This window comes from Mytilus trossulus, chromosome 3, assembly GCF_036588685.1.
Source record: "Mytilus trossulus isolate FHL-02 chromosome 3, PNRI_Mtr1.1.1.hap1, whole genome shotgun sequence".
Classification (NCBI taxonomy): Eukaryota; Metazoa; Mollusca; class Bivalvia; order Mytilida; family Mytilidae; genus Mytilus; species Mytilus trossulus.
In genome coordinates this window covers 74,937,908-75,226,265 of record NC_086375.1, presented here as the reverse complement: position 1 = coordinate 75,226,265, position 288,358 = coordinate 74,937,908, and the positions used below count along the sequence as shown (strand labels likewise).

The following is a 288,358-nucleotide window of genomic DNA, read 5'->3' as shown; positions in this document are numbered from 1 at the left end:
ACATTGAAGTCGGAATTAATTCAATTGATTTTATTTCAAACATCACTCTAAAATCATTTTAATTATATTGTTCAAACGCGCTGCCTTTAATAACAGATACCTGCAAGATATGTTTGACAACTCAGTCAGTCAGTTCATTGTGGAACCAGAAGCTGACAAGCTTTACATAAAAAGTAGTCAAGTTTATCCTCAATAAAACAAAAAGCTGTTGGAAGTGAATAATAAATAAGATGCGGCGGAAACTTATCAATTGTCACTAGTTTACGTAAACAACCCATTCACAATAGTGCCAAATATAGTTATTCAAAGAATTGTTTTCTTCATATTTGTACAATGTATATTGTAAGCTGTAGACAGTGTCAACTTCTAAAAGTGATATTGCGATCTGATGAGTCAATCCCTTTTCAACTACACGTTGTGCTGTGTTACATATTCACACAGGTTTAAAAGAAGGGGGATGTGCTCTTACAAACATGTTTAAACCTGCCACATTATTAATATGAAATAAGAAGATGTGGTATGATTGCCAATTAAACAACTCTTTACAAGAGACCCAATGACACAAATATTAAAAACTATAGGTCACCTACAAAATGTGACAGGGTTAATTTTGTTGGCGGCAACCCCTTACCTGGGACAATAGTGCAACGGTATAATAAAAAGAAAAGAAACTATATAAAACAATCAAAGAAAATAAGTCTGAGAAACAGCAATAAACGACAACCACTCAATTACAGGCCCCGGACTTGGGACATACAATGGATGCAGTGGGGTAAAACTAGTTTTAAGGCGCCATTCCTCCCCTAACCTGGGTCAGTGGTGTAAAAGAACAACATAAGAATAAACTATACTGATCAGTTAAAAAAGACTTAACTCATCAGATGAATACAAATAGCAATACATCTTACAAAAAGAAAACATAGTGAGTGTGGCAGAGTACTTATAAATCCCAATAACTAAGAGACTTAAAGTACAGATCTGAGGGTACTAGCAGTTACAGACAGCTAGTCCAAAGCTAATAAAAACTAATGAAAAAATCCTCACAACAAAAAGACTCTTGATACTAATTTGCCCTTTCCAAATCACAAGCTTTTGGTTATAGATAAGTGGATGTCGTTGGTTGTTTATCATAATTATTTTGTCTAAAGTTGTACCGGTAAGCATCAATACGGTAGTTCGTTTTCTATATACGAGTGTGGGAAGGATTGGCGTAGTACGTGTTTGTGTGTGTGAGTGTATGTTTTGTCAACAGTATTTAAAAACTGAGGTTGTAGTTTTTAATTGACGCTCTAAGATGTGATATTTTAATGTTTTAATGCTACTAACAAAGCTTTAAGACATTGAAACGTGCTTTGGTAATTTAAGGTATTATAGAACCCCAATCAGGTTTAATATCCGATTGTGTGCAGATCGAAGGTAGTTCGAAGGATGCTTTCAGATGTGTTTATTGCTCTTCAATGTAACCTAAGCGCTGTAAAGGAAATTTGTTCTGCTCATTTTTGTCTTATTTTGTGAACATGGTGAATATGATGTTTCAATTGACTGTTTTAAAATTAATTGAATGACTTTGTGAAATGCAAGTTTAGATGCACAATAAGAATATATCCCTCTCAATTACACTGATTAAAGTACAGTGCAAAAGCAAATATGTTTTTTATAATTGAGACACTTGTTACATCAATAGATGAAATAACTTTTATTTTTTTTACCGTGACAGATACTTTGATAAATGAGTTCATGTACTCAATCTGGATACAACTAAGTGCAAACACCTATTGGATTTTAATGAATCAGCGATTTATAAAACTGGGTAATAATACTATAATACCTTAAGAGAAAAGTCACAAAAAGACTTATCAAGGAGAATGGGAGTAAGCACTTCACCGTAGTAAATGTATCATTTTCCCGAAGAAATTACCGTGACTGTTCACAAATATAAGGAGATAATTATTATTTTTTGGTAAAAATTTTAAACTAGGCATGCTTTCAAATTGGACATATTTCTGATCCTAAATAAGCATATTTGTCTGACAGAATCAGTCACAAAATGCAAAGATATAATTATAACCAAAAAAAATATATTTTCTAAATTTTTGTCCGAAGGTTAATACATGAAAATATGTGATAATCGTCAATGGAAGAACTATTGCCCTTTGATTACATTTTTTTATAATACTTTTGGCGTTTTTGCCTAAAGTCTTAAAACCCTACAATAGATAAAGCCATTCAAAATCAGAAGTGACCAGCAAGACAAGATCTACAAATAAATCCATTTGTCAAATTCTTCAGTCGACTGACGGGTTTTGTTCTTTTTGGTTGTTTTTTTTGGCAAAATAAGAAACAGTAAACAGTAGTGTTCAATATTAAAGATGCAAATAGACTTATAGGTGAGCGACGCATGCTCTTTACAGCATCTAGTTTTAGTATCGTAAATATGTTATATAACCATGCTCAATTAAATTTTGAGAAGACCTTAAATCAGAATGAATTCTACACACAGAACCAAAAAATAAGGCGAACATTCTAAATACCAAGATTACTTTTAACGCAGAGCAGATGTAAACAAACAAAACTTTAAGAAAGGTGCTAAATGAGAGGAAATTTACCAACCATTTAGTTCTAAACGACATATATTACAGCACTGAACTTTCTGGTCATGGCATAGAACAGCGTTTGTTACCTGAGACTTTCTCAGCAAGTAATTTTTAAGATTATACAAAAAATAGTAAAAAATACATAGTAAAAAACTAATCACAGTCTTTAGTGCATGTTTTAATTCTGCTATTTCTTCATATCTATAATTATTTTCTAATCAAAACTTTTTTTTCAATATAGTGATACAAATGCAGTGTGAAAATTTACTAATATTTCCGTAATTATTAATTGAAATAACTCTAGTTAAATATATTCCCTTTCTTCTCTTTATGAAGAAGACAATTATCCAGGTCGATATTAAGCACTATTTGTGGATTTGACTTCAGGTATAAAACAAAAACGATTATACAGAGATCATATCATTTTCTCTAGGTGTGTTTTTTAATATATAAGTTTTCTATCATTATGTACAATCTTTTGAGTCCCGAAATGATCGATATGCACTTTTCCATTTGATTTATCGAGAAAAATGATCGTTAAAGAATACCTAACGATTGTCAATCCGTACGATCGGATCGTGAAAGGTCTGATATCGTGCCGTGAATGTAATTAACAATAATTTAAATTCTACTCCAAAATCTTTGAAAAAAATCTGCTGTATTTTCAAAATGCGGAACAAATCCGCCCCAAAAATATTTCTATCAAAATGATTCAACTTTCGCAATAGTAGGATATAGAAAAAACACCGTAAGATGGTGCCAAAGGATCATCACCATCCAAATAAGACCAAACGGACGGACGGACACACAAAGGAATACCCTGATTGCCTTGAATCCCGCAACGCGTTACGCTGGGGACAAAAAGGAGAAATAACAATAGTGAGTGAAAGTGGTCTCTTTTGTCGAAAATTTATGTGTGGAGTTTCCCGTGTAAACATGTTTGTAAGCGCTCCACCCTCCCAAAACCTGGGACAACGGTGTTACAGCACAACTATAAAAAATCATTTGGAAAAGCTTAACATATTGACACAAAGCAGAAAAAAATATCAAACCAATGGTGCCATGGGAACAATACCAGAGGGGAATAAACAATATGGACAGAAAAATCATCCCTTTTGTCGTATTTTTTTGTGTTAAATTTCTTATGTCAAACTTAAATGTCTGTATACCTATAGGAAAAATCAATTATTGCTGTTAATATTTTATTTATTCAAGGTAAATTTCAGTGGGTATATATCTCGTCAGTATATTTAGAGAATTCTTGATTATTTAACGAAAACAACAGAATTTAAAGAGTTGCTCATTTTGCTAATTGAATGGAATTTAGTCGGGGTCTCTTCTGAGTTAAGCCGTAAAATGTGATTAATTATAAAGTAAAGGTACAAGTGACTTAGATCTATCAAGTGCAATGAAGTAATAATTTATAGATTTTAATTAGTTTAAATTTATACAATGCCCTCTTAAGACTTAAATTCAGCTACCCGAAACTACCCATACTGAAACAGAATCTCCGCGTAAAAGTCACAATTATAGTGGCCATCATTTTTAAAAAGTCATACAGAGAAGAGGAGGGACAAGGGGGGTTCCAATAACAGCAAAACAGTAAATTGATTTGGCTTAAAACAGATAACAAGGAATTGAAAAGTGATAATAACAGATAACAGTAAATGAAATCTTAAAATCAGTCCGGTCCAGGACCAATACATTAGATCTTACTAGATAACTGGTTGTATGGACATAGCCAGGCCTTAACAGAGACTTACATATATATACATATATAAATATTCCTTAAACAAAAACAGGAACTAGTACTTTTGTTCAGTTTTAAGTTTTTCAATTTTGAATGTACATGGGTTTTTTGTACAAAGTACATCTTTTACATTTGTTTGTACAAATCATAGGGGTCTCATGGGGGGGGGGGGGGGCTTATTGTTAAGTTAGAATCCCGTATCAAGCTTTTCGTTGCCATAATAGTAATTTCCCGTGTCCCGCTGGAATTTGTTTCCAGTTTTTGCGCTTTATTATTTTCGACTTTCACATGTCACGCTTAAAAAAAATCGACCAATCCAGGCATCCCTAGCCATATGTTTTCCTTTTTTGTGATATTAATAAATGTCTGAATTTGCATATTTCGTATGTATGAGGATACTGTTCTTTGTACCCCCTGTGTACATGTACATTAAATTTTAATAACAAAAATGAAAATATCTGATGAGGATCATAATTAAAACAAAAATCCTGGGAATTCGATTGATCAATTTTTGGGCTTTTTTTCAAGAAAATGAAGCCAGTGACACATTATATTTATTTGATATTTAGAGCACTTTTTCCTGAAAAGCAATTTTGATATAAAAAAAAAAAAAAAGCACAAATGTGTACAAAGTCCAAACATAAATTATAATTTGTTAGAAAAATGTGTACAAAGTCAAAATACAAACTATAATTTGCATGAATTTTTGTACAAATTTAATTTGTACAATATAATTATATATTTAAAGACATTTTCACAGACAATGGAATTTATTATAAAGAATAATAATCATGTATACTGGAATGGTCCTTGACCCGACTGATTTTTATATGTTTATTAGATGTATGTTACTGGAATCCTTCTGCAAATACGTGACCTTCATATCACCAGTGGAAAGACCTCAATAGATATAAGAAGATGTGATATGAGTGCCAATGAGACAACTCTCCATCCAAGTCACAATGTTCAATTATCTTCAATTTCTACTTAAGATTCACATGCACTTGTATCAGAATTGTTTTTCTTATATACCTTAATATTAAGGTATATAGGAAATTTTTTTCTGAGACAAGTGCCTCTGTTAAGATTGGCTGTCAAAATGCTAACATTCCAATTTTCAATAACAGTTAACAGCAAATACAATCTCACAATAACAGATAACAATAAAAATAATAGTCCTATAACAGCTAACAATGAACAAGACAATAACAGCTAACAGCAAATATATTTTCATAATAACAGATAACAAAGAACTAAATTACCACATAACAGCATAACAGCTAAACCCCTTGCCCCCCCTCAGAGAAGAGTGTGTCAAAAATATTGCACCATTTTAACTGAAACTTGATTTTACCATAATGCCTGAGTTATACAGATTATTTTGTTTGTAATGTTACGTACATACATGTATATGATTTATCCTGATTCGGAGTAATTTCTCGCAATTTGATTGGCTGATATTGTCCTAATTAATTTCAGTACAACTTTTTATCACGTCAATTGGAATTATCTCCCTTATACCATTGACATAATAAAACAAAATGAGTTGCTTTTATATAGGGCTAATTTTTACAAATTTCACAGTTTCAGATTAAATATTAAATATCTATAATATATATGATTGATATTGTCCTCAAATTAAATTTGAATATAATAATATGTAAAATACCAAAATCAGGATAAATTCGTTACACAGTGTTAAATTGATCGAGTCAATAAAATTCTCGTATTAGGACATTTGCACACTGTGTAACTAATATTATTGTATGATGTATCCTAATAAACTATGAGGCATAAATAACTACACTTTTTCAATAGCATTTACGCGTATAATTGCTCTTCTTCTAACTAGCACCATGCCCTTTTAAAATCCTGGCTAGAACACTGATTAGTCTGCTATTAAATGGACAGAATTAGTGCCCAACGGAATACATACAATGAATCTATCGCAATAAACTTTATTGCCGAAGCGTACTGAAATATTGTCAAGGAGCCCCCGAAAATTAAATGTTTTTACATTAATATCATTATCATCTCGTACTGTATACCTTGCAGTTCCTGACACATATAATCGAACGGCCGTACGTTGTGTACATCCTTGGTGGTTAAAAGTCTTAAAGGCAACCCATACCACATGTTAATAAACTTTTCGCGACCTACATCCAGCATCTAAAATAGCCCATGTTTAAATAGTATTTTCGGATCGATTTCTGTAAACCTTCTTAAACGAATCATTCCATTGATTTGCTCATTTTATTACCCAAAAAATCTCATTTATAACCAAGTAAATATTAAATGAACACGTCTTTTCCTTCTTATTTTATGAGAATTCTGATACATTGCAATATCAAGGGCTTATTGGAAATGTATTTTCTAGCTATTTCTGTCCTTCTAATTCGTTCTACTAGTATTTGGCTTTCAATTACTGTCCCAGTTTTTGGAAAACTATAATTTACATGCACGTGACGTCATCACAGCAGTCTACTAGAACACGTCATTAAATCAAAGAAAGATGAAATCATTGTAGATCTCAATGTAGGATTCTGCACATAATTGTCTGTTGTCACTGAATATTTACCAAAAGTACACATTCAGCATTTATTTTCTGCCATGTGTTTGTAGCAGTATGAAATTTAGAACAAGAAATTGGTTCCAAGATCTTCTAAATTTTAAAGTAACTATAGACAATAGACAATAAATTTATTAGCACACACGCACTTATAACAATCTGTAAAGGACTTTGTATTACATAAAATATATGACTCACTGACTCATACGAACTCTTTATCATTATGAAAAGATATGTACATGTATTAACATACTCATGACTACTTTCACTGCGTCAAAAAAGCATAGTTAAAAATAATTGTAAAAAAGTATTCGTAAGAAATAAAGTGATGTCTTATTACCCTTCACAGTACTTGATAATAAATTGGTAAATATTGCCGCTTTAAAAAGGAGTAAAATTCCTCTGAGCCATTTCTTTTTAACTTAAAAAATGTATGCATGAAATTTTATCATTCTTAGGGGAATAAACAGCTATATCTCGGCTAAATCAACTCTCTTCAACTTCGTTCTTTTTTGGGGCCTTTTTAATTATTTTTTTATTCGGGCGTCACTGGTGAGTCTTTTGAAGACGAAACGTGCGTCTTGCGCAAATACACAATTTCATTCCTAGTTCCTATGATAAGTTTATTTACTTCCACTGTGTCAATGCCACTGTTGTTGGAGTTTTATTCCCATACAGAGAGTATCACCAGCGCAGTAGTCAGCACTTCTGTGTTGACATGAATTATCATTGATATGGTCATAATTATGTATTAAGCTTTTTTTTCCCTTGTCACTTTCAGTAGTTTGCCATCTCTCATACTTTACGGTCCCCTCCTTCGCCTTGCCACTGTTGTCCACGTTAAATTGTGAAAGGGACAGGTCGAGGCATATCAAAATAAGTGGGTTTTTAGGGCCTGTATTTTTAAGATGGTACATTATTGGGAGTCATAATTAGAATATAATTTGTAGTTAAAGATAAAAACCAGAAATGTAAAAATGTGTTTTCTGGCGGAAGTTTACACATTATTGTATATAACTTTGTTGCTAGACTCCCTGTGATAATTATCAAGTTCAATCATATACATTAACAAATGATCAAGTGGATATCATAGTTTAATTCCCCTTTTCAAAACTTCATTCTCTGTCCAATTTATGTTTGGAATCCACCGTTACAAACCATCATTCAAACGAATACAAACTTACAGCTATCATTTCGGATTTTGCAAGTCACAGAATTTTGAAACCAGTTTGCATTGAAAAAAATGGGAAATAAAGATATTTTCTAACTTTCCTATGCCAACAAAGGTCTCGATGGCGTCAACTTTGGCAACATCATCACAGGCACTTGTCTCAGAATTTGCTTTCCTATATACTTTAATATATGTATATTAAGGTATACAGGAAATTTTTTTCTGAGACATGTGCCTGTGAACATCATTCACCATAAATAAGTTCACTAGAAAAATACCTTCTTATTTTAAAGATCAGTATGTACTATGCAACTAAAATTTTCATTACAAACAATTTGTTTTCTTCTCTGAAACCGACATTATCAAGATGCTTGATTTCTTGATGGACATTGAACATATTTGTGGAGGACGCGTTTTTTAACAGACTGTCAGCATTTCCGTGGGAACCATATGTGCCCCTCTTCTTGCCGACTTGTTCCTTTATTATTATGAGACTGATTTCATACAAGAACTTCTTAGGAAAAAAGATAAGAAGTTAGCAATATCTTTTAATTTTACTTTTCCGCTATCTTTCACTGAATAATTCAAAATTTCGTGAACGCATCTATCCAATCAATCTGGAGATAAAGGATACAAGAGATACAGTTAAGGCTGTCTCATATCTTGACTTACATCAAGACATTGAAAATAAGGGTCGGTTGAAAACAAGACTTTAAGACAAAGGAAATGATTTCAGCTTCCCAATTGTGAACTTTTCATTTTTATGTGGCAACATTCCAGCACCGCCTGCAAAAAGAGTATGCATCTCTCAATTGATACAATATTCCCGAGCTTGTATTTACTATCACGATTTCCTTGAAAGAGGGTTGCTGCTCACAAGGAAGCTTTTAAACCAAGAGTTCCAAATGGTGAATGTGAAAGCATCCCTTCGTACGGACCCCATCACGAGTTGTTTGACAGTTAATGAATATTTGTTTCACAGATGATATCAGATGTGTTCCTTATGTCGTTACAACAGTCCCGTTCCCTTTTCATGAGTATGACCTACCGGGTTTGTAATAACATTAACAACTCGGGGGTGCCACATGTTGAGCAGGATCTACGTACCCTCTCGGAGTACCTGAGATCACCAGCAGTTTTGGTGGGATTCGTGTTGCTGAGTCTTTAGTTTTATATGTTGTGTCTTTTGTATTATTAATTGTCTATTTTTAAACCATTGTGTTGTCATTTTTTTTTTCGATCTACGAGTTTGGCTCTGGTCCCTCTGTTATCTTTCGCCCCTCTTTTCTTAGTCAAATCCTACAATTCTCAACTTAATCAATTAGCCCAAAGGCAGAAGTATGATTTCCATCAGAACCATAGTAGTAACATATGGTTAATATTGTGAAAAGAATATTTCATCATGTGTTTTATGTTGCTTCCTCTGTAGACATAACATAGTGTTCAAATGTAAAAACACTGACTTGAACTTTATGGCATTTTCGATTTTTTGAAAGTTTCATAAACTATTTTACAGTTTACAATAAACAAGGACAGACTCCAAGTAGTAACAATATAATCATCATCTTACAGCAAAATACCTCCTGTGTGTAGGTAAAGGTAATATCTTTGGTAAGCTTGCTTGCTAGCTAAACCGTGAAATCATTGTTATATTCTACCCTCCTTCAGAGAAGTCTTTTCCTACAGACAAATAGATTAGTTATCTAACAGACTAGTTCACTCTTTAAGGAGGATAATATACCAAACTTTATAATGACTTCACAGTTCATCTAGCAAGCAATCTAAGCAAACATGTTACCTTTACCTACACACTCAATGCATTTGGATGTAATATGTATGTATCATATCAACACTTAATGGTTAACTATTGTAGAAGAAATGCTGGTGACCTGTTTTCAAATAGATTTTGGAATAACTGTGATCCGCCATAGCAGTCATTGTAAACAAGAGTGATCATGCTGAAATGTCTTAGCTTTTAAATATGTCTGTAATATGAAGGTTTACTCATAATCTTACAATTTATGATAATGAGGTCACATGCAGGATTAACAATGCCAGACAGACATGTACACTCTCCATACACCAACATAATGGTCCTTTAGTCGAAAGTAAATGTATCAGATAAATTAAAAAAACCAGATTTAAACAACAAAATCTCAGCACTCACCAATAAACCATGAAATGAGATTAGGGCAATATTAACCCTGCCAGACACACATGTATAACTTACAATAACTCCATACACCAATTATAATTGGCCTAATGTTAATAGTATCAGATGAAATAAGAAAATTACAAAAACTTATCATTGACCAATGAACCTTGAAAATGAGGTCACTGTCATATGAACCCAGCCAGATAGACATACATCATACAATTGATCCATACACCAAATACAAACTACATGAGCTAAATATTGTCCAAGGAACCATGTAATTGATGTCAGGGTTAGATGAAACATGCCAGTGGGAGATGTACACCTTACATTCATTCCATACACCAAATATAGTTGACCTAAAGCTTACATCATCTGAGATACAGACTTTACCACATAACTTTAACCTTGATCACTGATCCATGAAATGAAGTTGAGATAAGGTAATTTTTTCCTGAGGAACAGGCAAACTTTGCAAGGAACCACTTAACCAAATATACTTATTCTATTACTCATAATGAGTGAGTATTCCACTTGACAAACAAAACTGTATTTTTTTTTCAAACAGTCAATGAACAATGAGGTCAAGGACAATGAACATATGATGGATGAAAACTTTGTAAAATAAGGTATTTTTTATACAAGGTATGAAGCAAACAGACCTTGTTCCTTCTAAAGTAAAAGCTTTATAAAAACAGTTTAAGCTGTCTCCAACAGATTGTATTATCTATGTCTTGCATTCTGCAACTTTCATTGCAGGCAAAACAAAACCAAAATTATGAATGTGAGTCCCTAAGTGAAAAATCCTGCCAATTTGGGTTTGTTTGGTCCAGTAAATTAAGTACAGATGATCAAATGCAAAATGCTGAATGTGGAAAATCTGTGTCAGTTCTTAACTGAACTCACCTGACGAATAGAATACATATAGCTCATTTACAGAAAACTTGTACTTTTATTCATAAAATATAATTCAGACAGATTTATGTTCAAATAAGTATACATTATCTGATTTTTTACTTGTGATAATTTCCAAATATCAACCTTTAGCTAAAATATGAGTTTCAATAGCAAGTTAGCACAGCATACAAAACTATAAATCTCAATATGTCTCCAAAGTGGGAAATAGTTGATCAAATCCATTATTAGAAATTCAGATAACAAGTCTATTGTATTGTTATCTAGCACTCTTCTTGCTCATGTGGTGTTTATATGTTTGACATGCTAAAAATTAGTAAATGTGGTGATTTAAAGTCAATGGTAGGGGTTGATTTTATTGTAATGAATCCCCATTTGTCAGTTATTTTCTTTGTGATGTAAAAGCCAATGAAAATCAGGTTCCCCCTTTTCCTTTGAAATTTTCGTCTGAAATATCATTTAGTTAGTTCATGTCATGTCAAACCTTTTCAACATTTTGCTACATTGAAGTTGCAACTCTCACAAAGCTGAGCATGGTGAAAAATGAATGTAATACAATAAATTTTCTATACTTTTATATTGTTTGAAATATTTCACTCATAACATCGATATCACTTTCATTCCTTCAAATAACATTGAGATTAACAGAATTCTTCCTGTGTTTCACAAATTGTATGATTATGTATGACAAGAGAAAATAAAATGTATATATATACAGATGATAAGATGTTAAACATAAAATATTTATCTTGAAACATGGTGTGATTTCTCTTTCAAAATGAGAAATTTTGCAAAAGGTAGAAATTTTTATAAAACAATTTTACAAAAATCATATGAATTTATGTACACAATCTAGACATAAATGAATAATGTATATATTCCAACACAGTAATAGATACAAATACAGGCATCTTGATTCTTATTCATGACTTCAAAAAATAAACAATAGAAAAAAAGGTAAAAAACCTTCACTTAAACAATTTTCAAAAAAAGATAATTGAGATTCCATTTAAAGTTGGTTAAATATGGAATGAAAATTTAACCATTGCTGAATATTTTCAGTTAACATAATAGTTTTTGAGAACTATTTACTTTAAGTTCCGTTAGTATGTCATATTTTCAGGAGAATGCCTCATTGAATTGCGTAATGAGCTTTCTGTTGCGAGAAACTTGAGTTCATGGAGAAGAGGGCTTTATGTCCATGAGACGGCAAACTAACATAACAAACAACATTTTGTAGGGATGAACAAAGGGATTCCAACCATAATCAAGGGTCTACCCGACTCAACCAGTACACAAAGTGTTTGTCTCTCAATATTCAAAAGTAATAAAAAACTAACAAAGAAATCTGATCAACACCTAATCCTCTAAATAACAAAAAAATAATATACAATTATACCAGTTACACAAAGCACTTTTATGACATGTTTCAATGATAAATTTACCACACGTTCATTTATTCTGTTGAGTGAAAATGACAGCTGTGCATTTAACATTAACAGCTAAAGACAACAGTCATTTAAATGTTGTTTCGCATGTTTTTCAACCAAACATTTGCACCAAGGCTTTAAAGTTAAGCTAGATTTTCTAGCTGTACATGTGAATGGCAATATTTAGAGTTTTTGTATCTGCCATCTAAACTGTATCCTTGGTTTTTATTTTTGTTGTTATTATCTGTCCATAACCACCCCGACCTTCATCAAAATCTGTCCTGTATTCATCTCGAACCTGAAATGTAAAGTTACATATATATACAACAGTCTGCAGTTAATTTTCCTAACCACTTTTGAATGGTACAGCCCCATACCTTCCTTTATCAACATATAATACAAACATACTCTTTCTTATGAATAGAATGTGCCTGTAACATGAAGGCACTTCTTACAACATTTATAGAATGTGGCTGTAACATGTAGGCACTTCTTATAACATTAATTGTGTCCAGAGTCAAATTCCCATATATTGAATGTAATTATTTCTCATCTATGAGGACACATTTATATAAGGGTTTGTTTTTCAAACAGTTTAAGTGTAATATATAACTATCGGGTTCAAATGACGAACAGTAAATAAAACAAAAGAGCTTCAAAGATATATATATTACAAGCTTTATATTACAAGCTTTAGATGTATATAGTACCAAAGTATAAGGGAAAGGATCACTTCCACATAAAGATTCATCTAGTATATATATTTATTTGCAGTTTTCATTATGAAAAAAAAGTAATGGGAATGTGTCCATGGGACACAGATGATGCCTTTTTTTGCATACAATATTATAAGAGGAACATAACTCAAGAACAGTACAAGTGACGCTACAACAATTCTTACATGAACTGAGTTTTGTGGTAATAAGCATTATGTATAAGTTTCAAAACATTTGGTTGATGCAAACTTGTAAAGGGGCATATCTGTAGAATGGTAAAAGTGACCCCACCAAAATTCAAACTTGATCTGTATGTTGAAGTAATAAGCATTGTGATTAAGTTTCATAACATTAGGTTCAGGCTAACAAAAGTAAGGGAATGGACAGACAAAAAACTGAAATCCAACCATTTTAATTTTTTCCCAATTGTACAGAATTCCCAAACAACAATTGACAATCACACCATAAAAAGATCCTCACATACATGTGTAGTTATCTTTAATTGAAAGAAAATAAGTATATTCTGTTATAAAGAATAGCACCTTTGAGACAATCCGGTATGACTTTTCAATACAGTAACGGATTAAGTATAATTTACAGTGAAATTATCTTTTCAAACTCTTTCTAGTTTGCAACTAATTTTATCAAGTCAATAATTGAAAAAAAAAATTATTCCATCACACTCAAACAGTCTTTCAGTGCTAGACATGTAGTTATTTAAATCTACTGATGACACTCTACATCTTGTACAATGCCAATAAACATATATATAAATTTATAACATTAATAAATATTTATAACAAACCTGTCCACCACTTTTACCACGTCCATACTGTCTGCCTTCTTTAAACCCTGCATCCCAATCTGTTCTTACAATTCTGTCATCTAATCGTGTTCCATTTATATATTTGATGGCATTCTCTGAATCTTCCCTGGTATAATATCTTGTATAGTTAAGGAAACAGATCATCAATACAAACCATACAAAAAACTTTGCTAAAAATGTTAAATTTAACAACAGATCTAGGCTGACAAAATTCCCAATGGGCAGCTACAACAGATACAATTCACTATGGGTAGTTACAAGGGATACATTTCACTATGCATGCTATGGGCAGCTACAAGAGACAAATTTAGCTATGGGGCAGCTACAAGAGATACAATTCACTATGGGTAGTTACAAGGGATACATTTCACTATGCATGCTATGGGCAGCTACAAGAGACAAACTTAGCTATGGGGCAGCTACAAGTGATAAACTTAATTATGGGGTAGCTACAATAGACAAACTTCACTATGGGCAGTTACAAGAAATTCCACAAACTCTGTTCATTAATTATCATGAGTTTTAAATTTTTAGCATAGAGAAAATTGTATTATTTTTTTTTAAAATCTTAAACACATGGTTCACATATACAGGATATATATATAACCATGATTGTGACTGGCCTTTAAAAGTGACCTAAAACTACTCAATAACAGTCATACAAATGTATCTACTAACATGACTATGTTAAAAAATGAAACGGAAAACTGACGTTTTTATGTAATTGTCTACATGGTCTATGACAAATGTTAACAGACACAAAGGTAATTGTTTATCAAATAAATGGTATTACTCATAATCATTATACATTTAAAACCAAAATGTCAGCACTATATCCCTAACTGGACGAAAACCCTAACACAAAAAAAACCAGTAATTTTCATAAAGCACACATACATGGCATACAATATTATACAGTTGTACTAGATACAAAAATGTGAGTCCTTGGCATAAAAATATATCATGGATGCAATTTCCAATTTTTAAAGTGACATAATTTGAAAAGGATACTCTACAAAACAAAATCCACATGGTGTCTTTCTGACTTTATCAAGCCCCATGATAATTCTTTTGATGTCTCCACATTTTGAGAAGAGTTCATGGATCTGTTCTTCCGTTGTATAAAAAGACAGGTTACCAACATATAAAGTTGTGCTCAGTAATAAGAGGCGTTCTTGGTCTGTTCTGTTTCCCTAAAATTCATGTGAAAAAAATAATTTATTAAAATGATTATGTACATGTCATGCATGTTGTAGGTTTTCAACCTTACTATGCATGTAAGTTGTAACTATAAACAAATATATGTCAAAATATAATCTTGTGAAAATGTTTTACCAGTATGGGGTGAATACTTTTCTAGATTGGGGAAGATTCACATTAAAGGGTACATTATTCCCAAAACAGAAATCCATTTTCAGAGAAGAAAATATTAACTCTGGATTTTATGATATCTGCTGTCCTGGCCTGGTGAAAACATTTAGGTAAAATTATCAACATTTTGCCAAATGACTGAATCATTATCTACATCATCTAGTTAAAGTAATTGCTGTGAAACGTAGGATTTATGGAGCTCATTATGAAGTTGTCATTTGAACCCTGGTCTCAAAAGGAAAAATGTTGCCATTTATATGAATATATACATGATATACATGTATGCACCATGAGTAATGCTTTAGCTCAGTCAGTTAAAGACTAAAAATCTGCCTTGTAAGACAGAGGTTCCCATTACTGGAGGAAACTAAATGATATTGTAAAAAGATTCATGTTCTCCCTGTTAAATTGGGCACCTAACAATAAAAACCCACAGTCAGAAGATTTACCTAGCTAGAGACGTGCTGATGATATCATCATTATAGTATAATGACTCTTTACATGCTTGAAGTGGGGGAAATGTGATGGGATTGCAGCCCTTAGTATACTTATTTTCGTAAGCGATTTATTTTTGCGACTTCAAAAATAACGTGAATAATTATTGTGGTGAATTTGTAAAACGTGGGATCTTTCCTTATTAGATTATGTCAAGTGAATTAGAAAATCACAAAATTAAAAAGTCACAAAGTGGACTAAAAAGGGTAATACACCAGAAAAATATCTGTGAAAAAAAGTTTGATTATAGCATGTACATGTGGTCTGGTAGTAGAAACATGTACATTTGTACTTAGCCAGCAATAAGCAGTTACCTACAGTCATTGTACATCATGTACATGGAGGGAAGTGCTGTTTTAGATCAGTCTGTTAAAGAGCTGTTTTGTAACACAGAGGTATTGGGTCCAAGTTCTGAAGGAGAGAGTATTGGGTCTGTTGCAATTGGCTCTCCCCCCCAAAAAAAAAACAGTCTTTGCACTTAGGGCAACAAAAAAATTCTGTCTCAGACTAAAAATCTGCCCCCCCCTTCTTTGAAGTTAAATGGTTGCTCCCAACCTTAATATTTTAAACAAGATTCAAAACTTATTCACTACAAAACCTTTAAAAAGGGTGCATACATATGTACATTATGTGAAACATATTTTTGCTGAAACGGACCCAAATTCTCCAGATAAAGCAAGAATAGAAATTTTGTTGCAGTGTATCTATATTTGCTGGGGAAGCCACAGGCACTTGTTTCTATCAATGTGGGGTTTACTATCCACACCTGTACAGAATCCGGGTCCTTTTGCCACCCATTCATGTTCGCCCCCAGTCACATTCGCCCACTTTTATGTTCGCACCCTACAGGTTCGTGCCCAACTTTATATTGGTTTTGTGTTCAATAACTTTCTATTCAAGTTTTGGAAAGTGTATTTCTATATATACTTTAGTTGTTGTCAATGTCTCAAAATGAAGTGAGACAACGTTTTTTTTTTGTATTGAATAAATCTGAAACAGGTTTTGGATAGTATATTGTTCATGTTGTTAAAAAAACCTCATTGTTTCTAAATAAAGTGAGGTTCTGTCATCTTTTTTTTTAGTGTTGAATAAATCTTAATCATGTTTAGGTTAGTGTATTTACTATAAGATTATATCATTGTTTCAAAATAAAGAGAGATTCTGACGGATTTTCTTAGTATTGAATACATTTTTATCATGTTTTGGTTAGTGTTTTGCTATAATTTTTTTGCTTCATTGTTTAAGATCCAAGGGGCAAACCTATTAAGACAATCATCTTTGTGTTTTTCATTTAAATATATCACTAAAATGCAAGCAACTGTGAAACAACAATCATGATTTTCATTTCGACTAGAAAAAATATAAAATTGGGTGCGAACATGTAGGGTGCGAATGTGTATTGGGCGCGGAAACCTGATACCACCTGTCATGCTTGTACGAAACCCCACATTAAGTACAGGTTATTTGACAGAAACAAGTGTCTGTGAGCGAAGCAGTAGAAGCAGTAGTCCGAGATTACTCTGACGTCCGTCTGCTATTTTGCCAGACAAGCTGGGGCCGTGGGACGTCAGAGCTTGTCCCATATCAAAAAGTGGATATTTGCCCACCCAAAAATAAATAGATGCGCTGCCTCCTCCTTTCTGGAGCCGACGGAGGGCCTTGGAATTATATATAAATCGGGCTTCAATCTCTTCATTTTTCATTTATCTCTCCATTTATATAAGTTTCACCTACCTGACAACCCTTTATTTTCTTATAATTAGACAGTTTTCACAGTGACCTACGATTTCTGCATCTTGTCTTTCAATTTCAAAGATTATCATGTGACCACAAGAAAACGACCATAATGTAACACCTCGTTCATTTACGATGAAAGTTACCTAAATGTCTGAGAGCTTCTGATGGTTATCGTGGTCGGAACTAAATGCTAATTACCGATCTCCTGTAAAGGAGGTAAAAACATGTGGCTGCTTCTAAATGTTAAACATCGATCTCCTATAAAGGAGGCAAAAAAATATAAATATTTGCATATTTGAGTCTCAAGGCCACGAACTCTCTCGTAACTTGGCGTCCATTTGAAAGTGAAAGTCAAAATGCATAAATCGATTGGTCTCTGTGAAAACTGTTAAAATATAGAGAAAAAAAAAGGTAGGCAGGTACATGTAGGTGAAACTTACATAAATGAAGAGATTGAAGCCTGATTTATATAATTCCAAGGCCCTCAGTCGGCTCCAGAAGCTAGGAGGCAGGGCATCTTTTTTGGGTGGGCAAATATCCACTTTTTGATATGGGACAAGCTCTGACGTCCCCCGGCCCCAGCTTGTATGGCAAAACAGCCATCGGACGTCATAGTAATCTCGGACTAGTGAAACCAGGTGAATCTGTGTTTCAATCACATATTTCTATCACTCATTCAGTTGGAAGTTAACCATGAAACTTTTATGTATGGATAGTTGACCTTCTCATTGATAGAAACTTAGAAACTAGTCTAGTGTCTGAGCACATTGTCAATGTTTATAGGGATATTTTACAACGATGAGAACATGGACATGTTTACCTAACCTGTGGCAATTTTCATATCTTATCAATTTCTACCTTAAAATGTTGGTCTCTGTAAGAACTTAGTCCAACTGCATGTGAGTATTTTCTTTTTAAGGACGTTAAAACTGTCCCTGACATGTTTAACACCGGCGAATAGCGTTTTTATTTTAACCGGAAGTAATGATTTCTTTGTAAATTAAAAGAAAATCCGGATCGAGACAGGACTCACAGGACTTGTTTGAAGCTACCAAAAACGACACTGGTCAATATTTTGGGATCACACCATCATAATGGACAGGCATTAATATTGCCGGTGTATATTTTTCATACATAAATTAGAAAAAGGTGTGTACAAATGCGTATGAGCTCATCTGAATTAGTAATACTGATTACGGAGAATGCTGGCCAACTCGGCCCTTGTAACAAGTCGGACCTAGTCAAATCGGACCGAATAAGTCAACTCGGACTGAGTCCAATCGGCACGAATAAGTAAACTGGGACCCCTACAGCTTTCAAACAACAGAATTGAAATAAAGGGGACATATTAATAATAATTAATAATAATCATTGTAATAAATTGTTTGTAATTATACTACTCTTTTAGGGCGTCCTTGATTGACATTAAAAATATTGTATTGTATTGTATTATTCAATTGTATTTTTAGATGGCTAGACAATATCCTTTATAGATGGTCTGAGTTGTCTTTTTCCTCATTTATATCAAAATCATCATCATGCCAACACATAGTCCAAATAATTATGAAGTCTGGCAAGGCTTTTGCCTGCCGGATGTCATAATTATTTGGACTAGCCAACACATAGCTTCTTTCGTAATAATCAAAATACATCAAAAATCTGTTATCTAATTTTATACATTTAATCTGGGTTGTTATTATAGATGGTCCGAGTTGTCTTTATTATAGTGAGAGGGGATATAACCTATATCAGGACTCTGGGATCAAATGTTTTTAAGCTTAGGATTTTCTGTACGGGTATGGAAAGAAAACCCCATATTGAAAGACACAAGTGCCTGTGCTCCTACCCCTCTCTATAGTTCATCCAGGTTGATTAATTGACTGTTTGAGTTGGGTCCATAGATGGTCCATTACGGAAATTTATGTAAAATGGGCCCTGTCTTTGGCTTTGATTTAGAGGTTCAAACCCATATAGAGGTATACTTAGCTATACATAACCCAGAATTTAGCTGAAGCTCTTGCCCTAACCATAATATAATATAAAAAAGAACATGTTCATTTTTTTACATAAATAAGGCCGTTAGTTTTCTCCTTTGAATTGTTTTACATTGTCTTATCAGGGCCTTTAATAGCTGACTATGCGGTATGGGCTTTGCTCATTGTTGAAGGCCATACGGTGATCTATAGTTGTTCATGTTTGTGTCATTTGGGTCTTTTGTGGATAGTTGTTTCATTGGCAATCATACCACTTCTCCTTTTGTATATGTGGTATGATTGCCAATGATACAATTATCCACAAAAGACCAAATGGCACATAAATTAACAACTAAAGGTCACTGTAACCTTATTAATTAAATGAAGCCAAACCATTAAGAACCCTTTTAACAGCCAAAAAAAGTTGATCCCTTCATGTGTATTATTGGTGTAAATTCCTATACAGGAATGATACCTGAAGCTGACATTTACAAAATACATATACAAATACAAAAATAAGCACCCCAAAAAAACAAAAAAAAACATATTTTCTCAATGATAAGAGATACATATTTTATATCTACATTGCGTGGAGATGTTATTCATACTATATAATTAATTCAAGCCATTACAATAAGCTTTCATACTATAAAAGCTCTTAGCAACATTATGTTTGTTTTAAATGATTGTTCAAATCATACATATCTCTTATTCCAGCTACATATACAGTACTAATGTCAGTATCATTACTTTTCAAAATGAAACTAAACTTATCTTTTTCAGACATATTAACAAAAGATGGAAGTATATCACTTAAATTTCAAAAGAGTACATTTCTGTTTAGTTCTAACGCTTTACATTGAATGAGGAAATGGAACTCATCTTCAATTCCATCCTTGCAAATTTGACAAATTCTCTGTTCTGAAGGTGTTCTAGTATATCTACCAACTTCTATTAGTAATTTGCTATTACAAACTCTGTTATTTACCATTTAAGAAAAAATACTTTTGTTAAGGTGGTACCTAACACTTGAACTAAAATTAATTTGGCTCGTTTAATTTTCTTTAAATTTTGACAAAGTATTTACTTTGAACTTTTGGTAAAAAATATAAAAATTTCAAAAAAATTGAACCAACTGTTTAATCAGAAAAATTACACTGGTTATATAGCAGTTTGACAAAAACTTATTTTGATCATTGAGAAGCTTTATATTCCCTTAACAACACGATGTCATTAAAACGTTCTGCTGATTTTACAGAGTTCTCTCCCTGTAGTGTTAGGTACCACCTTAAGATCAAGTAGAAGATATTTTCTAATTTAAAATTAATTTTAACTTTGTGATATGATCATATGTTCTTAGTTTATAATTATTACCATGACTAGCTTTATTAGAGTCACAAAAAAGAGCTTGTTTCCAGTATTTTGGATCATATATGATTAAAGCAGAGACATGCAACAACAACAAGGACAGTTGAACATAAAAAATTAATGACAATAAAAATATTTTTTTGTACAAACACATTTATATTAAATTGATATGTTAGACTAAGATGATGATAATGAAAGGTATCAAATAGTATGCATGTTAATTACTGTAAGAAAAACATACATTTTATTATTAAACATGTCAAAAATTCAAATTTATATTTTCCAGTTATGGATTCTATTTACATTGGATTACTTTTTCTGAGATTTTTACTAGTTTTTATACCACAGTACGGATATATACACCCAGATGAGTTTTTCCAAACAACTGAAGTCATTTCAGGTTAGTTGATTGTCTCCCCTTACTTTACAAACATTGTTATCTGTATTTACATTCAGTTTCAGAGAAGGACTTAGATTTTAAACCTTATATTTTATAAGAAAGAAACCCTTTTAACCACAAATATATTTACTTCTAATCTAGATAAGGTAGCAATACTTTTTACATTATCTTTTCCTGGCTTCCTGACTGTGAAATGTTAATCTCACACATTTGCATATGTATGTGAACAGTTTTTACCATAGAATTGATCTTCAATAGTTACAGTTGTGAAAGATAATTTCTTTTTTGTGTATCTATGGCAAGTTCAGCTTTATTTAACAGGTATATAATTCTATTCATGGAAAGTCCTAAATGAAAATTTTCATTTCATTTAAATGTATAAAATAATAAGTTGCCATATGTTTAGGGACAACATCAAAAGTTCAATGTAGGATAAAAAACTTAATTCACATAGTTTTTTCACTGACCCCCCCCTCTCCCCTCTTAACTTAATTTGAGAAAAATTGATTTACCTATATGGATAAATGTAAAATTGATTATAAAGTAACAAAACTTGCAGCAATGTTAACCCCCCACCCCCAAACTATTTGGTTTTAGTTTTTTTCCTACATCGATCCTTTGATGTCGTCCCTTATGATAAGCAATCTTTGATTTTGATTAACTTTATTTTCTCTTCACTTTTGAAACACTACATATGCTACAAGGCAACACATTATGAAAGACTGATCTTTACAAAGCGTCCTTATGGAATGTTGACACAAAAATTGTAGCATTGATCATGAAATCTTTAGACCCCTTATCAGCTCTTGAAAACCAGTTTATACTGAATTATGCTTTTGTCATATACCTTAAATATAAAAAAGAAGATATGTGGTATGATTGCCAATGAGACAACAATCCACAAAAGACCAAAATGACACAGACATTAACAACTATATGTCACCCTAAAGCCTTCAACAATGAGCAAAGCCCCAACTGCATAGTCAGCTATAAAAGGCCCCGTTATGACAATGTAAAACATTTCAAACGATAAAACTAACGACCTTATTTAGTAAAAAAAATAACGGAAAACAAATATGTAACACATAAACAAAGGACAACCACTGAATTTACAGGCTCCTGACTTGGGAAAGGCACATACATATTTAAACTTTTCCCCCGGTAAAATTTAGTAATTAGCGTATCATATTAATACGAACAAATTAATATGCAATCGATCTTCAAAAAAGACAGGGCGCCCTGGAAACTGTAAAAAGGGCACAGGGCGCCACTCGGAAAAGGGCGGGCGCCGCGCCCTCTGAAAACGGCCTAGCTGGAACACTGATAAATAATGTGGCAGGGTTAAACATGTTAGCTGGATCCCAACCCTCCCCCTAACCTGGGACAGTGGTATTAAACCCCATTTATCTGCAGGAATATATAGCAACAATCAACATCAATCTATCTTGATATGGATCAGTTTGAAATGGCTAAGAATGTAACTTTAACAAATTGCTAGTGTGAGTTATAAAAATAGTTGATATATTTACAGATTCACACAATATTTTGCTAGACAGAATAGCTTCATCATGTGGGTGCAGCCATCCAGCTGTATACAATGTAAACTTATGTAAACTTATATATATTTAGATCTTTTAAGCTTAATAGAACTGAAATGTTAAAATAATGTTTGTGTATTACTACCTACAACACCTTTTGCTATTCTGTCACATGGTTTGTGTTTATGTATGTATGTATTGTATGTATTATTGATGTTGATGTAATTCAAATGTATATTTATAGTTTATATGATTGTAAATAGACTTAATTTGGACTTACTTTGGAAGATATATATATAACCTGAAAAAAGTAAGAAAAAAGAAAATAATCAACATACATGGAAATTATATCATCTATTTATGATACATTTTTAAATTCATTGTCCTTTTCCTTTTAAGGTGATATATTCAACATTGAAGTAAACAAGCCATGGGAATATACAGTACTTCCAATAAGGAGTGTCTCATTAATATATATCTTTTTTGGGTTGCCGCTGAAATTTTTGAAACTTCTTGGAGAATTTCAACCAGCAGTCATTTCTCCATACTGGATTATTGTCATACCTCGTTTAGTAATAGCAACTCTAAGTCTTGTGTTAGATTATACTTTATGCAAACTTTGCAAGTGTTTTAATTTAAATGAGCAACTAGGATTAAGATTAATGGCAGCATCATATGTTATGTTGACATACATGACAAGAACCTTTACTAACAGTATTGAGGCAGTACTGTTTGCTGTTTTATTACTCCTGGTGTTCACAGATAGAACTATTCAATTTTACGTCAAATCCAGATTTGATGAGGAGGAAGAAGAGATTCAAGAAAATCTACAGCGAGTTTCAATGAAAGATTATCGCTCTAAAAAAATAAAATCTGCTGAAGCAAAATTACACTACACAAAGTCTTTAACAACAACATTTTATGTGAAGGCCACTTTAATTGGTATTGTAGGTATGGCTGGAGTGTTTAACAGACCTACATTTGCTATAATGGCTTTGTTTCCCGCTTTGATGTATTGCGAGGCTAAACAAGAAAAGATAACTACTCATGCAGTGTTTGTTGGAGCAGGAGCCTCAGTTTCATTTATAATACTTACTGCAGTTGATACCCAGTATTTTGGGGAAAATTTCCCATTGTTATTAAGCCAGTGTGATAAACAGAAGACTTCTGAGTTCATGTGTTTGTTTACAACGTTTCTTCGATGGGTGGTTATAACACCATATAATTTCCTGTTGTACAATATGAATCCACATAATTTAGCAGAACATGGTATTCATCCAAGATATCTTCATTTCATTGTAAATCTTCCTCTTTTATTTGGACCTCTAACTTTGCTCATTTATAAAAAACTTTTACATCTTTCAGTACTGTTATGGAGACAGGAGAAGTTTCACAGGAGTTATCTCCCATTTGTAATGCTTTTTATACCAGTAATACTATTATCAACATTTCCGCATCAGGAACCTAGATTTTTGTTACCCATTTTACCTCTTGCAGTTATGATTGGAATTGAACAAATTCAGGAAAAATCAAAGCTGAAGACATTATTTGTATGTTCTTGGTTATTTTTTAATATTATTATGACCCCAATATATGGATTTTTACATCAGGGTGGAGTAATACAAAGTTTATTGCACATTCAAAAGGATCTCAAGTCTGGTGCATCTTTTTATAATATAAACGATAAATTTGTTTATCATCGAACATACATGCCACCACATTGCCTTCTGCTAAGCAGAACTTCAAAATCACAAATTCTCGATATACAAGGTGGTAATATTCAACATTTCTTAAAAATAGTCCCTAAAAGATTAAATAAAATAAAAGATTTTCAGGAGAACAAAAATTCAAGTAACATTTATGTAGTTACTCCATCAGCTTTTGTAGATGATTTGAGAAAAAATGGTGTAAATTTTACAACTGTAAATGTTATGTATGGACATTTGACTACTGAAGATCCACCTAATGTAGAAACTTTTTCCAATAGTTCCATGAAACATCAAAACATTATAGAAACAATAAAAGATTTTTTTAATCAGATGACATTACATATAATTAAAGTGCCATATACAGAGTTTGTTTTCGATTAATAAATGTTATACTCAACAATATAACTGCTTTAATTTCAGAGGAGATTCACTTGTATCCATTTTTTTTAAGAGATATTTATTTTTTGGCATGTAATTCTCAGCAGTCATATGCATTTAATTGAAATGTTTAATTACACTTACAATGCACAGTTACCTTGATTATATTGTATTACCTTGAAATATCAATAAATATTTTATTATACTGAAGACATTTTCCATCAAAGTGAATAAATCTTATTCAAAAGACAATTAATGTCCTTTTCTATAGTTTTGTATATTTTAGTTCACAAGGTAACTCTCTTCAAGAAAAACTTATTCTTCCTTTCCATGTTAATTTTTTGGATGGTGATGTTCCATAGATAACTTCCCAAGGGTGTGTATTTTTCCTTTATTTCAAACTTGTTCACTATTCCATTTACATATAGTGAGGTTTTAGATTTCAATGAAGGTAATCTTTGAACAACTGATGAGGTAATATTTCAGGAATGTTACCAAAGACCATCAAATGTCTTAAAACCTTTTCTAATTGACATGCATTTCATAAAGATTTGGTTTGGAAGTTTGACTGTACCTGTGGAAACCTTATTACAAATATATCACATCCTAGATATTTCAGGGTTTTATAGAGCCTGAAAATCTAGATTGGATCCTTCTCAAGTTTTAAAGTTATTGATTTTTGAATAAACTGATGTTACACTAGTAAGAATTTTGAATATTGTCTTATCAGAAAACTAGAGGCTCCAAAGAGCCTGTGTCGCTCACCTTGGTCTATGTGAATATTAAACAAAGGAAGCAGATGGATTCATGACAAAATTGTGTTTTGGTGATGGTGATGTGTTTGTAAATCTTACTTTACTAAACAGTCTTGCTGCTTACATTTATCTCTATCTATAATGAACTTGGCCCAGTAGTTTCAGTGGAAAATGTTAATAAAAATTTACAAATTTTATGAAAATTGTTAAAAATTGACTATAAAGGACAATAACTCCTTAGGTGGTCAATTGACCATTTTGGTCATGTTGACTTATTTGTAAATCTTACTTTGCTGAACATAATTGCTGTTTACAGTTTATCTCTATCTATAATAATATTCAAGATAATAACCAAAAACAGCAAAATTTCCTTAAAATTACCAATTCAGGGGCAGCAACCCAACAATGGGTTGTCAGATTCATCTGAAAATTATAGGGCAGATAGATTTTGATCTGATAAACAATTATACCCGTGTCGGATTTGCTCAAAATGCTTTGGTTTTTGAGTTATAAGCCAAAAACTGCATTTTACCCCTATGTTCTATTTTTAGCTGTGGCGGCCATCTTGATTTGATATTCGGGTCACTGGACACATTTTTAAAACTAGATACCCCAAAGATGATTGTTGCCAAGTCTGGATTAATTTGGCCCAGTAGTTTCAGAGGAGAAGATTTTTGTAAAAGATAACTAAGATTTACGAAAAATGGTTAAAAATTGACTATAAAGGGCAATAACTCCTAAACGGGTCAACTGACCATTTCGGTCATGATGACTTATTTGTAAATCTAACTTTGCTGAACATTATTGCTGTTTACAGTTTATCTCTATCTATAATAATATTCAAGATAATAACCAAAAACTGCAAAATTTCCACAAAATTACCAATTCAGGGGCAGCAACCCAACAATGGGTTGACCGATTCATCTGAAAATTTCAGGGCAGATAGATCTTGACCTGATTAACATTTTTACCTCATTTCAGATTTCCTCTAAATGCTTTGGTTTTTGAGTTATAAGCCAAAAACTGCATTTTACCCCATATGTTCTATTTTTAGCCGTGGCGGCCATCTTGGTTGGTTGACCGGGTCACGCCACACATTTTTTAAACTAGATACCCCAATGATGATTGTGGCCAAGTTTGGTTCGATTTGGCCCAGTAGTTTCAGAGGAGAAGATTTTTGTAAAAGTTAACAACGACGACGGACGACGACGGACACAAAGTGATGGGAAAAGCTCACTTGGCCCTTCGGGCCAGGTGAGCTAAAAAGGTCAAGGTAGAGCTCTTAAAAACAAGTTTAACCTGCCTGGTGTTGTTGGTTGCCGTCTTGTCACCATTAATTTTTTATAATTCAGGCTTTTGGTCTTACTGTCTGAAATGTTTCACATTTTGTCAGGCCTCAGCCTTTTTATTACCTAAAGAGGAATCAGTTTTGCTCATTGTTGAAGGCTGCTTACATCCAAAACAATTAGCCTCTGATGGATAGTTGTCTAATGCACATTACATATATTCAGACAATCATTCCTGTACCAAGTCAGGAATATGACAGTTGTTATCCATTCGTTTGATGAGTTTGGACTTTTGATTTTGGATTTTCCTTTTTGAATTTTCCTCGGAGTTCAGTATTTTTGTGTTTTTACTTTTTTCCATACACCAAATAATGAAATTAAAAAAGTTGACAAATTGCTTTTAACATCTGATAAACAGACCAAAACACAAAAGCTTTACATTGTCTAATGGACCATGAAAATGAGGTAGACAATGAGAGATCAGATCATACCAGCCAAATGCACACCTTACAATCATTATTTTACATGCATCAAATAATGTTGACCTACTGCTTTTAATAGAAGTTAAAAAACAAACCAAAAAACAAAAGCTAAAAAACGACCAATCAACCACGAAAATGAGGTCAAGGTTGGATGATACCTGCACACCTTGCATTAATTCCATAAACTATATATATTTGGACCAATGCTAATATTACTTGGATTAACAGACCAAAACACAAAAGCATTGTCCAATGAACCATAAAAATGAGGTCAAGGTCAGATGAAACCTGCCAGACTGACATGTACCCCTTACAATCTTTCCATACACCAAATATAGTTGATCTGATGCATCAATCTTGGAGGAGGAAAGGACGATAACTCTGTCTGTATGGGAGATTGCTGCTACATATAGCATACATGCCAACTGTCACTATAAAAATGAGGTCAAAGTTTGGTGAATATTGCGATTCCAAGACAACAATTATTTCGTAGTGAATTTCTTTTAGACAATAAATGCAAATTAAAAAAATCCCACCTGCACTTTCTCAAAAATCTTTTTACAGTGTGTTGTACTACTTTTGGGACAACTTATATCAAAATTATAGAAAACGTTATCTGCACCAACTCAAAATATATACAATTTTTTGTTAAAGGGGTCTTGAAATCTTTTGACAGCTTCCGAAGTGCTAATTTTTAACCTTTTTCAACTGAACCAAATCACTACTTTACTTTAAAATTCATTACCCAATTTTTTTGATGGTGTCATTTTGACTTACTATTTGAGGCATATAACAATGAGAAATACATTTGGAAGGGGTATACAAAAAATTTGGCAAGTAACAGACTTCATTCATGGACAACGAAAATCAAGGGACGACCATTGTCTGGTGAACATGAAGAAATTTTTAGGAACTTGTATACTAAATAGTAATCCTACTATGCATAATAAGCAAGAAATTCACATAACCAAACTTTTTCTCAAGCAGTCAATATCCATGAAAATGAAGTCAAGGATATGACAGACCGAAACTTTGTAACATAAGGTATCTATCTACACACAAAGTATGAAGCTTTCAGGTATACTTAAGACAAATAACATTAGCCATTGCTGTCGGATTGCAATACCTTGTCTCGTATACTTCAACTTTTGCTGCAGACAAGACATAAAATAAGCATCCTGTTCTGTTAAAGCAATACAGCTTATCCTGCTGTTGTGTCAAAAATTTAAACTTATTGATTAGAACTTCATGCATGCTGCAGTAGAATTTGTGATTTATAAATGACTTTATGTTCATTTTAAATTATTGCTTTCAAATTCATATGAATAACGATGTTCAAGAACTTTCTTTGAATTTGAATGCTGATACTTCCAAGAAAAAATGCCTTTACTTTAAATGGGTTATCAGCTGTATTTTGTGCTTGAAGCAAGTGATACTGATTAGGACTTCTACAACTGTATTCAGGAGTTATAGGGTACCATCCATCATCTTCCTTTTCTAATTATTTAAACCTGAAATATCTGGTATCTATCATTGTCATGCCTTATAAACAGTAATTTAAACAAAATACATTGCTCATGAACAAGCAGAGTATGGAAACTTTTTTTCAAAGGCCACAAACATATGATGTATAAAGAGTAAACAAAAATATGTTCAAAAAATTTATTTTCCAAAAGTAACAAAAATGACTATTTATCTACTTTTTAACAACAAAGACTAGAAAATTAACAATACTGATACATTTGATTCTGTTATACAATGCAGCGACTTCATTCTTGATATTTATGAAAGTAATTTTATTCTTATTGATCAAAATATCCATTAAAGGAATGGGATAAATATAGGAAAACATAATTTTTTGAGGTAGCGAAATTGTTTAAAATCCCAATTTTAAAAAGTCCCAATTTTAAAAAGAAATGTAGTTCTGTGGTCCGTACATTTAAATGCAATGCATTAATACCCTTTCTATTTTTTTGCCAGCATTTCATCAAGTACTAAACCCTTGAAACATTAAAAAAACGATTGTGTAAAAAATTATAATAAAATCAACCTTTCTTCATAAAAAATTATATTAAAAAGTAAACTAGAGGCTCTAAAGAGCCCGTGTCGCTCACCTTGGTCTATGTTAATATTAAACATTGTACACAGATGGATTCATGACAAAATTGTGTTTTAGTGATGGTGATGTGTTTGTAGATCTTACTTTACTAAACAATTTTGCTGCTTACAATTATTTCTATCTATAACAGTAGTTTCTTTGGAAAATGTTGGTGAAAATCTACAAATTTTGTGAAAATTGTTAAAAATTGACTATGAAGGTCAATAACTCCTTAGAGGGTCAATTGACTATTTTGGTCATGTTGACTTATTTTTAGTTCTTACTGTGTTGTACATTATTGCTGTTTACAGTTTATCTCTATCTATAATAATATTCAAGATAATAACAGAAAAACAGCAAAATTTCCTCAAAATTACCAATTCAGGGGCAGCAACCTAACAACCGATGATCCAATTCATCTGAAAATTGCAGGGTAGATAGATCTTGACCTAATTTACAATTTTACTTCCGATCAGATTTGCTCTTAATGCTTTGGTTTTTGAGTTATAAGCCAAAAACTGCATTTTACCCCATGTTCTATTTTTAGCCATGGTGGCCATCTTGGTTTGATTGCCAGGTCATTGGACACAATTTATAAACTAGATACCCCAATGGTTATTGTGGCCAAGTTTCAATTAATTTGGCTCAGTAGTTTCAGAGGAGAAGATTTTTGTAAAAAATTACTAAGATTTACGAAAAATGGTTAAAAATTGACTTTAAAGGGCAATAACTCCTAAAGTGGTCAACTGACCATTTTGGTCATGTTGACTTATTTGTAGATCTTACTTTGCTGAACATCATTGCTGTTTACAGTTTATCTCTATCTTAAATAATATTCAAGATAATAACCAAAAACAGCAAAAATTCCTTAAAATTACCAATTCAGGGGCAGCAACCTAACAAGGGAATGTCAGATTCATCTGAAAATTTCAGGGCAGATAGAACTTGACCTGATAAACAATTTTACCCAATGTCAGATTTGCTCTAAATGCTTTGGTTTTTGAGTTATTAGCCAAAAACTGTATTTTACCCCTATGTTCTATTTTTAGCCATGGCGGCCATCTTGGTTGGTTGGCCGAGTCACCAGCCACAATTTTTAAACTAGATACCCCAATGATGATTGTGGCCAAGTTTGGTTAAATTTGGCCAGTAGTTTCAGAGGAGAAGATTTTTGTAAAAGTTAACGCCGGACGCAGGACGACGACGGACGCCAAGTGATGAGAAAAGCTCACTTGGCCCTTTGGGCCAGGTGAGCTAAAAATGAATGACTTTTCTTTTGCTTATCAATTTGATGTTTAATCTTAAAATAAAATGTTTCTTAATTTAGAATTGAGATACAATGCAATAAATTCTAGACAAACTGTATCATGTGTAGGCTCAACAATTAAAAAGAATTTGTAAAAAATTAACAGCACATATATACTTTTTGCATTAGGCTTAAAAAGATATCCTTGGTTTTCATGTAAACATAATTTTTAATACCTCAAAATGCCTACAATAATGTATTTTATTGGCACTTTTTGATTGTTAATCCTAATAAAAGAAGATCTCCTTATATGTTCCTGGAAAAGGTATTTCAGTTATAATTTGGCAGAAGCAAGATAACATGCTGTTGTGGCCTCACACAAAATCAAAGATAGGGATATTACATTAATATAATATAAGTTCCACCTGGATATAAAACTACCTTTTTTGTGAGTGCATGCATCTTAAAATGTTTCTCTCATAACTATTATCAAATGGGCATATTTTCAATGTAATCATTTTTTATTTCTTCTAATATCTACCGCAGTTGAGGTTTCAAGTAATTAAATGTTGACTGAATATGGAAGATTTATTTTGCATATCAGCCGCATATTGATTTAATTGAAAAAAACAGGGCCATTTTAATTAAAAAAACGAACATTCTTGAGTTACCTTTCCTATATTGTGCCATACAAAGGAGAATACAATGAATGTAAAATCAACCTAAAGTATTCATATAAAATAACTTGCACTATGTATAAAAAGCACTAAGTAATCACATCGACCAATGAACAGTGAATATGACATAAGAAATATCACCTTTTTAATAGCACCTTAAAACAATTGCATTCAAACCCCATAAAATATATCACTTTCCACAATTGTTACCTACCTAATGTAACTAATATGTAAACAAACTAATTAATATTACGAAATGTCCAATCTAATGAATGGCATCTGATGGTGATCACTGTTTAACAGTATGCATAAGACGTGTTAAACGATATGTATAAGACACATTGTACAATATGCATAATACACCCTATACAATATGCATAAGACATGAAGAGTCATTCCCTGCTCAGGTTTACATATCCATCAAAGCTTTTATATCTTGTATTCGATTTGTCCTTTTTTCCTCTGCACTTTGTTTCTTGCCAAAAGCCCCCTGCATCAATTTCCTCTTTTTGTCCTGTAAATCCATCATTCTGCCTTCTACAGAGTCATCAACAACAAACTACAATGTGATTGAAAAGCAAATATTTAATACAGATTCAAATATTCATGGTAATGGAAACATTAAACTTTTTCTCTCATAATTACAGTTTTAGCATATACAAGTCTTCTGAAAATACACACTTTGTTGGTTTGGTTTAAATGAGCAATGAGTTTTAAATTCTGCTATACCAGTCATTTTATGACTTTGAACAATATTAACATAAGTCTCCAAATAATAACTTTTTATAGAACTTAATAATGACTTTTGTGAACTACAAGTACTGCAAAGCTCACGAAATGATACCCATTCCCCCTTTTATTCATTTTTATATACAATCCCCTTTTCCTTGTATTCATTTTTATTCACAACCCCTTGACCTTTTTATTTACTTCTATATACAACTCACTGTCCCTTGTGTTCATATATATATATATACACGAGTCTAAATTGAAAACTACGTTCAAACCTATGATTGCGTTGGATAAAAACCGCAATTTTTATACGTGTGCATGTTAAACAAATTTCGTTGTAGAAGGGTCTAAAAACAGCACAAACAACATTTTCCAAAAGACCAAAAAAGTGAAAAAGTTTATTTCAACAAAACGCATTTGACTAACAGGTCGAACAACTGATGTTCTTGAACCCTGCTGACTGCCATTGGCGATTGCCAAATAAAATTGATCACAAGATGTAACAAAATGGATCTTAAAATAAATTTAATACTTAACAGAAAAATATATATGTATACAAAGAAAGAATAAATATTGAACTTATAAGATACAAATTCAACCTTGTTTGTAACATCCTCTTTGGTGTCTAGTAACAATTTACATCTAACTATATTATTAATATCTTTCAAGACATTACAAAGTTATAACAGATAAAACATTGTAAATTTGAATATGAGGACAAAAATAAAAATGAACTAATTTTGTGACCTTGACCTCCCAGATAGATTTTCCATGGTATTTCTAACACAACCTTTGATATAGGATAACAACAATAACAAGAATAATGATATCCTTTTTAGCCAAAAAAAAATCTTTAACACTGACAGATAGATTCCTATATACCTCACATGCATAGTTTATTCCCCAAGTCATTGCAATATAACCCTTCCAAGTGATTTCAGGTGGTGTTTATGAATGATCTCTGATACATTTAGAGCCTAATTTATATGTAAATAATCTAAGAAAAACTTCTGATTAATGGACTTCCTTCTTTTTAAAATGAATTATGCATACATTAATATAAAGTTGCTCTGAATGGTCATCTATTGAAAACTTGAGTAGAACCAAACAATTGAGGGAAATGTTTAAACTTTTATACATGGATTACTTTCACTGCAAAGTACATCTGGAAGTTAACTCTATTTATAAAACATCCCAGTAACTTTGAACAAGTAAATATCAGCCTACTTTTGTTATTGTAACATTCCTGGTTTGGCCAAGTCTGTGACATCTATCAAAACACTGCTCCTCTGTAGCTGGATTCCAGGCCTAGAAAAAGAGAATTAAAAATACAGAATTTTAATGAAATATATATAGCCAATTATAGACTTAACTTGTGCAATATCTTTCTCAAACTTTTAATTTGTACCTATTGAACATATGAATGACTTATAAGACATCCTTATTAGCTTTACTTCCTGTGCCTTAAAAAATACTCTAAATAGCTCTTCATAAAATTGCATGTCACTGCATTTTGATATCAGATATGCTCAAAATCAATCGGCTACTTCCCAATTCTAGTAGGGGCTCAATTGGTGACTAAGAATTTGGTTGTAATTTCTACCCCTGCAATCAAGTATAAAAGCTTTCTGTCTGACAGTCTCAAAGTTGTATTTTACAAAGCCTATAATAGCCAAGTAGCAAAGTAACATGTGTTTAAATTTTGATTAACAAAGTAACAAATATTAATTCTCACAAACATGTTTAACCCCGTCACATTCTTTAAGTGTCTATCTTGAATCAGGAGCCTGTAGTTTAGTGGTTGTCATTTGTTCATGTCCATCACATTTGTTTTTCCTCATTGTTTTGTTATAAATAAGGCAACAAGATTTTTAATTGAATTTTCAAATTTTTTATGTAGATCTTTTTATAACCAACTATTGGGTTTTGCTTTTCTTCATTGTTGTAGGTCAAACAATTGTTTTTAATTACTTTCATCCATTTCATTTGAAGTTGGGTGGAAAATTATCTAATTGGCAATCATACCACATCTCCTTATTCTTATATAACTAATAACTTGTTATTATCAATATAGAAGTCTTACAGGGTCCATTAGAAATACTCTGGAAGCTGCTATCAAGTTGATCCCAACTCCACCAGCTTTTAGAGATAGCAACATAATGGTAGGTGAACCATAACTGCTGTTACTAAATTGCATTATAGCTGTCTGTCTCTGCTTCAAACTCATAGTTCCATCCAACCTCACAAAGTTAAATCCATGCATACTACAATAAGAAATATCACTGTTAATGTTCATCTGTTCAGAAGTGGACTGTTTTCATTGCTTTCAAATGTTTCTACTATTGAGATTTCCATTGCCCAGCTTGCCCTACTTGGCATTTTATGAAATTGTAAATGCATTCATGATAAATGATCTTATTTTCCATTTAAAACTTCTTTCAATTGGATTATTCAATGATTAAAGTTCTGCCACAAATGTTTTATACACACTGACAGCATGACCAAGGTCAGTAGTAGATAATTTGACTGTACATACATGTGATGGACTGTGAAACTCAGATCAGGAGATTTGGAAATTTTGGTCAGGAGATTAGGACTCAGATCAGGAGGTTTTTAATCGACATAAATTTTGTCGTAAAAGTAACCATATGAAGTAGAAATTGTGTTTTTTCTACAAAATGTAATATGTTTAAAGTACCCTTATGATCCCTTATTGCCTTTCTATTTGAATAAAATAAAATATTAAGAAGAATCTGTTTCCTGTTTAGTTTTGTTTTGTTTTTGATAAATGATTGTTCACTGCTTGCAAATAAATCATTATATTTATCTATCTTATCTGTATAGATTTTTATTCATGTCTCCATCTCCTTAGCATTGGTAAATGTATAGACAAATAAGAAAGAAATAAGCTCTACATGTTTGTTTGCAACATCATAAATTACAAACACTGACAGTAGTACTGCATGGCTTTTAAGCATTATGAAAGTCATATTTGTAGAAAACTTAAAAAGACGTTAAACATTGTATAATGTTTTGCTATTTCTAGCTTACACAATAAAATCTTATATATTCTAACATCTACAATTATAAAACCCCAATTAATTTAAAACTTTTAACTAGAACTTTTATTAGTCTAAATGTACATATTGAATATCTCAGTCACATAAATGATTTACTAGAACACACCCGCGAAATCGCGGGTATTCAGAGCGTATTTGAAAGGATGTAAAGTGTTGTAGGAAGAATTTTGTTAGAGATTTAATGACTTAAGAATTTCAGGAAAAGTATCAAAAGTCATAGTACTTGGGGACAGGAAAATGTTTTTTTTAACCCTTCTCCTTTATTTCCCAAATTCCCATTTTTTTTGTTTTCTATTAATTTCAGTATGAACATACATTTAGTGTACATGTATTATGAGCATTCCACTCAGGAGCCTGTTATTCAGTGGTTCAGTGATTTTTGTTTTTCGTTCTTTTTTTGTACATAAATAAGGCTGTTAGTTTTCTCATTTGAATTGTTTTACATTGTCATTTTGGGCCCTTTTATATCAGACTATGCAGTATCGGCTTTTGCTTATTGTTGAAGGCCGTAAGGTAACACATTTAGTGACTTGAGAATTTCAGAAAAGGTATCGGGACAGGATAATTGTTTTTCTAGCCCGGCTCCTCCCTTTTCCACAAAAAAAATCTCTTTTTTTTTGTTTATTCTCTTTTAATTTTAATGACACATGAATAATTTTAGCTCTTATCTGTATATTATGAACATTCATTAAAGGTGGGGGGGGGTCGGGGCAGAGGCGGATTTAGGGGTCCCGCCCCCCCTTTTCTGGAAAATAATAGGATGCTTATATAAGGAATCACTGAAGCATGACCGGAGCGGGCCCTCTTAGGCAGTCAACGGGCCCCTGCGTATGAAATTTTCTGGATCCGCATGGTCAATCCTGAAATTTCGATCTTAAAAACACCCGTTCCAGTCAATTCTCAGTTTAATTATTGATCCACAGCAGTCATTTATATATTATTCAGACCCTCTCTATTAAATAAACCCTTTGACCGCCGTGAATAATAAACTTGAAAATGATATCAGACAGAAAATACACTTTATTCGTAGATATATGTATTTGTTTCAAAGTAAAAAAAAACGCAAACCGGAGGTCTAATCTGAATTAAATTTCCCCCAATGATGGATATAAGACAGAAAATACACTGTATTTGTAGTATAATGTATGTTCAAAGTAAACAGAAAAACGCAAGCTAGAACACACCCGCGAATTCGCGGGCATTCAGAGCGTAGTTTTAACTTACATAATTTCAGCAAAAGTATCATAAGTCATAGGTTATTGGGGACAGGAAAATGTTTTTTGTTTATCCCTCCTCCTTTATTTCCAATACTCCTATTTTTTGGTTTTCCATCAATTTAATATGAACATACATTTAGTATGTTATGAACATTGAAGAAGGTGATTGTAATTCAGTGGTTGTTTTTTGTTTATGTGTTTTTTTGTTCATTTTTTTGTAAAAAATAAGGCCGCTAGTTTTCTGGTTTGAATTGATTACATTGTCAGTTCGGGGCCTTTTAAAGCTGAGTATACGGTATGGGCTTTGCTCGTTGTTGAAGGTCGTACGGTAACCTATGATTGTTAATATCTGTGTCATATTGGTCTCTTGTGGAGCCGAGTTGTCTCAACATGGCAATCATACCACATCTTCTTTTTTTGTGAATAAATCAATGAATTTTGTAAAAGATTTAATGACTGGAGAATTTCAGAAAAGGTATCAAAAGTTCACATGAATATTTTTTGCGCTTATCTGTATATTATGAACATTCATTACTATATAAATGTGGTGTATTTACTTTCAATTCTAAGTTTACTAATCGATCCATAGTGGTCATTGATATAGTATACAGACCCTCTCTATTTAATAACCTCTGTGCTGCCGTGGATAGTAAACTTGAAATTGATAGCAGATAGAATTCTTAAAATACACTAACTTTATTCATGTATATGTTTGTTCAAAGTATACAGGAAAAAAACGCAAAACGGAAGTCTAATCTGACTTCAAATTTCGTCCAATGACGGGACAATATCCGGATGACTTTTTTCTCGTTTTTCTCCAAAAATAACTCAATCTGAATAATCATATGAATGGATGACAAATGGCACTATGCACTGTACCTATAGGACACAGAGGCGTGTTGATCAATTAATTGTGGAAAGAAGAGAAGCGACACCAAAAATGAGGTCTTCTCGTTTAATAGTATAGATAATATAAACTTCAATTTAATCCATGAAAGGAGGTCTAGATTGCTAAAATAATTTATAAATTTATATTTTTTTATTTGTCCCAAAACATTTAAATTCATTTAATCAACATCCTTTTATGATTATTTGATTAAAATATTAATCATTTATAGTCTTTTTACAATTTACATTTTTAAAAGCAAAATAACTGAAAACAGGATAAAACAAAGGGAAGTAACAAAAATGTATTTCAATATTTCCAATACACATCGTTTTTATAACACAACGGCAGTTAGCCAGAGGTAAACATTGGTAAACGTTGATTACCAGTATGTTTGACACCCCAGCTGTCAAGTGAAGCCAATTTATTATACATCTTCTTTGATGTACAGGTAAAATTTAACACAGGTGTCAATAACACCCGTACAGTAGTAAGAAATGATCAAATATGGCGTCTGAAAATTTTCATTCATGAAATATTTCATACACAGGAGTTTTTTTCTCCTAAACGGGAGGACGGGAGGAGACCCCTGAAAACAGGAGTTTTGTACTCCCGTCGGGAGGTTCACATGTATGACTGTATGAAAATTAGTGATCACTTTTGACATCAATTGGAATAAGGTGTATTGTATCCAATAAAATAATACATGTCATTCCTTGCAGCATTTATTTTTACTAATATAAATTTAAATATAATCAACATTTCAAGAGGCATAACTTTTTTGACAATACTTGATTGACACTGATAAGTCTTTTTGTCCTGGGCACTGCTGATATAAACCTTTGTGACAAGTTTGATAAAACTCTAGAGAATTGTATAGTGAGAGCAGCTGTGATGCACTTTTCAATATAATTACTATTTCAAAGTGGCATAACTCTTTTAAAATAGAAATTCAATAATGATTTTTAAACTTGTCCTAGCCATTGCTGATATAAATCTCTGATATTAGTTTAATAAAAATTTGGGATAAAAATTTAAAAAACAGCTTCCCAATCCATACAATAAGCTATTAAGTATAAACTTTACTTACCCTAAAGGTATTTCTATAAGTGACAACAAGGAAGTGAATTGTGAAACAACCAAACTTTTAACTGTGGGATCCTCTTGTCTCAACTTCAACAGGCCATTGATCAAGGCATCAACCTGATGTAAAAGAATTTTTGTTAGTTTCATTGAGAAAAAAATTATGATAATTCAAAATATATTGTAAAGAGTCAAAACTCCCTCAACACTATGTGACAAATGTTTCAAACTAATGTCGTATTTCCACTAAATTTCCAAGCATTTGTACAAATATCCCATTCCAACCATACATTAACTTTAATATCTTATCCAGCTAGATTTCTAAGGGTTTGTAATAATATCTTATCAAAAAATTACTTTAGCATGATATATTAGTAGTAGTAATAATATGTTATATCGTCCAATTCTGAATACATTAGCACTGGTTTTCAAAGTATTAGCACTAATATCCTACCCCCATAATACCTTAGAGCTTAGATTTTGATTTATTTGTGTGCCTACTGTCTGTATCACTGTGCTTAATTATTCATAAAACTGCATATCACAGCTTCATGAGAGCCGTGGTGTAGTGGTTAGTGCATCGGACTACTAACACAAAGGTTCCTGGTTCGATTCCCGTTTGGGATGAAAATTTCAGGAACTCAATTTTCGGCTCTCCCTTGACACCATTAGCGAGTAGGTCTTAAGGAAACAATGATAGGCCATCGGAAGGGGACGATAAATGGCTGACCCGTGTTAAGAGAGAGCCAAATCTCTTGCACGTTAAAGACCCTTGTAGATTTCGAAAAAGAGTAGGCTAATGCCGCTACAAGGCAGCACTCGCACCCGCAAAGTGGAAAGGGATTAATACAAGTTGCAAAACTTGTTTCCCAATCCACTCTAAATAAATATGTTTGAACTAGCTTCATGATGACAAATACATTAGCCTGGTCTAAATAACTCAGACTGACACATCACTGACATTAGAATGAATGAATTATCAATCAATCATTCTGGTTGCTAAACACAATATGAAGTTGTTTTGAAGGCATATGCTGCGCTCACTCAACAAAAAGCTTCCTATTGTAACACACAGCTGGTATTTACCAACATCAATATGCAGACAATAGCTATAGGAAGATGTGGTGTGAGTGCCAATGAGACAACTCTCCATCCAAATAACAATTTAAAAAGTAAACCATTATAGGTTAAAGTACGGCCTTCATCACGGAGCCTTGGCTCACACCGAACAACAAGCTATAAAGGGCCCCAAAATTACTAGTGTAAAACCATTCAAATGGGAAAACCAACGGTCTAATCTATATGGAAGTCAGGACAGATTAGCACTTATATCCTATACCCATCATACCATACCACTAGATTACCTAGTATCAGCACTACTATTCCATGTATTCTATCCCCACCATACCTTAGTACTAAATTTCTAAGTATCAGCCCCAATACCATATCCCCATCATACAATAGCACTAGATTTCTTAGTATCAGCACTAATACTATATCCCAATCATACCTAAACACTTCTTTTCTAGCACAAGTATTGATATTCTATTCCATCATACCTTAGCACTAGATTTCCAAGTATTAGCACTAATATCCAATTGTTCTGTGTCTTTCTGCTGATTTAACTCTTCCACTGAAGGTGAAAGCAATTTGTCTGTATCTACATTTCCTCTACATAATGGGCAATGTGGATGTGGCTGAAAAGATAAACATGGGTATTCAAGCATAGTAACCTCAGAGGCAAGATATATAACAATTCAATACAGATAAGACATGTTTGGAGATCTAGAAGAATAGGATTGCAAATCTTTGTCTATTATGATAAAAAACAAATCTTCAAATAGTACTCTTACTTATTTCTCTTTACAAATATGTGCAAGAACTAAATTATCTTATGAAGGGGTAATAGTAGAGGCAGTCTTTACTGTAAACATATATATTCCCATTATGTAATTGTGATACACTAATCTGGTTCAGGGTCTTTTCATTTACTCTGGATTATTTTTTTTTGTGAATTAAGGAAAACTTGCATGTTTGTAGATATTTGATTTCGTGGTTGAGCAAAAGTCTGCATACAAGCCGTTATAAAATTTGTCATTCGTTTAACATTTAATTTTTTGGTTCACCTTTACCCCCAAAAATTGGTATCCAAGGAATAATAATGAATCCACAGTAAGTATGAAATATTTCTCAGAAGTATACCTTTTCTGCCTGAATCACAGAATCAATGCATCTCTTACAGAAGACATGTGCACAATGAGTAATAACAGGTTCCTTCAGACCATCTAGACAGATGGCACATTCTTCATCCGAACCAGATCCTAAAACCAACAACAATTTGCCGATTAATTTTTCTCTCAAATGATCAGGAATGGCCTGCCCTGGTTCAAGGTGCCCAACAGTCTCCTGAATTGCTGCTGCTGCTTTGGCAACAAGAAGTGGATGGCAACACATCTGTCTCAACCGCATCAATATAGCCAAAACATCACCATAGTTATGAAGCAATGTACCTTGAGTGAAGTACCTGAAATGTTAAAATATAATGCTGTTAACTGTCTAAAATATCCATTATAACACTATATCTTATCATATTTTTTTCTGTAAAAGCGTGTGCTTTGATAAAATTGATTTCTTTATCTTGGCAGAGAATGATAATTCATTTTGATGAAAATGTTTAATTGGATTTTGAAAAAAATTGCATGGTTTCAACATGGAAAGGGATATATGTGGTTCAAGGGACTTATTGCAACTCACCAGATCCAAACTTATAACAAGAATATTGTATTTTGAAGAATTTTTACAATTATGCACAAAAATTTCATTACACCTAATAATTATGGTTACATCTGATCTAGGTTTTAAGCTAGACTCAGAGAATTTTTAATTCATTTCTTCTACTACCTCTATTCTACCCCTTTGGATTCTCCAATGTATAAGAAACATATTTCTGTACAAGTGAAAAAATTAACCAAAATTATCATATATGAATGTTATTTTACAATATATATTCTGTTTAAGGCACTCAATTAAATTAAAGTAATTTTCATTCAGCAAGGACAAGTATGATTATTCCTGTCAATAGTTACAAATTATTTATATATAGTTTCACCTGCTGACAATTATTTTTCCTTCCTTCTGCATGGCCTCGTAAACTGATCTTTCCTCTTCACTCAACTGGACATGTTCAATGAAAACATTCCTTTCAGGTAGATCTACAATTGGTTTATCATTTATCTTCATGGTCTTTGTTCTCCTCATAGCTATTGCTCCCATAAGATGCTGGACTCGTCTATAAAAATGTGTATCATAAGACAACAAGAAAATCTTTCAGCACCACCAATAAGTTCTTAGACTCGAATATCATCTGTATTTGTACTCTGCTCCAAATAGGAGTTATAGTTGGCTGATGCTCCCATTAAACCTGTTCCTTAGCCTCGTACAAATACAGATGATATTTCAAGACACTAAACAGTTATTGTCTATTCTGTGGAAACATTGAAATCAAGTCAGTGATTTAGAAGGTAAAAAAAATGTACTATGCATACACAATGCATTTCCTTTTTAGTAGATTTTGCTTTTGCACTGTTGATGAAACAAATGTATTTCATTGCTTCCAACACAATAATTTCTGTTGACAGAGGTTTGCCTTAATTATATGCCATTTTGATAGTGGTACATGAACTGACCTAAATAACAAAATGTTGATGCTGATAATGGTGACAGCACACCTAATTCTTGCTCTGAGACTCCTTGTGGCCTGACAAACTATTTACTTGTGTTCTAGTCTTTTCTAATACATGAATATATTTTACTGCATAAGAATATGTTCTCTAGAACTTAAGCTATTCATCTTAGTTTAAGTTTAATATAAAGTATAGTTTATGTTACAAGGTTTATCATTCAATAGCTCTGTGAATTTTTTTTTATATCTGTTTTTCCCCATCTTAATATAATAAAAGGGTTGCATAGTAAGAAATTCAATAATAACAACAACAAAAAATTTGATATACTTAAGAGCATTGTCATTTCCCTCATTTAGGGGTCTTTCTATTGCTCTGTTCCACCATTGTTTATCTGTAAATGGACTGATCTGTAGAAAGTTAACCAGTGACCAAAGATCCTTCATGGAATTTTGAATAGGAGTACCTATAAATAGACAGATATTTATCAAATACATAGTTCTAAATACAAATACAATTTATAGCAATTTTCAGCCTTTAACAAACCCCTTTCAAAACAAGCTTTATCAAAACATCTAAGTATATTTTCTGGTGTATATGATACCAGGTATGTCTTTTTTTCTTCAATTAAACATGCTATTTAAACCTTAAACAAATAGAAGCCCTTGAGCAGAGCTCTATGGTTTATATTCATGATATTGATAGCTCAGATTGATTTCGAAATAGCAGATAACAATGGATTAGATCTTTCATGAAATGTGGAAATTCAGATAGTAGCATGTAATTCTTGTTGAGAACTTTTCTTGAGAAATATAAAAAATTATGTGTTTTATCATATCTGTGGCAGTCTTTTACAAAAAACAGAAAATTAATGTTTGATTCAATTTTTTTCAACTTTGCCACATAAGGAAAGATATCTCAGATATAAGGGGAGATAACTAAATAAAATAACTTTTACAAGAAGGAACAAGCAACCATACAACTAGTCTAAGTACAGCTATGGAAAAGCAGACAGGTGCCCTTCATCAAAAGATTGTCAGATTGATCAACATCAGATTATATTGTGCCTTCCATCATCTTTGCAAAATTCAAAACAAAATAATATAGGTGTGGGTCATTTCCACATCATTTTGGTCATCTGTTGAATGTTTTTAAACTACCAAATTTACCAGATTTATGGCAAAAAAGAGCCTTTCTTTACAGATTTACAGCATAAACAACATGAATTGTCCTGATTTTAAATAATAATTTATAAGAACAAGTTAAGGAATGCAACAGTTAAAATTCATAAAGGGTTAAAAAGTTCACATCGTAATAAATATGTGAAATAAGGTATATAAAGTTAATATGACCACATCTTCATGGTAAAGTATCTTTCCAATCTTTTGTTGTTCAAACCTGATACAGGACCAACTACCAGACTGACACAGACCAGAAAACAAAATGCCACACTACTATCATAGGCAGGTGGGACGTAAAAGATAAAATTAAAACTGGTCTCCCAAAGGAGTATGTTCGTTAAGGTCCTAAAATGGCCCCCTGTTTAGCGTTAATTTCAAATTCGGATTTATCGACCAATATCACGATAAATTATAGCTAATACATTGACAAGCTATGATAGAAACCATTTTGTTGAAAATTTTACGTTTTTGCGTTTTATTATGACGTCACAAGTTGTACTCATATTGATTTTTCACGAAAAAAATAATGAAAATGGGTGAATTTCCATAGATTATTGGACAGGAAACATAGAGCTGAGCGCATACGTCGACAACAAAGATCTTTTAAAATAATGTTTGTGAAGACATTTCACATGTCTTATTTGAATCTTAAGCTTGTGGACGCCTGCGCTCTATGTTTCCTGGTCCTTTATTTGGTGGAAATCTAGCTGATTTTGTCAAATTTCACCAAAATCCCTTATTTTGAACTTTTTTGGATGTAAAAACAATGTGTTAGAACTAAACTATGAAGAAAAACAGTTCTGTTTAACTTTCTAACACATCTTTAAGGCAGCTTAAAAAATTTATTGTCTTGTAACTATGAACTTTATAATTGGGGCCAAATATAGCCCTTACCGAACTTACTCCTTTGGTTCCAAGAGTACTTCAGTATTGATTCCTTTAAAATTACCATCCACCATTTAAAAAAACCAAACAAAAAAAACAGTGTTAAGGATAACCAATGCATATAAATCAAAATAAGCGAACAGAAAACTTTGAATCTTTACCTGTCAAAATCCATTTTCTTTCTGCTTTTAGAGCACAAATAGCTTTTGTCTGCTGTGCATTTGGATTTCTTATAGCATGTCCTTCATCCAATACTATCCTCAACCATTCCACCTTCTGCAGTGGGTTGTTTTTTCCCTGAAAGACAATAATTTTGATAAAAAAAATAAAATATGAAAGAACAAGTGAAACTGTGAGCTACTGCTTGCTGATGATAGCTGGTACATTTGACATTACAGTAAACAGGACGTTGTTGAGTAATGAATCTAAAAACACATCACACAGTACAGATGATTTATTTAAACCCTGAAACCAAATTTCAGAAATCCTTGTAATGTGGTTCCTGAGAAAAATGACAAAAATTTTCAACTTGGATGTCATGTATAAAATGATGTAAGTGTTCGGTAAACAGGAAGTTGTTGAGTGATGAATCTGGAAATCACATAGTATAGCTGACTTATATAAAGCCTGAAACCAAATTTCAGATATCAGTTCCTGAGAAAATACATCAAAATACAAAAAAAAATATAGCTTCCATGAGCATGTCTTCAGCATTTAAATCCTATGCATAACAATTCAAAACAGATTTTTTTTTCACAAAAATAATACTGGGTTACAATATTCTGAAGGAGATCATCATTTATCTAAGCTTCTTCCCATAATTTTCAAATTGTTTGCCAAATTTTACAGATTATTTATTACTACGATTTACATTTTCACGGTGCACTAGTCCATCCTCCCACAAAATGATAACTAAAAAACACATCCCTAGAGATGTAGTTATAAAGTTTATAAAAACTGATGTTTTTTTAACCTTGTCATACAACAAGACAAAATGACAAAAGACTTACCTTTGCATCAGCAGTAACTGTAGAGTAAGTAGTCAATACTACATCTTGTTGGCCAATAATTTTGGGATCTTTAGTTCTGCTCGCCCCATAGTATGTGTATATATCAAGATGCACATTTTCATGGATATGATCTTCAAACTGGTCCTATTAATGATTGAAAAAAAAGATGCATGTAAGTATAACCTAACGTTAAAATACTGCAAAAGACACTTTGACATGTATCATAACAGAATTGCAACGATTTTTAATTACAATTGTAAGATTTGTTCATTCAAGAGACATAGTTCTGGGCAACCTCCTATTAAACAAGAAAGAGTAATTATTTCTAAGAAAGGTTACTTAATGTCTTTTATTTTCTCCAAAAAAACATGTTAATTTCTGTGTCATTTTGGTCTCTTGTGGAGATTTGTCTCATTGGCAATCATACCACATCTTTTTTTTCATATTGATAATAAAGATGGTCTGTATATCAATTGTGTTGGGTAATCCAAAATGAACAACTTCTTCATGCAAGAAGCATTTAAAATCTATGTTAATAAAATATTTTCATAACCTGGTGTCATGTTAAAATGATTACAAATTGAGCTCTTCTCAATATAAGTTTATAATCAATATATGTATAAATAGATGATCTCTGTATTATCCCTTTTCATTAGAACTTTGTTTCACATCTTACCAGCCAGTTATTAAGAACAGACAATGGTGAAATGATAAGAGTACTTCTTGGTCCAGTTGTCTCAGTTCTTCCTGTTCCAGAACCACACTCACTAGAGGAAGCATTACCACCTAACACTTCTAAATCATCCAAAGGATCTGAAAAAATAAATAAATTGGTAAATGATGCATTTCCAATATCAAAATAAGTTAATATAATCATTTAACAAAAGAAACACTGCCAAATATTATTAAGTGAGATATGATCTTGGGGGTATGGTACATACTGGAGTAAAATAATATTAAATTTGATAACTAACTTCTTCCTTAAAAACCTGTATTGTCTTATTCAAATAACTATATAAAGCTTGAAAATTCGTTCGAAATGCTTTTATGAAAATTCTTCAGACATCAGAACTATTTATTATTTAGATTGAAACATAACAGATTTTATTTTTTTTCATTTACCGAGATTGTATATACAATATATATCTGCTATGGGTACAAAAATTCATAAACTTTTGCTCCTTAAAAATAAGGTCAGAAACCAGAATTGATTAAATATTTTTTGCATTAGAGTCAAAACAAAAAATATTTCATGCATATATTCAGGACGAAAATAAAATGAACAATAACAAGAGTGCACACACTGGAATGTCTTGCCTTCTTTACTTATCATTGATGTTATGTTGATAGTCCTAAATATAAAGCTGTATTACAACTGTCTCATAAACTTATCATTAAACAAGATAATTAAACATTGACCAATAAACAATGAAAATGAGGTCAAGGTCAGATGAATCATGCCAGGCAGACATGTACATCTTACAATCATTCCATACAACAAATATAGTAGACCTATTGCATAAAGTATGAGGAAAAATAGAACAAAACACAAACACTTAACTATAAACACTGAACCATGAAAAGGAGGTCGAGGTCAGATGACACCTGCCAGTTGGACATGTACACCTTACAGTCCTTGCATACATCGAATTTACAAGACCTATTGCTTATAGTATCTGAGATATGAACTTAACCTTGTTCACTGATCCATGAAATGAGGTCGGGTCAAGTGAACATTGTCTGATGGGTATGAGGACCTTAAAAGGTACGCACATAACCAAATATAGTTATCCTATTACTTATAATAAGAGAGAACTTAAAATTACAAAAAATATTAACTTTTTTTTCAAGTGGTCACTAAACCATGAAAATGAGGTCAACCACATTGGACATGTGACTGACAGAAACTTCTTAACATGAGGCATCTATATACAAAGTATGAAGCATCCAGGTCTTCCACCTTCTAAAAAGTTAGGTAATGCCGCTGTATCATTATCCCTATGTCGAGCTTTCTGCAACAAAAGTTGCAGGCTTGACAATAAATAATGATACAGAGATATGTCTCAACTGTAGACTGAAATTTTTAAAAAAAGACAATCTAATAGACAGCAACACTGCCAATTAATTCCAAGTTGCTGTATCATAGGACATATCTATATATTCTGCAGAGCCAAATGGTCAGCCCACTTTAGAAAAGGGATTAAGGCCAGGACAGGAGATGACCATACCCCAATCAACACTTGAGAGATTATACATCAATGAGACAGCAACCCAACAAAAAGTTGCCAGGTCACTCAGGGATCTCCATGACCTGTTTAACGTTGGCGCCCCGCCATCATTCAAATGTTTTCCGCCATCGTCAAATGACTTGCGCCATCGTTCAATTGTCTCCGCCATCGTTCAAAACTGTGGTTGTTTTATAGCCTAACGCCATTTTTGTAGCAATTATAATCAAATGCATGTAATTGCATAACCCTCAGGCTTTTTTAAAGTATAATCCAATACAGTTCTAACGACTGAGGGGTATCCGGATTAAGATCGCTAATCACTTGTACCTGAGCTTGTACAGGTAAATCAACAAACCAGACAGGAGAATATTATCCGAAGATAGACGATTCATTTGTCGAATTATTTAACTAAGCTACAGCTACAAAGTTTTGACAAGTCGAACACGTGCGTTTATAAAAAAAAACTTTATTTTGACTTACGTAATCAGCATCCCCCTTTTTAAGAAGTACAAAATAACAAATAAAACAGTAATTATTATTTCATCGCAAATAACTCGAGTACTGCTGTATTGTAACGATAATATAGAATTACTTTAAAAGTATAAACTTTTAATATTTCCTGTAAAGAAATATCGCATCGTAATTCCAGTTTTACAATGAAATTGATATATCTGCATTTTCGGTTTCTATTCAGACTCGAAAGATGCATGTTGCATAGCATCGATTTGCTAAATGAAGTCATTAAAAACCTTTTCATTTGACAGCGTTTGCTTTATAAATCTTTTTAACCTTTTACATAACCCGTACGAATCGTTTTGTCGTTACTGCAAATCAGCCATACCGGTAATGGTTTCATGACTTCTGAATTTGACAGTGTCCCTGAAAAATAAGCTTCACGTGATTTTTAACCCCCATAACAATTACCAAAAAAAGCAAGAGAACTACATGGTGACCTTCGTGATAGCTATTGGTCATTCTCGACTAAGGGAAAGGGAGGGAGCATGATGGCTTGTCCTTTGAAGATTTACAAACGGTAATTATTGAAAATATATATACTTCTATATAGTATTTATAATTAAAATTTAAATAAGCAATAAATTTCCATGTTCACCTATCCTTATGTTGAGGAATAAAATACTTTCGATCGCGCTATACTGTACAGCGTAGATATGGTTTATGATGGTGAAAGTTCCTCCATGGTTCAATTTTCATCCATGGAGATCCCTGGTCACTGTTTCTGCAATGTTCTCTTTTAACTAACCTCTTTTGATATGTTAAAGATTTAAATTCTAGGTCAATGTTGTTTTAATGACACCAAACAGTGTTATCAACAATAATTTACAACTTACAATCTTCTCAAGAATAAACCGTTAACCCAGAGATATGTCTCAATTATGTTCAATGGTATATGAGCCAGTCCATGCGAAAAGGTACAAAAACGAAAATTGTACGAAATTCTAAAAAGTGTGCATAAATATTGGTAGTAGACTTGTGATTTATAAAACACATTTACTTTTCCTCATATCATCAAGCTGTGGTCTACACGCACCTGCAAGTGCTGAGACCCCCCCCCCCCCCCTCCTTAGTTTTATCAAGATTTTTAATGAATTATTTCATAAATTTCAATCATTTTCAAAGTAAGGTTTAAATGGCTTGATTTGCCAATTGATAATGTTAGCCCCGGTAGCAGTGGGGATAAGGCTCTCGCTTAGGATGCTGAAATCAAGGCAATCAAACCTGGCAATGGTTCGAATCCCGTTCAACTGATGTTGATTTATATAATAATATTAAATAACTTAACTTAACTTAAATTTCAATTTCTAAAACACAAGATGACATAGTTTTTGTATTTTTCCTCATGATTTAATGTTGTCTTACTTTCTTTGAACCTGTAGAACTGAGTGAAATTATTGACTTTTGTCTCTGTATAGTATCGGTTTTTTTTTATAGTTTCTGGTCGGTAAAGCATTATTCGGGGGAACAAATGATTTTACTCTTGTTCACATACAAAAAAATCAGATATTTCTACGTTTTTTTCTGTTTCAGTTGACAAATTCGGGATAGAATTGACAATTTTATGAATGTTTACATTAATGTAACTTTTTTCGGATAAAATCGTTTTTCAAAAATACTATAACAAACTTTGATAACGTGTCCTGTAAAGTTTACCAAAAGGACTTTTTGTACCTTTTCGCATGGACTGGCTCATATCATTTTCAAAATCACAAAAAAACAAAAAAATCGAAATTGCCAAAAAGCAATAAAATATCGAAATACTTATAATACTTTATATTGGACGTTATAATTTAATGCACATTTTGACAAATAATTATCCCTAGCAACTAAAATTCTCCCCTTAGCAACCATACACCAATCAGCAAAAAGTCCATATTCCCAATATTTTAGCATCGATTTGAAGTTTCAAATGGATTTGGCATCTATCAAAACATCTAGTTTGCAAAAAACACATCTAAAATATGTTGATTTTTGAAAAAGTTATAGCGAAATCACTAATTTACTACACATAGGCTTTGCCTGGTACTTTTGCCGATATCACCTATATGAGCCAGTCCATGCGAAAAGGTACAAAAACGAAAATTGTACGAAATTCTAAAAAGTGTGCATAAATATTGGTAGTAGACTTGTGATTTATAAAACACATTTACTTTTCCTCATATCATCAAGCTGTGGTCTACACGCACCTGCAAGTGCTGAGACCCCCCCCCCCCCCCCCCCCTCCTTAGTTTTATCAAGATTTTTAATGAATTATTTCATAAATTTCAATCATTTTCAAAGTAAGGTTTAAATGGCTTGATTTGCCAATTGATAATGTTAGCCCCGGTAGCAGTGGGGATAAGGCTCTCGCTTAGGATGCTGAAATCAAGGCAATCAAACCGGGCAATGGTTCGAATCCCGTTCAACTGATGTTGATTTATATAATAATATTAAATAACTTAACTTAACTTAAATTTCAATTTCTAAAACACAAGATGACATAGTTTTTGTATTTTTCCTCATGATTTAATGTTGTCTTACTTTCTTTGAACCTGTAGAACTGAGTGAAATTATTGACTTTTGTCTCTGTATAGTATCGTTTTTTTTTTTTATAGTTTCTGGTCGGTAAAGCATTATTCGGGGGAACAAATGATTTTACTCTTGTTCACATACAAAAAAATCAGATATTTCTACGTTTTTTTCTGTTTCAGTTGACAAATTCGGGATAGAATTGACAATTTTATGAATGTTTACATTAATGTAACTTTTTTCGGATAAAATCGTTTTTCAAAAATACTATAACAAACTTTGATAACGTGTCCTGTAAAGTTTACCAAAAGGACTTTTTGTACCTTTTCGCATGGACTGGCTCATATATAATATTTGCCTAATTTTTCTTTATTCATATACTGACTTTTTCAATTAATTCTATGCACCTACTATAGAAAACATTTTTTTAGATACAGATGTCTAACCTCTGCTACTTTGTAGCTGAATGAATTTCTTCTTTACTATACAATCAATTTAACGGTTAGATTTTCACTGTAATTTAATATTTGTAATTTTTTTCAGTCAAGATGTCTTTTTTGTTACTGTGTTCCAGTTTCATAACAGTTTGTCTAAAATTTTTTGTTCATATACTGACTATTTCAATTTATTTGAGAAACCTCAGATAGAAAACATGTTTTTTTTCAATTTTGTCTGTTAGCCCTCATTCTTAACTATCTATTATATTTACTATGCTAATACTAATAATTTGGGTAAATATATGTCCACTTGAACCTCAAAATATAATTAGACCATTATTTATACCTGATTCCAAAATCATGACAGGTTGTTCTGAAGGGTCAGGTAAGTCATCACAACATGTAATTGAGGCTGGTACTTCTACAGACAGGATAGGTTCACTCTTCATATTACATCCTGTATTTTGGTCATTTTTTTTCAACTCTAAAAATATATCAATGTATATGCAGTTTAAAAAATAGGTTCTTAATTGATTAACAGATTTAGACAAACTTTTGTTGCATTTTAATTTTGATAACAAGCAATTGTATTAAAAGTAAATTTAAGAAGTATTTAAACATGTCATACTTATCTTTATCTATCAAAATATACCAACCTCTTATTTGTGAGGCAACAAACACGTTATAGATGAAAGAATGGATTGTGATTCACTTTTAAAGTAACCAAGGTAATTCTATAACAAAATAGCTTATACCAGATCATGCCCCAAACACTTTTATAAGAGGTGAAAAATTGTGCCCACTTCATTAAAGAATTCCATGTGGTTTAAAAGGTTTAACCCTTTCAACGCTACACAACAAAAAAATAGAAAAATGGCTGCTGCTACTGCTGCATTTTTTTGGTGTTCATTCATTAGAACAGTATATCCTTTTCAGACTGCTGTAACTTTTTTATATGAGATACAGAGAAAGTTATTGCATGAAAAATGCTCAGGAGAGCATGAACTGTAATGTTTGGTAATTATTTTAGTAAAATTTTTATCAGGTACCCTGCATTTTCAGGTAATTAACAGGTAAAAGGTGAAATTTATTACATTTGTGTCGAAATTTTGAATAAAAACTACTTTTAGTCTTTATCTATTTTGTTGTTTTATCTGCCATATAATAAAGAAGAAACCAATTGCTCGATTCCTTAGCGTATTACACCATACACAAGGTATAATGGAATCGTGGCACAAATCAGTGGCTCCATCCTCGAAATTTCCAGTCAACCTCTGTTTTCCCACCTTTTTCTACGTCTCGTAATGATCAATCAAATCATATTTCCAACACAAATTACAGTTTTTACATTAATGCTGGCAAGACAAATCTTTGTTTGACTTGCTTGCTTTGCTTGTATCAATGTTTGCTCAAGCATGGCAATTAAGATAGGCGAGGCTTCAGCTTGTATAAATCATACTTAAATTTTATTGGACGTTATGTTTGAAGTTAAGGACAGTCACACTAAATTTTAAATCATCACAGGATGACAAATATAAAGCGCAATCTTAGAAATGAAAGCCAAAAAATTGTATTTGTTTTTTTCTCGAAGATATGCATTTTTTTATCATCCAACTGAAAAGACTGACGTCAAGTACTTTTAGTAAAACAAAAAAGCTATTCAAACACACCTACTCCGATTTAGTGATTCGAGTGATTCATTACATAGGTATTTCATTTGACCCATATATTTCATCTTTTAGTACTGTGATTTTGTTATGTTATAATGTCAATCTGTAGCTTTGCTATATAAAAATGATAGAATCTGAAGTCTCACTATACAAATCCTTGGTTTTCAACACAAAATATTCATCTCAAACACACCCTAATAAAGAAGGTGCACTTGATTTTCTAATAAAAGGGATAAATTAATTAGGGGGGATGACTTAATTATTTTATTTATAAAGTCTATTGTTATTGAATATTGCGCACTTTGGATTAATTTTTGCTTGTAAACCTTTAAACTGATTATTCTTTGTTTATAGAGAAGGCGATAAGTGCTTTCTGTAATGTTTACTTTAGTAAGAAATTTTTTAAAAGTGAATAGAAACAAATAAAATAACTATTTTCTTCTCAAATACGAGTGTTTTATTGTAAAAAAAACAACCATTTGGATAAGTTTTTAATTTATCTATTACATAGTTAAGCAGAACAGTTAAAAAAAATTAATAAAAACATTGGTAACAATTGTATAAAAAAAGAAAATCGAGCGAACCTTCTTATGTTAGGGTGTGTTTGAGATGAATAATTTGTCTAAAAAACGCACAAAGGAAGAATATTTGATACATCATCTCGCTTCAGTTTCTATCATTTTTATATAGCAAAGCTACTGGTTGACTTTATAACATAATCAAAGCCTGAAAGGCTGTAAAAGCAATTGCTGCCATGTTTATGTTTTGGGGACTTTTTTTTTCATCCACATATATTTAAGAATTAAACATGACAGGAGTGTTGTCTAGTGAGAATTAAGAAGGTTTTAACTTTATATCAATTAAAGACTTTAGCAGAAAGTCATTTTTAATATGTTTTATATTTCACAAGGAGACAACACGTTTACCAGGCTAAAGTTGGGGTCAAATATGCATGTGCTGAAACATATAAACTCCAAGAGAAATTATTATGGATTATCCCCTAGTAGTGTTTGTAACTGGGCAATAATTTCCTTTATTGATTTAATTTTCATAATTAATTTAAATTTAACACTTCAGTTAAAACATTTCAACTTTCCAGACGCAAATGTTGAAAAACGGGAAAGAAACAAAATATTTTGCAAGACATAAACATGTAAAAAATAAATATATATTTCAGCTGACTAAAAATATTTTCATAATGTTACTTTGTCATCATTTCTTAAAAACTAAGTTCCAAACATTATTGCTCAGTTGATATGTGTCATCCTCATGCGGTACGAGATAACTATAATTCTCATGCAATCCCGAAGAGGGGCCATCACAGACAAACATGACATTAAATCGTCATTATACGAACAAGAACAAACAGCTCTAAGTTGCTTTGATATTTATCCAATTTTCAGGAAACATTGTGAAAATGATCTTCAATATTTCGAAAACATGTGAAATAAAATTGCAAACACAGTGGACCGTCGAGGGTCAACAAACGTAGTAGACTCGTCCATGGGAAAGACGAGGATAATGGTTTCATCATTTGTCATGCATACCCAGTTTTGAATATGATATCCAAAAAGGATGTACTTTTTTTAATCTATGAAACTTGAAAATTCCAAATTGTAAATATCTCTTCATCTGGACTTGGCATCTATCACGTTTGGACGGGTCCATTTCATTAGTAAGGTGATCGATAAATCTTACGGAGTTATGACAAAAAAGGAAAACAAACTTATTGTTATGTGTTTCAACAAGGGTTTCGTTCCTCCAAATTATTTGCGCAAACAAATCAACAAAATAGGTCAGTTAACTTTGTCTATTTTTAGATTACAGGTAATCATTAGACACTACGTATAACCTGATAACCTGTGTAGTGATTTTGATTTTACGATAAATTTATGAATGAACGACAATTTTATGAATGAACAAGAGCACCTGACCTCTCTCTTAAAAAAACACCAATTAAACATATAAAACCGTATATTATAAAAGATAATTCAGTCAAATTTTCAATACTAAATCAACAACTGAAATGATTCCATATTTTGTTGAAACATCCTACGAACGGAAAACGGAATCGCAGGTATAAAAATGCATTTTTTTCACTCGGACGTCTATGTTTTTTTGATAGTCAAACGGTTGTCCCCCTAAATACAAAAAAACATCTACAAGAACGTATGCTGAACTTTCTTAAATCCACTAACGTTTTTCAAAAGTTTCAAGCTATGTATTGCATTAGAAAACATACATAGGTGTTTAAGAATGACAGACCAGGAGCCTGTTTAACAAAATACTATGGCTTGATCTGGGCGGAGTCTCTGATCTGGGTCACAAAGATGGCCATAGGCGACGGCATGAAAGCAATTGCTTTAAAAAAATCACAGTACTAAAAGATGAAATATATGGGTCAAATGAAATACCTATGTAATGAATCACTAAATCAGAGTAGGTGTGTTACAATAGTTATTTTGCTTTTCTAAAAGTACTTGACGACAGTCTTTTCAGTTGGATGATGAAAATGCATATCTTCGAGAAAATAAACAAATACAATTTTTTGGCTTCCATTTCTACGATTGCACTTTATATTTGTCATCCTGTGATGTTTTAAAATTTAGTGTCCTTAAGTTCAAACATAAAATAAAATTTAAGTATGATGTATACAAGCTTAAGCCCCGCCTATCTTAATTGCCATGCTTGAGCAAACATTGATACAAGCAAAGCAAGCAAGTCAAACAAAGAATTGTCTTGCTAGCATTAATGTATTAGCTGTAAATGTAATAAACACATTGAGATAACTAGAAACCTTTTAACTAATCTTGTTGTCAGTTTCCCCATAGAAATGATGAAATATTTCCATATTTACAGCTTTGTTTCCGATTTCCGCCATTTGCATTTGTCAAAATATTTGTTTTTATTTTCCTTCAATTTTCCTTCTACTGCATGATTTTACAATAAAAATTGCTGGACCTTGTATATCCTCGATTCATACAAGGAAAAATTAAAGAGGATCCAAATGAAAATCTGTAGTCATTGCGGCATATGCTTTGTATAGGTCAGTAAAGATGATAACATAGGCCTTCAACATAATAAATCATTGTTTTTTTTGTGATGAAGGCTTTGATGTTTATAAATATTAAACATCTTCTACAAATACAACTATGACAAAATGTAATATTACTGTTTTGCTTTTGTTTTATCTTTAAAGTGTTTGTTGTTTATTTAAGTTTCCTATCGGTTATTCATTTTCTCAACTCCAAACATTTTCTTTTTATGTATTGCAATTACAAATATTTACCTGAACTAGTATTAACAAAGTTTTTAGCAGCCTTGATAACTTTATGTCTTTGTCCAAATGCATCAATACCTATGCTTCTCAAATCTTCATGCCCCATTTCAACCAAGATATCAATGGTAATCTGTTCTCTATCAAATATTTCTTTTAAGTGGAGTAATTCTACACTTTTCAATAAAGTCAGTATGCAGTCTTCTTTGACAGCATCAGGTTGTTTTGTGGATACATCAACAGTTGGAGTAGGCTTTTGCTTTTCACAAGGAATACTTGCAGTCGGCGCTGTTAAAGGTAAATGTATGACTATAGGTATCCGGATAATCTAAAGAATATCTTGTCCTTGATAATAATCTATCAAAATGATCTCAATCAGATGGACATGTTTCCTTAAAATAATTCTATAAAGCAAATATTGTAAAATTATAATTTAAAAAATTAACTGAAAATTTGAGGACATAAAAATAAAATTAAAGCTGATCAATGAACTATTAAAATCAGGTTTAAAGTCAGATGAACCCAGTCAGAAAGACATGTACATGTACTTCTTACAATCATTAATACAACACATGCATGCAGGTGACCTATACATTACAATATTAAAGTGAGAATCAGATAAAAACATAAAAACTTAAAATTGAAGAATGAAACATGAAAATGTAGTCATTACAGAAAATGAAATGTTTCAAGCAAAAAAAATAAAATCACACAGTAGTTAGTATCTCTCATTTTCCCTTTTATTGTTATATTGTTTACAAAACGCAAACATTGAAATATATATATTCAAACATAGGAAAGTTCTTTCAACAGCCAGAGCTATAGGCATAAAATTATAAGTTATCAATGTTCATATCAATAGATATGGATAGTTTAACACCCTGAAGTACCCCAGTACACCATGGGGGGTAGCCGAAAGGTGTTAAAATAACGAATTTATCCTTGGTCTTAGTCCGAATTGGTAAAGTTTTATGAAAATTTGGGAACAAAGTGTAACGTGAAAACGACGTTTTTTTCATTATCTAAAAAAGTTTTATTGAAATTTGGAAATTTTACATATTTTTTACGAGGTGTAGGGTACTACCCTTGGTAGAACCCTACAGGTAGTCAAATATAAGACGTTTTTAATACAGAGACAGAAAAACTAGATTGAGATTGTGCTGATCATTTTTTTTTTGTAAATCCTATTTTTTTTTACATATATTATTACTAAAAACAAAAGTGACTATCATCTTAAACTTCTGCAAGATAAAGATTTTCTTTTTAATATCTTAAGTGTCTGAAGCATCAAAAGCATGTTTGACCAAAATCAACCCTAACTTGTATTCACAATAAGGCCATGCATTTATATAATATACCTTTAACCTGCATCATACCTGGTGATTGTGTTGGTGAAATCAAATCAATAACTTCTTTCTTTGTTTCTACAACAACTTGGGATATAACTTGATCAGTCATGTCAGTAGGAGATATTTTTGTACATTTGGAATTTCCCTTTCCTTTTTTTCCAATTCCTTTTCCTTTTGCAATTGTTGAGTGGTAGGGTTTGTCATCACCTGATTGTTTGGCCTTTACTGTAAGAGAAAATAATGTTTATTGCAGGAACAAATCTTATCTATCTAAGGCATTTATACAAGACCCTTACATTTAAAATTTTGTTGATTTGGCTTTTTATAGTTCACTATACAATATCTATTATGTACCTCAATGAAGGCCTATGTTTGTCTCATTGACATATACACACATAAGTCTATAAATGTCTTGCATTAGGTGCAATATTTAATTTTTAAAGGTCAGCACAATCTGGAACTTAGATCACTGTTGAATTGACCCTTACAGATGTATATATGTAATTCTTATAAACAAACACATATGAAAACGTGACTTACCAATCATAAAATTCATATAAAATTTCAGAGATATGATAGACCTAATCTAAACACATAAATCTGACACAGTGTGAAAATGGGGTTAAAGCCAGTTTAGTTTACCAAAACAATTTTATACATATGTTTTTTTTGGCATTTCAAGCTTAAGGCAAAAAGGCTTTCCTGGATAAAATTTATTCAAGAAACAAGAATGTGTCCCCAGTACAAGGATGCCCCACTGGCACTATTATTTTCTTTGTTTCACTGTGAAATTGAGGAAAAAAACTAAAATTACAAAGATCATATTATAGGGAATAATTCTACTGAATTTCAAGTTGGTGGGACTTTAGCTTTATCAAAAAATACCTTGACCAAAAACTTTAACCTCAAGCCAGACAAACGGACAAACAGACACACAGACCAGAAAACACAATGCCCCTTTACTATCGTAGGTGGGGCAGAAAAATCATATTTATCAAAGTTGTACATATATCAATTCCAGTTTGTTTTGTTTGGTAAGGAACATGTGTTTATGCTATTTATAGAATGGTCTGTTTGATTGGATATATAAAGTTTGCGGGAAGAATTTCATGCACATGTGGTTTGACAGTAGTTAAAGTCATTCGAGTTATTGCAGTCAAGTGCTCTATCTATACTTTTTTCCAAATGAATAATTATGAAAATTATTTATTTACAGGTTGATAGTCCAAGAAGAGTCGCAAATATTGATGTTGAAGTGCTAGTTAGAGACGAGACAATTTTCATTGATATAAAATGAATTACATGTACTTATTACCTGAATCAAAATGCACTTGACTTTTGCAAGTGGCTACTCCCATGTGAGAGTTTTGTATTATATTGTAACAAAATGGGGGTTCTTTGAAATGGAACTTGTTTTCCCTAAAATTGTGTGATGATGTTGTTAAAACCTTACAGTTTATTGACTGTTTTTATTTTATATTTCTTGTACAACTTTGTGTAAACATTGTTAACTTTTTATTATTCTTAACGTCCATGTTTTGAATTTATATTCGGAACTCCCCTCGATTGTTCATATCAAATGAAGTACATAAACGTTTACCAATCGTTCCGAACATTATTTTGGTAATTACCAATTCCGGTTTTGGTAGTTTAGGTATTTTTCACCACTGGGAAATGGTAAACCATTTAGGTACTATTTTACCATAGTATAAATACAGTGGAGTAAGCCAAAAAGGCTTCAGTACGACTTTACCCTGGGCAAGTGACACACGCTAATTCCAAGCGATTAAATAACCAGAAATAACCAGACTATTTCCGTATAATGTTGGCTTGTTAGTTCCATAACACGTTGTATTAGAGAATTACTTCTCGAGAGAAACGTTATCTTTTGACATTGAATTTGCGTTACCATTTGCCGATTACCTTACGTAAACTTTCTAGGTATTTATGTAATATAGTTCCGCTATCCATTTTCTTTACGATATTCTAATAAAGTAAAGTATTTATTTGTTAAACTAGAATACTGTTACTTAATTTATTTATTATGTGTACGAATTGCTGATATTTATTGCACGTAAATACAAGTTGATTTTTATTCGACGAGTTTGTTATTCTTACAAAAACCTAAACGGAACCAAACTAAGATCTATCAGAATACCACAACGTACCACAAAACCTATACAGAACCAACTGTAGATCTACCCGAATACCACGATACCAGAGAACCACGTTACCAAAGAAGAGTCGCCAGTTATAACTTTAGTTCATATATTCCATTCTTATAGCAACACACTAAGAGTTCCAATATTTACAGTTAACACCAAAGCCTGACCGCTCGGTTATCGTTACAATATTGATAAATGTTTTATGTTTGGTTGAGGTTACAAATTAGAACATAAGTGATGAGAACTTGACACTAGATATAGGCATATATTCATTACCTACCTTTCTTACTTGGAGTTTTAATTTCACCAAACTCTTCATCTGATCCACTGTCTTCTTCATATCTTATTGGCCTTTTCACCTGTCTAAATCAGTATTAAATTCAACTCTGATTAATATTTCATATACATCTTTGAAAAAAGTATTTTCTAGTCAGCGGAAATGGGAATTCAAAATTTGCTTCTGTAGGTGATTACCTATTTTGAAAGTGCCTTCACTTGTTTCAATGTATGTTTAAAGTGAACAGCTCTTAATGCATGTAATAAATTATTAACTTCGAGTGTATACAATTTACACTCGTATAAAACCAGAGCTTTTATGAGTGTCAACTAGCCAATGGCTGGTTTTACTGACCTTTTGATAGCAAATTAGTATAAACCCTTAGACTGCTGCATTCATTTTTAATGTACTTTTGTGTATTGCTGAATAAAATTTTAATCACTGATGAAATAAACATGTTCACTTACAATTGCTGTATCTTTGTAAATATTGAATATTCTCAATAAATGTTATCTAAAAAAGTATTGTTAGATTCTGTATTTTTAATTCATTTTATTTTTGTGTGACTCTCTGGTCATTTTTTTACCTGTACAGGTGCAAATAGAGGTAAAGAAAGGAAAACTTTTTTTTCTTCATGTTTTATTAACGAATCAATAAATGTAAAAACTTTACAAAAGTATCCATGAGTACAAGCTTGAACACATATAGTTTAAAATCTCCTAAAAGAAATAGTTTCATTGTGATTATCAAAAGAAAATTTCTCCGACCAACTACCCTTTTTATGGAACAATTTTCCAATATTTTCCTCTGACTTTCACTTCCATGTACACATATATTTATACGACAAGTTCATTGTAATAGCTTTCATCAATAAATAATCTTGACAAACTTTGAATCTATTGGTGTAAGTGATCAATATTGATTCACATTTGAAAGGCGAAATGATAAACATCCCAAATCTTGTTTCATGTCATCCATTTCTAACAAGGTCCTGGCGTAGCAGTAGCACACTGCTTTATCGGAACGACAATAATTGCACGTAGCAGTGTAAGGATTAAATCCTTTCAACTTCTAGTTCTGCTGATAACACAATTCCTTTTTTTTAAAAAGCTTTTCGGATCTTTTTTGGCTATTCGAGCTTTAATTTGTTCTAAGCAGAACCCTAATAAAACTTTTTCTAAATAAAAAATTAACCTTTCCATTTTCTTATCTTATGTATTTAGTTCATTTTAATAGAAAATAGTTCATTAGCTAGTTTTTAACATACAAACCTCCTTGGTCGTCTTGCATTTTGACATGGTGATGAATTTTCTTTAGAGTCCTGTACATCTGGTTTAAAGTCTGGATCCTCTTTCTTTAACATACAAGCAGCATCTCCCTCACAAGTTACTGAGAATATATAAAGGACTTGTAAGATTTACATTTAATGATAGTGATCTGACCTACAGTAATGAAGGTAGTGTACTGACTTAAGTTCAAAAAATTTCCATATCAACTAACAGAGGGTTCAAATCATTACATATCCTAAAGTCAACTTTTCCTTTTACTGCCAGAATTCAAAGGAAAACTTCTTTTTATCAAATAGAAAATATGTAAAACTGACATGTTATAAGGCCAATTAAAATTAACTGATAGGTTTTCATCCACGCCCACCCTGATTTTTTTTCATTTTGAAAAAAATGCTATTTCCAGATTTTGTTCATGTCCGTTACGTGTGACAATGGATTATTTCGTTTCATTCAAAACTTCTGGTTTCAAATTTCAGTTTTGTATTTATTTGATTAATCTAAAGAAAATGATTAAGTCGACATATTCTGCTGCTCTATGATAACAACATCATGCACCAAAAATAGAGATTGATTATGAGAAGGGCATGAAAATTTTCGGGTTACATCATACAAGTAAAAAGCTGTGTCCAGGAATGCAAATCGCGGTACGTCACAAATGATTTTAATTTTCACAATAACTTTGTGTAAGGAAATTTGGACTGTGAATTCAATGATATTCAAAGCACAAGAATCGTGGAAGATATTGGTACAAAAAAACATGACTGGATTAAAGAAATTGGCACAAGCATAAACTTGTTAGATTTATAACAGTATATTGAGCTAAAAAAAGTCAACAAACATTGATATTATAGCAAACCCTTTAGATTTTAATACCCATGGCTTGTCGTTTTTTGTTGACAAACAGGAAACACCCTCTGTCCCAATACCCTCAATATAGTCATTAAACAACAACTTCTTTTTGGTTAAGTTCATGTTTTACATCATAATTATATTTGCATCTTGCTTTAACACCAACCCTATTACTTTCAACACTGTTTGAGTTTTTATTTTATTCTGTACTCATAATACAATAATGTTGCATACATTCATTGACATTTGTACCAATTAATACATTTGGTTAATTTTATGGGGACTACATAACCATCACTTAGAAAGCAAAATAAATTTGGTGTAGGTATAGTCCAACTGAAGAGAGCATTTCTTCACCTTTTTTTTTACGTTTATAAATAGGTTTCTAAAGTGGCAAATTCATGTATAACAGTCAACTGTGGTTGCCAATCAGAGATGTTTATTAAAGAGTCAGAAAAATTATGTACGATTCCTTATACATATATATACATGATATAAGCTTATTTTACGCCTTCTTATACCTGAAGAACTCATGTCACAAAAGGGTTTCTTATGAAATAAAAGTTAAAAAATAAAATTCTCCCACCCGCCTCTTTTTTTGTCAAAAATTTGGATGAAAATCTACTACTTAATTTTAGTTGGCCTAACTCAGCTGACAATTTATACACCAAAATATATATATTACATTAATGTTTTTCGCTATTTTTTAATACTGCTGAAAAAGCTATGGGATATTATTCACAAACTTCTAAATTCAAAAGCATTATTTCTTGAAATCACAATCATAACTATCCAGCATTTATGTAAATTATTAAACAATCACAAAACTAAATGCATAAACTAATTTTGTATTTAGTTTATTTGATTTCAACTAATCTGATCTGACAAACAACATAGAGATGTTCATGAAATTTGGTATTGATGATGTTTATTGTATAAATAGGTCTTTTAAGAGTGCTTTATAAGATATAACATGACAAAAGTTTAACAAGAGCATTATCTGATTGAAAATATTGAATGCCCCTATAATAATTGAGCCAGTCTCCACATGTTGTTTTGTTAAGAATATTTACCTTCCTCTAGATCAGATTCTTCTTCAGAATTAGTATCTGTGCTTTCTTCTTCCTCTGGAAGGTTGGAATCAAAACTTAATCCTAGCACTTTCTTTCTAGATATAGTTTTATTAATAGGCCCATTTTTATACGGCGAGTTTGAAGATTCACTAGTAAAATTCAATTTCAATTTCTTAAAAGGTTGAATACTTTTTTTAACATCTTGCACCATCTAAAAAAAAAAACATGCATAGTTAAAAGAATTATTTCATCTCCTTAAATAAAATCTAAGATGTTTTTCACTTAACCATTCAGTACAACTACTGTTTGTTCTTCATATACTAACCTACTAGCATTTTTTTGAGATACTCAACTAAGAAGTAATTTTCACACAAACAACTAGATATTTCAGTTCTACAGGAATGCCTTCATTTGTTGTCAGTGAACAGCAACAAAAGACTAACTCCATCCGTAATTTTTCATTTTACACTGAAATGTTCCAAAAATCAAATACAAATGTATAAATTGTATATTTTGAAAAAAATATGTCATTTTGATACACAATTAATCCTGCACTGTAACCAGTTAAATTTGTGTATTTGCAGATCTTAATCTAGATGATCATTTTTGCTGTTTTCTCTTCATCTGTAAAATTTTGCGAGCAGTAAGGCAAGGGAAATTCACTCTCAAGGCTGGTACCTCAATAACATGCTATATCTGTTTAATTACACCGAATGTTAATGTTCAAAAGCGCATTGATGATCGTGACGTCCAGTCGAAAAAGAGTATTTTTTGGCAAATACCACGGCAGAGAGGGTAAAAAAGGCATATTTTTTTTGCAAATACCCCAATATAAAGATATTCATTTGATAACAGTAAATTGGTGAAAAATACACTGGTTATCAACCAATCAAAACGCAGGATTTTTACATAAGATGTAATTATATATAATATATTGTTTATTAGATAATTGAAAAGGGTAAATTGTTAAGACGGATAGACACACATTTCAAAAATACTTATTATTTTGACCTGTCAATCACCATTGATAAATGAACATGAAATGAAGGTTAATAACTGTCATAAGTTCTCAATATAATCAACCTCAATACCATTTTGGTTAATCTTTGTGAAAATATAACATGTCTAAGATACAATAACTTAAAACAGATAGCTTCACTAGAAAGAGATGACAAGATACAATAACTTAAAACAGATTCACGAGAAACAGATGACTACGTCTAGCTTTTGTATGATGCAAATTAAATTGTGACAAGTTTTCTTTGAATAAAATACCTGTTGTTTTTTAAGAATACTTAGATGTTTGGATTTTCTGATTTGACCAGACACTGGCACTGCTATGGGTTTGTTATCTTTGAAGTTTGTCACTATAAGAGCAATCATTTCTAGAGTTTTCCCAAGACCCATATCATCTGCTAGGATACCTGAAATTATAATCATACATTAGTTTTCTTTATCTATTATAATGATTCAAATTTGATGACTGTACTTAGTAAATATGCTAACATCAGGTACTGGATTCTACTTGAAATTGTTTCAGAATTTGTTGTCCTGTCTTTTTTTTAAGCTTTCTATATGGTATGGGTCTTGATCATAAGTGACCTGCGGGTAATTTCACTTTTATTCTTTGATGGATAGTCGCAGTACTGAAAATCAGACCACATCTCCTTATTTTCATCAGGCAAAAATAAATAAATAGTGTGTTTCCTGTTTCAACTCCAAAAAAAATAGGTAGGGTAGGTAGGTAAAACATTTTACTTTATAAAAACATTTTTTTTTTCAATTGATTTCAGAAGAAAAAAAGTTCCAAATCAAATCGTTTGATTAAATTAAAGACTCTGGTAACGAGTCATGAAGTATATTACTTCAACAGAAATTGAGTCATTTAAATGACTCGAAAAAGCTTTTTAAATTAGCTTACCTTGAAATGTTTCACATTGTTTTTACAATGGAAAAGGTCAGAAAGACTCCTAAAGTTGCTTTATTAGATTAGTTTATAAGTTGGCTTTTGGCAAGATGTTGCCTTATGCCCAGTTGAAAAACAACTAAAACAATGCAATATACAGGCTCTTTTATACCTAAATTTCGACTAGAAAATGACATTTTGACTTTTAAAGACTCAGAACGTTATGTCAATGACACGTTTAACGACATTCGATACTTGCTTTACGGCAATTGTACTAGAATAACAAAGTTGACCTTTCAATGTAAACCATCGTACTAAATCAATTGACCAGGTATCCCTATGAAGCAATGATAAATGTGCATGATATGGAAATAATGTAACATGTAAAATCATCTTAATAATGAAGTTTCAAATCACGGAAATAATCAGGAAAATACAAAACAGGTAAGTGCATGCTTTAACTTTTACGTTGCATTTGATGTCCTAAATTACTTGAAGGTTATCTGTTTTTAACGGTTTTTATGCATTTTATATATATATGAATATTATTAAAAAGAAAACTTGGTGACTAAAACTGAACATGACCTGTTTAAGAACGGTAGAGTTAAGAAAAGGGGGCAACAGCGCAAACGCTTAAACCTTACAATATTAGGTCATTTCTTCCTAAGAAATTGTGCTCAACTAAGAACTTTTCTAATAAACAAGTAACACATGTTTGTCAAACTTTTTAATATAATAACCTCCTCTGACACTATTTGGTCTTTGATTCGTTGTGAATATCGTCACTGAATTGTAAAATCTCCCATTTTTTTCTTCCCAAAAGGGTGGAAGATGTGATCCCTTTTCCCTCTCTATCATCCATGATAGTGCTTGTTTTTGGTGGGTATACATAGTAGTTCCTATTGCCTAAAAGAAATAAAGTACTTGCTTTAATTAAATACATATATATTCATTCAAAAATAGTTATTTGTAGAAACCTAAATATGCAAGTCAGTCATAATTCAAGCTACAATAGTAATTTCAATGGTTGTAAATTAAGTCATTATGTAAACAACTTTAGCCATGAGCAGAGCATTCTGCTACCTGTTAAGGCTGTATAATGTTATACCACTGTCCCATGTTAGGGATGGTTAGGATCCCACTAACATGTTTAACCGCCACATTCTGTATGTATGTGCCTGTCCCAAGTCAGGAGCCTGTAATTCAGTGGTTGTCAATTTTCTATGTGTTACATATTTGTTTTTCGTTCATATTTTGTACAGAAATAACGCTGTTAATTTTCTTGTTTGAATTGTTTTACATTGTCATTTTGGGACCTATTATAGCTGACTATGCTGTATGGGCTTTGCATATTGTTAAAGGCACACAGTGACCTATAGTTTTAATTTCTGTGTCATTTTGGTCTCTTGTTGAGAGTTGTCTGATTGGCAATCATATCACATCTTCTTTTTTTTATATTAACCTGCAACCAAAATTAATAAGAAATAAAAATTATAACAGTTTACCATAGTCTTCTAAGGTCTAAAATTTACAATATGAGGGTAGGCCACTTAGAACTGAACTTAAAATTACCCTTAATTAAAGAACCTTAGTTAGCACGCTCACATACCCCACGTCCCCACATTGTCATTGGAGAAATTAAATAAGTGCAAGAAAAAAAAATTGTATAAGAAAAATTAATTTCTTGCCAATATGCACATCTAAATAGTATGTCCTTATTATCTACAAAATTTCATGAAATCTGTTGTGTGGTTTCAGAGGAGTTGAGATGACAAACTGTTGCAGAAGTACATTGAAGCAAATAAGTTCAAAGGGGCGTAACTCCTAGAAAAAATCAAAGAGCTGAATAGCTCTGAGGGGGAAGACGGCCCTTGTTTCTATTTCATTTTTTTTTAGGGGGGGGGTATCTTTTGATAGTCTTCATATAAAGAATGAAAAAAAAAAAGAACAGCTAGAACATGAGGAAGGTTGACACTATTGGAATCAATTGTTGTTTAATGAAATTTTGTTTCTTTAGTTTAGGATTGAATTTCAATTTAGACCAATGGAAGAGATCTGCATCTTCTAAATCTAAACATTCAATTAAAGTTAATAGTTAATTATCTAAAATTCAACTAGTTGAATTCTGTCATTCAAAACAACAACTACAATTATTTTTGAAATCTTAATAGTGTAAGACTGAACTGCAGGCTAGGGCCATTTTCCACTTTTTGTGACAGTAACTTAAGATTTTTAATTTTTTTCTTAAGAAAGTTAGGACTGAAAAATCTATTCAGTTTTAAATTTCCATTGATAAAGTTCCCAGTTACATCTCTCATCACAGGGATACAGGTACCAATAAAAATAACAATATGATTGATGTAAACTGTGTGAAGCTCGTTTCCAAATCCTACATTTTGAAATATTTGTAAAATTTCATGAATAAATAGGTTTAAACTACAAAATCCAACATTTGTAGTTTTTTTTTGTTACTATTACAATGATTATGTTGGTACACAAAATTTAGTTTTAATGGAAGACTACTTATCATATACTAAATCATTTAGTAAATGTCACATTTTAAGTGTTTATTTTAGTGGATAATTAGCTCTTAAATTGAGGTGCTCCTGAATTGGAGGAAGATTCTCAAAAAATGGAAAAGATCGTTTCTCTCTCCAATCTCATGTAGGCCCTCGGACTTTTGGTTACTTTGAAAGTTGTTGACCTAAAAATTAAAGTATTGCATGTTGATGTTTGAAACATCTACAGCAACCATCATTATGTTTAAATTTAACAAATACTATTTTTTGATAAGTGCACAATCTTTGAGAATGATTTAAATAACCGGTGAAGGATATCCCTGCTTATGCGTAGTGTGGCATTCCAACAATGACGTCACTATAAAATATATGGATATATTTAGAATATCTCGTCATACTGATTTTTCCGGATTGTAAAAGAAACGTAAATAGTATAAAGGAGAGCTTAATGTACGATAATTTCGAGAGAAACAGAAGGGAAATATGTAAAAAAAAGTATTTAAAGGCAATCTATTCATTTGTGTCTCCCCATCTGATCAATCTCAGTAAGATTTGTCAGGGGGGTTTTCAACACTATAAAAACAAAATGAATGATGTGAGGGAATGTCACTCTGGTCAACCCCATTGGAGATTGACGGCTTGAAGCCGTCTTCCCCAAAAATTGAATTGCAATTTCCCGTCGATATGCACAACTACAAAGTATGTCCTTATTATCTGAAAAGGTTTCGTGAAATTCTGTTGTGTGGTTTGAGAGGAGTTGCGATGACAAACTGTTGCAGTAGTACATTGAAGCAAATAAGTTCAAAGGGGCGTATCTCCTAGAAAAAAAATTGAATCGCAATTTCCCGTCGATATGCACAACTACATAGTATGTCATTATTATCTGAAAAGGTTTCGTGAAATTCTGTTGTGTGGTTTGAGAGGAGTTGCGATGACAAGAAACAGGACTGACGGGTCAAAAGCATTATACCCTCCGCAACTTGTTGCTTGGGGTATAATGAAAGTTGACTTAAATGTGAAACTTAACCAGACAAAAAAAATCATGATATACAAATTATAGTTATTCACATCATTGTCTTTTGGTCTATGTGGATAGATGTCTCATCTGCAATCATATCTTGTCATTAATTTTATATAAATTATTTGTGATATAAGTCATGCATGCACTTTAAGAATGAAGTTAAAAAAGAACACCACTTGGGATTCCTAAAAAAAAGTTGATTTATCAAAGACAAAAAATACCTTTGCTGGATCAGAAGTACTAGTTTTGTCACCTTCACATAGATTTTCAAACAATCTGTCCAATTCATTCTTTACCTGAATACAAATGTTGTCTAAATAAAACATAATATATAAACAAGGATATTTTAAAGTATTTTGGGAAATGACATTTTACTTCAAAGTGGAAATCAACCGAAGTCACTCTTTGGAATTTCTCAGTATCATTACCTTCATAAAATATTGTCATTCCATTTCAAACAAAGGATTTATTACTATATTACAAGTTTTTAAATTGTTTACAACAAGTTTGACATATTATCACAGTAAAAATAGAGTCCCTATACACCTACTACCATTCTACAGCATTCTTTCATTTACAACCAATAACAATCACACAAATCCTAAATTAATTCATTATATTCATAACACTGTATTAACCTTTTGTTTTTGAGTCACATAAGGCCACAGTTTTTTAATTTGTTGGTTTACAGATTTTCTCCATGAAAAAGTTGGGTCGGTCGGTCGGAAAAAAAAAGAAAAAAAAGATCTTTCAAGACAGAAAACTGATATGCAAAATAAAAATATATTTCACCTTTCTAATAATATGTTTGTCATACTATATATTCATCGTTCTTAAATTTTAGTTTGATGAAATATTATTGCTCAGCTGTAAACATCGCATGACATTGTCTGATAATTTCCCGTAAAAAAGGGGGTGGGGGGTACATTGACAAAGACAAAATTAAATCGTCATTTCACAAACAGATTCACGTCAGTTATTTGACTTAGCTTTTAATCAAAACTTGGTGAAAAATAATAAGCACGAAAACTGATAAAGAAAAAAAAAGTAAAAACGTCATACGAAAATAAGTTTCAACACACGTGTCAAAAACGTAATAGACTCGTCCACTGGAAAAACGAGAATATCAGGTTAAATAATCTGTTGTCATGCATTCCTGTTTTTTATCCAAATGGACGATATTTTTGTATTATCTATAAAACAAGAAAATATCAAATGATTTGTTAAAATTCAGTATTTTAACTTGATGTCTTGAACTTCCACCTGTACACATTTGGACAAGTCTATTTATATGAGAACATGCATTTTACGGACTGATGACAAATAAGGGAAACGAACTTATTGTGTGGGCACGGTATCGGGACCGTTCGCCCTAGTAACATGTTCGCCCTGGGTCTGTTTGCCCTGAGTTCGTTTGCCCTTAGAGTCCGTTCGCCCTACTAAAAAACATTAATATTCAGGGCATTGAAGTTGAATAAACTTAATCAGATATATTTCTATGGTATATATTTTTGAAATTTATGGAAACATGGAAATATCTAAAAGTTTATGGCTTGTTAAGGATCATTAATTTATTGTTTTATGACAAAATAGTTCGGATCACTGCTTATTGTGATACCTGTCTTTTGATGGATTAATAATATTATAAAAACAAATTTGTTTTGATAATATATTCAGCTTGAAATTAATTTAAAAAAAATGTACGATATGTAAAACGGATTTACAAGTTCATTCATTATAATACTCTGAGACTAGTCTAAGTTATACTGCATACATTAGTGAATGACTGAATACAATTATTTTGTTAACAAATATCAATAAAGATAAATACATTGTAAGCTAGTATTCTACTGCAATCAAAGGGAAAATGATGAAATTGATTGCGGCAAAATAAATATTCGGTGAATTTTTCAACAAACTTCAAAATATTTTGTTCACATACTTAAAATTATGCCACTAGACAACAATTAGAAAAAAAATAAAAATCAGGGCGAATGGACCCTGGGCGAACAGGTATCAGGGCGAACAGGTACTAGGACGAAAGTGAATCAGGGCGTACACACCCGGATTCATTGGTTTTAAACACAGGTTTCGTTCCGCAAAATTATTTGCGCAAACGACATTTCAAGGTCATTAATAATTGATTTGTCTATTTTTAGAAACGTAGACTGAAAGTTTCATTTTTCACAACAGAAAGTGTCATCACTTCTGTTAGTGATTAATGCATTTCATTTCATAAAAAAGGATATTTTAATTATTTTTCAGGGATAATGCATTTGTTAGGGTCGGCGAGAATAAAAAAAAACCTGAAAATTCGATTTTATTTTTATTTTGGAAATCGGCAAAATCGGGTGGGCGGATCCGTAAACCAACACATTAAAAAATCCTGGCCTAATGGTGTAATAAAATGCATCCAAAATCCAGATCAAATCAGAATCTGAATTAGTGGTAAATAATGTTAAACAAACCAAGAGAAAAAGGGATATATATGTAGGACTCAAATCTATGGCGGGTTCCAAATCTATGGCAGATTCCTAATCTATGGCAAATGTGACGTTACAAACGCCAAACAACTCAAATCTATGGCAGATTTTTGTTACTCCAAATCTATGGCAGATCTTGGGGAGAGGGAACCGTATAACGTCACAATTGAAAATAACGCCATATTACATCTTCGCTGCCGCTAACGATGGCGGGACCCATAGATTTGAACACCATTCAAGATGAAGATATTTCTATAAAAAAAATGTGCAGGTGGTTAAAAGGAAGATGTGAATTATTATCCCGAAGATGGACCAAATGTGCTGTACTGTATTATGGCGCCGCTTTTTTCAGTACATGTTTTAGAATTTTAGGATTTTTTGGGGTCTTTTTAGCTTGCTGTGATCCAAGGCTCCGTGTTGCAGGCCGTACCTTAACCTATACTGGTTTACATTTATAAATTGTAATTTGGATGGTGAGTTCTCTCATTGGCACTCATACCACATCTTCCTATGTCTAATTAGCAGTAGTTTACTGTCTTCGGCTGTCAAAGTAACTTAGTTTATAATGTGATATATAAAATTACCAGATACAAAGATTTGAATCGTCATCAAACAAAAAAGATGTATTAACGATATCGCTAAAATAAATATTATTTGAAAATTCAAACAGTTCATTTTCATTTGTTTGTTAGAGGTCTTATTAGTTGGTTTAATGAATTGGTTAAACAGGTACCATGCACACTGACAAATCGTTATTTTTCACAGAACACATCATTTAATCCTGAAGTATGTATTAAGGCAAATTAATTTATCATTTATGATTTTTTGTTGTTGACCATTATGGAATGTTTACTTCACAAATGTTTATAGACATGCATCCCTTTGTCGTATTTTCCCCCTTGCTTAAGACAAGTCATTGTTCGAAAATGTACTGCATTGTTTTCCATTTGCACAAAACTTGCCATAGATTTGGAAACAAAATAAATCCGCCATAGATTTTGAATAACATAAATCCGCCATAGATTAGGAAATTATAAAACCTGCCATAGATTTGGGATGACATGACGTCACATTTACCACAGATTAGGAATCTGCCATAGATTTGGAACCCACCATGGATTTGTGTCCTACATATATAAAAACTATGAAATATAATTTCTCCCTAAAATAGTAATTCCCTTTGCAAAAAGTTTGGGCTCATGCATACTGGTACCTTTTTTTTTACAAATTTTATTTCACCCATTGTAATGCACTGCTTACCTCAGCAGGTGACAAGAAAGTCCTTTTAGGAGCAAGATATCCCATACTGGAAGATGGTATTGATTCCTGGTATGTAGGAGTATAACCAGTAAACCCATGTAATCTTAACTTGTTCATCACTGTTTCCTGGTTCTCTTGTCTCCCCCATAACGATATATCTATGGGCATTGAATAAGCGTTTGTAGCTCCAAAGGGCACAACCCTGAAAAAGTTGACAGACATCTTAGTATAAGTACATTCTTTTCACATTTCAACGATTTTGCAATATTTTGAAACTCAGATATTTCTTAAAGTCCATTTAGAAAAAGGAAAATGCAAATCCAGTTAATTTATTTATTGACCTAGGGCATGTTTGCCTTAAAACGTTTCCAGATATTTACAGTATTGTCTGTTCTCTTGAGTAACCTTTGACCTGTATACACAGCCCTATAAGCCATAAGATCCACATGAACCTATCTAGATAGTTTATAATTTCAAATATAATAAGCAACAATGCCAATCGTCATTAAGACAATCAATAGGTCAATAATATGTAAATTCTTGCAATTGTCATTTCCCTTTTCAAAAAAACATTTAGCTCTGAGTTTTATTTTGAGCCACTGGCACATTTTTTTTAATTAGATGCCCTGAGGATGAGTGTGGCCAAGTTTGGTCAAGTAGTTTCTGATAACAAAAAACAAGTTAAAATGGACAACAAAGGACACCAAGTGATGAGAAAATTCCACTTGGCCTTTTGGTCACTCTGAGCTAAAAGTAGTTATGCAATACACCAGTTTCACATTTAACTGCGCATGTCTAATCTTATTAGCAAAACTATGAAATCACATGAAAGTTCTCGAGAGTTTATCAACTGGGGGCTAACGGTTGTAAGCAGTGACTATTAAGCCTTGGAAAAACAAGCATCTGATTGAGTGTTTGCGTTTACATTTCTAACAACATGAGCTCAGCATCATTTGAATAAAAATATAAAATTTATATTGACCAGACAACTTTAATTATTAACAATTGACATATTAAAAGATTTTAAAACGGACTGCTACTGCTGTGTTGTTGATTGCAGTAATATACGATCTGATATGCCGCCTGGCTTTATATTAATTGTACCTTTAAATGTCACAAATTCACGCTGAGATTGTTCCCCTAACGGGAAGAATAAATTAAATAAATAAGCTTGTTTCACTTCATATACATAGTATTAGGTCATTAATTAAGAAGGCAATTAAAACCTTGGCCATGTGGAATCCTCATTTCACCTTGTATAATCTGACCAGGTGAAAATTGATAAAAAACGTACCCTTTTCTGTATATACCCCCCTCCCCCTCCTCCTGAAAATCAAATGGTCATCCCCTAATACAAATGTTTAAAATGTTAACCCTGGTACCTTATCAACACTGAGATATCATGGCCAGTGTGGTTAATGCCACTGGGAATATTTTAATAATTTAAGAGGGGTCATTCAACATTTGATCTTAATTTAAGGCATAGATCGCTCCTTGTAAATACAGGATATTCAATTACTTTTAATGGCACGAAAAATGATTAAGTTGACAATATGTAGAAAATTACTCGCCCCGCTGGCACTGAACCTCTGCTTAGACGAAATTGATCATGAACATAGATTATAAATTAAAATGATATGCATTGTTTTATAGTCTGATCTTTGAAAATTGAAGATGAACCTGTATTTCTGATACGTATTTTAAAACTGCCTTATATCTCACTTCATTTATAGCATGGCCGTCTAAAACATCATCGACACAGAAATATTTGAAACAAATGTACACACTACAAATATGCAGATGTGGTATGAGTGCCAATGATTCAACTGTCGATCAGTCCATGTCACAATGTATCAAAAGTTAACAACTTAGGCAGAGCTCCAGATAAGAATTCACAAATTGGGGTTTTTACCCACCATTTTCTTATGTAATTGGGTGATAAAGATTTTCAATTGCATTATCAATTCCAATTCACCCCTCAAGTAAATATCAAATTGGGTTTTTCACCACCAAGCTCCTAAGTGTATTGGGTTTTTTCATCAACACACTATTGAATATTTAGGCAATATCAACCCCGGATGTTTTTCCATCTTAAGTATGTTTCTTTCTTTGAATAATATGTGCTATAGCTGTTTTATTTTCTTAAGTCACTGACGAGCAATTGTAGGTTTCATTTGTGTCCCGTTTTTAACCTTCTGCCAGTTTTGTAATTTCTCACAACTTATAATGTAAACTGTATACAACGGATATGTGCATTCCCAAGCACTCGTCTCAAATCTTTTTTTCTCTTATATACCTTTATTTAAAAATTCTGAGAGGAGTACCTGTGTGTGTATTCACTCATTAACCGTGAAAACGAAAAAAAAATAGTATATAAACTCTTATACCTGAATGTTTTTGTTTTATTCAATTTACATAAATCTGGGTTAATTCATCCCTTATTAGAACTTTTGGTTTCCAATTACATATCATTTCATAATTGATTTGGCCTTTCACATTTTCAAACGGCAACTGATTCAGTTTTTGACGAAGTCCCGTGTTTCTTAGCAAATTATGTTCTCGTTGAGGTACGCAAACACGCCCATGTGTTCGACGGACGCTTCCTAAAAACACTGGCTGAGTGTTGTTATCATCATATCTTTCCCTCAGCTATGCAAAAGAAGCTGAAAACATGCTTCTATTCAATATTTTTAATCGGACATTCACTTTCGTTTTAATTCAATGCATGTTTTGATAAATCTCGATCAATTCGAAAAAAAATTTGACAATATGACGCACGCTAATCGGATAAACGCCGAGAAGATCGAAATGATTTCAAAACCATGTGTACCATTTGAGCAAGGGAAAATGCCAACAGGGACCCATTTCAGCTACTTGATATGCAGGAATTTATTTTTAGAACGAAAGGACATTTCCAATTATAAATATAATATAAATAGATTACGCAACAAGTGAAAAAAGATAAGGGTAAATAACGCAAACGGTTGCCAACAAAAGGGTTGAGAACTCATGGTTTTGGTATATAATTGGGTTTTCCTTTGAATTAATTGGGTTATTGAACCCTGCAATGGGCAATTGCATTGGGTTTTCTATTATTTGAATTGCGTGATCACGCAAATACGCAGCTTATCTGGAGCTCTGACTTAGGTCAATTTACGGTCTTCAACACAGTGCCAGGACCCTGTCTACTACATCCAATAGGAAAGTGTTCTATTGGTGTTATATGCCATGTACGCTAAACAGGGTAAAACGCATGGTGACTCCATTTTTCTGTTGTTTTCTGAACGCATTTTGTTAGAGCTATTTTCTCACATTTTATTTTGGAATTCTATCATTTGTTTTACCTTCAAATATTCATATAATGACACTTTTCCCTTAAAAATGCCTCTGTTTAATCCATACAAAATGCTTCATATTTTCACAGCGTATAGCTTGAAAACAAACTCTGTGACCTATCATTGTGTTTTTCATATTGTTATCATATCACAATAATTATGTACTACAAGGAAAAAGGAAAAATTCTATCAAATTTCGTTGAACATTATATATTATACTCCCATACTACCGTTATTGGAAATTTCGATTATTTAGTAGTGCCGGTATCTTGTCCTTGTACCCATAAAATTTCATGCAAAAGTCACCATAACAGTAACCTGTATTTTTTTAAAAGGAAAATTAAAAGTTCGAGTCTATGATACTAAACCTATATGTAGGCCTAACCATTTACATGCATGCCAAGAAGATGTAAAAAATATTTAAGAAAAACTGGAACAGAACTGAAATTAAATGAATTTCTGATGTTAAGGCTGTTTTCTCTTTATCAAAATATTTTTCTCTTTTTACGAAAAATCAAACTGACATACAGCAATGTACATAGTGCAGTAATTATAAGCAAAAGAAAGCAATTACAAAATTATACTGTGTTAAAACCATTTTACTCATAAACAGAACTGTTATGAACTCTTTACAGCAACAAGATGACTTATTTTCTCATTTGAATTGTTTTGTGACGGGACCATTTAGAGAGTTCTATTTGGTATAGATTTTCTCATTGTCGAGGGCTGTATGGGGACATATGGTTGCTTTCATCTGTCATTTGCTTATGGTGGATAATTGTCTCGTTTGCAATCATCTTTTTATTTTAAATTTATGTTATTCTCTGTATAGAGAACTAATTATTCTAAATATATAAAATAAACGATTATTAATATCTCAAAAATAAATAATGTCCAGCATACACAACGAGAGACAGAGTTGTTGTCAATCGGTTGATTTATTATTGTGTTGCTAAACATCAGTAGCCCCCTGTCACGTATGATATCGTTGATTATTGCGAGATTTAAACTCAAACGCGCATAAGATTTTGAGATCAGCGTTGATTAGTAGCTTATGTGAAACTAGTCTATTGCAATAACTATTGAAAGAAATTGTCCTTGTTATGTTTAATTAAGCAAGGAAAGACCTAAAAATTTTAAACAAAACAGATTTTCTCTAACCTATTAGAGCTTTAAAAGTTACAAGGCAATTTCTTGCACATATTCATTTGACCCACTAGAATGATCATGACAAAATTTTGGTTAGTAGTCTTTAAGGATAAGATTTGTGTAGAAGTTTGTAAACAGAGGAGATGTTAAGGCAATAGCTCCCACTCCCACTAGTACCCTAAGGGTCATTAGCACATATATTAATTCAGCTTAACTACATACCCTTCAGGTCTTGCCAGATTCCTATCAATAATATCTGCCAATGGTTTAGCCAGTTCTCTTTTGATATGGCCAACTTGTATACGGTCCACATTGGTTACCTTTACAGCGTTCCTGTCGTACTTATTGTCTTTTTCTCTGTCAAGAGCAACCATCTCATTGTTCATTACCTATGAAAACATAACACCCCAAATTTTACATTTTATTGTTGTCCCATATTTCATTTATAGCATAAGAAAAAAGATCTTTTTTATTTAAAAAGCCCTAACAATATAAATATATACAATGAGTCAATAATCATGATAAACATCAATGTCACAATTTCACTTGTCAATGCTTGTAAAGAACCTTAGTGAGCAAGTTCAAAATACCCCAGGATTTAATTTGCTTTAAATAATTAAATAATGAAAGATCTAGATGTCAATTTGAATTATCAAGAGAAAAGTTCACCTAAAGCAGGTCAACACCCTCTTATATATATATCTTTTGATAGTCTTCATATAAAGAATGGGAAAAAAAGAACAGCTAGAACATATAGAAAGGTTGAAAATATTGAAATCAATTGTTGTTTAATGTAATTTCGTTTCTTTAGTTTATGATTCAATTTACACCAATGGAAGAGATCTGCATCTTCTAAATCTAAACATTCAATTAAAGTTGATAGTTGATTATCTAAAATTCAACTAGTTGAATTGTGTCATTTAACAACAACTATAAAAAAAAATTGAAATCTTAATACGACTGAACTGCAGGCTAGGGTCATTTTCAATTTTTTGTGACAGTACTCTTAAGATTATTGTACACCGTGCTGATAGACAGTTTCAAGCAGTTACTGACTTCCTTTTCAAAAAATTATTGGTATACATTTTTTTTCTTTCTATTTTGGTGTTGGTTAACATTTTTTAACAGAACATTTAATTTATTTACCATGTTCAGAATTGTTTTTTCATAAAAATTCAACACCCTTGTTAGAAAGATTAACTATTATTTAGAAGTTTTACATTTAGGCTCAACTCTGTGACAACTCTAAGACAGATGTTCTCCTTCATTGTGCTTAATTTCAGACAAACTTTATGTATATATGTGATAACTTACAGAACCCCTGTAATACTGTATACCGACAATGTTGCCACGTATACTACCAAGGAGAACTTCTGTATCCAGGTCGTCATAACCCATCTCATCAAGGTCAATTACAGGTGTTGCCATCTGCGAGGTTCTTGAACTCCCTGCTCCTCCATAACTCATAAATCCTTCACAACTCCCAATATCACCATAGTTCATATAACTTGAACTGCCCATTCGAAATGATGCTCCAGATTCCATCCATCTCTTTTTTTGTTTTGGTTTCTTTTTCTTTGCCTGACATAATTAAAAATTAATAAGATGTGATTGGTTCTAAAATTACAATGCAAAAACAAACAAAAAATTAAGCAAACAGTTTAGGTTATATTATTGAGCAATATTAATGATTTTTAGTACTTAATTAGTAGTAACTGAAGGATAAATTACACAAAGAGTTCTGACTATTGGTTCTGTAACAGGTATTTTTTTAAATGTTTTTCAGTCTTTATATTTTGGTTTTTACCAACCAGTTTGAGTGGAATTATCAGTCAACATGGTTGAAACTTAATCACAATAAAAGTGTACTAAATACCACCCTATTTGAAGTTAACATACTTTTCTAGTATTTGATGAGAATGTTGCCCTTGAGTACTGTGATCCTCCAGTGCTTGCTTTGCAGGTCTGTTTTGTTCTAGCCATATTTAACTCTACAAAAGAAGAAAGGTACGCATCATGAGCATGGTAAGAAAAAAAATACCAGCATTTTAAGAATATTTGGGGAAAAAATTTAAATCCTGTGGGCATACATACAAATGACATACTATAATGTAAAGAAACATCCTATAAAATCTGTAGCTCAAAAACTGTATGAGGAGAAAGCTGTACATATCATGTATTAACTATATCAGGACAGACAGAGGTGTATTTATATGCCCCTAAATATTTTGTCACAGGAAAATAAAAAATATTTAAGGCATGTATCTAATTAAACATTATACTATAGCATATGGATGTACCTCTTCTTTCATTAGCAGTTGGACCCATACTTGCCAAGTGACATGGTATTAGCGTGTAATACACCCTTTTCCAACAATTTACACGCATGGATTTTGTCACATGGCATGTTGTAACGATATCGCCTCGTCTTAATAATATAAGTGTTGGGGTTGCGACTAGCTCATGAACAAAAACACATCTTACGTCAACGACATTTAATAAAAAGAGAGAGTAAAACAAAAAGGCGTTTCCGGACATCACTTGTACAATTCCGTAAAACATATAAAACTGAATTACACATATATAAAACATATATATATATCTAAATATATAACAATGTACACGCTTTTCACCACTTTAAACGCTTTTTCGTTCTTTACATTTTTTGGTTGTTAGTGATATCACTATTCTCAGGATAAATACCGAAAAATTTCGAACTAATTGTTTGGCTGCCATTGTTTGTTTTTCTATATGAACGAACAGCAAAAGGCAAGTAGTTTGTAATTATGTACACAGAAATAGGTCGCTTTCAGGGTCTGTACTGTCATCTAAACCGCTGATTGTTAAGCCAAATATGTACGTACCAAGATCCAAGATTTATAAATCAAATTTTGAAGTTCAAGTTTAAATGATCGAGTGACAAATTGTGCATTCTATGTTGCAATGATATAAACAATACACGTGAGAGGGGAAATATAATTTAGCTTTTTGAATAAGCATTCAACATGTTTATTAAGGTAAGGTTTGCATACACAGGGAGATAACTCGAATTCAAATAATTGAAAAAAGGAGGGACCCGCCATTTTGAATTGCTTTGAATAACCAATGTTCGATAACTACAATATTATCGAGAAAAAAAACAACACCTACCTCAAAATCGTCGTTTAGGAGTAATTTTATCAACATTTGAATCGTACAAGTAACGTTATGACCTTCAGTTTGTTAGTTTTCATTTATATGACGTCACGTTTATCCATAACGTCTATGTGCTAAAACAATTCATGACGTTTCGCGGAGTTTTATTTTATTTCATAAATGTACAGTTTTATGCCCTCGCTGTAGTCCAAATAATTATAATAGCCTTTCAAGACGTCTTAATTATTTGGACTACCCCCGCTGTAGCAAAGTGGGCATTGAGTTGTATCTTTGTCTGTTTGTACGTATTATAGTGTATCCAGGTGTTATGATAAGTCGTTATACTAAGGCTATTTTTTTCTTATTTTTTCTGTAGACTTAGCTTTGATTTTTTATAACCATGCATTGGCAAGCTTGATAACTCGTAATTGTTTGTCAGTAACTAAATGCAGTCAGAGCTCAGACATAAATAAGTCTGAATCTGCTTTTGACTCATAGAGGTCTTAATTTGTAAGTTTCAGGATTTGTCTCCCTTTAATGGAGGACAAAATACGACTTGAATAAGTCCAATATTGTTTAACAAGAAATAATTGACCAGAATCAAAAAGTTGCAAATATCGACTCCTACAAGTCGATGAGTGATCAAAATTGGTTAACTTCAAGACCCACGCATATTTATAAGGAGGTCATGCATCTAAATCAAATAATGACAACATTGAAAGTCAATGCTTTGTCTTCTAAAGAAAAAATATGAATGAGAGTCTAAAAAATCGGGGATCATGTTAATTAGCCTTACAATGCAACCACCTGGAATCACACTTAATGAGGTAAAACATCTGTGTTCAGTAAGGATGTTCAATAAGATAATTAAATATAGATAGCTCAAGTCCTTGTGATTTCTCATACAGGTTTTTGATGTCATAGGTGGTATAGTGTGGCCACAAAGTAACATTAAGTTTTTTCACCAACATAAATAGACCTAAACAAGTCTGTCATTTTCTGACTTAGATAAGTCTAAAATTGAAACTACATTTTAACATAAATACATGTTTCGTTTTATTTAAGTCAAAAACAAAAATAGACTTGTTTATGTCTGAGCTCTGACTGAAATGTACGATGATGTCCCATACCTTGTTTGTTTACATTAAAATTTCAATGGCGTCAAAATCACGTGATGTCAATTCGTTATATCCATTCAAATTGCTCTACTGTCAATTAGGGGATTTTTCAGTCTACGGCAATTACGTTATTTCTTTCTGGGATATTGCTTCAAAATAGTTTGCAATAGTTCTGGGTTTTATTCAACAGGAAAACTCTTTTTTTGCCATCCCTTTTGACATCAAGGGAATGTTGTTTGAATATTTACCTACAGTCATGATGGTCAGAATATCGATCTTTTTATAATGAAAAAAAAGAAAATTCTATGAAAAATAAATGTAAATTGTTTCTTATTAACCAACTCTATATGCCTGTTCAAAATTACGGCATGGACATCGTTTTTTCATATAGTTTTCCTTTCATTTTGGTTGGGTTTTTTTCGCGGGAAAATCGAGAAAGAGGTAAGGAGCATGTCATTTTTAAATTCCTAAAAATACGATTTGCTTGACCTGTATTGCCTGCCACAAGATTGATGACGCTGAATGGAATGTACACAAAGCAATGGAGGCCGGAAACGGGATTTTGTGAAGTTCTAGAATGTTTTTTAAATATTCAGAAGTTGGGATTGAAACGGGCTTTAGAAAATTGGCATTTTTTGGCAATAATTGAGAACAACAATGAAAACTTACCTTTAGAAATGTTTTTTTATTCAAAAGTGCAGAAAAAACGTATTTTGCACTGTTTTTCTACGCCAGACGTACCGTAGTGACATCAATGCAGTTTCCCCGTGTGTTGAGTTCAAACACAAATACCTAACGAACTGACAAGATGAACGATCTTAGACTACGGTAGGATACGTACGTTTTTTACAAAATTAGTTTCCATTCTCTTACTTTAGTCTTCCTCAACCAACTAATATAAAACTTATGCACAATGCTTTATGCCACAAAAACACAGAATAGATTTGAATTTTGATGTCGTCACTTTTACAGTTCTAGATTTATGAATGGTCGGACAGGGGATACTTTTCTCCATTCTCTCGTCCCATTTCTCTTGTCTCCCGCCATAAAAACTATATAAAAAAAACTAATGTATGGGAAGCTTATTTCAATAGAAATCAGTCTAATATATTGTGTTTTTTATGGCTTGTCCCCGTCTTGTCCTTTCACAAGATAGAAGTTTTGTTTATTCTGCTTCAAGAACGCCGGTAACTTTTTCACTGATTGTTAAGCTGTCTTTTTATTGAATTTTTAAGTCTGATAAGCGCCGATCCTGATTTTTTATACAGTATTTATATAAATACAAATTATAGAAACGCATGATTGAATGAAAACGGCACATTTTTGGGACACTTTTAGTCAATTTAGTTTAAAAATCTACATAATGCGCCATATGTTTTACTTATAGAGAATGCATATATTCTCAGATAATTTTATTGCAGAGTTTTTACGAATGACACAATGTTGAACTTGGTCTTTTCCGCAAATACGCACACAACCCACACGTTTACATCATTCCAAATGTATTTTATTTTTATCAATCACTTTTACAACTGACAGAGTGTTCTAATAGCAATTTTTTATGGATGCATTAAGACACAACTATTTTATTGTGTCGTCCTGAACATGCCTGAAGTATTTGCCACTGGACATTTTCCAACCTCTTATCAAACAAACTTCTATGCATATCAGTCAACTTTGAATCAATTTATCTAAAAACGAGGATGGTTATATGTGTCTCTACACATGCAAGGATTCACTATAAAATCAGGGAAATTGCTAGGTTTTAGTCTTTCTCCATATATATAAGAGATCATAATAAAGTAGTGACGACGCTCGGAATATTTTTATGAGGTCGTTTTCTGAGTTTTTCGTTTCTGTTCTCCAACTTTAGTTTGCTTGTACCAAATGCTATAAAATTGTACGTAATGCTTTATAATGTTTCATATTTATGAAAGAGGGGGCATCATCAGTTTCCTATGGACATATTATCCATTTATTCCAATCTCTAACATATTATTTCTTTGTGTAATGCATTTTAATCGGAATAACATAACTATGGTTAAAGAGAAGCCACGATCAATTTTGATTTGACGGTCGCAAATTTCTGTTTTACTGTCTCCCCTACGTGTGGACAGTAAAAGTGCATTTGCGAACATCAAAATGCCAATTGACGATGGACAGTGCCGTTACTCCTGTAAACTTTATTGAACTGATTTTAATTGATTAAAATGTGGAAGATTTTCATATTACAGGTCTACATAACTGCATTTCGTATTTTAAATATCAACAATACATATACGGCTGGTCATTTGTTTTCCAAGGCCATCGTCTGTTTCGTCTTTCATCACGCACAAGAGGATGGAGTTTGTTTGTTTGGTCAAAGACCCTAAATCTGAATATATGTGTAACAATTAGACAAATCATACCAGTAATCTATCTTTCTCCTGCAAGGCTTTCCCCTGCTTAGTCATAAATATTTGATCATATTTGAATAACATTTGTTGATGTCTAGATTTAAATGAATGTAGTAAACACGGCTGCTGTAAATGACTTAATTATAGTAAAAACTGATGTTTTTTCGTCCAATTGCTGCATACAAACAATTTACCAAACACGGGGCAATGGAGCAATGCTTTTCTAAGATTTAAAATATAACAGTTTGAAGAACTGAAAGAATATAAGCGTTTCCTTCAAAATCATAGGAAAATTGATTAGCCGATATGGATATATGTAGAATCGATGTTAAATTAACAAAACTTGCAGCAACTTTTATCCCCCCATCCCTACCCCCCAAACTATTTGATTTTTTTTTTTTTTTTTATCCTACATTGATCTTTTAATTTAATCACTGTTTTCTCTCATTGATTATGGTCAATCCCAAAGTGTTACAAGACAACATGATTTTTTTATAAAAAGATGCTATTTAAAATGACTTTCTTCCTTGCAGATCAACAAAAAAAATTATGTTTTTGTTAAACAGAAATGACAAGATAAACACATATAACGGCCATTTCCGTAAAAACGAGTTCGGGGACATACCAATTTTATTAGCTTATTATAACGCAAATAGTTAATTCCTTAATTTCACAGTTTTTTACAAAAACGTTGGACCCGGAAAAGGGATATTTTTGGCTTTTTGTTGCCATGGCAACGGGATTTTTTTTACCCAAAAATTAAAAAATCTTGTTTTTAGGATTTTTTTTATTATATTTTTAATTCAAATCTATTATTAATGAATGAACCACAATTATTTATACATGTTTTATTCAGTTTAATTTTTTTATATTCACTCGCATACATTATTATTTCAAAAGAATTCAAAAACATTTTCCCCTAAAAATCGTAAAAAATCGGAATTTTGAGCTTTCCCCCTGAAAAAACGGGACGGGCGATGTTCAATTTTTTTTCATTAAAAGATTGGGTCGTTCTCCCTGAACAAAATGATGTATCATATTGCTATAATATCACCAAGAAAAAAATCCAGGTTTCATGCAAACCTTACCTTAAGTTGAAATCAAGTTATAAAACATTTTTCTTTTTCAATTTCAGTTTCAAATCTAGCCAAAAGATTTCTCATGGGTCTTCGGATGAAAATATTGCAGAACTGTTGGATCAGCTCTCAAAGTGCCAGTTATCTTCTGATAAACTTGCCAGTTTTTACCAGGCAATAGCAATGGGAGCAATGGCAGAGTTAGATGACATTTTACATCTCCAAAAAAACCCAACATCATGACATTCTTCCAAAGCTTGATAAAGCTTATTGAGTTGAGCCAAATATCAGTTCTTACTGAGAGAGAGCACTTTCAATTATAAAGAAATTCACACTGAATTCTGATCAGAACTTGACAATGTTACATTTGTATTGTGTGCTGTTACAATGTATCAAATAAATTTATGGTGACTTGAATAACACCGGTATCACCCCTGTCAAAATGCAACCATGGTTGACCATAGTTACCATCGCTAACCATTGATAACCATGGTCAAACCATGGTTGGACGTGCTGAAAACCATAGTTAACCATGGTTTTCCACTATTGTGACCATGGTCAAACCATGCTCTATTTAACCATGGTTACCCATGGTTTTCCACGTTTGTGACCATGGTAAACATCTGACCATGGGGTTACAATTATTTGTTTATTGAAATTTGCAAAAGAAGATAAAAACATTTTTGATCCTTAAAATCTGTTATTTTATACAAATTATCAAGGGCAATTGATTCTTTGTGGAAAATTTTATGTTTTTGCAAGTGGAAACTGCTTTTCATTTTATGGATGAACGTTTCTGCAAGGGTAGCTTTAAAGTTGACTTATTTGAAAATCTTACTTTGCTGAACAATATTGCTGTTTACAGTTTATCTTTATCTATAATAATATTCAAGATAATAACCAAAAACAGCAAAATTTCCTTAAAATTACCCATTCAAGGGCAGCAACCCAACAACAGGTTGTCAGATTCATCTGAAAATTACAGGGCAGATAGATCTAGATCTGATAAAAAAAATTACCCAAGTCAGATTTGCTCTAAATGCTTTGGTTTTTGAGTTATAAGCCAAAAACTGCATTTTACGCCTATGTTCTAGTTTTAGCTGTGGTGGCCATCTTGCTTTGATGGCTGGGTCACCGGACACCTATTTTTTAAACTAGATACCGCAAAGATGATTGTTGCCAAGTTTGGATTAATTTGGCCCAGTAGTTTCAGAGGAGAAGATTTTTGTAAAAGATAACTAAGATTTACGAAAAATGGTTAAAAGTTTACTATAAAGGGCAATAACTCCTAAAGGGGTCAACTGACAATTTCTGTCATGTTGACTTATTTGTAAATCCTACTTTGCTGAACATTATTGCTGCATACAGTTTATCTCTATCTATAATAATATTCAAAATAATAACCAAAAACAGCAAAATTTCCTTAAAATTACCAATTCAGGGGCAGCAACCCATTGAAGGGTTGTCAGATTTGTCTGAAAATTTCAGGGCAAATAGATCTAGACATGTTAAACAATTACTCCTGCTGTCAGATTAGCTCTAATTTCTTTGGTTTTTGAGTTATAAACCAAAAATTGCATTTTACCCCTATGTTCTATTTTCAGCCATGGTGGCCATCATGGTTGGTTTGCCGGGTCACGCCACACATTTTTTAAACTAAATACTCCAATGATGATTGTGGCCAAGTTTGGTTTAATTTGGCCCAGCAGTTTCAGAGAAGATTTTTGTAAAAGATAACTAAGATTTACGAAAAATGGTTAAAAATTGGCTATAAAGAGCAATAACTCCTAAAGGGGTCATCTGACCATTTTGGTTATGTTGACTTATTTGTAGATCTTACTTTGCTGAACATTATTGCTGTTTACAGTTTATCTCTATCTATAATAATATTCAAGATAATAACCAAAAACAGATACCCCAATGATGATTGTGGCCAAGTTTGGTTTAGTTTGGCCCAGTAGTTTCAGAGGAGAAGATTTTAGTAAAAGCTAACGACGATGGACGACGACGACGACGGACGACCAACGACGTGGAAATGACATGTCAAACAAATCCTGAATTGGTTATAAATTTGATAACATTTATTAAAGAATATCGAAGTGTTAGAGGCGATCAAACTTATGACTTGATGAATTAAATGGTTACATATACAACTATAAGATATAAAATATTATTTTGATATCTTTTTTGGACAAGTTGTACACTTTTCAAATGAGGCACTTGGGAAGCCTAGTAATAGTTGTATGGTCTTGTATATATATTTATGTTTTTGTTAAATACTTTAGATAATGCATTGTGAAGTGAGGATTGGTGAGTATTGTCTGTAATTTCCACTAACAGACTTTTTTTCTGTATATAAAAATTAACTGATGTTTTATTTTGTGGTAAAAAGCTGTAAGGAGCATGAATATTTCCGTATTCAAAAAACCTTTAAGTACAACTAACCACATCCTTGAAGTTAACTTTGCATGCAAAAAGACCTATTCCATGTTTTTTAGAAAATTTGTTTAAAATATGTGAGTCTGATCGTTTCTTTTGGAAGGTTAAACTAGTCTACATCTACATCTATACTATTGTGCAAACGTCAACCTGTATATACAACTGCAATTAAAATTGGATAAAATCAGGTGGTTTCTGTTTACAGCTGTAGTCTCTGAAGCTGCTCCTTGAAGCATTCCAGAGATGTAGCTAGGAAGGCTTCAGGCGGCAGACTGTTCCAGTCGGTGATGGTGCATGAAATATAGCTGTATTTGAAGGAATCTGTGGAGGAATTGATCTGAGTAAATTTTTCTGGATGGTAGTCTAGTTGAGGTAAATGAAGAAAATATGGAAAATTCTGAATAAATTGTACTAATTGTTTTCAAAACAACCACATATTTAGGAGTTTTATAATACTGTTACATTTAAGATGGATTTTAAGAAAAAGTATACTGTTCAGATTATTTTAAGCAGATTTTGCAATAAAATAAAACTAAAAAAATGCTTTCAGTTCCTTATGGTTTCCTGCCAGGTTTAAAAAAAACTTTAATATAACATTGAAAATAGATTTTAAATATTAACATGAAGCAAGTAACACTAGTAATGGTGTTTATTTATGCCTTTTGAATTATATTGTGCAAAATAAAGAAAATAAAGATTGGTTTCCTGTTTGGTTTCATGTCACGTAAACGGTGAATCAAATTGTATTAATTTTTTCTCGAAAAACTCAATTGTTCCATTCATACTATTCTAACACCAACACAACCCACAAAATAAAAGTTAACATTTTAGAACTTATAAAAAAGGATACAAAAAGAAACCAAAGGCCGAATACCAAATTATGGTCCATATTCAACATTTGTTAGGGGTCTTTATTAAAGATACTGGAAGGTTCACAAAATAGATAGTTAAGGTTTTATAAGGGTTAATTATTTATTCAATTTTAATTTAATTTTTTTGGGTAATTAATTATTTATTTAGTTACATATTTTTTTCTGCAGTGCCACATTATAAATACAAATGTACCAATGAGTTTTATACAAAAGTGACGTAAATTTACCAGTGTGATTCAAATTACAGAGAGATTATAGTGTCAAGTTGACACTTCTAAAGACTAAAGACTAAAAAAGAACACAAATGAGGGGGGGTAAGACCTTTATCGGGACGGCCGGGATTGTGAGTTTATTAGCCCAGGATTTCGGGATTGACCCTTTCGGGACCAGGGAATTCTTTTTTCGATTTCAGGACCTCGGGATTTCGTGTTTCTTAAGGGATTTTGGGATTTCGTGTTTTTAAGCTCGGGATTTCGGGATCAGGATCCCTCCTTCCCTCCCTCACAAATGGTATGCATTCTTTTAAAATCTAAATTATTTGAAAGGATAGGCTATAAATGACCATTTGTTTGTTTATATTTATCACAATAATAATTCTTATAATTTAGCAACACAGCACGAACGGAGGTTTGTCAATAAACAGGTAAATGTTAACCCCACCAAATGCCAAATGGCAGCATGCAAGTACGTCCAAATCTAACTTACACAATCTAATAGACAACACGTAGGCTACTTAAAAAGATTGCTATAACAGCACCTCTGTTGTGAATAGTGCACTGAATTCCTGTTCGTCTGCAATAACTTCCATTTAGTTCATTACGATTTCCCGCCAATTTTCATTTTCCGGGCATACTAGTTTAAGTAGTGTGACCCTGATCTCAATTAGTCGCATTCGATTCTTTGAATTATACAATTGCAACATAATAAATTTAATGTTCGTCTCATTTTTCATTATACCATGGAAGAATTTTTATTTAATACTTCCATGATTATACCAAATAAAAAATCATGTAACTTTAAATGCTGTTATTTTTTTTGTCTGAGTGAGATATTTTTTTGTAGGAAAACAGGAACATTTTGTTAGTTTTATCATGCAATCATTTTTTTCTCTTCAAATTTAACACTTTTTTTTGGCAATATGGATTTTCAAAATATTTTTTTTATTCATCTTACTTGATCACAATATTTTTATTCATCAAATTGGGGATCAGAAAATTATTTATAAAAAAATATAACCCCATCCTCCTCTTTAAAGTTTAATGGTTATTTTCATATTTCCATTTCTTTCATTTAAGATAATTTAACAGTGGATCAAGAACTAAATGTGGCCATAAGAGGGCCCTCTCCAGTCATGCTTCAGTGGTTCCCTAAATCATCATCCAAATTTTCCTAATGTTGATAGTCCCAAATATAAAGCTTTACCACAAGTATCATATATTCTATCTTGATTCAATGAAAATAAAATCAAGGTCAGATTAACTTAATCAGAAATACAAGTACCCTTTACAATCATATTGTCAAGGATTTGTATAGCAAGGCTATACAAACACAGACACTTGTTTCTGTCAATGTGGGGTTTACTATTTACACCCTCATGAAAAATCATGGGTTGACAAAAACAAGTGTCTGTGTATACAAATCCTTGATTTCATACACCAACCAGGTGCAGATCCAGCCATTTTAAAATGGAGTTTCCAACCCAGGATAAAAGGTGGGGGTTCAAACTAAATGTTCCCATTCAAATGCATTGATTGTCCAAAAAAAAGGGGATCCAACCCCTGGAACTGCCACTTGAAAACTTATCATTGACTTATGAACCATGAAAAAGAAGTAAAGGTCATATGATACCTCCACGAGCATCACTGAAGAGACATATGTATTGTCGAAATGCGCATCTGGTGCAAGAAATTGGTACCGTTAATTTCATTTTATTCCAGACAAATATAAACACCTAACAATCATTCCATACACCAAATATAGTTGAACTTATGCTTAGTTTGAGAAAAACAGACCAAAACATAAAAACTTAAAACTGAGCAATTAACCATGATAATTTAAAAGAAAACCTGACAGGCTAACATGTACGTCATACAATGTTTCCATAAATTAAATAAAGTTGACATGTTACATATAGTATTAGAAAAACAAGAATTTGCCTATAGTACATGGATGCCCAACTCACACTATTATTTTCTATGTTCGGTACTAACGAAATGTGAAATTGGGGTCAATAATCTAATTTTACATTTAATTTAGAAAGAGTATATCATAGGAAACATGTGTACTAAGTTTCAAGTTGATTGGACTTCAACTTCATCAAAAACTACCTTGACCAAAAACTTTAACCTGAAGCCGGACAAACTGACGGATGAACAGAAGGACGAATAAATGAACAGACAGAAGCACAGACCAGAAAACATAATGCCCCTCTATTATCGTAGGTGGGGCATAAAAAATAAGAAAACAAGTACTTCAATGGTCAACAATTTATTTATAACAGATATTGCAAATAACAATTGGGCCACCACTCTTCCGAATGTCAATAATGGCATGTACAATAATGCTGTCTCATAAATACCATCTACAAAAAACATGTAATAAATTCAGAATCAATGAAAAACAATTAGCATTCAAAGTGAATAAAACTATATAACAGTTTAATTTTCAATGATAAAATGATGAAGCTACATCTTTAGTGGTGGGATGAGAGTTTCTTATGTTATAGTTTATACAAATCATTTTATAAAATCATAAAACTTTTGAATGTTCTTAATTTTATCAAAACTTTAAAACTATTTTTGTTGCTTTCAAAATTCAATCTCTGCTGCAATAAAATGTTGTAACAAACAAATATTTTAAAAGTGACTGTAAATGTTTGATACTTGTAACTAATAATATGAGAAAAATAAAAAAAAAAATTTTTAAAATTCAGAAAAATAACCCTTAAAACTAAATTGGGCTATAAAAGGGGTAAGGCCATCTTTAAATAAATAAAGTCTTCTCTTTCAACAAAATGAATCGCTAGTCTTTAGTACAAATGATTTGGAATGAAAAAATGCTACTTTTAATACTTCTTACATACAGTCAGAAAATATTTCACTGAAAGTGACACACCAAATATGAACACAATTTCTCTTGACACACTATTATAACTTATATATATGTATATAATTCCTGATTATATGAGTTAATAGTTAAGGAATATTTTTTGCAGGGTGATTTATGCCTTTTACATCATTTCAAAACCCAATGTACATGTCAAGATTCAAGTAAAAGACTGAAATACATAGAGAATAATACATGGCAAAATCCGTATCATATGTCGTATCATCCTGAGACATCAATATCAGCCCAAGGGCCTTTAGGCCATAGGGATGATATTGGTCGAGGGTGATACGGCATGTGATACGAATTTTGCCATGTATTATACGCTTTATCATATATTTCAACAGAAGAGTATTATATTAAATGAACTGTTTTCTGATCCATAGCACTGGGTTACCTTCAGTTTTGCCTTTGTCTTGTTTAACTGCTGAATTATTTATACGAAGCACCTGGGTTACCTTACAATCTGTTGTTTTTTAAATATTTTGTTTATTACTGTATTTATTTGAGTGTTTTGTATTTTTTATAGTTGCATTTAGTGTGCCAAAAAATATGTTGTAAAAACTTGATGTTCGTGACGTCACATACAATATGAAAACTTGACGTTCGTGACGTTACATACCAAACAATGACGTCATTCAAAAAATTGACCTATTTTGAGGAAATTTTTTCTTAAACAAAAAAAACCCAAAAAACTGACTTTATGTTAAAAAAAAAAAAAAAAAAAAAGGTATGCGATACGGGTTTTACCATACGATACAGGTTTAGCTATGCGATACGGGGTATGCAATACAGGGTAGCTGATACAGACTGGAAAAACAACCTTTATTAGATATACAAAATAGCTGTATTTTGTACTAAATATATGATAAATAGAGAATAATACATGGCAAAATCCGTATCATATGTCGTATCATCCGGACACTCAATATCAGCCCAAGGGCCTTTAGGCCCGAGGGATGATATTGGTCGAGGGTGATACAGCATGTGATACGGATTTTGCCATGTATTATACGCTTTATCATATATTTCAACAGAAGAGTATTATATTATATGAACTGTTTTCTGTTCCATAGCACTGGATTACCTTCAGTTCTGCTTTTGTCTTGTTTCAAAGCCTTAAAATAACTGCTCAATTATTTATACGAACGGAAGCACCTGGGTTACCTTACAATCTGTTGTTTAAAAAATATTTTGTTTTTTATTGTATTTATTTGAGTGTTTTGAATTTTTTATAGTTGCATTTATTGTGCCAAAAAATATGTTGTGTGAAAACTTGATGTTCGTGACGTCACATACAATATGAAAACTTGATGTTCGTGACGCGTTACATATCAAACAATGACGTCATTAAAAAAACTGACCTATTTTGAGGAAATTTTTTCTTAAGCAAAAAAAAAACCCAAAAAACTGAGTGTAAAAAAAAAAAAAAAAAAAAAGGTATGCGATACGGGTTTTACCATGCGATACGGGTTTAGCTATGCGATACGGGGTATGCGATACAGGGTAGGTGATAAAGACTGGAAAATCGAACCTTTATTAGATATACAAAATAGCTGTATTTTGTACTAAATATATGATAAATCATGATAAAATACCTTATGTAAGTACAGCAGTACAGCAAGGAAAGCGCCACCAAGCATAAATCATATTTTAAAAGTTTTTAAATTACTAAGGATATTTTGTGTAATTACCATTGAGACAATACTCTTTTCAAAATAAAATAATAAAAAAAAAACAGAAAGGAAGAAATAAACCTTGATGTATAATGTAAACACCATATCTATGCCCAATGAATTTTCAACAGTGTGACCTATACCATAAGCTCTAAAAGGTTCTGACTGACCAAAAAATATATTTTGATATAGGATTAATTATCTGTTAGTAAAGTTAAATTTATCTAATTATCTGTTAGTAAAGTTAAATTTATCATAACTAGAAAAAAAGAAAAAAAAAGAAAAAAAATCATTAAATTAAATGCTTATTTCTTTTATAAACCAATTTTGACAGATGCATAATAATATTAGAGAGAAAAATATGGTGTACTGTCTTACTCTTTTATAATTTCTACACTTAAGCATTTTTAATTGTAAACATAGGCATTGTTAATTGTCATATTTATTAACATGATTATAGGCTAGAAATACCATGTAAAATCTTTACCAAAAAATATTTTATTTCCTCTTTATTATAGCGATTCTGTTTCAAGCAACATAATAATTGTCACTAAATTAATTCTGCCTTATTGAAGTGTCACACATTATTTTATCACAGAACTAGTCATATACATATTATGCACATATCTTTTAAATATTAAAGCAAGACTGAAAAGCCCTATCAGTATTTAGACCATATATGTACAAGTCCAGACCATTTGCATATACATCTTATATATTACAATAGCAGGGGACAGTACAACATTTTTTGTCCTCTTGTTAGAATATCTACAAGTTTGGTTGAATTTTTCAAAAAAAGTTCAAAAGTTGCAGGTGAACAAAATGTAAAGCAGATAACCACAAAACAAGACAAAACTCAAACCTTTGCTTTGGGGCAAAAAAAATAATGCATCACACTTAATTTCAATATACAATGTATGATCATCCATTGAAACTAACTTTTCTTAGTCTTCATATTCTTGGTAAAGATTAAAGGAAAATGTGATTTGACATCTCTTTTGCTGGAACTCCATTCCTTGGTTGTTGTTTTGTTTTTAACATTTTGATTTAAAATAAAAGGTAAAATATTCTTGTGACATTTTATGAGATCATAAGCTACTACCAATAAATTTGCTAAATGAGGAAAAATCACCATATCATTTTACAAAGTATATCAATATTTGTTACTAATTTCAAAGTAACCAGAATGTACATATATGATCCTACTATATGTAAATAAAGTCTCATGGTCCGTTATTTGTTAATGGTTCAAATACTAAAATGGTCTGAAACAACAGCATCAATAGGAGCCTATACCTACTGACAAAAAATGGGTGAGGAGTATGAATATGATTAAAAATAGTGCTCAACAAAATAAATGTTGAAAGTCTCAATCAAATTACATCTAAGGAGAACACATTAAAGAAACAGTATTAGTTATTACACAGCAATTATCTCCCCTGCACAATGAGGACAACAGTTGAATGTTAAATTGTCAAATTTAGCTTTTGGGTGATATCTTGATATTACCGCTGACTCCGGGTTACATGCTATAGCTGGATGGTGTGATTTTATGTCATCTGTAGTTATTCTTCTCGACAAAATCTGAAAAACAAAGTAGTGGTTTCGGTACAAATAGACATTTTGGGGGAAATTCTTCCCTTATTTTCAAGATTTTGTGTAACCATCGTTTGAGTGGTTGACTTATAGGCTCCTGCTTAATTAACTTCCAGTGGAAATATCTTTTAAAAAATAAACTAAAATATTAAAAATATACATGTTACATATTGGTTAACATTCATAAAATTGATATAACCATTAACTAATGTAGAAATAGAGGCAACTGCTTTTGGCAGTGTTGTAGACGTGAATAGCTGTTGTATCATAGAAACTATAAATTATATAATTTTGTGTTTATAACAATAAATTAACACAGGCTAATACATTTCTTAAAATGGTAAAACGATGAAGTTTACGTCTATTCTAATAAAATGAGTATACATTTTAGCATTTGGATACAATGTCTATTTATTTCAAGAATAACATTTTTTGTATGACTTCAAGAAAATTCATACGGTAATATTTGTTTTTAATAAAAACATCCCTTTATTAAACCAATATCGCCATATGAGTGGATAACTGTACGAAAACTATTGCAGCCATTTGATGGAATAATGCATTCTACATGAGCCAAGATAATTGACTAACCTCATAAGCATGGGACTCAGCATGTGTGAGTGTGTCCTCCCATCTAAGATCCATATTAATGCTGAGCTCTGGTGTCCTATTACTGGGTAACAGTCTATATTTAATACTTTCTGATAGATTATGATTGGCCTTGGCAAGGTCCAGATTGTTGTTAGAATTCTGCAGAACTGATCTATGAATATTCAAGGGGTCAAATGCTGCTCTAATCTGCTGTAAAGATCTGCAAAATAAAGTTTCATGTTATAACATGATTGAAAATGTCTGAAAACTCCAAAACGTTTGGATGACCAATTTCTGAAATTAATAATGAGCCTTATAAAACTGATCAAAATAGCTTTCACAAATATAAAGATTTCCTGAGAAAGCATGATTCTTCTAGCAGGAATAAGAAAAATGTTTTTCTTTCAATTTATGTTTTTCTATTTGACTTCATCAGACATGGTGACTTTTATTCATGACACCTCAACAGCAAAAACAAAAGGTTGGCAAGAAAATGTGAATCATAATTGAATTTTGATAACTGCAGAAGAGATCATTCAAACCACACTTTGAATACAAGAAAAGATTTAACTGTTTTGGGAAAGTATAATTTGACCAAGAATAACAGAAATCTGTTAAATCAAACACTGTTTACCTATTACATTCTACCATGTTTGATCTCAATTCATGTCTCTCATCTAATAACTGTTCCACTGCATTCTGGGTTTCCTGATACTGCATAGCAAAAAATGATTTTGCACTAGCTAATTCATCACTCATTACTCTGAAAAATTAAAAGAATGTTATATGACAATTTCAATTTATTGAAAACATAAAAATCTGCCTGAGCAATCTGGTGATACCAAGTAGGAAATATCATGTAATGTCAGCATAATTGACATTTTCTTAATTCACAAAAATGTTCTGTTTGAATTTTAAATTCATCTTCAATATTACATCTATGAAAAGTTATCATAATTCTAAACATTTTCATTACCCCACTGACCATATTTGATATTTTCAATCTTCATTATTCTTACCTGCTTGCCAAATATTTACTCCTCCACATATCAGCCTGTATTGAAATTGCATCTAAGTTTTCATAATCCTCTGATCTCTTCTTTGTAGTGAATCCCAACTCCTGGGTTAATTCAGCTCTATCTCTAAATTACAAATACAAATAAAACCTTTATACAGATAAATAGTTGATACATATTTTAATAGTTCTGTGTTATGCCATAATTTTTTTTAAAGTGTTATGTTTGGCAAAGAATGAGATTACACACTTTTTAAAACAAGTCGCTAGCTATAAAACTAGATTTTATCAACCATTTTCTACATAAGACAATGCCTGTACCAAGTCAGGAATATGACAGTTGTTATCCATTCGTTTGATGTGTTTGAGCTTTTGATTTTGACATTTGATTGGGGACTTACCATTTTGAATTTTCATTGAAATTCAGTATTTTTTTTCAATTTTACTTTTAGAACAATGTTTATATCATAAAAGCATATCTTGGTGCATGCCATTGTTATATACATATGGAAGAAAAACATTTGCTGGACCTAAATTATTTTGAACTCTCATCTAATAGAAGTATCATTATGACCTATTTGATTTTTTTTTTTATGTCAGTCATTATTTTGGCATTAACAGTAATGAAAATAGTAAATAACCAGATGCTCCGCAGGGCGTAGCTTTATACGACCGCAGAGGTTGAACCCTGAACGGTTGGGGCAAGTATGGACACAACATTCAAGCTGGATTCCGCTCTAAATTTGGATTGTGATTAAATAGTTGACACAGCATAGGTTTCTGACACAGAATGAATGTATTCAAATGAACTTAAAATTTTTGTTTTCTCTTAGAGCAATTCACTATGCTGTTGAATATTAATCCTCTCAAAAAAATGTTTGAAGAAATTTTCTTTTTTATTTATGAAATTTCAAATGAGAAAAATTGAACCCAATTTTTTAATCACATCCCCCTTTCCCTTATTCCAAAACTAATTTCAATTAAAATATTCTAATGGAGTTTGCAACAATTACTACTCATTTAAATACATCATAAAATATTAAGATGTAAAAAAACTGCTTGTTATCACTGAATGGTAAAGATTATTTAAATTTATCAGTTGGTAGTAAAAAGTGAATATACATTGTATATTGTATATAACAAAGATTTAAGTTGATTCTGGACAAAGAAAGATAACTCCAATTAAAAAAAATTCTTGCAGATATTTCTTGCTTACTATACTGGACAAAGAAAGATAACTCTTAATTAAAAAAAAATTTGCTATTTCACAATATTGTGAAATTAGATATTTCTTGCCATTGCACAATACTGTGCAATTGAAAAGACTTGCTATTGCACAATACTTAATATAATAATTTTAGATCCTGATTTGGACCAACTTGAAAACTGGGCCCATAAAAAAAAATCTAAGTACATGTTTAGATTCAGCATATCAAAGAGGCCCAAGAATTTAATTTTTGTTAAAATCAAACTTAGTTTAATTTTGGACCCTTTGCACTTTAATTTAGACCAATTTTAAAACTGGACCAAAAATTAAGAATCTACATACACAGTTAGATTTGGCATATCAAAGAACCCCAATTATTCAATTTTTGATGAAATCAAACAATTTTTAATTTGGGCCAACTTGAAAACTGGGCCAATAATCAAAAATCTAAGTACATTTTTAGATTCAGCATATCAAAGAACCCCAAGGTTTCAATTTTTGTTAAAATCAAACTAAGTTTAATTTTGGACCCTTTGGACCTTAATGTAGACCAATTTGAAAACGGGACCAAAAATTAAAAATCTACATACACAGTTAGATTCGGCATATTAAAGAACCCCAATTATTCAATTTTGGTGAAATCAAACAAAGTTTAATTTTGGACCCTTTGGGCCCCTTTTTCCTTAACTGTTGGGACCAAAACTCCCAAAATCAATACCAACCTTCCTTTTATAGTCATAAACCTTGTGTTTAAATTTCATAGATTTCTATTTACTCATACTAACGCTATGGTGCGAAAACCAAGAAAAATGCTTATTTGGGTCCCTTTTTGGCCCCTAATTCCTAAACTGTTGGGACCGAAACTCCCAAAATCAATACCAACCTTCCTTTTGTGGTCATAAACATTGTGTTTAAATTTCATTGATTTCTATTTACTTTAACTAAAGTTATTGTGCGAAAACCAAGAATAATGCTTATTTGGGCCCTTTTTTGGCCCCTAATTCCTAAACTGTTGAAACCAAAACTCCCAAAATCAATCGCAACCTTTCTTTTGTGGTCATAAACCTTGTGTCAAAATTTCATAGATTTCTATTAACTTAAACTAAAGTTATAGTGCGAAAACCAAGAAAATGCTTATTTGGGCCCTTTTTAGCCCCTAATTCCTAAAATGTTGGGACCAAAACTCCCAAAATCAATACCAGCCTTCCTTTTATGGTCATACACCTTGTGTTAAAATTTCATAAATTTCTATTCACTTTTACTAAAGTTAGAGTGCGAAAACTAAAAGTATTCGGACGACGACGACGACGACGACGACGACGACGACGACGACGCCAACGTGATAGCAATATACGACGAAAATTTTTTCAAAATTTGCGGTCGTATAAAAATGATGACTGCCAAATAAATTCAGACACATCCATTAAAGATATCATTTTCCAGATAGATATTGACATTTCATCTGTATCAAATCTCTTTCAAATGGATGCACTTAGAATGTTTATGTATATAAGGCCACACCAATTTGATTCCTTGTTCGACGGACCCTGTTTAGATATATATATAAATTAGACCGTTGGTTTTCCTGTTCGAATTGTGTACGCTAATAATTTTGGGGTCCTTTATAGCTTGCTGTTTGGTCTGTATCAAAGCCCTGTGTAAAAGGCCGTACTTTGACCTGTGTTTCTTATAATCAGGTTGAGAACAACCCTCCCTCAGATAAGGGGTCATTTTATTGATGTAGAAAAGAAAATAGAAATACCAAGGATTTGTATAGTTCTTCCAGAGACATGTAATACAATTGTATTATATGTCTCTGGTTCTTCTATACAAAACCTTTGAAAACTTAGAATTTTGTACTCAAAAAGAGGAGAGTTGCATCATATTTTAAACAACTTTTTCTAAAAGAGGGGTCCACTTATTTTGAATAACATTAAACTGTTAAAGTAAATGTGTTACATTTGTAACATGGTTAAAGTCAAGGAATATTACAAAATTCTTGGACATGTTTTGACCATTTAATACCAGATAGATATATAGTTCTTTGAGAAAATATGAGCTCTTTTATACAAACAAATATATTATAACTTATATTGATCCTTCATAAAACATGTAAAAGGGATATTTATAACATTAAAGGGTTGCCCGTAAACTGATTATGACTTGAATTGAGAATTGTCTCATTGTCAGTCACACACACATAGACCAGATAACTATTTTTTGGTGAACAGGGAAAAAATACATCAGAAATTAAAGAAATGTCAACGTTCAAGTGATAAATCAAGTTTTAATATTGTCAAAATTTATTTTTTAATGTTTACCCAAAAAAAATATAATCGCTCGCCTTTACTTTTCAAGCTTTGCCTCAAAAATTTGCAAATTAAATATTTTTTATTAAAATTTTCAAATCGCTCGCTCGCCACATATTTTGGAGTCCAAAAATCTGTAGAACAAGAAATTAAATTGGTGTGGCCTAATGTCTATCCTGTTATTTGTAAAAAGCATCCCAATTTTTTTGGATATTTTTTAGACATTGAGATTCAGATATTTCTTTACACAAAGAATCAATGTGGAATAGCACTATACAGATCAATTTACAAATTTCAATTGAAATCCTAGTGCAAAGAAATGTTTCACTAAGATTTCTTCAAACAAAAAACTAAGTTTTTAACTGCCTTACCTTGCAAGTCTTTCTACTCTTGAATGTAAATCATCCCCTACTGAGGCTACTAATAGTCTCTTTAATTCAGAGTTAACCTACAAAAGAAAGAACAAATACACTGGCTAACATAGTTCTTATACAAAAGGTATTCATTTAAAAATATATTATTTCAATGTTATTCTCAATGTGAAATATAGTTGGGTTAAAATCTTTATTCCAGGTTGTGATGCACACATGGAAAAACATAATGCTCATATAAAATGGAACATGAAAATAAAATAAAATACTATAGTTTTTATAGCTCTCGGCTTCACATTTGCATGATAAAATATATCAAGTTTCAATGTGTAATGTAAACTGTACTCCAAAGGATCTTTGAGCATCAGGGTATCCACATAATTTATTTTTGTATCCATCCCGTATCAAAACTGAATTTCTTTCAGCTTCAATAAAAATAGATAACATTTAAGCACAATTTGAAATTTCTTGCATTAACACAAATGGGAAAAAATTGCTAGAACTTAAAAGAGGCTAACAAATAAATACAAAGGTCCATAAAATATTCCAGTTGGAAATTTGAAATTCTTTATAATTCAAAACACCATAAATAAATTTTAACCTGAAAAAATTACCTTGACCTGAACATCCAGTTCACCTCTCAGCATAACAACCTCTGCCTTTAACCTTTTAACCTCTGCCTCACTACCAGGCCAGTCTAATGGTGAGGCATTTCTTAAAACCATTTCCAGTTTTGGTGCCTCACTTTGCGGCTTTAAATTTGATTGATTTTGTTCATCCTGGTCTAAATATGGTTCTACTTTACTGACAGGTTTAACAGTACCTATTGGTAAGGCTGTAGTGTCGTTTTTATCACTTTTGTCAACTTTATTCAATTCACTTAAACTTTTGGAGGATTCTGCTTTCTTTTTTCCTAAAGTGGATTGAAAACTGTATTTTGGCAGTGGATGTCGAACTAGAACAGTTCCTTTGGATAAATCATCAGGTACTGTAGGTGGTCTTGGTAATTGTCTCCCTTTGGACTTCAGACTGGAAATTCCATCATGGGAAATTTGAATTTCACTTTTGCTTGATGTTAATATTTTAGCAGAAGGTGGAATACTTAGTGCCATTACCTGAAGAAGAAAAAAATAATTTGCATTGAGTTTTCATTACATAATACTAGATTTTGAAATATAAATGTTCCGGACCATATGAGTATTTGGACCATACGCGTATGGTCATGACCATATGCGTATACTCATATGGTCTGACCGTACACGTATGGTCCGACCGTACGCGTATGGTCGGACCATATGAGTATTATACTTGTTTGGTTATTAACGGGCCTGACCATATGAGTATTTGGACCATATAGGTATTTTTTCAAATATACAATAGAAATAAAACAATCAACTTTATCTTAAAAACAAATGTGTTTACAAAAAAAATGAATTAGTTTTACATTTCCCACGGTACCATACATGTAGCTTATCTGCGATTGCTTGTTTTGGCTGCGTGCAGTGATATCGATTGGGACAGTTAAGATGTGTCTACGGTGTTTGTAAGAAACTCTTGATCTCCAATATCGTAAAATAAATATTACAGATCAAATTAAATAAAAGCAGTGGCTATTTCATAGCTCTTAAATGCTTTTTTACCGGTCTTATAATAAAGATTAAAATAGAAATATAGAAATAAAGAATAGAAAAAAATAATGAAACATACACTTTTAATATTTTACTTATCAAAAATGTCTTAAAAAATGTCATGATCTTTAAATAAATATCATGATCCTTGTCGGTGATGTAACCTACTTTAAACAATAAAATTCCTTTTAAGATATGTTCATTTGATTTTGACATCTTCTTATAATTGTACTTACAAATAGTAAGTATTATTAACTGTGTGAAACTGGGTTTTTTTAATAAGTTGTTTTAATATATAATAAAATTACATTTTAGTAACGTTACAACCAGAAGGGTCACACCAAATGAAGAGTTTAAAAGTATATGTGTTGATTACCCCGACCATACGCGTACGGTCCGACCATACGCGTATGGTCGGACCATATGAGTATATACCCATATGGTCATGACCATACGTGTATGGTCCAGATACTCATATGGTCCGGAACATAAACACATCCCAAATAGGGCATTCAGGGCAAGTCTGATGTTCTTTCTTTCTGACAGATTAAGATACACATCGCTAACTTAACATATTCCATCAAGAATGGCTGTACATATACATGTACTTATTGTAAGAGATGAATTGCTACTTACACATGTTACTGTACAAATACAGGTACATTTTAAACAAAATCAGAATACATTTAAATAGGTTAAAATAACAAAAATTGACGAAATAATTATGTTACTTCTTAAAAATTCTCAAAAGTTTGAGTGATAAGAAGATAATAACAATGTATATTTACCCATAAAGTTCTCACATGTAAACAAAATTAATAAAACAATTACAAAACAAGAATTTGATAAATAAATGTAGATCCCCATTCTATTTATGTATCATCAAATCCTACTTACAATTACAAGGTAAATACTTAAAATGCCTGCAGTAAGAAATGTCCCTCAAAGTCTTATTTACCTGTTTTACCTGGACATAGTGATGCATACTACATAGACATTTATCATCATTTTATGATTAACAACTAACAATGAAGTTTACTTATGTTCTTGGTATGCCTCAATAAACATTGACTTGTCAACATTCACAGATAAATTGATCAATAATTCCTGTGTTATTTGATGATAATTTGTTTCGTATATTCATGATTATAAGTCCTGTTTCTAAACTATAACCAGAATAAAAATACAGTTGTCAGATCATGAGATTTAAAAAAATATATACCGGTACATCTGACATTTCTTTTATCAACTATGCATGTTTATCAATTTGTCACTTTTTCACCTGATATATGCAAAAATCGCCAGAGCTAGAGACTACTGAAAGGCAGAGTGCAATATTTGTGGGACAACTCAGTCTGGGTCAAATCAGGCAGACGAAAGAGTTAACCAAAACTGTCTATAAAATTAAACAACACCTTCTATAAAGACAACTCAGACAAAGAATTGCAGGAGGATTTGAACTAAACAAATTATTATATTTTATTCAATGTTATAATTTACATGACAATATTATTTGCATGTTGCCAAATAAATTTGCATACATAATAAAAACAATTTGTTTAATGTGATTTCAAATTTTTAATGATCTTAATTTTATTTAAAAACTGATTTATGATCTAAGGCGAATTTAGAGGGGGCCCAGCCCCCCCCCCCTTTTGAGAAAAAAATTTGGTTGCATATATAGGGAATCAATGAAGTGTGACAAAATCGGGCCCCCTCTTAGGCACCAATTGGGTCCCACTTATGAAAATTTCTAAGATTCGCCACTGATGATATAAAAATTTGTTTAATTCATTTGTTGAATTCTTTATTTATTATTTTCAAGGCAACAATTTATCTACACGTCTTAAAGGACAAGGTACAATGAGACCCTGTTTGGCCCCCTATATCCTCATTTTTCGAAATTTTCTATTTGAAAGCTTCTTATCAATCATATTGAGTTATTACTCGAGGTTTGAATTAATGATTTTGAAGTTTGTTAATATAAATAAATGAACTTCAAAACCATTACTTTCAGCAGTTTGGTTAGGTGAAGGGGTTAAAAGAGCATTAAAAACACCAAAAATAGAAAAAATAACAATTTTTGGCCTGTGTTTCTTAAAATTTAATAGCATTCCCCTACATGACCCAGAGAAAATAATGGTGATTTAAACAGTAAAAACAGTGATAATGACATTGGTATAAAAAAAAATCTGGGTCGCATTGGTGCATGCACTTAAAACTAAAAATTTGTTGTATGAAAAACCTCCAATGTTAATAACCAGATGCTCCGCAGGGCTCAGCTTTATTTTGATCACAGACGTGGAACCCTGATCAGTTGGGGCAAGTATGGACACAACATTCAAGTTGGAAACAGCTCTGAATTTGAAATGTGATTAAGGTTCATCATAACAAACAAACAAATATGGCTGTATTTACATGCCAAAAATTGAAAAGTACAGACTTACCTGTGAAGTTGGAAAAGTTTTAATGCCTGGCATCCACTAGATATAAAAAAGTTAAATGCATTTTGTGTTTCAGAAAGATAAGATCTTTTTTGGATTTTAATGGGCATTTTTTTTCCTTCATGCAAAAGGTGTGAAAATCAACTAAGTTGTGGTATAACTATAAGATGCTCCCTCAGGTAAAAAACCGGTTTGTATTGTTTTGAGTGTCATTAATTGATATGGACAATAGGTATCTTCACAACTATGGGTGAGTTAAAGAGTTTATCTGAGTCAGTGAGTAGACAGTATCAAAGTAATACAGGTGTTTGTTTATTTTTACACCTTCTGCAGAAAGGTAAAAAAATGGCCATCAAAAACAAAGAAAGATTATATCTTTCTTAAACACAAAATGCATTTTACTTTTATATATCTAGTGGATGCTACAGCTAGGCATTAAAACTTTCAAAACAGCACAGGTTAGTCTGTACACAGAGTAGTTTTTGAGGTGAAAATACGGCCATATTTGTCCATTTGTTATAATAAACCTTAAATAGTTGACACAGAATGAATGTGGTCTAAGAACTTGATAATTTTAAATGAACATTTACCTTTTATGGTCCAATATTCAAAATCTATAGTTCAAATTTGGACCCGTTAGACCTCAATGTGGACCAATTTGATAACGAAGCCCAAATATTAAAAAAATATATACATGGTTAGATTCAGCATATCAGAGAACCCCATGTATTTAATTTTTGTTGAAGTCAAACCAAGTTTAATTTTGGACTCCTATTTGGACCAACTTGAAAACTGGGCCCATGGCCATAATAAAAAAGGGTACGGATTGGTTGAGCTCGAGTTGCAGAATGTACAAGTTGACATGTATGCATATTTTTTGGCACATGAAATGGAACCATACAAAACTACTGGAAGCAAGATGCCAAGAGGGTTGTTAAGTGTAATAGAGTGAGGTTTTGATGTGTAGATTGTTTATCTCAAGCGTTTTCAGTCATCTTCTTCAAATAATTTGCATACCACCTCTGGCATGTCAGGTGTATTATCCCATATCATCATAAAATGACATGCATGTTTCCTTCTTTTCCCTGGTTCAAAGACATTCGTCATACATGTATAATCATTCTTTAGAAGCTTCGAAGGTGAAATAAACGATTGTTAACATTTATATTGTCCATACATTGTTGACATTCTTACCAAATATTGTTGTTCTTTTCAAGGGTTGACTATGCATTTGTATTCAGATATCGCAGATCAAATTTATTCGTTCATTGTGTAATCATATGTTTTTTGATTGAGTTAAGTCTGCCAATTGATATTTTATCGTATGTTTTTCTATGTCGTGATGTTATGCTATTGTTTCAGAAAAAGGGAGAAGGTTTGGATCCATTAAAACGTTTAATTCCTCTGCAAATGTTTGCTTCTGTCCTAAGTCAGGAATCTGATGTACAGTAGTTGTCGTTTGTTTATGTAATATATACATGTTTCTCGTTTCTCGTTTTGTTTATATAGATTAGACCGTTGGTTTTCCTGTTTGAATGGTTTTACACTAGTAATTTTGGAGCTTGTTGTTAGGTGTGAGCCAAGGCTCCGTGTTGAAGGCCGTACTTTAACCTATAATGGTTTACTTTTTAAATTGTTATTTGGATGGAGAGTTGTCTCATTGGCACTCACACCACATCTTCCTATATCTATTGAAACAGCTGTCAGTTATGACATTTAAATCTGGGCTATCCTAGGAACACCTGCAGCTGTTCATGTATGCCCAAAAAAGACGTGACCAGGCTTAGGACACCAGAAACTGTCCTGAAGAGAAATACAATACAATTGTACTTTGAGGTCTTGAACGTCAATGTCAGTGTATCGCTATTTGTTCACCATAAATGGAGATCACACAAGTTCTCATAAAAATTTTGACATCATAATACAAAATATCTGACACAACAATGGAAAAGTGATTTTTTTATGCATCAATAGTTCAAGCAGGGCAGATTCCTTGGTCAAGCAATGAGGTGTATTTTACACAACCTTTTTAATGGGTCACTTACACTGAATTTAAGTGCTTCATCAATCTTTCCAACATCTTATGTCATCCTTTTTTATAGGAACAGATCGATTTTGGGTTGGGCCCACAGGCACTTGTTTCTATCCATAGAGAGGTCGACTATCCATATAAATAGATATGGATAGTCGACCTTTCTATTGATAGAAACAAGTGCCTGTGAGGCTGTGTTTGGGCCGGAACGACCTGAAACTGTAAGTTGTACCATTGTCTCAATATAAAACAGGCGCTTAGGATTTGGCTTTTTTTCACTTATTATGTACAGAATATTCAGTTTTCTCTTTTTACACAGCATACTCTACCTAGTTTGTCTAAGTACCTTCTTTTCTGGTAGAAAAACAGTAAACAATATCAGGGGAATATAAGTAAGGGGGAGGGAAACCAATGTTAATATGCTGGGAAGATCTTATTCGAATCACTCGGAGTCTATCTATATTTACCAAAATAAGTCTAGAGATATTCGAAAAATAATTCCATTATTTCCATTGGTCAAAAATCATATACGTTTGTTTGATAATAAAGAATTTAATGAATATTTATCGATTTGAACTCCAATGTTATTTATTTTGAAAGGTCATAGTCTAGTTTTGTTTATCCTATTGCGTATTAATCGACCTACGGTCCAGTTATTTACTATAAATTCATATGCTTCCAATTATTCTGTCTCAAATGCCCACAGTCGAGTTCAAGGATAGTATCGTTCCCGACTTTAAGCAAATCATAATACATTGCGTATACCAACCGTGTTCTTTATATATATTATATAAATTTTGTTTATATTTTGTTGTTGTATTTAAATTGTTCATTATTTGTGTTAAATTGTAGGTATTTTGTTTGTTTATTCACTTTGTACATTTTGTGCACGTGTCAACCGGTGTATTCGATTCGTTGCCGTTTTTTCGTTTTTTGGTTTTTTTTAAGTGTTGCATGTAAATGTGATTAGTGAAACTGTGATATACTGCTCATTCCATTTTTTGTTGTTCTCATCTTGTTTTTTTTTCTCTTATTGTTGTATATAGATATTAAATAAATTCATTGCCCTAGATTTATCAATTTTGTACCCGTGATAGTTTTATATTCAGTGTTATTTTTTTCTAATATTTTATTCGTTTTTTTCAGTTTCATCGCCTTTAAAAGTATTTTCTGTTTGAAGAATTTACCAGTTTTACTAATTCCAGGTAAGTTTTTTTTTATTGTAAATTTAAGATGTGTAAATCTGGGGGTGTAGTATTACTATAGCCCAATAGAAAAAAACAGCGGCTGATCCAGTGAAAAAGAGGAGCTCTGGGGGGTTGCAACCCCCCTTTTTTGACGATCAGTACATTTGAATGGGGACATGTGGTTGGACCCCTCCCCATTTATTCTGGTTTACAAACCCCTACATTTTTAAAGTGGCTGGATAACATGTGCTAGCATCCACTACATGTATAGAAGTTAATGCATATTGTTTTTCTGAAAACTCTTTTTTTCATGCCTGATACAAAACTCTCCTATTTGAAGCATTGCTTACTATCTGGCATTGGCAACATACACAATAAAAATATATATATGACTATCAACATAATATCAATGATAAGTAAAGATGTGAGACATTTCATCATGTGCACTCTTGTCCTTGTTCTTATATAATTTTAATTTTCTCATATGAATTGGTCATTTCTTATGAGTAAATAAAGTATAGGTTCCTGCAGTATTTACAAGAAGATGTGTTAGGATTGTCAATTAGACAACTTGCCGTGTGGTATAATGGCCAATGAAACAACTCTCCAAAACAATTCAAAATAAAACAGAAATTAAAAACTATAGATCACTGTACGCCAGTCAAAAATTGACAAAGCCCATATCACATATAAAAAAGAAGATGTGGTATGATTGCCAATGAGACAACTATCCACAAAAGACCAAAATCACAAAGACATCAACAACTATAGGTCACCGTATGGCCTTCAACAATGAGCAAAGCCCGTACCGCATAGTCACCTATAAAACACCCTGATAACATAGTCAGCTTTCAAAGGACCAAAAATAATAATGTAAAACAATTCAAACAAGAAAACAAATGGCCAAACATAAGAACATAAAAATAACAAAAAAGGTCTGCAAGTCTACAACTCAGGGTTCATTTTACCTCAAACTGATTTATTGGATCAATAATAAATGTTCAGGTTTCATAACTTTCTTGATTTGGTAATTTTGTGAACTTATGTAAGCAGTAAGTCAATTATATTTGGTATAAAGAATGCTTGAAAAGTATACATGTAAGCCTGTTTGGTTTAATCTGAACTTTACCGCATTTTCATTGCTCATTTGGTCAATATTATTTTTCCTTGTTTGGACGACCCGACTCTTTTTTTCAGTACATGTGTATTAAACATCAGAAATGAACTACAAGAAAATGTGTGAATTCACAGATGTTGGCAGTTTCAAAACCATTGAAACAACCCCACCAAATTCAGATAAAAATATTTCCAGGAATACAGCAAACATCCAGTATAGATGTTTTGATCACATAAACATAGACAATTTATTGAAATTTCTCAGACAAAGAGAAAACTATTTAATTTCGGGAGTAGAAATTATTGTACAGATGACAGAACATAACAGTCCAATAAAGGCACACTTAGAATATTTTTTAAATTATTTAAAATATGAGTATGAAAAAATTACAAAAGAGTCTTTTTGCTTTCATAAACACGAATGTCAAAAAATTGAGTCTTTTTTACAAACACAATTCCAAAAATTTCAGACAACTTTAGAACTCCATGAAAAGTTTGTATATTCAATAAGAAGCTTAGGAACAAAATCTGAAGAAAATGTAAAAGTCATTTCTTTGGATCATATGTACATAGATTCAACATCAGCATCTGTATGTGACACTGTATTTCCATTACCGATCAATCCACAATCACACGAGCATCCTACAATGGAAGAAATTGAAAACTTTAAAAATTTAGATGAAACAATTTATATAGCCACACCATTACCTGATGAAAATGTAGATGAAACAATGTATATAGGCACACCTGATGAAAATACAGATCATATTAGTTACACAACTTCTATGGAAAATGTTGCTACAGATTTGGTTTTACCATTAAATGCTCCACAAATTCCATCTATTACAAACAGATCCATTCCTCTAGTTCATTTTGAAAACCTACCTATTTCAGCTGTAAACTGCTATTTTTTACTTCTGTCAATAACAATGCACTTTTGGAGTTGTATTAAATGGTCAATATTAAAAAAAATACATGATATAAATGACATTGAAAATATAACTCTTCCCCCAAAATCATCTAAACTAGAAAAAAAGAAGGAAATGTATTACTATGGCTGGGTTATAATGGCAGTTAGAAAAAAAGTTTGTCGAATGTCAACTACAAATTCTGAGGGCATTCACAAAAATAAAGTTTTTTCAATACTTAATGCACTTGGCACTGACAAGGCTTCTGGAGTTTTGAAGTCAGGTGGTAAAGCATTTCATTTTATGCCATATGAAAAAATATATTCTTTTTTTAAATATTTAGATTTAGCTTCCATGAAGTTGTTACATAAAGACACATTATCCCAAAAAAAACATAAATCTGTAAGAAATGCATTAGACAAGCTTGCAACATGCAAAGCACTTAGAAATCTCTTCTTTGAAGCTTTACATAAATGTAACATGAATAAAATTCAGGCAAGTAAAAGTGAAAAAATATTCATTCTTCAAGAATTAGTGGAAAAATACATGCACTCCAGGCAAAAAAATGAAATTAAGCGTTACAATTTTCAACCTAAGAAAATGAGTGCAACAACTAGAGGTTTAGTCAAAACAAAATGTTTAAAAAAAAATCGTTCATTAAGAACTGGCATACAGAGAACGTGTACCACTTCAAAAGAAAAGGAGAATATCTCATCAAAACAGACAAAACTTGATAAAAAATACATTGAATCGTCATACAAAAAAAAGCCCATAACTACAAAAGCAAAAAAAAATATACATAAAAAAACATGCACAGATATAATATCAGCTACAAATGAGAGTAATGAAATTACCCCAAAAAAATATTCTTTAGTTGATATTAAAGACAATCCTCATATCCTCATAGGATCCAAAATCAAACACAAATGGAAAATGAACAAAAAATGGGTACATTTAAATGGAGAAATAACAGGTTTAACAAACAAAAAAACAAATCCTGATGATTCAGATACTGAGGACAGGAAAAATGAACCTTGTTTTGATGTTGTTTATTTGAAATATAAAAAACAAACATACCATTATAGATTGTTGCCGGATATTGTGTCAAAAGATTTGACAATTGTTTCTTTCTCAGACAATAAATCACAATTAATTTTATAGACACTTTATATAATGAAGAAAACATCAATGAATGCAGAATAATTTAAATGCTTTCAAGTTGTGTATACTAGAACTTCAAAATAGTCATCTTATTCAAAATCTTATATTTTCCACAAAAACTGTTAACAATCTTCAGTATATATAAGCTAGCATTAAATTTAAAGAATTACAAGCAAGGAATGTGGCCGCAAAACTGCTTTTATTTTGCATGTTGATGTTTAAATAGATTCTGGATTTTTTTTTTTTGGGGGGGGGGGGGTTCAAGTGGTATTGAAATAATTTTATAAAGAGACCAATAGTAGCCTGTCATCTTTATTTGTGTTTGTACTTTCAAACATCTGTTTGTTTATTTTGGCTGACATCTCCTTTCAATAGTTATTATTTGTGTGTGCCATCATAGTCATGTTCCCAGGGGCGGATGCAGGAATTTTCGAAAGGGGGGGTGCTAACCCAGGGCAAAGGGGGGGGGGGGGGGGGTGCAAAACATATGTCCAGATACAAATGCATTGATCGGCAAAAATAAAGGGGGGGTGCGCACCCCCGGAACCCCCCCTCTGGATCCGCCACAGTGTTCCTTTGACTTTATATACTTTTATCATAGTTCACATGTTTTTAATGTGTAGCCCTTAAGAAGGAACCACACATTGCAAAGCTAGGTCAATGAAATTCAATTTGCACATTTCGTTTCTATGGAGCTTACGTACATGGGCGAACCTTCAGTTTAATATGGTTCATTGACATTCAATTACTTATTACATTCAACATACATGTAAGTTCAAGCACATTCACAACAACATGTAAACCAGATCAGAGGCATTTCAGTAAGTTCATTATTCTAAATTCAGGGGATGATAAAAATACAATCTCCTTCATGTTTTCATAATTACTCACTGAATTTGTTCTTTCATGAATATAAGAAAATGTAGTTGGATTGCCAATGAGACAAATAACCACTAGAGTTGATTCAAAGTGGATGTAAGCAACTAAAGGACGTCATTTAGCTTACAACAATTATCTAAACTTATCTATAATCAAAGATAAATGCCCTGACATGACTAACTGTGGAATACTTAAAGCCACATTTAAAAGAATGTCTGTTTCCCCTCACCAGGGTCTACCCTTTGTAAACAGACCAGGAAGGCAGGTTCTTTTTTTTTTTAAACTGGATGTGATTGTTATAGCATGTTCTCATGAATGGTTTGACTTGTCCAGTCCAGGCCACTTATCAGTTGTTTGTGCTCAATTTGAGTGTATTTATTTTGATTAGCAATCCTTCTGCTTTCAAGCACTTTCCAAAAATGGAAACAAATTATTTTCAGGAAAAAAAAAATAATTTCTATTTTTTTTTTAAATAATTTTTGACCCGGGTTGGGGGAGGGGAAACAAACATATTTTAAATTTTGGCCTAAAATGAAACCACAATTTATTTAAAAAACAACTAATTATGAAAAGTATATATATGACAAACACCAACCCTAAAACAACCACTGAATTACAGGCCCCTGACTTGGCACAGACACATCTGATTATTAACCTTTCTAATTAAGATACAATAAACTTTTTTCATTCTTTAACAGGAACATGCCAAGGAGGAATTTACTTACCAGTAGTGTCCTGAAGTTCCCACAGCTGTCCTTACTAAATTTCTTTTGCTGTATTCCCCAGTATCCAGATATAAGTGTCCCTATTAAAATATCTATTTCTGGTGCAGTTGTCAGCTCAGATGGCACTGAATATAACAGTGTTAAAGAATGGGTTTCTCATGAATTCTTTACTTGTCTTCCACCAGAAGCTGACATTTCTAAAGTAAAAATAGAAAGCAAAAGGGATTTTTTTACTGAACCTGGACGTAAGGGAAGACCCTTTTACAGAATATTACGCAATTTGAGCACATCAATTGAATATGACAGTGATGATTGTGAAACGACATCAGATTTTCTTTCACATATTTCTGAGCAGTCACCTCTTACATTGAATGAGCTGCTGCTCTATTCATTGATGAGAATATCACCCTTCAAATATTCACATTATAAAAGTGATGCATTTGCTAATTTTGTTCATGTTTTAAATAAGGTTGAAAACAATATCATAATTGAAGATGACCTTAGGGTTTTATTTATGCATTCAGAAGATATTCTGATGAAAAGATGTAACATTTTTTGTGATATCATAAAATCTTTTGTCCATGTAAATGCACATCAGCTTATCAAAGCTATGAATAAAGAAGATTTTGATGAAACTATTTTTGATGATGCTCAGATTGTTTGTGATAATTTTAAAATAAGTAAGCAGTTATGTAATCTTACTTATGAAAAGGATAATGGTTTGTTCATTTTACAGTATTCATGGCCATTAATTAGTCATATTTTTCCACTTTGGCACCAACAAATTATGAAAACTGATCAGTCCGTTTGTTTGCGGAGTTGGTCAAATGATAAATGTATTGAAATACATGCAGATATGACCTTCATAGTATTGATACATGGTCAAAAAATTGATCTGGACTGGAGTGATATGCCTGAAAAGATCATTTGTAATTCAGATATTGTCAATATTTTAAGCTTTACCGATTCATTGAAAATTTGTAAGGGATTGAAAATCTGTGATTTTACAGATGTAACCAATGAAAACATGAAAGATTCCTTTTACATAGTTAATTCCGATGTTAAAGGTGTGAAAAATGGCAATTTTCTTAAAAGTCCATCTTGTTTACATGCTACTTCTCAGATGGCCATTAATGTTTGTGTCAATTGCAATATTTTAAGAAATCATTTACACAAGAAAAGGTTTGCCAAAAAAACTCGCAACATAACACATCCCAATAAAATTAATCATAAATTTAAATCCAAAGATGAATTAGCAAAGGACTTTACTACAATTTCTACAAAGTATAGGGACTTGGAAAAGAAATTTTCAAAGCTTAAAAGTAAACTTGAACATACTGAAAAAGTGTTAAGTGGTGATGATAAAGATCTGAGAGAAATGTTTCTTAATTTACAAGATGGGTTTACAGCACTTAATGAAAAAGTAAATAACCCAATATGTTGTTGGAGTCAATGCAGTGCTGGCACTTTTGACTGTATATCTGACTTGTTAAAACACATTGACAATGCTCATTTAATGCAAGTTAATGAAAGTGTAAAAGCTCCAATTGATAAAGTCTATAGTTGTAACTGGAATCAATGTAAAAAGGTTTTTAAAAATAAAAAACTTTTGAAAAAACATGTGAAGGAGCATACAGGTGATGAAAAAGATTTCTTTCTTAAACATTTGATTGAAGATCAGGCAAAGGCTCTTGTTACACCTGCAAAGCAAATGAAATGGCACCCATCTGTTATAAAGTACTGTCTTGCTAACTATAAATCAAAACAACAGTATAATGATTTATCAAAGTCTGGATTTTTGAAACTTCCATCTGGGAGATTATTGAGATATTATCGCAATTTCGATAAACAAAATTCTGGTTGGAATTGCGAAAATGTTGAAACAATGGCACAACTTTCTGAAAATTGTAATCGATCACTGCAGAGTAAACTGGGTGCTCTTGTTTTTGATGAAATGAAAATTAAGGAAGGGCTTGTATGGGCAGCTGAAACAAATGAATTGTTAGGATTTACAGATATCAATAGCTCAAAAGATGGAGAAGAAGAAAATATTGCTTCAAACATTTTACAATTTTTCTTTAAAAGTTTATTTTCAAATTTTAATTATCCATGTGCATATATAGCTGTAAAAAATCTTACTAGTTTTCAAATCAGCTCAGCTTTTTGGGAAGGAGTTTCTTTGCTTAATAAGTTTGGGTTTAACATTCTGCTCAGCATATGTGATGGGGCCTCAGAAAATAGAAAATTTATCACAACTAATACTGCAACTGTTCCTGGAAATCCCAAGGAAAAACATTTTTGTATCAACCCATATACTAATGGTCCTTTATATTTCATGTCAGATCCACCTCATCTAATCAAAAAGTTGAGGAATAACATACATACTAGTGGCCATCATGAGGTTCATAAAAGGAAAGTGTGGTTTGATGAAAAAGAGATCATTTGGGAGCATTTTGTTTCTGTTTATAAAAGAGAAATTTTAAGGGCAGTGCCACTTACAAAATTAAATCCAGATGCAGTTTACCTGAATAATTTCTCTAAAATGAGAGTTAATCTTGCCGTACATGCCTTAAGTGAAGAAGTTGCAAATGAAATGGAACAAAATGAAAATGAGGCAACAAAATCCACACAAACATATATTAGGAAAAGTTGCTTATTATTCCATATTTTTAATAGTGAGACTCCTATAAATAGTGATAGTGATCCACGTATTAAACAGCTTGCTGATATAAGAGATTGGTTCACAAAATGGGAAAATGACCTTGAAAATAGATTTATTATGCCAAGTGAAATTCAAAAACACCACATTTCTTGGCAAACAAGGCAAGATGTGCATTTAACAATATCTGCATTCATTGACTTGATAAAATATATATCTTCAGAACAGTTTCAAACAATGTACCCATCAAAACCATACATAATACCCAAAAAGCTAAGTCAAGATATTGTTGAATCATGGTTTTCTCAGCAACGTTCAAGCTGTGGTGGTAGTCGTGAACCAACAGTTATGCAATATGGTTACAACTGCACAAAACTCTTATCTCTGAAAAGAGCTAGTACTGATATTGACAATACAAGTTATGGCCATGCTAGTATTCAGGATATAAACAGTGAGGATAAAAAGTTGAAGATAAAAAAAAACACCAAAAAACACAAACTTTATTGGCCACTTGACTTGTGAGATTATGTACATTTTTGTACTACATATTATTTTCCACAGTACATTTATATTTTTTTTACAGAATGAATTATGTATATGCCAGCAGCAGAGGAGCTGGTTTGTGTGTTGAGGGAGCCAGTATAAAAGTTTTTCCTGGTGCTATGATTTACCAACTAGGTGAGCAGGCCTATGCTGACCTTGAACATAAACCAGGAAAAAAGGTGGTTTATTTTGTTTGTGGAATTACAAATATCACCACATATAAAAAAGAGGATAATTATTCAGAGACAATTTTTAGTGACAAAAATGCACTTTTCAATTTTCAATCAATTGTACAAAATGTAAAAAGACTATTGTCACGCATTAATGTGGTCTGCATCTTTGCTACAGTTCCAGGCATGAGTATAAAGGATTGGAACAACATAAGGTTGTACCAAAATAAAACAACTCATTTACTGTATACATCACAATATGCAGAGATGCAGACCAAATTACATGAATGCCTTCAAGAAATTAATAAATTTCTCATTCAAATTAATGGTGATGAGGGGGTATGCACTCCACAACTTGCTTCCACAGTTAATCGTGTTAAACACGGAAAAACTAATTTTTTCTACAACAAGTTTGTTGATGGAGTGCATGCCTCTGAAAGTTTAAAGGTAAAATGGTGTGCAATTTTACAAAAGTGTATTGAGGCTAACACACCATTATTCCTACAGTCTAATGATAGGAATGTTGCTGTGCCAATGGAGAGAGTAATCAATATGAACTCTGGTGTGCTTTCAGTCACAGTCCAGAATCATTTTAACCTTTCCATTGTTTGCAAAAAATGACTTTCATTTTTTCAGCTATGATACAAATATAGTTTCTGTGATAACTTGTAAATAAAACATTGAATTAATCTAATCAAATCATCCCCATGAAAACCATTGTAATAAAACATTGACTTAATTTATTTGCTATCTGTGATATTTGATAGAACAAAACTTGTGATAACTGTACATAGTTTTAACATCATCTTTCCCTGACAGTATTATTTTTTTTGTGTATAAATATTTGTGTATTGCTACTACTTATTTTTATTATTTTGTGTATTGCTACTGCAGTCACAATCCTCTGCTTATTTTTATTATTTTGTGTATTGCTACTGCAGTCACAGTCCTCTGCTTATTTTTATTATTTTGTGTATTGCTACTGCAGTCACAATCCTCTGCTTATTTTTATTATTTTGTGTATTGCTACTGCAGTCACAGTTATCTGCTTATTTTAATTATTTTGTGTATTGCTACTGCAGTCACAATCCTCTGCTTATTTTAATTATTTTGTGTATTGCTACTGCAGTCACAATCCTCTGCTTATTTTTATTATTTTGTGTATTGCTACTGCAGTCACAGTTATCTGCTTATTTTAATTATTTTGTGTATTGCTACTGCAGTCACAGTTATCTGCTATTTTAATTATTTTGTGTATTGCTACTGCAGTCACAGTTATCTGCTATTTTAATTATTTTGTGTATTGCTACTGCAGTCACAGTTATCTGCTATTTTAATTATTTTGTGTATTGCTACTGCAGTCACAGTTATCTGCTATTTTAATTATTTTGTGTATTGCTACTGCAGTCACAGTTATCTGCTATTTTAATTATTTTGTGTATTGCTACTGCAGTCACAGTTATCTGCTATTTTAATTATTTTGTGTATTGCTACTGCAGTCACAGTCCTCTGCTTATTTTTATTATTTTGTGTATTGCTACTGCAGTCACAGTTATCTGCTTATTTTAATTATTTTGTGTATTGCTACTGCAGTCACAGTTATCTGCTTATTTTAATTATTTTGTGTATTGCTACTGCAGTCACAATCCTCTGCTTATTTTAATTATTTTGTGTATTGCTACTGCAGTCACAATCCTCTGCTTATTTTTATTATTTTGTGTATTGCTACTGCAGTCACAGTTATCTGCTTATTTTAATTATTTTGTGTATTGCTACTGCAGTCACAATCCTCTGCTTATTTTAATTATTTTGTGTATTGCTACTGCAGTCACAATCCTCTGCTTATTTTAATTATTTTGTGTATTGCTACTGCAGTCACAGTTATCTGCTTATTTTAATTATTTTGTGTATTGCTACTGCAGTCACAGTTATCTGCTATTTTAATTATTTTGTGTATTGCTACTGCAGTCACAGTCCTCTGCTTATTTTTATTATTTTGTGTATTGCTACTGCAGTCACAGTTATCTGCTATTTTAATTATTTTGTGTATTGCTACTGCAGTCACAGTCCTCTGCTTATTTTTATTATTTTGTGTATTGCTACTGCAGTCACAGTTATCTGCTTATTTTAATTATTTTGTGTATTGCTACTGCAGTCACAATCCTCTGCTTATTTTAATTATTTTGTGTATTGCTACTGCAGTCACAATCCTCTGCTTATTTTAATTATTTTGTGTATTGCTACTGCAGTCACAGTTATCTGCTTATTTTAATTATTTTGTGTATTGCTACTGCAGTCACAGTTATCTGCTATTTTAATTATTTTGTGTATTGCTACTGCAGTCACAGTCCTCTGCTTATTTTTATTATTTTGTGTATTGCTACTGCAGTCACAGTTATCTGCTATTTTAATTATTTTGTGTATTGCTACTGCAGTCACAGTTATCTGCTATTTTAATTATTTTGTGTATTGCTACTGCAGTCACAGTTATCTGCTATTTTAATTATTTTGTGTATTGCTACTGCAGTCACAGTTATCTGCTATTTTAATTATTTTGTGTATTGCTACTGCAGTCACAGTCCTCTGCTTATTTTTATTATTTTGTGTATTGCTACTGCAGTCACAGTTATCTGCTTATTTTAATTATTTTGTGTATTGCTACTGCAGTCACAGTTATCTGCTTATTTTAATTATTTTGTGTATTGCTACTGCAGTCACAATCCTCTGCTTATTTTAATTATTTTGTGTATTGCTACTGCAGTCACAATCCTCTGCTTATTTTTATTATTTTGTGTATTGCTACTGCAGTCACAGTTATCTGCTTATTTTAATTATTTTGTGTATTGCTACTGCAGTCACAATCCTCTGCTTATTTTAATTATTTTGTGTATTGCTACTGCAGTCACAATCCTCTGCTTATTTTAATTATTTTGTGTATTGCTACTGCAGTCACAGTTATCTGCTTATTTTAATTATTTTGTGTATTGCTACTGCAGTCACAGTTATCTGCTATTTTAATTATTTTGTGTATTGCTACTGCAGTCACAGTCCTCTGCTTATTTTTATTATTTTGTGTATTGCTACTGCAGTCACAGTTATCTGCTATTTTAATTATTTTGTGTATTGCTACTGCAGTCACAGTCCTCTGCTTATTTTTATTATTTTGTGTATTGCTACTGCAGTCACAGTTATCTGCTTATTTTAATTATTTTGTGTATTGCTACTGCAGTCACAATCCTCTGCTTATTTTAATTATTTTGTGTATTGCTACTGCAGTCACAATCCTCTGCTTATTTTAATTATTTTGTGTATTGCTACTGCAGTCACAGTTATCTGCTTATTTTAATTATTTTGTGTATTGCTACTGCAGTCACAGTTATCTGCTATTTTAATTATTTTGTGTATTGCTACTGCAGTCACAGTCCTCTGCTTATTTTTATTATTTTGTGTATTGCTACTGCAGTCACAGTTATCTGCTATTTTAATTATTTTGTGTATTGCTACTGCAGTCACAGTTATCTGCTATTTTAATTATTTTGTGTATTGCTACTGCAGTCACAGTCCTCTGCTTATTTTTATTATTTTGTGTATTGCTACTGCAGTCACAATCCTCTGCTTATTTTTATTATTTTGTGTATTGCTACTGCAGTCACAGTTATCTGCTTATTTTAATTATTTTGTGTATTGCTACTGCAGTCACAATCCTCTGCTTATTTTAATTATTTTGTGTATTGCTACTGCAGTCACAATCCTCTGCTTATTTTTATTATTTTGTGTATTGCTACTGCAGTCACAGTTATCTGCTTATTTTAATTATTTTGTGTATTGCTACTGCAGTCACAGTTATCTGCTATTTTAATTATTTTGTGTATTGCTACTGCAGTCACAGTTATCTGCTATTTTAATTATTTTGTGTATTGCTACTGCAGTCACAGTTATCTGCTATTTTAATTATTTTGTGTATTGCTACTGCAGTCACAGTTATCTGCTATTTTAATTATTTTGTGTATTGCTACTGCAGTCACAGTTATCTGCTATTTTAATTATTTTGTGTATTGCTACTGCAGTCACAGTTATCTGCTATTTTAATTATTTTGTGTATTGCTACTGCAGTCACAGTCCTCTGCTTATTTTTATTATTTTGTGTATTGCTACTGCAGTCACAGTTATCTGCTTATTTTAATTATTTTGTGTATTGCTACTGCAGTCACAGTTATCTGCTTATTTTAATTATTTTGTGTATTGCTACTGCAGTCACAATCCTCTGCTTATTTTAATTATTTTGTGTATTGCTACTGCAGTCACAATCCTCTGCTTATTTTTATTATTTTGTGTATTGCTACTGCAGTCACAGTTATCTGCTTATTTTAATTATTTTGTGTATTGCTACTGCAGTCACAATCCTCTGCTTATTTTAATTATTTTGTGTATTGCTACTGCAGTCACAATCCTCTGCTTATTTTAATTATTTTGTGTATTGCTACTGCAGTCACAGTTATCTGCTTATTTTAATTATTTTGTGTATTGCTACTGCAGTCACAGTTATCTGCTATTTTAATTATTTTGTGTATTGCTACTGCAGTCACAGTCCTCTGCTTATTTTTATTATTTTGTGTATTGCTACTGCAGTCACAGTTATCTGCTATTTTAATTATTTTGTGTATTGCTACTGCAGTCACAGTCCTCTGCTTATTTTTATTATTTTGTGTATTGCTACTGCAGTCACAGTTATCTGCTTATTTTAATTATTTTGTGTATTGCTACTGCAGTCACAATCCTCTGCTTATTTTAATTATTTTGTGTATTGCTACTGCAGTCACAATCCTCTGCTTATTTTAATTATTTTGTGTATTGCTACTGCAGTCACAGTTATCTGCTTATTTTAATTATTTTGTGTATTGCTACTGCAGTCACAGTTATCTGCTATTTTAATTATTTTGTGTATTGCTACTGCAGTCACAGTCCTCTGCTTATTTTTATTATTTTGTGTATTGCTACTGCAGTCACAGTTATCTGCTATTTTAATTATTTTGTGTATTGCTACTGCAGTCACAGTCCTCTGCTTATTTTTATTATTTTGTGTATTGCTACTGCAGTCACAGTTATCTGCTATTTTAATTATTTTGTGTATTGCTACTGCAGTCACAATCCTCTGCTTATTTTTATTATTTTGTGTATTGCAACTTCAGACACATTCTGCAATTTTTCCATAGATTAAATGTCTTCTGCTATACTACAATACTGGCAATCATTACCTGTTGCCCAATCCAATTCAATATATAAAAACTGTTTAAATTAAAGGGTCTTATTATGATTTACATTTGTATAAATGACGTTCTTCCATCCGTCTGTCCTTATGTCAGTTTTCACCATGTTCGACAAAAATTTATTTTCAAGAAACTTTGAAGAGTAGTTTTAAATGTTTATAAAAACGTGCATTTTCTTTTCCTTTTTAGAAATATTATTTATGACATGGAAAAGTTACTTAACTTTTGATCTCTTACAAAAAAAATGCGAAGGGCGTATCATTAACTTTGGTGCCACTGATTCATATGTTTATTCAATATATTATATTTTATACTTGTACTGCAGTCATTGTGTGCTTTCAATTTTGCTATTTTATGCACTCCTACTTAAGTCACAATCTCTTCAATTTTATAACATGTATAATGTCATTTGTAACATGATTTTACAATTTAATTATAGCGTGTACTGCTACTGCAGTCACATCAGTTTTTAATCTAATATGTTGTGCACTGACAGCTTCTACAGTAACAATTCTCTGCATGTTTTCTTCTTAAATATTTCATTAATTTTTCTTTTACATGTAAAATAATAACATTCTTTTTCTTTTTAGTGGAAAATATACCATGCACTTTTATTTAAAAAAAATATATATACATTGATTGAATCTGGGGTACTGTAATAATGTTTTTATTACAAGATTTTACTTCACTCATAAGCAAATTCAATAAAACATTTTTATTTATACTATTAAAATTCAGGTGAAGGTCTGTACTAATTAGACAAATTTACTTAATGGTTTAAGTTATAATTTTGTCACTACATGTACCAATATAAAAGTGATTAACTTTGCATATATATATACAAACACTCATTAAGGACCTAAATTACTATTTATGCATTTATTGATACTAAAAGATCATGCATGTTATAATCTTGCATTTTTGTTCATTTCTACCATTTCCTTTTCAAGAAGATTATTTCATATTTAACCATTTTGCATAATACACATGAATACATGTAACACGTTCACTACATACAGTTATAGTTCTTTTCACAATATTAACAGAGGGGAATTTGTTACATATTTTAATAGACATGATAAAAGATGCCACTTTGGTTAATCTACATAGATATTTTGATGACTCATTATTTCTATATATTGGAATCACCATCATTATAAAAATTATCTGTTTATGATGCAATTAAAATGTTATTTCTTAGTTTTAGCATGTTTAGAGTCCAGTGGAAAACACAACAAGTAGTGAAATAATTATTTAAATCCTGTGATATAATGAAGCCAAAAACGTTCAACTGCAGTCAACAAATTCCCCCTGTGGTATACTTTCTTTGAATTTGTAATAATGTAAGAATCAATGATATGTATACCACTGGGGGTTAAAAAACGACAAGAGGACCATAGAGGACCAGGTGTTATCACATGTAACTGGCCAAGTGTTATTCTGCATATATATTGAAGAAGAATTAACATTGTTCAAGAATCACCATGACTAAAGATTGGGTAAAATGAACAAGAAGAAATAATTGACAATTCAAAAATATTAAATAACCCATGTACAGACTCCAGAACTAATTTCTTGTGCAAAGGTAAAATGCAGATATGGTCACCATACATGTATATGCTATAGTTATCAAGTCAATACACCAAGATATTACCATGATTACTATACTGTCAACTGTTTAGGAAAAAGATAATTCAAAGAACCTTTTCAAATCAATGACCTTTATACTCAGGGTCAACATAATTATAAAATATCAAGAATAAAGTTAATGATTTATATCTGTTTTTGTTGATGATTTTGCCTTGCTATTGTTTTTTTCTTGTTTTCATTTCTTGATCTAGCATAGTTTCTGCTAAAACTATATATACATATATAGGGAGATGTGGAATGAGTGATAATGAGACAACTCTCCATCCAAATTTCAATTTAAAAAAGTAAACCGTTATAGGTCTATGTACGGCCTACATCATAAAGCCTTGGCTCACATCAGACAACAAGCTTTGAAGATATATACACAATGTATATAGATAAGTCATTAGATGGTTGGTTTCCCTCTTGGAATAATTTTACATTAGTCATTTTTGGTACCCTTACTAGCTTGCTGTTCATTGTGAGCCAAGCTTAACTTCCATGTTAGAGACCTAACTAAAGGTTTTGAAATATTTGGTTATGGCAATCTAAGTTACAAAAGGAACTTAAACTTTAATTCTGTATTAATAAAAGGAGGATTAGTAGATAACGATCAAAATTCAACTTGATCTGTATTTCATCGTAAAAAGCCTTGTACATTTGTTTTCAAGTTTCATAATATTTGGTTTAGACAAACTTTACTTAGAGAATAAAAACTAATTTTATGTCAATTTTTCTATTTATAAAGGGGCATAGAGACTCTCACCACCAAACTCAAAATTGTATATCTGTGTTTTGTGGTAATAAGCATTGTGTTCAAGTTTCATGAGCTTTGGATGAAGCAAACACAAGTGACAGAAAATGGAAAGTAGAAGTTTACCATTTTTCTCATTGTCAAATAATACGACATAACTGGAGAATTATTAAAGTGCCCCACTAAATTTGAACTATATCTATATTTTGTGGTAATAAGAATTGTGTATAATTTCACAATGGAAACTGTAAGTTACACAATGAAACTAAATTTATTTCATTTTTTTCATTCTTAAAGGGGTATAACCATGATAACTTAAGCATTGTGTATAAGTTTCATAACATTTTGTCATTAAGGCAAACTCAAGATAGAGAACAGAAGACATTTTTTTAAGTGCATATGCAGGTATAGATGAACAAAGGTCAGTCTATTCCCCCCTCCTCTAAGACAGGGGCATAAAGATTGGTTAAAAATAATCAAATAATATACATGGACAAGAACTTTTACCCTTTAGTTTTTGGTTTGATGTCCTATCTGTATATCTTGTAAAGCCAGAATAGAATTGTAAATGTTTGCTATTTGAAGTTGCTCATTATCTTTTTAAAAAAATTAAAAACATATGAAAATAAACTGTTGAAAGTGAGATATGTGTTGCCTATTTGCTAAATTGCCTTAAATTTAGAAAAAATACTTGACTATGATATAGTCATTTGGGAATAAAACTGCTTGACAAACTGATATATAAAAATTATTGTAACTTAATACAAGGTATCAATTGTGGTATATTGTAAGTACTGTATTTCTTATCAATACAACTTGATGAGAAAAACTTCACATAGAAAATTGCTAATTAATTAAATGTCAAAGGGGACAGACAAGTTTTGTAATGCTTAGTGGTGTAGTTTAAAAAAAAATGTTAGTATTCATAAATCCGAAATAAAGTTTGACATAAAGTTGATAAAAAACATCAACAGTACTTCAAATAGCTTCCTTTGCAATCTATCTGCCATGAAGACCAACTGCACATTAAGCTGAATGGGAATTATCAAAAGTGCACAATTAAAGTGCATAAGGGTACGTCTTTCAAAAGACTTAATGAATGGCAGGCATACTATAAACCAAGAAGCAAATTATAACAGTTTTACATTAAAAGACCAAATTAATAATAATGATGCATGAAAAATTTTAGTACTTTTACCATGTTTAACCCAAAATATGATTGACCTACCACTTGGGGTTCATCACAAACTAAACATAATAACATGCAAATAATGCGTTGCTTTTTGTCCTGTCAAGCGATACAAAATCATGTACATAGCAAAAGATTTTTATGAGTGTACACCAAATATATTTGATGTATTCAATAGAGTATGAGAAAAGTGAGAATGTGCACCTTGTAACAATCATTTAATAAAACTGAGAATGGAAATGGGGAATGTGTCAAAGAGACAACAACCCAACCAAATAAAAAACAACAGCAGAAGGTCACCAACAGGTCTTCAATGTAGCGAGAAATTCCTGCAAGACACAAAAAATAAGACCTATTGTATAGAGTATGAAAAAGTCCAAAACCAAAAAAATGAACGAATAGCCACTGAACATTAACTAGAGGCTCTAAAGAGCCTGTGTCGCTCACCTTGGTATATATACAATGTATGTGAATATTAAACAAAGGAAGCAGCTGGATTCATGACAAAATTGTGTTTTGGTGATGGTGATGTGTTTGTAAATCTTACTTTACTAAACAGTCTTGCTGCTTACAATTATCTTTATCTATAATGAACTTATCCCAGTAGTATCAGTTAAAATGTAAATAAAAATTTACCAGTTTTATGAAAATTGTTAAAAATTGACTATAAAGGACAATAACTCCAAAGGGGGTCAATTGACCATTTCGGTCATGTTGACTTATTTGTAAATCTTACTTTGCTGAACATTATAATAATATTCAAGATAATAACCAAAAACAGCAAAATTTCATTAAAATTACCAATTCACGGGCAGTAACCCAACAACAGGTTGTCAGATTCATCTGAAAATTACAGAGCAGATAGATATTGATCTGATGAACAACTTTACCCCGTGTCAGATTTGCTCTAAATGCTTTGGTTTTTGAGATATAAGCCAAAAACTGCATTTTACCCCTATGTTCTATTTTAGCCATGGTGGTCATCTTGGTTGGTTGACCGAGTCAGGCCACACATTTTTTAAACTAGATACATCAAAGATGATTGTTGCCAAGTTTGGATTAATTTGGTCCATTAGTTTCAGAGGAGAAGATTTTTGTAAAAGCTAACGACGACGGATGACGACGCCGGACACCAAGTGATGGGAAAAGCTCACTTGGCCCTTTGGGCCAGGTGACCTAAAAATGAAGTCAAGGTCAGATGACACCTGAAGGATGGAAATGTACACCTTACAATAATTACATGTATCAGATATAAATGTAGTAGACCTATTGCTTAAGTTATGTCATATTGGACTTGAAAACCCAAACTTAACCTTGTTTAATGATATGTGAAATGAGGTAAAGGTCAAGTGACACTAGTCTGATAGAGATGAGGACCGTGAAAGGTACACACATTCAAATATACATTGTAGTTATCCCATAACTTACAATAAGAGAAAAATTGATGAATATTAAAATTTACTTATTTTTCCCAAGTAGTTATTGAAATATGAAACGAATTAATAGAATTTACTGACATACATGTACATGACATATGAGAGACAGAACTTTCATAACAATAAGACATCTATGTTCAAAGGATGAATGATCCAGGTATTCTTCCTTCTAAAATATGAAGCTTTTACGAACTTTAAAGATAAGTTCACTGTGGCAGCCACATCACTATCCATATTTAGATATTTATGTGACTAGAATAGCAGGTTTTTAAAAAAAAAGTCAAAAAGGTTTAAAATCATTAGATTGATAAATATCAGAATCATATTTGGAAAAAAAGAAGGATTTGGTTTGGCATATATGTATTACCTTGTAATAAAAATGAAGTAATGTACATGTATAATATGAAAAACAAGTTGTTAAAGAAATTTATTTTGGTTAATCATGTTTTACTTATAGAATTTAGATACAATGGTTTGAAAACCAACTTATTTTTGCGTTTTATCCTTTCTTGTCTACCTCGCAGCTATTTACTTCATGTATTTTAATAAGAAAAGATCAAACTTATACATATTGGCGCCAATTTAAATTCTCTTTATTTTTTCTTCTCAATAGAGTCAACAAAAAAAATTTTGTTTTTTGAAAAATTAGTTGGTTTACAGTAATTACTGCAAAATTTATGCCAATAAAATAAATAGCTGTGCCATGAGGGCATGATACACCCTTCCTCTGGTGTGTGAAGTTTCATGCAATAATCATAAATTCTGAGATACAGAATGCATTTGAATAAAAATCTTTTTTTACCAAAAAATTAATAACTGTAAAATAAAATTTTGAATCATCACAAAAAAGTATACAGATATTTTGATTAATATCACTAAAAAGTAAGTAAATTTGCACTAATCATAAATTGTTTTTGAGATGCAGCGTAACATTTAAAGAAAAAACACCCTATTTTAGATATAAAGTCCTGTTACTCAAAAAGTTAAAATCCTTTTTTCCTTAAAACTTTGACAGGTGTATAGAAACCTGTACACATTTTTCATATTTGTCATTTTTAACAATTTTTGTATATATAGAAGTCGTACCTTTAATTTATAAAAGTTTATGTTTGTATAAATGTACAAGTACACCTGTACACTGACTAGTGTTATAAAATAAATCAATGTAGAATTATGGTATACTACTATCTTGAATAGTACAATCCCAGTACAATATGGATCTAGTTATTTGCCCCAATGTGCTAATTTGGGGACAGATTTGCAAGTTTATGGTTAGACTGTCTGTATATTTATATAAAGAAAACTTGACGATTTATTGTATTATTCAAAATATTACAATTATCATTCTTTGTTGTTTTTAAAATCATTTTTTCAATTGATCCATTTAAGGGAAGATAAAGTTCTGTTTTAGTATAAAAATTATAGTGGACTAAAAGGTATTTTTTTTTATTTTTACTTTTAGTAAGAAAACAAGTTTGGTGACATAATTTTTTATTTTTATTTTATTTAAACATATAATAAAACCTATCATGCCTATCTTCTCACAATTTATTTAACAATTCTATCTGAGAGATTTTTTTCTATGCACACAAATTTATAAGTTTTTTCATGTACAAAGTAACCAAATTTAGGCAATTTTCAAAAACTCATAGCTTGAAAGATAGCACAGTGACCCATTCTTTATATTATATTTCAAAATTCTCTCTTAAAAAGTATATATTTATGATCTTCATCAATCAAGTACATTGTGTACATTACTGGATTTACAAAAATACATTGTATATACGCCCATTTCTACTTCATTGTACTTGAAAATATGATATCACAATTATAATCAAAACTACATTTTGTAGATTGAATATGGAATAAGAAATTATTCTCTAACTACATTTTCTATGCTTTGTTGCAGAATATAAACATGTATCTGTCTATAATATTCATAAGGTTTACCCACAAAATTTTATTTTTCAATCATAATTAAGAAAAATCTAAAGTTCTGGTTGTTGAATGATTGTTTTAAGACACCTTCAGACCACACGATTTAGGATGAAACAAAAATATGACAGAAAACCAACTGTTATAGAGATAAAAAAGTAACTGATTAATGGCATATTAAGCAAAGCTAAACCTTCAAATTGTTAAATTTCATATAATAATGGTGTTGATAAAAATACAATTCATGTGGTAATATCAATTGTCACACATCAGGGGAGGATTTAAAAAGGGGCTTCCCAATCCAGGAAAAAAGGGGGGGATCAAACTATATTTTCGCATTCATATGCACCAATTGTCAAAAAAGGGGGGGGGGGGGTGCAACCGTTGAACCGTCCGCTTGCTCAGTCACTGCACATGTGCACCCTATTTACATATACAAATGAATCTTAATTTCTAATGCTTACAGTATTAAATTTTCTTTTAACCATGGATTACCAAGATTTTAATATTAAGAGATAAGTATCAAAAATTTAATATGCATGTACATGTATGATGTATAAACTTCCAATCAATAAATAATAATTCTGAAATTTGGAATATAAATCACTCTTCAAATGATATCTGTAAATAACTGTAGGAACTATTTCATATTCCTTTGCATATTCATTAAATATCAAAAAGGTAAACACTGTGTGGTGAGGCGTATTATTTGCATATCAATAGAACAACAACATGCAACTGCAAACTCGTTATCTTAATAACCGATTTTTAATTTTGTCGTTCCATATCGATTAGCATAACTTTATACAACATGTGTAGTTGATATCATGTACAAATATGAAATAGTTAATGTTTGAATGTCATTTTCTTGAAAAAAATTGAAATCGCAAGTACCTTGCGATTTCCTTTCAATAATTTTCTAAAGCACAACTTTTTGATCGTCTGATTTAGATAGTTATTTCGGTGCGATTATTATTGTCATATAGATAGATCGCAAGCTCATGTTCTTAAAATATTATTTGGCTGACTTACTTGTCATTCTGATATATACGATCCGCTAAATCAACCTTTTCTTAAACAGGAAAAGAACTTTCTTAGCATCAAGATGGCGCTTCCATTAGAGTAATAGAGTCGTTTCCCCTGACTGACAATATTTTTTTCTGCCACCCAAAACATTACAACTTCCGGTTTCATTCAAAGGAAGTGTCCACGGTGACCAATCAGATAACCCTTTACAAATCATGTTTTAAAGTTTGTTGCCAACAACAACTTGTTCAGACTGCAACACATTTTCAAATATTAACAAGGATCAACACCTCCTACCACAGAATATATACGTACCAGTGTCAACATGGGGGTAAGAGAAAAATTTAAAACGAAACCATTGAAAAAAATGAAATGATAAAATCTTAATTTTATTGATTTGATCATGTTTTAACAGTACCAGGAACCCTCAAAGTAAATAATTTGCCTGATTTGTTCTGACATGTGCTGTATTCAAATATGAGACAGGTGCTATCTGATAAGCTCTCAATTATCGTAGCCTCATGTAAAATGAGCATGTGCTTGTGCACCACGACAATCCAATTTTCTTTCTGGAAGTCGGTTGCCTTCACAGCAATAGTTGAAAACATGTGACAGCAAAGACTTTGAATATCTTTTAGTCTGCATTGAAGGCGAAAAATTGCGCTCCTCAAATTTATTTCCAAATAGTTTTTGTAAATATATATATATATATATATAGGCCATGTTGTGCAAACAGCAAATAATCTTCATATCATCGAAGGACTACTGGAAACCAAAAGAAGAACCCCGTATGAATTCATATGATCATGCTAAGTGTTCAGCTGCCCACACCTAAATAAGTTCTATTATTAATAAGCCTAATATATATAAACATTTTATTATGAGACCAGAAACTGTATTACAACTTTCCAAGATGATGGGTCAGTGGAAGCCGTTGGCTCATTTAATTAGTCTTTAGTCTTTAGTATGCGTCATCTTGACACTGATTTTCTCATATGTACTTTGGTCACTTGCGCGTTTGAATACATTAATCACGTTTGTATTTTCTCTTTGTACTTTCACTTTAATTTAATGACCTGAAGATAAAGGTATTAAGCATAATTAAGGTATAAAACAAAAATCAGACCATTCCAATTCTGAACAGAATTCAAACTCAAATGACATCTAGTGAAATAGTAACCTGATTATAGTCAATTCGAATTCAGCATCCCATATAGTCATCTCGCTTGCAATCTGAAACAGTTCCTTATTTTTATAATTAAAAGATAAATTGCTACTGAGTATCTTGTATAAATATAAAATATATAGATGCTAAAAAAAAGGGTTTACTAATCAGTTGGTGGGACTTGGAAGTTATTTCAGTAAAAGTGTTTTGTTACATACATTGTACATTGTATAATGATATTCAACAAATAAACCTTTATATTATATTGTTTATTTAGGAAGAAGACCGTTACTGTTTCATTGCTGAATGGTATGACCCACATGCAGCCTTCATACGCAGATATCAGTTTATGTATTATGTCAAAGATCAAACAGCAGAAATGGTAATACAACATGTACCATTACATTAAATATTTTACTGGTTTGATAGCTAAAAATTATAAAAATTTAAAATGAAAAGGTGTTTCTTAATATGAATGATTTTTTTTTTTGAGATTACAAAAAAGAATATGTTGAATTCAATTCATCATTTTTAACCGGATTTTTGTGACAAAAATGTCGGTTATTAAATTGGGGATGCTCGGCGGGGGGGCGGTCGGTCAGTCGGTCGGGCGGGCGGTAATCAAATGTTGTCCGTGCATTAACTCAAGAACCGTTCAACCAAAGCTTTTAAAATTTTAATATGTTGTTACTGACAACTAAATGAAGGTCAAGTTCAATAATGGCCATTTTGACTTTTACCGTTCAGGAGTTATGGTTCTTGAAAGATTGAAAAATGGCGGTTCCAGTCGTGTCCATGCATTTACGCATGAACTGTTCTACCAAAGCTTCCCAAATTTTAATATGTTGTTACCGATGACAAAATGGAGGTCAAGTTCAATAATGACGATTTTGACTTTTATCGTTCAGGAGTTATGGTTCTTGAAAGATTGAAAAATGGTGTTTCCAGTCGTGTCCGTGCATTTTCTCACAAACCATTCAATCTAAGCTTTTCAAATTTTAATATGTTGATACTGATGACAAAATAGAGGTCAAATTTGATATTGACAATTTCCACTTTCACCAATCATCAGTAATGGATCTTGTGATATTGCCAGGACACAAATAAATGCTAATAAATCCGGTTTGCTGTCGTTGTGACAGCCTCTTGTTATTTTTTGTAATCTTAATTTACTCAAGATAGAAATAAAATTCACAGTAGACCAGTATCTAGTGGGTATCATTTATGTCCATAAGCTATCACAGTCTTATAAAGTATTCATTTGGGACATCTGATCAACATTTTCATTTTAACATGTTTAACACATGACAGATATCCAGATTCCTGTAAAAAAAATTCTCACACTGATTATTCGAAAATGTTAGACCAAGGATTTGTATAGTCTAACTATACAAATCCTTGGGTACACCTAATAATACATTTGATATGTTGTGACAAAGTTTTATATCCATTTACAATATGTGATGTTGTATCTTTCAGTTTGACATTAAAAATCACAGAGTATTTCTGAAGAAGACAAAAGTTAGTGACTGTTTACGACTAGAAGATTTATATATTGGTAGTACAGTTAACATATTGTCCAGACAGCTGAAATTTGTAGACTATGGAGATGATTATACTCGGACCAGATTTTCTCATAAAAAAGAAAGGTTTGTAGAAATAAAATTGATACAAAATTAATAAAGCAGTTACTTATTTAACAGAGATGTGGTTATTAAAGTCAAATTGTAATTTATAATCATATGTTTCTGTTCATTTTTCAATAAATGTACTACTTTTCATATTCAAATTGTTAACTAACGTGATTTTCTGGATATACATGACATAAAAAAAAAAGAAGATCTCTACCAAATTGGATAATGATGGATTGTGCTGTTTAAAGACATGACAATTGCTCAAACAACAAAATCCCAACATTGAAGTTTAAATTTTGTGCTGAATTTGAAATAATACAAAGAGCTGTATACAACTCTCATGAGAATATGTATTACTTTCTATTTGTAGAACTTTGGGTATCATAAAACCAGATTCCACAGCCAAAATGGGTCAAATATTGGATGTGATATATCAAAAAGGATTTATGATTACACAGTTAAAAATGTGTCAGCTCAATAGAAATGAAGCTTTCCAATTTTACCAAGAACATCAGGGGAAACCATTTTTAGAGTGAGTACCACAATTATCTTTACGATTACCATTGTTTCAAATAAAGAATATTTATAACTGAAAGTGTACACAAAATCCTATACCAGTATATTTTTTTCTGTAACACATCTTTAACGGTCATTATTTTATTTGCACCTGAAAAATGAACTACCATATGGAAAAAACTGTTATAATACTTTCATTTCTCCATGAAAGAATTTTTCTAGACCTAAACTTTTGTTTGGTAGGCTAAAATTTTAATCAATTGCTGTATATTTGATATCTCATGGAAAAGAAAACATAAATAGAATTTGATTTAAGAAGCAATTTAATAAAGAAATGTTAAAAAAATATTGTACAAAGAACTCAATGTACTGAACATGTTGAAAGCAGCAAAGAAACCATGAAAGGGACATGTATATGTTAAAAGAATACAACTGTTTAAGAATATAAAATTTGACTTACAATTTTGTTGAATAATGAAACTTTTATCCACTAATAAAATGCAAGAGACCAAAGAAAGTGCAGTAAACAACAATAGGTTACATTATGGCCTTCAACAATGAGCTTAGTGTTGACGCTATTAAAGGCTTTGGTATGAAAAATGTAAAACAGTCTGAAAGAAAAATCCAATTGCATGTTTTTGTTAAAACAATTGATAAAAATACATTATGGCAAAAAACAACCAAAGACAACCACTAAACTAACATGCTCCTGACTGAACTAATCATATGACTTATTAAAGATATATATTTTTTCTCTTCATCACAGTAATTTGTTAAATTTTATAACACGAGGACCAGTAATAGCATTTGAAATGATGGGACCTGGAGTAATCTCTGCTTGGAGAGAATTACTTGGTCCAACAGACTCAGCTGAAGCAAGAAAAGTGGCACCCCAGTCAATACGGGCAAGATTTGGAAAAGGTGTGTGCTCAATTATTTCTAATATAAAAGAGATGTCAATAGATATAGGAAGAAGTGGTGTGAGTGCCAAAAAAAGAGAAACACATATTAATTACAAACGACAACTACTGTACAACAGATTCCTGACTTAGGACAGGTGCAAACATTTGCAGTGGGATTAAATGTTTTAATGGATCCAAACCTTCTCCCTTTTTCTGAAACAATAGCAACATCACAACATAGAAAAACACACGATAAAATATCAATTGGCAGGCTTATATCAATCAAAAAACATAAATAAATACACTATGAACGAATAAATTTGATCTGCAATATCTGAATGCAAATGCACAGTTAATAAAATATTAGGGACAAACATTCAAGGCCAAAATGTAAACAAACAAGTCCAAACAAAGCCATGGCAAGACACCACTGCGAAATATTTAACCCTATGAAAATATTCACTTTAGAAAAAAAACTGGTTTTAAAAAATACAGGTAAATCTTGAAGTTTATACAAATGTAGTAATAAGAAGTGAAAATTAGAAGATATTCCAAATAATCAAAGCTGGTATATATAGACAAAGATCCATATAAATATAAAATAACAACAAAGCATAATAAACAGTATCAACAGGTCGAATGAACAAGAAAATACGATTTGAGAGTACTTGCAGTTACTGACAGCTAGTTAAAAGCCAAAAACAATTAATAATAAAAAATAAAAAAGTGTAACTGAAGGGTTAAATTATTTATTATTTTACTGTACATTAGGAAATTAACGTGATGTTTTTATAAATGCTTATAAAACCACATTTTCTTTTCCAGTTTTAAGTCTCTCATTTAAGTTTTTTATGTGTCAATCTACTATCAAACAGAAAATTACAGATTCAGGAATTACATAAACAACTCACTTGTTGCAATTGAAACCTTTGCTGAAATGTTTTTGAGTTAAAGGTGATGTTGGGTAAATATTTCTACTTTAATGAGACAGCATTCACAGCAAACCAACAACATACTACCAACAGACAGATGAGTCCTTAACTATATTTTTAATGTTCATATGATCTAACCTGATATATAAAGTGTTGACAATTTTCAGACAACACAGAAAATGCGTGCCATGGTTCAGACAGTACATCTTCAGCTGCTAGAGAGGTGGAGTTTTTCTTCCCCAGCACTGGACCAGGACGACAGAACACTGCCAAGTATAGTGAATGTACATGTTGTGTCATCAAACCACATGCAGTTAAAGCAGGTATAGTTATGCAGTCATAGAATAATTATAAGGAAGTTAACATTTTTAAGCTTATCTTTGTATTATTGCTTGTCCTTTTCAATATCAGTCATAAGCCATAAGACTGATATGAGCAACAGTATGTTTTTGTCTTAATTTGCATTACTAAATTATGGCCCACTGGCCATGGTTATTCAGTAATGCATGTATGCCAGTATGGTAATATTAATAAAATAGGTATCTGATTAAATAAATACCAATGAGAGACTTGTCCACAAACACACATAAATTAGCTAAACAAATATTTTCAAAAATATTGCGACAAAACTCAGATCAACCATATGTAAATATTGAATACTTTAATAGCTAATTGATAGGAAAATGAAAATTTTGTCAGCTTAAGTTTTTATTTTTTAGATGCTTGCAACTAACCCTATCTCCTTAGTCATCTTTAATAAAAAAATTATGACATGAAAATAAATGAAATTTATTCAATGAAATATTGTAGGTCTTTCTGGACAAATTATAAGTGCTATCATGGAGGCAGGTTTTGAGATCTCAGTGTTAGAAATATTCCACATGGAGAAGGCAAATGCTGAAGAATTTTATGAAGTGTATAAAGGAGTAGTACAGGAATATGGTTCTATGGTATCAGAATTAACGTCAGGTCCATGCATTGCTATGGAGATCAGGGCACAGGAAGCACCAACAAAATTCAGAGAAATGGTTGGACCAGCAGATCCAGTAAGTTGTGAAACTTTAGTCATGATAAATGTATACAAGGATATAAGTAAAAGTATGTGTGCATTTGATGTCTTCAAGGCAGCATATAATTTTCAACTATGGATAAGAACACTAAAATAGAATAGAAGCATAAATCACCAAATTTCTGTCACCAATAGACATTTTGGGATATATTTTGTTGAAAATTTTTAAAACATATTTCTGTTTTTGTTCTTCAGGAAATAGCACGTCATCTAAGACCTAGAACTCTACGAGCTTTATTCGGTGTAGACAAAGTACAAAATGGTGTCCACTGCACAGACTTACCTGAGGATGGATTGTTAGAGGTAAGAATTGGTACAGAAAAGACAAATGTTTGTTTATTACATCGATTTTGGTCTGTCAGCTCAACACACAATAGTATCTGTGGTTCTAAGAATGTTTTAATCGGGGCCTTGACAACATACCAGCTTGCACTATATAAATCACATTTGATAGGTTGATTAATTGTAAATAGGACATCTGATTCCATAATACTTCTATTATCAGAAAAGAAAAATAATGTTTTTTTGGTGGTTTTTTTTAAGGATACAAAAAAAAATAAAAAAAATATGTAAAAATTGTCAATTTCTAATGTCAAGAGGGGATGGAATCATAAAAATGCATACTGTATCCACATGCAAATAGTAAAGTAACATACTGTCAGTCATTTACTAAGCTTAGGCACACATTAGGAAATGAAGAAGCCTATTATTATTCATTTCATATATACCCATCATTCATCAGAAATGGATTAATTACAAAGGATTCAACTTTTTTATTTCATCTGAAAGAAGATTACTTAACAGTTCCAATTCTGGACTGGCAAATGATGAAACTGAAATATTTATAATACTTCATATTTCTATTTCAGGTTGAATATTTCTTTAAGATTTTGGATCGCTGAAACACTTAGAGACATTTTGTTGAATCAGATCATTTATCTCTATAGACAGCTGTGATATCATGTATTGTAGAAGGGAATGAACCACTTCAGCATTTTATTGAAGACTTAATGCATTGACAGCAATCTTTTCAAAATGTCCAATTGTTAATATCTAATATTCTATCAATTTTTACCATAAAATGAATTATTTATATATACTATATATTTTTTGTTATCTTCTTGGCCTCATGCTGTGACAACTAAATGTATAATGAAACTCCCACAAAAAAGGTTTCTAGCATGTAATATTTATATTCATGGTTTGTTCTTTCTTTTTATACTACAAACAATAGGTCAATTTTATTTAGTATATGTCTATCTAGTATGATAATTTATGTCATAATTTAGCTATAAGAAAATGTCATATGAGTGCCAATGAGACAACTCTCCATCCAAGTCACACTTTCCATTATAAGTTAAATGTAAGATTGACCAATGAACCATAAAATGAAGTTAAGATCAGATGAAAATTGCCAAACACATATGAACACCTAACAATTATTCCATACCCCAAATATATTTCACCTATTGCTAAGAATATTAAAACCAGATGCTCCACAGGGCGCAGCTTGATAAAACTGCAGAGGTCAAACCCTGGACAGTTGGAACAAGTATGGACAGAACATTCAAGCTTAATACAGCTTTGAATTTGGATTGTGATTAAATAGTTGACACAGAATGAATGTGGTCTAAAACTTAAACAAATTAAATTGGACATTTACCTATTATGGCTCAATATCCAAAATCTAAATACATGGTTACATTCAGAATATCAAAGAACCCCAATAATTCAATTTTTTGATGAAATCATACTAAGTTTAATTTTGGTCCCTTTAGGCCCATATTTCATTTACTGTTGGGACCATGAACAGTGTACCATGAAAATGAGGTCAAAGACATTGGACATGTAACTGACAGAAACTTTAACCTGGGGCATCCATAAACAAAGTATAAAGCATCCAAGTCTTCCACCTAAAATATAAAGCTTTTAAGAAGTAAGCTAACGCAGCTGCTGCCTACACCGCTGGATCACTATCCCTATGTCTAGCTTTTGTCTATAAAAGTCACAGGCACGACAAAAGCTACTGTGACCAAATCTTTTGGTAACCTGAAGCAGGACAGACAGACGAACAAACAAACAAACAAATGAAATGCTCCAGTCATGCTTCAGTGATTCCCGATAATTACAATCAACCAAATGTTTTCCACAAAAAGGAGGGGGGGGGGGGGCCTGGCTTATAACTCCAAAACCAAAGCATTTAAAGCAAATCTCCCAAGGGGTTAACTTGTTTATCTAGTAAATATCTATCTACCCTGAATTGGACAACTGGCTTGCTGCCCCCCATGAATCCATCTGTTTCCTTTGTTTAATATGCACATAAACCAAGGTGAGCGACAGGCTCTTAAGAGCCTCTAGTTTATGGTTTCTATAATGCCAATGTTGAAATTATAATAGCAACACTTTAACATGTAAGTTTTGCAAATAGTCAAAGTTAATAAGCCATGACTGATGGTAAATGGCTAAACAATTTCCTTGGGAATGAGATGTGCCAATGCTAATGCAACTGCATATCAAATACCATTGACTTATCAGAAGTAGTTCCTTTAAAACAAGCCTAAACACAAACTAATACATGTAAACTAAGCAAAATTTCAAAGTCAATTAACCATAACTGGGGGGCACAGTCACATAATCTCCATGGAAATGAGATATGCCAATGCTTAAACAACTGTATACCAATTATCATTAACTTACCACTAGTGGTTCCCCATAACCTCACCTAATCACAAACTAAGCAAAAGTTTCAGTCAATACACCAAAATCTTCGGGGGAGGGGTCACATAATCTCCATGGAAATGAGATATGCCAATGCTAATACAACTGCATACCAATTATCATTATTAGACCTCAGATGAATTATCACGTTGTGATTGGTTAAACGCTGTCACGTGGTGACCCCCTATGAGACCGTATGGGGTTAGTAAGTTTCATATGGAGTTCTTGACGCGTTAATGGCGACGTCATCTATTAATGTTGTTGTGTTTCATTGTTTATTTTTCTACAAAACGCGTCAGAAAAAGTCCAGCGTCCGATAAATTCATTACGGTTAACTACTGACCCCCTATGGATCCGTATTGGGTCAGTAGCGAACCATTTAACTTATATTAACTTACCACTAGTCGTTCACCATAAACTAAACGTAATCACAAACAAGCATATTGTTGAAGCTGTCGTCACCGCCGCTGTCAACAGCATTCCTATGTCTCACTTTTCAACTCCGTCACGCGAGACAAAAACACAAGTATTTGCTGTAATAAAGAGAATTTTTTGCCCAGATGTCAGAAATATGACAAACATGAAGTAGACAAATGACAAATCTTAATATGTGTCCCAATGTGAAGCTTACCCTTATTATGCTTGGTATCAAAAGCTCTGGTTTGTTGTATGATGCATTTTTTTTTATACACAACTCAATTTGAAAATACATGCACTTGGGTCAAGTGATTGATCTTCAAAATTGTCACATGGGATAGCTTTCCAAAAAGTTTGATGCCTTATACTGTATTTTGTAGCTACTGAGAAAATGTGATAAAGGATACAATGTTGTTCATTACACTTACACTTAAAGATATCAATACCACATTATGGGTTGAATAAAGAAATGTTCAAAGAGACAACATGTTTGTATAATAAACAATTGTTAGTTTTCTTTTTTGAATTGTTTTTGCATGTGTCATTTTGGTGCCTTTGAATGCCCACCATATGCAGTGTGTGTTTTGCTCATTGTAGAAAGCTGTATGCTGAAAATTTTGTTTTTAATGTTTATGTCATTTTGGTATCTGGTATCTCATTGGAATCATATGTTTTCTTTATTTTTTTTTTTATCCACTATGAGACTGAAAAATTCATTGAATGGCTAAGAATGATTTGACACATATGGATCCTCTCAACAAGTCGTGATCTTTATAAGTAAATAAGACATTACAGAAATGATTTTTTTTATTGAACAACCACATTCAATAAGTAAAAAAATACAAGTTAAATAGATGTTTGTTCTCAGTATAAAAACGAACATCTCTTGGCCTGACACATAAAAAAAAGTTACAAGTAAATGCCGCCCTATTTTTCTTTGCTCTCATTTCATGCTTTATCAATACACATACACATCAATGGGTCAAAAGTCAAACACATTTAGGCTGGTCCCAAATATAACCACTGAGAGGACCTCTTACAAAAAGGATTTGTTGATAATAATTCTTATCAAGTCATATTAATGATTGATTTCTTTCCTAAAATAATAACAGTGGTGTCATTATTTTCATCCACTAAAACATAAAAACAAATCTTCTTTGTAAGAAGTCTTGAACTGTGTAACCAGGCCTTGCTTCCAATCTTCATTGTTTTATCATTTGTTTTTCTGACGTCTTGGTAAATTCAAATTCAAATCTATAACATTTCACTGATAAACTTATCAGTCTTTTCATAGATCATATGCATAAACTAATTGTTTACCATTTCTGAATTAATGAAACAAATTTTTGGCGTTCAAGTTATTCGTGAAAGCAAGGCCTATGCAACTAATACAAAATAAATATACTGTTGAAGAATAACTTGGCACAATTCTTGCTAAAAAAAATGGTTTCACAATAAAGTCTGGAAATGGCAGGTATAAATTATCAAATCCAATCCAAAATTTTCCAAATATTGATTGTCTATTTCAAAGGTAAAGAAACTAAATGGTCAGAATCAAGATCCTTCCCAGTATTTCCACCAGGATATTTATTAAGTTATTGATAACAAATTTTAGAAAATAAAAATATGAATTATTACCATCATGTGACATGAATCCAAGTAATATTCATGACTCCCAAGTAATATTCATGACTCCCATATTACTTGATACTTATGACACATATTTTATGACTGTTCAGTGTGTAACTGTTGGTGTAAATTATTTTTAGAAATCTTTTACAAATGAATGTATCAAGATGTACACTGTTTCATACAAATTACAATGTTAACATTCTAAATTCATAAGAAAAACAATAGGACATTATAAGACAACATTTTATGTTATCAAGGCATAATAAGTCAATGGAATATAAAAATCATTTGACTACATTTCAGTACTTGACTAGATTTAGAAAACAATATATTTTTACTTTCAACAATGCTGACATGGATCGCACCAAAAGTTATCATCCTGTGCTCTTCATACAACAGGCATCAACATCTTACCCTGAATTTATTTAAACCTTATGAGTTTCTGTATTCCAAACAGGAAAAAAATGCCATTTCAAATTTCAATTTTTGACTACTGAACTCAAGTTATATATAATAAGGCACTTATACTAATCTCCTGATAAAACTGATTTATTCATTTAACAGTAAATTATTGGTGGATTATATTAAACTTTAACATAGAAAACAAATTGTCTAGAGTTTCTTTTTACAAAGAGTTAATCGTTTCATTTTACAAAAAAGAAAATCATTTAATTTCTTCAGATTTATGACAATGCCCTCAGCAATATCACAGCAAATTGTATAACTATTTCCAGTGTTCTCTCCACAAATTTGATACAGCTTGGTTAAATGAGAATTTTGAAATACCATTTGTTTTTAGCACCATGTATCGTAGTATATCCATAAAACAATCTATTTGACCTTCACATTCAAATGATTCCAAAAGGCAATGGAGAGAACACCAGTTTCAAATAATAATTTCAGTCAATATTTTAAATAACTTGAATTATTTTAATCTCTTTTCAAATTAAAACATTAATGGTAAACCTATAATAATAAGTCAGGAAGATGTTAACAATGAAAACTAACATCTTTCATAGGTACTTAATTATACCATAAAAATATACCTTTTTCAAAACTAATCTTTAACCAAATCATCCCCTGCAACATGTACACTTCCCCACACTCACAACAAAAAAATCAAGACCCTCTCATTCAGTTTTATAAAAAATAAAATGATAAAAATCAAAGAGATTGCCATTTGCAAAAAGAAAAAAATTTAAATGAAAAATTAATAAAAAAATTAAATAAAAATGTTTATAAAACATTATTTTAACATTTGCTCCTTCTACTTGTCAGTTAAGATTGCACTTAGCTGTAGAAAATAAATCACAGATAACTTGATTCTAAACAATATTAAACAAATATCAAATAACAATATGCAAAAGGAAAAAACTCAGCCAACAGGCTGTTATCACCACTTGCACTATGTTTGATTTTCCTTTGGAAGCACTATTTTAGAATAATTAATTGCATAAAACTGAGCACCAAGTCTTGACTTATATATAAATCAGATCTTTATTTATATCACATAATATTATGAATATGAGGAAACTATTATGAGCAGAGGATGACAATTTGACATAAATAATCACTGACTTGAGTCAGTTTGTATACCAGAACATTTATTTCACAAGCAATCAATATACCAACAGGAAATCTTCAGCAATCACTGATATTACCTGTATGGCAGAACATTCCTTAATCACTCATCTTTTATTGAGTTATCAAATTGTACCTTCACATAAGTATTTCTAAATTTGAGATTTTGTATAACAGATTATGATATTACATTGTTGAGGAATTGAGATCAATTTTATATCTATTCATTTTGTCTACTGAAAATATATTTGATGTCAAAATAGCCAGTTGTCACAAATGTGCAATAAATATCATATATATTTATATTGCACCAATCTATGCTGAAAGAATATTACATATTTAAAGGGAACCAGATGTCTATATGGAAAAAATCTGAGATTCAAAGCAATTCAGCATACCAATGAGAAAATTATCTATTCATTCACATAAAAAACAAATCCAATTAAAGTAAAAAACTAGAACAATGTAAAACAAAGATAACTGAACACTCACAAATAATGAAGAACATTAATCTTAAAAACACAGATATTAATTCCCATAAACTACTACAATGTCTGATCTTTTGATCTTTCAAAAACTTGAAAATATTTTTACCATGTCTGAGAACCATATTGGACAGGTACAATAACATAACAATGCCTTGTACCAAAATGTAAATATTTTGGAAGCATATTTACAAAAAGTAATATCTTGTGTGTTTGAGACATGATTCTTCAATTATGAAATTTAAAATACATTTAAAGACATGGCAAGTTTTATATATATATATCATGGAAAGACACTGACAGTCAATTAAAAAGATTAAACAAAATACACTGGAATGAGGACAAATTCTTTTTCTTTATAAAATATCGCAGGTAAATTTTATTTTTCCTGAACACTTGCATTTCTATCTATAATCTATAAAATAAAATTTACCAACAATGGATATGTATTATAAACAATAAAATGTGTATTTCAACCCAGCAACACTATGACAAGATGATAACAATCTTAACAAGAGAGCTTATTATATTTCATACAATGGCATGTAATGTGCAAAATATGGCATCCTTAATTCTATAAGAATACTGTGCCGTAAGACACCATCACTGAAGGGGCACACTTCAAAAATCACAATTCTTTTCATACCCTGAGATCAAAGTCTTGAATACTTGTATACCAGTTGCCCTAACCACAAAAAATCTAATGAAGAAAATTTGTAGCAAGTTTAAATGAGAATTTTATCCACAAAAATTTGTGTGAGTAGGACAATTAGGCAGTGTTTATCGTATACTTTCAAATTTGAATTGTTTTTATATTTAATATTACAATCTTAATGCATGTATAATAAATTATGAACACATTTTAAAAATAAATCAGATGGTATTTGTTTTCTTCTTTATTTTAAAGTGATATAACCACAATTAAAAGAAAAATAATGTAACAAAATATTGACGAAGATTAAAGTTCACAACTTGTTACATTGACTGAAAACAATCTCCTTTCTATGCATCATTTAAATATATAAATGTCAGCAAGAAAAAAAGATTATAAATGTGAAGTTCTTTAAATTTACCCCCATTTAAATCATGTTTTGGGCAAGGAAAACTTGTTCGTTGATGCTCATATAAAATTAACAAGCATAGAGCAACAAATATTACACATCTGTTGCATCAAGGCTGGTTAAAACTTGGTGAGTATCAACAATGTCATGAATAAAACGTATAACAATGACAGTAAACAATTCAATATCTGAAAGACTTTGAGTATATTTTGGTCAAGATTCACACTACATGCCATAATACTGTTCCATGATAAGAAAATAACTGGTTTCAAAAGTCTGCTGTTCAAATTGCGTACAGTTTTTAACATGTTAAGTTTACAATACATGTATATTATAGTTACTGGAAATGTTATTGTAAGAATTCACACATGTAATTTGATACCAGATATCTTCATTGTTTTCTACAATCTCGTCACAATCAACTGAGATTACATAAGTGGTGCCAAACATATTGGCACAACAATTGTCATAAAAATTTGATAGTACATTAACAGGACGGCATATATAGACTACACTACACAATAAAATGTCAGGCCGAGTAACCAGAGGCAGAACCAGTAAGATTGGTATCCCCAAAAATGTATGGCACTCATAACAGGAATGAATAAAAAATATACCTGTACCAGTGCTCTGATCCAACCAGAAACCCTCTTACAGGTGAATGGATCTATTTACCCACATAATAATCAATGATATCTCTTCATTGGATAGGACAAGTTCTTAACACTGAATATGTTATGTCAAAAATCTTATACTTCAATAAATTATCTTGGTCTTTCACAAGACTGTAATATTTATAAAACAAAGTAATGAAATCAAACTAAAATGATTTTAAATTTACCAACTTTACAACTGCAAGAGGAAAATTTTCATTTGGAACTTTTTAACAAAATATTTCAAATCATTTATGGACAATAAAAACTAAAGAAACAGGCATTGTTATCTAAATCAATAAATTACTTTACAAAAAAGAAATAACAAAATGAAAGTTTAAATTTAAATGATTTCCCTTCTACCAGAAATGTGAAAATGTATGTTACTAACAATGGTTAAGACACAAATGAAATAATATGAGTTTATTCAACCTACTGATTATCAATTGTAAATAATCACTTTCATTTTCTTTTAGCTCAATATTCAAGGGCAAGGTAAATATTTATTTACATTTATAAATATTGATTGCACAAATAGAATACTGAGACAGTAAAATCTAATAAATACAAAATACTTGGATTTCACAAATGAGCCATGAGAAAAAAAACGCATGTATATGGTTATATCATTGCACATCTTATTTGTTTATCTTAATTTTAGTCAATGTACAAATGTTTCATCCATTTTAACATGCAAAATGCATCAATTCAATCAACTTTAATCAAATTTCAGGCAGTATATTATTCAACAAAATGTATAAAATGTACAATCTCTAATTTATTTTCTTATTTGTTTATCAATTCTTTTGCTCAACAAATTAAAACTTAAAGCAAGTATGTGGGTTTGCATGTTCCCTTTTAGCCTGTAATATTGATCCATCAGTTTTTAACAGGATTAGTTAGGATATACATGTATGATTAAAAAAAAACTTAATGGCTAAAAAGAATTAATGATATCTTAAGAAAGCAATCGCAATTTGTTTATCATTTTATAGCAAGACAACTCTGGTTTATCATCTGATAACTTTGAAGTAATCATAAAATCTGTCAATTTACTTTTAAACATATGTTACTTTGTACTTAAATAAATGAAATCATGATGATATTTGTAATGCAAGCATGCAAAGGCACAACTTAAATTTGATATCTGCTCGCCAAGTTTTGGAATGTCTATGTTATAAACCTTTCATTGATTTTATGTTTGCTCTCATAACAATAACAAGATGTAGATGCACCTGATCATTGCACATCCTTGACACCATAAAAAGTTAATTACTCTTATCAACAAATTCAAGTCACTGACCTACTTTAGCAGTAAGTGACCGTCACAAAAAATCAAATTACATTTGAGCAACAATTTAAACCAATAACATTTAAAAAAAAATCTATCAAAAATGAAATAAGTACTTTCTTTTGCTTATACTTAATGTATCTCTTCCAAAAGGAAGTTTATCTAATATATGATTCGTAAAAAAATGAATCATGTTGATCAAAGTTTGCAAGACATATTTAATAATAATAAAAAAAGTTAAATTCGTAACATTTGTTGTTTTAAAAACTAAATATATCATTTGTCTAAACCAAAAAATTGTTATTGATTTAGCTAGTCATAACTTAAGTGTACCTGAAGTATGGATGCAAAAATGTTCATCATTTAAAAAATTAGCATTTCTTACAAATTGTACCTTCAATTTATTAAGATGTCATTATAAATACTGTAAATCATTACATGTTGACAGCTAGAAACTTTTTAATGGTAATGAAAAATGTAATTGTTTTCAATCCATAAATAAAATTAGGGTAGTTATTCAAATTAAACAAAAAACCTATGTCACCCAAAAATGACCAGGAATTAATATTCTCCGCAAACACATTTTTAGAAAAAAATAAATTCTAGTATACACTTTTATCCTATCAAATACAAAATGGCAAGTCCAGATTGTGACAATAGATGAGTACCATGGACATGGGAACAAATTTAGATTTGGAACTCCATCTTACTGACAGCACCGGTTCTCCCTCACTAGTTACCCATCAAAAAAACAATTACACAAGAACAAATGTGGTTGTATAAATTGTCAGTTATTTAGTTTCCCCACCAGTCTGGACCAGAGTTGTTACTGTAGCTTCCACCATATGAACCGCCATAAGATCCACCACCATAATTATTGTAAACTGGAGCAGGCATAGTATTGCCATATCCTCCCATGGTCTGCTGAGGCTTTGGTTTACTCTGTTGACGATAATCTCTTGATCCAAAGCCAGCTCCACCAAATCTGAAAGGAAATTTTATATGAAAATACTGTGTGATAAACATATTATTTCTAATTGTTTTGTAAGGGGATAAAAAGGGGGGTGTTATCTGCAGTGTTTTTAAATTTGAATGTGAATGAACATGTAAAAAGATTCCTCCAAAACATACAAACATTATTACGTGAAAAAGAAATTGACACAGAAAACAACAAATTCTTTTCTTAATACTTTTCTGAAGACCAATATTCCAATATTTTTTTTGCATATACTTTCTAGCCTAAATATAATTTTACCAGTCTTAAGCATAAGACTTAAGTCTAACAGTGCAGAGTGTTGTCTCACAGTACAACCAATACACATATTCATTTTAAACTTAGTGCACAGAAACAACATGCTTATGACTCCCTTTGTTAAACTTGACAAAATATCTACAACCTTTTTTAAGGTTATCCATCTTTTAGATGCAACTCGTCTCATTTATTTTAAAACATAGTTCATAGAAACAACATTCTTATGAATCCCTTTGTTATACAAATCTACAACATTTATAAGTTATCACCTTTTAGATGCTCCTCGTCTAGATGATCCACTTGGTCTAGCATCATATCCCATGGATTCTAACCATGATGGCACTTCCTGATGAGATTCTACTAATAGATCCATTAAATCACGAATAATGTTCTTATTCTTCTCATTGAAGAAAGATGTTGCCAAACCTGTAAAATTGAATCATAAGTACACATTATCTTCTTGTGTGATCTAAGATGCAACATTATCTTCTTGTATGCTAAAGTTGCAACACTATCTCCATTGGTACTTGTTTTATAGTGAGTTTATAACTTGAAATGATCTTTTTCAGGGATTTACAAATTTAAGAACAATCAACTTCACTTTTTTTTAAATATAAATATGTATATGAACACATAACATACATTATAGTTGTCATATGATTTCAATGTTTTTCTGTCCAATTCAAAATAAAATTGATATGAAATAGCAGCAGTTAACAATTTGTGAATGATTACAATGCTGACTAGTCATTTTTGGGGGCATTTATTGCTTGCTGTTTGATCTGAGCCAAGGCTCAGTGTTGAAGACTGTACTTTGACCTATAATGGTTTATTTTTATAAATTGTGACTTGGATGGAGAGTTGTTTCATTGGCACTCATACCACATCTTTTTATAACTATTGTATATGCTATCAGATTCAGAAGAATAAAATGCAATCTTTTTTATAAACACATAGAAACTCTAATTCCTTTTTTAAACAAAAACAGATTTTTATCTTTCATATATATTGTTTGAGAAATACACTTGTTTATACCAAGATTTCCTACTCTGCCAGTTCTACCAATTCTGTGAACATATTCCTCAATATCACTTGGAAGGTCAAAGTTAACCACATGTTTCACATTGGGAATATCCAATCCTCTTGCTGCCACCTTTGTAATATAAAATTTCTTATCAATCAGTTTTTTTATTACAAATAAAAGGTATTATGTCAGAAAAACTAAAATTTAACTAAATTCATGATACATTGTATATCAACTCTAATGTGTTTAGGTGTATTTTTTTGTAAACATATTTCTGTTTATTCTTCCCATACTTTACTTAAGGTAAATCAGTTTAGATTGAAATTTTCATACTTTGCCAAAATGTAGGAAAAGTGTATTATATCTTTTAAGTTTGTTTTTTTTTAAACTTTATACAGACAAAATTTACACAGTACTTTCCGCCAGTAAAATCATAAACTTTAAAACAGATTACAAAATATCGAGGAGGTATTCAGTTATCAACATCACATGACTCAAATCCAACATTTAGTATCAACAAATCCATTTGTTTGGTATACAATGAAAATTGCTACTACTCTATATTATATCCAACTTACAGCAGTGGCTACAATAATTGGTCGGTCACCATTTCTGAAGCTGGCCAATGCTTCTTCTCGCTCCTTCTGTGACCTATCTCCATGAATACTGGTTGCTGGGTAACCTTCACGAATCAAGAAATCTTCTAGAGCATCTGCTCCCTTTTTGGTTTCAACAAAAACTAATGTCAATGATTCTGGACCAGCTGAAAATATAATTCAATGTTAAGATATAGTCAGTGTGCAATAACAAGTATATTTCACCTTTAAAGATGTAGTCAGTGTGCAATAACAAGTATATTTCACCTTTAAAGATATAGTCAGTGTGCAAGTATATTTCACCTTTAAAGACATAGTCAGTGGCAATAACAAGTATATTTCACCTTTAAATATAGTCAGTGTGCAATAACAAGTATATTTCACCTTTAAATATATAGTCAGTGTGCAATAACAAGTATATTTCACCTTTAAATATATAGTCAGTGTGCAATAACAAGTATATTTCACCTTTAAATATATATCCTCTAAGTTTCAATGAAATTCATATATTTAAGTTAAGTTAAAGTATATTGTTACCATATTTTGATCTGACAGTTACACTGAGTGACCTCATATATGTCCTGTTTAAACAAACTTGTACACAAAGAGTTGAAAAGATTTCAATAATGCAGTATAAAATTTAATGGAAAGAAGATTAATAATGCATCCTAGGCTAAGGGGACTGCATGTTTAATGCTAAAAAAATAATAACTTTATGATACAATAATAAGACAGAAATAACTACATATAAAACTAACCTGCAGCATTCAACAAGTCCAACAAGAAAGACCTCTTTTCTCCTTCTTCTACCCACACAACTTTCTGTGTAATATTCTCACTAGTACTTCCAACTCTGCCAACAGCCAAGAAAATGTAGTTTTCCAAGAAATCTCGGGCAAGAATCTAAAATTTAGTAACATGATATATATATATTTTAACAGATACATGACCAAAGTTATTTCAAAAGACAAGACTGCACACATTGTGCTAATTATTTTGCCACTCATACTTCAAAAAACACATGCAGTGTCAAACACTAAAATCTGGCAATTATTATCCAACATTATGATTTTATCTATCTGACAAGTTTGCATATCAAGCATTTATAGTTTAAGATTTTTCTTTAATCTAACTGCTCAATTTGGATTTGAACACTATTACTGACCTGAATTTCCTTGGGGAATGTAGCGCTGAACATAAGTGTTTGTCTTATACCACAAGATGGCATAGTATCTTTCTCAACAATTCTTCTAATTTGTGGTTCAAATCCCATGTCTAACATCCTATCAGCCTCATCAAGAACTAAAAATCTGCAATAGAGTGAATGCATTGCAAACTAAATGAAATATAACATGAGGTACTTACAGTTCAAAATAGCCAAGATATAATTACTCTTCATCATTCTGGTTATAAAATTTATAACAAGTTTTTCCTGAATATTTTTGTTCCTTAAAAAAATCAGCATACACTGCTTGTATATCTGAACATAACAAAAAATATTTAATAAAGCATTTCTGTATTCAGTCAACTATTTCTAAATTCTTACTTGCAATGATCAAGACCAATTTTTCCTCTTTCAATCATGTCAACAAGACGACCAGGTGTGGCCACAAGGAGATGGCATCCTTTATCAAGATCTCTCATCTGTGATCCTATATCAGCACCTCCATAGACTACACAGGGACGAACTCGTGAACGATAAGCAAACTACAAGTATACAACAATAACTCAAATCTTGGAATGAACAATAAGGGTAAACCAGATTTATGGGCATCTGAGGTCTCGAAGATCTCTGCATTTTATTTAAAAATATAACACCTCTTAAATCAACAATTTTTCTTGTTGCCATTTAAAATTTATTACATCCCATTCATTCAGGTACTGAAACAAGCTTATGAATTGATTAGGTCAATATTTGTTAAGGATTCTGTCACCTGCAACTGCTGTTGTTTTATGTTCATTCACAATATCAAATTTTAAGTAGCAGCAAACAGAAGTGTCTACTAACCCATGTATATGTATGGAGTCATTAAATCTTGAAATATTAACAAATCTGAAAAGTGCTCATTCATAATAAACTCATCTCTGTCAAGAAGAATCCTGTTCAGTGGGTCCTGATATAATTTTAACGAAATTTTTTGTTGAACAAGCAGATTATTGTGAGGTAGTTATAGAATAATAGGTAGTTTCGTTTTTGATACTGACTATATCATTTGGAATATCTAGACGAGCCCGTTAGGACGAGTTAAGATATTCAACATGATACAGTCAGTATCAAAAACGAAACTACCTATTATTCTGTTTATCGGTAATTTTGACGTCACATAATGTATTGCCTAATATTTTCAGTGTAACAGCCAGTACAGTGATACTCAAAAATATTAGGCAGTAAGATCAAAGGGAAAATATACGAATTACCGATAAAATGTCATACTGGTTATTCCAAGTAAATAGCAATAGACTCAAAATATCATCTAATGATCACAATAAAGGCCTTTGAATTGGTTTACCTTTCTCGCTTCATCATAGATCTGTGAGGCCAACTCTCTGGTTGGAGCCAAAATCAAAGCTAATGGAAATTGTTTCCTTCTTCCATACTGTCTTCCCTGTAATAATAACATTGAGTTTATAATCAAACTGCATATAAAATATTCAATTTTTGTGAATTTTTTATGTATAAGTTATGCATATCCACTGACACATTACATAAAGTCTATGAAAAATTCACACAAAGAACATGTACAAGTCAGCCTTTATTTTGTACCAAGGAATATTGTCAAAAAAATTTCAAAAAGATTGGTCTATAATTCAAATGATTGTAAAAAAAACACAATACTGGTTGGAAGGAACTAAAAGTTGATCAACTTTGGATCTTTCATATAGATATTTGTTTACCTCTTGTGCAGCCTGTTCAGCAGGTCCATTCTCATACACACGATTCAAAATTGGCACTAAAAAGGCAGCAGTCTTTCCAGAACCTAAAGCACGCAAATTATATGATTTACAATTTTATTAATCATCTGTGAAGTATTTATGCATAGCAAATTAATGTACATAGTTGCTGTAATATTGTTAACCAACTTATTTTCGCGGATACTTTATTTCATGTTTTACCCTTCACTTCGCAGCTATTTAATTTTGCAATTTTCGGATTTACTTGATAAAGTTTAATAAGAAAAGATTCAAGTTTTACATATTCACGACCATAAATATTTGTGTTGTATCGAAGTCTCACCTGTTTGTGCACAAGCCATTAAATCTCTCTTGTGTAGTACAATAGGCAAAGAATATTTCTGTACAGGTGTAGGTTTACTGTATTTTGTCAGTACAATATTATTTCTAATAATTTCTCCCAAAGTTGTTTCCTCAAACTGCAAAGAAAAATAGCAAAATTCATGTATTACTGAATATAATAGCGTGCACTACAACTTTGACAAAATAAGTTGACTAAAATTAAGTGTTTTTTCAATGTTTCTAATTTTAAGAGAATGCTTTACTGAATACTTTGCAGTTGTCAATTTGGTTCATATGTGTCAAAATATGCAAATACTGTTGATAAAAAAAATAGACTTGTCAGTTCATAGTGTGCTTAACATGTTTAAATATTGAAAAGAATACCAGTAGAAAATACAGTAAATGGATTTTGCTATCTGTTTCTTTTTTTCTTCTAAATTTACAGGTATTAATTGGTATTGCAACTGATTTTTCAATCATCTTTCAAAATATATATATTTATTTCAGGGTCACTTGCCCACAGTTTTTGTAGATCTAGTTGATTGTAAGTATGATGGCATAGTCCCACAAAGGGCAAGAAGGCCCAATAAATCTAATATTAAGACTTACAGTATCTACACATTTTGGTACATTTTCTCCTGTGGCTTCTACAGGAATATCATCATACTTGTCAAAGTTTATACCACTATTATTACCACCGAACAATTCACTGGAATAGAATTTTTTTTTGTAAATTAAAACATATTATGAACATACCATATTCCACACGGTTAACCAATAATGTATAGAAATAAACTATAACTTATAAACAATTAACTCTTACAATGTTGGTTTTTTATGTGTTTTCTATTCAATTTAACAAGATCTTTACCCTCAGGAAAATATTTCATTCAATACATAATGAACCACACTTAAAAATGATTTATCCAAACTTTTGAAAATTCACAGATTTTATTTAACCTTCACCAGTTTAACCCTTTATCAGAAAATCAAATATCTAACACTAACTTTCCATATTGGTAAGATCTGTTGATTTTGTAACACTAATTTTTTTAGGTAATTTTCAACACCTGATAATATTACATAAGACTATAAAAATCTTGTTCTGATAATCATGAACTTGAAACAGCATACAGCAAACAGTTCTTAGGGATTAAATAATGAATTTCTATATACTTTTCTAGTCTGTCATTTCTTGGAAGAGGAACAGTCCAGTTGTCCTTTGTGGCTTCAGGGTAACCTCCTTCAGGACTGTTATATTCTGTTCTGTTGTCCCAACGGTTATTTATCTGCAAGCCACTGTCACGGGACTGACCTCCACCTCTACCCATATCACGTCGCTGGTAGTTTTGGTAGCCACCAGCTCCGTTGGCTCCACCTCCTCGTCCACCATCAAAGCTAGTGTTGTATCCACCACGGTTTTCAGTGTATGGTTGACGAGAGTCGTCTTTGAGAGCATCCCATCTGGAGCTGCCTCCTGCATATCCTCCAGAGAAAGGTGGTGCACTGCCCTGTCTGTTCATTCTATCACCACCACCTCCACGGCCATATCTGATACAAAGTTTACAAAATATTTAATCAGTAGGATAATTCCCAATATTTTTTTTCTAGTTTATATCAGTTATATCTGTTAAGTCACTAGTTATATGGAAGAGTCTTGTAACATTCGCTTAATGGTTAAAAAAAAAACATGGTTTCTTCAAAGTGATTTTTCGAAAGTCAAGTGAAAATCAATGTTACAATTTTACAAGCATTTTTATTATAGCAAAAGGGAATAGTATGAAAGAGTCCAGTAACATTTGCTAGATGGTTAAAAAAAAAACATGTTTTCTTCAAAGGTATTTTTCGAAAGTCAAGTGAAAATCAATGTTACAATTTTACATGCATTTATATCATAGCAACAGGGAATAGTTTAAAGAAGATGTATGATCACTGATTCTTATACTTTAGAGAGACCACAAAATACCAACCCTCCTCCTTGCTGGCCCTGATAACCTCCACCACGATTGTTATAGTTGGTGTATCCTGCCTGGTTTCCTTGGAAACCACCTTGGTTATAACCCCCTTGACCTCCTTGGTATCCTCCACCTTGGTTACCCTGGTATCCTGCTGTGTAACCACCTCTTGCTCCACGATTGTAAGAACTATATCCACCACGATCATTTCCCATGTCTACAAACAGTTAATATTTTGTTATTACTTGTAAAATATTTAGGGAAACCTTGGTGGCTAATCTACTAACTGTACAATATTTAAAGAGTTTTTGTTATAAATACTAGGAACTTTTTTAGAGAGCATCCTTAGGAGATTTATTTATGTGTTCTATTAAGAACTCAAAATATGCTGTTATTTAGAGGGAACTTATTGATTCAGTTGTTGGAAAACTCATTAACCAAAAGTATGATGTTTTGTTTTGATCTTAACTCCTGAATACTTTTTGTCATCAAAAATTAATTTTCTCACTTTTTTTCTGTTTAATCTAAAGGCACTTTTTCATACATCATTAATATTCTATTTAAAATCTTACTACCCTCACCATGCACATAACTGAAAATGTCTCTAATGAAAGATGACAAGAAGAATCTTACAAGTCTGTTCAATAACCAATTTATAAAATCACTATGAACATTTTGTTAATCATTTTAATGTATTCAGCCATCCCACTTTTAAGGGTTATGAAACCTTACATTCCATAAAAATTTGAGCACGAGTTGACCTGTCTATAAATAAGTGCATTTTTGTAATTAAAAACCAGATACTCCGCAGGGCGTAGCTTTATACGACCGCAGAGGTTGAACCCTGAACAGTTGGGGCAAGTATGGACACAACATTCAAGCTGGATTCAGCTCTAAATTTGGATTGTGATTAAAAAGTTGACACAGCATAGGTTTCTGACACAGAATGAATGTGTTCTAATGAACTTAAAATTTTTGTTTTCTCTTAGAGCAATTCACTATGCTGTTGAATATTAATCCTCTCAAAAAAATGTTTGAAGAAATTTTCTTTTTATTTATGAAATTTCAAATGAGAAAAATTGAATCCAATTTTTTAATCACATCCCCCTTTCCCTTATTCCAAAACTAATCTCAATTAAAATATTCTAATGGAGTTTGCAACAATAACTACTCATTTAAATACATCATAAAATATTAAGATGTAAAAAAAACTGCTTGTTATCACTGAATGGTAAAGATTATTTAAATTTATCAGTTGGTAGTAAAAGGTGAATATACATTGTATATTGTATATAACAAAGATTTAAGTTGATTCTGGACAAAGAAAGATAACTCCAATTAAAAAATAATCTTGCAATAAGATATTTCTTGCTTACTATTCTGGACAAAGAAAGATAACTCTAATTAAAAAAAAAATTTGCTATTTCACAATATTGTGAAATTAGATATTTCTTGCCATTGCACAATACTGTGCAATTGAAAAGACTTGCTATTGCACAATACTTAATATAATAATTTTAGATCCTGATTTGGACCAACTTGAAAACTGGGCCCATAATCAAAAATCTAAGTACATGTTTAGATTCAGCATATCAAAGAGGCCCAAGAATTTATTTTTTGTAAAAATCAAACTTAGTTTAATTTTGGACCCTTTGGACCTTAATGTAGGCCAATTTGAAAACATGACCAAAAGTTAAGAATCTACATACACAGTTAGATTCGGCATATCAAAGAACCCCAATTATTCAATTTTGATGAAATCAAACAAAGTTTAATTTTGGACCCAGATTTGGACCATCTTGAAAAGTGGGCCAATAATCAAGAATCTAAGTACATTTTTAGATTCAACATATCAAAGAACCCAACCGATTCATTTTTTGTCAAAATCAAACTAAGTTTAATTTTGGACCCTTTGGACCTTAATGTAGACCAATTTGAAAACATGACCAAAAGTTAAGAATCTACATACACAGTTAGATTCGGCATATCAAAGAACCCCAATTATTCAATTTTGATGAAATCAAACAAAGTTTAATTTTGGACCCTTTGGGCCCCTTTTTCCTAAACTGTTGGGACCAAAACTCCCAAAATCAATACCAACCTTCCTTTTATGGTCATAAACCTTGTGTTTAAATTTCATAGATTTCTATTTACTTAACTTATACTAACGTTATGGTGCGAAAACCAAGAAAAATGCTTATTTGGGTCCCTTTTTGGCCCCTAATTCCTAAACTGTTGGGACCTAAACTCCCAAAATCAATACCAATCTTCCTTTTGTGGTCATAAACATTGTGTTTAAATTTCATTGATTTCTATTTACTTAAACTAAAGTTATTGTGCAAAAACCAAGAATAATGCTTATTTGGGCCCTTTTTTAGCCCCTAATTCCTAAACTGTTAACACCAAAACTCCCAAAATCAATCCCAACCTTTCTTTTGTGGTCATAAACCTGGTGTCAAAATTTCATAGATTTCTATTAACTTAAACTAGAGTTATAGTGCGAAAACCAAGAAAATGCTTATTTGGGCCCTTTTTGGCCCCTAATTCCTAAAATGTTGGGACCAAAACTCCCAAAATCAATACCAACTTTCCTTTTATGGTCATAAACCTTGTGTTAAAATTTCATAGATTTCTATTCACTTTTACTAAAGTTAGAGTGCGAAAACTAAAAGTATTCGGACGACGACGATGAGGACGCAGACGACGACGCCAACGTGATAGCAATATACGACGAAAAAATTTTCAAAATTTGCGGTCGTATAAAAACAATAAATTATAAGTGTGTTACTCATCCCATGCACAATATCATATAAATTAAAAATTTACTTAACAATATGACAGGTTGGTTTTCTTTGGCAGTTCTGTGCTTCAATTTTTGTGTTTATACATTTCTTAATTGTGATAATCAATGAAATGAAGACACCCTGAACAACTAATTCATGATCAATTAAACTACTAACAGTGGATTTGGAACAGCTGTCTCTTGAGTATTTCACACCTAAAGGGGATAACTATTATTTGTCACTTAATAAATAGTTAGCAATGTCAATCAATATCATAACCACCCTTGTATTTGTTATTTGGATGATATTGTATGGGTCTTTCAAATCTTATACTGTTAAGCAACTTTAAAAAAATCAAAAATTACACAAAATATACTTTTTTTATTTTTTGTTCAGTGGTATATCCTTCATATTTTTTTGTTTTGAGCACTTCCTGTGATTTATAAAATAACCAATGGAAGTACACAAAAGGAAAACAATGGAGAATTCAATAAAAATATGACTTAAAATGTCTATCAGAGAACTAAAAAAAACACATCTGTAGTTGCTCTTCTTTAAGTTCCAAAGAAGACTATATGTTCAGAGATCTATGTTGATTGTGCTTCCGACACCATAGATTCCTGGAAAAGACTAAGGGCTACAAACTCTTCTTGGCAATTTCCAACAGTAAATTTCTTTAGGTCATAACGTGTTTTTTATTTTAATAAGTACGTTGGACTGTAAACATATTGATTCAATATCTACCTGTTTCTAGATCCACTCCATTTTTTGTTGTTAAACTGTCCTTTTGTTCAAGTCCATCTATTATATAAAATGTTTTTGTGTTCTAATTTCAATAATGTTCATCAGCAAAATTCACTGCTCAATTGCTTATAAAGGAAAGTTCCAATCCCTCAGAAGGCCAACCTCTGATAGTTTGGACAAGTTTACGATTTTGTTTTTTTTATCTGTATATTTAACATGTAGTTTTAAAATTACACAACTTTTTCTGCATGTTCTAAACATCAGAAATTATGTCCATCAGTTATGTAAATCAACCTTACAACACAGTCCTCCAAATTCAGAAATACTTTTAGCCAGATGTTGTCAAATGGGAATTTCTTATACGTAATCAGTTGAGTTTGATAATGTATTAAATGACATTGATTTAACAATTACCAAAACACTTTTAAAATGAAGGACCACACATGTCAATCTTGGATCTAGTCTATCAGACCTTAATGAGGGTGTTATAAATTTATAATCTAATGGCAAAAACCTTTGATCAAATTTCTTGCTTGATTAGACATTCTTTGGGGTCTAAGAAAATTCTTCAAGGTTGAGTGACTATGTGGTACATTATCTTACTTGGTTGACTATAGCTCTGTGGAGGTCCTCCATTCATAGCATATCCTCCACCACCACCGCCTCCTCGGTTAAAGTTTGGTGGCTGATAAGCACCTCGGTTTCCACCTTCTGAAAATACATCATATACAATCACAACTTATAGCTTAAAAACTTTAAATGTCTTCAATCAGACATTGACAAGGTTCTTTTAGCAACTATCTTACAGAAAATAAATAATCAGATAGTCAAATGTTTTATAAGAAATATTTTAATATTGTTTATGGTAGATAAAATGATGCTAATTATTATCATGTTTGTACAAAATGTCTGTATTGTTGATATAACATAACTTTTGTGCAGTATAATATTGTGAAAGAACTTTTATCTGTTGGTATAACTCTTGGTTTGAGCAAAAGTAACATATTGGTGGGTTTTTAATTCATTGATTTGAATTTACTGGAAAATTCCAGTGAAGTATTTGAAGCCATCAGCACTGAAGATTTCTGAAAAGAATTACAGGTTGTTTAATAAAGATTTGCAGGACATTGGAAAATCATTTTCACTTAATTGGTCAATCTTTCATCAATTAAACTTATATATCAAGAGAATCAAAAGGTTTCTAGCCGAACAGTTTAGTTGTTTTTTTGGGAATAGCATGAGTTGTACAATGTTGTATAAAAAAAAAAGAAAATTATTGTGCATTTGCTAATATCCGATGTACTCTCTTGATTATATGGCTGTATACGTCATGGAATCTTTTCATGTAATGATTTGTACAAGTTTTTGTTTGTCACTAAAATTTATGGATACAGCCATCCACACAAACCAAATACCATGAAGGTTTGTACCCCATGGATACAAGTTTGCTTACAGTATCCAGTGAATTCCTTTTTCTAAAATGATATCACCCTAAAGGTAAATGTGTATAAAAATTAAATCTGACATTACCAAAGTTTTTTTAAAGTGCAGAAACCAGAGGCATATGTACATAAAATGTGAATCTGATAGTGATATTAGCCAAGGAAGGTCTACAAGTTCAATGGTTTAGATCAAGTGTCCAGTTTCCGGTGCATTTTTATGGGGGTTCAAAATAATGTCTTTTTTGGTTGTTGCTGTCTTTCAATGGTAACAGATTGAAATTACACAATGAGATATGGAATGACTGTGCATGAAGATTATTTTTCAATTCAATGGTACTACAAATGTAAGACAACCTTCTTTTCGGTTTACTAAATGTACTTGATTTTTTAAAGTTGTTGTCTGTTTTTTGTACTCTAAGAAATATAACAGACAGTGCTGTAAACTTATTTAGGCCTATTAAAATACAAACCTTTTTGGTCATTCTGCGGGGGTGGGACATTGGGTGGTGGCCCTTGTCCAGCATTTCTCACATTGGGCGGGACATAACGGGACCCAGAATCATTTAAATCTTGTCCTTGTTCTACAAAGAACAGTTTGGACGTAAGTCATTGAACACTTGCCACCAAGATAAATATATTGTTATTGTTATAGGTGCACAGTAAGTTCTACCAATATCCAAAAAATTAAAGGTCTTCATTAATTTTTACTGAGTATTTTCAACTCATTCAAGTACAACTGGTAAAATAAAACACATGCATGCAGACTGTTTAAGAGGAAATCTAAGGCTTCATTTCAACTCTTACTCATATGGAAATATTAAAAACAGGTTATACTATATACCTTGTAACCATATCTGTGAAAATGTCATTTCTAGTAAAGTTAGCATTTGTATCTTTCAAAAGCCTTATGGAAAAGGACAAGTTCAAGCTTATTCTCAGCTGATGGAGAATTTCAGCAAAACTGCTTGAAATAAATTACTTTGAGTATCAGCTGGTGACTATTAACTGCCAATTGATGATAAAAGCTCTAAAAAGTTGTACTTTCATCAAAATTTGAGCTAAATGTGTGGGCTAGTTCAAATAATTGTATATATTGAAAATTTTAAAATGATTTTTAAAGAAAACCAACTCAAATTATCATTTAACCAATCAGGCTTACGAGTTATCAAAATACATGTTTAATCATTTTCCATCAGTTAAACAGAAGACTGTGAGGTGTTAAATATATCTATTTCTTTATTTCACATAACTTTTTTCTCAGCACAAGTCAAGATGACAAAATGATGACTGTAAGGAGAACTTGGATGTGCATTACACATTTCTCAAATAATTCCAATTGTGGTGGCAAATTTTGAAAATCAATAACTAGGAAAAAATTGCTGCTGAAGTTTCAGGCAACACATGTTCAATCAAAGACATGCCACAATGTCAAAAGGAAACTAGATCTGTCAAAGATACACGAATGGCCCCATCCCAAAAAGTTAAAACAATCTTTGATTTCAATTTAAACACATGTGGACACAAACATGAAGGTAGTCTCACATATCAAAATTCTGCTCAAAATCTGGAGGGGAATAGAGAAAAAAGTCCTTATAACCGTGATTTTCAATATTTATCAAAGTCCAAAGCCTGTAATTTCAGCAAAAAATAAGCGGAGCAGAAAGATACTGAAGCTTGACCTATAAACTCATCATGGTTAACTCACATACCAAAAATCAGCCCAATATCTGAAGGCAATTAGAAAAAAAGTTCGTACAACTGTGATTTTCAACAATTTCTCAAAGTCCAAAGCCCATTATTTCGGCAAAAATTTAGTGGAGCAGAATGAAACTTGAACTTGATCTGTAACTCATTATGGTTAACTCACATACCAAAATTCAGCCTAATATCTGAAGGCGTTTAGAAATAAACGCTGTATAATGTTTTGTTGCGGAATGACGGAATAACTGAATTTCGGACAAGGGTAAAACTATATGGCACCGACAACTTCGTTGCGAGGCCATAAAAAACAATATGACAAAGATTGCTGAAGTTTCCAAGTTAAGATACATTTCTTAAATCTAAGGCCAGTTTTATGCAATCTAGGGTCAAAACCTCAAATATGGCACCCTCAGTAGTCTGCTGTATTTTTGTAGAGAAGGTAAATGACTTCTTTTGTTAAGCATTCCAAATATTGTAAGACAGGGCAGTTATGTAGCTAATGTTGAGAACACTGATTATTCTTCCTGAGTTCAACTTTTAACCCAAAAATACAAGGTTACTGTTTTTTTTATTTACCGAAGCGCTACATAATGCACAATTGACCTTTTATAACATCTATCATGTCTATTGGTGTGATAATTTAAGAGTCTGGTTTTTTTTAAACCAACAAGCATATGATTGTTAATGAGCAATATATGTAGATAACAAAATGTATAGAACTATGAAATCTGATAAAGTGTTAAATTAACAAAATATTGATAACTTGCTTAAAGTATGTTTTGTTAATTATTGTGTCAGACATTTATCCACTGCAGCAATTTTTGACAAAAATTGAGTGAAAGATGCTAGCTTAATGACCTGTTGCAATGTTTGATGCATTTAAAGGCTGACAAATCATTGCCAATTAATCCTTTGGTAGATTCTGTACAGGGAACAGGGAAGATAGTTATAAGAGTTGGACTCCATTTGGAAAATAATGGTATGTTGCAACTTTGATACAGACAGTAATTTTGCCTTCAACAGACCACTTAAAGAGTTTGACCATAGTAGTTTCTTCACATACAGAGGATGAAACACTCTCTCTAAAAGAGGAATCAGATTTGACATCCCCATTTTTACAGGATGTGGCAGTGAATTTTCATATCCATCACAACAAAATTTGACAAAGGTTTAACAGTCAGTTGGATGAAGACCAGTATAACTATACCCTTGTGTTTTGTAGAAATTGGTATAAGAGAACAAATTTATCATTTTAATTTCACTTTCAGATCCTAGATTTAGTGATAAATCATGAAAAATTTAATTAAAGGAAGTATTAGGCCAAATAAAAATATATGCGTGGTTCCAGTAACCCAACCGCCCTAGTTAAAAAAAAACTGACCCTAGAACTTTTTTTTCATTTCTGAAAAAATAATTTTTCGAACGATCAAATTTTGTGGATTGTAAATTAAAATAATTAAATTCACAAATTTCTGTCAACTGAATTTCCATCACAAGTATCTGTTATGGCTAAAATGCAACAATTCATAACAGAATGCAACAAAATTAAATAAAAACGTATCATAACTGTTTATTTTTACAATAAAAATGGTAGACTTCTGGTTGGGGTGTGTATAATACTGGAAACAATTTCAATAAGCACACGATTTCTTTCCGGATTTTGACGCTCAAAAATAAAAATATTTAAAAAAAATATTTGCCGACCTACCGACCCTATTTTTTAAAAGTATGTAACTGGAACCTCACATATATTTTTATTTGGCCTTTAGGCCATAGTTATTATATTTTTAGTTTTACGAAATTTTTTGACAAAACCAATGGGTAGGACGAAAAAAAAACAAAAAAAAAACTGCTGCTGCTGATTTTTTTTTAATACCAACTGTCAATATAAAAAAAAAAAAATATTTCACCAGGAGATTTTCTACTAGTGTAACACCTATTTTTTTTTCTTGACAGGGTTTAAATTGAAAATCAATGTGCAACAACTTACTAAATCACCAAGAGCATAAATTTAGATTCTTTCATGCAGTTATGAACTTAAATTTATTTTTTTTTGCATGAAAAACACTGGGTCGGAGAAGAAAAAAATAATAAAAATCAACATTTTTAATTTATTTTTTTTTCCTATTTGGCAAAAATTAGGGTAGGAGGGTTCGTAAAACTAAAAATAAAAAAACTACGGCCTTAACAGAACTGGACATCGTATAAATACTAAATCATAGATTTTTTTTAATGTCAGATGTGTTGTTTTGTTACACATTTTTTTCATATTAATTTTCATTCAGAAAAATAACTACATGCATTTATTACTAAAATAACAATAATTGCTGAAAGCACTATACTAAAGCCTCACTCAAAAAACACTGACAAAGTTTCCAAATTGGTTCTTCAAGTTTGAAGTACACAAGAGGACTGTTTGTGTGAAGCAACATTTAAATACAACATACACTGTGAAATATTCATGTATTCATTCATTTTCCATTCAGGAATGACTAAGAGATGGGAAGAAAATACAATACAAGATTTTCCTAAGGTCTTTGTGGGCCAAATAAGGCCCTTTTTGAAACAATTAAGGGACCTTTTTGGCCCTTGCAAATAAACCGTAGGAAAATCCATTGAAATAAGAATTATAAATGTGCATGCTATGTTTAAAGCTTGAACATTTGATAATGATCCCACCTTTGTAGTTGGGAGGTGGTCCCTGAAATCTGTTAGCTTGGTTAGGCCAATATTTCGGTACATCTACAAAACAAATGTATTAATCTTGACTTACTTTTACATTTTTTTCCCTTTCATTTTTAAGAATATTGTATTCTAAATTTGATGGAACAATATTATGATTACAAATTATATTGCTCTCATAAAATCTGAATACCTCATTCTTCAAGCATTATTTCATCTAAAAACAATATATCACTCTAATGTTTTTATACAATCCTGCTGCTAAACACATTGAAAGATTAAATATATGTTTGCTGTTTAGATATAAGAGAGGACATGCCAGAGCTTCAGAATTCGCATTTCCCGGGGAAAGAAAACAAATCTTTGGGTAAGTGAAAACCAAGGTACACTGTACCAGTTTCCCGTCTGTAAAGTAACTTGTCTTTAAGTGGTACTTTTTGGTGGATCATATTCTTCTTTGACAAAGTCAGTTATTGGACATATTCTAGTTAAAAAACTGGTTTACTGAATTTATCAATTGTTTCCTTGTGAACACAGTTGTAGTTTGTTACTATCAGTAAATAGTAATGATGGTTATGAAACCATGAGTTTGCATAATTTTTTTTTATCTCTGCTGATTCATCAATGAAACGGAAATGATTAGACAACTGCAAATCAAACCTGTTGTATGTTCACAAATAAAGTTATTTATGCTTTTAATTGTTCATTTGTCAAGCCTTTTTTCACACTAAAAAAATATAAGAATGTTTAAGTGAAAACTGATGTGGTAATTTTTTTTTTTAAGATAACTTGTGTGTTGGTAAGTGCTTTTAACAAAAATTCTGAAGCCCTGCATGCAAAGATGTCTCATCAGCTTCGGCATTTATTATTTAATTTTATTTTGAAAGTTTCAAGATTTCAGCATTAACAATGATCCATAAAATAATGCCAAGGTCAGATGAATGAGAGCAGACAGACACATACACCTTATGATAAGTTAATACACCAAATATAGGTGACCTTCTGATAATATTATCAGACCAAACCACAAAAAACTTATGTTCTCTTATGTCATAAACAGTGAAAGGAGATCTAGGTAAATTGAACTCTTCAAAAATAAAAATAAAACTGTACAATCATATACCAAAAATAGTTTCACATAATGCTTATACCATATAGAGGGTTATTTTCATGGGTTATTTTCATGGGTGTTAAAGTCATGAAACGAGTGACTGGTGAAAAATATAGTGTACCCAATTCTTGAACCAATGTATGTATATATCACATACTAAGTCTTCAGTGTATGATTTTATCATTTTTTACACAAATATACTGAGTGCCAATGAAAACGCAACACTTGGTTTTTCAAAAATAAAATTTATATTAGAAATGATAATCTTTCAAAATAAATTGTTCTTGAAAATTAGCCATTCTAACAATAGATCGATATCCAACAAAAATGTCTCATTGTCATCTTTCAGGCGCTATAGGTAAACGAAACATCCAATGTCGAATCATCAACTCGCAGTCCTAACAAAACATGTTACAACCCCGTTGTGCAGCGCAGTCTCGACAGCGCCGTGGAACTAATCATCCCGGACGTTTGTTGTTCCACTTGTCCCGCATATCAAACTCAAGCAGACTTTACGATATTGGTGGTTGTTTTCATCGTCTAAACCATGTCCAATCTGATGCAAAATTTTCTCGATGGGACCAAAATTGGGCGAAACACATGACTTTTGGCCAAGATGGGTGCCAAATGTCTTTGTAACCACCACTGACGTTTTTTGGTACACAATGAATGATTTTTGGTCTACAGAATTCGATATTTACGCCTAACAGCCGTTTAGATCTCACTAAGGAAAGACTTTGGTGCTCTTTAACAATTTCTGCGCAAATGGCGCTTTCTTGAAATTGCTCCAAAGGATGTACCGTGACCACCATTGAACTCTCGTGACCTTTGTACACCCATCACAGTCAATATCGAATATGTTTTAGAACAAATGTATCGGTCTGGCTGAGCGTTTCTTGCTTTTTGTACCCCGGGATGTCGCTAATCATTAAATGATCCATTTTGGTTGAATTTGTCGATGCTTTGGGTTTTTGTAGAGGCTACAACTTCAGTCTTATCGTAATTGTATGCAGTGAAAGGCTTCATTGGATCATGCCCAAAACTGCTTGTCGCTGGTTGTCAGAAAGTCCTGGCATTTACTCAGATGTTTATTGCAGTTTCCTTACAATAAGGGCGGGAAAATTCATGACATTAGCCAAGCTTTAAATGACCAAATCGTGAAAATCTTGCGTAGGTTGAATAGCGGTGAACTCGGTTTATGTCCGTTCAAAATAACCCTTACTTCGCATTTGTTCCGAAAATCACTCAACTGTAAAGTTGTCGTCAATTAGATTAAAAGTCATTTTACACCAACTATACACTAATATAAATAAAATAAAAGTTATAAGATTTTTTTGAAAAACAAAGGTGTTGCGTTTTCATTGGCACTCAGTATATATTGTATAATTGTCATTTTTTTTCTCTCTCTGTCTGTTATGAAGTGAAAAAATGGCAGCTACTTCATTGTCGATTTTTTAAGCTGTAGCTTACAGATTGCCACCTTATAGTAAACAATAAGTAAAGATGCATGCAGTATGGATATTGAGCACATGTTTAACATGTACAATCAGATAATTTTTTATTTTTATGACAGATCCATCACCGTAATGTTAATAGCGTCATGCTTATGTCACTTTGAATACAGAAAAAATATTGGCAAATTGCTTCCAGGAAGCAAACTATTAAAAAAAAGTAAACTTCTTAATGTTGACAAATTAAAGAATTTTTTTCAGAAAAAAGTACATAATTTTTATACTGAAAACTATCCATTTGGTTATAAAAAAACATATGCATCAATTTATTTTAATTTTAAGTTTTTATATGACTAACTTTTGCGATTTAGGGGAAACAATGTATCTGAAAAATGTTGGCTGTTTTTATTTGTTGGATTTTCTTACATGTAGTTGTAAAATTGATTTTGTTCACCTAAATTGATGTCTTATTTACTGATTTTACCCTAATACAGAGTACCCTTTATTGGTCCTGGTCATTTCTTAAAGAAAATTTAAAATGCAAACCCTGTTTTAGCTGCCACTGTAACAGGAATAGGATCTAGATAGAATTCAGAGACTTTGTTTGCATGTGAGACAAATCAAAATTAACAAGGACTTTCATATACTTTATTTCAAATAGAAATGAATAAATCTTGAAGCTGTAAATGTGTTTGTTTCTAGCTTAAATTTAAAAAGATTGAGTTATTTTTCTTTAAATACCTGATCGGAAAAGGATAATAAATGAAGGATGTCTCATGAAGAACCAATAAAACATTTGAACCTTCTTTCAAAAGAACATATACATGTAATAGGACAACTTGGCCTGTGACAAATCAGACAGACTAATAATTACTGAAACCTTTTAAAAAGTCAACCCTCACAGTCTATAATGACAATAGAAATGTGAATTTGATTGATTTATTCATTTGTATTATCTTGCTCTTTTTATATTTTAGTCATTGCATTTTTTTTTTGTATTATACCTTATTCCTAAAGTTCATTAATGAATCAATTTTATCAAATATTAGTCAACTAGGACCGTCTAAATGACAGCTAAGACAATGTATAAAATAGAATTTCCCCTATTTAAATGATGAAATATAATAAATGCTGTGACATAAACAATTTGTTAACTGTAACTTTAACATTAATGACAGTTTGGGTTGAAATTCAAGTCTTAGTCTTTCATGTAGATAGTCCAAGTTGTCTAGCACCTCTCTTAAATCAATACATACATATATATACTAATTATATAAAAGAACATACTTAACACAGTAAACTTCATTCAGCACTGCAAATGATTTACATGTAAAGGTAACACAAAAATCACAAAAGAAGTGAAGTAAATAAAACAACAGGTGTAAATTTTAGTAAAATAGAACAAGCCAATATAACTTACTGTTGTAATTATTGTAAGAAGGACGACTGTTGTCTCCTAAGCCTAGACCAGCAAACTGCAAAATAAAACATTCAAAACATCTTCTTACAAGTTATGAACAAATAAATGCCTGTAAGTTGGAACTTTAAATTTTAATTTTTTAAGAGTCGTGTCCACCAATTAACTACTCACTAATACACCTTGTCCCTATTTGAGAATCTGCCCTGCCCCCCTTCATTCCAAAGAATCACGGTTTGAACTATTGCCTGTAATGATGCCATACAACAATACTAAGACTAGTGCTGGCTTTGTATTAATGATGTCCAATCTTATAGGATCCTTTGAGATGAATAGCACTATCTTTATATCTTGATTTACTGAGAAATTACATGTCTACTTGAACTACGAAAAATTGACAATTTTCAAGCCTTACAAACGTTTTTTAATGGGCGTTATGAAATATTTTGTAGACATTCTCACTTGACCCGAAATTCGCTCAGGATCTGAAAATTGACATTCTCTGTCAAGGTTAATAACATAGGTTTACATATCGTCTATTATATTTAATACGTGTGGGTCAAATCTATATTTTAACGCTATGAGTCCGAATATGAACAAAGGCAATGATAAAAAAAAATTCAGGCGTCCGCCATTTTAACACGAAGCGGCGCCTCGCCACATGAGTTTTTTTGCTTCTTTTTCACATTAAAAAGATTTTTTCGGTGTTTTTCTTCTTTAAAACAGTGAATGTATTACTCTCTTACCTGCTGATCTAGACCCTGTCCATTTTGATTGGGAGCATTTGACATATTATAGAAGTTTATGATGTTCTGTTCTGTAACGATGTTCGGCCTCTTGCTTAGTGGTAAAAGGACAAGGTCGTTTCAGCAGCACGGATCGGAAACGTGATAAGGGACAAATCATTTCACAATTTAATCAAAATATTTAATTTTGTGTTATTTTCTTTTTCTTTTATTATCTTCTTTTTACAAAAACTAAACTTAATTTTCAAATTGTACCTTTTTTTATCTAAAAAAATTGATCAATTGATATCTTCCTTATCGAAGGACCCACGATCTAAAATAATATAAATAATTTTCCGTCGGAAATTGCCGATTGACATTCGATTGAAATTAGTTATCAAAGGCCATTCAGCGGATTTATCCGAGATTTGGCTGTTCGTTATATCTCGGTCTTTCCCGGTTTTCTTCGTCTTAATGATGTACTTAGATCTACTTAGTGATCTATCTACACGCTCGAGTCTACACGTGTCTATCTATCTATATATTTTCACATTTGAGGTTTGTATAGGCAAGGATTTGTATAGTTAGACTAGTCTAACCAGACCAGAGACATATAATACATGTCTCTGGTCTAACTATACAAATCCTTGGTATAGGGGAGGGGGTACAAGCTAGGCCGTAACTATAGGCATCTTATTTTAGGGAGGCAAAATAATTGAGCCGGGCGAAGCAAGGCGATTTTTTTTTTTGGAGGGTATGAAATGAATGGTGCAAAATACTGCATTCTAAGCATTTTTAGAGAGTTTGATAATGTTTTGAATTTGACACTTTTTATATAATTTTTTCATATTTTAAGACTTTTACTAACACCAAATTTTTAACAACTTTATTTAAATTTATATGTAAGATAATCATCCAAATATCACTTATTTGAGTCTGCTGCCAGAACATAGAACAAACATCGATTCAGTAGAGTTTGCCAAAATTTTCTTTTGCCGGTTCAGTCAAATCGTTTCAGAATCATAATTTGGTCTGTTGATATCCTTATCGCGATGAACATGGAACATGACAAGACCGCACAAGCTCTCGCCACTCATGCAAGCTCTTTTGCAAATTTTCAGTATTTTCAGGGGAGTCTGTGTTTCTAAAGGTAGCACATTATCATCAACACAATGATCAATGTCTTCTTCCAATTCCTTCTCCATCAGTAATTCGGTAGCAGCATCGGCAGTAACAGTTTTGTTTGCAAAAGGGAATTAAGCTTTCCTGTAAGCACCATCATACAGTCGCAGTTACAAAATATTAAACTCGCTTTTATGCTGACAAAGAGTAGACAAACTAGGGATAGAATGAGATAAGATACAAGTATATGATTCTATCTATAGAGTAAGTATATCTGATATGGGTACAGAGGAAACTGGAATGGAATTTTTGACGTTTACATGTAGGTCCGTAATTTCCAATTATTTCTGGAAATAGTTTGTGGTATTTTAGTTCCAGAATTTATAAATTTGGGGGTGTCCGATTCCGAAACCCCGAATATAAAGAAACGAAATTCTGTAGTCCCGAATAAGTAAAGACGAAATCCTGTGTGAAAGGTTCTACCATTCCTCAATAATATCAAATTGGAATATGGGATATTCTTTCAATTTTTAAGGTTAAAGAAATATGGATAAAAACTAATCCATGCATGTTTCATATTATTTATATTTTATTATCTGTAAAGAGAAAGATTAAAGTTGGTGAAATGAATACGCAGACAGAACTGCCCCCTTGCGATGCCCAGTACTTGATTTGTCAAAAGTTGGTGAAACGGAGAAATGAATACGCAGACAGGACTGCCTCCTTCCGAAGACCAGTACTTGATTTGTCAGTCTACTTATCGTTCTTGGATTGTACTAATGAAGTTATATGCAATACTCAGACTCTGTTCACAAAAATAGATTACTAGAATTATTCCTTCTTTACCTTCAGTGTCGCTTTTCCTTTTTCTGCAAGAGCCTTTTTTTAACTAAAGATCCATGATGATTATCGTTAATTTAGGTTAATTTAATTGAGAAACATCACCCGTTGAGATGCTGAGTTATATCCAGGAAGAATAGTTTAAAAGGAATGATGACAAGTTATAGAAATCAAGATTGAGACAGAACAACAAATGACTATTATATTTATATATATGTATAAAAAAAAAATCAGTGTCGAAATTTTAGTGAGGCAATTGCCTCACTTGCCTCAAGGGTAGTTACGGCCTTGCCGGGTATCAATATCCCATATCCCAATAAGTTCTTGGACTTATATCCCATATCCCTGTAATGTTTACCCCTAATATCCCAATAAATACTTTTTACAAATATACCGTATCCCTAAAACTATTTTGAAATATCCCAAGAAAATATTAATTCATTCCCAAACCAATTTTGGATACAATATTCGTAAATACGTGTTGTACTAGATGCGATGTAGTAAGGATGTGGGCTTTTTCACAGAGAAAAGTTAATCATTCAGAATTAATCAGAGATCTTTAAATTTTTATGTACACGTCTCTGGAATAACCAATATATAAGCGTTTGTACCGTCAGTTGATAAATAAAAAGTTACTGTACGTAGGGATAAGCATGTAATTTAATAGTAATTATCGGCATGATTATCATTAAATCAGTAAAACATGAAGTCAGTGACTGGTCGAGATTTTCGCTTCCTCTTTCCTCTCATGGGTAAACTGGCAACATTGGTTGTAGATTCCTCCTCTATAAATCCATCTCTACCCTTTCTTGTAATGTGACCATATCTGATTATATACCAAATTTTGTAATGCATGCGTAAAATAGGAATCTTCAGAAATTACTATTACATCGTCTTCAGCTTGAAAGTCATCTAGTAGTATAATTTCAATAACACTCTCTCACCATAAATGTTTCTGATGTTTCTGTAACTACACTCAACGGGATCAAGAGGGTGGATTTTGTCACCGGAGCAAATCACTTTCCATAAACAAATTTGGCATCATCAGGCATTTTATAGCAATCTGATGTGATGACAATGTAAAAAGGACTAGATGGTAGACCGTTGATGCCACGTTTAAAAACACATACTGTTGATCCCTTGCTATAGATTACATTTCTGGTTTCCTGGATATCAACTGTTGAACATCTGGAAGTTTCCTTAAATAACAATTCAAAGGAATAGTTCCTCAACTGGGTGGTCTTTGGTGCTCATGTTTCTTACCGTTATCTGAACACATTGTCCATTTTCTACTTTCCATTCTCCCATTGCATTTATTTTTGTGTCTGAAAGTATTACTTCTTTAGGCTGAGACATTTCCTCCAGAGAATGACTGAAAATTCAATTGAAAGCAATAACTTGAGAATTTTTCAATAATTTGAATACTCACTAGTATAATACAAGAAGCACATTTGTGTGATTTTTTTTAAATAGTTCTATCTCGTACACATTTCGAAAATCTGCGAGCGAATTGTTTCATTAGTGGTGTGTCATTGATTGCACTCATCTCGGAGAAAAGATTTTCAACAATGGTTGTGGATGTAATTTTCAGCGAGAATTTTGTGTTTCATTCACAACATCTCTAGACTTTTTAAAGCAGTGATTAACTGTGAAATGTCATGTTTTTTCTGCATTGAATTTGCACCATCTAGATCTTGAAGAGCATGTTTTATGATGTCATTGTTTTGATCTCAATATCACAAAGACAAAGAAAGTCATCAATGTCATCTTAAGTCTTGAATTAGCAATATCTATTAAGAAGTTCTGTTTGAGAAGTTCTGTTTGAGAAACCCAAATGTTGACAAGAGCCTGTGTAAAATTTCTAAATACTTAAGTAAACTACTGCTAGGGGTTATCATTTTAACCTGACAACAACAGTATCACATACAAAAACATTTTTTTCTCTGAACACACAGAAGTAGGTTGCTGAAATTGAGCAGTCGTTTGACATCCATCTTCACTTCCAGCTCTTCCTGTACCTGCCAATCGTTTGCACTTTGTCTAGTCGGTTTTATGTCTTCCACTTTGTATGGGTCCCACAACAGACGCATACTCCGATGATGGTCGGACCATGGATCTGTGGGTTGTTTCTCGGACTGTTTTGTTACCGAGTCCCTGAAGTTGCGGCGCAAGAATCCTAGAGCTCTTGGTGCTTTTGCTGCTGTTATCTCTACCTGCTTTTTCCAAGTTAAGTCTTCGCTAAGAGTAACACCAAGATATTTGCTGCTGTCCAAAACTTCAAGTTGGTGTCCATGTAGGTGGTACTGTGTCTTTAAGATGTCACTGAGTTTTCGGTTGGTGCCTATTCTGATGACTGTGCATTTAGCAGGGTGAAAGCTCATCTGCCATACATGTTCCCATAGTTCTAGGGCAGTCAGGTCTTGTTGAAGGTTAATTGCATCTGCTTGATTCCTGATGTGCTTATATAACAATTTTAAGCTGTCATCGGCAAAAAGGCGAACTGCAGAAGATGATACTGTGTCAGGCAGGTCGTTTAATCTATCAAATGCATTGATCGGCCAAAAAAAGTGATGGACATGAGTTTTATGAAATTTAGACAGTAGTTTGTTTATGACATAGTCTAGCGAACAAAAAAATACTCAACACTCTCCGCGTGATTAATTTAAATGTTGATTGTTGTCTCTACTTTTCCAATGTTATATTGTAGGTACTTAGTGAAAATTATCTGGTACCTTGTGTAACAATGATTTTCAAAAACCAGTCACCATCAACTTCCTTTTCCGGTCTATATTTTTACTAGATACCCGTGAGTGAAATATTATCGCTAGAAATCCATCTCAATCTTATGAATTTTGCCTCCTAAAACATTGTTTGACACCATTATACATTCAAATTATATGTCTTCTTTTTGAAAATAAGACAAAACCTTAGTAATTTAAATATATTTCTAACAAACACCATGCAGGTCCTCTCTTAAGGCAATAACGATAAATGTTACTGACGATTATGTATTTGTGTGCTTAAATGGTTCACCGATATAGTACCAAGCTTTTCTTCTGAACGAAGTATTAAGATTGCATATTATTAAAATGGTAGTAGGTAGGTTACTGTCAGTTTTACAAGCTAATGAATATTAAATCCTCATTACTGATTAGAATCCTACTTTTCGACAGCAATACACCGTTAGTCACTATATTTGGTATGGATAAGTGACATGATCCAATAGACGTATTTACACTTGTGTGCAAATTTGTCCGCCATTACGTAAAATCGCACAGGTTCCCGTAAACTTTGACATCATAATTTAAAATATTTGACGTCACAATTTAAAAGTAATTGTTGCTTGACGTCAAAAGGTGATTTGGAGTAGATCTAAGGTCATTCGGAGGCAAGATAATTTTCAGCTAAAAACCAAAAGTGTGAATACGTTTATGAGACAACTATCCAGCAGTTGTAAGCAGCCTTTCATTCTTCAAAAACTGACATTTCATTTTCAATGAGAAAACCCATACTGTATACTATCTGTAAAGTAATGTGACGTCCATTGCCAGACAAGGCCCAAGCTTATCTGGCTAAACAGCCATTGGATTCAAGTAATCTCTAGTGCCTTGGAGTGCATAGTAGTAGTGGACAAATAGGCCATGGGCATGGCATGTAAAATGTGAAGTAACTAACTGCTTAATTAGTAATTTGTTACAACATAATTTACAGTAATTTCATATGTGAATTTGTAAATTGGTAACTTTATACCAAGTTTATTTAAAGGATTAACAAGGCCTAAGTAGTTTTGTAGTTTGGTGTCCCCTACTATTGACTCTCATATATACCTGAAGCAGGGAAAAATTAAAAAAAACCCACATATTTGCTTTGTAAAAAATATCATACCTTCAATGATGACCATGCTAGTGTAAGTTGTATGGTTCGCTACTGCATGACCCCTACAGATTCATAGAGGGTTAGTAAAATTCATAGGGGCTGAGGCCGGAGTTTTATATGGATATGTATAATTTTCATGGTTGTCATGCTCAATTGAACAATTTCATGTCGGATAATCATTGATGATAAAAATTTGCTTGTTTTCAGATAATGGGAAGAGTAATTAGGTCCCAGAGAAAAGGGCCTGGAAGTGTTTTCAAGGCCCGCACAAGAAACAAAAAGGGTAGAGCAGCTTTTAGACCAGTTGATTTTGCTGAGAGACATGGTTACATAAAAGGCTGTATCAGGGTATAAGTAATATTAATTTTAGAATGCAGGTATTCAAACTCTTTGGCTCAAAGTCGTAAAATATTACTATTTTCCTATCTGTATTACTATAATAATATGCTTGTGTACACCATGAATGAATGCAGGGACTCAACTATATTTGTTTTGCTCCTAGAGATTGTTGAGTTCCACTTGAAATTTAAGGTGCCCAACCAATTTTGGTACTAATTTTAAAAAATGTACTTTTTAGTCAATTTTTAAGATGGAGAGAGCTATAGTGCATACATTATTTTTTTTGGTTATCTGTTAAAGCATAATTAGCAGAGACTTGCAATTTAATTTTTATATCAATTTGACACATAATTATATGGTTAAGCAGAAATAAAAGCAGTGTTTAAATTGCTGTTTGTTTTTGCTTTAAAGCTTTATATTGGGGGAATCTTCTTGTTAAGCACATATTGTGTACCATAAACCTACATGTGCCTTTTAAACAATTGCCAAGATTTTATGTATTTTAGGACATTATACATGACTCTGGTCGTGGTGCTCCTCTTGCCAAAGTGGTATTCAGAGATCCATACAGATTTAAACAAAGAATGGAGACCTTTGTAGCAGCTGAAGGAATGTACACTGGACAATTTGTTTATTGTGGCAAAAAAGGTATATAACTATATTAAAATACAATGGTTTGTTATATAACTAAAAACACATGATCTCTTATATAAACAGTCAGGGGTACTACTTAAGCCAGTGATTTCAGAATCACTTCTTCAAGTGATTTTGGCTGTGAATTATTTAAAAAAAATCTATAAATAGACTTTTTAAAATCACTGAAACCAGTAATTTGAGAAGATCACTTTAATAAGTGTTTATAACTTTTTCTTGATATTTTTCTTTTAGCTTTGCTTTTTTATTGGTAAAAGGACAAGAATTCCATTGAAAAAACACAACTATGTACAACTAGAAATTGTCTTTTGCTAAATAAGTCTGTCAGTTTTTACAATTTATTCAAAATAAGCATTTTCTGGAATAATTTATAGATCAGGACATAACCTTGAAGTATATCATTCTAATTCTAAGGAAAACAAATCTGGTTACCTAATATTGTTGACCTTTGTCTGATAGTCAGAGTAGTTAATGTATATTTGATAACAGAACAATTCCCAAGGGTACTTTTTAAAGCTTTAGCGCACTAACTTACTGGCACTAACTTACTGGCCAAGCGCACTGGTGAAGTTAATATCCATAGAAAAAAGGATAATTGATCTATGTAGGAAAATTTTAGAAAAGTTTGTGAAAATATGGAAAATCAATGAAATTAGCAATTGAAGATCAAAGGAAACACCAAAATCACTTATATAGGTGATAACTGAATTTATCAAATCATTGAAATAGGTGATAATGAAACCACTTGTTTAAGTAGCACCCCTGACTGATAAACTCATTAAATTTGTGAACCTATATTTATTTCTAGGTGTGACCCCATCTTTTAGAATCAATTTGTGATAAACTAGTTAACTCATTAGAGATTTCTGGAAAATCAGGCATTTTCGAAAATTTGCAATAATATGCAAATTAGCAGACTCTTGATGCTGTAACTGCTGCTCATTTATTAAACTATGTATTGAAATTTGGGGGCGGATGGCATGGGTGGGGTGGCAGGTGGAAGATTTTCTCGTGGGTTTGAACCCACCCCCACTGAAAAATGGTCATTTTCCGTCTATTTTCCGATTTTAAAACAACCTTGAGAGGTGAACATTAACCAGACTGTGTTTCTGTGTCATTCAAGTATTACCCTATAGTTACAGCAGTCCATGCATGCTAACTGGGAGTATATGGGACTTAAGTGTCTTGCTGGCGAATTGTTATCGTCAAGTTAGGTCTGCCTAAATGTCCGTTTTTACAGATTTTTGACAAAATGGTGACCTAGATTTTACATACTAGATTCCCATTTGCCATATTATACCTCTTTGTGTTCCTATACCACCTATGCATGCATTTACGATAATAGTGTATACCTACAATGACTACCAGTTAAGTAGTGGCCATCAACAGATGCCCACCCCCACCTGATTTTGGCTACTTTTCACGTTTTTCCGATTTTGAACTCTTAAACGGCTTTCAAAGTGCCATATTTTCATGAACAGACATCTGACAAGAGGTAATGGACCATAAACTGCTTGGTTGAAGTCCCTGCTATCAGGACAGTTCAAGTTGGGCAATTCAAAAAAGGTATGGAGGGTCATACGTGCCATCAAAGAATTGTTGTCGCCATGACGCCTATATGCTTCATTAGGGGTTAATGGGTTAAAGATAAATAGTACATTTTATCTCAATTCTAACCAAATATATAATTATGCATTGTGAACACAACTCTAGTATTTTAGAAATGCATCAAATTTTGAAAGTTTTCCTGGCCTACCAAAAATACAGCACCTGTACATGTATGTTTTCACAACATTATTATTCTGCTACCCTTTTAGTCGCTGTCAATCTTAATGATTTTGCATCCCTGCAGATTTCATGGCAAACATAAGTTCATGATATTTTGTCATATTAAATAAACAGCTGTACAAATTAATATTGATATTTGATTTATAATAATCTTTGATAGATATATGATGATTGATTGCAGCCAGTTTTATTATTTAATTATTTTGCAGCCTCTCTCCAGATTGGCAATATCTTACCAGTTGGTGTGATGCCTGAAGGAACCATTGTATGCTCACTTGAAGAGAAAACCGGTGACCGAGGACGATTGGCCAAAGCTTCAGGTGGCTATGCCACAGTAATCTCACATAACCCAGATACCAAGAAGTCTAGGGTAAAACTGCCATCAGGCGCCAAAAAAGTTATCCCATCAGCAAACAGAGCTATGGTTGGTAGGTATTCACATTGGTATAAATGGCAAATTATACTGCAAATTCAGAAATTATTACAATGTATTTATTATTGCGAAAAATGGGACTGGGTTGTAATTGCCATAATTTAAACAAGCATCTAGAAATTTTTTATATAAATTAGATAGGATTTTTCGCAATATCACAATTATTCTAATCATATTTTAGTCTAAAACTACAAAATCACAATAATAAATAATTGGACACTTGCCTGAACCTAACTAAACTTCTATATAGAACAATTTTGTCACTTGCCAGTTGCCTATATTTTTCACATATTAGCAGATATAAGATGATTTCTTATATAAATGTCTTGGAAAATAAAAATGAATACTGCTAAATGATGAATACAAAACATTCTTCACTTTGACCTGAATTAAAGGTGATGAACACTATAAAAGTATCTGATGCAGATTCATTCCTATTCATGTTCTCATCAATCTTTGGGTTGCCTTTATATGCACGGGGAATAAGTTATTAAGAATGTGGAATGGTTTAAGCCATATAAAGTTTAAATTGAGTAACACCAAGAATAAGTTCTTGACAACAAGGGTTTTAGGACAGTACAGTCCTTATAACTAACATGTTCATCGTAAGCCTGAAAAACCATTTAAAAATTCCCCATGTATTATGTCAAGATGTTTTTGTCTGCAGTCATCATTATTTTAATGTGAAAATGTCAGCCTAACATTTGTACTGTTTGGTATAAGTTATGTCTTGTCTTACAAAATATCACTTTGTAAAAAGCAGAATAAGATTTGATAAATGATGATTACAAATATTCTTCACTTTGACCTGAATCATTTGTGATGAAAATTTAAAAGTATCTGATTCAAAGTTATTCTGATTTCTTTCTTTAAATTGAAAAAAAATCGCTTGTCCAAACAAACATGAAAACACTTGCTCCAAAATAAATTTGCATCAATAAAAATTGGTATGCATTTTGGAGTTGAGATGTCAAATTAATGAGTGCAAATATGAATTTGAGTATAGAACTTTGTGAATTTTAAAATGAGTAAGAGAATATTTATACAGGAAAATAATATTTTTTTCATAGTGATGGTGCATTATGTTCTGGGATCTGATTCTGTTGGTTTTTCTGTCAATCCGTTTCGTTTTGGTTAAAATCTTTGTGTGATCAAACTTGTTTTATTTAAGAATTGAATGCTTCTTTTTGTTAATTTATTTGGGTGTAAAAGCTTTGACCGAAGTACATTTTGTATGAAGCGCAGCAGTGCTTCATTCTAAAAATGTAAGCACGGTCAACGCTTTTAGAACCCTATAAAGTTATAAAAAGAAGCATTCAATACTTTTTATTACATTTTTAACTAGGATCATGAAAACACGATTTTTATCAATTTTATTTAATTCACCTGTGCACTTTATTGTGGGACCTCGTGTCATCATGAATGATAAATGTTATTGTCTGATGCAATTGCTTACGGAATAACATGTAATGTGCAGTTAGCCAATCAGAATAACGTATTATAATGAAACATACATCTAATGTAATTATTATGAAGTGAACTTTTGAGAAAAAAACTTTTAACCCAGATTTCACAGCTTAAACTTAACATTAAATGATGAGAGACATTGTGTCATTTGGGTGCATTATCTTGTTTAGAAAAAATGGATCAATTACTTGAATGAATTAATAAAAAGTTAATATTAATTGTAGGAATTGTATCTGGTGGTGGACGTATTGACAAACCCATGTTAAAGGCTGGTCGTGCATACTTCAAATACAAAGCAAAGAGAAATTGCTGGCCTAAAGTTCGTGGTGTGGCTATGAACGTATGTATATTTACAGTTAAAACTGCCTCTGTGTAGGTCATTTGACCCGTATACAAATGCTAAGTTTAGCCAGCCTTCATTTAGCAGATATAAGATTGAGAACTCAGAAGTCTAAATAATATTTACTGTTAGTAGTGTTAAAAATTAATCAAAACCAAATAATCTCTTTATGTAGTAGAGGAGCACACACAAGTGTTATAATACAACCTGCATTTGCATCTTTTGATTTTCTGCAGCTTCTGACAGCTAGGAAATGATAAAAAAAAATTAATTATAACTTAGATTTCTTATACATATAATATGAGAAGGCAAGTTACAATTATTTATTTATATCTTGTTTTTGTAGCCTGTTGAGCATCCCCATGGTGGTGGTAATCATCAACATATTGGTAAAGCCTCAACAGTTAGAAGAGACACATCAGCTGGTAGAAAGGTAAGGAGAAATTTCATTTGTAGGGTGGGCTACATATTCTTAAATGTAGTTGAGTAATGTTTTTGTTAAGCCCCACCATAGCAGAGGGGGGCATTAAGTTTTACCCTTGTCTGCCTGTACGTACACAACCATGTCTCAATATTGGTTTCTGTTCTCTAACTTGAATTTGCCTCAACCAAATGATAAAAACTTATACACAATACTTATAACTACAAACACAAATCAAGTTTGAATTAAGAGATGTCATTTAAACATTCTAGAATTATCCCCCTTTATAAATTGCTAGAATTACAAATTTTTTGTTTCCGTTCTTAAACTTAAGTTTGTCTCAACCAAATATCATGTTACTTTACAAAATGCTTATTACCACAAAATACAGATCAAGTTAGTTTTTGTTGTATCACTTTAACAGTTATGCCCCTTTAGCAATGAAAAAATTGCAAACATTTTAGTTTCAAGGCTATAAATTTGATCCATTATATATAAGCATCAACAATTTTTTGACAATTTTCACACAATTATATAATATCCAATGTTTCACTGGTAATGATAACTTTTAACTCTATTTACAGGTTGGTCTTATTGCTGCCCGTCGTACTGGAAGAATCAGGGGTACAAAGAAACTGCCAGTTAAAGGAGGAGAGAAAGAATAAACTAATGGGACTGAATAAAATAAATTAAAAAAATCCTAAAATTATTGTGTTAAGAGATGGTCAACAGAGTGAACTTCCTAGTATCTTACCTAATGAGTACTGATTACCTGATTAAATCAAGAATGTACTTCATGACTCAGAAAAGAAGCAGAGTGGTCTTAGTTACCACTGTAATCACTACCCAGTCAACACTGAGGTTGTGAGTTTAACCCAGCTCGTGCAGGTGCACTATACTCCAATCTTAATTGACAAGGATTGCCAGTTTCCTATTAAAGGTTGTGGTTTTCTTAGGGCATTCTGGCTCCTCCACCAATAAAAACTGGCCACCACGAAATAGCCTAAATGTGGTGCAGAAAAGTGGCATTAAAACACATCAAAATCAAATCAACATAAATCTGGATGTATTGGCAAGTATTGCCTGACTTGACACAAAGAATAAGGTGTATTGCTTGACATGACACATCAAAACAAGTTGTTCCACAAATAAGCATTAGCAAGCATCAATATTTTAGTATCACAATTTAAATTAAAGAAATGAGATGTTTTAAACTTAAATTCAGACCAAAGAACTAAATGCTATCAAACTTTGTACAAAATGATTATTACCACAAAATACAGATAAGTTTGAACTTGGGTGCTGTCACTTCTAACCTTTCTAGAGTTATGCCCTTTACAAATGGAAACATTGTTGATATTTTAAGTTTAATTCTCTTAACTTAAGTTAACTTAAAACAAATGCTATGAAACTTATACACAATACTTATTACCATAGAACTCTTGATCACAATTGTAAATTTGGATAGCTTCACTTTTAGTCTTTCAGTTTATAACTTTGATGTGCCAGCATTGTAATCTGATATTCATGGACACATTCTCCATTTATTTAGAACTTTGAATAGATTAAACAATTGCAATACTGGAGACATTGAAACTATTGTCTTGCCTACAAAGACCGTCGCTGAATGTGTGAAATTTGGATTACAATCGCGCAATTTGTAAACTTTATATAATGCTACATATTTCAGAATGTAGATGACCTGGATTCCACATTTATGAAGTTTATTTTTGTCTTTGTTCTCTTTTTATACAACCACAAAAGAAAATTGCGGTCATATACTGGTATCGCACCAATGTCCAAAGACATTAGGTTTAATCTATGACCACAAAAGGCAATATAAAGCTGATGGAGGAATTTTATTTAACATCTTACTGTTAAGGGTGTACTCCTGAGCCAAAAAATTCTAGAATCAAATGGCATCGTCCAAAGACCCATTTGGTGTCGAGACAATAACTTGAGTGAATTGATGATAGATCTCTGAAATTTATTAAGAAGGTTCAATACCACAAAAGGAAGGTTGGGATTGAATTTGGGAAGATGGTCCCAACCGTTTTGGAATAAGGGGCCCAAAATAAGCATTTTCCTACTTTCAATATATTAACTTGTGTATAAGTATTTCAATTGCTCTGAAATTGTACCACAACTTGCAGGTTTGAATTCATCTTGGGCCTTATGATGCAAACAGTTTAGGTTTTAAGGGCCAACAACTAGCATTTTTGTTGTTTTTGGACAATAACTTGTAAGTGTATGGATCTCTCTAACATTTTACCACAAGGTTATTAAATGTGGGAATTGGGGGCCAAAAACGAGCAATATTCAAGCTTGATTCTGTCTGAATTTGGATTGGGATCAAATTTTGAAAGGATAGGTTTCTGACACAAAATAAATGTAAAGATCTTAAATTTATTGCACAATAAAGAATTCTTCTTGAAAATTTTCAAAACTCCCTCTCCCCTTGGAGCAATTACAATAACCTTTCCTTTGTAGGATGGAAATTTGTAGTACGATTTCAGAGAGATCCATATTCTTAAACGCGAGTTATTGTCTGGAAACTAAAATCAGAGGTCGAACCCTGAACAGTTGGGGCAATATGGACACAACATTTAAGCTTGATACAGCTCTGAATCCGGATTGTGATTAAATAGTTGACGCAACATAGGTTTCAATAGAACTTAAACTTAAAACAACATTTATTAATTCTGGTCCAATATCCCAAATCTAAATACATGGTCAGTGGCGGATCCAGAAATTTTCTTAAGTGGGGACCCACTTACTGACCTAAGAGGGGGCACGCTTCAGTGATTTCCTATATAAGCAACCAAATTTTTTCTCAAAAAGGGTGGCCTGGCCCCCCCCCCCCCCCCCCCTAAATCCGCCTCTGATGGTTGACTCCGCATATAATGTTCCATTTTTGACCTCACTATGGACCAATTTGATAACTGGGCCCAAATATTAAAAATGTAAATAATGGTTAGAATCGGCATATTGAGGAACCCCATATATTCAATTTTTGTTGAAATCAAAGATTAACTTTTATACGACCGCAAATTTTGAAAAAAATTTCGTTGTATATTGCTATCACGTTGGCGTCGTCGTCCGAATACTTTTAGTTTTCGCACTCTAATTTTAGTAAAAGTGAATAGAAATCTATGAAATTTTAACACAAGGGTTATGACCATTAAAGGAAGGTTGGTGTTGATTTTGGTCCCAACATTTTAGGAATTAGGGTCCAAAAAGGGCCCAAATAAGTATTTTCTTGGTTTTCGCACTATAACTTTAGTTTAAGTTAATAGAAATCTATGAAATTTTGACACAAGGTTTATGACCACAAAAAAAAGGTTTGGATTGATTTTGGGAGTTTTGGTTTCAACAGTTTAGGAATAAGGGGCCAAATGAGCATTATTCTTGGTTTTCGCACAATAACTTTAGTAGTGGCAAGAAATATTTAATTTCACAATATTGTGAAATAGCAAATTTTTTTTTTAATTAGAGTTATCTTTCTTTGTCCAGAATAGTAAGCACGAAATATCTTATTGCAAGAATTTTTTTTAATTGGAGTTATCTTTCTTTGTCCAGAATCAACTTAAATCTTTGTTATATAAAATATACAATGTATATTCACTTTTTACTACCAACTGATAAATTTAAATAATCTTTACCATTCAGTGATAACAAGCAGTTTTTTTACATCTTAATATTTTATGATGTATTTAAATGAGTAGTTATTGTTGCAAACTCCATCAGAATATTTTAATTGAGATTAGTTTTGGAATAAGGGAAAGGGGGATGTGATTAAAAAATTGGGTTCAATTTTTCTCATTTGAAATTTTATAAATAAAAAAAAAAAATCTTCAAACATTTTTTTGAGAGGATTAATATTCAACAGCATAGTGAATTGCTCTAAGAGAAAACAAAAAATTTAAGTTCATTAGAACACATTCATTCTGTGTCAGAAACCTATGCTGTGTCAACTATTTAATCACAATCCAAATTTAGAGCTGAATCTAGCTTGAATGTTGTGTCCATACTTGCCCCAACCGTTCAGGGTTCAACCTCTGCGGTCGTATAAAGATACGCCCTGCGGAGCATCTGGTTGGACCTTAATGTAGATCAATTCTAAAATGGGACAATACTGTGCAATTGAATATTTCTTGCTATTGTGCAATTGAAAATTTCTTGATATTGCGCTATACTGTTAAATTGAAAATTTCTTGCTATTGCACAATACTTAATATAATAATTTTGGACCAATTTGAAAACTGGGCCCATAATTAAAAAAATCGAAGTACAGTTTAGATTCAGCACATCAAAGAACCCCAAGAATTCCAGTTTTGTTAAATCAAGCTAAGTTTAATTTTGGACCCTTTGGGCCTTAATGTGGACCAATTTGAAAACAGGACCAAAAATTCAGAATTTGAATACACGGTTAGATTTGACACATCAAAGAACCCAAATAAGTTATTTTTCATGAAATCAAACAAAGTTTAATTTTTGACCCTTTGCTAAACTGTTTGGACCAAAACTACCAAAATCAATCCAAACCTTCCTTTTGTGGTCATAAACCTTGTGTCTAAATTTCATAGATTTCTATTTACTTATACCAAAGTTATGGTGCGAAAACGTCATACCAATATACGACTAAAAAAAAATCAATTTTTGCGGTCATATAGAAAAAAGAAAAATCACAAAAATACTGAACTTAAAGGAATATCAATTCGGAAAGTGGTCCATTAGCACATGGAAAAATCAAATAACAAAACGTATCAAAAGCGAATGGACAAGAACTGTCATATTCCTGACTTGGTACAGGCATTTTCAAATGTAGAAAATGGTAAAACTGGTTCTATAGAAATCACTCTGATTCAAACAATAAATTCTCTGAAACTGACTGATTCCTAGATTGATGACATATTTGTTACGCCTGGAGGCCGTTTTTTTCCCCAACAAACTATCGGTATTCCAATTGCAGCCAACTATATGCTCCTCCCTCATCTTGCCGGGTGACTTGTTCCTTTATTCACACGAGACTGACTTCTATCATCTAGAAAGATCGTTTAAGATACAGTCTGAAAAATATTGAAATATAGTTTTCAGAAATCGTGATGTTACAAGTATTTTAAATCAATTATCCTTTATATTATTCTGTATAAATCAATAAAATCAAAGGCACATATACTATTTTTAGAAGTTTATTTTATTAGCTGTATTTGGCAAAACTTGAAGAAATTTTTGGGTCCTCAATGTTCTTCAACTTCGTACTTTATCTGGCCTTGTAAACTTTATTTAGATTCGAGCGTCACTGATGAGTCTTTTGAAGACGTAACGCGCGTCCGGCGCATATGCAAATTTCCAATCCCGGTATCTATGATGATATAAAAAGAAGATTTGTATGGTTGTCAATGAGACAACTCTCCACAAGAGACCAAATACCACAATAATTTAGGTCGCCGTACTCGGTCTTTAACAATGAACAAAGCCAGCTCAACGAAGCCTAACGTAAGGGTACCCAAATTGCACCTATTTAGAAAAAATAACAATTAAGCGGTAAACCACCAACTTCAAATACACCTATCAAAGACAAAGACAAAAATACCCTCACTAAACTGGAAGATCAACTTGAAAGGTGGAAAGAACATTTCGAGCAGGTTCTTAACCGGCCCCCACCTACAGATCCACCTGAATTACAAAATGGTCCAATATTAAACATCAAAACCAGCAAAATAACAAAAACTGAGGTTAACAAAGCTATCAAAAGTCTAAAAAATGGAAAAGCAGGCGGCATTGATAACATACCATCAGAAGCTAAAAAAGTCTTGGATGATACATCTGTCCTTAGCCTGTTACAACTTATAAATAAGATCTGGGAAGAAGAAGAAATACCAGATGACTGGAGTAAAGGACTTTTGGTAAAAATCCCTAAGAAAGGTAACAAGTCGCTTTGCAAAAACTGGAGAGGTGTCATTTTATTGTCCATACCTAGTAAACTGCTCTGTAGCACCATCCTTATCAGAATGAAAAATGAAGTCGACAAGATGCTTAGAGATGAACAAGCTGGCTTTAGACAAGAAAGATCATGTGTAGACCAAATAGCCACATTGAGAATTATTATTGAATAGACAATAGAATGGCAGACGACACTATACCTAAATTTTGTGGATTTCCAGAGAGCTTTCGATAGCATTGACCATCAGGTTCTATGGGACATTCTGGCACACTATGGAATCCCACAAAAGATCATCAAAATGATAAAACTGCTTAACGACCAATTTTCCTGTCAAGTTATACATGGTGGAACTATGACCGAATCATTCCCTGTTACAACTGGGGTACGTCAAGTTTGTCTTCTCTCTCATCTCCTTTTCCTAGTTGACTGGGTTGGTAAATCAGCCTACAAAGATCCAAAAGGCATCGGATGGACCCTCACAACTCGTCTTGAAGATCTCGAATTTGCTGATGACATTTGTGCACTATCCCATCGCTTTCAAGATGCTCAACATCAGACCAAAAGTTTTGAAACAGTAGCAAAACAAACAGGCCTATACATCAACGCACCGAAAACTAAGTCAATGAGGCTAAATACAAACCAGCAAGATTGTCTCGAGATCGACGACTCTACTGTTGAAGATGTTCAACATTTCACCTATCTTGGAAGTATTGTCAGTACATCAGGAGGCACAGACAAAGACATATCGACAAGAAAAAAGAAATCACAACAGGTATTTTCCATGCTTAAACCTGTTTGGATGTCATCAGTAATGCTGTAAGAACTAGCACAAAGTTAATGATATTTACCACCAATGTGAAATCTGTACTCTTATACGGATCAGAAACCTGGAGAGAAACAGCTGCATCCATCAAATCTATCCAGACCTTTGTCAATAAATGTTTGAGAAACATCCTCAACATCAGATGGCCAAACAAAATATCCAACAATGAGCTATTGAGAAGAACAAAACAACAGCCAACAACCCAGACAATAAGAACAAGATAGTGGAAGTGGATCGGGCATACCCTCAGAAAAAAAGACACACACATTACCAAGCAAGCCCTAGAATGGAACCCCCAAGGACATCGAAAAAGGGGAAGGCCGAAAAACACCTGGCGCAGGGTACTAACAACCGAGCTGAGTAAAATTATGATGACCTGGAAAGAAACAAAACGAATAGCCATGGACAGGAAGAAATGGAAATAAACTGTAGTCGCCCTATGTCCCCCTTGGGACGAAGTGGATTAAGTCAAGTAAGTCAGGAATCTAAAGTGCGATGGTTACGCTAATGTACGATGGTTACGCTAAAGTGCGATGATATACGCTAACGTGCGATGCCTACACACGCTAAAGTGTGCCGGATGGTCTGCGAAAGTATAGACGTTATAAACGTACCAATAATGATCGACTTCACGGTTCAGCTAACAAGCTAATCAACGATATAACCTTCGCCTACAAACTCAACGAAATCGGCTGTAAAATATTAACGTTGCATAAGTCAAAACTTGGGGGAAGGGCATAAAAATGAAATTTTTGGTCTAGCTTACGTTGCAATCATAGTTCGTATCTGTTATACTGAGTATCAGCTAGTCAGTCATAAATCAAAATTTAAAGACATTTGGACTTGATAGGGGGACTTTGGATATGAAAAAGTGTCCTTTACACACGTATTTCACGTGAATAGTGTCCACTTTCAACACCTACAAAACCTATAAATAGCTTCACTGAATCAGTTATATCTAAATTAAAGTTTTAAAATCAGCATGCGGAAACTAGATCTCATAAGCATGTTTAACCCCGCCGCATTTTTGCGCCTGTCCCAAGTCAGGAGCCTCGAGATCTGGTCTTTGTTAGTCTTGTATTGTTTTAATTTTAGTTTCTTGTGTACAATTTGGAAATTAGTATGGCGTTCATTATCACTGAACTAGTATATATTTGTTTAGGGGCCAGCTGAAGGACACCTCCAGGTGCGGGAAATTCCCGTTACATTGAAGACCTGTTGGTGACCTTCCGCTGTTGTTTTTTCAATGGTCGGGTTGATGTCTCTTTGATACATTCCCCATTTCCATTCTCAATTTTATTTACTATTTTTTGTTGTAATTATGACCGATTCAATAGAAACTTTTTCACAGCATCGGATAATTTGAATATTACTTTTCTGCGGATAAGTGTACGGACCGATCCAATCGTAACTACTCGGCCATTCTCGCTATGCAGTACAAATAACAAGTGTAACTACTCGGCCATTCTCGCTATGCAGTACAATCGTAACTACTCGGCCATTCTCGCTATGCAGTACAATAATTTCTTCGTGCAACCAGAAAGGCCGAGTAGTTCCGATTGGGACCGATCCGGACATTTTGTATGGCTCATAGTTTTCGCATGGAATCATATTGTCGAGGAGCACTTGTTGCACTGTGCTCATGCTGGTTATCTCCCTTTAAAATATAGGGACGAAACAGAAGGCTTCCGAATGAAAAAAGGCGGGGCATCCGATTGGCAGGCTAGCAAGGAAAGTTGCCCGTAGTAATTTTGCACATTTGCAGGTAATAATTTATTCTAATAACCACAAATAGGTTGTTTTCTCAACAATGGTGTAAGAAAGCTAGGTTGTAAAGCGTAAATTCATCCAACAAACATAATTACTTTTATTTGCGACTGAGTCATTTGCAGAGCATTCCTCATTCATTCCATTTTATGCCCCACCTAGGTCCTAGGACTCGTAGGAGTCTAAGGATAGTAGAGGGGGCATTATGTTTTCTGGTCTGTTCGGTCATCCGTCTGTCTGTCCCGCCTCAGATTTAAGTTTAGTCAAGATAGTTTTTGATACAGTTGAAGTCCAATCAACTTGAAAGTTAGTACACACGTTCCCTATAATATGATCTTACTTATTTTAATGCCAAATAAGAGTTTTACCTAAATTTCACAGTCTATTGAACGTAGAAAATGATAGTGTGAGTAGGGAAATTGTACTGTGGACATGTTCTTGTAATGATCAGGTCAGGAATAACCACCAATTGGTGGATTATACCTCAATTGAGGTATAATCCACCAATTGAGGTATATTGGTATAGACCAATTGACGTATAATGCAAATACTTTGTAATAAAATGCTAGTGTGAGATAGGAGCATGATTTTGCAACTTGCAACCAATATTATGACCCTTATTGAGTCCTCTGAAAGTTTCAGTTTTGTCAAAGCCTATTCCTGACCTGATGATATCTCAAAATAATTGTCTTTGGTAACTGGTTAAGCCAGTCTTAATCTGTTTAGATAATTCATTTCGTTTAACATAGCGCATATGATTATTTTTTGGAACTGCTAAAGTAGGAACAATAAAGACTTTATTGGGATTTTGCACCTATTTTCAGTTTCGATAAATAAATGCACTGTGGTTGTGCATAGTTCTCTCGTGCTTGTGTTGTCCTCTCCAAATGCTGATAGTGGTACAAATTCAATTCCTTCAGTTTTCAAATTTAATTTATCCGCTAGATCATCTGGTAAAAAAGATCTTTGTGCACCCTCATCAAATAAAACATTCGTATCCATAGATATATTACCTGATCATAAAGGAGCTATGAACAGCCGTTTTCAGTAGCACATTTGTACACATACTGTATGTGTCAATGAATACAAAACTAGTATCTTCCTGGTTTTCAGTGTTATTTATAAGATTGACGAATTTTTTAATCTAAACATGTACTCATCGATATCTGTTTGTTGAAATTCATCCACCACATTTTCATCCAAGCTTGCATCTGCAATTTTATCATTCAGATCTTTAAGAATATCCAATTTCTGTAACACAGAATCTAAATAGCTGTGACATCCTCAATTTCTATTTCGGGAGTGTCTCATATGTCTCCAAAATTCTTCCAAAGTTTTGTAATTGCTCCTTTATGTCCAGAACGAATGGCTTTCAGCGTTGTATCCATTTTCCATTTTGGTCATGGCACCATAAATGTTGAGGCTAACTTCTATTATAGTATACAGAAAACAATACAACCATACAGTTTAATGTTTACTTCATATATATCTCAGAGCTGCTAAGGCTATGTCACAAACTGATGTCAACCCTAGATACAAAACAGTTAAACACAACGTCTTAACTTCCACGGTATTCTCAACAAGTGTGCTGTATTTATGCTGTATATACAGTCAAACCTGCTTAAAAGACAACCTGTAATAAGCTTAAACCTGTGTTAAGAGACCACCAATTTTAGATCCCTCTGTAGTACATTTCATATATATTGAACCTGTATTAAGAGACCACTTTTTCTCTCTCCCTTAAGTGGTCTCTTAATACAGATTGATTGTATATATGGTAATTAGAATAGAATCCAAACAACTGAAAAAATGTCCCTTTACTCTCAAATGACTCTAATAGTCTATTTATACTCTAGGCTTTATATAAGATGCAGAAGTTTTCTTTACATTTAACTCTTAACTATTGACATTGTTTACTTGATAAATGTTACAGCTTTGAATTTTCTCTTTAGTTCCAGGTAGAAAAATACCAAAATGCCTTTCAAATTACCTTTCTTAAGTTCAACAAGAAAACATAAAGGACAAGATTATGATAAGCTAAAGAGTGATTGTAAGAGTAAAGGAAATTTGTTCATTGACACAGAATTTCCTCCAGATGATAGATCTGTGTTTCACACACAAGGAAAGTTAGCAGGTGTTGTATGGAAAAGGCCTAAGGTAAGAGATTATAATAGGGAGCTAAGCTTAAATTGTAAAATTGACCAGTAGCAGTAAGACAAAATCTATAATTGAGTCCATATAGCCATGATTATTCTTTGACTCCTTTCTGACAGGAGTTATTGCCCTTTAATTATCTTAATTTATTTGACAATTTAGCCTTCAACCTTGAAAACTATTGATATAAAGAAAATTAAAACAGGCAAAAATGATTAACAAGACTAAATATATTAAAAATGTAACATGCTCAAATCTTGGTTATACCATTTGTATACTGCTTTTAAAATTGTAGATTTTGATAGATTTTTTTTTGTGTTTACACATAAGTCTACACATAAGTCATGTACATCAACAATCACACCTCCTCTCCATATTGGAGTTAATTCCCTAATTTCAAATTCTCAACTTTTTGCATTTTGAAACAACCCATAGAAGAGTGAAACGGTTAACAACAAAAATGTCTATAATTGAGAGAGTCCATGGACATAAATGTAGATTGAGGTGAGCAACACCTAGTTCACATTCCTATGTACATGTATAATTCTCCTTTTAGTCCCCTACTGATGAGGTCAAAGGGGACTTTTGGTTTGCTTTCCATCTGTCTGTCTATACATCAGTCAGTCTAGCAAATCAGTTTTCCACAATTTGTTTCTTCATGCTTGAAAATATTTTGATATTGGGAATATTGTTTCATCATGACAAGCAGTTATAATTACATGTACATATCAAGTTCAAATGGTGAAAAATTCACTCAAATACTCAGTTTTCCACACTTTTTTTCGTCTTGCTTGAAGATGTTGATTTAATAATTGGTACATTGTTTTATCATGGCAAGTTGCAGATCAAGTTTGAATTTTGTACCAGTCTGATGATTTTGTGCAGAGTTATGGTACTTGGGTGTTATTTTTCTACTAGTTATAATTATCAGTTTTCACACTTTTTTGTGTCATGCTTGAAGATATTGATTTGGTAATAGGTATACAGTTTATTATGACAAGTAACAGACCAAGTACGAATTTTGCTTTATTCTGATGATTTTGGCCAGAGTTATGTTCCTTGGACTTAAAAACTTCACTTAAATATTCAGTTTTCTTAATTCCACACCTTTTTTTTTGTCTTGCTTGAAGATATTGACTTGATTTTAAATTTTGTTATATATAGTTTTCACCATGACATGTTATAGATCAAGTTAAACATTTTGTTCCAGTACAATAAATATTTAACTGGTACTAGAGGCCATGCAAAACTCTCAGAATGCTTTCTTTTTAAAAAGAAATCCACTACAGTAATAGAACTTACTTTAAACACAAGATTCAAGAGAGGAAAATTATACTAAACAAGTCACTGCCTTTAAGGATATGTTGTGTTTAACTAATGATTTTAACTGATACAATTTATTGTTATAAGTTATTGTTATTAGATTATACCTGTTCATTATATCAGTTATTTAATACAATAAATGTATGTTTATATCATCAACATGAAGAATTAAAAGACCAATTCAGTTCAATCAAGATTAGATTATTGACCATTAGATATTAGTATTCCTTTACACTTGACTGTATTAAATATCTATGATATATCAAGTTTAGTTTATAGGTCATCTTTACATTCACATATAACAGTCCTCTTTAAAATAAAAAAAAATAATTAAAAATTGGCTTCCCTTTGAATGCATTTCATGACCATGATCACTTACACATGTTTGTCCTATCTGATTTTGTAAGGAACTCCCATTCTAATAATACTTTCCTTAATCTATTCTTGAACAGTCCAGAAAGTCTGACACAATAATCACACTTGGACCATTCTGGTTAACTTTTTTGTGTGCATGTAATGAAATTTCAGTGCATTTTCTCATGAACTACAAATCATAAGCTTCAGAAATTTGGTTTCAGACCTAGGCTTCTTGTGAACATACTTTACTGTGTGGTGCATTTTTACCTGGGCCAACAAAGGTAAAACAGGTCTAGACACTTGAACCTCTGGAATATATGGGCGTATGACATTTGCGCCGATTTTGAAAATTTTCATTCTTTCATTTGCGCCGATTTCATTTTTTCATTTGCACCGATTTTATTTTTTTCTCCTAATTGGATTAACAGGTAAGTTACAGGTAAGTTAATTCTTTTACATGGGCTTAGCACAGAGTATAAAGACAAATTAAGCAACATTGGTAAATAGCCAATTTTTCGGGTGACCATTCCTTCCCCCAAATGAAATCGATGACTGCTTCACGTTTGACAATATGTCTGACGCGCCTTCTGATGACAAATGTCTTACATTCTTAGCCTACAGACTAAGTACATATATATGCACAATGTAACGCTATCCACATCATTTCTGAGAAGCTGCATCCCAACTTATATGTTTTTATAGGTTTTATCAAGCAATAGTACACATAAAACAACATAGAAAACTAAAGAATGAACAACTATAACATGACTGGGATAGAGAGTTCATTGGTACTCATACCGCATCTTCTTATATCTTTTCACCTGTAATTTACCTGTAAAAAATCGGCGCAAATGAAAGAAAAAATCGGCGCAAATGAAATGCAGATCGGCGCAAATGCAAAACGCCGGAATATATATAATGCATCTGTCAGTTTGAAAAAAAATTCCATCAAAGTGTATTGTTTTCTATGAACTGAAGGGAGCGATTTAATATTTGGTCTGCAGCTTGATAGTTTTGAGTTGTAGTGATTTATCAATTTTTACATCTGTTCACTTCCTATTTGAAAATACTTCAGAAATTTTACAACACTAGTTGAACAAAGAAAATGTTTGCTTTAACCAACATATTTCATGGGCCCAAAATATGCCTATCCTTGCAGAAAAATCTAAGTATTCTGACACCCTGCTTATATAATCCAACATTTTTATCTGGTCCCCCAGTGTGTTGAATAACACAGGCTACACTGTATCTAAATATATTTAAATATCTCTACAAAAGAGGCATGGTTTGTGAATCAGCTGTTTTTACAAAGTGCAGCCAATAGCTGTGGTATCCTTATTTATTTTTATTATTATCCCTTTTGAATTCTAAAATATAGTTTTCATTGAATTCATGTCCTGTCTCTCAGTGATTTTTTTTTATTAAACAAAGACGATTATAAACAAATTTATAGAAAGTTTTAAACATTTGTGGCATCTCTATTGATTTTCCAATTTTCCTTTTCCAAGACAGTTTAAATATGCAATGAAATCAATTGATCATCATGATATGCATAAGACAAACATGTAAGAAAACAACATCTTAATTGGTCCTTACTTCTAATGTCTAGATTTGCACTAGCAGAGAGAGCCCTAGAGGATGTAAAAAAACCCAAACACATTCATTATGCGTCTGTTCTAAAAGGAAATGAGTGGGAGTTGTTACAGATATTCTTTCTTTTAAGATTTAAAATTCATTTGATCTATGTGAACCTAACTTAAGATGGTCAGATGAACTTCTAATTTGTTGGTAAAATGATTTTATATCCACAGACTTCAAGGTATTAATCATTTACACCTACATAACACCGAACAAATGATAAATATTTTATGTGGGCTTGTTTATAATCACTATAAAAACACAAGTTTATAGTTGAGTGATGTTAGATAGTTAATGATTCAAGGTCTATAGTTACTAGGACATAGTTTACCTGTAGTGTATATAACTGTTAACAGGTATTGTTACACAAGTTATACATTTACAGCTGTCTCCTAGATCAGCAAAAAATCAATTTTTTGAAAATTGATATTCATTGTGTGTATGATATAGAACATGTAGAAAACAAGACTTATTATCACTATATATATAAAAAAAAAGGGATTTAAAGAATGATTTTACTTTTAAATGCAAATAATTTTTTGCAAGCAGTATTTGTTATAATTATAGTGCTATTAATCCTTATCTCCTTTCAATGGAAAAATTTAAAATTGATACTATAAGCTCATAGAACATTCATTAAGGATAAAAATAAGCTAAAAATATTGATAGGTCATGGACCTCCTTTTTGAGATATTTGATATTTCAAATATGGCGGGAAACGGCTGACTCCGACTTTTACCTTATATTTGCCTTGGTACTATTTGGGTCTCAAAACAAAAGAGAGAAAATCAAGAATCTTTTTAAATTTTGGTAAATGACATTTCATGAGCTATTAAGTCTTACATGAAAAAATAAATGGCAGTTATGGGGCAAAATATTTTACATTGTATTGTATGAAAAAACACCAAGGAGACCGAACATTTGACACAAATTCCAAAACCTCACCTAAGTGTGGATCGAGGATAAATTGTATGTTGTGGATATTTGATTTTGTGTTGTATGTTGTGCTTGTGGATATTTGATTTTGTGACATATAAGCCTATAGAAATTTTGTACTTTGTTGAACATTTAAAGTCACCATGAAATAAAAAAGAAATTTTATCCCACTAAGAATAAAAGACATAAACAAAGGAATACTGCCAACTATGAATATTTTGAAACATCTCAACATAAAAAATAAAACTAAACTAACCACTTAAAACAAAATGATAAACAAATGCACAGATTTAATTATGAAATAAAATTTAGATAAAATACAGCACTATTGCAATGATTGAGTTCATATTAATTATGCTATTACATATGCTATTACTTATGCTTATTTTTCTCCCAGTTACTAAGCTCTCTGATAATAGAACTTTATAGGAATTGCCAGGACTGTTATGAATTGGAAGTGGAAATTGGAAAACCATTCTTTATTTGCCTCAAACTGTACTCCCCTGCACATAGTACTAGATAAAGTGTGTTTAAATATTCCCATTGTAACTGTTTTCAAATTCACAATAGAACAGGTTTGTTGAATTTTGCTGAATTATCATCAGCAACATTGTAAATGCAACATGTATATTAAGTTGTACTTATTAATTATCTGCCCCTGTTATTGTATTATATGTCAGTAAGTGACTACTTTTTCTAAATTTACATTTAGGTCAAAATCTCAGAAACCGGTGAAATTGTATCAATGATATGGCTCTACAACATTCTTTAAACATTTGAAAATTATTTAAGAGCTCCCAAACTAGGCTTTGATTTTGTTCTGAACTTGAATTTTGACCTTGAAACATAAGGCTGTCACAAAATAACAGGTTTTGAAGAGTTGATGATGAGCACAGTAACAAGATAGGTGACATACATTTAACTATAAAGTCATATATAATATCAACTAGAACAATTCAGAATGAAGTGATATAGCACTACAGCTGCTTTTAAAACAGATAACTAGCATGACTAGTAGAAGATTCATATGGATATTTGTTTGGTCATTTAGTTTCATAATAAACAAAACATAATAAGTAGTATTCCTGCGAAGCATATATATATTAAGTTAAACTTTTATCATTGTAGCAAATATGTGACAACCCAAAGTTGTTTGTAGAGGGCGCCAGTGCCGGTGATGTTACTCAAGGTCGAATTGGTAACTGCTGGTTTGTTTCTGCAGCTTCCTGTTTAGCACAGAATAAAGAAATTTGGCACAATGTAAGTGTTCTGTTTTAATCAACTCTGGTTCTGTCTAAAACAAAACAGGGGAAATAAAGACTGAACCAATTAAAGGCAAATTATACTGTCTAAAAACACCTTTTATCAGAGTTTTACTATTTTATTAGTCTGATTGTAGGAAAATTCAATTAATTTTGTCAATTATTTAATTCATTTTAAATTTTTAAAAAGATTCCAATAATACATTTAATAAAAGAACAGTCTTTTCAACAAATGATGTTGTTGGGTTGCATTGTTGATTCTAATTTTTAGAACATATCCATGTTGGAAGTGAAAGTATAAGAAAAATATTTACGTAAAATATGTAAATATCTTTGCAGGTAATTCCTAACTCCAAGGAGCAGGACTGGAATGAGGATAAGCCAGATGATTATCAAGGAATATTTTACTTCCGTTTCTGGAGATATGGTGAATGGTTGGAAGTTGTTATTGATGACTTTCTACCCACTGTAAATGATGAGTTGATATTCATTCACTCACAGTCTAAGAATGAGTTCTGGAGTGCCTTATTAGAGAAAGCTTATGCCAAGTATGTTGACTAAATTTAAGCTCCAAATGAAAGAAGTAATTGTGACATAGTTTGCAGGTATAATGACAGATTTGCTTAAAGATTGATGTTTTTTGTTAACATCCTGCAGTAGCTGTCAGTAAAATAAGTAGGATTTGGAGGATATGACAACAAGACTAAAGGAAATTCATATTGCTAATTGAAAAAAATGATATGATTGGTATGAAAATATATTTTGCCTTACAACAGTCCTCCTACAGACCCTTTAAATAGTTGTTGCAAGATATGACACTCTTTTAAGAGACGTATTTTATTTCCCTATTGGAACTTGAGGTGGCTGTGTATTTTTATATCTTGCATGTAGCCAGGTGGAGACCCCACTCTACTGACTGGAGAAGTCCAGGCAAATATATTTCCATACCGGTTTTCACCTTGGGGTTTAGCTTGAAGAGGACAGATTTGTGAAATTGCAACCACTTTTTGATGAAAAGATTGCATTCTTATCTCTAATATGTCTTCATTGAATTGGAGTCTTGGGATGACACCATGGCCAATATGGAAAAGGGCATGCTATAATCTATACATACTATATTTAGATCGGGTATTATTTATCAATCTGATTTACACTACATTATACTATATTTAGATTGTTTGGGTGTTATGAAGCTTTAGATGGTGGAGACTTAGGTGAAGCATTGGAAGATTTCACTGGTGGTGTATCAGAACAGATTGATATGGTGAAACTGGGCGTGGCTGATAATCCTGAAGAGAGGGCAACACTTTATAAAAAATTTGGGAAAGAAATGGAGAGAAACTCGCTAATGGCAGCATCTATTCCTGTAAGTAATAAGAGTTTGGAGAATTAATGCATTACAATATACAAATACATTACATGTACAAAATATACAAATGCATCTCTATATAAAAAGTTTTAAATCATATTAGGAATCTTTTGTTTACATTTCCCAGTTATGGAGTTTTATTTTCTTATGAACTGTAGATTCTAAATTCGGAGTTATGGGGCTTATTCATTAAAAGGGGGGGGGGGATTTTCCAGTTTTTGGACAATAAGTCAAAAATGCTTTGAGCAGTTTTAATGACACTTTGGTGAATTGTTTAGTTCTATGGAGATAAGCCCCCTCAGGGAGCAGCTCTTTATCAAAATACGTATAAAAAGGTATGGGCCAATGAGATAGAAACACAACAACACAGATAAAACACCAAATAGAGGTTAACCAAAAGACAATTACTCTGAACTTCTTGATGCTTGTATAAAATCCATTGTCTATCACTGCACCTCAAATACAACAAAGACTAGCTGATAGTCATGCCGGATACACATTTATAGCTGAAGTAAAATAATTTTAACTATCGACAAAATATTACTGCTGGTATATCATAATTACTTTACATATAAACATTTAATCTGAAGACTTCTGCTAGCATTGATATGACATATTTTAAGGTTTTTCTGTGTGCTATTTGGATTTTAATCATTTTAGGCCATTTTTTGTAAGATTGATTAAATAATTCATTTTAGGCTTTAAGCAGTGATGAAATGGAATCTGCCACATCAACAGGTCTAGTCAAAGGTCATGCATACGGTGTCACTGCCATCAAAAATATACATCTAGAAAACCAAACCATGTTCAGTAGGCTATTTAAATCCGATGATAAAATACCAATGATAAGATTGAGGAACCCTTGGGGACAAGGTGAATGGAAAGGAGCATTCAGTGATGGGTTAGTATGGTTATCATGGGGGCACAATGGTTAAGAAATTTTGTTATAGTTCACTAGCCTAGGGCTAATTGGTAGCAGGATTTTACTAGCCCCGTTGGAAGAACTTCTAGCCCAAAAAAACTGACCTGCTAGCCCAAATATGCCTTACAAATTTAGAGTTTGCTGCAAAATACAATGAATTCTATAAACTTTTTATCCGCTATACAGTAGATTTTTAGCAAATTGGATACCCAAAACTAATGTCTGCAAAAAAATATCCCATTAGCAGATATATTCAATTAGTCGATAATTGAATATTCATTGACTATTCTGTAATAATGAGTTAACCAAATCCCGATTTGGTACAACTCTTGACCACTGCTATAGTATATGGGTATATATAGGATGAAAAATTGTGTCCTGTCCTTTTTTTTATTTGTAATTTCTGTCCTGCCTTTTTATTTGTCAGTCTATTCGGTCCTGTCTTTTTTTCTTAGCTTATCCTGACTTTTTTACAACAATTGTCATCCTGACTTTTTTTTTGCCAAGTTACTCATCCTGCCTTTTTAGCTCACCTGTCCCGAAGGGACAAGTGAGCTTATGCCATCACTTGGCGTCCGTCGTCGTCTGTCGTCTGTCGTCCGTCGTCTGTCGTCTGTCGTCCGTCGTCTGTCGTCGTAAACTATTTCAAGAATCTTCTCCTCTGAAACTACTGGGCCAAATACTTTCAAACTTTAACTGAATGTTCCTTAGGGTATCTTATTTATAAATTGTATCCGAAGTTTTGATCTATCAACAAACATGGTCGCCATTGCTAAAAATAGAACATAGGGGTCAAATGCAGTTTTTGGCTTATAACTCAAAAACCAAAGCATTTAGAGCAAATCTGACATTGGGGTAATATTGTTTATCAGGTCAAGATCTATCTGCCCTGAAATTTTCAGATGAATCAGACAACCCGTTGTTGGGTTGCTGCCCCTGAATTGGTAATTTTAAGGAAATTTTGCTGTTTTTGGTTATTATCTTGAATACTATTATAGATAGAGATAAACTGTAAACAGCAATAATGTTCAGCAAAGTAAGATTTACAAATAAGTCAACATGACGGAAATGGTCAGTTGACCCCTTTAGGAGTTATTGCCCTTTATAGTCAATTTTTAACCATTTTTCGTAAATCTTAGTTATCTTTTACAAAAATCTTCTCCTCTGAAACTACTGGGCCAAATACTTTCAAACTTTAACTGAATGTTCCTTAGGGTATCTAGTTTGTAAATTGTATCCGAAGTTATGATCTATCAACAAACATGGTCGCCATTGCTAAAAATAGAACATAGGGGTCAAATGCAGTTTTTGGCTTATAACTCAAAAACCAAAGCATTTAGAGCAAATCTGACTCGGGGCTATATTGTTTATCAGGTCAAGATCTATCTGCCCTGAAATTTTCAGATGAATCAGACAACCTGTTGTTGGGTTGCTGCCCCTGAATTGATAATTTTAAGGAAATTTTGCTGTTTTTGGTTATTATCTTGAATATTATTATAGATAGAGATAAACTGTAAACAGGAATAATGTTCAGCAAAGTAAGATTTACAAATAAATCAAATGACGGAAATGGTCAGTTGACCCCTTTAGGAGTTATTGCCCTTTATAGTCAATTTTTAACCATTTTTAGTAAATCTTAAAAATCTTTTACAAAATTCTTCTACTCTGAAACTACTGGGCCAAATACTTCCAAACTTTAACTGAATGTTCCTTAGGATATCTAGTTTGTAAATTGTATCCGAAGTTATGATCTATCAACAAACATGGTCGCCATTGCTAAAAATAGAACATAGGGGTCAATTGCAGTTTTTGGCTTATAACTCAAAAACCAAAGCATTTAGAGCAAATCTGACCTGGGGTTATGTTGTGTATCAGGTCAAGATCTACAATGTATCTGCCCTGAAATTTTCAGATGAATCAGACAACCTGTTGTTGGGTTGCTGCCCCTGAATTGATAATTTTAAGGAAATTTTGCTGTTTTTGTTTATTATCTTGAATATAATTATAGATAGAAATAAACTGTAAACAGCAATGATGTTCAGCAAAGTAAGATCTTCAATTAAGTCAATTTGACCAAAATTGTCAATTGACCCCTTAAGGAGTTATTGCCCTTTAAGGACTTTTTTCGCAATTTGTTCATCATGTTGACTTACTTTAAAAAATCTTCTCCTTTGAAACTGCTGTATCAATTTCAGCCAAACTTAGGCTAAATGAGTTTCAGAGTATTTAGTATAAATTTTATATTTTATTTCCTTGTTTGTCAAGAAACATAGCTACTATGGCTAAAATAGAACATAGGAGAAAATGATTATTTTTTTTGGCTTTTGAAGAAAATAGGACGATCCAAAAAACATTTAAATAAATTGAAAAGCCAAAATAATCATTGATGAGAGATTTAACCAAAAGAATTAAGGTGAGCGATTCAGGCTCTTGAGAGCCTCTTGTTTTTTTTACTCAAAATCCTGTCCTGCCTTTTTTTCAAATTTCATCCTAGCCCCCCCACAAAAATCAAATGGTAGCTCTCTAAGCTGATTGTGGGCTATAAATAGACTACAAAATCAGCAGTCTCTAAACTGAAAATGTATTTGTTATAAAAAAAAATTCTTTAAAATTGAATTAAATTGAATATCAATGAAGATAATCATGATTGATGAAATATTATTGCATCAATTTTCAGTTTTCTGAAGACTGTAAAAGAGGGACGAAAGATACCAAAGGGACAGTCAAACTCATAAATCGAAAATAAACTGATAACGCCATGGCTAAAAATGAAAAAGATAAACAGACAAACAATAGTACACATGACACATCATAGAAAACTAAAGAATAAACCACACGAACTCCACCAAAAACTAGAGGTGATCTCAGGTGCTCCGGAAGGGTAAGCAGATCCTGCTCCACATGTGGCACCCGTCGTGTTGCTTATGTGACAATAAATCCGGTTAATAGTCTTAATTCAGTAGGTCACATTCATGGAAGGGAAGGGGATTGTAGTTACGACGTAAGGAACATATCCGATATCATTTGTAAAACGGTTATTCCATATTTCCAAGGACATTTAGCTATAACATCTTATCAATGATTGAATGTAATGTCAGCCATGTAGTTGAGAGGAAAAATAAAGAACTGAAGAAGGCCATTGGCCGAAACGTCTTGAAAAATTGGTTTATCTAAACAATTATATTCCATAATGGTCAACCAACTCGTGATGGCGTTCGTAAAATTTACGAAGGGATGATTTCAACTTCACCATTTGAAACTCTTGGTGTAAATGTTTAGGTCATGGAGGTTTCTTCGCAGTTTGTAAACAAAAACAAAATGGCGTCCATTACATGTGCACATGTTACAAATTTGTATCTGACAAAAGTCAAGTTTCTACTGTCAAAAGGGATTCACATAAAATTGCAATAAATTATTCAGTAGGAGGTACAATCAGGTTACATTATATTTCCCTGGTTGCATAAGCAATGTACAATACTCCCTGTACTGACAAATCCATATTGAAAGTACGGGATCCACCCAAAGTTATTTGTTCTATTTTAAAACTTTTACAAAATCAATTAAAATTCTGGGAATCCCCGATGACGAATTTGATTTGCTAAGATAGAATATTGATGAGGGGATTTTCCACTTTCTATTTTTGTTACTAGTCTGTCGGGCATATTGGGTTACAAGTTTTGGTTGCCTAAGGCCTAAATGCTGTAGCCCCGGGCATCTGGCTAGTGGATTTTTTAATCCCTGTGGCATTTAGTGATGAATAATTCAGATCAATATTTAGGGAGGTAAAATATTCTACAATAACAGATATTATTTCAAGATGTTTGTTTTTGCATATTTGTTTTGTAGTTTCAGTGATTTCAATGGGTGTGTTTTGCTATGATGATTCACTATCTATGAAATGAATGCATGTGTATTCATCTAAAATAATATAAACAACATTGTAGGTCTGATGAATGGAATAAAATCCCAGAGGAAGAAAAAAAGAGAGTTGGTCTGACATTTGAAGAGGATGGAGAATTTTGGTCTGTATTATACAAAGACACATGAATGAAGTTTGTTTGAATTATCATATTTATTTTTATCAAATTTCTTTTAAAAAAAGAATGAAGTATCAAGATACATGTATTTGTAAAGTAAAACATTAAGATGAATATAACCCATGTTTAATAATTACTGGGTGTTTCACAATTGCTTAACATTGTATAGGGAACTATAAACATCTATTTCTTTGTCTAATTATACTTCATAAGCTACATTTTTACATTTCAGTCAAATCAATTTTTTTGTTTCCTTACAGTAAATATCTTAAAAAATAAAACAAGGAATATATATGTAATACACACCTTGCAATTACCCTGTCCCATTGGTACATGCATTTTGAATTGCTTTACACAATGTAACCTATGATTGTCATATGCAGACTAGTCGAATCAATGGTGAAGGGGTATTGTAAATTTGAGTTTCTTTGTATTGTTGTTAAACATTTAAAAATTCTAAATATTTATGTACTTACAAGTTTGTTAATTTATATTGTTAGACTGTTAGTTAATATTTATAACTATGATTTCTTTGTCTATTATAGGATGTCCTTTGATGATTATTGTCAGAACTTTGTACACACTGCAGTATGCCGAGTGGTCAATACATCAATGTTCTCAATCAATAAAACATGGCATGAAGGAAGTGCTCACGGAGAATGGAAGAGACCAGACAGAGCAGGTGGTTGTGCAAATAATAGAGATACCTTTCTTCAAAATCCTCAGGTGTGTTCAATGTGAAACTTTATTACAGAACAGTAGAGGGGCTTTAAAGTTTGGGTCTTTGCCAGTGTCGGTCTGTTCAGTATCAAGTTAACAGTTATGAGTTCATGTAGTTTACTATGAAGGTGTGGTCACATCCACTGGAAACTTATTTCACATGTTCATTATGATTTGAACTTTGAAAAAATATATGCCAATTCTTTGAAAAAATATATTTCAATTAGGACAGACCCAGATTTTACAGTTCACTGAACATGGAATTATGTGAGTGTGGGATTATTTCCTATGGACATATATTCTTAAATATAAAATAATAATGTTAAAATCTTAAAGAAAAAAGGATCAGAAATATATTTTAAATAAATTTATTTATTGATATTAGTATGTTTGATTTTAAATGACATTACATTTTTGTAATGAGGAATTTCTGTTTTACTTACCGTAAATAAATAGATTGCAGTGAAGGGGTTCTGTCACCCAATAGTAAGGCCAATGCCGATGAGCCTTTAGCTGTATGTAGTTACATGGTATAGCACCTTAAGAACCCTTGCAGCAACTCTTAAAGGGGTCCATAGCTTACTTGTACCTAAATGTTCTTCCCCTTTAATGCTTTTAGTCCTATTTACTTCTATATATTTATGCAGGTTACTTGACAAACATTAACTCTGATTTACAAATATATTTATTTTTTAACAGTTCTTGTTCGATATAAAAGATGCAGAGGATGATGTAATGTTTCACTTACTACAGAAAACCATCAGAGGAGCAGAAGGAAGTGAAAATTTGACCGTAGGGTTCACTATTATACAGGTCAGTATATAGATCATTTAGTGGCAGAGAACACATGTCATCCATAGAACACTCACACATTTTGGATTTAGAAAAAGGTAGCAAAAAAGAAGAACTGATGGAGCTTTGGTGGCTTACTTTAGTAGTTACTAGTGTAATTACTAGCCAGTCAACATTGAGGATGTGAGTTCGAACCCCACTTGTGCGGGTGTACTCTACTCAAATCTTAATTGACTAGGATTGTCAGTTTTTCTATCAAAGGTCAGTGGTTTTCCCAGGAAATAGCCTAAATGCAGTGCTTAAAAGTGGCGTAAAAACACCAAAAATCAAATATTAAATGAAGAACTGATTGTTTTGTTTTTTTGCATATATTAATACACCATTATATCATTATGGATTAACCGTGAATGTTCTCCAAACTGCAATGGTCAAATTGAAGTGTGATTGGATGACGCAGAAGTGCAATGGTCGCATTGTGATGTATCTTCTAGATAGCAATGCTGAAATGGGTTGATGGAAATGCTGACATGTGATGGATCACCTGAACTGTATTTACGATGTTTTTTATGTTCACATGTCGATGTATGTTGAATTCAATGCATTTGTAAGAAGCAGCTTTTAAATAGGATGCTCTCTCATTAAGTATGAAACTTCACCTAAGAACATATGGGTACATAATATGAATTGTTGCAAATAGATATAGGAAGATGTGGCGTGAGTGCCAATGAGACAACTCTCCATCCAAATAACAATTTAAAAAGTAAACCATTATAGGTTAAAATACGGCCTTCAACTGTTTAAAGATACGTAAATTAAAAGTAACAATGAAACTATAATATTAATAGGTCGATACTGATGATTTTTTAACAGTAAACGATTATCACAAAATCCTAATCTATAAACTAACTCACAGGTAATACAAAAATCTACTTCTCATAATAATTGCACATCTGTAGATTTTAAACTAGCTATCACATGTCATATAGACCATCTCACATCAGCTAAAGAACCATCACACTTCACTGCAAACCATGGCACATCAGCATGACCATTGTACTACAGCGTCCCCATTGCACCTCATTGAGTCCTAAAGGAGTATGTCCGGTAAGGGCCGATTTTGGCCTCAATTTTCAAGTTCATCTGACGAAATATTTTAGACAGTTTTTAAACACTTAATTGTCTATTTCTATTCATTTAAGTAGTTTTTATGAAAGATTTTAACTGATTTAGTCATTAAAAATGCTCCGATTCAAGCTAAAATATGAAAAATCTATCAAATTTGCCAAAAATCGTCACTTTTCAGATGGTTTTTGTCAAAAATGAAAGAGGCCTCATTCGTGTTCATCCTCAACCTTTATATATATTATGTATTATCGTCAAATACAACTTGCATTTCAATATTATGAATGAACACGAATGGGGCCACTTTCATTTTAGACAGAAACCGCCTAAAATTTAACTAAAATGCTAATTTTGTGAAGATTTCAGAAATTTAGCATGACTTTATGATGCTAGTACCCGATATATGTGCATTGTATTGTCAAAAATAGCCCATATTTATGTAGCAGAATCATTCTACTTTCCAATGAATAGCTTCATGATGAAATTATCACAATTGTGTAAAACTGCTATATTTTGGGGCCAAAAAGAGGTCTTACTGAACCTACTCCTTTATAAATTGAATTTTTCACTGCACTATTGGACATCAGAACTCGAATCAGTGACACAGTGAACTTATTATTTCTTCAAGAAATATTTTCTTTAACTTAAAATTCTCAGAAACTGCTAAAGAGATTGACTTCAAATTTGTTTAGCTACTTAACAGTTATTAGTTATACTTTAAGATTTGTTTGATATGTTTTTCCATATGTTGACTTAACTTAAAATTTTCTTCAATACTTCTGAACAGAATGACTTCATTCATGTATTTGATCCTGATACCTCAGATTGGGAGAGGGTATGATTATTACATAAATAGTTACATTTTTTGTTTTATTTACAAAATAGAAACATGATTCAGATGAATTATTTAAATCAATTATTAATATGGAATATATTTATATTTTTGGCAGGTTGAAGAAAATCGTCGTTTCAGAATTCATGATTTGACTCAGCACACCATTGTAACATCTACAGTATTTAAAAATCAGCGCTCAATCTTTTTGAAACATAATCTAAAGCAAGGCAGATATGTAGCTGTGACCTGCACGTTTGACAAAGACTTGGAGGAATCATTTTTGTTTCGTATCTACTCAGCTAATGCTAATGATTTTGTGTAAGCATTTTATAGAAATAGTAATGTTTTATCGATAAATTTGAGTGATAGTTTGTTACCATTTGCAATAATTGCCTCAAATTGTGAGTGTGAAATAAATTAAGAAGTAACCTAACCTAAGAAAATCTTACCAGAATTAAAGAATGTTTTTTTTTTTTAAAAACCAGTATATGTATGCAGTACAGAATTCAATATTGATCTTAGTAGAGATCATCATGGTCCAATGAACAAGACAGATTAAACCATTGTTGAATTTTTGCTGTGTGTTAATTTAAGTGCATCATTAAGGTTAAACTATTTTAAACATCATATCTGTACAGATTTCATTTAAATTTTGATTTATTACAGGCCACTTCTACATGACAAACCACAGAAGAGTTTTCTAAACTGTTGTGCGTCTGCTCCTCAGATGGTTACAAAGGTGAAGGTCATGAGAGCTGAAGGATTGGAAAGACAGGAGAGAACTGGTAACTGCAGATTTTATATTTTAGATTATGAATTTAATGCATGCTTTTGATAAGAAGGCATACATAGTATTCCTATTTTTGAAGACAATAGTAACTGATTAGTGCATGAGACATTATCATTTGATCCGTACCTCATTTTCCTTAATTAGTCTAAACTCATTTATTTGCTCAAAGCAAAAAGTACTAAACAAAAGTGAAACATACTCATAAAGTCTTTTCCTAAACACAATACATTTATAACAATACAAATTGAAAGTGAGCATGCATTATACTATATTACCGAAATAAATATTACTAAACTATATTGAAAAAAAGGAAAGAAAGAACGACAAATATTTCTCAAAAGAGGAATTAGGTTTAGTATTTGAACTTTCAAATTTAGTTTCTGACTCTGTAAGGCTACATGATTGGACAAGGATAGTGTATTCTTCTATTTTGTTTGTGTTAGAAATTATGAGATGCTTAAGTGGGAAAATGGTACTGATATTATTTTAATAGTGTTTAAGATGATGTATGGCCTTTCAACACTGACAATGTGTTGATTATAGAATTTGTCTTTGTATTTGTGTTTGAATATATTGTAGGAGCTGATCCCTACTGTATAATAAGTTGTGAAGGAGAGAAAGTAAGGACAAAGACTGCATCTGATACTACAGCACCAGAATGGAATCAGTCAGCAGTCTTCTTCAGGAGTAGACCAAATAAACCATTCAAAATACAGGTAATTACACACTCACAACTATAAATAGGTCTTGTCTCTGAGTCATTTTCAGAAATTTAATCTATCAACCTAGCTACCTTAAAAACTTTTTTTAATGTGAGCTGCTATTTTTTAGTTATGTAGGTGTAAATTAAAAAAAAATCTCTGCTGAGCAGATTGAAGACTGATTGAATAAACTTTTATCGTCCTTCCCGATGACTATATAACCTTGCTCAATAACTCTGTAATTTTCTTATTACGGCTTTGAGACGAGAGGAGGCATTACCACCGACTTCACAATGTTTGAGGAGAAGTTATCAGCAAAGTCACAATGTGAGAGGAGTCATTATCAAGCTTGCTTGCGTCAAATGCAAGACTGTTTTAGGGAGGGGAAAAGGACCAGTAATAGAACAATAAACAGACAATCAGGTTTTCATCGTATAGATATTGTAAAATATCAGCTGCAGCACACAATGTGAAGCTTTTTTTTTCGTTGGCTGCACTCACTTGCCAAAAAGGTTTAAATTGTGGCTCGTGGCTGATATTATACGATGTCAATGTGAAGAAAACCTAATAATCTTTACATATCTAGGTATTGAAGAAAGTGACTTTAACAAAAAAAAGTTTTTAAATAAGTGATTATTATTTCTATTTCTACTATTTTCAGATTTGGAATCACAATATTCTGAAAGACACGTACATGGGGAAGCATGTTTTTATGAGTACTGATGACATGAAGGACAGTATTAAATCAGTTGATTTGGTTGGTCGAGGAAAACAAGGAGATCAACAAAGGCCTGGGAAATTAACAGTTATGATCACACAGAGCCGGAACTTCACTGCTATCTAAGTCTACAGAGAGCTTTAAAAGATCTGTATGTCAACAGGGTGCTTTTGTAAAGTTTTGTCAATGAACGTTTGTTTGTGGGTTTTTTTTAGCTCTTCAAAACCCAGATAAAACTGAAGTATTTGATATACAGTTTCTAACACCTTATCTTTGATTTATGTATTATTCTAATTTTATATGTAGCACATAAGAATTTGTTGGCTGTACAGTACAGTAAGATTATAAGGCATTTTATTTTTTTAACTTTCATTTTAAGCTCAGATTAATCTAGTAAACTACTGGATATATAACTTAATTGATTGTTGAATGTGTCAATATTGCTAGAAGAAAAGTTACATTAAAACCCTGCTCTGTCCTTCCAGTCTGTCTGTCTATCCGTCCTGTGACGTCACATTTTCTCAGGAACTATAAATCAGAGCTTCCTAAAATCTTGTTACTGTATACTTAAAAATTCTCAGAAATGATGTGCATGTTTGTAATTTTCTTCACATATTTCTTTTGAACTACAAATTATATCTTTTTGAAATTGGAATCATGCCTCATGTTTATAGCATTCTCTACTGTGTAATGTGATTTAACTTCTATCACTCAGTAATTTCTAGCAAGCCAATACTTAATGCCTAACAGTGTCTTGCTTAACGGTTGGGTAAATCTTTGTTGACATTCACACTTTTCATATCATATTTTGCAATCTTAAGTATTTTAAATCTGATTGCATACTTATAATGACCTTGTAATTTGTATGAAAAAAGGCAATACAATAGTGTTGTTTAATTATATTATCTGAGCAAATCTATATACTGTTGTCAACAAATTTCATATGAAACCTTCTTTTATCTGTATGTAAATTTGTATGTTATCCTGTTGTTAATTTAGTTGTAAATTTTGTATCATACTCAATGTTAGAAGAAGTGGTGAATGTAATCGCTTTTATATTTTTCTATTATTGTAAAGGTAATACTATGCTAATGCCGAGATTATTAGGCTTTTGGGGTAAAGATTGTAAATATGCAATCAGATCCCTTTAAGCGGCTGGCTTGATAGTTATTAAATTTCCAGACTTTATCACCACTTTTTACCATATAAAACAAAACATAGTGCATAAAACAACATTCTTTTCATCATATCCATGAACATTTTCAGAAATTTATCAATGAAATACATACATCTAAGATATTCAATTTACAAAATAACTCGTATAACGATACTTGTCAAAAAAATTACATTCATTTTGCATTGTGCATGAATCTAGTATCTTTTCTAAATATATCAAAGATGTCATTGTAAAAGTGATATTATAAATTGAAGTTATCTCCCTTTGTCCATAGTTAAACCAACAACAATAATACATCTCCAACGCATATTCTTTTATTGCCTTCCAATTCTTAATACACTGCAATTTGGTACATCTGCTTACAACATAATATAATTCTGCAGAGCAAGTGAACAGGATGATGATGCTATTTTCTTTTTGCATTTTTTTGTTAAGAGTTGCTGGAGTAGGTTAGAGCTGTTAGACAATAACACTTTTATAATGGGTAAGAGATACTTCTACTGTTAGAAAATAACACTTTTATAATGGGTAAGAGATACTTCTACTGTTAGAAAATAACACTTTTATAATGGGTAAGAGATACTTTTAGATAAAATATGTCTATGAAACAGGTTAAGTTTGTTATTATATTATTGAAACAGAAGTAAAAGTATATTGAACTCTATTTATTGCTCAGATAAATGCTCCCTGAAATGTATTGTGAAATATTACATGCACTACTTTGTATTGTCATAGACATATTGTATTAAATGTATATGTTAAGTGTATGAAACATTTTAACAGTTGTACAAAATCTACATTCTTTTTTGTCTATAAAAGTAAGGTAGTACATGGAGTATGAAAATTTTGGGAGTATGAATCAAGTATAGGGCATTATTATAGATAGATAATTTCACATATCTTGCATAATTACATTATTGTGTGCAAAATGGCTATTGGCTGTGTGCAATATTCACGCTTGCTCGTGTAGACTTTTTGAAATGAAAATTATTGCTTTTGTATACATGTGTGAAGTGCTAATGAATATTTTTCTATGAAAGGAGGAGTTGTGGTGGACTTGCAAACCTTTTTTTGGGACAACAAAATTAAGCATTGCAAATCACAGATTTATGATTAAAGATTAATAAGATTAATGGCCTTCAGCTCAAATTAGCATGGAAGGTTAAAATTATTGGCAGAATGTTGGGATTTTTTAGCTTTCTTTTTATATTTTTTTCAATTTGTTGACTATGTTTGATCTGTTTTTTCCTCACACATTTTTTTTTTTGCATTTCATTTTTCACAACTTTGGTGACTACATGTCCATATTATGCTTAGGTATTAGAGATAGTGTATAGAGGGATGTTAGTTTTATATTTGATATAGGCAGCTTTTATTTAATGTATATACTACTGTATATAATTAGGCTTTTATTATATTTTGATTTTTTTATTACTCATCTGATGTTTTTTGTAACATTTGGCATTTATGATCTGAATTTGTTTTATAATATTAATTATAACTGTTTTAGAATCAATGAACAAATTATATTTAGTAAAGAAATTTTCTTTAACAGAAAAATAATTGATGTGTAAAAAAAAGTTCTCATAAAATTGTGTACAACTAGAGGATTTTGACAAGTTTTTTTAGAATTTGTAATGGTAATGACAAGACTGCAGATGAAAGTTAATGAAAACATTTACATACAATTTCAATGATTGTAGGACTAGGCTACTTTGAAAGCAGGGTATTATACCTTACCTAATAATGACTTCACGGTTCAGCTAGGAAGCAAGCTAAACAAAGATATAACCTTTAGCTACACACACATTGAAATCGGCTTTAAGAAGTATTAGAACATATCTTTATAATCTAGTAGATCTTAGAATGAACAAACTTAATGTCAGCAGATATTACGTATCAAATATAATTCTTCCATGCTGAGATTTTTTTCTTCCTAAGACTTATTTAAAAACTGCTAGTGTTTGTTGAAGAATTGAAATTTTTAATCAAGGGTGGTAGTTTTTTACAACTTCGACATGTACAGCAGATTATATTTTTATATGATTTGTTACAATTTAGGAAATATATTTTTGTGTTTTTAAAAAGATTTATAAAGGAATACATATTTTTAAATCATTAAAATGATGATATTAGAAACGGAGATAAAACAAATGGTTGTATGATTGTTAGTTATATTGTGATGAAAAAATATAATACTATTTTTCCATTTGTGTAACCATCGGTTGTTTATTTATCATCACCAACATCATGATATATTTATGCATGCTTTCATCCTATTAATGAACCACTGCTTTATTTATTATGCATTATTTGATAAAAACTATTTGCTACATATAACACCATTTTATATGAAGCTGTAGAACAATATTTACTTATGTTTTATTTGCTCTTTTTATTCAATAAAATATTTTTAATATTACAGAATCTTTTATCTTGAATATTTTTTTTCAATGCCAGTCAATGGGCCTGTAATGAGAATGTTTTTTTAAAGACAGGACAAGCAACCTTGTGAAATAGAAATGCATGTCTGTGAAAAGACATTTTATGTTGGTAATACAATGTATAGAAAAAGGAGATGTGGTATGATTGCAAAGGAGACAACTTTTCAACAGATTCAAAATAGCACGGATTTAAGCAATTATAGGTCATTTAATCAAACATAAACAAAACCTGTACCGCATACTCATCTGTACAAGACCATAACATGACAAAGTGTGAATTAAAAAACAAATAAAAACGGGCTGATTTATGCAAAACAATAAATAAAGAAAATCACATTACAGACAGCAACCATTTCAACAATTATCTTACAGGCTCCTGACTTTGCACAGGAAACATACAGAATGTGATGAGGATTTACATGTTTCTGAGAGATCAAACCTGGTAAGATTATTTCAACAACCCAGAGCTGATAAAAATAAGGAGATGTGGTATGATTGCCAAAGAGACAACTATCCACCAAAGTTACAATGAAGTGGATGAAAGCAATTATAGGCAACTGTATGGCCTTCAACAGTTATAAAAATCCATATTGTATAGTTTGTTATAAAAAGACATTTCTGATAAATATTATCAAGCACAGAATTATCTGTATAGTTATCTCATGTGTGCTTTTGCTATCACTGTATCTCTCAATCGTCCCTTATATGTCATTTGTAAGCTTTTGGCATCACTGTATCTCTCAATCGTCCCTCATATGTCATTTGTAAGTTTTTGCTATCACTGTATCTCTCAATCGTCCCTTATATGTCATTTGTAAGCTTTTGCCATCACTGTATCTCTCAATCGTCCCTTATATGTCATTTGTAAGCTTTTGCCATCACTGTATCTCTCAATCGTCCCTCATATGTCATTTGTAAGTTTTTGCTATCACTGTATCTCTCAATCGTCCCTTATATGTCATTTGTAAGCTTTTGCCATCACTGTATCTCTCAATCGTCCCTTATATGTCATTTGTAAGCTTTTGCTATAACTGTATCCCTCAATCGTCCCTTATATGTCATTTGTAAGCTTTTGCTATCAATGTATCTCTCAATCGTTCCTTATATGTCATTTGTAAGCTGTTGCCATCACTGTATCTCTCAATCGTTCCTTATATGTCATTTTGTAAGCTTTTGCCATCACTGTATCTCTCAATCGTCCCTTATATGTCTTTTGTAAGCTTTTGCCATCACTGTATCTCTCAATCGCCCCTTATATGTCATTTGTAAGCTTTTGCTATCACTGTATATCTCAATCGTCCCTTATATGTCATTTGTAAGCTTTTGCCATCACTGTATCCCTCAATCGTCCCTTATATGTCATTTGTAAGCTTTTGCTATCACTGCATATCTCAATCGTGCCTTATATGTCATTTGTAAGCTTTTGCCATCACTGTATCTCTCAATCGTCCCTTATATGTCATTTGTAAGCTTTTGCTATCACTGTATATCTCAATCGTGCCTTATATGTCATTTGTAAGCTTTTGCCATCACTGTATCTCTCAATCGTCCCTTATATGTCATTTGTAAGCTTTTGCTATCACTGTATATCTCAATCGGCCCTTATATGTCATTTGTAAGCTTTTGCCATCACTGTATCTCTCAATCGTCCCTTATATGTCATTTGTAAGCTTTTGCTATCACTGTATCTCTCAATCGTCCCTTATATGTCATTTGTAAGCTTTTGCTATCACTGTATATCTCAATCGTCCCTTATATGTCATTTGTAAGCTTTTGCTATCACTGTATATCTCAATCGTCCCTTATATGTCATTTGTAAGTTTTTGCTATCACTATATATCTCAATCGTCCCTTATATGTCATTTGTAAGCTTTTGCCATCACTGTATCTCTCAATCGTCCCTTATGGTGTAACACCACTAATTCAGGCCCGGCCAGAAAGCACATATCTGAAAGCAGTACATATCTAACACAAAATAGTTCCTACGCATGAGTGTAACTTTCAATATATGTAGAATATTTAGGTATTTTTGGTATCAAATGAAAGCTAAAGGACTGGTGATCATTGTAGAACAGTTTTGGACTTTTAATTTTGAATATTAAAAAAACTGCATCAAATTTTAAAAAGAGGGTACATTTTGTCTGTTTGTCAGATCTGAAGTACCTGTTTTGGTACATATGAAGTTCCGGGAACCAGTTCTTTCTTATATGCCATGTAAGGAATGTTGATTTTTTTCAGTACAAGACACCATAAAGTGTTGCTTTGAAATGCAATGATTGCCACTTTATTTGAACTTAAAATAAAAGAGGTGTGCCTGCTTGAAACGGAGGAATTTAACATAGAAAGCAATGGGACCATGAATTAGTGGTGTACTTCATTATATGTCATTTGTAAGCTTTTGCTATCACTGTATATCTCAATCGACCCTTATATGTCATTTGTAAGCTTTTGCTATCACTGTATATCTCAATCGTCCCTTAAATGTCATTTGTAAGCTTTTGCCATCACTGTATCTCTCAATCGTCCCTCATATGTCATTTGTAAGCTTTTGCCATCACTGTATCTCTCAATCGTCCCTTATATGTCATTTGTAGGCTTTTCTTTTAAAATGTTTTCCTTTGAAACTAATCAATGGGTGTAAACAAAGCTTGTCATCTTTATCTTAAGGATGTCAACTATAAAGTCATTAAGTGTGTGATTTTTTTTATCTACCACGTGGCGGCTGTGTCTGAAAATAAAGCAAAGGGGCCAGACTCCAGTTTTCTTGAATATCGTTTAAACTATAGCAATTAGAGAGAAAAACAAGAATGTGTCCAAATTACACGGATGCCCCACTCGCACTATCATTTTCCATGTTCAATGGACCGTGAAAATTGGTAAAAAATGTAATAAGGCATTAAAATTAGAAAGATCATATTATATGGACCATGTGTACTAAGTTTCAAGTCGATTGGACTTCAGCTTCATCAAAAACTACCTTGACCAAAAACTTTAACCTGAAACTCGCACTTTCATTTTCTATGTTCAGTGGACCGTGAAACTGGGGTCAAAAGTTTAATTTGGCTTTAAAATTAGAAAGATCATATCATAAGTAACATGTGTACTAAATTTCAAGTTGATTGGACTTCAGCATCATCAAAAACTACCTTGACCGAAAACTTTAACCTGAAGCGGGACAGACGGACAAACGAACGGACGGACGAACGAACAGACGAACGGACGCACAGACCAGAAAACATAATGCCCCTCTACTATGTTAGGTGGGGCATAAAAACCATGACAATGGTTAAAATGGTCAGGTTCTATCTGTCCTGAACATTGTGGACAAAGCTGTTCTCCTGTTTTGGTGGTATTGCCCTTGAAATGGTGTTTTCTTTTATGACATTTCCCTGCCAAGGTTAAAACTGTAAATCGCAAAAAAGATGAGCTTGACCAGACGTTTCAATCCTAAAATATTAGAGAAAAAAGTCCAATAACTTCCTTCTGATTTATTGCCACTCTAATATCAATTTTCCTCCAATATGTAGAAAGTGTTAGCTTTTATAGTAAAGAATATAAAAAGTAGAACAAAAATGTTTTATTTATTTTGTCAAAAGGATGAAAACATCAAAATCCTAATACCGTAAAAATTTGAGAAAAATCTGTGTACTTTTCTTGGAGTTATTGCCCTGAAATACTATAATTTGTCAGTAAATTGCAAAAACTATCAGCATGACAAAATCGATAAACCCTGAAAATAAAAAATAAAAATCTGTCATTCTTATATGAGTTATTGCACTTGAAATATCCTTTTTCTTCTATTTTTGCATTTTTACTTACCTTAGTTAGAACTGTGAAACTAAGTTATCAACATAAAAATATCCACACTGAAAAGTTGATTCCTACTACTTGCTATAGTCTTCATTAGGTTTTGTTGTGACTCTTGTTTTCAAAAGGATCTATAATTTGAATTTATTTCATGGTATGTAATGCAAGTACAATGGTGCATTTCATGAGGTTGAATTATTGTACCACTTGAAATTAAGTTTGGAAAGGTATAACCTTCAATTTGACCTGTTTTTCCTTCCGTCTTCAATCACCCGGCGTTGTAACCAGGATACTGACTTCACTTTTCATTGGATGTTCCCAAGGTTAGATGAAGCTTAAATTCACCAAAACCTCAGATGTAAAGGATAAAAATTAAAAGAAAACTGAAACGGGAGACTTTGTGTAAGGAGGGACACCAATATTATTTTTTTTTTGCCATTTCACACCCCCCTTTCCCCCATTTATATGAAGGTTAACACTCACCAAAACATTGCAAGATTTTGATTATCAGAAGTTCCGCTGTGGTGTCATATTTCGGAAGAGAACTTATCAATCATTGATGCCATGTTAAAACCTTGAATTAATGCTCTTCTGGCAAAATAGTCATACGAGATCTTGCCACCACTTGAGATTCCGTCGCTGTCTTTCTCCTTGACTTAAAGAAAACATTTCTCATATAAAATCACTGGACCAATTTTAAACAGACTTTAACTGAGTGATCATTAAGATATCTGTTATAAAGTGGGATTTTTTTTTCAGGCATTTAACAAATATGGTCGCCATGGCTAAACTTTGATAGAACATAAGGGTAAAAAGTGCATGTATTTTCTGATATCTCGAAAACCTCAAAAGAAAAAGAGAAAATATCGAAACCAACCCTTTCTATTCCACCAAATTTATAAGACAACTCTCTTACAATAGCTCCACCACTATATATCCTGTAAAATAAAGTATAAAATGAGAATGGAAATGGGGAAGGTATCAAAGAAACAGCAAACCGACCAAAGAGCAGAAATCAGTTAAATGCCACCAATGTATTCAATTCTATTTAGTTGTAGATGCATGATTTTTTCAGTTGTTATTTTTTTCAAGTTCGTTCTTATGTTGTACTGTTACATCACTGTCCCAGGTAAGGGGAGGGTTGGGACCACGCTAACATGTTTAACCCCGCCACATTCTGTATGTAACAACAGGTTGTTGTATGTTTATGTGTTTCATGATGGCCTTCTGCTGTTGTCTGCTCTGTGGTCGGGTTGTTGTCGCTTTGACACATTCCCCTTTTCCTTACTCAATAATTTTACATATTTGTTTTTCGTTCTTTTTCGGTGCAAAGATTAGGTCGTTGGTTTTCTTGTTCGAGTTGTTTTACATTGTTATTTCGGAGCCTTTTATAGCTGACTATGCGGTTTGGGCTATGCTAATATTTGAAGGCCGTACGGTGACCTATAGTTGGTAATTTCTGTGTCATTTTGGATCTTTTGTGGAGAGTTGTCAATGGCAATCATACCACATCTTCTTTTTTATGAATAAAGCAAAAAAATAAAAAAAATAACGAGAAAACTTACGTATTTTAACAAAATATAGAAATTGTTGGCGAGACATGCATACACTGTAATACAACTGATAAATAACATTGATAATGTTTATTAGGGTCTACAATTAGGTAGTCTTAATATAAACTGATTAAACAATCTGTATATTATGGGTATTGAGCTTTGAAAGCACAGTCTTGGGTTTGGTTTTATATACGTAAAGATGTCTGTGTGTGTGTGTTGGTAAAATAAATTAGAAAACAATAAATACTTTTTATGTATTAGGATTAATTATGATTTTTTTTTACCGTATACGTAAAGTCACTGAAGTGAAAAGGTACTATAACAAAACATAAATCATAATGTTAAATCATTTTTCATACATACATGTACATTAATATTTTACAAGTACATGATGATAATTGCATATTCAAATTTATTCACCGACAAGTTGTTTTTATATGAAAATGTCTCGCTGTGAATACAACATATAGGTTGTCTGTCACACTTGTTTTTCGTTTACTTTGTTGTTAATTCAGGCCGTGGGTTTCCTCTTTTGATCATTTGAAATTTTGTCATGCCAATGCCTTATATGGCAGACTTTACTTTATGGGTTTTTCTCATTATTGAAGACCGTACGGTGTCCTTTAAATGCTTACATCCACGGCATTTGATATACTTGTTTCATAGGCAATCATACCACATTTCTTTATTTTCATATACATAGTACACATCAGGTATTTTATCTGTTGTATCTCAATCTACCAGCCAAATTTTATGTAATAGTAAAACTAATACATTTCTAATAACTAATAACTCGACTCAATATTATTATAAAACAATTCCTTCTCAAAGCTGATTGTCATGCTCTTGATTTTTTTAGCTAAACGAAATTGCAGTTCTATTTATGCCTATAAAATGTCTTTTCATGCCTTTTTTTTAGGTTCGACAGAACAATTATATACATTTCATTTACTTTTCCAGATTGGATGATTTTTGTCGAGCCTTCGACATTAGTGGTCCTATATTCCGTCGTCGTCGGTGTCGTCGTTGTCGTCGTCGGCGGTGTCCACAAATATTCACTCTGTGGTTCAAGTTTTCTTAAACTATACTGGATTTCTACCAAACTTGGACATAGGCTTGTTTATGATCATAAGATAGTATCCAGAAGTAAATTATGTAAAAATAAAATTCCATTTTTTCCGTATTTTACTTATAAATGGACGTAGTTTTTCTGTCGGAAAACATTACATTTACTCTGCAGTTAAAGTTTTTTTTTCTCTTTTAATTACTTAAGTAATTCTTAAACTATAATGGGTTTGTACCAAGCTTGGACAGTAGCTTGTTTATGATCATAAGATAGTATCCAGAAGTAAATTTTATACAAATAAAAATTCCATTTTTACCGTATTCTACTTTTAAATGGATTTAGTTTTTCTGCCGGAAAACGTTACATTCACTCTGTTGTTAACTTTTTTAGAATTTTAAAACTTTCCTATAGTATTTTTTATTTGTACCAAACTTGGACAGAAGCTTGTTTATGATCAAAAGCAAGTATCTAGAAGGAAATTTAGTTAAAATTTTGTTCCTGTGTATCTGTATTTTACTTATAAATGGACTCTTCCAGTAAACATTAAATACAGTCTGCTGTTAAAATTTAAAAAAAACATTTATTAGATGCATAAACTATCCTGAATTTTTACCAAACTTGGACTTTACAGCAGAAGAAGGCGAGACACTGGGTTCCGCGGAACCCTTACAAATTTTACGAACTATCAAATATAGACAACTCGTCTAAACATCAACCCAACAATGTTAGATCTGTAAATTTGCTTTCGCAAATTTTTGGTTCTTCCCTCACCGGGACTCGAACCCATGCTACTGAGTTATCGTGACACCAAGTCGTCTGTACTGTAGCCGTCCATTACATATTTTGGAAAATATTGACAAATAAAATTATGGTTTGCATTTCATTAGACAATTTTTCCTGTTTCCTGTTTTCTGAAATTTTAAGGATTAAACAAGTTTTTTTGGCTCAAAATAGTAATTTCTGGTCATTAAGTTTTGTCAAATCATTTAAACAATTATGTTGTTAAGTTTCAAATATAAAATTTGATACATTTTCCGGTTTCGGTTTCCTATTATTGAAGATTTTATGATATAAAACAATATTTCTGATTCAAAATAGTAATTTAGGTCATGAAATTTTATCAGTTTACTTAAAAAAAAATATTTAGAAATTTTCGATAAAATTATGTTGAAATCAAAGATATTGATCACTTAATAACTTAATATTATAATTCCTGAGTTTCCGTTGATGTTTGATTAAAATAACAACGAAACCAACCCAAAACATTATTCAATTTCAACAACTATAAACTTGGCAGACCTTTAGTACATTAAAGTTCAGCGTCATATTTAGTAAAACGTGCTAGTTCACTAGGTTAAGAACAGTCCCTAGGGTGATACTTTTTAAAGTTACTTACCCGGACACTTTTTTCGGACTGTCGACCAGTCTTTGCACTTACTTCTTAATGCCGTGTGCTTAGCAGAGAAGCAACAATTTCCAATTTAAAGTCTTAAGTAAGACCGTGGTTTGAACCCACGACCTCCCGCACTCGAGGCATACTCGTGTATATAACAACGTATTAGATATTAGCGAAACTTCAAAGAAATCTACGTATTCCTAAAAAATTATAACACACGGGTTTTCAATATCACAAACTAGTCAAAACATTTACTATTTTTTTCATCGGTTCGAACAAGGCCATAAAGCCATGAGAAAAAAAATCGGACTTCTTTTAATCACCGTCAATAAAAACAGAGTTTTGCTGTGCGTATTGCTACATGTGTTTGTTTTTTTCGACATAGGCTAGAGGTATAGGAGGAAGGGGTCTAAAAACATATTTAACCCTACCGCATATTCTTGTGCCTGTCCCAAGTAAGGAGCCTCAGGTCTTTGTTAGTTTTGTATGATTTTGAAATTTAGTTTCTTTTATATATTTCGAAGTCGAGTATGACGTCCATTATCACTGAACTAGTACACATTTTCATTAAGTGGCCAGCTGAAGAACGCCACCGGGTGCGAGATTTTTCCCCCGCTGTATTGAAGACCCATTTGTGGCCTTCGGCTGTTTTCTGCTATTTGGTCGGAATGTTGTCTCTTTGACACATTCACCATTTCCATTCTTAATTTAATACTAGAGTGTTGAAAGCTTTGTTAATATATACAATAGGAGATACGTTGTAGAATGTATTTGTCTGAGGTTTTTGTCAATGCATTAAATGTCACGTCTAATGTTTATTCGCTCAGCAGAATATTTTCTTAACAAAAGTAATTTATCTCGGTTTTGAATTTATAATTGCATGGTTTGATTACATTGTGATGTTTACTTTTTAACATTTCTTTAACCTACTACTAAAGTTATTGAAAATATTCACTTACAGTCAATGCCTCACTGTGCATTGACTGTTATATATTTTATATAAAAAAATCTAAAAATAGAAAGAGTCATTTGTGCGAATCGGGTTAAAAAACCTGAATAGTTTCTAGTATCTACAGTTAGTACGAGGTTAGTACATCCGCTGTTACAAAATAACACATCGTCTTTTCTTCTCGTGATACACTTCGCGTATAAATGTCAATCATTTCGCAGTGTATACATGTTATCTGTGTCGTGGATTAAAATGATATACAACTGTTGTAACGTTACTATCAAATTTGTATTAATATTGCTATGCTTAAATGGATTAACATTTGTATTATCACATCCTCAGTGTCTGGATTATAAACCTCCGTTTCAACCTAAGACAAAATTGAATTTTTGTGCCAATTATTCTTCATTTAGTTGTTGTACACCGAACAAAGATCTCAATCAGTACAATGAATACCAACGAATTCGCGACATAATTGGGAAGACTTCAAATTTGTGGAATAAATGTTCAAAAATAGTTGAGGAGTTATTGTGCCAACAGTGTTCGCCTTATGCAGCCCATATTTACGATGCAGAAGCTACATTTAATCCCCGGGATTTTCCAGGATTGTGTAGGCCTTACTGTGAGAATTTCTATGACAATTGCAGAGGATTGCTGCAATACTTGTCGAAAGATCAACAACTATTACAAGCTGCGTCAAACAACCGGACATTTTTCTGTAAACAGACGGAACTAATTGATAAGGACTACTGTTATCCCGAACTATTGTCGAACGATGTGCTTAATAACAAGATATCAATTAAACAAGTAACCTCCCCTGGGTGTATATGTATGGAAGAACTAGCAGAAAAACTTAAGAATCCAGTATTTGTACGCAATGCAAATGACAGAACTAATCGACTTTTTATTGGAGAGGTTTCAGGTTATATCCATATATATTACCCTAGTGGACAGAGGCTTCCAAATTTATTCCTTGATATATCGAGCAGAACTCTAAATACAGAAAGCAATGGTGATGAAAGAGGTTTGCTTGGGTTAGCATTCCATCCGAATTTCAAAAATAATCAGAGATTTTTCCTTTATTACTCGACGTTTAACAATAAACTGAATTCAAACAATCATGTGGTACGAATCAGTGAATTTCGTGTCTCAAACAATAATCCTAACATTGGTAACGTGTCTTCGGAGAGAGTGATACTAGAAATACCTCAACCTTACTGGAACCACAATGGAGGAGAAGTATGGTCAAAATTATTACTACAGGGGTTAGGAAAATATATAATGTTTGTGGTTTTTCTTTTGTCACAAAATTATTTATTTATTAATATCTTATATACATATTTGCACGTTGCGTTTAAATACGAGAAGGCATCTGTGTCCCGTCTGTTGTGTGACCAACTTTTTGTTATGTAAAACATGGTGCACAATTAAATTTTGATGGTCAAATATTTTTTTAAATATGCACAACTGCTACGTTTTACGTTACTAATATAATCAAGTTTGTCTTTCATTTGTCAATTGTGCGAATAAAACACATCACGTACTGTGGCAGTTCAGCCTACTGAAAATGATATACATTATACAAGAAAATGCCCGGAGTGCCTTAACACACGAATTTTTTGTTCACAAACAACATAAGGACATGTCATATAGGAGAAGGTTATTTGTCATGAGTTCAAGAAAACTTATGTTGATACCATTATTTTTCTTTTTGTCAGATTGTATAACTAAGCATGTTACAAGACACACTTAGAAAAGTTCACAAATGCTAATAGACATACGAAGTATTTTACTATTTATGTACAAACACTGTCTAAAAAAATAGTTTTTCACCACTCATGTAATGATAACCAGTATGATAACCTGTTGCATTGTTGGGAACAACGATATATGTATACCCAGTATGTATAAATCATTTGTTAAAAGTAGATACACTTTTGACCCGATGTTTCCCCCTATTTTGATATTAAAAGTTCCTTGTGTGGCAGGTCATTTAATACTCATTACCAGGTGCAAAAATAATTGACTTTTAAATACTATGTACTGAGAAAGTATGTAAGTTGATTTATAGCAGATGCACTAAATGTTTTATCTATCTTAACGCCATGGGAAACTATTAAGCTGAATAAGTCTGCACCTAAATCATTCTTAAACAAGGCAGAAAGGAAACTTTGAACCGCGTTTTGAAATTAAATATGGGTTGAAACGTAACATGTATCTTTATTCCCGTATGACATCAAAACATATACGCTAATGAATGTAATAAAGATGATTTAATATATTTGTTCTATGATAAAGATTCGTGTAAGGCTAAATGTTTTATCAATCTATGTAAGAGGAGGAGGAGGGTGGTGTTGTTGTTTTAAAGCCACGCATTTATTTTATATAATTTTTTTTTCGTTGTCTGACTATCTTCAACAAAAAATCTCACGTTAGACATTTCTACAGACATTCTTTTTTCTAAAAAAATTTGAAAAAAATAACTAAAAAACCGGCAACCCTTCTTAATTTTTGGATAGATTTTTATTTTCACTTTAAATAGGGATCTTTTCTCTAAAAACATCAACCCTTACTCATTATTTAAAAAAATGTAAAATGGTATAAAATGGTATTAAAGACAAAAATAAAAAATACAAAATGTCCCCTTAAAACAATACGCAAGAATAAAGTGTTCGCCAAATGTGTGACTGCATATATAAAATGCAGAAAAACAGTTAGTTTCCTATAAATTCGTCTGTATATGCATTCGTTTTGATGTAAAACCAAATACCACAAATAACTGTTTACTTTATCCGCAAAAAAAATCTGTCTTACATTTAGGACAATTTCTAGGATGCCCTAGCTAGTTCCAAACCTACTTCGACACTCATACCAAAGAACAAATCTGTGTAAATCATCATTTTGTTTTTTTGCAATATCTCAATCTGTACTTTTATACCTAATTTAGTTTATGTAAATGTTACTACATGTATGTATGTATTAATATTAATATGACTTAAGGACCAGGCATAAAGTACAATGATTTGCGTCATTATATGTGAATCAACCAACAAATTTCAAGTGGAAGGTGCCCGTATTAAAACCGTAAAAAATGTCATATTTAATTTGCTAGTAGATATTGATTTTATATTCATATTTCATCACCATGTCTTTAATCTAATGTGGCACGTAATATTTGCCACTGGAAGTCGATACCATCCAATTCTCATCGTCATCTTGTAATCATATATAGAAATAATCACCATTGAAATAATATGTAAAACTTTTTTATTACAGATACTGTTTGGTGATGAAGGCTATCTTTACTTATTTGTCGGAGACGGAGGAAGTGGTGGTGACCCTCAGGGATTTTCTCAGAATACGTAAGTACAATTAAGAGAAAGTTTGTTTATGTTTTTTTTTCAAAAGCTCACAACCAAGAAATCCTAACTAAAACACAACTTAAATTAAATAGGGAATCTACTGTGTGCTAATTTAAAGTTCTTTACGTTAATTGTTATACTGTTAGTTGTTTTTGATAAATTCAAACATAGCGCAATAAATATTGCTAAATATGTAGAGTTATGAAAACTCATGGAACCCACATCCTGTTTAAATTGTACTATTATTTTTGGCATCGCACAATGCCATGGATTTCTCCGTCTTTTAGAGACGTCTTTAAGATTTACAGTAACTGCGAGTAGACTATACTCTTATTTCGGTGCTATATGAAGTCTATTGTTTTAGGTCGACTCAAGTATCGATCTTTTGAGTTAAGAACCAGCAGACAATTGCAACTTTTGTTACAGTCTTTTTCTTATGTTTTTCTATTACACTAATGTCTCAGGTTAGAGTGATTAGGGCGATCACACACTTGTTTGAACCGCCACATTCTTTTTGTGCCTGTTCCAAGCTAGATTCCGGTAGTTCAGTGGATGTCGTTGGTTCATTTCTGTCATATCATATTTTTTTCCCTAAATTATTTGGTTATATATAAGCCGGTAGGTTTCTTGCTTAAATCCTGTTATATTTTTAACACCGGGTCCTTATAAAGCCGACTATTCAGCATGGAGTTTTCTTATTTGAACTCTGGATAATTGTCTCATCATGACATTGGAATCATACCACATCTTCCTTATTTAATATAAAAAGTGCTATAATTTGCGTTATTAAGAATTCTTTTTATTTTTAGTACATAAATATATAAAAATTTAAACAATTTTCTTTTCTTTAGATCGTCGATTCTTGGTAAAGTACTAAGAATAGATATCAACACAGAGGCCCACGGTCCAAATATAGCGTACAAGATACCAGCTGATAACCCCTTTGTTGGAATACCAAATTTTAGGCAAGAAATATATGCTTATGGCGTTAGAAATATATGGAGATGTGGTAAAGACAGAGGTGACCCAGTTACAGGTGAGAATACTGGAAGTAAATCACATATCATCTTCCTAATGCATTGTGCAATCTTGGTCTGTGATAAATACATCCTAGTGCATCCTTGGAAACATAAGTTTCTATATGACATTTTTTCATATTTTCCATAGACAAGTGTCTGCACAAAGAGACATACGTGTGTAAAGAGGGTCAAGTTTTGTTTTTACTATTGGTCGAGGATAGTACCTTAAACTACCTTTGCATTTTAATAAACAAAGAGCTATAGCTTATTCTGGTATTATATGCGGGTTTGTTTTTATCACAGAAACCACACGAGACAAAACCCAAAAGACATGTAAAGGTCAACATATGACATTCAACAATAGGCAATTATCTACACAAGATGCCAAGCTCTAGAATCCCGAAAATACATATTTAAATGTGTCATCAATACCGATTTCATAGAGTAAAAGTAAAATAGGAAAACCACATGACTATAATACCAGAATAAGAGGTAAAATATTTACTACACCATAGATAGAATAAGAAGACACGATTTGTATAGATTTTTACTGCTGTTTATCATTACAGAAAAATGAATAAGAAGTTTGCGTCTAAAATGTAAAAGTTAAATGCATATTTTATATGAAAAATATAATATATTTACGGCAGGTTATGGAAAAGGAAGAATCCTGTGTGGCGATGTTGGTCAGAATGCCCACGAGGAAATTGATCTTCTCCAAAAAGGCGGTAATTATGGATGGAATTCCAGAGAAGGCTTTGCTTGCTTCAATGAGGACTGTGGTAAAATAGGTAAATATCGTATCTCTTCACAGGTTTTGTGAAGGTAGATGGGGAGGGCAAGGGGTATAGGGGTAGGGTCAAAATTAAAATCCATATTTTTTTTAATGATTTGTCAAAATGTAGTTTTTATCATGCTTTTTTAGCTCACCTGGTCCAAAGGGCCAAGTGAGCTTTTCTCATCACTTGTCGTCTGTCGTCCGTCGTCCGTCGCTCGTCGTCCGTCGTCCGTCGTCCGTCGTCCGTCGTCGTCGTTAACTTTTACAAAAATCTTGGTAATTTTAGGGAAATTTTGCTGTTTTTGGTTATTATCTTAAATATTATTATAGATAGAGATAAACTGTAAACAGCAATAATGTTCAGCAAAGTAAGATTTAGAAATAAGTCAACATGACCAAAATTGTCTGTTGACAATTTTAGGAGTTATTGCCCTTTAAAGTCAATTTTTAACAATTTTTCCTACCATTTATATATCTTTTACAAAAATCATCTCCCCTGAAACTGCTGGGCCAAATTAATCCAGACTTGGCCACAATCATCTCTGGGGTATCAAGTTATAAAAATGTGTGGCGTGACCCGCCAAACCAACCAAGATGGCCGCCATGGCTAAAAATAAAACATAGGGGTGAAATGCAGCTTTTGGCTTATAACTCAAAAACCAAAGCATTTAGAGCAAATCTGACATGGGGTAAGTTGTTTATCAGGTCAATATTTATGTGCCCTGAAATTTACAGATGAATCAGAGAACCCGTTGTTGGGTTGCTGCCCCTGAATTGGTAATTTTAAGGAAATTTTTCCGTTTTTTGTTATTATCTTGAATATTATTATAGATAGAGATAAACTGTAAACAGCAATAATGTTCAGCAAAGTAATATTTTCAAATAAGTCAACATGACCAAAATGGTCAATTGACCCCCTAAGGAGTTATTGTCCTTTATAGTCAATTTTAAACAATTTTTATAAAATCTGTAAATTTTTACCACTTGTAACATTTTCCACAGAAACTACTGGGCCAAGTTCATTATAGATAGAGATAATTGTAAGCAGCAAGAATGTTCAGTAAAGTAAGATGTACAAACACATCACCATCACCAAAACACAATTTTGTCATGAATCCATTTGCTTCCTTTGTTTAATATTCACATAGACCAAGGGGAGCGACACAGGCTCTTTAGAGCCTCTAGTTCAAAAATATGATATTGTCTTTTTTATTCAATTGGTTGTGCAATATTGTCAGATTTTGTATAGATATTAATGAATGGAAAACACAATTTTGTATGATAAAAATAAAACTACATTATAGAATTTAAAGATAAAATATGAGAATATACCTCTAATGATATGCTTCAAATAAGAAAGAAAAAGGATCACTGGACTCGTTTTCTTGTTAAACAACAAAATAGGTAAAATCACAACATGTTCTTAACGGGTTTTTTTCTTCTTAAAAAAACATCAGATTAGTTAATACACATAGGCACCGCGTCTGTAAATCTATCATATTATTCAACAATGCTGGCTTTTTTGTTTGAGTATTCCTTTTAAAGGTAAATTCAGGAAAGCGCTCTCGAAGTACGAAATTTAAAAAGTGTGTTTTTTTTTACATTATCTATCAATAACATGGAAAGCTATATGTTGGAACAACAAATCCATTTTCGAAAAAAAATCTGTGTATAGGTTTTTGAGATATGAGGATTTAGAAAACTGTCTTAATCTCCATTAGGCCCTGAAATTCTTCCTGTATATTCCTATCCTCATGCCACTGGAAAGTCAGTAACCGGAGGTCACTTTTACAGAGGATGTTTGAACCCTAATTTAAATGGTCTGTACATTTTTGGAGATTTTATGAACGGGTAAGTTAGTTTAGAATAGATTATCGAGTAAATTTTGCTCAAGATTTAAATTAGAGGGGCGAAAGAAACCAGAGGGACAGTCTCACTCATAGATCGAAAATAATCTGACAACGCCATGGCTAAAAATGACAAAAAGACAAACAGACAAATAAAAGTACACATGACACAAAATAGAAAACTAAAGACTAAGCAACACGAACTGAACCAAAACCTGGGGGTGATCTCAGGTGGTTATATCAGGATGAAACCAGCTCTTATAATTTATTATCAAGATTGATGAATGTGTAATGTCTAAGGACAATCTTTCAGTAAGAATCCCTACGAAAACATCTTGAGCTTTATCAATTATTTTTTGTTATATAAACTTTGACTTGTACTAGACTAGTATTCTTTCCAGTTTGTCCTGTACCCGTATAAACTCAAATATTCGCTTATCTGTGTAAATTGAGTTTGATGTGCGGAAGGGAAGAACTTATGATTTTATATTTCATCGGTTTGACTCAGCTAATGATCATCGAAACATTGAATGATATCATCATTATAAAAAAGAACATTAAGAATATGAATTATGAATGACTTATTCAATGTTGCATTCTTATTATTCAAAGCCTAAACTATTAGTTTCTGATATCTGTATTCTAATTAATATTTGTAAAGCCTAAACAGGAGAATGGTAGACGGTACGGGGGAGAATAGAACCAATATAAAACTAAGCCTGTTACAATTAGTTCGAACTACTAGTACAATGAATTCAAACGATAACATAGTTTTTACATATCGTATGTATGTTAAATTATATACTTATTACTAGAACAGGCATTTATTTAGTATTATATAATTTTATGTCAGGAAATTGTTCAGTCTTGAAGAAAATATAACCAGAAGCACCTGGAACGGCAAACAGATAACAACTTGTGGTCCAGAACTGTGTGTACCTCCATTGACAGGAAAATACGAACCCAACATCATATCTTTCGGCGAAGATGAATCTGGTAATTTAAATTGCTCAAACGACTTCTTGTGCAACTAAAAAAAGTCTCAATGTAACTTTCATTTATTCAATGGCATACATAAATTGCAACATTAGAAACAACAATAAAAGTAGACGATGTTGTGCCATAAAAATGTTAAATCAACAAGTTCCTGACAGAATGCGTATCAATGTAGAAATATGACAGACATTAGTCTTGACTAACATTTGATTTCCTTCAAATAGTCAAGGCTTTGACTTTTGAAGTGTCCGACGAGTTTCCATAATGTTTAAATATTATTTTCATAACAAATTTAACAGTTTTTAGTTTGGCTTTAAAAATATTATATTCAGCGTCACTGCTGGGTCTTCTGTAGACGAAACGCGCGTACCCTTGATAACTATTTACACCACTAGGTCGATGCTACTACTGGTGGACGTTTCGTCCCCGAGGGTATCACCAGCCCAGTAGTCAACATTTCATATGACTACAAAAACTTAGGATTTTCTTATCCCAGTCATAGATTACCTTAGCCGTATTTGGCACCACTTTTTCGAATTGTGGATCCTCAATGCCTTTCAACTTTGTACTTGTTTGGCTTTATAAATATTTTGATATGCGCGTCACTGATGAGTCTTCTGTAGACGTAACGCGCGTCTGGCGTACATAATTATAATCCTAGTACCTTTGATAACTATTTACACCACTGGGTCGATGCCACTGCTGGTGGACGTTTCGTCCCCGAGGGTATCACCAGCACAGTAGTCAACATTTCGGTGTTGACATGCATATCAATAATGTGGTCATTTTTATAAATTTCCTGTTAATAAAACTTTAAATTTTACAAAAAACTAAGGATTTTATTATCCCAGGCATAGATTACCTTAGCCGTATTTGGCACCACTTTTTGGAATTTTGGATCCTCAATGCATTTCAGCTTTGTACTTGTTTGGCTTTATAATTTTTTTTTTTATGAGCGTCACTGATGAGTCAAGACAAGATCATATTTCTTGAAGGTCATGTTAATTTTGTGGAATTTTGTTAAAGTTTAGTTACTTTTTTGAAGTTTACAAAATATCTCATCAAGTATTACTCAGTCTTCTTAAATCTGGTTACATACTTGTACAATTGTAATATTTAAAAAAAAAACACCTTTTAATGAACAACTAAGCACAATAACTATAGTCTGTACGCCACACGGTGATTGTTAATGCTTACAATAGTGAAATTACACGCCAAAAAGTTAAAAGTCTGCGGTTTACATGTTGAAATGTACTATTATATCATTCATATATTTTTCTGTGATGAGTGTTCTTGCGTGTGTTTGTAAGTTGTATTCCTGTCACGTAGTGTCATTTTAGCGGAAGTTTTAACATTGTCATATATGCGGGAGGTTTGGCTACCCAGTTGCCATAAAACCAGGTTCAACCCATCATTGTTTCTTAAATGTCCTGTAAAAAGTCAGGAATATGGCAGTTGATCTCAAGTTTCTATGTATACTGACGTTTGCTTTTGTAATATTTCAGTGTTTTTGTTGATATGTTTCCCTTGGTTTAGTTTTTAACCGGATTATGCTTAATGGAATTCAATTAGCGGTATACTACTGTTGCCTTTAATTGTTGTCAAAACGGCATAGAAAACTTTTCCTAAATGACCCATTGTTTCCTATGTTGGTATTTTGGCTTTTAGATCGATTTACATATATACATCCACAGAGTGATTTATAGTAACAAGTTTTATCAATTTTCAGACGATCAGAAATTTCTTTGCGATGCAAAGCTTACTGAGTTTAAAATCGGAACGTAGATTAAAAATTTATGTATGAAACTTCCTGCTACTTTTCTTCATTTTTGCATTGCATAAGTTTCTTGAAAGAAAAAAGCTAACTATTGTGATGCTATCGTCAAAATTACCAAAACATTACAAGTTTAGTGGTGTACCTTATCATTTTCATAACGACCATAACACAATTTCAGCGCTTTGTGGTTTAAAAAAAAAATTAAAACATTTTTTTAAGTAATCATTACCATATACACGCTTACATTCCCATTTGAATGTAAGATTTGAAAAATCTCATTTCTTTCAAGGACTGATTCTTATTGATCGATATAAAAAACATTCAAAGCCGTCAATGTTAAAAATATGGCATAAATTGCTTACTTTACATTATAGAGCACCAATATTCTAACAAGCTTCTTCTTCCAGGTTCGTAAGAATTTTCTCACAATCCGACGGAACGAAGATTGCCAAATTATCTTATGGGTTGGTACAATGTATAATGTAATTTGAATAGTTGTTTGATAATTGATTTTGGATCGATAAGCTAAATTTCTTTTTACAGGAGAACTGTATATGGTGTCAACTGGATTTCCAAGTTCAGCCTCTGCTCAAGGAAAATTATACAGAATAATAGACCCAGCAAGGTGCTTACTAAACCGTTTATCACGTTTTGATTGAAACGAATGAAGACTGAAAAACAACCAATAACATTAATTGTCGAGAGTTCAAATGAAATCCAATAACCTGATCACAACTTTATGCTTCAATGAAAGGAAACTTCAGATTCTTGTTGCCAGTTGTTAAAAGCTATTGGTCCAAGTTTTACATTCCGAACAGTGATAATATAGTTTAACTTAAGAACTAACTGTAAAATTCAGTTGCAATCTGTTTTGTTTTTGCTTAACCAAAAGATCGGTAAGACGCACAGAACGACCTTCATAAAAACAATAGACACAAAAAAAAAAAAAAACCCCACAGTGTACTAGCACTGACTGAAATTAGTTCAAAACCAAAATACCATTTGCACTCGGGCTGCCTCCACCAATAAAAACTGACTGCCACGAAATAGCACAAGGGATGTATAGCCAGTCAAGGTCGTTAAAAACTTTTATCATTCATAGCGCAATAGTGTTGAAATTGGCGTGAAACAGTCATCAACCAATCCATTTCCCAATTATGTTTCTCGCTTTAAATTGTTGATCGTAGACTGGTTTTAAAATTGACCTTTGCCCATGATATATAGAAAGTGATATATTGATGATTTAACCAATGGTAAGTAAAAATTTACTCCTGGTATCTAGCATTTTAGGTTGACAAAAAATTCAATGTTATTAAAAAAAACATGAAAAACTTGAAGGTTATATACATTACGCAATATGCTCTTCATTGTCAATGGAAATGTATTTCTCACCTAAGGAACACAGGCACTTGTCTCAGATTTTTTTCTTCCTATATACCTTATTAGAACACAAGGTACTTAACATGCATTTTCGAAAAATGTCAGGAGGTGACGAAGTTCCGTTATATGCTGTTTTATAGGCTGTCAACCCCGTTAAAACTTGTTATATCTTGTTATAATAAGGTATATAGGAAATTTTTTTCTGAGACAAGTGCCTGTGCTAAGGAAGACAATTTAAACTGAATATCTAATTACAGAATCAATTACGGATATAGACAATAAGACTATCACAACTAACACATAATCATGTTCTCCGAGATATCAATCAGTACACATCCAATTAATTTCGTGTAAAGATACCTCATTATCGTTATAAGGGACGACATTAACAGATAAATGAAGGATACAAAAAAAATCAAATAAAGGGGGTGTCAAAATTACTGCAAGTTTTGTTTAATTGACCTCGGTTTTATATACATCAATATTGGTCAATCAATCAATGTTTCCCAAATTAAGTTAAGAGAGGGAGGGGGAAGGGGGAATGGGTAGGGGTCAGTGAAAACACTATATGAATTGAGTTTTTTGTTATCCTACATTGCACTTTTGATGTCGTCCCTTAAGTAGTGACACTTGCTACTGATATATATGTTCATTTACCTTATCATGCAATAGTTAAACAGTATTTTTCTTTTCGTAGACGAGGTAACCCTGAAACCTGCGAAGCTGCTAGAACTCAGACTGATTTGAAAACTTTAACAACAGGTACCACAGAACCTACATCAACGGCTTCTCATCTGCTTAGTTTGCTTGATTATTTAACTATGCATGGATGGTCAAATTTTCACCATACCGGATTTTTGTTAGTATTGATTTTAGTTTTTTACTGACAATTACTGATCTCATGGTGACAGCTGGAATGATTTTACTTACAACTGTTGTATTAATTTGTTGTATTATGATCTATGTTATCGGTGGAAGCCGTACTAAAATTCAAATCATCATAATCATAATCATCATTATCATCCACTCACTCATTTATCTAACAATTTAGTTTATGCAATTATAGAAATCATTAACACGAATTTTACCTATTTTTTAATTTTATACATTAAATATTTTTATAGATATATCTGTATGTACTCAATGTCAATATAGAAAAAACAACAAACCATTTTTTAGTTGGTAGATTAAGATAAAAAAAAAAGAAAAAAATAAAGTTTACATTTTTTTCTGTGTTGTGTTTAGTACCAATTTATTCCTATGTCCTGTAAAAATTAACAGTAAATGCTTTATTAAAAAGCTTCAGTTATTTTGCATTTTGGTGATGGAATGCATGACGAATTATGGATGTGAAATAAATATACAATATAGAAATGTTTCAATGTGAAATATGTGAATCAACTCACCAACAGCTCAATAAACAAGGCCATCTTAGAGTTGAATGCCATGTGTATAGAAATATGGTCACATGGCTTTCTTCCTAAAAACTAGAAAAAAGGTCGAGGCGTCGTTTTGAACATGAGTAGTCACATCGATAGTTTTTTTTACAACTGCTGGTTTGATGCAACCTTATTGTACGTTTTGTCATCACCATTTCAGTAGTCAGCGATTCTGTGCTGACATGCAAACCCATTTAACGTTTCAATTTCCTCCAGCAAAGTTGGCCTTAGATGTATTTGGCTATATAAGGTTTGTTTTGATCACATAGCTCATCAATTTCTTATAAATCTTCAGCTTTCAAATATTTGGCAATTAGCGTTCCTCATGAAGGAAATATATTATAATTTATATATCGTGTTGTGTTTATATTTGTTAGCATATTTTTCTCTCTCTCGGCAGATTTATTTTTTTCATTTAATTTTATAATTAATCATACCCCTAGGCATATATAGACTACCTTGGCATTAAGGTAGCACAATACACAGATGTTTTTCACTTCTAATCAGACAACTTTAAAGTGATATAATTCATTTCATTCTTTTTTGAATTTTATAAATGAGGTACGAAAAGAAAGAGGAAAGATTAATCTTTCAAATTGTGATAATTTCATTATGACTGAATTATTACATAATTAATTGTTATGTAATCAGTTGATATATTGTGATGTCCACACTTGAATGAATTTACCTTCTTTGTTATTCATAGCATCCCAAAATATTTTACAGATTCTTCTACAACACTTGACCTCTGAAATGGGAAGGGACTGCAAACAAAAAAATGGTGTCTAATTTATTCCAGTGCCTTTACTTTTTATGAATAGAGTATCATTGTTTTAGGCAAAAAGTATTTAACCGAAGTATGGTATTAGGTTTAATTTAAATGAACAAAACAAAGAATTTCCACCAGTGTATCAGATTATCAAGAAAGTGTAATGATTATGATCTAAAATAAGTTCATTTAATTTAAGAAAAAGAAAATTTTGTTAATATTGAATCGAGACCAGACAACGCAGCACATCATCCAAAATATAAGTCTTCAATTTATTATTGACTCAAACCAGGGAGTCAGTGACTGCTGACGTGAATATCCTTGATATGATTCTATTCTGAAAATTTACACAAAATATAAATAAAAAATAATTAAAAAGCTAAAGGTTTTTATATCCCCAGACATAGATGCTTATCCAAATTCGGCTAAACGTTTTGGAATTATGTTTATCAAATTCATTTCTGATTCTACCCTCCAACTGAAACGCTCGCCTAGCTTACATTGTATAATCTTACCTTGTATCTTTGACAATTGTTTTGATATGCTCGTGATGAATGAAAGCCACACCAAGTCAATCTGATTTTTTTCGAAATATGTTTCAGTAGTTTAAATGCATTACGCATGTGGTTACGTATTAAAACGTACACGAATGTGTTATTACTTATCATTCATTTTTCTACATTTTTGTGTCAATCGTTTTCAAAATGTCCTTACCCAAACAATAATTATCTATATACATGTAATGTGTTAATAATTGCAATTTTATGATCGAGATATGACATATAGAAACACAAACAAATGATAGGATAGCTCACATAGCCGAAAAGTAAGGTCATTTTGACTCATGCCGAATTCATATTTACGTAAAGTGAAAGGGTCGGGTGTTTTTTTTTCTCCAGAAATATATGGGTTTTTGTTCTTCTTTGTTAAATATTTGTTTGTTTTTGTTCTAATTTAGATTGTGACACTGTGAAGACTGCTGTACCCCTATTTTGACAATTTTACCTTTTATGGCTGGGTTTTTTCATGCATCGTTGTAAATATGATGGAAATTGAGGCGACTGTCATATAAGTGAGTGGTTTAGCGCTATAAACCAGGTTCAATCAACCATTCTACATTTGTAAATGCCCGTACCAAGTCATAAATATGACAGATGTAGTCCTTTCGTTTGATGTGTTTTATCATTTGATTTTGCCATTTGATGATGCAATTTCCTTTTTGAATTTTCCTCGTTGTTTCTTATTCTTGTGATTTAACTTTTTATTGTTTACGCAATTGGTTTTGACGTAATGGTTGTCATGTCCTTAGCCACATAGAACATTCTACGTAAGTAAAATGACATATTTCTATTGACAAACTGAGCGGTTAAATTATAAGCGTAGTGTGTTGGTCGAAGGTTCACTATCTTGCTTGCAAGTTGTGGTCACATCGAAGATATGATGAATAAAGGCAACAGTAGTATACCGCTGTTCAAAACTCATAAATCCATGGACAAAAAACACAATCGGGGTAACAAACTAAAACCAAGGGAATCGCATTAAATATAAGAGGAGAACAACGACACAACACTAAAATGTAACTCACACAGAAACGGACCAAGCATTAGACAAAATCCCACGAGAATAACAAATATAACATCAAAACCAAATACATGAATTTGGGATAGACAAGTACCGTGACACGTCTTATCGCAATGTGAATTTACACTAAAAAATAAAAGAAATCAAACGACGCAAAGTTAAAATGTAACGCACACAGAAACGAACAATAATATAACAATGGCCATTTCCCTGACTTGGTACAGGACATTTTTAAAGGTAAAAATAGTGGGTTGAACCTGGTTTTGTGGCATGCCAAACCTTGCACTTTAATAGCAATGTTAAATATAGCATTGAAATGACAACATAATATTACAGGACTACAATACAAATAAATAGGAGATCGTATTAGCCAAAGAAACACATAGATAACAAAAAGCATCAGGTTTAAAATTCAATACGCCAAAAACGCGCCTCGTCTACACAAGACTCCCCAGTGACTCCCAGATATAAAAGATCGAAAGTGAAAAGAAGTACAAAGTTGTACAGCACTGAAGATCAAAACTTGAAAAAGGTAGTGTCAAATACGGCTATGTTGTTATGTTATTATTTAGAACAATTAATGCTATTGCAAACAGTAAATTTTATCAAATGAATATAAAAGATATACACAATGAAGCTCTTTTACGATAAGATAAAAAAATATTTCTTGTTTTGAGTCAGAATATCACGTTCGGGAAGAGTTGTTAATACTTTTTGCAACACATGTTAATTTTAAAAACATAAGATGACTTCAAAAATGTATCATCGATCTGGGATTGCAATAAAGGCTATTAAACCTCATTTTGTTGAATGATAATTCAACCATAAATTTCTGCATTATGGTTCAGTTACGGCAACAACCTGTCACAAGTATTGAAAATGATATTAATTATTTTAGGTAATCGCAAAAGGACAAAGAAATATAGGAGAAAATATCAGAGAAGAATTCAGAGGCAGAAAAACAGAAAACAAAGAAGACGAAAAGGAAGTTTAGAAATCCTCGGAATAAGAACAAGAATCTGTCAGAAATACAAAAGAGCTAGAAAAAGATGGATTTGTACAAAATACTCTTTTGAAAGAAAACGCCGCGGTAAAATTAATTCCAGTTAATTAATATACAAAAATAAATATTTGACAGTTAAATGTGTTTATGTTTTCATTCTTTTAGATCGTTTTTTAAAAAAAACATTTGCAAAAACCACCACCTCATCTATATGAAATCTTCTAGGAGCAGCGAAGTTATCAATTGAAAATTTGACATTGATGTGTACAATCCTATAGAACAGAACAGAACAGAACATATTTTATTTCCAATTCAGGGCCCACAAGGGGCATACAGAGCATACATGAATAAGGAAAAAGAATATTGATTTGATAGATATATAGATACAAACATTATTTTACATACAGTAACAATATATTAACTAAGAAGACACATGTTTATGAAGTTAGGCAGTAGTTTACCGATGTCATAAATCGTAAAAAAGGATTAAAAGAATCTAATTATAGATAAAAAGCCTTATAATTTAGAACGACATTTTCGCCTTTATCAGACTTGACAAGAACGTCCGAATCCAAATAGTTTGAAAACCAAATCAATTAGAAAATCATTGAAAACACAATTTTAAAAAGCTTTTATAAGTATTTGTTCTGTATTCCCGTCATGTAATGTTGTCATTTTCGTCATGTAATGTTGTCATTTTCGTCATGTAATGTTGTCATTTTATCGGCATATTTAATATTGCCATCATGCGCGGAGGTTCAGCTGGCCACAAACTATGTTCAATCTACTATTTTTTCTTTAAATGTCCTGCAGCAAGTCATGAATATTGCAGTCGTTATCTAATAGTTTGTATCTATGTATGTGGAATATTTGTTTGTTTTTTGTTGCACTTCTGTGTTCTATTATTTACGTTGTTTTCCTCTTATTTTTGATGTGTTTCCATCGGTTTTAGTTTGCAATCCGGATTTGTTTTCTCTGAATCGCTTTACGACTTTTGAACAGCAGTATACTACTGTTACCTTTATTTATATCAAATGCGGTTACTGTCACATGATGCTGAAAAGGACCAGGGAATGATTTAAACATTTAATGAACAACCAACAACCACCTTACTTATAGGAACTGCTATCACCACACATGACTCCAATACTTGAATTAGCATATTGTTTATAAAAGAACAACATCTTCAAGACAAGATGAATCTATCCATATATCTGAATGGAAGGCTACATTCTTTCACACCTGATTTCGAAATTCATTGGAAATGTATCATATAGAATCATTTAGATATGTTCCTTTTATTTTACGTTTTGCAGTGAAGTTGCTCTCTCATTAAATAATCCAATTTATAACTATACAATGAATTTATATTCTTACTGCCTATTTTACAAAATTTCCTTTCTCAGCACACAAGAGTGATATGAAAAAAATGTTGCTAGAGGGCGCAAGTGCCAGTTATGATGAAATTATCAAATTCGTCTTAGCTATAAATATTGAACTTCAAATAAAGGATACAAAAGATACTGTTAGATCTGCCTCATATCTTGGACTTGCATTTAAAAATTGAAAATGACGGTAGTATAACATCATACCATCACGAAAAAAGACATGATTTTACGAACTTAACTGTGAACTTTTCATTTCTACGCAACAGTATATTACTCCCAAATATTCAAGAGCTTGCATTCCCTGTCATATTTTCCTTTATATTGGATACATGCTTTCAATGAAGCCTTTAAACCAAGACGATGAAATTATTCCCTCAAGTTTGGAATATCTGATTCACATATGACGATGTTTTATAACATTGTAATAATTACAATTCGTCTTATTTTCCTCGCATGTAAAATACCGAATTAGAGTAATCACCAGATTAGCCCTATCATGAGCAACAAGACGGTTGCAAAATGTCTAGCAGGATTTCCTTACTCTTTGGGTTCGCTAGAGATCACTCCCGTTTTGTTTTGGGTTCGTGTTGTTCAGTTATTAGTTGTCTATGCTGAGTTTGTGTACTGTTGTTTGTCTATTCGTCAATTTCCTTTCAATTTAACGGCTTAAATATCCCGTTGGTTTCGTTCGTCTGTCTTGCCTAAAATATCATCCCAGATAAAAAAAAAAAAAACGTAAATATTATCAACGTGTTGTTTTTTTACATCAGAAAATCATTGATTGATACCTCTGTCTTATTTTAGACACATATCTCCAATTCGACTACAGCGTTCATCTCAGTACCAGAATCAGTGACAAACGATAGGATTTCAATTTCAAATAATAAATTTGCATCTGTGTTTATTTGATTTTTTTAGTCAGTTGTGTTGTAGGTCTGTGATGTATGTTACCACAGGTGTGAATATTGAATCCCAACAATTGTCAAGTTAACCGATTATGCCTGTTCCAATTCATCATCCAATTTTGGCAAGCAAACGGAACTAATAACAAATGTCTAACAAGTTGGAAGCTTAACTCGTCGGAAAATGCCAGTACAAAAACCAAAATATGATAGCAGCTTACCAGTCGTTCCATGGATTGATATATGTAGTGAAATGTTTGATTCTGTCAGGTTTTATGGACTTTACCTTTCGAACTTACCTTGGAGTTTTGTAAATACGCGTTTTTTTTTATAACATTACAATATACTATAACATTATCCAGATGAAGGAACTCAGACACATGATGCATTCACATATCTGATTTTCATATGGAAACTTTGTTTATATATCAAAGTATTGTCATTTTTAATTCAAAATTTGCATTTAACTATCGAAATAAAATATAGTCGAGACAATTAAACTAAATTAGTTTAAATTAAATGTATATTGGTTTGATATGAATTTCATTGTTCCCCCTAAAATTTAATTATGAAAAGTAAATAAAAGAATCAGAAGTTCGTAAAGTAACGAAATGTATTTAGCGTAACAAAGTCCATAAGCATTTTGGCAATTACAATGAGATTGTTTAATAGAGATGAAAATGGTTCCATGGCATAAGCCTCCAATTTTCTTTGAAAGACTGAAGTACTTCACGTTTTTCAGTTGGTATTGTTATATCCATAACAGGTGTGGCGTAACTTGGTTTCTATGATGATTGTTTGTTCTATTGTTTTAATGATTGATTCTATTTCTTCCGTAAGATCATGTCGTTAAAAAATTACTAACACATAGATATAGGAAGATGTGGTGTGAGTGCCGATAAACAAATCTCCATCCAAATAACAATTTAAAATGTCGAAGTTTGGTGACTTTATTAAACAAATTTATAGCATCGAAATAAAGGTCACAACAGATACTGTCTCATTTCGTGGACTTGTATATAGAAATTGAAAATGAAGGTCGGTTGACATGAAGAAAAAATACATTATTACAGTTTCCCAATTATGAACTTTCAATTTCTATGTAACCACATTTCGACAGCGCCTGCATATAGATTATATTACTCCCAGATATTCAAGAGCCTGGATTTCCTATCAGGTTTTTCTTCATAGGGATTGATACTTTTATAAATCTAAGCTTAATAGCTATGATGAGTTTTTGTTCTATTGTTTAAGTGATTGATTCTATTTCTTCCTTAAAATCATCATTTCAACAAATTACTGACACATGTCGAACATTTAAAAATATTTATGTAGCAACATTTTGAATTCTAAAAGTTCCACTGAATGATGATGAATAAGTGACTTGTTCAGTGATATATTTTAACATGTACCTCTTTTATTTTGAAAAGTAATTGGACGCTTTCATGATGGCAATGATATTTCAGTATAAGATTCAGTGTTGGATGGTTTCTTTTTTAAATGGGTTATTTCTAGTATAATTGTGTTTTCAAGTTACTTCTGTGGTAATGTACGCACACGAAAAGACATTTCTTTATACAAATGATGTAGATACTTACACAGAGAAGTATAGTGTAGCGTTTTGTTAGAAAAAGTGAAAAAATCTTACAAGAAATATTTCACGATACCTATTAAAGAGTCATTCAGGACATAAGTGTCAAGAAGATAAAAATGTTCTACAAGCGACTATATCGCAAATGATGTAACTTAAAAATTGGACGGAACGTGTGCACATTACCTGCGAGAAAGTGTCTTTGATTTAGAAAGATATTTAGGATATCCTGTTTTCATCGGCACTATCAATAAACCAACTTTATGCACACTATGAATATAATGTAGCAGATGACCCAATAGTTGAAATTCTAAACACAAAAGATTAAATAATTCTATCACACATGCTTATGTTTTTAGAACAGAAAGCTTCCATTTAATTGAAAAAGGTTGAATTTGATAAACATTCTAATATGTTTTCGGGACTCATTAAGAATAAAAAGTAAAAACACAAAAATACTGAACTCCGAGGAAAATTCAAAGGAAAGTCCCAAATCAAATGTCAAAATCAAAAGTTTAAACACATCAAACGAATGGATAACAACTGTCATATTCTTGACTTAGTACATGCATTTTCTTATGTAGAAAATGGTGGATTTAACCTGGTTTTATAACTAGCTAAACCTCTCACTTGTATGACAGTCGCATCAAATTCCATTACATTGTCAACGATGTGTGCACAAAAGAAACAGACACAATAAGTAAAAATGTCAAAAATAGGGGTACAGCAGTAACATTGCACTTTGCTAAAGAATATTTACATACTTCTATGTACAGACCCACAGACAAAATAAAACCATGAATTGTGAGTGAAGTACATCCTAAGTGTGCGTCGTTCAGTCTCAAAACATGTTTAGCATTCAGAATAAGTTGATCACGAATGCAACAATCGTAATAGAGAAATAGCAGTAAATCGATCTGATCGCATGTTTTATCACTGGAAAAAACCTGATCTTCACTCGAAAAAAAGTGGACCGATTCACTCGTACAAACTTGATCTCACCCGTTCACTATACCTACCGTGTCTATGATGAGTTTTTGTTACTAAAATAATCCACTACTTCAATTAAACTGTTTTGTTTACGTGTTTGAGTCCCTAAGATTTAATGCCCAATTTTATTGTTGCATAATTAATGAGAAATATAGATCCTTCGATATCCATACCAAACTAATAGTGGAGCGGCGAATGTTGAAAAAGTTGCTTAGTTAACGATTTTAAATTACCTAAATACCTCACGATTATTCAGCTTTAAGAAAATGTTTGTCATAAATATCAAATAAGGTACAAATGACGTTAAAATAGCCTTAACTCATGTTACCCAACTTGCTGATTCTGTAGTCAAGTTTCAGACAAAACCGTTCTAAATAATAATTTGTGAACGAAATTGGTAAATACATTTATTCTTAAACTATCCTATACTATAAGGACATTCCCAAATAGTCCTATATGTAAAGCACAATGTATCTGAAATTGGTTGAAAATAACGATGACAAATCCTCGTGTTTCACCTAGAATTATTTGCATGTTCAATTTATTAGTATTTTTTTTATCAATTTTTCAAGTCTGATATTTGTCACAGATTTACCGACATTATTGTGGTTTCTAGTTATAGTCCCACATTCAGCGATTTAGCAAAGGTAATTTTAAGTCATTTTCATGCATATTTCTTGTTCATTTTATAATTTCCGAAGCCTTGTGTGATTAATTCATGTTGTTTTGGTATTGTTGTTTATTCAATTTTGTTAAATCTGAAATGAAACAGCAAGTGAATTATCCGTATTAAGATGGCATAGGATTTTTTTTTATCAAAGTAAGCACAAGTAAGCAGAATATGAAATCAGTATCACGTTCTTCAGCTGAAAAGAAACACCAGATGTAAAGTCCGATTTATCTAATTCTACGCTTCCTAAAAATAATGATCACTATACATCAAAGTGTATTATTTGCAAAAAATGTGTGAAAACATTACATAATATCATTTCATCTGCTGAAAGGTTAGTCAATCTTAAAGATGCTGCTGCTAGAGCTTGCGACGCTGAAATAAAAAATCGAATAGAGCAAGATAATTTGCTCAATAATGCAGTGTATGTATCAAGCAGTATGTCTGGCCACATACTATGCTGCATATAGACCAAAATCCACTCATAAATCTGCGTATGATTTGGCTTTTGAAAGAGTTGTTGAAATTATAGGCAGAGACCTTGTTCGTGACAAAAAGTATCTTGTATTGTCATCACTTTCGACAATGTATCAGTCTTTTAAGATATTTTAAACCTGATAAAAATAAGAAAGCCTTACTGTTATTCCTCAACAATTGCTCAACAAGGAAGGACAAGGTTAATCTAGCATTGTATTTGCTAGTGATATTTCCATTGGAGACCCTGTTAAGGCAGCGAATAACATCAAAGCAGAATTAGAAATGCTTGAGATAAAAGCAGACCTTAGTACATGTAGCTCCACCAAATCCAACACACAAACCGATATGCATATACTTTATGAAGCAATGACGAAGTATCGTTGAAAATAAACTCATCATAGACATCAGGACTAAAATTTGTTTGTACGCCAGACGTGCGTTTCGTTTGCAAAAGACTCATCAGTGACGCTCGAATCCCAAAAAGTTAAAAAGGCCAAATAAAGTATGAAATTGAAGAGCTTTGAGGACCAAAATTCCTAAAAGTGTTGCCAAATACAGAGCTTTAAGGTAATATATGCCTGCCGTAGAAAAGCCTTAGTATTTCAAAAGATTGTAAATTTCGTAAACAGTAAATTTAAAAATATAACCATATCAAGGACAGTTCATGTCAGCATATGACTGAAAAAGTCAGAGGCAATGTTGCCACCCTGTTTGATAAGTTTTGTTACTTGGCTTCTTGACAAAAAGTCTTTTGCAATATTTTCTTCAGTATCAGTGGATATTTCGCATAACATTCGGAGAAAATGTGCTGCTCTTGCCTGGTGTCAAATTGTAATAAAAAAAATACTCAATTTAGTCTTGGTCTTGCAGTACAGTTGTATCATGAATTCGAATCGAAGTCCTTGAATGATATTTAAATGCACATGGTTTCTGTGTCAAGTATGACGAGGTTCGGAGGTTTTTAACTAGTATAGCGAATGCTGAAATAACAAAAATACAAGGTGGTTGTTATGTTCCGTTCGGTATAACCAACTGTGGTTCATTAATCCAAGAAGGGTATGACAATATTGACATTAATACTGAAACGATTGACGGTAAAACACATTTTATTCGATGGTGCGTGCTATATTCCAAAATACAGTTTTACATGGAACATTCGGCATTAGTATCAGATGAAACGGAAACAGGACCAATCATTAGTCTATGACGAAAAGGTATCATCGCTGATGCAGTGCTTACCCGTTACAAAACCAAATATTGGAGGCGAAGCGTCGCGACGTCAAAATGCACTTGAACTTTTAGACACTTGCAAAGATCCAATCGGTCTGACTCCTAATGTGTGGGTAATTCGTAGAATGATATGCAGAGAGAGATCTGTCTTGTCACATGAATTGTCTAGTAATTGTACCGAACAACTTGTTGTATTTTGGTCTCGTTTCTTCAGCACTCTTGCTGACTTTAAAGTAGATAGAACAATTGTTGCCTATAATCTTATAAGCGACAATAAACATGGCTACTGAATTTACTGCAATGCACAATTGTAAGAATTTGGCGACTACTAAAAAGTACGTTGAATCAAAAACACACAATTCAGACAATGAAGCAGCAGCTAAATGCAGTTGCTAAACAAGTCAAATGGTTTCTAAAAGACAATTTTTCTGATTATATAATTTGACTCGGTGGTTTCCATGCCCTGTCTTGTGGTATTGCTGCAGTTTAAAAATTATAATCATAGGCCGGTCTGAAAGTCTTGCTTGTTGATTCTGGTGTCTATGCAGGAACAACTGTAGAGCAAATGCGCAGTGGCAAACAGTTCAACAGGGCTGTTCGAGGGTTAACCCTTGTCTATGAAGCATTGATATAAAAAAAGATGTGCTAGTATTGCAATTGAGACAACTGTCTACAAGAGACCAAAATGACACAGACATTAACAACTATAGGTCACCGTACGGCCTTCAAAAATGAACAAAGCCCATACCGCATAGTCAGCTATAAAAGGATGTTTTGTTGTCTCAGTTTTTCCAATGTTGTTTTTCAGAGGATCGATTGGCTGATGTACCAAACAATTTAAGGTACAGAGTCACGTTATAAGAACAAAAGAAATACAAAAAGTCGCATACAAAACAAACCACAAAAAAATGAAAGCCAATACAAACACATTGACGAGAAGAATAAGTACCGAGCCACGTCAAACGGATGTCATATTAAACCATTCAACAGTAAAAGTAATATTAATAATAGAACAAAGACAAATGAAAGTCGACTTGTGCCAGACTGGAAACGATTTTTGTCTGTGTCTCAAAATAAAAAAAATCCTTTTTGCATTTTCTTGGTGAATATGTCACATCAAATGTCAATACCGAATTTGACTAGCCGTTTCCAAGCGCTTTGTACATGGCTGGTTGTTTTTCTGAGCCGAAAATTGCACAAAAACTGACACATAGTAGTGTTATAAGTTGTCCGACATTGTATTGTAACCTCGAAGAAGCAATATCATGTTTCATGCTTTTCACGCTGATTACATTTCTTCCCAATGCTAAAAATTTCAAAATAAGTACGGGTTCAAACTGATTCAAAGGGCAGCTTGAAGGAAAACAGCCGTTTTATACAAGTTCACGCCATTGTTTCGTCTCTTGACCCAGTTGTCACAGGTGTTCTGCCGGTCGTTCATGCTCTGAATGGGTTTGATTTCACTTTAATATAAAAAAGAAGATATGGTATGATTGCCAATGAGACAACTATCCACAAAAGACTAACATGACACAAACATTAACAACTATAGGTCACCTTACGGCCTTCAACAATGAGCAAAGCCTATACCGGATAGTCAGCTATAAAAGGCCCCGATAAGACAATGTAAAACAATTCAGACGAGAAAACTAACGGCCTTATTTATGTAAAAAAATGAACAAAAAACAAATATGTAACACATAAACAAACGACAAACACTGAATTACAGGCTCCTGACTTGGGACAGACACATACATAAATAACGGGGTTAAACATGTTAGCGTGATCCCAACCCTACCCTAACCTGGGACAGTGGTATAACAGTACAACATAAGAACGAACTATACAAATCAGTTGAAAAAGGTTTAACCCATCAGATAGACAACAAATACAAGTGGACGTGGCCGGGTACTTATACATCCCAACACAAAAAAAGACAATATTAACAGATCTGAGAGTACTCGCAGTTATCTGACAGCTAGTTCAAAGCCACTAACAACTAATAAAAAAAAATGCCTCTAAGACTAAAGTTTTAAGTTTGTTTTGGAATCGGTAAAAAGCCAAAACCAAGTCGTTTCAGTTATCGTGTAGCCTTAACACACAATGAAGTTGAAATTGCTGTAGATGTTGCTAGGATGTTTGTTACTCCTTCATACGACTCGGAATACAAATTTAAGAAATATCACAACGATTTAAATTTGCTGAGACATCAGTTGGCTACCAATAAAGATGAAAGTCTTATAAAGCTTCTGCCTTGTGAATCCGTGTTTAAGCAAAACGTACTACGTGCAATGTGGCAAAACAAAATTTGGCTGTCGGCATGTTAAGCCAACAAATATAACGGCTCCCGATGTAATTTTGGTTTGAAAGCTGCGCAAAATGACATGTTAGAGCCAGTTTTCGTTCAGGAGACTTTCTACAAGATTTAATTTGTTCATGTAAGGAAATAAAACATGCCACGATGCAAGTGTTTGCAAGGAATAGGGTCCTACTTGCACTGATTTATGTTTTTGTTAAAATCTATGTAGTTGTAACAGGATTGATCAGCCGACATAGCTGATGGCACAGATGAAATATCATGAAAATAGTTCTTGTTGTAATATTTTGTAACTTTATTTTAGTTTGCTATAATTTTTAAAATAAGCTCATCATGGAGACCAAAACGGTCATGTCTCAATTTTTGAATTTGTTCTACAACACGCTTGCACCACTCATTGAATAATATATCAAGCCAATAACTATAATATATGAAAAGGTATCTAGTATTGAGATAGTTGGAATTCATTTTAAGAAAACTCAGTGACACGTCGAATTCCTGAATAGTGGAAAGAAGTTTAAAATGACTGTACATTTTGTTTGATTTATCAACTATGCAGTTTTGATACTCGTTTATCCTCAAGAAATGATATTTGTCGAGGTCAAATATCAAGGTTATTTTGTTACTGTTTTTATTAGGCTTTAAAATTTGTTTACCACGTACTTACGGGGCGCCGAATGGGACTCTTGTGGTTTTGTACAAAATTCAATTCTGTCATAACAAAATCATTTTTGTCTTACAAAACTTTGTGCTACAGACTTGTTTTGTGAGAACTTCAATTTTGTGATGACAAAATTCATGTATGTAGACAAAATTCATTTTTGTCATGACAAAATTCATTTTTGTAGACAAAATTAATATTTGTCATGACAAAAGTCAATTTTGTCTAAAAGGTATGCAAATATAAACAATATAAACATATTTGCATACAAAATTGACTTTTGTTACCTGATATGGAAATTAAATCACAAAAGTCAATTGTGTGAGACAAAATTGACTTTTGTGAGACAACATTGACTTTTGTGAGACAAAATTAACTTTTGTGAGACAAAATTAACTTTTGTGAGACAAAATTAACTTTTGTGAGACAAAATTGACTTTTGTGAGACAAAATTGACTTATGTGAGACAAAATTCAAGTTTGTCAATTTTGTTGAGACAAAAGTCAATTTTGTCAATTTTGTTGAGACAAAAATCAATTTTGTCAATTTTGTTGAGACAAAAGTCAATTTTGTCAATTTTGTTGAGACAAAAGTCAATTTTGTTGAGACAAAAGTCAATTTTATCAATTTTGTTGAGACAAAAGTCAATTTTGTCAATTTTGTAGAGACAAAAGTCAATTTTGTGATGACTAAATTCATTTTTGTGACGACAAAATTCATTTTTGTGACGACAAAATTCACTTTTGTAACAACAAAATTTACTTTTATGAGACAAAATTGACTTTCGTGAGACAAAATTGACTTTCGTGAGACAAAAATCAATTTTGTTGAGACAAAATTCAATTTTGTCAATTTTGTTGTGACAAAATTCAATTTTGTCAATTTTGTTTAGACAAAATTCAATTTTGTCAATTTGGTTGAGACAAAAGTGAATTTTGTCAATTTTGTTGAGACAAAAGTCAATTTTGTCAATTTTGTTGAGACAAAAGTGAATTTTGTCAATTTTGTTGAGACAAAAGTCAATTTTGTCAATTTTGTCTCACAAAAGTCAATTTTGTGTAACAAAAGTCAATTTTGTGTAATAAAAGTCAATTTTGTGTAACAAAAGTCAATTTTGTGTAACAAAAGTCAATTTTGTGTAACAAAAGTCAATTTTGTATGCAAATTAGTTCACAGAAACCAAACTAAACTAATTTGAATACAAAATTGACTTTTGTCGCCCAATTTTCAAATTAGGTAACAAAAGTCAAGTCTTTGTAACAAAAATGAATTTTGTCATGACAAAAGTGAGTTTTGTCCGCTGATAGATAATTTTGTATGACAAAATTTTTAATTTGTAGTATGATACAAATTTTGTTAAACTGAACTTATTTTTGTTGAACAAAAGTCACTTTTGTCCGTACAAAATTGAATTTTGAGTACAAAACCACAAGAGTCCCATTCGGCGCCCCGTAGTACTACGTTGAATAAAACGTTGATCTGACGTCATGGGCAATAATGAAAAGGATTTTGTATGAACTAACACGCATTTCTACATAATACTACTCATAATTTATTGAATAGAATATTCTTTTTGAAAAACATCAATGGTATTGTTTCTCAAGATGAAAATGGGATTGTTTTTAGTAATGACCTTTGACCATGATTTTCAGTATAACTGTACCAGATTTTATAATTTAGGACACTCATTTTCAAAAAGTACATGATTTCAGCTTTCCAATGAGCTATCAAATTCCCAGAGGTATTTAGGTAATTTAAATTTCTGAAATTGTCGCCTTCGCTGCTCCACTATAATGGCCAAATTATACTGAATGTCAGTTCTGTCACACATTCTTCATGTAACCCCTAACAAACTGTTCAACAATATATGACTGAATATTGTTTCTTACTTATAAACGTTTAAAATTAACCAAGTGTTCTATTAAATTAAATGTAACTGTCGCATATTTAACTTGTAGATTATCATATGACAAAGAATAATATATTAATATTAACACAGTAAATATAAACATATTGGAATTCATTTTTTTACTCTTTGAATCTAGCAAAAGTTTAAACAAATTGACCAATTGGTGTATATAATTCACTATGTCAACTTAAACTATGGAAATAAATAATAGCAGTGGGTATTTCCCACAACAGTAGGAATACTTTTAGTGTTATTTTTCAGGCCGTTTTAGTTTTCTCGTTTGATTTTTTTCCAATTTGTCATTCCGAAACCATTTTGTTCTTACCATACTGTTTGGATTTTTTCCTTTATGAATAGATATAGGAGATGTGGTGTGAGTGCCAATGAGACAACTCTCCATCCAAGTAACAATTTAAAAAGTAAACCATTATAGGTTAAAGTACGGATTTCAACACGGAGCCTGAGGTCACACCGAACAACAAGCTATAAAGGGCCCCAAAATTACTAGTGTAAAACCATTCAAACGGGAAAACCAACGGTCTAATCTATATAAACAAAACGAGAAACGAGAAACACGTATATATTACATAAACAAACGACAACTACTGTACATCAGATTCCTGACTTAGGACAGGTGCAAACATTTGCAGCGGGATTTAACCTATAACATGTAATCAAACAGACCTAGAAATCCATTTTGTACGAGTTCGCTATCTCTTGATATATTTATTTTCTGTAAATATTAGGTGATATGACCATCGGCAGTCTTTGGAAGTCATATCGTTGGTTAATGAGATTGTGTCTTTTTCTGTTTATTCAATTATTGAACCAATGTTAAATATAGCATTGGCCTAGTCTGCTGTGCACAATTTAATATTTTTTTACGCAAATGTATCGTATAATGTGCCATTCTTAAAAGAACGATTAGAGACTGTTATACAACTTTTAATCCTTTTTCAATATATGTCCCATTTGTTGAAATGGTTACCCTGTCTAAATAAACGATTTTGATAATGTATATCCATTTTTGGTTTTGTAGAAGATTCTGTAGGAATAAGATGGTGAGGGAGTTCCAGTATCTCACCCTTCCTTTCCATAGACATGAAATACTTACTTTGGACTAGGCTAAAGCATTGTTTAATTACACTAAATATATGAAGAACTAGTCCCTTAGTTAATCCCTTCGAAAGAGTGAGTGCCATGAGCGCAGTGAATTGAGTGCACTGTCTTATAGACTCATTAGAGACGTGTCGCATCCTGTAACTACACTCTTTTGCACTATCAAAAGCAGTCATCTTTGTCTCATTGTTCTCATATTATTTGTTTAAAATAAAACCTTTTCAAATAAGGGTATTTCTTTATCTATACAACCTATTGTCTTTCATTTTTCGAAAAAAAGGTTTATGATTTAAATTACATATTGTCTTCTTTTGTGCTTTAGGGCTATACCTTATCACGTGTATCCAATTTAATCACGTGTCTTTTAACTGTTACAATCTGTCTTTGTACATTTGTATATCTATTTATCTAATGGTTTTCTTCCAAATTGAAAATGTATTGTGAATTTAAAACGTTAGAAAAATAAACTCTTTCTTTAATTAAAGTTTTATAGTGGACTTTATTAGTTTGTACTTTTAAGTGTATGTGTTGAAATAATTTATCTATTTATTTATATTAAGTGGATTATTAACAGAGGCTATTTTTGGTATGCCCGAATCAAATGCGCATTCACAAATGATCAAAACTGTTTACACAACATATTTCAATTGAACATAAGAACATAGCATGTAGAATGGAATTGTATGATTTCATGTCGTATACTTGTCGAGAATGTATAATTTGATTTTAGTGAAGGAACATTCTACTGTTTACACGGTGTATGACCACCATACAGTTTATATAGGACGTTGCTGCAAATCGGAGCGAGGTTGAAATCTACAGAATCAACACTGTTTTCAAAGACGAACTGTCGTAAAAGTAAGCACATAATACTCATAAAACACAAGCCTAATTACAGTTATAAATACCTAGCATGCATTTAAACCAGCAAATCTCAAAACACACGGTCGCATGTTGTTTTTGATTACACCGAACAATATTTACTTAGGCAGCAACCATTTGGATTTCGGGGGGGGGGGGGGGGGGGGGGGGGGCTATTTTATTTTTTTTAGAAAAAAAAGTTTGTTTCCAGATTTTGGAGAAAAAAATAATTTGTTTTTGATTGCGAGAAAACAAAATTGTTTGTTTCACCCTCATCTGCCACTATATGTAAGGCTAAAATTGAAAGACTTGTCGCGAAAAAAATAGAAAAAATTTGTCCAGAAAAAAACACCATAACCCCCCCCCCCCCCCCAAACCGAAAATCAAATGGTTGCTGCCTTATTGTTGAGACCTGTTTTAAAATAGTCTTAGTTTCTTGAAGTCTATTAGAAATGCATCTGATCGTATTGTTTAATATAGTAATAACGAATGACACGTTCAGTGTAGTATTTCAATATTAGATGTTTACAGAATGATATCCGAATTTCATTACTGTACTTTTCTTTGGTTAAAAGTTATATTGATTTGTATAGTAAGTTGTTTTTCATAGTAATGTTGATTTATACAGTATGTTGTTTTTATAGTCAGTTTGATTAGAAACATATATATTGACCTTATATTAGATATACTGTTCCCAGGATTGAATTGGATAGTTCGTTGATTTTATAGTTAGTTTTATTCGTATAGTATGATATTTTTATAGTTAAACTTAACTTGACTTGTATAGTTCGTTATTTTTACAGTTTGTATGATTTGATTTGTATAGTTCGTTGGTTAAACAGTTAGTAGTTAGATTTGTACAGTTTGTTGTATGTATTGTTAGTTTGAGTTTTTGTCATGGTTGCTGTGAGTTTTGACTATGCAAAGTAGTTCCGGTTAGAGAGAGGGTTTAGTGCCAGCAAGCATGTTAAACCGCGTCACATGTGCATGTGCCTTGTTCTAGTCAGTATCCAGTAAATCAATGGTTGTCGTGTGTTGCTGAATATCATATTCGTTTTTCATTTAGTGTTATGAACACACGTTAGGCCGTTGGCTTTCGTGTTTGAATTGTTTAACATTTGTAACTGGGGCCTTTTGTAACTTTCTATGGAGTACGGTTTTTACAGATTGTTGAAGGCCACACGGTGACCCATAGTTGTGTACATCTATGTAATTTGGTCTCTGGTTGAGAGTCATACCACAGTAATAATTTTTATGATAGTGTGAACATAGTATGTCATTATTGCATTACAAATTCATAAGGCGTAGTAATTTAAATGATCATGAAAAATTCGTTCCAAAATTATACCACTAACGTCGTTATTCATTGAGTTGCAGCTATAATTTGATTAGTTCACTTAAATTTCACATTGGATCTAATGTGTTCGATGGAATATTTAGATGTTGTGTGGCAAAGTTTTAACTTATATATTAGCTAACAAACATTAACAAATAAATCTTAAAATCAAATGAATGCACACATTTCACGTAAATTTGTCAAAATGTTCAGCTGAAATACCTGTCTCACAGATAAAAAATGTTTAACCTCAGAACATTCTTTGAAAGTCAACTATAGAACGTTGTAATATGGGTATAATAAGTTTTGTTTATAGATATAGGAAGATGTGGTGTGAGTGCCAATGAGACAATTCTCCATCCAAATAACAATTTAAAAAAAGTAAACCATTATAGGTTGCACTTAGTAAATACAACTGTTTCTGATAACCCTCCTCTTTTGGGGAGAAATTGAATATTCATAGAAAATTAATTTTGTTTACATACTGGTTCCCAGTTATGCTCTCTGTGTTCCATATCGCAGAGACAGAACTTGGGAATGTTACCAGTAAATAAACATGTGCATATTGTTTATATTGAAATCTGTGGTCACCTTTCATCGGAGGTAGGGGTAGTTAAGAAAATTAGTGTAAGTTTAAACTCTGAGAAGTTCAGGGCATATAAACGTTGAAAATATGCCGCACAGCCCTATACATTGACCTTTGAAAAATATTGTGGTGCAAATGAACTTTCAATTCTAGGATAAGATATTTTTCAAAACTTCATAGTAAAAGTGGTACAGTTTTAGCCGTAAAAGGAGTTCCTATGGGAAATTGGATTGTCAATTTTTACAGAAATGCAATCTATAGGTCGATGTGTGGCCTTAGTTTATTTATAAGTAACTGTAGCGAATATATTTATAATATAGATTTAAAAAAACATGGTAATACCATCTTAAAAATTGTTCAAAAAGGCTTTTTCCTGATTCTTCATACTTTTTATCATAAATGATCAACTAAAAAAATATGTTACAATTGCACATATTGAGAAAAAAAAAACCCAACACTACCCTTTCACCTATAAATAAAGCACTGCCCGTTTGTCATAATTTCGGAAAGGAACTTATGCAACGGTTGAAATACAAAATTTAATCCTGGTAGCTATGATGCGTTTATTTAAACAGAAACATATTAAAAACTTCCTTATCCTTACTGTTTTCACAGGCAATGGGTTAAAAGCGATACAGAAGACGTAAATATTCTTTCCGAATGTATTTACGCTGATAGGTCCTTGATACATATTAGAATGAAGAAACGGAATGGATTATGTAATACCTATGCTACATAAATCTTTAAAGACCAAATTTAACAAAACACTTGTCCTACATTCATGACAAATATGTTGTTGTCTCTGCAGATAAAGCCCCGAACAACATCTTTTTTGTGTGCAAATAACATTACATGAAATGCTAGATGAATGATAATGACAATTCACCTGGAAACGTGATGTATACCCCGCGAAACTAACTAAAGACGAAATCCTGGATTATCATAGGTCTGTTATATGTTCTTTCGGAATTTCAACCAAACAGGAAGAACTGGATCTTCCAGCACTGTATTGGATATCTTAACTACATAAATGTTCTTAAAACATCGGTATAGTGCTAAGTCTTTCAAGTGCTTCACCGAACCTCTTTCTAAATTATTAACATCAGCCCAGGATTTTGTGGCGTTAGTTCAGTCATGTGACGGACAATTCGTGGTTCGCTGTCCTAGGTTGTTTTACTGTTCGTTTTTATTCTGTGATTAGCATGTCGAAATGTAGTATTGCATTGTTTATTTATGTATTTCTCTGTTCTAAATGTTCTTGCATGTATTTGTTCTGTATAACTGTAATGTAATATTGTCATTTAAGTCTTATATTTACCATTGCCATAAAAGCGCGAGGTTCGGCTAGCCACAAAACCAGGTCCAACCAACCATTTGTTTCTTTAAATGTTATGTACTTAGTCAGGAAAATGGGAATTTTTATCTTTTAACTCGTTTCTGTGTGTGTTGCATTGTCGTTTGTTTTTGTTGCAGTTCAATGGTTCTGTTGTTTCGTTGTTTTCCTCATATAGTTGATGTGTTTCACTCGGTATTAGTTTGTGACCTATATTTTTTTTTCTCTCAATCGATTTATGACTTTCGAACAGCGGTATACTACTGTTGCCTTTATTTATCAGCAACCAAAGCCTATTCTAGGGGTAGTGGTTGGAATCAGATGTGGACTGAAACAAATCTAAGGCAGGCAAAGGAAGTATACATTAGAGCGCAGTGATTGGGTGAATGGCTATGCAATTTTTGTGAAAATTTACTAATTAATTACTGCAGCGTGTTATATACAATATAAATTTTGAAAGACAAAATTGGTGTAAAATCCAAGGTGACCGTGGATACTTCAAACACGGTCTGTTCGAATTCCATTATTTCACATCAGTATCTAGAATAGAATGATAAAGTAGTAATACCACACATATAACAGCCCTAACCATCTGTTTTGTTCAAGTTTCTTTATAGAAAGTGTTAGCTAGCATTGTCGCCTATGAAGGAAGACATACTACTGTTTCTTTACAATATAAGTGTACAAAGTGTTTAACAGCTGATCATTACAATGTGATTTGTTCATACGCTTTTTTGTATTTCATTTTTTCTTAAAATGTCCTGTACCAAGTCAGATATAATAGTTTGTTTCTATGAATGTTGCATTGTTGTTTGTTTTATTGTTGCATTTCTTTGTTCTGTTATTTCGCTGTGTTCCTCTTGTGGTTGATTTGTTTCCCTCGGTTTTAGTTTGTAATCTGGATTGTTTTCGCTCAATCGAGTTGTGACTCTTGAAACAGCGGAGTACTACTGTTAATAGATATAGGAAGATGTGGCGTGAGTGCCAATGAGACAACTTTCCATCCAAATAACAATTGATAAAAGTAAACCATTATAGGTCAATGTATGGCCTTCAACACAGAGACTTGGACTTTTATTTAAATATTTTTTTTATAGTGATTAAGATCCTAACAAAATGATGACTGCTGTACTCCCATTTGTGACATTTTTACCTATTATGTCTGTATGTTTTGTTCACATATCGTTGTCCATATAATTAATTTTATGCGACTGCCATACAAGGGAGAGGTTTAGCTAGCTATATAATCTGGTTAAGTCCATCATTTTCGATATTAGAAAATGCATGTACCAAGTCAGGAATATGGCAGTTGTTATCCATCCATTTGACGTGTTTAAGCTTTTGATAATGCCATTTGATAACTTTTTTTTTTAATTTGGTTATTTTTTTACTTTTTATACTTACATTTTTTTCTAAATCGCATCATACTGATCAGATGTACACAATTTGAACTATAAAACACAAATAGGAATTGAAATCAATTGAAATACATTCTGTTGACAAGTCTTTTCTTAAATATTTACTGATGGACTTTTGTTATCAAATTATTATGTTTTTAAATTTTAACTTTTATTTGTGTGAATATACTGTACTGCTATTTAGATTATTTTAAAACCATACTAAAGCGGCAAAAAAGATGGTTATTGGTTGTTGTAAAATATTAATGATTTTTTTTATAGATGCATGGAGTTAAAAAATACTATTTCTTGATATCAGCTGTCGTTATAATTATAATTCAATTTAATAATAAGAAAGCACATCTATTTCATATGATAACATTGACCGATTATTCTCACTCTTTTTGATTACATTGTTAAGTTATAAAGAGATAAGTATTGTCGATGTGCGCATATGGTGGAGCAATTACTGTTAAATGTCACTCCCATTTGGAGCATATATGATGTATACCAAGAACACAGTAAGTAAATGAAAACGGTAAAAGAAATCTGTTCAAAACCGTGATATAGCTGAAAACTAATACAAAAATCTACCTTTTATACCTATCTGGACAATCATAACTTCACTGCTACAAAGATCATACTAAAGGTACAGTACCCAAACGAATTATCTCTAGCAAAGAGTTTATTTTTAGATATGTTTTTTTACAGGACCAGATATTTATTGAAATGAAGTGCAATAGAAAAGTATACATATTAAACGTTTATATGCTGTAAGCTCAAAATAAAATATTTGCACAAAATATAGCAAACCAACATGATTGATGAATGTGTAAATATCTTACAAACAAACAATAGATATGTTATATAGAGGATATTTGGGATAGGAGTCTACAAGAATTGACATGAAAGAAAGAAGTTAATATGAATTTGATGGATGGTTTGTATCTGTAAGGTTACGTCGTAGCTACCAATTCTGAATGTAACGGTATCTATGCTGAATTTTTATTATGTGTCAAAACGACCATGAAAAAATCGTAAGGAAGCTACATTTGAAATTAGGGGATGAAATGTTAAAAGGCAGGGTGAGACACTTGCAAAAAGGTCAAGATGACAATTTAGATAAAAAAAAGTCAGGATAAACTTAAAGGAAAGGCAGGACCCGTCAGAGTGAAAAGTATAAAGGCAGGACACATTTTTCATCCTATACACAATGCCCCCCTAAAAATAAAATGGTGGCTCCATAAGAAGAAATATAACTGACACATGTCGTATTTCAAAAGACAACGACATTGTTAAATTGAATTGAACAATTGTACCTTATCAACATAAGAGAAGTTTTATAGCTGTTACAGCTGTCAATCAAAACAGTTAATAAGATGATCGGATAGCGTATATAGCGTCAAAAAATGTCTGTCCAATGAATTATGAATTAAAATGTGTTATTCATCTTCCCGAAAACTGTTAATCGATGCGATTTTTGATTCGTGGTCAATGAATTTGAAATGTGCAATAATAGGGTACAATGATTACACAATGAAAATTATGTATAATCGACCTTATTGTATATAAAATGATGATATATCATCAATTAAACAAAAAGTGGTGTGCCTGACATCAAGGATTCATTTCACCAGTTTCTGTGGAATAGAAACAGAAAAGATTATCGAAAACAATGTTAGAGTGAGAAATAGTGTTATCGCATGCAAGACAAATAGCTTTAGAAATCTAGTTCCTTTGGAATAGAATCGGCAAACAATAAAATGGCTGGTTTTTAGCAGATGGATTTGAAGGACGAGACGACAGTATACTCAACTTCATTAATTCAAAAATAATCACAATGCTAATGTGTATCTAGTCCGAACACATCTTGTTTGATCATTAATATAACACAATTGTTGCAAAGAAAACCGAAATCTGACAGCACTGATTGTATCAATATGAGCCAAATTTTTCCAATCGAAAATTTTGAGTTGAATTATGTGCATTTGTATCTTCTCGTCTCAAAGAAAACCCTATTTTAACAGTGAGTAGAGATATTACACAAAAGAATAAAACCCAGCATAGTCCCCGCAAGATTACTTTAAAACAGTCTAGGAATAATACACTTCGAATTCAGGAACAAAATGTGACTGCAAACCAAACCAGCTTATAGAAAAATATCGCATACTTTCACACAGTTTCCATATACATTGAGGAATTTATGAATGCCTATATTGACGAATTCATCATCAAACAGACGTTTGAAGTATGCGGAGTAAGATTCCGATAAAAGAAATAAATACCACCTTCAACATAGTCAACTTTAAAATATGTATGGAGAGGATGTAATATTCATAATGATAATAATTGAGTTTTATTCATTCTGTGTGATTGTAAATTTAATCAATTTCTTACTAATTTTCAATTCTGAGCTCCAAAGTATGTCGACAGTAGCGAGATTAAACAATAAATTCACACTTCCCCACGTTACAAAACCTATCTTTACGTTACTCGATCTAATGCATTGAAGCATGACAAAAGAGGTAATAAAATTCACGAACTCTTTGCTTACTTTTAAACACATAGTCACGGATGGTTTTTGGCACCACAAAATCAACGGTAATGTTTTTATAGGATGAGATCACTTTGTATGTCATGCACATAAGTAAATATTATAGATATTCAATTCTGAATATCAATGAGATTAAGAATTGCATATATGCCATCAACGCCAAAATGCCAAGATAAAACACAAATAAAAACAAAGTGAACCGCTTAAATGGTTCTAGAAAGGAACTATAATGGTTTACTTAATTAAATTGTGACTTGGATGGAGAGTTGTCCTATTGGCATTCATAACACATCTTCTTATATCTTTGACAAATGCACACAAAGTAAAAAATAATGAAATAAGAAAATATGTTATTTATTTTAGGAGTATGAAGGCTGGTACGAAAATATTCCTACCATGTTTAGTCGTTGGATTATTGTTGACTTTGATTTCATATAAGAATTTCATTCTTGTCCACGATGATGGTACTGATCAACAAAAAACAACACAATTCGTAAAACAGGTAAGTGAGAAGGCCATCTGATGAAAACTGTAACAATTAGAGCTTACTTTTGTCTTAAAGGTTTATTTTACCTTTTTTTATAATGGCATAATAATAGGCACAGAGTCAAGTCATATGCATCAAAGAAAAACAAAAAAAGCATACAGACAAAACACATCAGCAAAACGAAAGATAAGAATACAAAAATATTTCATAGAACAACAACATAATGACGGGCTGAACAAGTACAGAGTCTCAAATGTGTATCACAAAAAACAGGTTAAAGAGTAAAAGTAATATTCATAAAGACAAATAAAGAATACTACAAAACGTAATTAAGATGATACACAACGTCAGTTATCTTAAAATACAATATCAGAAAATATGTATAAACAAGATGATTGTGTGAATATTGTCATATATGAATAAGGTAGTGAATTTTGATTTACAGTAGTTATAACAGTCCTTGATGCAAAATTTATATAATAAAGTTTTAGCAGTCCAAAGTATGTACATTCTCCTTGAAATTTACAGTTATAAGATAGTAAAGTAAATATCTTATGTATGCAAAGCCCTCATTCCTTGTCCAGACTGGGCTTGGGTTTTAGTTTTGTTTTTCAAGCTCTAAAACGTGTTTTTCTTATAAGGTATTGTATTTTCAACAAATAAGATTATTTTGGCCCTCGTTTATCACTGAATACTTGTCGAACTGCGCACCTGCTGCAGTAAATAATTATCAAAGTTCCAGGCTTATAATTTGATACGCCAGATGAGCGTTATGTCTTCAAATAAAAACAGTTATGAAGTTGCTACCATTAATATTATTCTGCTACAATGAAAAGAATACATAAACTTAGTGTACGCTTAATTCATATCTAATACTCAACTGTAAGTAACATTTTGGAAAACTTTCTGTTTTTTTTTGGAATAAAATGTCTGAAACATTTTAAAACTTCTTTATTTACATTTATTACATTTTCACCATAATTTGCCAATATTTATTTTGTATGATGCAGATATTTAATGTCGTGTGAATATGAAATAATTGTATTTTTCAGAGCGATGAAACAGAATCAAGACAAGTTAAGTTCAAACCAAATGAGAGAACATACTCAACATTAGGAGCTTTTGAATCAAAAGGGGACATGTTCTGCATAAAAACTGTAAGATATGTAATTTCAGTTGTAAAAAATATCATAAGAAGAAATCAAAACCACTAACAATGAACAATCTAATACAAGACCCATAGTAATTAACAGATTAAAAATGACATAAAGACTTTCATATAAAATTTTACTCTTAAAAAGTATGCGTTAATTATATTTCAATGTTTTCATTAATTGTATTAACTTTATCAAAAGATGAATTGAAGGTAACAGTTGTATAACAGTATTCAAATGTCATAAATTGATTGAATAAAAGCAATTTCGTAGTTCAAATTGAAACCACGGGAAACACATCAGATATAAGAAGAAAACTAAGGAACAACAGGAACACTGATTTGCAACAAAAACAAACATCAAAATATATAGAAACCAAAACAAACGTCAAAATACATAGAAACATATTATTTGATAACAACTGTCATATTCCTGACTTGGTACAGGACATTTTAAGAAAAAATAGTGGGACGAACCTGGTTTTATGGCTAGCCAAACCTCCCGCTTATATATCAATGTTAAAAAAATATCGCTAAAATGACAATACTACGTGACAAAATACAGTACAAGCATAAGCATGAATACTCAAAACAGAGAAACGCAAAAAAAAAATAATAGTCGACACAACATAAAACTGGTTTGTTTCATGGCACACCATTTGTACTTTCAGAAAGAGATTTCAGACTCAGCCGTAGGAGATTTTAAACCAAAAGAAGATTTTAACTGCATACAAACAGTAAGATAATTAAAAGTTTGGACCCATAGTTTCTACGTGCTCTAAAATTTATATTCTCTAGTTTTTGTACAAGATGGCGAAACGATTTCTATTGGCATATAGTCTATAAAAAATCAAAATATTTTCTTGGATGTCTGGAAGAATAGTCACTGCCTTTTTTGATAATATTAAGTGCATATTAAGTACGAGATCATTTGTAATCTCTAGTTTAAAAATGCATTGAATTGAAACGTCTGAAATAGAAGCTCCACTTTGACAAATATTTTTCTGTCGGTCGAAAAGATGCCAAGAGATGACACAATTTCTAAACATCAGTGATCCTTGGTAGGCTTTTCATTTGATAAATAAATGTACTCACTCTTCATCAAATATCACCAGGAGCTTTGCGCTAAGAAATACCAGAGGATTTTATTTTATTCTTTGCTCTTGCCTTTGCGACAAGAGTATTTTGATTGGGTTTTATGTTCTATTACTTTTTGAGGGTGTTATGTGAATTTACTATTGTTAACAGTTATAAAGCATTCACTATTCATCAAATGATTTTATAAATAAAAAACTAAACCTTGAACTTTATGTACCATTATATTATTGTGGATTTGTAAGTTTGAAGGTTCGGCGTCAATTAGTCGAGCTTTCTATCTCGTAATTCGAAATAATTTTAATAACGCCATTCATAATGATCCATAAACAATACATTTTAAAGGAGTAGACGTAAAACTAAGACAAATTTATTTCTGTGATACGGTGTAACGAGTTTGAACTAAATGAAATTTATTGATTTCAGATTGAACAATACAGAACTTTTGATGGTACTTTCTTTATTCCACCTGACCATATTTTATCAACATTACCGACAAAAGTTTTAGATTGTCTATATCAAAGGTACTTACAGCTATTTCCTGGAGAAAGAAACCAGTACGATTCTCTTGTATAATTCCATTGATCAATAAGTACATCGAAAATGGAAAGAGACGGTTGTTTTAAAAACAAATAAGTTCTTATTTAAACCCGGGATTGTCATAAAGTGTTTTGTTATTTTGAAATCTAGATTGTAAAAGACTATAATTATTATTCGTCATGTGCTATATACTTTTTCAGCCAACTAGGCTCCTAACAAAATATAACTTTTTGTTAACTTCTTTCCTTTGTCTCATAATCATGTATTTATATGTTTTCGAGTTTAGTGTGATTTTTATTTGTACTGAAATAGTACAAATATGGCTTAAGGGCAAACTGAAGCCTGCCTTCGGATTCGGGATTTTTTTTGTAGTGTTTAAGACCCATTGGTGGGCTTCCTTTGGTCGAGTTGCTGTCTCCGTGACACATTCCCCATGTTCATTCTGAATTTTACAATAACTAACAAGTTAGGCTACAAAAGTATACCGATGTTCAAATTCCGTATTCCGATGATTATACTTACATTAGTACAAAACAGTTCAATCAATATTTTTATTATCATATAAGTCTTAAAACTTTACATGTTACAACAGATAATCCAAATGAAGAATTCATATACAAAACATTTTAGTGGTAATTATTTTTAAATCACGGTCATTCTTTGAGTTAGTGGTTGTTATTTTAAATTTATAATTGAAATTGTTCGGGCAGCAATTTAGAAGTTAGAATTTTTTTACTGGAACGATAACGTTCATCAGATGTTTTAATTATGTTTTCGAATATATTTTGGTGTCGTGTATTTTGATTGACTTGACAAGCGGACGATTTGTTATTTTATCATTTCATCTGTAGAATTCTTTTTTCTGGTGTTAAAACTAAAAAATAAATAAATGGGAAGAGTTTCTTGAATTATGTCATACTAACAACACACATATATCTCCTATGTCATATAAGAATCAATTAGAAGTGTCATTAGGGAATATTTTGCATTGATGTAAAAAGTATAAGAACGGAAATACCGAACTCCGAAGAAAATTCTGAACGAAAAGTCCCTTAGTTATCAAAGGTACCAGGATTATAATTTAGTACGCTAGACGCGCGTTTCGTCTACATGAGACTCACCAGTGACGCTCATATCAAAATATTTATAAAGCCAAACAAGTTCAAAGTTGAAGAGAATTGAGGATCCAAAATTTTAAAAAGTTGTGCCAAATACGGCTAAGGTAATCTATGCATGGGATAAGAAAATCCTTAGTGTTTCGAAAAATTCAAAGTTTTGTAAAAAGGAAATTTAGAAGAAGGACCACATTATTTATATTCATGTCAACACGGGAGTGATGACTACTGGGCTGGTGATACCCTCGGGGATGAAACGTCCACCAGCAGTGGCATCGACCCAGTGGTGTAAAAGTTATCAAAGGTACCAGGAATATAATTTAGTACGCCAGACGCGCGTTTCGACTACATAAGACTCATCAGTGACGCTCAAATCAAAATATTTATAAAGCCAAACAAGTAAAAAGTCGAAGAGCATTGGGACCCAAAATTCCAAAATGTTGTGCCAAATACGGCTAATTTAATCTATGCATGGGATAAGAAAATCCTTAGTGTTTTGTAAAATTCAAATTTTTGTAAACAGGAAATATAGAAAAAAGGACCACATTATTGATATTCATGTCAACACCGGAGTGTTGACTTATAGGCTGGTGAAACCTCGGGGATGAAACGTCCACCAGCAGTTGCATCAACCCAGTGGTGTTAAAGTTATCAAGTAAGCAAGTGACAAAAACAAAAACAGGCATTTATTTTCTTGTGTTGCTTTATAGCTAGCTTAACTTCTCACTTGTATGACATTCGCATACAATTCTATCATAAAGACAACGATGTGTGAACAAAACTTAAATTTTAGACTGAATACTTATGTATGAGTTATTTCACTGACTCCTCTCTTGCTTAATTTCCCTCTGTTTGTTCATAAACATATTTTATTATCTATTATAGAATAACAACAACAATTCATTTCTTTTGCGCTAAACGAAGTCGACATGGATCAGTAAAGAATGGGTGGAACATTTGTACAGATGGGTGCTATAAACCAAACAGTAAAACAGTTATCCATGTGCTGAGGTATAAAAAATAAAAATCAATATATTCACTCATTTGTACGAAAAAAACAAAAAAGTTATGACATATGTAAGCTTGAAGGCCAATAGTTAAATGAAAACTTTCTTTTTTTGCCGTTAAGTCGCGAATACTTCACCAAATCGTGCAAAAGTATGTAAAAAGAACAACCATTTTACGATGAGTAAATGCTATGACTGGGATATATTTTATATTCTGGAGTATTTTACAAAATTTTTAATATGTGTTATCTTAGAATACTTAAAGAAAAACTCTTCTCTATAAGGGAATATCATCGACGAATGTCACAAGTTGAGCAGGATTTGCTAAACCTTTAGGAGCACCTGATACCATCCTCGTCCTTTTGGGGGATTTGTGTTGCTCAGTCTTTTGTTTTCTATGAAGTAATTTACATGCTGTTTTTTTTAACTGATTTTGAATGTCCCCATAATATCTTTCGCCTCTCGTTTAGAAATCTTTTTAGTGCTATAGACAAAAAATTGCTAGAGAAGTGCAAACTTCTAGTAAAACGAGAAAATGTTACAGTCGTAATGTTTAAATATGTAAAACATGACATTCTTTTATTGATAGATAGCAATGGGAAAATATAACACACTGTTTTTTATAGCACCGTAAATGATTATGAAAATGTCCAAAGTATCAACATGATTTATAAGATGAAAGTTCAAAGATACAAACCAAGGTACATTATTTATTATTCATTTACTAGTTTTGCCACCAGCTGATATGATTGAGAATATTATCCTAATTGCATAAACTCAAATATTATCACACTATGAATTTACTACTTGCATTTTAAGACGAAGTAACTCACTTATTAGAGTTAGTTAGAAATAAATATCGGATAGACTGTCAAATTAGCAACTCATTAGCAAGTAAAGTCGAGAAGCAAGCTTGATTCTCCGGAATGAAGTTACTTCTACTCGTCTTTATAAACGTTTAAACAACTGAATAGAAATAACGATCAAAACGGAAAAGAATTGTTCCAACGCCAGTAATACATAACGTATATGTAATTTAAAACTAAATTACAACGAAATAACTTTAATTTGGTAAAACCCAGAGTAAATCCTGAGTTTATTATTACTTTTCACTTAGCTTTTATTTAATTGGCAATCCTTCCTATCTCCTTTCATGAACCGTTCATCACCATAAGCGTTTAACAATGAACAACACCTAACAACTAACTTTAAGTTCATGAATTATAAGGATAACTACAGATAAAAGAAATCCAAAGAAATAATGGTGATTGAACAGAAATGTTTTTTTGATGTGAATAACTTCGATGTACCCATATTTTGACTATTTTATTTATTGTGTCTGTTTATTTAACGTAATCAATGTAAATATAACGGAATTTGATGAGACTGTCATTATAGTGAGAGTGTTAGCGCTAATCCACCATTTTCTACATTTGAAAATGCCTGTACCATGCCAGGAATATGACAGTTCTTGTCCATTCGTTTTTGATACGTTTTGTTATTTGATTTTGTCATGTGATTATGGACTTTCCGAATTGGATTTCCTCTAAGATCAGTATTTTTGTGATTTTACTTTTTTTGACATTTGTCATTTGAACAAGACGGAAACGCACGTGACATAGGTATGCTTGAGATTGGAAGATCATTTTTACCAATCGTACTATCGTTATTGTCCAAACATATAAATTTGTTTGTCAAGTACAACACAAACATGTAAACACAAAATACAAAGTGCGATTGGTTAACTGAACACGAAGAGTTTCACAGCAAAACAAAAATCATGTTTGTTGTTATGTGTACATATTATAATCAATATCGTTTTTCGATAACGTAACCTAAGTATTTACGCGCCAAAAGATTTAGGTCGAACTCATGTCGGTTAACAGTTGTGTTCATGAGTCGGTAGTTATCCCTTTCATGTTACTCTTAGTTAATTCTCTGAGGATTTTTTTTTTATCATTACAACAATATTGCACAGAAAAAGCTTGAGCCTGCACGAGCATAACTTTCAGTACGCAAATAACAAAAACACAATAGAAGTTATCGTCCTTAATGATAAACTAATTTATTTCTTAATATGATTATTATGGACACATATATATAATATATGTGTTTTATTATTTAAGAAAACAGACTGGAACTGATGAAGTATATCTTTCAAAAAAGGAAAATATTATTAATGATGGTCAACCCACAAAACTTGATGCATGGAGCTATGCAGTAAAAGAGGAATCGGTAAAGTTGTGCCAGTTTAATTAACACTTATAAATTGATAGCAATTTTTGTTTTGATAGTGACTTTCTTATCAAGAATATAAATCGAGGACTATGGTGGGTCATTTAGACTTGCTACAATTCCCTTTCTAATATTTCTCTCTTACTAATTTATATGTTTACTTATAAGTGCCAGCCTACTGATTGCCCTTGGAGAAATTCCTCCTGCAGATGTCAGTATAATAGTAATCTCCTAGTTATAGCAGTAAAATTATTAAAGGGGCAAAATTGAAAAAATAATAATGATTAGGAAGGGACATGTAGCAAAGAGATCTGCTTAAAATTGAAGAAAAAGAAGCTATCAAAATGACGGCAAACTAGATTTTTTTCTCTCCAAAAAATGTGATATTGATAAATCAGTTAAGGACTGCTCCACTTAACAAGAAATAAAAAAAATGTTTCCCCTTTTCCACATGTGACATCATTCTTGTCATCATTTTTAGTATGTTTTATTCTTTTAAGTCAAAATCGAACAAAAGAGGACAATGTGAGGGTTTAACGGTAATGTGTTGTGTTATTCAGACTTTGGTATATAATGTCAATCTGTAAAATTATGTAAATTCAAATGTAAAATGTGTGTTTTTACTATCTATTTATCACAATAGAATACAAAGAATAAAGAGCTAAAACCTGTTCCGACCAGCACTACATGTCTCCTTTCAAAAAAAAACACCAAAAAAACAGCACTCAGTCCCTTTTTTTTTAATATATATATATATAACTCTACAATGATATGGCCCATTGTCTGTAAAGTTATTTTTATAAGCTAAATCATTACCATTTAAAGATAGATGCTTATTTCCCTCTTGATAGAATGGCCAGGATATTCTAATTATTGATGTTGGCAACCTTACTGATATAATTGTTGATCACGTGATCAATAGTGGAATGCTCAATGAAATACAACAGCTATCTATTCGGATTAGTTATGGCGATCCTAAATCTGGAATCAAGTATTTGTCAGCACTAAAACACTTGAGAAAGCTGTTTGAAGCAGGGTTTAGAATATACTGGTCGAGACAAGAATGGTCGGGTATTCTTTGGAGAAACAAGAGAAGGACAAGTTGTATATATCTAGACATGGTATGTTGTCACAGTAATGTCTTCCCTTAGATGTATATACATTTGTTTAATGGCATATACTACTTCTTCATTAATGTTGTGATTGAGTATGAATTTTTATTTGAAAACATATGGTTGATAAAGGCAACAGTAGTAAACCGGTGTTCAAAAGTCAAATCGATCGAGAAAAAAAAAAACAAATCCGGGGAAAACAAGTGAACACTGAAGTGCATTTAAATCAAACTCCAACATACATTGAAAACAGCTGACTTGAACAGAACATTTTCAGAAAATATGGCGGGTTGAACTTGGTTTTATGGCTAGCCAAAACTCTTATATGAAAATGTTTAAAAATGTCGCTAAAATGATAACACTACAGCACAAACACATGTAACAACAATAACCAGAGATAAACGACCACATAAATAATAGGAAAGTCGACACAGCATGCAAACTGCAAAACAACGAACATCTTCCATTAATTACAGACACCACAGGACATTACAAACAGTGACGCGCAAAAGGAACATGCAAAGTTTATACCTTTGTTTTTACAATATCAATTTATAACTAAAATGGTGAACTTGTATTTAGTAGGTTGCATTCCTAATAGTAATCTCAAACGATGTTACGCTTTACATTTTACGTCCATGTTTAAGGTTTGGTCACTCTGAATTTTTATTTTCAAACATAGTAACTAAAAGATAGTTCAAGTGGAGGGATGGTATTACACACTCTGTATGCATACATATATGTCATATACATGATATTGATCGGTCACAGTGTTAGTAACAAGTCATATGTGATGTGACACCTGGACACTTGAAATGTGTTTTATGAAACTATAAAAATAGCAACAATTTACAGTAGTAATAATTCTCTGTTCTTTTCTCAAGGAAAATATATTTTAGGGTTGATACGATGTGTGATATTGAAAAGGCCAAACCATATACATTTCATAATACACATCACGTAGATTTCTTGTGAAATGGCGTCATACAGATAAGGGGTTTTATTAAGCCTTACCAACAGAGACTGCCATCCATGACGTGACGTCATGCAGATAAAAGTTGTGATAAATAAAACATGATTAGTATGCCGCTGTTTAATTGTCATAAATCGATTGAGAGAAAACAAATCCGGGCTATAAACTCAACAAGAGGAAAACAACGAAACACCAGAAACAAAAAACCTAAAACAAACAACTAAGCAACATCCATTGAAACGAACTATTAGACAAAAACTGCCATATTCCTGCCTTCATACGTACAAGACATTTTAAGAAGACCGAAATGGTGGTTTAAACCTAATTAAGAAATAATTCATGGAAGCCATAGATTATTGGAAATTTACCTATGGCCTGGGTCGTGATATTCGAATTTTATCCCTCACTTCCAGTGATGGTTATTTTCTTATATGCAATGAAATGTTATGTGACATTTTTCTATAGTACTGGAAAGGATAAAAATGTACTCTTGCCAAGTATTTCTTTATTTGAAAAAGATAATTTCTGCACATTTTTTTGAGAAGTGCAATTTTAACAAAGAATAATAGGGGAAAACAACGGTAGTATGACACCTATATATTCTTGTTTCAAAACGACATATAAAGTTTACCATATCATTGGATAAAAGAAAATCCATTTATTTGTTAGGTTTACAGTGTATGTAGAGGTTTACTTAAGTCAACAGGTCCTATAAAGGAGTACAGTATAAATCAAAATCTGGTAAGTACAAAATGCTATGATAAGGTATAAAAACTCATCAAAGATACCAGGTTTATTAATTGATACACCAGATAAGGGTTTATTTTACATACTACTCACCAGTTGCTTCTTATAAAACAAAAGTTAAGATTTCAAATACGAAACTACAGAGCGCCTCTCAAAGGATATGTATAACCGACAATTAATTTGGAACACCATACGATATTACTAATTGTTGCAAGCGCATCATTTGCGCTGAATTATCTTTAGGATAAAACTGTAAACATCTAAACATTTATGTACTGATAAAATACACCTTCGTCCGAGGTCAGGGTATTAAAGAGCTTTTAAAAAACATCACCATTACAGAAGAACGTGTCTTTTTTGTGTTGCTGAATCCAATTTTCACATACATTTGCAGTTATCTTCTCTATATTACAAATATAAATCAAAGAAAAACCCTTTTAATTTTAGACGACTTTGTCTTAAAAGTTTAATACAAATATTTTTAAATTTACTGTTTACAAAATGCTTTTGAATTTTTTGAAATACTAAGGCTTATCTACCTCAGGAATAGATTACCTTCTTCTTCTTCTTCTTCTTCTTCTTCTTCTTCTTCTTCTTCTTCTTCTTCTTCTTCTTCTTCTTCTTCTTCTTCAGGAAGTCCACCCTATCTGCAGGGTCACCGCATTTAAAAAATTTGTTTATTTTTAAAATTGCGTTATTTAAAATCTTATCTACTAGTTAAAATTTAAAATAATAGTAACAGAGTTAGAATAGGATATAACTAAAAATTAGTTAAAAACAGGAACTTGTATGTACACTATACATCTTAAAATTTTAAAATGGATAAAAATAATATCTTATCAGTTGTTTAACTTTCTCTTAACAAAGGAAATTGAAAGGAACTACTAATCCGTACTAGTAATGGGTTAAATTTTATGGGCTAGCATATGGTTTCATAATTAAATTATATATATGTATTTAAAATCTAAAATGGTAAAGGATACGAATAAAAAGAAACTTGTAAAAATTAGTTTTATGTAAAACAGTAAAATTTGTCAATACAATTTGGATCTACAAGATTATTTACAGGGGTAATTAACATTCATATTCTCTAGTTATGGTTTAACTATGTAGTACTCAGCTATATCACCTAGAATTTAATTAAGTATATAGAGATAGTAGTTTAATACTTCTTATATGTTACATTCCCACGACTGACAGCCACTTGCAAGTTAAACTCAGAACTCAACTGATTGTTCATTTGCTTTCCAAAAGTTGGGTTCTTTTAGCATGCAATGCATAGATCCAGTCTTTGCAGATTCGTTCTAAATCTCTCTGCTGAGACACAGTTATAAGTTCGTTCCTAGAACAGTCAATCAAGAATTCGAGAATATCCTCATCAGAATCAATTATACTGCAATAGGGTATTTGATTATCCTCTATTAGGCATTTCAGTCTATTGTGATGATTTTTTCTCACAGAACTCAGACTTTCACACTTGATTAGAAAATGTTTATAATCTTCAGGTCCTACCATGCATAATTTGCATTCTGCAGATTTTGTAACGTCAAATCGGTTGGTAATACTTTGGGTTTTGTAAGTATCCTGGATTTTATTATCCCTTTGCTAACATCTCTTTTATGATCTCTGAACCTTTTATAGCTGTGCTAAGCCTTTTGTAGACGAAACGCGCGTCTAGCGTATATACTAGTACTAAATTAAGTCCTGGTATCTATGATGAGTTTATTTATATACTGAACTGTATCAAATATTGGACAACGATATACAATTGTTGCATTTATTTAGTAGCTAAACGTGTTTGAGGATTTTTTAATTTTTTATACCCACTCAGCATGTAAATTTCGTAATAACTTTTAACGAGTTTTCTTAGTTCAACCTACGTGGTGGGTAATATTTACTCATCAACTTTTTCTAGTAAGTCCATAGTTCTATATAGCCAAGTGCACAATGTCATTATTGATCGTTCGTTAACTTTATTTCAAAACTTGACATCGTTGGTTCAGCAAAAAAGGAAAAATATATTTTTAATGTTCACTTGATTCCTTTTTCACATATACTAATATCAATAGGTAGATTTTGGACCCTTACGAATTCCAGAGGACAAGGATCTTTACAAATTAAATGCAAAAGAGCGGTATGCGCTATATTTAAGGTAAATAAGAATATGGAATTATGTCATTATTGTGTTATTATATAAGTTAGTATTTTTATCGTAGTGCCATATGGATAGTATAGGAATTCGGATAAGAGCCGTGATTGTCAGAAATACAATTTGTTTTCAAACCTGTAATTAACAAGGTTAATAAATCTTGACACTTTAATTGAGAAAGGTCACTTATTCGGTTACCGTACCATGTCATAATTCACTTTCAAAATTGACATCAATTAAAAAGCAGATATATCTTTGGCCGAAGGCTTTGCTTAAATCTAGATCAATAATAAATTCTATAAATGAAGCTTTTTGTCGCTCATGCATATAGCTCACAACACAATAAAAAAAATGGATACAGATGTCTAACGAGCATATATCCTTCAAGGATGCAATTTGGTTTTCGAATTCGGGGTTCCCTAAAAAGTGGCCTTCGTTTGAAAAAACGCGCACCACAAGCATCAAGCTATGGTAACGTTGTAAACATAACGCTATACTGTGTGACGGTATTGTATATGCATTAGTTTTCACGACGATTAAACGTAAAGAAAAACAACGCATATATTGAAATTCTTCAAAATTTATGGTGTCGTGACTGACGAGAAATTGGTTCAATATGGAAACAAATTTAAGGTAATACGTGCCGAAACAGAACAGCAGTGACGAAACTATTGGCCAAATTCGAGAAGCTTAAGGAGAATCCTGACAACGTAGAAATGGAGGAATTCAAAGCCGTTAATGTCGTAAACCAGAAAAAGAAGATTCTTCGTGAATTAACCGAGAAGATGATAGAAGTCCTTCACGAGGATCACATAGAACAAGAAATTACAGACTCGGATGAGTATATGTTTCATTTAGATAGTAAACTTAGGCAAATATGAAACTTTTCGCAATCAACCAAACCTATAAAAAATACTTCTGAAAAGTCAACAATGAACGCTAACGCTGAAAGATATATACCTACATCTAACGCTAGTAATACAAATACCTTAGCCGTTTACACGCTCAACACGAGAGAAAGAATTCCATCAAAGGAAAATCCAACCTGAAATCAATCACGTAACTTTACTTGCTCGAATTCCCAATCATACAATACTGAAGAAGAATGTTCGTATTTACAACCACCAGCCCAACAATCAAATATATTTAGTAACAACCATAGATTACCGAAATTAGATTTGCCACATTTTGACGGGGATGTTTTGCAGTGGAACTCATTTTGGGACTCTTACGAATCTACTATTCATTTTAATAGAAGTCATACGCCAATCCAAAAGTTTTCTAAAAACCCAGCATCAGGGAAGCCCCAGGCAAACAGTAGAGGGGACCGCTTTGACTAATGGTAACTACGAATCCGCAGTCAACCTTCTCAGACATCAGTTCGGACAACCTCATACATGCTTACATGAATGCACTCATGAACTAAATTGAAAATGATGCATTTAACTTGAGGTCTTACTGAGACTGGTTAGAATCGCATGTGCGAGGATTAGAGTCACTTGGACAAACACCAGAGATGTATGGTTCGCTTTTGGTGCCTGTAATTTTGGACAAGTTACCGATTGCCGAAAGACAATATATTGCAAGAGAACACAGGAGAGATAATCTGATACTGGAAAATTTATGAAAATCATTTACTAAAGAGATCGACATACTAAAGTACTTGAAGCTGGAGAAGGAGTTATGAATTTAGACAGATTGTGCGCCACTGCATTTGTTATGGTTGCGCAATCACATTCATACAAGAGCAAATTCACAGACACCCGTAAGAAGGTACATACACATACATGTATATTTTGTTCAGGTGTTCACTATCTGACGAAGTGCTCTGAAGTAACAGATGCTAACGCTAGAAATCAAATTGTAAAACAAAAACAGTTGTACTTTAACTGTTTAGGGTCGCACCGAGTGGCCGATGCGAAAAACATGTCACGGAATGCATCATACAAGCATAAGTTAAGGTAAAGATATCATTCCAGGTACGACACCGCAGCCTACAATACGACAGTCAGCTATAGAGGTAGTTGAAACACCAAACGAGACTAGAATAATGTATTCATCACAACAGAGTCACGACATTCTTCTGAAAACAGCAACTTCGCCAGTTGTATATAACGACCAAGAAGTAGAATGTAACATATAATTTGACAAGGGAGCACAGCGTTCCCTTATAAATCAGAAGCTAGCTGATAAATAAGAAATAAAACATATAGAAAAAGTAAGCATTCATCTGTCTGCGTTCGGAGATTTATATGAGAAGGTTCGCAACTTAGACACTGCAACAATACAGTTACAGACCGACACAGGAGAAAATGTGCGTATTAACACACGCATTGTTCCCGGTATTGCCGCCCCGATTAAGAACAATATTTCCAAGACTACAAGGAGCTTGCCACACTTAAGAGAACTTAAACTTGCACATTCTGTGAAAAGCACGGAACGTTTCGAAATTGACTTACTCATAGGCGCCGACTACTATTGGGACATTGAGGACAAAGTTATAGGAGGAAACGGACCCACCGCTGTTCAGTGAAAGATCGGATATTTATTATCAGGACCGATAAATAGAAACATCAACAAGCCGTCAACATCTACAATTCTTGAAAACTACATTTCATGCAAGAACACAGCTATTGATAACAAGAAAGGAAAGTACACGGCAAAGTTGCTACAGAATCATGACCATCCAGATGATATACCTTCAGGTATGACCGTGTCAAAAGAAGACCTGAAAACACATCACAATGGCTCGTACAAAGTAAATCGCAAATTAACCAATTTTAGCAAAATTTCCAAAGAAATTATTATCTACCAAGACCGCCCAAACGAACACACCCTCAGCTGGTGGAGTCAAGAAGCCACACAGATACCGGACAGGAACTTATAACGCGTAAAGAAAATTACAGCTTAGTGAAGCTACCTTTGTGCCAAAGGTAACATCCATTTATGAGACAAACTTGAATTGTAATAAGTTAAGGTTAATTGATTAAGTATTTTATTTGAGATTGACATTAATTTTAGATTTATATATATATTGTGAATTTACCTTTTTTGTAATTTTCGTTACATATTTCACTTTTGTCGGCCCCCAGAATGACGGAAATACGCTAAGTACACACATTAAAAGCTATGGTTACGTTGTAAGCATAACGCTATACTGTGTGACGTTATTGTATATGCATTAGCTATCACGAAGATTAAACGTATAGAAAACACAAAGCATTTTTTGAGATTCTTCAAAAACCTTAACAAACCTTCCCCTCTTTCTTATATGTTACAAAATACCAAACATTTGTACAAAAGCACAAACTTTTAATTTTTGTAATTCCTTGCTTTTAAGATGACAGGTTCAATGGTTTTAGATTAAAGTGAATCCAGAAAATTGATCCTAACATCCAAATTTAAATAAATGATATTTTCAAAAATGATTTATAAAGTTGCAAGATGTATCTGATATTTATATTATAGCATAAACATGCAATTCAAAATGATGAATCAGGACATTGTCTACAAGATTTACTTAAACATTGTTTCTATGCACCAACCGGAAAAAACCCTAATTGAAAACTGAATAATAAAAAAATCACTTGCAAAATCGCTGCCAGAAAACCAAATGTTTCAATCGCAGTTGGTAGAAATGATAACCAGATTTTGTTAACTTAAACTCCTGTCCTGCCTTTTGTTTTCAAATATCATTTCTACCCTCAATAAACAGCAAATGGTAGCTCCCACATAGGGGCTACAGGAATTTTGCTATACAGATATCAAAAATTCACAATCGCAAAGCTGAAAGAAACCGACACTCAATTTCAATTTGTTAATGTAAGTCAATATATATGATGAAAAAAGTATATTTTAATGAAAGTCAATATATGATGAAAAAGTATAACAACAATACCGAATGCCATGGCAAGTTTTAAACTGTCAATATTATACGTTACATTCAATTAACTAACAAAACATATGAAAAACAACTGTCATATTCTTGACTAGGTACTGGCATTTTCCAACGAATGTGCAGTGTTGGTTAAAAATTGTGTTTTAACTAGTTAAACCTTTCACTTATTTGACAATTGTTTAAAATTTCGCTATATTGACAAAAAAAGGTGAGTAACCACAAAAGACATAACCAGTTTATGTAATAATAATCGTGATTCAACAACCAGGACTATTTTAGCATGCTCACATGCATTTAACATAACTGACTGAAAAAAAGATTAAACAAATCTACAAATAAATCAAACACAGACGGCCAACAAAAAAAGTGTTTTAGATGATTGTACAGTTAAGTAACACATAATTTTATAAAGATTTTTCACAAAACGTTTTTGTAGTCGAAAGCAAATCTTACAAGGACTCTAACAAAAAGTGTTTGTAGTTAATAGTACATACAGCATATAGTTTTCGATAAATTAAATTTAATATAACGACAAGGATAAACAACATGAAAACATCGCTGCACAATCAGTTTGCGTCCAAGTCTCGCCTCTGCACCCATCGGCCCCACGACAAAAGAAAAAACCCAACAACAATAGCTGGATGCATAAATAACGAAACATTGTAATAGCCATACGACCAAACAGAACATCATAGAACAAAGACAAATAAACGGAAAACTTAAATCAGTAAAGTTGCACATCGAATCTCGACACCATTTTATTGTATTTGTAAAGTTGACTGTGCATAGTAATCTATTTGTTCTGGGACTTTCCAATAAAAAATTTCACAAAAAACTGGTTCATCAATCTTGCTAGACACCGATGACGTTCTACATAGTTTAATTATCAGCTGCTTGCTCTTAGTTATCTCGAAGAAGACTTTAAACAGACTTATTAAAAAGAGATATAGTTACGGTACTGTTGTCAGATCATTATAGATGGCAAATTTTGGTATGAATATAGATTCACTTATAGGGTTTTCCCATCGGAAATAAACACATTTATCCCAAAACCAGTTGCTGACATGATATGGATTATGTTCTTTCTCATATACTGTAAATTCAGAAATTAATGCGAGTTTTTTTTTATTATTGCGAAAAATGCGACTGAGTTGTAAACGCAATAATTTAAACTCGCATTTTGAAATATTCTATATAAATGTAACAGGATTTTTCTCAAAATTGTAAAAATTATAATCGCATTTAAGTCTAAAATGACAAAATCGCAATAATAAATGCACACATTAATTTCTGAATTTACAGTATGCTATGATGGTATAATACTGAACCCCTAACGGGAGGAATTGTGTACTTGATTATCATATGAAGACGTAATCTTTCTATCAGTTTAATTGCGTATAACTGTGTGTATTGCTGTTTATTTGTTTTTCTACATTGGCTTGTATGACGTCCATTTTTATTGAACCAGTACATCTTTATTGAGGGGTCAGCTGAAGCCTGTGAGTGCGGGATTTTCTTGCTGTCTTGAAGACCCATTAGTGACATTCGACTGATTTCTGTTCTTTGGTCGGGTATTGTCTCTTTGACATATTTCCAATTTCCATTCTCTATTTTAATACCTGTAAAGTGGCATCCTTTATTTGTAGTTCAATTGGTTAGATACTATATAAAAAAGGAGATGTGAGAGGAATGCCAATGAGACAACTCTCCACAATGGCACATAAATTAACAACTATAGGTCATCATACGGCTTCATCAATGAGTAAAGCGCATACCGCATAGTCAGTTATTTTATTTTCAAAAAATGCACGAATTTAGATGAGTTCGTCACCAAACCATGAACTTGTCAAACTTAACAGTTAACCGTCTACTTTGCAAGAATACGAAACATATGTAATTACTTTTTTTGGCACTCTAGATATCCAAAATACTTCCAATATTCCACAGATATTTGACATCGACACAGATTCATTGTAAAGAAGTGATACGGCTAGGTCATATAACCGATGGTGGATGGAATGTTTGTCATGATAAACCATACAGACCTTCATATCCATGTCTTGTTTATTCGTTTGGGTGAGTTTATTACAATCTGTAAAGATTTTAAATTTCAAAATATATTAAATCATATTATAATACACACCACATGACAGAAACGTTACATTTTTTTCAAGCATAAATTATAAATAATTTTTTATATACAAGATAAATTCAATATTCTCAAATGGAAGTATGTATCATTTTAAGAAGACACTGTAATGATGCCATATTGAATACATTGATTTATAAATCAGCATTATGACATAATTCGTCATTCGAGTTGTTCTGGAAAAGTATATTTTATAGCTGTATTTAGCAAAAACTTTTAGGAATTTTTGGTCCACAATGCTCTTCAACATCGTACTTAATTTGGCCTTTCTTACTTTTTAATCGAGCGTCACTGAAGATGTTATGTAGACGAAACGCTCGTCTGGCGCAAATCCAAAATTTCGACCATGCTATCCGTGATTTATTCATTAATTTTCAAAATCAATTAACGCTTTATTCGTTTTTGGTGTATACATCATTAAGGTGTATGTAAACAAACCCTAAAACAAAGAAATAAAGTGTCAACATTTCAGTTAGCCACAGCTTTATAGCACTAATGAATCAAACATATCCTTTTAAACAGGAGGTTAAAGGAAAACGAATATTTTGAATTTGTAAGCTTTATCATACTGAGTTTATTGAAAGAATGCCAAATAGGGAAAAGTAAAATCACAAAAATAGTGAACTCCGAGGAAAATTCAAAACGGAAAGTGCCTAATCAAATGTCAAAATAAAAAGCTGAAACACATCAAACAAATGGATCCACTGCTTTTTTCTAAAAACCACCATGTTCAGAACTGTACATCGGATGCAGGTTTATTTCTTAAAACTGCGAACATACCTGTTGTTTTTCTTGACAATCCTGCTTGGTATTTCTACATCTGGGTGTAGACAAGTCTGGTACATGTATACCATTGTCATTCAGGAAATGGCTAACGTAGTTACTTTCACTCGCTATTTAGTCCAATCCGGGAAAAACAGTCATTTACACAATTTCCTGTTTGGGTCATGCCGCCGAAAATAGAGGTCATCAATAGTGAGCTGAGGGAAGAAAAACTTTAGAAAGAGACCATTCTGTTCTGTTCAGGTAGATTCCTCCGTTATGCATCGAAGCACTCCCACTTGGGGATAAATGGTTTTAAAATATTTACAGATATTTAAGTGTGATGTGGTGCTCAAGTTTAAAAAACCTTATATACAGGTAAAACAGTGAATTCAAAGAACAATTGTTTAAAATTATGTGCTATTTACATCATTTATGAATCTACCTAGGTTAGAGTTTATGATTTAAAAAAAAGTTTTGGTCCCTTTTCAGAAACTTTGATGGAGTATGATCCATTTTTTCGAACTTAAAATTGAAGTAAAAAATATTTTGTTTGAAGTATTTACGGTAGTTTAAACAGGTCTCATTAAAAAGTATCATGCATGGTGCATTGTTTGAACAGGGTCCCAGATAGCTTCAACTAGATGAAAAAGTTGTGTAATTTTAGAACTTATCCGAAATGGAATAAATAGCGATTAGGTGTATTGTCGCTTAGGGAAAAAGTCTTAAATCAAGAACATCGGTAGCAATATACCATACAAAACTCATCTTAGATAACAGGTTTATAATTTGATATGCCAGAAGAGCATAAACAATATATATACACTCCCTGTATCTAAAATGTCGAAGCTGACGACGTTTATGGATGAACAGATACAAGGTCGTTCAAGCTAAATTAGTTTTCCGCCTCTGTAACGAATGATATATTCATATTTACTATTCAAATACAATTGTTTACATTAACCAGAAAATTCAACATTGATGTCCTTTTATATTGTAGGATAAATTGGGACTTTAGCTTTGACGATGCCGTGGTGAAAACATACGGATGTGACGTTCACTCTTTTGATCCAAGGTAACGGACTAAGTACTAAGTATACGGACTATGGTCTAGTACAAAGCAGGATTTATACTTACATTACATTATCCCTTTTTTGTGCAGAATAAGCATTTATTTTTTCACTATTCACTTACAGCTATATATTCATACATTCCTATAACAGTTAAAAAGAAAGTTCTTAAGTTTTATGACTAATTGAACCTTAGTCAATAATTGGTCAAATAATTTCTGTATTATTTTATTTTTCTTATAATGAATTATTGCATTTGATTTGTTTAAGATGGATTAATTGCTAAATAGAGACCCAGTTGTTGCGAAAACAATTTTGGTTCTTTAATATAAGATATAAGAAAACAATCTTAAAAATAAAATTGAAAATAGAATGTGTCAAAAATATCAGAAAACAGCCGACGACCATCAATGGGTCATTAACACAGCGAACAAATCCCGTACCCAGAGTCGTGCTTGAGCTGCCTCTTGATAATTTATTTTACTAGTTCAGCGATTAAGACGTCAGATGTCAGAAAAGATAACTAAAGAAACTAAGTAAAATGACAATAAATATTTAAAAAATCAACATTGTAATTTAATTGTTGACTTCTGAGTTTAATTAATCTTTTGCTGTCATAAGCCTCTTTTCATCGGATATTCTTCATCGTTTTTTCAAAGTATGGAAACTTTTTAAGGTTGGAAAACATGAGACTCACACCATATGTACTTATATTCCAAAGGAACATTTGTACTGGTAATTTTTTTTTATCACTTCAGTCTTTGGAAAGGCTCAAAGATCAACTAAAGTTGTTACATGTAAACAGTATAGTTGAAGAAAAATTTGTACATGTAAGATGTACTTAAAGTCGGATGTATTATTCTATTGAAATTCTTCAAATTGTAGATTCCATATACTTTTGCTATGTTTTTTTTATATGTCATAGCTGATGTTAATATAAAGTGCATATTTTAAGCAGTATGAAACCCAAATGATTGGTAGTTTTGTTTTCAATTCAAATTTACCGTCGGGAAGTGCAAGTGTTTAAACAAATCTACACATTGCACATATGTTTCTTTGATGTTTTCAAGCAAAATCTATGCTATAATTTCATATGTTTATTTTAGTATGAACCAGCCAGATTTTAGACGTGGAGACCAGATATGGTTTCATAACCTTGGGATAAGCAATACGACCTCAAGAAAAGGAAATTGGAATGTTTCTTCCTTGCAAGATATATTAAAAAAATTTAACCACACTTCTGTAAGTAGATACAGCCCGTAACAGAGAAGTGATCGAAATGATGTTTCTTTATCGTCAAAATTAGCTACGTTATCGACAAACTTAATTGAGTAGTGACCGAACTATTGGTACTTTAACGTTAAAAGATTGACAATGCTGACAAACTTTCATGTGTCGATAATCAAGTTTAATACCGATAATATTGAAAATAATTTTAATAATATGAAACAAAATATGTCCATGCACCATTTCGATTGGGCGAAAAGTAGTCATTTCTTCAAAGTCAGAACAGAAAATTTTTTTTTATGGAAGGACGACTTGATAGTATTATTTCCTTTACAATTTTACCCAAAACTAAAAGAAATATACTGGTAAACAATTAAAAAGGTGTTTGATAGGAATAAAGTCCTTTATTTTTTCGGACTACAATGTGTACCGTATGTGTGATGGATTTGAATTCAATCAATAACTTTGAAATGTTTGCTCATATGTATACACAAAAGGGATGACTGGTATTTGTACTTCTGCTAGAATATGTCTTCGTCCGTTTCACATTTCAAACTTTTTTCTAGTACAGTTTAAACGGGAAAATTTTGTTGAGATTTTTTTTTTAAATATGACAAAATAACGAGCAAAACTATTTCTTGCAATGGCACACACAGAGATTTTTTTTTTTGTAAAAATCAGTAAAGGGTCAGTAAAAATTCTCCAAAATACACCATGGCCAGGACCTGACAGTTTTAGCAGTGTACAAATAAAAATCGTCCGGAAAAACTGCGCTTTCTGTCATTTTGAGGGATCATGCAACATTTCAAATCAGAGTGAACATATTAACTTCCTTATATACAGTCGAATTTGTCTATAGGTTACACAAAGCTGGTTCTTAAAACGGTTGTATCAGGGAAAACATTTTTCTTTGACTTTTGAAACATGTAGGGGAAATGGATTTCCTAACCATTCACATCGTATTTCTGATTTTTTGTTCGATAACGTAAATTATACGACTTTTTTTATGACTACGTGAACTTGTGCCATTTATTTTTGCTGGTCTTAAGGAAGACAATTTACAATTGTGCAGTGAACTTATACATAACCTTATAATTCTGTTTGGAAACAAAAATAAATTCCCAATATATAAATATTAGACCGTTGGTTTTCCCGTTTGAATGGTTTTACACTAGTAATTTTGGGGCCCTTTATAGCTTGTTGTTCGGTGTGAGCCAAGGCTCCGTGTTGAAGGCCGAAATTTAACCTATAATGGTTTACTTTTTAAATTGTTATTTGGATGGAGAGTTGTCTCATTGGCACTCACGCCACATCTTCCTATATCTATGTATTATATGTCATGCACATGATTGGATTTTGTAGATATAACTACCGCACAGAAAAAAGTATTATGGATGTCGAGGCTTTCATATTCAAGGTTTTGAATTCTACCCTTGTTGAAAACCTGTGGAGACCTCTACAGTTCCTTAAAACATTAATTATATTTTTGTAAATTGAGTGCCGTCTCCCTGAACATGCTATCGTTTATTCTCATATTTTTTTTCCCTGTTTGTTTCTGTTGTCTTGATTGTTGGAACGATTAGTGGTATCTAACAATATTTACGATAATTTTCTGAGAATTATGAATATTTCTTCTCTGTCAGATATGGATCATTACCAATGATAAAATGAAATGCCGTACATCACATGTTATAGAGGTTTAAATTTCAAATATTCGTCAATAACTTAAGATATAGAGCAATTTGTCTTCAACATTTCAAATGTTAAAGGGTACATTTGTATTTTTTACTTCGATTTGAAGGAAAATTATTTCAGTTTTTTCTGTGACAAAGTACAAGCATGTCGGTATTGCAACAATGTATGATTGACATAATCCCGGGGACATATTAAACAGATAGGTATGAAAAAGAAAAGATATGTGGTATTATATATCAGACGAAAGAAAAACTATTACAGTGTAGAATAACAAGTGATAGAAATTTCGAAGATCTCGTATTTGATCCTTTACCGTTAAAATGAAGAGGTTGATTATAAAAAATGTTTTACTGTGTTAAAAAATCTTCTACTTAAACAATGAAAACTTACACGTTGGACATGAAATATTTTGTCGATGAAGAAAATTAAATTATGTCACTTCTGAAATAAGTTTGTCGATAACGTAACTTATTCTGACGGTAAAGAAACGCGAATTCGCAGATATGCATAATTCGTTGTTAAATTCTGATTATAAAACATATAAGCTTTTCTCGTTTTGTTTATATAGATTAGACCGTTGGTTTTCCCGTTTGAATGGTTTTACACCAGTAATTTTGGGGCCCTTTATAGCTTGTGGTTCGGTGTGAGCCAAGGCTCCGTGTTGAAGACCGTACTTTAACCTATAATGGTTTACTTTTTAAATTGTTATTTGGATGGAGAGTTGTTTCATTGGCACTCACACCACATCTTCCTATATCTAATTGTTGTTTATTTACTGATTTTATTGTTATGAAGGACTGTATATGAGAAATCACGAAGCTGTTTCTCTATGCTAAACATGTACTATATGAGCAGATACATTTGCAACAGTGTGTCTTACTATTGTCCTACCAGTTATACTGATACAACAATGAATTTAAAAGCTGAGTATAAAGGTAAAAGATGACAAGATAATTAAAATCTATCAACACAGCTTGGAGTTGTTGATGCTGTGTTCATTCTTTCAGATATATTGTTAATTAGAAATAATGAATTAACAGAAATAGATATTTGTAAAGATGATTTTGTATTAAGATGTGTGTTTGGGTACTTTTGTGTTATTTAGGTAATTAGTTATTGTAAATTCAGAAATAGTACATTGTTTTTATTATCGCGAAAAGTTGACGGCGAATTAACTTTCTGAGTATGTTTTAAAATGTGAACTTTTTTTTCAAAATAAATAAATAAATAGGATGAAAGACGTTTTTCACAACGTATTATTAATGATTGGAAGAACCTACCAGTTGAAGTTATCTCCTCAAAAACTATGGAAGCTTTTATTTTGCCTTGAAATGAAGGTCTTTGTACACGTGTTTTTTCCAAAGTAAAACTTAGTAGTTACAGTATATAAAACACTTGTATCTTCTATTCAGACCTAAGGGGGTGTATAGTCCATTACGATGCTGATTCTAAAGTTTAAAAAATGAAAAACATAAAGTTTTTACTACTGTTTCAAAAATAATATTTTTGTCTCATTAAACAGTCGTTTTCCAAAATCGTTTACCGAGATATTCTTCATAGAGAATCATTATTATAGTTAAGCTCTGTATATATATAGATAATTTAGCTGATCTGTAACGATAACATCTTCATGCCTTATAAATCATGTACTGTAGTACGCCGCTAGATTAAAACTGACGTGGAAAGGTAACACATGCCCACCGGAAGCTCTTTTTTGAGAGCCCAGGTGGTCGTGTGGTCTAGCGGGAGGGCTGCAGTGCATGCGATTTGGTGTCACGATATCACAGTAGCATGGGTTCGAATCCCAGCGAGGGAAGAACCAAAAATTTGCGAAAGCAAATTTACAGATCTAACATTGTTGGGTTGATGTTTAGACGAGTTGTATATATATATATATATACAACATCCTGTCCACAAGTTAACAATTTATTTTTCTGTGACGTATTAAATTTATAATAAGATCCATTTTGTTACAACAGTGTGATCAATTTTATTTGGCAATCGTCAATGGCAGTCAACAGGGTTAAAGAACATCAGTTGTTCGACCTGTTAGTCAAAAGCGTTTTGTTTAAATATACTTTTTCACTCTTTTGGAAAATGTTGTTTGTGCTGTTTTGTTTGGGCATGTATCATATTTTCCCTCCGGTTTATATGATCCGTTCATCCTATATTGTCTCTTAAAATTCAAGAGTCAAAAATTATATGGCCTTCCAAATACCGTTTCGATCCCTAACATCACTGAAGAGACATATATTGTCGAAATCAAGATCTGGTGTACTAAAGAAATATTGACACCGAATGTTTGTGGCACAACATCGTAGCCACAAGTTAACAATTTTTTTTTTCTGTGACGTATTAAATTTATATTCAGATCCATTTTGTTACATCTTGTGATCAATTTTATTTGGCAATCGCCAATGGCAGTCAGCAGGGTTAAAGAACATCAGTTGTTCGACCTGTTAGTCAAATGCGTTTTGTTTAAATATACTTTTTCACTTTTTTGGTCTTTTGGAAAATGTTGTTTGTGCTGTTTTTAGACCCTTCTACGACGAAATTTGTTTGACATGCACACGTATAAAAATTGCGGTTGTTATCCAACGCAATCATAGGTTTGAACGTAGTTTTCAATTTAGACTCGTATATATATATATATATATCACTGAAAACTACGTTCAAACCTATGATTGCGTTGGATAACAACCGCAATTTTTATACGTGTGCATGTCAAACAAATTTCGTCGTAGAAGGGTCTAAAAACAGCACAAACAACATTTTCCAACTCTTGAATTTTAAGAGTCAATATATAGGATGAACGGATCATATAAACCGGAGGGAAAATATGATACATGCCCAAACAAAAAATATAAACGAGTCTAAATTGAAAACTACGTTCAAACCTATGACTGCGTTGGATAAAAACCGCAATTTTTATACGTGTGCATGTCAAACAAATTTCGTTGTAGAAGGGTCTAAAAACAGCACAAACAACATTTTCCAAAAGACCAAAAAAGTGAAAAAGTATATTTAAACAAAATAATATATATATTCATCCGTACTATTTAGTTCATCCAGTTGGGACCCGTTGCCTGTCAGTCTATTTACAATTATTTGTTTTTCTTTATGTATTCTTCTATAAACATCTTAATTGAATGGAACCATTAACCCATACTCATCATCAAGGAAAATATTCTCACAAAAATTCCAAAACTTGAAAGTGATAACAAGCAAACAAGATCAGCAAAAAAGTTTAATAACGAATATTTTAGTTGACTCCTTATTAGAGTTTTTGCACTTAGTCCATTTATTAAATACTGTTTTACATACAGAAAAACTGAAACAGACAATTATGATCAGTTAAACTAGGTTGTTATGGTCAAAATGGCCGAAATTGTCATTTGTCTACTTTCGGGAGTTATTGTTTTTAAGCTCGATGTTAAGTTATTGGGCTATGATACATATATTTGTAAAATCTTGCATACAACTTTAGCTCGTTGAACTATTTATCTTTTTTTCCGAAACATTGCTTAATCAGTTTTCAATAAATACATATTTATTAAAGAGAAGCTGTAAATATCATTTAACTAAAATATATATTCCAGAACTAGAACTTAAAGAAACAGCAGGGCTTCCTTCGACTCATTTTAATACCTATACAAAGAATTTGACATACAAGTGATAGGTTTAGCTAGCTTAAAAACCAGGTTTAATCCATCATTTCCTACATAAGAAAATGCCTGTACCAAGTCAATAATATGACAATTGTTATCCATTTATTTGCTGTGTTTGAGCGTTTTATTTTGCCATTTGATAAACACATGTGTAGCGAATACTAAGAGTCTGAGTTTCTAACTTTTTTCCAGAAAAGTCTTGTTTTGTTTAATTCGATTGATCAGATGACTTTTACATGAAGTGGCCTAGATAATGTCATGCATATTCAAAGCGAGGAATCCATACTCTAGTTTTTAAGTCTGTGTGAAAAGGAATTTATTCTTATGAAGACCATCTAAAGAGTTATTTCCATTCGAATTCTGTAACCACACTTTTGAATAAAAAACTCGTTGAATAAGAGGTTGATTATTAATTGAACTCCGCTTTTTTCTATCTCGACGACTACACTTTTTGAGATAAATACTCTTTGAATAAGAGGTTGACAATCAATTGAATTCCCCTTTTTCCTATCTCGACATTATTGAAAGATAGCAAATTCAATTTTATATGCATTATTTTTATTTTCAGCGAAGAATTGATCTTCTGAAAATTGACGTAGAGAAGAGTGAATGGGAATCCTTCCCGGATATGATACAAACTGGTTCGCTAAGAAATACCAGGCAATTGTTAGTAGAATTCCATGGTAGAGTAACATCGTTTCAACAATTAAGAACGCTTAGAGCAATATATAACGAAGGATTTAGAATTTTTTGGTACCATAGAAATCCAGTAAAAGGCAACTTAGTACAAGGCACATTTGTCCAGCATACTTCATGTTATGAAGTGTATTTTGTTCGAGTCTAATGTGTACGTAAATATCCTGAAAAAAATTGTATTTTAAATGTGAATGATTTGTTTGTAAGCATGATATAAAATATGATTCTTAAATGTGACAACTGAATGATAACACTTGTTTTTTTAACATTGGTGGTGATCGAAAATTGTGTTATAGTCAAAATGTTTTGAGTAGTGAGTGTGTGTTTGTGTTGTTTTGGGAGGCGGCTTTCCTGGTCTGGAACTTTCGTCCTACTTATTAAAAAAAAATAAAAAAATATTCTTAATGTTTTGTGTTCTTTTACGAGTGTTCTGAAGTTGCGAGTCCCTTCTGTAATGAAAACCATTCTAGTTCTTGAAATGTTTATGTTAAGTCTTTTAAAAATAAAGGTCCATATCAAGGGGAGAACGCAGCTTATGTCCAAATAAAATGTAGTCAAGATCCTGTTGACTATATTAAAACGTTGTTCCTATATGTCATGTTCATGCCATGTACATGTAACATGCTACTTTAATCGTCATGTTTATCATGTACGCAAAAACTGTGTTCAGTTGACTCGTACCTTTCATAAGTACTGTTGTTCTCTGGATGAAATGAAGTTGTTTTACAATGTATGAAAGTCATTAATCGATTGACAGAAAACAAATCAAGGTAACAAACTAACACCAAGAAAAAACCACAACACATTAGAGGAAAACAAAAGAACAACAGAAACAATGAATAACATTAGATCCTGTTCAGTAGCTTTTTGTGATTTTGAGGGAACGTCTCTAGGAATAAAAAATAACTGTCCACGCACAAGATAACATACTGATATTCGTCGTACGTAGCTGTTTACTGTCAAAAATGTCAATATGCCATCTTTTAAATGTTGATACTAGTTTTTGCGAGTTGGAATTTGTCACAAGATTTTACATATTCTGAAATACATCCTTTGTCAATAGTATTCTGACGAAACAACACAGTAAGTGCGACCAAAACCTTCGTGAAAATCACCCATGTTACTTGATAACTATTTTGATTTGAGCGTCACTGATGAAGACGTAACGCGCGTCTGGCATATTATAAATCCGGTACCTTTGATAACTATTTACACCACTGAGTCCCTGTCACTGCTGGTTGACGTTTCGTCCTTGAGGATACATCAGCACGGTAGTCATCACTTCGGTGTTTACATGAATATCATTTATATGGTTATTTTTTTTAATTTCATGTTAAGTCAAAAGTATGATTTTTTCTAAATTCTAAGGATTTTTTTATTCCAGACATAGATTAAGTCTGGTACGTTTGATAACTGTTTACTAAAATAATATGCTTTGATGACCTCAAATCTTAGAATAGATGGATATGTACAAAAGTCAAAATTAAACTACTTAACTCAGACATTATTTTGGCTATTAGAAGACACTGACAAAAAAGTAAATGAAAAACCTGGTGATAGTAGCAACCAAATTATATATTCAGTTCAACAATGAAAAGTGCACAGGTATATATCGTAGCATTAAAAATATATATTGTAGAATTTTTTTTTTTCGGTATGAAAAAAAGAATATTTTATACAAATAAAGCATTTCAAAGAGCGTAGTCCTGCTGTATCCCCTGGCTGAAACTAAAAGTATTATTATTTAAATAATTTTTTAAGAACTACAAGTATCATTTAAAGTCAAGCTTCCTTGTTATTATACTGCATATACATGAGTACTAGCTTTTATCAAATTTTAAACAGATTAAGGCAGCAATTCTAGTAGAGGGAATTTCTTCCTGGCATTTCAATTTTAGCACATACATAGTATTTGATAAAATGGAAGTCAGGAGATAAAACCAAACCTAACAATTATCTTAAAGCGAGTTTATGAACTATACAAACATTAGTTAAAAAATTTTTCCTTGGAAGCTATTCGATGAATATTTCTAAATACAAGTAACCTATTATTGATAAACCTGAAAATCGTAAACGACATTTTCTCAAATTAAAATATATAAATAGAGGTATTGATTTTATTAATTTGTCTAGCATATTCAATGACTCTTCTGTCTATAGCTTAATACCTCCATATTTTGATAATATAGAACAACCCATTATTTCGTATTCTTATAAAAAACCGAGCAGAAATTTGATTTTCAATTATACGTCAATTACAACAGACGTCAATATAGAAAATAATGTTCCTTCCACTTGAGATTGCGAAACATCTAGTTTTAAATATGTTCCCTATGGTCATGTTATCACAGGAGACCTCAACATAGTCGATGACCGTGAAGTCATAACTTTTCTAAAGAAAGGACCGAAATACCGTCCTCCATCTACAATAGATTGGAAACAGTGTCGTCAGGTCATTAAAGACGCTCTGTCTGCCTATTGTAAAAATTGGTGCAAACGTGAAAAATCCGATAAAAAATCTTTAGACAGTTATTTGAATAAAATTATGAATACTGTTGATATTCGAATATCTCATTTAGAAAACAATTCTGAAATTAATAATAGGAACCATGATATTCCCATTTCTAGAATAAAAAACAAACTCAAGGTACTCGCAGAGCGGTTTGTGTTCGTACCGGCAGACAAGGCAGCAAATAATGTAGTGGTGGTGTGACGCATATACTACACGAAAGTTCTTCAAAACGAAATAATAAATTCCTCTACATTCAGGTCAGTGCGCACCACAGAGAGTCAAATTGTTAACAAGCATACCACTGCCACTGCCCAGCTTAAAGTATCTTCCGAACATTTGAAAGTCCCTACCATGTACTGGTTACCGAAATTACACAAAAAACCATTTAAATTTCGTTTCATCTCCGCTTCGAGTAAGTGTTCTACTACTAATCTATCAGTGCTTCTAACCACCTCCCTTACTACTATCAAAGAACTGGTTATTAACTTTTGTAATAAAGCTTATGAAAATAATGGTATTAATTATTTTTGGAGTGTTAAAAATTCTTTAGAGGTTTTAGATAAAATACATGCTTTCAATGGTCCTTACAATTCTGTTGACAGTTATGATTTTTCTACTCTGTACACTACACTTCCACATAATCTTATAAAGAAAAAGTTTTTGTATTTGATAAAATGGTCTTTCGAAAAATCTCATTGTAATTTTATTTGCTGTAACTCGTTTAAGGCCTTTTTCTGTAACGAAAAAGGAAAGTATGCTAGATACACTTACTGGAAATGTGAGGATATGATTGAAGCTTTAAACTTTCTGCTTGATAACATTTATGTACGTTTCGGCGATAAAGTGTATCGTCAGGTAGTAGGTATTCCTATGGGCACCAACTGTGCCCCTTTAATAGCAGATTTATTTCTATATTGCTATGAATCTCAGTTTATGACCAAACTCAGTAAAGACCCATCATTGTTACATTTGGTTGATACATTCAAAAATACCTACCGTTATCTGGATGATATTTTTTCGTTGAATAATCCAGAGTTCTCTAAATATACTTCAGAAATTTACCCAAACGAACTTACTTTAACTAAATCTAACATAAACAGCAGCAGTTGTCCTTTTCTAGATTTAGACATTTCAATTTCAAACGGGAAACTTCACACTAAAATTTACGACAAAAGAGACGATTTTTCATTTCCTATTGTTAATTTTCCTTTTTTAGACGGCGATGTGCCTTTGGCTCCATCATACGGTGTTTATATATCGCAACTCGTTCGGTTTGCCCGTGTGTGTTCTGATGTCATAGATTTTAACGAACGTAATCAATGCATCACTGGTAAATTGTTGTGTCAGGGATTTCGATACCATAAATTACTTAAAACTTTTACTAAATTCTTTCATAGATACAAAGATTTGATTAGTAAATTTGGCTATACCTGTAGAAAGCTTATTAAAAATGGTATTTCTCATCCTAAATTTTATGGTAATATTGTACTTAAAGCGAGGAAATCACTATGTGATCCTTGTAAACTCATCGAACCTTTGAACAAACTTATAAGTAAGGGTTATCGTACCAATATTGTAATTAGATCTCTGAATATAGTTCACATTGGCACTAATATTGATTTTGTCATTAGCAAATTAAAACATAACTAAATTTCATTATCTTTTGAGGCGAGATGTATAGGGGACACAGCCACGTTAACTTTTATTTCTATAGAAGTCGCTCTTCACTATACTACTACCTGTCGATACATTTATTTTTGGCATTGCACAAGTCATGTCTTCTTTGACTATTAATGACGTTAAAATACTAAATCCCTGTGATGTGTTTTAGTCGATTTTAGTCTCTGATGCATGATTTTTTACTATTAATTGGTTTTGGCTTTTAACTAGCTGTCAGTAACTGCGAGTACTCTCAAATCGTATTTTCTTGTTAATTCGACCTGTTGATACTGTTTATAATGCTTTTTTGTCATTTTTTATTTATATGGATCTTGGCTGTATACCAGCTTTGATTATTTGTAATATCTTCAATTTTTCACTTATTCTTACAACATTTGTATAAACTTCAAGATTATAAAAAACCGGTTTTTTTCTAAAGTGAACATTGATTGGTTAAATATTTCTCAGTGTGTTTGAATTTATTTGATAGCCTTTTGGTCATGACTGTTTGTCTCTAATATTTAATTAACTGTGCATTTGTATTCAGATATCGCAGATCAAATTTATTCGTTCTTTGTGTAATCATACGTTTTTTGATTGAGTTAAGTCTGCTAATTGATATTTTATCGTATGTTTTTTTTTATGTTGTGATGTTATGCTATTGTTTCAGAAAAAGGGAGAAGGTTTGGGCCCATTAAAACGTTTAATCCCGCTGCAAATGTTTGCACCTGTCCTAAGTCAGGAATCTGATGTACAGTAGTTGTCGTTTGTTTATGTA

General features: G+C 32.0%; 11 protein-coding genes, 1 long non-coding RNA gene and 1 other non-coding gene across 27 annotated transcripts; 8 read left to right on the top strand and 5 right to left on the bottom strand.

The window, feature by feature from the left end:
• Positions 1 to 12,615: 12,615 nt before the first annotated feature.
• Positions 12,616 to 18,734, bottom strand: LOC134712418 (nuclear cap-binding protein subunit 2-like). Its single transcript, XM_063573945.1, has 4 exons — positions 18,588 to 18,734; positions 15,138 to 15,319; positions 14,106 to 14,244; positions 12,616 to 12,882 (listed from the first exon to the last, which is right to left on the bottom strand). Exons 1-4 carry the CDS (start codon positions 18,669 to 18,671, stop codon positions 12,790 to 12,792), a joined length of 498 nt encoding a protein of 165 aa, XP_063430015.1. The 5' UTR covers positions 18,672 to 18,734; the 3' UTR covers positions 12,616 to 12,789.
• A 7-nt stretch (positions 18,735 to 18,741) lies between these two features.
• On the top strand, positions 18,742 to 25,347 carry LOC134712417 (GPI mannosyltransferase 4-like). The gene is made up of 3 exons (XM_063573943.1): positions 18,742 to 18,878; positions 21,357 to 21,470; positions 23,408 to 25,347. The coding sequence occupies exons 2-3, from the start codon at positions 21,359 to 21,361 to the stop codon at positions 25,096 to 25,098; spliced, it is 1,803 nt and encodes a 600-aa protein (XP_063430013.1). The 5' UTR covers positions 18,742 to 18,878; positions 21,357 to 21,358; the 3' UTR covers positions 25,099 to 25,347.
• Positions 25,348 to 30,978: 5,631 nt separating this feature from the next.
• LOC134712414 (helicase-like transcription factor) lies at positions 30,979 to 88,623 on the bottom strand. Of its 2 annotated transcripts, none has more exons than XM_063573937.1 (25): positions 88,498 to 88,623; positions 78,604 to 78,695; positions 78,019 to 78,285; positions 76,927 to 77,093; positions 72,221 to 72,422; positions 68,699 to 68,773; positions 65,678 to 65,843; positions 64,307 to 64,455; positions 63,032 to 63,242; positions 61,092 to 61,209; positions 59,824 to 59,906; positions 57,406 to 57,603; positions 56,042 to 56,317; positions 51,429 to 51,566; positions 46,070 to 46,206; positions 45,394 to 45,537; positions 44,545 to 44,680; positions 42,648 to 42,783; positions 41,747 to 41,926; positions 40,840 to 41,161; positions 40,197 to 40,334; positions 38,645 to 38,757; positions 34,455 to 34,635; positions 33,599 to 33,679; positions 30,979 to 32,198 (listed from the first exon to the last, which is right to left on the bottom strand). In XM_063573937.1, the coding sequence occupies exons 2-25, from the start codon at positions 78,685 to 78,687 to the stop codon at positions 32,049 to 32,051; spliced, it is 3,852 nt and encodes a 1,283-aa protein (XP_063430007.1). In that variant the 5' UTR covers positions 78,688 to 78,695; positions 88,498 to 88,623; the 3' UTR covers positions 30,979 to 32,048. The 2 variants fall into 2 exon arrangements, with proteins under 2 accessions (XP_063430007.1, XP_063430006.1); XM_063573936.1 differs by having other exon boundaries at positions 88,446 to 88,618.
• Positions 88,624 to 91,707: 3,084 nt separating this feature from the next.
• LOC134712415 (golgin-45-like) lies at positions 91,708 to 106,093 on the bottom strand. Of its 5 annotated transcripts, none has more exons than XM_063573941.1 (7): positions 106,005 to 106,026; positions 100,225 to 100,725; positions 99,611 to 99,687; positions 95,728 to 95,850; positions 95,343 to 95,471; positions 94,709 to 94,928; positions 91,708 to 94,105 (listed from the first exon to the last, which is right to left on the bottom strand). In XM_063573941.1, the coding sequence occupies exons 2-7, from the start codon at positions 100,720 to 100,722 to the stop codon at positions 93,941 to 93,943; spliced, it is 1,212 nt and encodes a 403-aa protein (XP_063430011.1). In that variant the 5' UTR covers positions 100,723 to 100,725; positions 106,005 to 106,026; the 3' UTR covers positions 91,708 to 93,940. The 5 variants fall into 5 exon arrangements, with proteins under 5 accessions (XP_063430011.1, XP_063430008.1, XP_063430010.1 ...); XM_063573938.1 differs by lacking the exon at positions 106,005 to 106,026 and adding an exon at positions 102,197 to 102,312; XM_063573940.1 differs by lacking the exon at positions 106,005 to 106,026 and adding an exon at positions 102,136 to 102,222.
• Positions 106,094 to 107,411: 1,318 nt separating this feature from the next.
• On the bottom strand, positions 107,412 to 128,430 carry LOC134712413 (uncharacterized). Its single transcript, XR_010106282.1, has 3 exons — positions 128,305 to 128,430; positions 111,691 to 111,887; positions 107,412 to 108,659 (listed from the first exon to the last, which is right to left on the bottom strand). It is a non-coding gene; the product is annotated as an uncharacterized LOC134712413 (long non-coding RNA).
• A 37-nt stretch (positions 128,431 to 128,467) lies between these two features.
• LOC134712412 (nucleoside diphosphate kinase 7-like) lies at positions 128,468 to 135,620 on the top strand. The gene is made up of 9 exons (XM_063573935.1): positions 128,468 to 128,629; positions 129,741 to 129,845; positions 130,943 to 131,112; positions 131,468 to 131,629; positions 132,380 to 132,534; positions 133,615 to 133,770; positions 134,258 to 134,493; positions 134,712 to 134,819; positions 135,386 to 135,620. Exons 1-9 carry the CDS (start codon positions 128,624 to 128,626, stop codon positions 135,416 to 135,418), a joined length of 1,131 nt encoding a protein of 376 aa, XP_063430005.1. The 5' UTR covers positions 128,468 to 128,623; the 3' UTR covers positions 135,419 to 135,620.
• Positions 135,621 to 138,440: 2,820 nt separating this feature from the next.
• Positions 138,441 to 166,639, bottom strand: LOC134712411 (ATP-dependent RNA helicase DDX3X-like). 8 transcript variants are annotated; one of them, XM_063573926.1, is made up of 19 exons: positions 166,493 to 166,629; positions 165,750 to 165,804; positions 161,765 to 161,827; positions 157,855 to 157,965; positions 156,546 to 156,653; positions 155,943 to 155,999; positions 152,431 to 152,632; positions 151,637 to 152,011; positions 151,070 to 151,169; positions 150,462 to 150,597; positions 150,122 to 150,204; positions 149,737 to 149,832; positions 148,773 to 148,933; positions 148,392 to 148,536; positions 147,985 to 148,129; positions 147,209 to 147,393; positions 146,642 to 146,759; positions 145,876 to 146,032; positions 138,441 to 145,339 (listed from the first exon to the last, which is right to left on the bottom strand). In XM_063573926.1, exons 1-19 carry the CDS (start codon positions 166,535 to 166,537, stop codon positions 145,150 to 145,152), a joined length of 2,532 nt encoding a protein of 843 aa, XP_063429996.1. In that variant the 5' UTR covers positions 166,538 to 166,629; the 3' UTR covers positions 138,441 to 145,149. The 8 variants fall into 8 exon arrangements, with proteins under 8 accessions (XP_063429996.1, XP_063429997.1, XP_063429999.1 ...); XM_063573927.1 differs by lacking the exon at positions 155,943 to 155,999; XM_063573929.1 differs by lacking the exon at positions 157,855 to 157,965.
• A 4,468-nt stretch (positions 166,640 to 171,107) lies between these two features.
• LOC134712410 (large ribosomal subunit protein uL2-like) lies at positions 171,108 to 178,460 on the top strand. Its single transcript, XM_063573925.1, has 7 exons — positions 171,108 to 171,239; positions 172,517 to 172,657; positions 173,155 to 173,296; positions 175,300 to 175,518; positions 177,215 to 177,330; positions 177,677 to 177,763; positions 178,336 to 178,460. Exons 2-7 carry the CDS (start codon positions 172,520 to 172,522, stop codon positions 178,414 to 178,416), a joined length of 783 nt encoding a protein of 260 aa, XP_063429995.1. The 5' UTR covers positions 171,108 to 171,239; positions 172,517 to 172,519; the 3' UTR covers positions 178,417 to 178,460.
• Positions 176,301 to 176,369, top strand: LOC134712925 (small nucleolar RNA SNORD37). The gene has a single exon (XR_010106355.1). It is a non-coding gene; the product is annotated as a small nucleolar RNA SNORD37 (small nucleolar RNA).
• Positions 178,461 to 184,050: 5,590 nt separating the features above from the next.
• On the top strand, positions 184,051 to 184,518 carry LOC134711034 (uncharacterized). The gene has a single exon (XM_063571463.1). It carries the CDS (start codon positions 184,051 to 184,053, stop codon positions 184,516 to 184,518), a length of 468 nt encoding a protein of 155 aa, XP_063427533.1.
• A 1,637-nt stretch (positions 184,519 to 186,155) lies between these two features.
• LOC134712409 (calpain-5-like) lies at positions 186,156 to 209,562 on the top strand. Its single transcript, XM_063573924.1, has 13 exons — positions 186,156 to 186,286; positions 188,241 to 188,445; positions 193,825 to 193,956; positions 194,298 to 194,506; positions 195,132 to 195,324; positions 196,026 to 196,228; positions 200,194 to 200,271; positions 200,832 to 201,012; positions 201,706 to 201,819; positions 203,871 to 204,073; positions 204,422 to 204,540; positions 205,125 to 205,261; positions 205,908 to 209,562. Exons 2-13 carry the CDS (start codon positions 188,263 to 188,265, stop codon positions 206,088 to 206,090), a joined length of 1,935 nt encoding a protein of 644 aa, XP_063429994.1. The 5' UTR covers positions 186,156 to 186,286; positions 188,241 to 188,262; the 3' UTR covers positions 206,091 to 209,562.
• An 8,911-nt stretch (positions 209,563 to 218,473) lies between these two features.
• On the top strand, positions 218,474 to 234,762 carry LOC134712408 (HHIP-like protein 2). Of its 2 annotated transcripts, none has more exons than XM_063573922.1 (9): positions 218,474 to 219,598; positions 221,636 to 221,721; positions 222,573 to 222,757; positions 223,391 to 223,531; positions 225,240 to 225,369; positions 226,219 to 226,361; positions 228,682 to 228,763; positions 230,216 to 230,280; positions 234,206 to 234,762. In XM_063573922.1, exons 1-9 carry the CDS (start codon positions 218,588 to 218,590, stop codon positions 234,415 to 234,417), a joined length of 2,055 nt encoding a protein of 684 aa, XP_063429992.1. In that variant the 5' UTR covers positions 218,474 to 218,587; the 3' UTR covers positions 234,418 to 234,762. The 2 variants fall into 2 exon arrangements, with proteins under 2 accessions (XP_063429992.1, XP_063429993.1); XM_063573923.1 differs by having other exon boundaries at positions 218,477 to 219,598; positions 230,216 to 230,377; positions 234,206 to 234,396.
• Positions 234,763 to 248,082: 13,320 nt separating this feature from the next.
• LOC134712407 (uncharacterized) lies at positions 248,083 to 283,773 on the top strand. 2 transcript variants are annotated; one of them, XM_063573919.1, is made up of 15 exons: positions 248,083 to 248,422; positions 255,995 to 256,133; positions 257,171 to 257,275; positions 257,943 to 258,008; positions 258,793 to 258,890; positions 260,907 to 261,032; positions 261,655 to 261,729; positions 263,155 to 263,263; positions 264,115 to 264,384; positions 266,018 to 266,089; positions 268,165 to 268,247; positions 274,090 to 274,218; positions 276,054 to 276,128; positions 277,230 to 277,365; positions 283,282 to 283,773. In XM_063573919.1, exons 2-15 carry the CDS (start codon positions 255,999 to 256,001, stop codon positions 283,555 to 283,557), a joined length of 1,755 nt encoding a protein of 584 aa, XP_063429989.1. In that variant the 5' UTR covers positions 248,083 to 248,422; positions 255,995 to 255,998; the 3' UTR covers positions 283,558 to 283,773. The 2 variants fall into 2 exon arrangements, with proteins under 2 accessions (XP_063429989.1, XP_063429990.1); XM_063573920.1 differs by lacking the exon at positions 261,655 to 261,729.
• Positions 283,774 to 288,358: the final 4,585 nt, after the last annotated feature.

Coding starts and splice junctions, on each gene's coding strand:
- LOC134712418 (XM_063573945.1), bottom strand. CDS start 18,671: ATGTCAGGGACAGTTTTAACGTCCTTAAAAAGAAAATACTCACATGCA. Junction 14,245..15,137: donor TGTGGATTTTGTTTTGTAGA/GTATCCTTTTCA, acceptor TAACTATACAAG/ATATTATACCAGGGAAGATT. Junction 12,883..14,105: donor GTGGTAAAAGTGGTGGACAG/GTTTGTTATAAA, acceptor TTTACATTTCAG/GTTCGAGATGAATACAGGAC.
- LOC134712417 (XM_063573943.1), top strand. CDS start 21,359: ATGGATTCTATTTACATTGGATTACTTTTTCTGAGATTTTTACTAGTT. Junction 21,471..23,407: donor AACAACTGAAGTCATTTCAG/GTTAGTTGATTG, acceptor TTTCCTTTTAAG/GTGATATATTCAACATTGAA.
- LOC134712414 (XM_063573937.1), bottom strand. CDS start 78,687: ATGGCTAGAACAAAACAGACCTGCAAAGCAAGCACTGGAGGATCACAG. Junction 45,538..46,069: donor CTGTTCTTAATAACTGGCTG/GTAAGATGTGAA, acceptor AATCATTAATAG/GACCAGTTTGAAGATCATAT. Junction 40,335..40,839: donor CTGTGATTCAGGCAGAAAAG/GTATACTTCTGA, acceptor TTATCTTTTCAG/CCACATCCACATTGCCCATT.
- LOC134712415 (XM_063573938.1), bottom strand. CDS start 102,223: ATGCATCACTATGTCCAGGTAAAACAG. Junction 100,726..102,196: donor ACTATGTCCAGGTAAAACAG/GTAAATAAGACT, acceptor TTTCTTCTTCAG/GTAATGGCACTAAGTATTCC. Junction 94,106..94,708: donor CTGAGTCCCATGCTTATGAG/GTTAGTCAATTA, acceptor TTTGTTTTTCAG/ATTTTGTCGAGAAGAATAAC.
- LOC134712412 (XM_063573935.1), top strand. Junction 129,846..130,942: donor AAGATCAAACAGCAGAAATG/GTAATACAACAT, acceptor TGTATCTTTCAG/TTTGACATTAAAAATCACAG. Junction 131,630..132,379: donor CAGGGGAAACCATTTTTAGA/GTGAGTACCACA, acceptor TCTTCATCACAG/TAATTTGTTAAATTTTATAA.
- LOC134712411 (XM_063573926.1), bottom strand. CDS start 166,537: ATGTCAAATGCTCCCAATCAAAATGGACAGGGTCTAGATCAGCAG. Junction 156,000..156,545: donor ACAGAGCTATAGTCAACCAA/GTAAGATAATGT, acceptor TTTATATAATAG/ATGGACTTGAACAAAAGGAC. Junction 147,394..147,984: donor GGACTTGTTGAATGCTGCAG/GTTAGTTTTATA, acceptor TTATATTTTCAG/CTGGTCCAGAATCATTGACA.
- LOC134712410 (XM_063573925.1), top strand. CDS start 172,520: ATGGGAAGAGTAATTAGGTCCCAGAGAAAAGGGCCTGGAAGTGTTTTC. Junction 175,519..177,214: donor AGCAAACAGAGCTATGGTTG/GTAGGTATTCAC, acceptor TATTAATTGTAG/GAATTGTATCTGGTGGTGGA. Junction 177,764..178,335: donor ACACATCAGCTGGTAGAAAG/GTAAGGAGAAAT, acceptor CTCTATTTACAG/GTTGGTCTTATTGCTGCCCG.
- LOC134711034 (XM_063571463.1), top strand. CDS start 184,051: ATGACCGAATCATTCCCTGTTACAACTGGGGTACGTCAAGTTTGTCTT.
- LOC134712409 (XM_063573924.1), top strand. CDS start 188,263: ATGCCTTTCAAATTACCTTTCTTAAGTTCAACAAGAAAACATAAAGGA. Junction 195,325..196,025: donor TAATGGCAGCATCTATTCCT/GTAAGTAATAAG, acceptor AATTCATTTTAG/GCTTTAAGCAGTGATGAAAT. Junction 201,820..203,870: donor TAGGGTTCACTATTATACAG/GTCAGTATATAG, acceptor TATTTTTGGCAG/GTTGAAGAAAATCGTCGTTT.
- LOC134712408 (XM_063573922.1), top strand. CDS start 218,588: ATGTTATCTGTGTCGTGGATTAAAATGATATACAACTGTTGTAACGTT. Junction 219,599..221,635: donor GGAACCACAATGGAGGAGAA/GTATGGTCAAAA, acceptor TTTTTATTACAG/ATACTGTTTGGTGATGAAGG. Junction 225,370..226,218: donor TTTGGAGATTTTATGAACGG/GTAAGTTAGTTT, acceptor ATTTTATGTCAG/GAAATTGTTCAGTCTTGAAG.
- LOC134712407 (XM_063573919.1), top strand. CDS start 255,999: ATGAAGGCTGGTACGAAAATATTCCTACCATGTTTAGTCGTTGGATTA. Junction 263,264..264,114: donor ATGCAGTAAAAGAGGAATCG/GTAAAGTTGTGC, acceptor CCCTCTTGATAG/AATGGCCAGGATATTCTAAT. Junction 276,129..277,229: donor GTTCACTCTTTTGATCCAAG/GTAACGGACTAA, acceptor TGTTTATTTTAG/TATGAACCAGCCAGATTTTA.